Source organism: Drosophila gunungcola, chromosome 3R (genome assembly GCF_025200985.1).
Source record: "Drosophila gunungcola strain Sukarami chromosome 3R, Dgunungcola_SK_2, whole genome shotgun sequence".
NCBI lineage: Eukaryota > Metazoa > Arthropoda > Insecta > Diptera > Drosophilidae > Drosophila > Drosophila gunungcola.
The window spans coordinates 10,511,574-10,756,464 of NC_069139.1; the positions used below are offsets into that span (position 1 = coordinate 10,511,574).

General features: G+C 41.4%; 34 protein-coding genes and 18 non-coding genes across 62 annotated transcripts; 30 read left to right on the forward strand and 22 right to left on the reverse strand.

Annotated features, from left to right (window-relative positions):
* Nucleotides 1–9,866: 9,866 nt before the first annotated feature.
* Nucleotides 9,867–12,718, reverse strand: LOC128266159 (ubiquitin-conjugating enzyme E2 J2). 2 transcript variants are annotated; one of them, XM_053002483.1, is made up of 5 exons: nucleotides 12,569–12,718; nucleotides 12,260–12,439; nucleotides 11,764–12,195; nucleotides 10,804–10,874; nucleotides 9,867–10,744 (listed from the first exon to the last, which is right to left on the reverse strand). In XM_053002483.1, exons 3-5 carry the CDS (start codon nucleotides 12,062–12,064, stop codon nucleotides 10,256–10,258), a joined length of 861 nt encoding a protein of 286 aa, XP_052858443.1. In that variant the 5' UTR covers nucleotides 12,065–12,195; nucleotides 12,260–12,439; nucleotides 12,569–12,718; the 3' UTR covers nucleotides 9,867–10,255. The 2 variants fall into 2 exon arrangements, with proteins under 2 accessions (XP_052858443.1, XP_052858442.1); XM_053002482.1 differs by having other exon boundaries at nucleotides 12,497–12,718.
* An 858-nt stretch (nucleotides 12,719–13,576) lies between these two features.
* Nucleotides 13,577–14,948, forward strand: LOC128260662 (pyrroline-5-carboxylate reductase 3). The gene is made up of 3 exons (XM_052993825.1): nucleotides 13,577–13,861; nucleotides 14,028–14,693; nucleotides 14,766–14,948. Exons 1-3 carry the CDS (start codon nucleotides 13,783–13,785, stop codon nucleotides 14,840–14,842), a joined length of 822 nt encoding a protein of 273 aa, XP_052849785.1. The 5' UTR covers nucleotides 13,577–13,782; the 3' UTR covers nucleotides 14,843–14,948.
* Nucleotides 14,949–15,232: 284 nt separating this feature from the next.
* On the reverse strand, nucleotides 15,233–18,170 carry LOC128260656 (nucleolar protein 14 homolog). The gene is made up of 3 exons (XM_052993814.1): nucleotides 17,564–18,170; nucleotides 15,567–17,505; nucleotides 15,233–15,506 (listed from the first exon to the last, which is right to left on the reverse strand). The coding sequence occupies exons 1-3, from the start codon at nucleotides 18,072–18,074 to the stop codon at nucleotides 15,401–15,403; spliced, it is 2,556 nt and encodes an 851-aa protein (XP_052849774.1). The 5' UTR covers nucleotides 18,075–18,170; the 3' UTR covers nucleotides 15,233–15,400.
* A 373-nt stretch (nucleotides 18,171–18,543) lies between these two features.
* Nucleotides 18,544–23,428, forward strand: LOC128266810 (splicing factor 1). 3 transcript variants are annotated; one of them, XM_053003609.1, is made up of 6 exons: nucleotides 18,545–18,903; nucleotides 19,065–19,711; nucleotides 19,768–19,902; nucleotides 20,533–20,608; nucleotides 21,768–21,920; nucleotides 22,005–23,428. In XM_053003609.1, exons 1-6 carry the CDS (start codon nucleotides 18,716–18,718, stop codon nucleotides 23,212–23,214), a joined length of 2,409 nt encoding a protein of 802 aa, XP_052859569.1. In that variant the 5' UTR covers nucleotides 18,545–18,715; the 3' UTR covers nucleotides 23,215–23,428. The 3 variants fall into 3 exon arrangements, 2 of the variants coding, with proteins under 2 accessions (XP_052859569.1, XP_052859570.1); XR_008269115.1 differs by lacking the exon at nucleotides 20,533–20,608 and having other exon boundaries at nucleotides 18,544–18,903; nucleotides 22,005–22,132; XM_053003610.1 differs by lacking the exons at nucleotides 18,545–18,903; nucleotides 19,065–19,711; nucleotides 20,533–20,608.
* A 289-nt stretch (nucleotides 23,429–23,717) lies between these two features.
* Nucleotides 23,718–25,212, reverse strand: LOC128266817 (peroxiredoxin-2). The gene is made up of 4 exons (XM_053003618.1): nucleotides 25,061–25,212; nucleotides 24,884–24,950; nucleotides 24,331–24,472; nucleotides 23,718–24,269 (listed from the first exon to the last, which is right to left on the reverse strand). Exons 1-4 carry the CDS (start codon nucleotides 25,091–25,093, stop codon nucleotides 23,807–23,809), a joined length of 705 nt encoding a protein of 234 aa, XP_052859578.1. The 5' UTR covers nucleotides 25,094–25,212; the 3' UTR covers nucleotides 23,718–23,806.
* Nucleotides 25,213–38,880: 13,668 nt separating this feature from the next.
* On the forward strand, nucleotides 38,881–49,203 carry LOC128266811 (homeobox protein Hmx). Its single transcript, XM_053003611.1, has 3 exons — nucleotides 38,881–40,153; nucleotides 45,771–45,880; nucleotides 47,329–49,203. Exons 1-3 carry the CDS (start codon nucleotides 39,300–39,302, stop codon nucleotides 48,180–48,182), a joined length of 1,818 nt encoding a protein of 605 aa, XP_052859571.1. The 5' UTR covers nucleotides 38,881–39,299; the 3' UTR covers nucleotides 48,183–49,203.
* An 18,467-nt stretch (nucleotides 49,204–67,670) lies between these two features.
* LOC128266816 (salivary glue protein Sgs-5-like) lies at nucleotides 67,671–68,694 on the forward strand. The gene is made up of 3 exons (XM_053003617.1): nucleotides 67,671–68,221; nucleotides 68,281–68,469; nucleotides 68,534–68,694. Exons 1-3 carry the CDS (start codon nucleotides 67,708–67,710, stop codon nucleotides 68,566–68,568), a joined length of 738 nt encoding a protein of 245 aa, XP_052859577.1. The 5' UTR covers nucleotides 67,671–67,707; the 3' UTR covers nucleotides 68,569–68,694.
* Nucleotides 68,695–69,443: 749 nt separating this feature from the next.
* On the forward strand, nucleotides 69,444–69,867 carry LOC128266825 (chorion class high-cysteine HCB protein 13). Its single transcript, XM_053003627.1, has 2 exons — nucleotides 69,444–69,706; nucleotides 69,763–69,867. Exon 1 carries the CDS (start codon nucleotides 69,496–69,498, stop codon nucleotides 69,691–69,693), a length of 198 nt encoding a protein of 65 aa, XP_052859587.1. The 5' UTR covers nucleotides 69,444–69,495; the 3' UTR covers nucleotides 69,694–69,706; nucleotides 69,763–69,867.
* Nucleotides 69,868–79,701: 9,834 nt separating this feature from the next.
* Nucleotides 79,702–82,146, forward strand: LOC128266812 (adenosine 3'-phospho 5'-phosphosulfate transporter 1). The gene is made up of 4 exons (XM_053003612.1): nucleotides 79,702–80,175; nucleotides 80,239–81,292; nucleotides 81,540–81,665; nucleotides 81,729–82,146. Exons 1-4 carry the CDS (start codon nucleotides 80,132–80,134, stop codon nucleotides 81,897–81,899), a joined length of 1,395 nt encoding a protein of 464 aa, XP_052859572.1. The 5' UTR covers nucleotides 79,702–80,131; the 3' UTR covers nucleotides 81,900–82,146.
* Nucleotides 82,147–82,517: 371 nt separating this feature from the next.
* On the forward strand, nucleotides 82,518–84,403 carry LOC128266814 (uncharacterized). The gene is made up of 2 exons (XM_053003614.1): nucleotides 82,518–83,892; nucleotides 84,141–84,403. The coding sequence occupies exons 1-2, from the start codon at nucleotides 82,969–82,971 to the stop codon at nucleotides 84,294–84,296; spliced, it is 1,080 nt and encodes a 359-aa protein (XP_052859574.1). The 5' UTR covers nucleotides 82,518–82,968; the 3' UTR covers nucleotides 84,297–84,403.
* Nucleotides 84,404–84,856: 453 nt separating this feature from the next.
* Nucleotides 84,857–85,588, reverse strand: LOC128266820 (pupal cuticle protein Edg-91). Its single transcript, XM_053003621.1, has 2 exons — nucleotides 85,493–85,588; nucleotides 84,857–85,429 (listed from the first exon to the last, which is right to left on the reverse strand). Exons 1-2 carry the CDS (start codon nucleotides 85,514–85,516, stop codon nucleotides 84,968–84,970), a joined length of 486 nt encoding a protein of 161 aa, XP_052859581.1. The 5' UTR covers nucleotides 85,517–85,588; the 3' UTR covers nucleotides 84,857–84,967.
* Nucleotides 85,589–86,942: 1,354 nt separating this feature from the next.
* Nucleotides 86,943–87,567, forward strand: LOC128266824 (uncharacterized). The gene is made up of 2 exons (XM_053003626.1): nucleotides 86,943–87,059; nucleotides 87,127–87,567. The coding sequence occupies exons 1-2, from the start codon at nucleotides 87,012–87,014 to the stop codon at nucleotides 87,454–87,456; spliced, it is 378 nt and encodes a 125-aa protein (XP_052859586.1). The 5' UTR covers nucleotides 86,943–87,011; the 3' UTR covers nucleotides 87,457–87,567.
* Nucleotides 87,568–87,826: 259 nt separating this feature from the next.
* On the forward strand, nucleotides 87,827–89,514 carry LOC128266821 (uncharacterized). Its single transcript, XM_053003622.1, has 2 exons — nucleotides 87,827–88,171; nucleotides 88,565–89,514. Exons 1-2 carry the CDS (start codon nucleotides 88,160–88,162, stop codon nucleotides 89,030–89,032), a joined length of 480 nt encoding a protein of 159 aa, XP_052859582.1. The 5' UTR covers nucleotides 87,827–88,159; the 3' UTR covers nucleotides 89,033–89,514.
* Nucleotides 89,432–89,504, forward strand: Trnav-cac (transfer RNA valine (anticodon CAC)). The gene has a single exon. It is a non-coding gene; the product is annotated as a tRNA-Val (tRNA).
* A 315-nt stretch (nucleotides 89,515–89,829) lies between the features above and the next one.
* On the reverse strand, nucleotides 89,830–89,901 carry Trnap-ugg (transfer RNA proline (anticodon UGG)). Its single transcript has one exon. It is a non-coding gene; the product is annotated as a tRNA-Pro (tRNA).
* Nucleotides 89,902–90,028: 127 nt separating this feature from the next.
* LOC128266823 (prismalin-14) lies at nucleotides 90,029–90,539 on the reverse strand. The gene is made up of 2 exons (XM_053003625.1): nucleotides 90,525–90,539; nucleotides 90,029–90,466 (listed from the first exon to the last, which is right to left on the reverse strand). The coding sequence occupies exons 1-2, from the start codon at nucleotides 90,537–90,539 to the stop codon at nucleotides 90,077–90,079; spliced, it is 405 nt and encodes a 134-aa protein (XP_052859585.1). The 3' UTR covers nucleotides 90,029–90,076.
* Nucleotides 90,540–90,774: 235 nt separating this feature from the next.
* On the forward strand, nucleotides 90,775–91,477 carry LOC128266822 (acanthoscurrin-1). The gene is made up of 2 exons (XM_053003624.1): nucleotides 90,775–90,912; nucleotides 90,981–91,477. The coding sequence occupies exons 1-2, from the start codon at nucleotides 90,892–90,894 to the stop codon at nucleotides 91,371–91,373; spliced, it is 414 nt and encodes a 137-aa protein (XP_052859584.1). The 5' UTR covers nucleotides 90,775–90,891; the 3' UTR covers nucleotides 91,374–91,477.
* A 48-nt stretch (nucleotides 91,478–91,525) lies between these two features.
* On the forward strand, nucleotides 91,526–91,598 carry Trnaa-agc (transfer RNA alanine (anticodon AGC)). The gene has a single exon. It is a non-coding gene; the product is annotated as a tRNA-Ala (tRNA).
* Nucleotides 91,599–91,770: 172 nt separating this feature from the next.
* Nucleotides 91,771–91,842, forward strand: Trnap-ugg (transfer RNA proline (anticodon UGG)). The gene has a single exon. It is a non-coding gene; the product is annotated as a tRNA-Pro (tRNA).
* Nucleotides 91,843–91,949: 107 nt separating this feature from the next.
* On the reverse strand, nucleotides 91,950–92,022 carry Trnaa-agc (transfer RNA alanine (anticodon AGC)). The gene has a single exon. It is a non-coding gene; the product is annotated as a tRNA-Ala (tRNA).
* Nucleotides 92,023–93,047: 1,025 nt separating this feature from the next.
* Nucleotides 93,048–93,965, reverse strand: LOC128266818 (uncharacterized). The gene has a single exon (XM_053003619.1). It carries the CDS (start codon nucleotides 93,902–93,904, stop codon nucleotides 93,314–93,316), a length of 591 nt encoding a protein of 196 aa, XP_052859579.1. The 5' UTR covers nucleotides 93,905–93,965; the 3' UTR covers nucleotides 93,048–93,313.
* Nucleotides 93,966–94,438: 473 nt separating this feature from the next.
* Trnaa-agc (transfer RNA alanine (anticodon AGC)) lies at nucleotides 94,439–94,511 on the forward strand. Its single transcript has one exon. It is a non-coding gene; the product is annotated as a tRNA-Ala (tRNA).
* A 2,073-nt stretch (nucleotides 94,512–96,584) lies between these two features.
* Nucleotides 96,585–96,655, reverse strand: Trnat-agu (transfer RNA threonine (anticodon AGU)). The gene has a single exon. It is a non-coding gene; the product is annotated as a tRNA-Thr (tRNA).
* Nucleotides 96,656–96,792: 137 nt separating this feature from the next.
* Nucleotides 96,793–96,866, reverse strand: Trnat-agu (transfer RNA threonine (anticodon AGU)). Its single transcript has one exon. It is a non-coding gene; the product is annotated as a tRNA-Thr (tRNA).
* Nucleotides 96,867–97,439: 573 nt separating this feature from the next.
* On the forward strand, nucleotides 97,440–98,234 carry LOC128266819 (attacin-A). The gene is made up of 2 exons (XM_053003620.1): nucleotides 97,440–97,665; nucleotides 97,771–98,234. Exons 1-2 carry the CDS (start codon nucleotides 97,505–97,507, stop codon nucleotides 98,153–98,155), a joined length of 546 nt encoding a protein of 181 aa, XP_052859580.1. The 5' UTR covers nucleotides 97,440–97,504; the 3' UTR covers nucleotides 98,156–98,234.
* Nucleotides 98,235–99,759: 1,525 nt separating this feature from the next.
* On the forward strand, nucleotides 99,760–101,980 carry LOC128266813 (uncharacterized). The gene is made up of 6 exons (XM_053003613.1): nucleotides 99,760–100,014; nucleotides 100,321–100,674; nucleotides 100,933–101,110; nucleotides 101,175–101,371; nucleotides 101,442–101,692; nucleotides 101,739–101,980. The coding sequence occupies exons 1-6, from the start codon at nucleotides 99,807–99,809 to the stop codon at nucleotides 101,931–101,933; spliced, it is 1,383 nt and encodes a 460-aa protein (XP_052859573.1). The 5' UTR covers nucleotides 99,760–99,806; the 3' UTR covers nucleotides 101,934–101,980.
* A 124-nt stretch (nucleotides 101,981–102,104) lies between these two features.
* On the reverse strand, nucleotides 102,105–102,177 carry Trnav-aac (transfer RNA valine (anticodon AAC)). Its single transcript has one exon. It is a non-coding gene; the product is annotated as a tRNA-Val (tRNA).
* Nucleotides 102,178–104,240: 2,063 nt separating this feature from the next.
* Nucleotides 104,241–104,313, reverse strand: Trnaa-agc (transfer RNA alanine (anticodon AGC)). Its single transcript has one exon. It is a non-coding gene; the product is annotated as a tRNA-Ala (tRNA).
* A 676-nt stretch (nucleotides 104,314–104,989) lies between these two features.
* On the forward strand, nucleotides 104,990–105,061 carry Trnap-ugg (transfer RNA proline (anticodon UGG)). Its single transcript has one exon. It is a non-coding gene; the product is annotated as a tRNA-Pro (tRNA).
* A 16,444-nt stretch (nucleotides 105,062–121,505) lies between these two features.
* Trnaa-agc (transfer RNA alanine (anticodon AGC)) lies at nucleotides 121,506–121,578 on the reverse strand. The gene has a single exon. It is a non-coding gene; the product is annotated as a tRNA-Ala (tRNA).
* A 235-nt stretch (nucleotides 121,579–121,813) lies between these two features.
* On the forward strand, nucleotides 121,814–121,885 carry Trnap-ugg (transfer RNA proline (anticodon UGG)). The gene has a single exon. It is a non-coding gene; the product is annotated as a tRNA-Pro (tRNA).
* Nucleotides 121,886–122,389: 504 nt separating this feature from the next.
* On the forward strand, nucleotides 122,390–122,462 carry Trnaa-agc (transfer RNA alanine (anticodon AGC)). Its single transcript has one exon. It is a non-coding gene; the product is annotated as a tRNA-Ala (tRNA).
* Nucleotides 122,463–122,826: 364 nt separating this feature from the next.
* Trnaa-agc (transfer RNA alanine (anticodon AGC)) lies at nucleotides 122,827–122,899 on the reverse strand. The gene has a single exon. It is a non-coding gene; the product is annotated as a tRNA-Ala (tRNA).
* An 882-nt stretch (nucleotides 122,900–123,781) lies between these two features.
* On the forward strand, nucleotides 123,782–147,161 carry LOC128266809 (uncharacterized). Of its 2 annotated transcripts, XM_053003606.1 has the most exons (8): nucleotides 123,782–124,307; nucleotides 127,838–127,897; nucleotides 137,799–137,820; nucleotides 137,877–141,896; nucleotides 141,958–142,077; nucleotides 146,268–146,525; nucleotides 146,587–146,778; nucleotides 146,839–147,161. In XM_053003606.1, exons 1-8 carry the CDS (start codon nucleotides 124,168–124,170, stop codon nucleotides 146,908–146,910), a joined length of 4,884 nt encoding a protein of 1,627 aa, XP_052859566.1. In that variant the 5' UTR covers nucleotides 123,782–124,167; the 3' UTR covers nucleotides 146,911–147,161. The 2 variants fall into 2 exon arrangements, with proteins under 2 accessions (XP_052859566.1, XP_052859567.1); XM_053003607.1 differs by lacking the exon at nucleotides 127,838–127,897.
* On the forward strand, nucleotides 134,127–134,199 carry Trnaa-agc (transfer RNA alanine (anticodon AGC)). Its single transcript has one exon. It is a non-coding gene; the product is annotated as a tRNA-Ala (tRNA).
* Nucleotides 135,398–135,470, reverse strand: Trnaa-agc (transfer RNA alanine (anticodon AGC)). The gene has a single exon. It is a non-coding gene; the product is annotated as a tRNA-Ala (tRNA).
* Nucleotides 145,070–145,384, forward strand: LOC128266826 (uncharacterized). The gene has a single exon (XM_053003628.1). The coding sequence runs from the start codon at nucleotides 145,190–145,192 to the stop codon at nucleotides 145,316–145,318; it is 129 nt and encodes a 42-aa protein (XP_052859588.1). The 5' UTR covers nucleotides 145,070–145,189; the 3' UTR covers nucleotides 145,319–145,384.
* On the forward strand, nucleotides 145,914–145,986 carry Trnaa-agc (transfer RNA alanine (anticodon AGC)). Its single transcript has one exon. It is a non-coding gene; the product is annotated as a tRNA-Ala (tRNA).
* Nucleotides 146,922–148,840, reverse strand: LOC128266815 (transmembrane protein 192). The gene is made up of 4 exons (XM_053003615.1): nucleotides 148,596–148,840; nucleotides 148,317–148,449; nucleotides 147,985–148,261; nucleotides 146,922–147,417 (listed from the first exon to the last, which is right to left on the reverse strand). Exons 1-4 carry the CDS (start codon nucleotides 148,736–148,738, stop codon nucleotides 147,188–147,190), a joined length of 783 nt encoding a protein of 260 aa, XP_052859575.1. The 5' UTR covers nucleotides 148,739–148,840; the 3' UTR covers nucleotides 146,922–147,187.
* A 279-nt stretch (nucleotides 148,841–149,119) lies between these two features.
* On the forward strand, nucleotides 149,120–152,125 carry LOC128258662 (dual specificity protein kinase TTK). Its single transcript, XM_052990473.1, has 4 exons — nucleotides 149,120–149,415; nucleotides 150,013–150,984; nucleotides 151,121–151,676; nucleotides 151,876–152,125. Exons 1-4 carry the CDS (start codon nucleotides 149,204–149,206, stop codon nucleotides 152,005–152,007), a joined length of 1,872 nt encoding a protein of 623 aa, XP_052846433.1. The 5' UTR covers nucleotides 149,120–149,203; the 3' UTR covers nucleotides 152,008–152,125.
* LOC128258385 (putative uncharacterized protein DDB_G0271606) lies at nucleotides 152,067–161,909 on the reverse strand. 5 transcript variants are annotated; one of them, XM_052990259.1, is made up of 7 exons: nucleotides 161,815–161,867; nucleotides 155,691–157,023; nucleotides 154,787–155,449; nucleotides 154,129–154,236; nucleotides 153,574–154,032; nucleotides 153,354–153,476; nucleotides 152,067–153,160 (listed from the first exon to the last, which is right to left on the reverse strand). In XM_052990259.1, exons 2-7 carry the CDS (start codon nucleotides 156,963–156,965, stop codon nucleotides 153,152–153,154), a joined length of 2,637 nt encoding a protein of 878 aa, XP_052846219.1. In that variant the 5' UTR covers nucleotides 156,966–157,023; nucleotides 161,815–161,867; the 3' UTR covers nucleotides 152,067–153,151. The 5 variants fall into 5 exon arrangements, with proteins under 5 accessions (XP_052846219.1, XP_052846056.1, XP_052846133.1 ...); XM_052990096.1 differs by having other exon boundaries at nucleotides 161,782–161,867; XM_052990173.1 differs by lacking the exon at nucleotides 161,815–161,867 and adding an exon at nucleotides 161,764–161,782.
* A 565-nt stretch (nucleotides 161,910–162,474) lies between these two features.
* Nucleotides 162,475–163,486, forward strand: LOC128266750 (nurim homolog). The gene is made up of 2 exons (XM_053003476.1): nucleotides 162,475–162,902; nucleotides 162,962–163,486. Exons 1-2 carry the CDS (start codon nucleotides 162,576–162,578, stop codon nucleotides 163,394–163,396), a joined length of 762 nt encoding a protein of 253 aa, XP_052859436.1. The 5' UTR covers nucleotides 162,475–162,575; the 3' UTR covers nucleotides 163,397–163,486.
* A 61-nt stretch (nucleotides 163,487–163,547) lies between these two features.
* LOC128266749 (nudC domain-containing protein 3) lies at nucleotides 163,548–164,786 on the reverse strand. The gene is made up of 3 exons (XM_053003475.1): nucleotides 164,627–164,786; nucleotides 164,025–164,563; nucleotides 163,548–163,962 (listed from the first exon to the last, which is right to left on the reverse strand). The coding sequence occupies exons 1-3, from the start codon at nucleotides 164,725–164,727 to the stop codon at nucleotides 163,676–163,678; spliced, it is 927 nt and encodes a 308-aa protein (XP_052859435.1). The 5' UTR covers nucleotides 164,728–164,786; the 3' UTR covers nucleotides 163,548–163,675.
* A 235-nt stretch (nucleotides 164,787–165,021) lies between these two features.
* Nucleotides 165,022–165,554, forward strand: LOC128266754 (uncharacterized). Its single transcript, XM_053003480.1, has 2 exons — nucleotides 165,022–165,285; nucleotides 165,345–165,554. Exons 1-2 carry the CDS (start codon nucleotides 165,111–165,113, stop codon nucleotides 165,473–165,475), a joined length of 306 nt encoding a protein of 101 aa, XP_052859440.1. The 5' UTR covers nucleotides 165,022–165,110; the 3' UTR covers nucleotides 165,476–165,554.
* Nucleotides 165,555–165,560: 6 nt separating this feature from the next.
* LOC128266751 (RNA transcription, translation and transport factor protein) lies at nucleotides 165,561–167,132 on the reverse strand. The gene is made up of 3 exons (XM_053003477.1): nucleotides 166,962–167,132; nucleotides 166,572–166,898; nucleotides 165,561–166,224 (listed from the first exon to the last, which is right to left on the reverse strand). Exons 1-3 carry the CDS (start codon nucleotides 167,020–167,022, stop codon nucleotides 165,869–165,871), a joined length of 744 nt encoding a protein of 247 aa, XP_052859437.1. The 5' UTR covers nucleotides 167,023–167,132; the 3' UTR covers nucleotides 165,561–165,868.
* Nucleotides 167,133–167,978: 846 nt separating this feature from the next.
* Nucleotides 167,979–198,426, reverse strand: LOC128266744 (trithorax group protein osa). The gene is given in 17 exon segments (XM_053003469.1): nucleotides 167,979–173,670; nucleotides 173,742–173,823; nucleotides 174,044–174,242; nucleotides 174,442–174,601; nucleotides 175,188–175,655; nucleotides 176,399–176,587; nucleotides 176,859–177,075; nucleotides 178,187–178,438; nucleotides 178,503–178,687; nucleotides 178,753–179,493; nucleotides 179,741–180,133; nucleotides 180,205–180,361; nucleotides 188,439–188,657; nucleotides 188,724–188,918; nucleotides 188,921–189,037; nucleotides 196,054–197,112; nucleotides 198,062–198,426. Coding segments are annotated over 16 exon segments (8,184 nt in total). The 5' UTR covers nucleotides 196,972–197,112; nucleotides 198,062–198,426; the 3' UTR covers nucleotides 167,979–169,978.
* A 941-nt stretch (nucleotides 198,427–199,367) lies between these two features.
* LOC128266747 (chorion peroxidase) lies at nucleotides 199,368–202,982 on the forward strand. Its single transcript, XM_053003471.1, has 8 exons — nucleotides 199,368–199,630; nucleotides 199,963–200,750; nucleotides 201,020–201,446; nucleotides 201,506–201,833; nucleotides 201,893–202,067; nucleotides 202,129–202,287; nucleotides 202,387–202,706; nucleotides 202,767–202,982. Exons 1-8 carry the CDS (start codon nucleotides 199,465–199,467, stop codon nucleotides 202,831–202,833), a joined length of 2,430 nt encoding a protein of 809 aa, XP_052859431.1. The 5' UTR covers nucleotides 199,368–199,464; the 3' UTR covers nucleotides 202,834–202,982.
* Nucleotides 202,983–204,304: 1,322 nt separating this feature from the next.
* LOC128266753 (gamma-aminobutyric acid receptor-associated protein) lies at nucleotides 204,305–204,976 on the reverse strand. The gene has a single exon (XM_053003479.1). The coding sequence runs from the start codon at nucleotides 204,795–204,797 to the stop codon at nucleotides 204,435–204,437; it is 363 nt and encodes a 120-aa protein (XP_052859439.1). The 5' UTR covers nucleotides 204,798–204,976; the 3' UTR covers nucleotides 204,305–204,434.
* A 422-nt stretch (nucleotides 204,977–205,398) lies between these two features.
* On the forward strand, nucleotides 205,399–213,366 carry LOC128266745 (lutropin-choriogonadotropic hormone receptor). The gene is made up of 17 exons (XM_053003470.1): nucleotides 205,399–205,603; nucleotides 207,813–208,277; nucleotides 208,778–208,932; nucleotides 208,994–209,068; nucleotides 209,152–209,229; nucleotides 209,783–209,857; nucleotides 209,939–210,004; nucleotides 210,059–210,127; nucleotides 210,189–210,263; nucleotides 210,326–210,443; nucleotides 210,505–210,863; nucleotides 210,927–211,079; nucleotides 211,273–211,418; nucleotides 211,479–211,707; nucleotides 211,766–211,961; nucleotides 212,539–212,735; nucleotides 212,801–213,366. Exons 2-17 carry the CDS (start codon nucleotides 207,948–207,950, stop codon nucleotides 212,976–212,978), a joined length of 2,499 nt encoding a protein of 832 aa, XP_052859430.1. The 5' UTR covers nucleotides 205,399–205,603; nucleotides 207,813–207,947; the 3' UTR covers nucleotides 212,979–213,366.
* A 251-nt stretch (nucleotides 213,367–213,617) lies between these two features.
* LOC128266752 (uncharacterized) lies at nucleotides 213,618–214,303 on the forward strand. Its single transcript, XM_053003478.1, has 2 exons — nucleotides 213,618–213,799; nucleotides 213,859–214,303. The coding sequence occupies exons 1-2, from the start codon at nucleotides 213,644–213,646 to the stop codon at nucleotides 214,066–214,068; spliced, it is 366 nt and encodes a 121-aa protein (XP_052859438.1). The 5' UTR covers nucleotides 213,618–213,643; the 3' UTR covers nucleotides 214,069–214,303.
* A 1,790-nt stretch (nucleotides 214,304–216,093) lies between these two features.
* LOC128266748 (probable G-protein coupled receptor No18) lies at nucleotides 216,094–227,401 on the forward strand. Of its 2 annotated transcripts, XM_053003472.1 has the most exons (6): nucleotides 216,094–216,186; nucleotides 219,193–219,663; nucleotides 220,622–220,724; nucleotides 221,314–221,439; nucleotides 223,597–223,774; nucleotides 224,701–227,401. In XM_053003472.1, exons 2-6 carry the CDS (start codon nucleotides 219,270–219,272, stop codon nucleotides 225,610–225,612), a joined length of 1,713 nt encoding a protein of 570 aa, XP_052859432.1. In that variant the 5' UTR covers nucleotides 216,094–216,186; nucleotides 219,193–219,269; the 3' UTR covers nucleotides 225,613–227,401. The 2 variants fall into 2 exon arrangements, with proteins under 2 accessions (XP_052859432.1, XP_052859433.1); XM_053003473.1 differs by lacking the exon at nucleotides 216,094–216,186 and having other exon boundaries at nucleotides 217,530–219,663.
* A 2,525-nt stretch (nucleotides 227,402–229,926) lies between these two features.
* Nucleotides 229,927–243,115, reverse strand: LOC128265605 (D(2) dopamine receptor). Of its 2 annotated transcripts, XM_053001754.1 has the most exons (7): nucleotides 243,035–243,115; nucleotides 242,408–242,858; nucleotides 237,296–237,948; nucleotides 235,270–235,372; nucleotides 235,057–235,182; nucleotides 234,101–234,284; nucleotides 229,927–233,022 (listed from the first exon to the last, which is right to left on the reverse strand). In XM_053001754.1, exons 3-7 carry the CDS (start codon nucleotides 237,798–237,800, stop codon nucleotides 231,991–231,993), a joined length of 1,950 nt encoding a protein of 649 aa, XP_052857714.1. In that variant the 5' UTR covers nucleotides 237,801–237,948; nucleotides 242,408–242,858; nucleotides 243,035–243,115; the 3' UTR covers nucleotides 229,927–231,990. The 2 variants fall into 2 exon arrangements, with proteins under 2 accessions (XP_052857714.1, XP_052857725.1); XM_053001765.1 differs by lacking the exons at nucleotides 242,408–242,858; nucleotides 243,035–243,115 and adding an exon at nucleotides 238,854–239,208.
* Between the last annotated feature and the right edge of the window lie 1,776 nt (nucleotides 243,116–244,891).

Consider the following 244,891-nt stretch of genomic DNA (forward strand, 5'->3'; position numbering starts at 1 on the left):
ACTCAAGTAATTTGATTCAAGTAATTTTAAGGCACATAATAGCTACGCTTTTATATGAAATACATCAGAATTGGAATTTGGAACGGAACAGTTTGGTACCTTGTGCCCATAATGTGCTTGTGGCTATCTGACTGCTGTCGGCTGGCCGCCATTTGCTGTTTGCTTAATGGAAAATACGTGCTTGGGCATAATTGGATTTTTTGCTATTTTGTTTGCCATTCGAACGGCGATGATCGCAAAAAACACACACTCCACAAAGCACTTTCGTTTGCGTGGCATGATTTAAAATAATTTGTATGGGCCGCGCTAATGGCCTTCAATAGCAATTATAAGCGTTTTGACCACAAATGTGTATCAAATAAAGTGTGACCGGTCTGAAGCTAACTGGGCCCGACAGAAACTGAACCGATATCACGTATCACGTATCTCTTAATAATTAAATTGTATCGTTCTGATAGAAGATTAATTCAATTTTATTTCCGTAGTCACCCTCCGAAGCAGAAAGTACTTAACTCTATGTAAGCCAGAGACACCTCCGAAAATACAAATGAAAAAACGTGCAAATAGTCAAGGCAGCCAAAATGAATGTCGTGCCAAGCAAAATGATATACGAGAGCTGCGAGAAACCTTTTTTTTTGTCTGAAAAAAGGGATATTGCCAAGATAGAGATTATACTCCAGGAGATCCGAAGTGCTTTCGACAAAACTAGTGATGTAAAAATGTTATTAAAGTATTTAGACCTTCTTTAGGAATTCTAAAGTATACTTTTTTTTAAATTTTAGGCATAAGTTCTCAAATTATACACAAGCAGAACTGAACCTGTTTAAGAGGACTAAATTCTTTTTGGAAAATTATAATAAAGCTTTTTTTTATAATGTGCGTGAGCTATCAAAAATGTTGTCGTACATATAATTTCCTTCTAAATAATTTATTAATTATATTTAAATGTAAATATTCAAACAATCAACATTTATGTTGAGTATTTATTTCTATTTGTTGATGCCATCTCTAATCTCACTTTATGAAAAAGTCAGATGTAAGTGATGACTAAACATTGTTTTATTTTTTGCCAGCACCAAAATGCCAGAAATTGATGAGACAACTCTCGTGCTTCCACTTTTATTTGGTTTCTCGTGAAAAATAAACCACTTTCTTCTTTCGCACTTATTTTAACTTGGTGCCGCGCTTATTGCAATTTACTGACTGCGCACGTGACAAACGAGTCGCACGTTTCCCTCATTGTACGCGACATGCTGCGGATCGCACATACGCACCCTTGGTCGCCTGGCTATTTGCGGGTGGCTTATTTATAGCCCAGTCGGCGAAATGAACAGAAATTCTTGCTTTCAGTGTAAGCACAGACATTAATTTGAAGCTTGCGGCGGGCTGGCCGCTCGGTCATATTGCAAATTGATTTTATCCTACGCATTAATTAAAATCATGGCCTTGCGGTCAGAATTTGAATCAGGGGCAGGCATCCGTATTCCCAGAAACAAGCACTCTGATGGAGATAAATCACAACGGAAAATAACTTATAACGTCAGGCATATTTGATATTTTGACAACTAACTAATATATAATATATGCATGTCCAAGTTTACACAACAGAAAATGCCATTTACGCAAAAAGTTAAGTTTATAATTAAATAGTATTTAATTAATTTTTTTACAGTAATACGTAACTCTTTGGAACTAATTTTAGATATCTTTTTAACTATTAAAAAACTTCTACCTAATACCATATAAAGATTCTTGGATTTAGTTGCAAATTTTCGTTCGGTGCATCTTGTTTGGGTAGTCCACCCACTTCATTTTGGTCCGGAGAAGACACACAGAGATGCAAACAGGCATCAGCATTTTCAGCTAAGTTGCCGTATAATATGACACACATGGCAGCTTGTTTGTTGTCCAGCTCTCATTTCTGTTTGTTCTGGCATCGTCGATGGCTCGCTTGCCTTAGAATCATTAATTTCTGTTACGGATTGCAGATGCAGAATGCTAACTACGTGCCCCGGGCAAGAGCGAACAGCTCGTTGCTTCGTTGCTTTAGCACCGAAATCCAATGACAACAAAGCGTCCACATAAAAGTGTTGTCGTATCTGGTGTTAGCCCGGGGAAAAGCCAGAAATTGGCCCCACTAACCCGGCCAGAACGTGTGAATCGCCAGACGCGAAAAGTCACGGAGCATCAAGCCGAAACGAAAGGCGGGGAAAAACGGATTCGGAATTTGGGAGCAGGAGACGTGTCTCTGAAATATATAACTAAAGCTGAAATTGAGGCGAAACAACGAATAGTTACCAGAACCAAACGGAAGATATCCAGATGAGATTGACAATGAAATTGAAAAAAAAAAGCCACTGGGGTTTTAACTCCTTGAATTTCTATTTTAACATTTAGTACTTCAGTACTTTTCTCATTACTTCTGTCTTACAATTATTTGTAAATATTCAGGTAGAATAAAACATATTTGATCTTCAAATTGTTGTAAGATGTTGTTAAACAAATTTCGCATGAAGGAAATAATTTCCTAGTGTATTCAAAAATAAAAACTTTCGTTCATTTGAATAAAATACGTTATTGTCGTTTGCTTTAGCTTGAGCCACCATCATATGGGTTTAACGCGATATTGCTGAGCGCTACCACATAGTTGCTGTTTCACAGTTTTTGGGAACGCTGGATATGCAGGAGAAAAAAAACGTGCCCACATAAAAACCGCACCGGAAAAGGGGAAAAATACTGCTGGCCAAGTCTTCAATCAGCGAAGCAGCTGCTGGAGATGAGGGGAAGCGGGCAGGGAGGTGATGTTGTCATGGAGGAGGTGGCAAGGACGTTTTGCACTAAATTGAAATACTTTTTACGACTTCCGGTGTTTTGCTGAGCTGCAAACATTTCTTTGTATTGCACTCTGCTGTGTGAGTGAATAAAGTATTTTGAGAGTTTGCTACATGACAAATAACTGCTTATGTATGTCTTCTCCACCTCTCTCACACGCATACACACACTCACATGCGGCTAACCATTTGCACACTCACACACACAAACACACACTCGCAGATTCGTCGCTTTGGGGCCGCAGCAACAATGTGTCTTCGTTTCCGTCATGGCTGCCATTTCCGGCTAGCGAATTTCAGTAGAGCTTCTCCAACCAAGCATTTATTAAAAAAGTCGAATCCAGCCAGCACAGGGAACAATCCTTGGCGATATAGGTTACTTATCACCATCAGTACTTATCGTACAATTATTGGATACACCAAACAAATAATGTAAAATACAACATAAATTAATTCTAGCTGTAATGTTGCTTACAAATATATACTTACAGGGGAAATAAAAACCATCAATACTATTTGCACTTATCTTACAATTGGTGTCAAAAATTAGTCACAAAAAATTAAGAACTTTAAATTTAAAATAGACAAATAATTAAAAACCTAAGGATCAAATTGTATTGATACAACTTAGAAAAAAGAACTAACATCTTAATGACTTATATAAATTTGTAAATTTTTAAGGACCTAACAAACATAAATTTATGATCTTAAAAAAAAACGAAATGATAGCCGTTTGAGGGGGTAATTTCTGCCAGTGCACATACACCGCCATGCATGTATGGAACCATCCGTCTGTAGCTGCTCATGTGAGTGTGTTCGGGTAAATTGATTGAAATGACCAGCGGCGGATGTGCCCGGAGCTCTCTGGCGCCCAGCGGAAGGGCATCAACTGCTGCTCGTTCTTTTCGCCTTCAGTCCGCTTCAGCCGCCTTGGAGGATGTAGCTTGTATCTCGTTGGTTGTATTTCGTATTTTGTTTCTTGCCGCATTTGGCTCATTGCGGGCCGGGCTTTTATTTTCATTTGTCAGGCAGTTTATTGCCTGCTTGGCTCTGTTGATTTTCTGTTCGCTTTGTCGGCGTTTTTCTTAAGCCCTGAAAAAATATACATTTTCATGGTTTTTTCCTTTCTCTCTGCCCTTTTCCCTAATTCTCCTTTGTTCGGGGCCCTAAACTTAGCCGTCCAATTTCCATGATTGCCATTGATGTGTGGGGGCTGTTTTGCTGCTGTTTCTCTGTTTCCGGTTGCCTGGCAAATACCCATCATTACCACCGACTGGACACCAGCTGAGACTGGGATTAGGGACCAAGTTTCGACTGCTTAATTTGTTCGGAATTTATGAGCTTTGATTGTTTGCAAAACCTTGTAGTTTTTGCTTTGTTGCAAAGGATTTATCCGCAAATTAATTAACCTTCGCTGTTATTCTTGTTTTAGTTTCGGCTCGTTGTCAATTTATGCTAACTGCCGCAAATGCTAGGCTCAATTAGGGAGGCCACGCCTTGAATAGCCGTTTTAAGGATCAGTGGAGTATGCGGGGGCTTGAGCAATCCTTCACACTTATTATTATTAAAAAAAAAAACATTTGTTGAAATTTATTTAATTATTTAACAACATTTTTGTGTATTACACATTTTTTCCATTTGCAAGAAATTTTAATATTAATAAAATTAAAAAGCAGTTTTTTAATTCTATAAAATAAATTTCGTAGCCTTATAAATGTCTTTAAATTATTGTCTTGTTTTTTGCTACAAGTCAAATTGAGTCCGATAAAAGTGAAAAATGTTAGAGCCCCTGATAAAATCTTGGCGTACGTCTCTGGCTTTGGCTGTATTTTATGGATCAACAAGAAAATAAACAAAAATAATGCCGAAACTTTATCGTGGCCCAGTGCTGCAGAGGCGGAAAACTCAATTGAAAAGTTTGCTGTTCATTTCCGGTTGCGAGTGCGGAAGCTAGGGGCGGAAAGAGGGCGGAGAGCAGATGGGGGTGGACCCCTGACGCAACCGGAAACGGGAGGTGTCGACCAACAGGGAAATGCATTTGAATCTAATATGGCGTTCAGTTTTCCGTTTCCACAGTTCAGCTACAGTTTCAACTATTCGCTGTGTCTCCGCCGTACTGTCCCCCTCTTGCAACATCCCCTGTTTGTATCTAGTTGTGCATAAATTAACTTTGTCGCTTTTTATTCCCCTTTTAATTCACTTTTTGCGCGCGCGGACATCGTTGACGTCATTTAGCTCGTTGTCGGCGCTTTGTTAATTCAAAAAGTTTTAATAATTTTACTTTTCAACAACTCGTGCTGGTGCTGGTGCTGGTCCTGCAGAAACGGAGCAACAAGTTGGTATATACATGTCCTGCCCTTAACCTTACCTCGATGTTTTTATTTTTGCATATTCTAGTGGGGCTTTTCTAACGCGCGTGTCTCTTTTTGATAACTTCTGAGACTGGTTGAGTGCCAAAGAAAATAATAAAGCTTAAACTACCAAACTCGACTTACGCTTTGAGAATAAAGTTTTGCGCTAAAAACTATAAGCGTGGACTTATAGTACAAATTGTCTAGAAGGTATTTTATGTAAAATATTAAATCAAAAATAGCCCCACTTTTTAATGGAATCGTATAATTCTACAGACTTGAACATTTTTTCTTTAGCAAGCGTTTTTAACATATTTAATTTGCTGAACAAAGTTTTATGCGCATAGCATATAATTCGGTTTAATTAAGAAGAGGGTTTGATAACTAAACTATTAAATTAAAGTCTCGATGCAAATTACTTCCATTAGACATTTACTGTAAAGTAACCCATTCTTGGGATAATAAAATTAACTTAATAAACATTAAACGATTGATTTAAGGCTATTACATTAATGTATATCTTTTGGTTAGTATGTTTTGTATGACTACCAGTTGCCAGCCTTAAAGCGTTTTCTGAAAGTTCTTTGGCAATTGCTTATCCAACTTGATCCATCAGTAAATGAAAACAGTTGACAAATGTGCTAGCCCTGACAGGCTGATCCATAAATGCCAGCCACTGACCACACGAACGCCCTCATTCGCCGGCCACTCAAGTTAATTCAATGCGAAAGTCTCACACATTGCCATAAAAAGGACAAGTAAGCACTCGAGAGGCTTAAAGACCCCCCAGGAGCACAAGTAGGAGCTGTCCAGGGGCAGGAGCAAGAGCAGGACCAGGAACAGAAACTGGAGTGGGGCAGTAACAAGAACTGTGTGGATGTGGATGTGGAGCATCTGCTGGCCGGAAGTGGCTGCCACTTGTGTTACTGTCGCGTGCTGCATTTGCTGTTGCCGCTCATGTAGTCGCACTCGTTCTTGTTGCTCCTGCCACTTTTTATTGTGCTCATAATTTGTTGGAGTTAGGACAGCAACAACTCGACACTGACAGCGGTCCATAAAGACGACCACACACACAAAAAGAAACTAATGATCTAAAACTTTTAATTTTTAAGAAAAAAAAACAACAAGTAAAATTCTCTTAAAATTGTATTATGCTTTAATACAATAATATAATGCATACTAATACCCGGCTAATTCATATTTTATTAGAACGTCTCATAGAGTTTTATGAATGTATAGTTTTATTTATTTCTTTTTATTTAAGCTGAATAGATTTTACCCAAAAAAAAAACCTTGACCGCTTACGATTAATATCCTCTCTGTATATTCCTTTGGATCATCAGTTTGCTGTTCCCCAAATTTTCAACCAACTGTGTCTATGTGACCTAATTGCATGTCGACTGGGCTAACAATCAGAGATTGATTGGTTGATCTACAAAACCGGCAAAAGCCCAAACCAGCTCCAAACGCAACTCAATTAGCAATTAGTCAGTTGGCAAAATTCAGAGTTCATAATTCAAAATTGGCGCATGCAAATGCCCAAATGCATCCGCACTAATTGAAATTTATGACGCCGCGGCTGAGTGGTGATCAAACTTTTTCCACTGCCATCTACGCATCAGGTCGCATTAGAATCGTGGAGCGAAATTCGCAATTTACAATTTGCAGCCCAGCGGGCCCAGAAATGATGCTGCTGATGATGATGAAGTGGACAGGGCAGCCCATATACCGTATACCGTATACCAAACTGTGGGGCCGTAGATTAGCGTCCAAGTGCACGGCATCCGGGAGTAAACGACCTGCAGACCGTTGTCAGGATGAATTAGCGATTATCCAGCCCACCAATTGACCATCCCAGTTTCTGCTCACCGCACAAATGCTCCTCCTTTAAGCGCATATATCTGACTACATGGAAAGTCCTTGCCTGCGCTTAAGGCCCATTATCATTTATCGATTTATGCTAATTTTTGGTCATCATAAATATCTGTACATTGGCTTATTTAAGCATAAAACTCATTTTTGTATCGTTGATTGGACAGCAGGCCCGTGAATGATTTGAAGAACATGAAATTCTTAGTCTCGTTTTTCAAAGCTGGTTATTTTATTTTTTTATTAAGTGATGCATTGGCTGTTTTAAATTTTAACAAACTGCCAAAAAATAATATAACAACTCGACATACATTTTGGTTCTTATTTCCTTCGTTAACCTTTTTTTTTTTGAATTCGCCAACACTTGTTAGATCAATATTAACGGCTCAACCCACTTACCCTTTCGTTTAGCCATTTCTGCTATAACTCGCAGCTGATGTCCATTTGTTTATGCATTGATAAAGGGCATGTTCACATCCCGGCCCACATTCACATAAACGCAAATATAGCATACATTTCGGCTGTTGCTATTTTCGCGTGGCCTTTGCATATTAAGTTTATGTTTTATCGTTTATTGCGCACACTGACACAGGCATAAACATATATTGCCCACATAATTCAACAAACATTTTCATTTATATGCGCATCTGACTGTGTTTCTGTGGGTTTTTCTGTGTGCGGATGTGTAACATTTGTGACCCCTGGGTGGTCAAGAAACACCACACTACAAACAATCTCATGTTCTAAGTTAATACATCAGGAATTTTATGACAAATTTAATTTACAATCAGAAGTTTCCTTATACTTCTATTTTTTAAATTCGTTCACTTATTTTTTAATGAACTTTGATTTTTAAGAGGTAAGTAAAAAATAAATAAAACACAAATCATTATTCTTCATAAGCCATCTAGTAATTATGATAAAATAAAAATATGGATATGATCAAACCTGTATTAATATAAAAATGTTCATAAAAACTAAACATGTACAATGGCCTCAATGTAAGAGTCAATTTAAATTTAAAATGATTGAAAAAATCACAAAATATGTCATTTTCGTGCTTGAAATCAACTGTTAAGCAGATGATGTATTTAACAACTGTTTGAATTTTTGTTTGCCGTGCAGGACCCACGGCATAAGGGCAGTTACATATGGCCACCGAACTCGGGGGCACATGCCCCCCAATGAGGCGTACTTAATGATTATAGCATTTGTTATTTTTATTTATTTATATTTGCTTATCTACCCGGCCGCCTTGGCCGCGGGGCACTCGCTTTTGTTTTGGCCATTATTTTTATGGCTCAGGAGGCCGACTTTCCCTTGATTCCATCGAATGGCCGTTGACCACTCCATTTATGTTTTGTTTTTGTGGGTTTACTCGCGCACATTTGCCTGGATAAGCGGCTTAGCCTGGGAGCATCGACATTTATTGCCGCCAACTAATGTCTTGTAGCCATTTGTTGGGCATTTAAGCCTGGCCCGGCAGCGATGGCCACACTTGGGGATTTGTCTTCGGCGGCGAACAACGAACTCGCCGGATTCCAACGCCACTGACCTCTTTTCGGGCAACCGATGCATATAAATGCCAAGAACAAATGAGCAAAAATATCACATCCGCCCCTGGCATCAAAAGGATAAAGCGGAAATGCAGGAGACAGTTCGGACTTGGACTCCAGTCGCCATCTTGGTGGGCACTCAAAATAAATTTGGACCAACAGCAAAAGCAAAAGCAAAAGCACAAGCGACTTCCAAATCCCCGCCCATCCTCACTCCGCATTAAAATACTTGATGACAGTACCAGAGATGTTTCGGTTATGATGTGTGTGTGTGTGTGAGTGTGTCTACCACTGCACCATCCGGGATATCATTTAATGTTGTGTGTCTGCTGGTGGTTGTTCTCTCTTTGTGCAGCCAAAATTGGCTTAAACTGTTGCAAGTTCATAAAACAAACAACCAAATTTGAAAAGTTGCAAGTGCCAGCCGCAGTCGGAAACTTTGCCATGCAGCCTGAACTTGAAATTTACGTTACTTAAATTATCAGCTTCAGCGTCTGGGCCAAAAAAACTTTCATCACAAAATGAAGTTCTTTTTCGTTCTTTTATTTATAAGGAGTTTACCACGGCTGCTAAGTAAGCGAATTGCCTTTTATGAAGTTGTGGCTATTGCACATAAAAAAAAACAATCCAGAAAGTTCTCATACGTGTTTCGTAGCTGTTGAAAAATAAGAGTGAAGAATGAGATTCCAGAAATATTAGGTAACAGGTGTTAGGTATTAAAATTTAAATAAATCACCTTAAAACTATATAGAAAAATAATAAAATATAATAAATTACTTTCTTATTTCCATAGCAAATTTTAAATGTTGTGCAATTATAAGTTTCATTTCTCTCTGACTGTAGTTTTTAATGCAAGGACATAACTTGCTGTAACAACGGGTGCCACAAATCGTTTAAGCCAACAAACTTGGTCATTCCTGCCCAACCTCACCAGTAATAAGCGTCATGTGAGTAATTTCGGCTTACGATGGCCAACAAAGTTGCCGCAAAGAGACTTGTGGGCGTGTGTTAAGCGCTTTAAATGTGAAACATTGTCGGTCACCCAGGCTTCACTTTATTGGATTTAGCTCTACCCACCGAGAATGAGAAAAAATTATGGTCAGCAGTCGGCGACTTTGCTTCACATTTAAGCCGCTTAGCCAGCGTAAAGCCAACTACAAATTACAACTTATTATTCAAGTTGAATCAACATCAGGCAATTTATGGTGGCTGAAAATGAAGATCCATTTTATAAGCAGGAAACTCACACATAAGTTGGCTAATTTGTACACGAGCTCATATGTTGCCGTTTTTTTTTTATTCATTTACAAACATATTCCTGGCTGCATTCACTTTGTATTAAACTAGACTTTAATAGTAATGAATACATAACAAAACAATTTAAAGATTTCACAAATTGAGTTTAGAAATATGTGTTTCTGTGTTTCTAGTTGTTATTGCCAATAATTTCAGATCGTGGGAAATGTGGGAATGGATGGCGGCGCCTGTGGCGGTTATTTTGGGTTTGAAGCGGGGTCTGTAAATACTTCTAAAGCGGTACTGAATCCACGAAGACTACTATACTTTAGAGTTAACTAGATTAAATATGCACATGCATACGGATGTGTAACTATATTTGTATATAAATATAGAGGCTGTGTCGTTAATCCTATTCCTGATTCAGGTTCTTGATCACGTAATTAACAATGAGGGCAAATATCGCAAAGCAGATGATGATCACCAGGTTTGAATAGACGGACTGCCAGTTTAAATAGGAATTCCGTGCACTGTTCTGCAGTGCCGACGCTCCGCCGCCACTGGCCAAATCCGCCTGACCCCCCGCACCACCATCGATTGCGTCCGCTGCATTCTGTGGATTGGCCAAGCCACCCGCCGCCAGACTGCCATCCGCCGATGCCAAGGCCGCGCCATTGGCCAGCCCGTTGGACCGCTTTGCTCCGCTCGAGGTAGACGCAATACCTCCCGCCGCAGCCGCCGCCTGGGTACCCTGCAATCGCTGCTTGATCTCATCGACCACGTCGGGAAACAGCTCACAGAAGTTGGTGTTGCGCAGGTTAAATGCTAGCGATTTTTGAGCAAACATTTGCTTGTCATAGTTCGACGACTCAATGGACCCGAGTGTGGGTGTACTCTCGAGCTACGGAATAAAAACAACTCAATCAATTTATGAATGCCCGGAATGCCAAATGCACTTACCATGAAGCTCAGCAGACCAGTAAGAATAGTGCCCACGCACCAGGTGGGGTTCCAAGTGTCCGGATGAAAGTCTAAAAACAAAAAACAGTGCATAAGTAAATGGAAATTTAATAGTTTCGATTTTTTTATACATTTAAAGAAATGCACACAACTTTTTCTTTCCTTTCAAAATATTGTTTCCTGGCAGTTTAATATTTAATAATGTTATACTTGGTGTATTTTTAGAAACTACAATTTAAATTTTAAAATGTTAATCAACTCGATGATAATAAATAAAATTGTAACACAATACAGATTAGCGAAGAATGATTATCGAGAAATATGAAAGCGTTCTAGTATAATATAGATAAGATAAAACATTTTTTTTTGTAAATTATCATCATAGCATTGTGTGCTACCGAAAAAGGTCACAGACAAATGTTGGTAGCAACGCCTTTTGTAGTTTAATTCAGACAAGTGTATAAATACAATTTGTTTAACCAGCTTATATTCTTGTAAATAAGGTACTGAAATTAAAATCCCTCAGGTGCGGCAATACTCAACTTATAAACATGATTGGATAGCACTGGCACAAACAAAAATATTGTTGTATTAGAGGCGCTGAATAAATTTCATTTAATTTGATTTGATTTCCCCACACCATACTCCTCGAACGATTAATACTGATTAAATAAGTCCGCATTATTTATTTTTAAGACACTAGAAAATGTGTATTTAAAAATGACTTTAAACTACTTAAACTTAATGAGTCAACAGCTCCGAAGAAAAATCAACAATCGTAGTGATGATATAAACAACCTAATATGCAAGCCTGACCTAAAGCTCTAAATGTCTTTATGATGAAATATATCTAATGAGGCTCAAGGAGAGATGTACCCAATTCTTACAAAGAATGATGTGATTCTGCCAGTGTTTAGAGATAGATCATAGCTTTGAAGCCCCTAGAACCCCCATATCTACCTGATATGCTCAAGCACAGTCTCGTGTTGGTTTTGAAGCGTCCGTTCGGCGTCAGCATGTAGATGGAGGGCGGCTTGAAGGGGAATTCGCGCGGGAATAGCAGGGTGCCGTGGTAGTAGCCGCCGTAGTAGGGCGAGTCTTCCGGACCCTTGACGCAGTAGTGCCACTCGAGGATGTTGTTGGGCAGCGGCTCAGCGGTGATGTAGGGCAGGGGATCCCGCTTGAGCCGCATGTAGTCCTGCTTCATCCGGGACACGGCAGTGGGCTGCTTTCGACCGCCGGACGCCGACGACGAGGACATGTTTTTTGGGTTTGTTTATTTTTGGGAACTAATCACGGCCGCCAGAGAATTTGAAGGCAAATATCGAATACGAATGGCACACTTCGTTTGTTTTTCTCTCAGTGCAGTAGATAAGCGATAGCGACGTGGCCCTGTGGGTTATTTGCAAATCAATTAGGTTTTCATGGCCACACGATCTGGAGGTAACATACGTACCGTCCTACTCCAGAATTTCGAGGGTTTTTTTCGGGTTGTTTATCAATCAGCCACTGGGCATACGATATCCAGTTCTCCTCCAACTTGATTGTTTATTTTTCTAGTATATGCAATAAACCTCGAAATTGATGCGTTTCCTTGTTGTTGTTGCTGCTGTTACTGCGCTTTTGTTAATTTTTTCTAAATTGCAGCGAAATTGTGTGAGAAAACAAGGCACACATACAGGGGCACACGTACCCATACACCCACGCAGGCACTCACACACGCTTAGGGAGATAATTAGGTCTGGAATTGGATATATCCACGTACCTAATCCGTTGCCATTGGCAGGCCCTATTTTGTTATAATCGGTATCTAGTATTTTATGAGTTTCTGGCGATCGCAAGGCGTTAAATTGCAATTTCTACGGTAAAAATTACTCCCGTGTGAGCGCTCTAGAGGTGGAAGCCTCAATGCCAATATCGATGACACCGATGTTTTCAAAATATCGGACTTTTCGATGTTTGTCAGAAAATATCGATATTTGGCGGGAATGCGGAATGAAACGATTGCCAGCTGGATTCTGTTATCGGTTTTAAAATTACAGTTTTTAAATAAATATGAATATAGGTTCGAAATACATTTTTTTTCAATTCAAAGCTTTACCTAGCCGACAAACAACCCTTCTTCAAAAACTATTTTTGCAAATAGCAATCCATCTTGACTCATCCGAAACCCCTCTTGCTATACACAACGTCAATAAACACCAACATCACAAAACATAAACAAAACGCAGTAGTCTTTCAGCAACTCTTCCATTCCCATATTATATAAATAAATGTATAAGAAGATTGCAACGGCAATGATTCTTTATTTACTAAAGAAGTCTACAATTTTGGTCACTTCTACTAAACCTTTTTCTCCGTTATTATTATCACATTCAACTGATAACCGTTCTTATCTTTAAGAGTACAGAGTGTTTTCGAATCTTGGTAAATAAGTATTTCCAATGAGCCTCGCGCGAATAGAACTCGAAACACCAAAATGGATCAATGTACGATTGCAGGGATTACAGGGCATCGGCACCTCGCATAAATTTGGACTTCGTCATGCCTGCTAATGGGTGAATGAATTCCACTCCGCAGGCAGTTCTAGCAGATAAAGGCTATACAATTGCGGTCAAAATAATAATATATCCCAATCTACAAATGAAATTAAGTATAACTTTTTATATTTTTTATATATATCTCAATATATCATCATAAGAAAAAAATGTTTAAAATAAGTAATAATTATTTGTATAGTTGTTATTATTAATTGGCGGCAATTGTGTGTGAAACCAACACACAGGAACTCCCCCTGATAAGCCCGAATCACTGGGTTTGTTGTTCGCACATCGCAGGGGGTTGGGGGGTGGATCGAGCCAGATTTCTTATCAGTCCCCGCTGGCTGTTTTTGGTAAGCGCCGGCAGCGGACAAACAGTCGCCGATCCGCCAGCACAAAGTGCAGTACTCAAGCCGCGAAATTACACAGTTAAAACACAATGTCGACGATCGGAAAGATCGGATTCCTGGGCGGTGGCAATATGGCCAAAGCCTTGGCCAAGGGGTTCCTGGCAGCCGGTGAGATATTTTATAGAAACCTGCATATCATACTTATTCCTAAGCCCTAAGAAAATATATGATGTGATAAAAAGTATAAGGGATACATGTTTTAAAATATGTTGTACATCTAATCTTTTTATCACATGATTTCCCAATTTAATCGCACGCTCTTTAAAATCTCCAGGTTTGGCCAAACCCAGCACTCTGATAGCTAGTGTGCATCCGGCGGATAAGCTCTCCCTGCAGTCCTTTCAAGCCCTGGGAGTGGAAACAGTGGTTAAGAATGCACCTGTTGTGCAACAATCAGATGTGGTCTTTGTGTCCGTGAAACCCCAAGTGGTGCCCTCGGTTCTATCGGAGATTCAACCAATCAGCTCCGGCAAACTATTCCTCTCCGTGGCCATGGGCATCACCCTGTCCACCATCGAGTCCAGTCTTTCCCAGCAAGCTCGTGTGATCCGCGTGATGCCAAATCTGCCGGCAGTGGTATGTTCAGGCTGCTCGGTATTCGTTCGCGGATCCCAGGCCACCGATGCAGATGCAGAGGTCACTCAAAAGCTCCTGCAGTCCGTGGGCACTTGCGAGGCAGTAGATGAGTCCCAGTTGGATGTGGTCACTGCCCTAAGTGGCAGTGGACCTGCCTATGTGTTCGTGATGATTGAGGCTTTGGCTGACGGAGCCGTTCATATGGGAATGCCCAGGGATCTGGCCTACCGCCTGGCATCGCAAACCGTCCTGGGAGCTGGTCAGATGGTGCGAGACAGTGGACTGCATCCCGGACAGCTCAAAGACGGGGTCACTAGCCCGGCGGGCTCGACGGCGGCGGCACTCAGACAACTCGAGCTGTCAGGTAAGTGGCGGTGATGATGCGGATGACGCACTCGCTTATCGCCTCCAACTCAACCTTTGATGTCGGTTGCAGGTTTTCGGGCAGCAGTGTCTGGAGCGGTGGAACAGGCAACGCTGCGATGCCGGCAAATCTCGGGCAAGAAGGCGTAGACACTTTGGATTTTATATACATACAATAGGGTGGGTCGATTTGGTTAACAATCTAAACATAGCTTAAAAAATGTTCTTAAATAAAAGTGATACTGGTTAAAGAAAACTTGTAAATTTTACTTTTATTCTGTTCTCCTGATCCTTTCTAATTTTCAGGAAGTTAAGCGTGATATAAGGTACACTGGGGTGCTCAAGAGTATTGATTTGTGTAAATACTTTTGACCAACCCTGTATAATTGCGATCAAGGATATAAAGGGTTGAAAGTAAGTTTAATCAAAAACACAATCCAATATTCTTGTAACGGACAATATTAATTTACGTTAAGGATTTTGTATTATTTTTATGATTTTATAGATAGCTATTCAGTTTTGCCTTCATTTCAATCGACATCGACCCACTCTGTTGTTTGTGAATAATCTAGGTTAGCATTAATACGTTCAATTTTGAAGGTCGTTTTGTGTTATTAAAATAGAAGCTGCAATGCGCTGCTCTTTACTCTCAGTTAAGTGTATAGTCTAGTTAAAAACTAATTCAAAGTCAACCTAGTTGGAGCACATCTAAAACTTCTTCTTCTTTTTGGCACGGGCCAACTCGTTGAGCTCGCCCTGCTGCATGGATGCCTCCTGGTAGATGCGTTTGACCTTCTCGTGGCGCTCCTTGTCGCTGTAAAAAAATAAGAATCGGTTAGCGAAAAGGGTTACCACCTTTAAATAAACAACCCACCTTCGCAACGTTTGCTTGAGCTTGAGTTCCTGAACGAAGGCAGTATCTCTGCGGATCTCACGGATGGCGCCCTTCTTCTCGCGCTTAATCTTGTGCAGCAGTTTGGCCCGCTCTTCCTTGGCCTTGGACATCTTGGGCCGGCGCTTGTCGTCGTAGACCGCCTCAAATCGCGGTTCCAGCAGCCTGAGAGCCTTGGGCTTCCTTTCCGCCGGAGCCAGGGGTTTCATTTTCTGCTCAGCCAGCTTTTCGGCCAATTGGGTTGCTTCCTTGTGGTGCAGATGCACATGGTCGGGATACGAGTCAAGTGGCAGGCGGGCGAGTAACCTCAGAAAGGGTTTGGCCAAGTAGCAGGCACCCACATGCTCCTCCACCAGCTGGAGAGCTTCCTTGATCAGCAGGAGCGTTGTGTCCAGTGCCCGAACCTTGAAATCTGCAGTGACTGTTTGGGTGACCAAATCCGCAGCCTGTAGCTGTTGGGGCTCCAGTTTCTGACATTCCTTATTTGCGGGGATTGCCAGTAGTTTGCTCAATGGTCCATCCCGCTCAAAGGGTGGCGTGATATCGAGTTGCTCCACATCCCGCTTAGGTATGGACATGTGTAGAATGCCTTGCAGGAAGTTAAAAACAGCTGGGAGAACTCTTTTGGATTGCGACACAAACTCCAAGACCACGGTGACCAGAAAGAGGCCCATTGATATTTCCTGACGCGTTCGCACTCGCGATCTGGAAAGGATGTGCTGCATGAAAACAAAGCAAGGCGTGGCCACCGGATGACGGAAATCTGATGTGGAGTATAGGTTGGCCACCAGCTTGAAGTAAATCAGTGTGTCTAGCGAAGGATACATCTTGTGGTTTTTCCTGAACTCCCCATACTTCTCTTTGATCACTTCCAGTAATGTATTGGACATTCGTTCGGGATTCAATTGCGTCAGCTCGTACAAATGTGGCATAAACTTTGAGAGCAGTTGAAAATGTCCACGTATGTCCAGCTCGCTGGCATCCTCAAACAAATCCTTGATATACTGGAGCAGGAACGAGTACAACTTGACCACATTTTCACGATTCACGCCTTCCAGTTTGGGATGATTGCATTTAATGATCCTTTCGATAATGGTGGCCTGCTGGGGAGCAGCGTGTTTGGCAATGAGTTCAGTGAAGTCTTCGTAAGACTTGGGCATTTTGATGGTGAAAGGTATACTGGTATCTAACGAGGCAGGAGTTTTTTCCGATTTCTTTGCTTTCTTTTTGCTGATTTGAGGAGTTTCCTCAGCCTCGGATTCACTCTCAGATTCCTTGAGATCACTCAGATTATCGACATCTGAATCGCTCTCCTCATCGGAGTCCTCCTCCTCCTCTTCGTCGCCCTCTTCACCATCTTCCTCCTCATCCTCCTTCTTGGCTTCTTTTTTTCCATTGAGATGTGTGCCCAGATTGCCCTCCAAGTCGTAGGCCAGGGTATCATCCTCCGCATCTTCGTCGCCAGCCCAGAAGTACCCATCGTCTAGGTCATCCGCCGAACGATGTTTGGGCTGTGAAACGGAGGCCTGCTCATCCTCCTCACCATCGGCCCGCATGCGTCGCAGTCGCTCGTTCTCCAGCTTCTCCAGACGAGCCGCCTCCTGTTTGGCCAACTCATCGGGATTGATGAGCTTATCCGTGACACTGCCGCGCGGCTCGAAGATCATCTCCTTGAGAAGTTTGTCGTAGGCATCTGGTGGCGGCTTGGCGTCCTGCTCATCTTTGGTGGCCTTGGCCACCAGCGGCAGCAGGAGCTTGTAGTTGGCATCCAGTTTCTCGGTGAGATCGTACACCTCGTCCTTCTCCTTTGCGATTTCGTTCTTGCGGCGTTTCTGCTCGACGATCATCTCATCGATGGCTAACTGCCGATCTTGGGCGGTGTCGCCATCGCCTCCAAAGTGAGCAGCAGATGTGAAGTCGGCTATCAAAAACTATTAGTTAGTCATGAATGTTAAAAGCAAATCTTTGTGAGAACCCACCATCTAGGGCTTCGTCGTCTAGCTCCTCGTCATCGGACCGCTCGTCCCTGTACTGCTCGATCTCTTCCAGAGTTTGGCCCCTGTGGGTCAGCAGTTCGTCGTCGTTGAGGTTGAACTTCTCTGCCTTCTGATTGGAGCGCACCTGGGACATCTTTTCGGCCAGATAGCGGGCGTTCATCACGGATTCCGTGAGCTGATCGCCGCTTAAATGTTTGCCAATTCGGTTGTCCTTAAACCGGTTGGTCTTGTGCTTCACGGCGAACTGTTGACCCAGTGTTTGGGCTCGCTTCTGCAGAGCCTTGGCCCGCGACACGCCCGGCATTCCCCTGTCATGCTTGCAGATCCTGCCCAGAATCTTGAACTTCTCCTTGTTGACGTGCACATCGAAGGGATTCTGGTTCTGTCCACGCTTACTCGTCTGCGCCGCCGAGTTGTCGAAGGGATTGGCCGACTTCACCGTCTTTTTGGCGTAAACCGCATCGGCACTGGCCTTTTTGCCCTTGGCCACCATTGTTTTAGTTCGAGTTTTGGGATAAATTAAATCGAGCTCATGAAGCAAAACAAAAGTGCACAATACCGCACACGTGCAACCTAAAACGTACTATCGCGTTCGAAAAATCCCAAAAGTAGTGTTGGCTAAGCCTGGGAATAGTCACGGCTAATATTGGTAGGAACAGATAAATATTTTACACAACATATATTTTTTATACCATATTAAATCGATATTTTGAGTTAAAGTTTGAGTTAATAAAATTTCAGTAACAAACAAAACGCTGCGATTTTTTATTCTTGAACACTTATGTTTTCTAAAAATATTTTAATATATTAAGGAAAATCAACATATCGAAAACAATTATTTATATAGTTAACCCAAAAATGAAATCGATCCTAAGAAAATCCAGGTAACTAAATCAAATATTTAAATCGTTCCCGTGACAGGTAACAGCTACAGCCTCTCACCACCAATAGCATGCCCTTTCCAACACTGAAGCACGTCGCCATTTTCGTTTCGTTCCGTTGCCACAAAAATTTTCACACGCAACGCCGCATACTGAAAAAATCGGTTTTTACTATTTAAAGTGCCCTCGAAGTTATTCTGACTTTGCGTGGTTGTCCTAAGCGAGTTGTTGCTGTGAAAGTTGTCGGGAAAACATGAGCACAACGCCGCCGGACTTACTTTCCTCGGCAGTGGCCCGAGAAGTCTCACTCGCAGTCGCCGCCTCTGCCAACGGCGGCAGCGGCAGAAGCGGCGCTGATAAGGAGCGCTCCCGGTCCAAGGATCGTGGAAGGGACAAGGATAGGGACAAGGACAAGGAGCGGGACAAGGACAAGAAAATAAGGTGAGTTGGGGCCAGGTTATTATCAAGGGGGATCGATTTCCTTTTTCCTTATACCGATGTGAATTTGGGTAAATTGATAAGAAGAAGAAGAATTTAAAATACTGAAATATAGCATAATTATGTGTTTATGAATAATAACATATTTCCAATTGATTTTTCAGGGACAGGGACAGCAGGGACCGGGACAGCCGCCGCCGGGATGATCGTGATCGCGACCGTGATCGGGATCGGGATCGTGAGCGCGACCGGGATCGCGATCGTGGTGACCGAGATTCCCGCTCGAATCGGAGCAAGTCGCGCAACTACGACGACCAAGACAGACGCAGGAAGCGTTCGCGCAGCAAGGACCGGGATCGTGACCGCAAGCGGGATCGGGACCGTGATTCCCGCTCCAGGCGCAGTAGTTCTCGGGGCGGTCGCGGCGATGATTACGACCGGAGTCGACGGCGCCGCTCGCGCAGTCGAAGCTACGAGCGTCGTCGTAGCGATCGCGGCAGCCAGAGAGATCAGCGGGACCAGCCGCCGCAAAGAAGCAGCAGGGAACGTACACATGTAAACCCCTTCGACACTTCCAACAGTCGCAACTCCTTGAATCAGGATCATGACCAGCCCAGGATTCCCTCCCTCTTCGACCGGCAGCCGCAGGGTTTGGAAACGATCAGGGAAGAGCCAAGGGATTCAAGGTTTGATTTATCTCAGACCATTCAGGAGCTAATGGGAAGCGCGGGAGGCAGCAAGGGATTCGCCTCGTTCTTCAACAACCAGAACAGCAATGACTCCAACAGTAATGGAGCTTTTGACAATTCAAGTGGGTATAATGGAGCCCTTAAATAAGTATTTTACTAACTGATATTTAAATTACAGTGGACAGCGCTGCGGAACGGAAAAGAAAACGCAAGTCTCGCTGGGGCGGCAGTGAAAACGACAAGACATTTATACCGGGAATGCCCACGATTCTGCCCTCCACCCTGGACCCAGCACAACAGGAGGCCTATCTAGGTAAACGCCATCCCAAATTGCTGCTGATCGCAGCTAATCTCGCAACTAAGTTAACTTTTAAGAAATGCAACTAGTCCTAAGCCTAATGACAAACAATCAAGGATGAAAACAGAGAAAGGGACAGAGCCACACTTCAGAATCAGACGCCGGAGACGAGCAGCTGGTGCAGAGATCGTAAACCAATCTAAAATCTGAATCCAACAACAAACGGCATTGAGCAAAATATAATAATCTCTCGTTCTCTTTTTGAAGGGATTCCTGCGTGGCACACAAACGATACGATACGACATGCGTTGCATTCCAAATCGGCTAGAATACTCGAATACAGAACATTTGTGTGGCTGTTCAGCTTATATTTATTTTTGCAGAGATTAATGCGCAGTCGAACTAATCAAATTATACCTTATTTAATTATTTAATTAATTAACTCAATTGTAACGCTCACAGCATTTTCAGTTAGTTTAGGAGCGGACACACTAAGCGATACAAATCTCAATAGCCACAATATCATTTGACCCCCCCATTTAATTGATATCTCTCCCATTCTCCAGAAAACCAGCATGTGACGTTTACTAATGTCGAGGTTGCGCTCGATTTTCTTCCTTCTTTTCTAACGCCTTCTAATTTCAGTTCAATTCCAAATCGAGGAGATCAGCCGCAAGCTGCGAACTGGCGACATGGGCATCACCCAGAATCCGGAAGAAAGGTTTGAAACAGTTCTCTCTCCCCCCACTGAGTCTCTCAATCAAAGGTTGCCCGTGTGAAGCCAATGAATACCAGACACCCACCGAGCAGCAATGTCTTTCCCGAACAAAACGGCGTCCGGTCCGGAAGGATGCTTCTTCGACCAAGAGTCCAACAGGTTCCATTGTGGCATGCCAATGATTTGCGGGGTCCCACATAAATCTCTACTAGCAGTTAAGATCCACTGAGTGTTGAGTCACTCTGAAGTCGTTCAACAATGCAGTAGATATCGGCGGAGAAATTATTTTAACAAATTAAACTAAGAAAATACTTCTGTGATATTTTAAAGGTTTAGCAGACAAATGAAATGATGAGTATTTTTTATAGTTCTTATATGTGTAGAAACAGTTTTTCAAAAATGCTCTAAATCTATCCGTATTTCACAAACCGATATTTACTGTATTGAATATTAACAAGAAAAAAGAAACTATGTTAAATTTGCGTTTAAATCGAAGGAGCATCGCGTTAAAGTTTTGTCCTATCCCGTGTAAATCATAACTAAATGTTAAACTTAAGTTTAACTAGTGCCCAAAGGCGATAACGTCCAATATTTACAGAAGTACAAGATAAGGCTGTTGGAGCCTAACCGAATGACCTGAGTTTTGTAGCTAATTTGTTAACCAAAATATTAATTTTAACTAATGATACTCTTCAAGGGATTCTAGGGACAGCGATCAAATCAGTGATCGATTGAATGATCCCATCCAAAAGGGCACAAAATATGTAAGCGCCTGGAAATAATACCAGGAATAGATTCTACATTTTCATTAATGTCAACTCTTCTTTTCTTCCACTAAGCGTCCCGGTAGTTGGGGTTTCTCGCAAAGAAACCAACGGGTGCGACAAACACAGAAACGAAATAGAAACAGCTACCGAATCGAACGAATTAATCAAAATTCTTCTTTTCTCAATTCCCCAGCGAATAATTATTTCCTGCTAATGCTAATGAAAAACTTGATTAATTAATTTGATTTGCAACTTACAGCATATTGATAAAAGTTATTAGTCAGTACTTAGGTTAAGATCACTAAGTCTAGCGCCAATAGCATCCTCCCGCCCAGAAGCTCAAGACTAATCTCATCAAAGTTGTCTCTTCCCTCTGTTTTTTTTCTCGTCCGCAGGTCTCCATCGCCGGAGCCCATTTACAGTTCTGATGGCAAGCGGTTGAATACCCGCGAGTTCCGCTACAGGAAACGTCTGGAGGAACAGCGCCACCAACTGATCGTCAAGATGCAGACGGTGAACCCTGAGTTCAAGCCACCGGCGGACTACAAGTAAGTGGGGCTTACAGTCTGGAACATGTTAAATAGGGAAGGTTATTCTCCGCAATATGTCTAATCTTTCTGCTTTTTTTTTAGACCGCCAGTGACCCGAGTAAGCGACAAAGTGCTGATTCCGCAGGAGCAGCATCCGGACATCAACTTCGTGGGCCTGCTGATCGGACCGCGCGGCAACACGCTCAAGGCTATGGAGAAGGATACGGGCGCCAAGATCATAATTCGCGGCAAGGGATCGGTGAAGGAGGGCAAAGTGGGGCGCAAGGATGGCCAACCGTTGCCGGGCGAGGACGAGCCCCTGCATGCCTTTATCACCGCCCCAAATCCGGAGGCGGTGCGCAAGGCCGTGGACAAGATCAAGGACGTCATCCGACAGGGAATCGAGGTGCCCGAGGGCCACAACGATCTGCGCAGGATGCAGCTGCGCGAGCTGGCTCAACTGAATGGAACGCTGCGCGAGAACGACATCCAGCGCTGTACGTGTGGCTCGACGGACCACAAATCCTGGCAGTGTCCGGATAAGCCCATCATAACGAACACGATAGTGTGTACTTCGTGTGGCGGAACGGGTCATTTGACTAAGGATTGTCGCAACAAGCGCCCGGGATCCGGAGCACCGGGCATGGCCTGCGAGGACTCGCAGGCGAAGATCGACGAGGAGTACATGAGTCTGATGGCAGAGTTGGGCGAAGGACCGCCGCCGACAGCAGCGTCTGCCAAGCCGGATCCGCCAGCCAACAACGGACCTCAGTTGCACCGCGCCAGCTACAGCATCTTCGACAAGAAGCCCTCGCAGATGCAGGCCATCCAGTCGCCACCGAGCTCCTCGTCGCGAGATCACCAGCGCGACCTGGGCGGATGGGGAGCGGCGGCGCACGATCACGGCATGGGCATGGAGCACGGTATGGGCTTGGACCAGCACGGTCACGGCATGGGAGCGATGGATCACGCCATGAGCCTGGGCATGGAGCACGCTATGGCGGCCTATGTGCCGGCACCGCCGGGCGCCCAGGCACCGCCCCCGATGCCGCCGCCGCTGATGCCGTGGATGAGCGCACCGCAACCGCCGCCACCGGCGACGGAGCCGATGAATCCACCCATACCGGGCACCTTGCCGCCGCTCATCCCGCCGCCACCTGGCACCAGTGCCCCGCCCATGCCGCCGTGGGGCGGAGGCGCTTACAGTGGCTGGGGCGGCGGCTATGCGCCGCCTCCACCTCCGCCCTGCGCCCCGCCGCCACCATCCTTGAGCCTGTCGCAGCCGCCGCCACCTCCACCGCCCTCCACCTGAGCTTTCGCATTTTCATAGGATCGATACCGATCTCGCTCAGATGCTCCGACGATAGTGCTCGACCGCATGAGACTGTCCCTGCAATCAATTAACAACGTAATCTTAATCCCCGATCACATTATTCGCTTTCACTATAATCGATAATCCAGACAAGCCTACAAAACAGATTTGTATTTTACGATGATTCAAATAAAGGACGGAATTAAATATTCAATTATTTGATTTTACCACTAAACTCACTTTGTTGTTAACTTGGTAGAATATGATTTCATAAATTAATCATGTTTTGGCTTTTATCCATCCGTTAAAAGTAAACTTGAGGCGATTCCAAGAGTCAAAATCTGTCAGATGGTACTGTATCAAGAATTACTTTTAACAAATATATTTCAAAGGTGAAAAATGGGGCTTGACAAATTAAATATTTCTGAAAACCAACTCCATGCTGAACAATAATAACGTAATGTTAATGTGTAAAATATTCCTTGTAATTTCAATTCATTAACTTGAGTTTCCCATCTTTTACCTATTTATTCTTCGAGTCTTTTCAGTGTAGTGAATGTTTCAAATGTGTTACTAATTATTCAATGACTCCCTAGCCGTGCTTGCTGAAGTACTTCTTGGACTCCTCCACATCGGGCTTGATGGTGGCCGGGTTCGACTTGGGGTTCCAGTTGGCCGGGCACACCTCTCCGTGCTGCTCGACGAACTGGAAGGCCTTGATCAGGCGCAGCACCTCGTCGACGGATCGGCCCACCGGCAGGTCGTTGATGGAGTACTGGCGCAGGATGCCGTTGGGATCGATGATGAAGGTGCCGCGCAGCGAGATGCCCTCCTTGTCCAGCAGCACATCGTAGTCGGCGGAGATCTTCTTGGTCAAATCGGAGAGGAGCGGGTAGCTCAGCTGGCCCACACCGCCGTTCTTGCGGTCCACATTGCACCAGGTAAGGTGGCTGAAGTGGGAGTCCACGGACACGCCCAAAACCTCGGCATTGATGTCGTGGAACTCTTTGATGCGCTCGCTAAATGCAACAATTTCCGTGGGGCAAACGAATGTGCTGTGGGATTGGGGTCAAAGGTTAGAGTATACTAACAGTTGAAACTGCAATTTACACTTACAAATCCAGTGGGTAGAAGAACAGCACCAGGTACTTGCCCCTGTAGTCCTCCAGCTTCACCTCCTGGAAGCTGTTACCAACCACCGCCAGACCCTTGAAATCGGGAGCGGGCTGCTGAACACGAACTGCTGCAAGGGGAGCGGCTAAAAAATAATAATACATTAAAAAAAAGAACCAGATACGAAGAGGCTTAGAACTCGAGCTTGAAATGTATAGCATAGGCAGTGTTAATTCTAGTAGTTAATTATATTTACATAAACCCTTAACTTGTTGGGTAAGGAGACTTTGAGTTATAGCGATTCGGATTCTCTGGCTGGTTATAAACGACGAAGCGGCTTCACCGTTTACAACCAGAGGACAGAGAAGTTTTGAGTTATGAGAGTAACTCTGCCTCAACAATCACTTATCACATTTGAAACCCGGGTACTGCAAGTATTTCTGTATGTAGTAAGCGATATACACTTTGCATGGCCGGAGATAACGCTGCCTAAAGATCAATGAATTGGCAGCTTTTAGCCAACATAGCAGCCTCTTAGGGTGTTTAAATAACTCACTTTGATGGAGCAGACGGGCTGCAAACTGTTTCTGCTGACTCAAAACAGCCTTGCCAAACAGCGGCACCTGCAATACATAATAAATCAAATTGATTCGATATTGGAACGCGGGTTCAGCCAATTACGTAATCGCTGTGGCATGTTTTCAAAAAGATCTCGGTCCATACACCAACTTACGTTGCGAATCAGTGTGCGTCCCACGAAAGACATATTGTTGCTTGAATTCCTACTAATTACGTGTTGAATAAGCTTATTTTAAGTCAGAAATCGTCCAGATGCCGGCCGAACTTTTTTAAAGTAACAACAAAGCTGACAGCTGTATGTGACCAGTGTCGTATAATGCACAAAATACTTAATGACCTGGTCACTCAACTATCGACTTCGCTTATCGATAACAATGTGGCGCGAACTTCAATTAAATATTTTTAAATCTTATTTAGAACTTGTTTTTAAAACATATGACAAAAGATTTTACTTGAAAAACAAACAAATGAAAGGTTTAATATTTTTCAAGCACATTAAATGGTACAACTTTCAACAATTAACAAAAATTGTAGTTTGCTGGATCTTAATTAAAAAAACCCATTTCAATTAAATAATAATTTTTTATAATCTCTTTTAAAATTTTAAATATATGGTCTTAGTTGTAATAGGTTTTAAAGGCAAGTATAAAAAATTTAACCTAAAGGAGTGTGCTACTGCCACAGTATCCCTAACAATCCCTAATTATTAAATAGAGTTTTATATTTGAATAAAGCAAACGGATATTATTCCTTCTTGTTGTGACGAAAAAAGATCAGAACGATTACCCCCGCCTTCGTCACATGTGTTGCTCTGATTTTATTAAAAACCTCCGCCCCATAACCCTCAGAAGCCGTATTTTCTCCGGTCCATCTTGTTCTCCTGCAAGGCAGGCCCATTGTCCACGGTGGAATAAGACCGGGCAGGGATAATGGAAAGTGTAGCAAAATATTTACCACGCACTGCACACGCCGCACAATGGTAATGAGCTGCTTACCCGTCCAGCTATTTGCACTACATCTACCATACATGCGTTTTGTTTGCCGCTCGTTAATCCACTAAAATGCCCGAAAGCGGCTCAGATCCACAGGCTTCGGATTCTCATTCTCTTCCTCGAGGAGGGATTGGTTCTGGTTTTCTACAATGCCCGATCTAGATACTTTTGTATCCAGCTAGATGCCGACGCCGCGTTCGAATAGGGAACCGAACAATAAAGACAATAAAGGCACATGCGTGCCAAATATTTTTGCATATTTGGCCTGAAGTTGGCAAAACATCTGACGGATGACGAAACGCCCACACACCTAGTGCCCCTGGCCGCTTCTAGTTGTGTTTCCATTTGCAATTCCAAACACAATCCCGTATCCATACCCATTTTCCTCCTGATGCCCTCCTCTGCCGAAGGTCCGCCAATGGCGCTCGACTCCCTTGCTTTCCCGCAATTAGTCAATTCCCATGTTTGCAATTACGCTCGTGCCTCCCCCACTTTTGCATGCCCCTGGCACGGGGTGGTACATCCCCACTTCCCAACTCCCCACCTCGTTTGCCCGCTTTTTACAATTTTCGCTGCTTTTCATCTGTAATTTGGCGCAAATTACGCGCTCCAAGTGGCTACCCCCAGTCGCCACCCTCCACCATTCACATTCCCTTTTCTTTACTCAAAGCACACGGAAAATAATACTGTTTAATTTACCTTTAATATATTTATTGTAAAGAATGCAATAGGTAAAAGGACGGTAAACGGTATTCTTGATCAGTATCAGTAGCCGAGTGAAAGTCCAGATCTCGAAAACTATAGAAGCTAGAGATTTTTAATTTAAAATGTAAATTCTAGATAAGCCAACGCAGCGCATGTTTTTTTTTTTTTTTAATGGGGCCACGCCCACTCTAACGCCCACAAAACTCAAAAGTCTGTTACAGCACTCTAAGACATGGAAGAGGTCAGTAATAAAATTATTCGGTCAATTTCTATCGACCCATACAAAAAATTTGGTCTGATTTGAAATTTATTTTTTAGAATTAGAGCATTGCTATAGTTTTCCGGCAGATGACGCCAATTATTTTTAGGGGGCATATTTATTGTTTTGAAATTGTTTAGCTGTTATCCAATAGTAGGGGCACTTTCTTTTTGTTAATTGAAATAAGATAAAAAAGATGTGTGACATTTACGACCACTTATAAAAAATGTAATTTTGTTAGGTTACCAAAATTGATAAAAACCAAACAATCTGCTGCGCTGCTAATTAAAAAGTGCAAACCTGTTTCAAAAATTTGTTGTATTGCCTGATATTCTTTTTAAAAAACTCTTTTTCAATTTTTACAAAACAAACAATTCGAATAAGAAATACCTTAAACTGGCTATTATCAGTGGTTGTAATTCAGATTATCAAGAATTTTTTGAGTGCACCTGGTCGTTAACTTGTTTATGAGTTGGGGCCTCGGCACTGGGTTCGTGGGTGGCTTGCGTTAAAAGGCAGTGCTAAGTAATTACGGGCAGCCTTCTGATTCGGAGGGGCCCCGAAAATGGTGTGTATAGCAGGGGTTTCCAGGAACTCCCCGCTCGCGCTTAGTAAATCCCTGGCCCTGTCAGATAATTCCCAGACAGTTGGACTACTTTTACCAATTAAAAGTGCACGTCGCTTTGTCTGCAAGGGTCCAGACCATTTCGGATCGGGACTCGAATCGCTATTCGTGCCCATGACCCGCCCGCAGGATTTGCGCAGATTTGCATAATTTAAACAAACACTTGAGCACTTGAAGCAGTGCTCGTGTGCCGCACTGGCAGGATCTCCAGGACGACCAGATACGAAGGATTCTCGTGGATTCTCTGAAGGCGTTGTCGACACTCACACGCACCTCGCCTTGCCGATTTTTATGTATTATATTTCCTTAGGGCCTATCTCTACCTCGCGGTCTCATTGTCAAACAGATGCCGTCATATTAGCACAAATCTGCTTAGGTCTTTGTTGCCATCTCGAGTGCTGCTGGCCCAGATCCGGAGGATCTTGATTTGTGACAATTGTCACAATGCCGGGGCTTAGGATGCGATGCGCTGCCGAGGTGCCGAGTGCTCCTGTTCGGGGCAACGCGTAATCCCGATGCAAATCTAGCTAATGTGATTCGTATCAGACGTATCGTCTCCATATCCATCGCCATCTCCATCACCATCGCCATCCTCATCGCCTTGCAATTCGCCGCCCTGATGTTCTTTTTTAACACTTTTGTGTTTGGAAATTCGAGATGTTCGCCAGTTAATTAAGAAAGTGTGCAAGGAGAAAATCACACAAAAGGCCTTGCCTTACAGGCGTGAGAAAGAGGTTCTGTTCAGTGACAATTTTTAACACCTGCCCCTTTCCATAAAAAGTAAAATATTATCCAAATAATGTATTTTATTATTGTTAACGCTATACAATACGTTTTATCACTTAATCGGAACATTGTTAACCCATATTCCTCTATGCATTTTCAGAGTCGTGACTATTGTTTTCACCACAGAGAAATACATTAAAATGGCGTTAAAATTATTGCCATTACAGCTGCGTTGAATTACACTTTATACATTATAGCTACAGAATTTCACTCTCATAAGATACGTTGTTATTGCAACAATTTGAATACATTTATAAAAAGATCTGGCTGAACCATTAATAATAATTGCTGTGGTTTAAATTTTAATGGCAATTGTTGGTAAACAGAAAGTGGTCTGCACTCGGAGCCAATGGAGCTTTCGACCCCATTAATTTGTATTTATTGCAATGGAGAATAATGCGCAATCGATGCGGCAGTGGCAAACAGCTAAAATGCGTTTGCAACAAAAGAGTCAAGGGAAATTGGAAACTGTATAGTATAATCTAAAATATTTGGTTTTTCAAAATTACTTAAATAAAGTTTATTTCAGAAAAAACTCAAATTCGATCTAACAAGCTAAATCAACTCATTTTCCCCATTAGCGGTCACAAACGTTGGCAATTTTAATTTGATTTGCATGTACAAATGGTATTTGTGAACCCCCTCGACAAAAATAAACACTCCACCGACCCCCGAAGGTTTTTCTTGATTTTCAAAGCAATCGCAACAATTCAATCACTTTGATGTTTTTAGCCCACAAAACGAGCGTCTGCCCAGCCACGCCCCTCGCACTGAAGCGACCGTATGTTAACGCCCATTTCCAGACATTTAAGCGCCATAGTCGTCGCTTTTTAAACATCAATGCGATTGCATTTACCCCATCTGCCCATCTGCGTTCCCGGGCCACATCCTTCTGCTTCGATCGCAACACCCTCGGCACTCATCCATCCATCCATCCTGCGGACAGGAGCTGCCGGCATCAAACATGTAATTTCTTTAATGGTTTTTCCCTCAACCCCACTCCCTTCGCCGGGTCTCACTCTCTGGCGCCACAATTCAAACCGTGTGTGTCCGAAAATAAATAAAATCAAATTTCAAATGCATTAAGGTGTAAAAAAGTGAAAGAAAAGCAGCCAGCAAAACAACAGGAAAATTCTCCAGCCCAAGAGAAGAATTGTGGGAATCGAATAATAATTTTTGATAAGGATATAATTCAAATCATTTGCTTTTTTACATGCCACAACGTAACACTATATTTTGACAAAATCTAAAAGCGGATTAAAAGTATCGGCATTTTGTTAATAATTTATTTTAATAATAAAAGAGCAGGTAAATAATGAGCTGATTTCTGGCGAACAATGTTTTAAAGAGGATTTTACAAATTTGTTTCAATGTTGTTCAAATATATTCCCATTACAACGCTTACAGCAGAGTCGTGAAAGTTTTCACCACTCCCATAAAAATCGGTTATTATAATTGAAGTATATCAAACCGTAAAATGCTTACAAATTAATTACACTCCCAGCTACTTCAGCCATTCCCCGTGTTATTCGGTGTTCCTGTGTTTGTGTGCCTAAACGCATTAAAACACTTCATTATGCCTAATCCTGTGTGACGTAACAAAAGCCAGACACGCACGCACTCTCGAACTTCGCCCAAAAACCCTTGCCGACTCCCCGGCCGAGCATATGCCACTCGACTACACTTGAGCAACTTTATTAACGGGTCGAGGACGAGCAAGAGGACAAGGACGAGCACGAGGTCCTGGGAAGGGGTGAGCAACGCGAGCCCAATGAAACTAGCATCCGGATCGAGGCTCGTTTTAATGGAGGTGAGGTTACATGTGACTATTTGCATGTGAGGCAGCGAGGCAGCGAGCAGCAGGAATCACGGCCTGTCAGAAACCATAAAGTGAGTAAATACCTTGTATCAACTATTTACTTACCCCTGTTGCACTGAGAAAAATCAGAGCATTCACGCATTCAATTATCTCTTTGTTATATGCGTTAATTTAATTTAATAATTATGACCTTAATGATGATATAAAAATTGTAAAAACAATGGTAAAATTATCATTTAAAAAAGCTCTTCAATATATTAAGAAAATGCTGAGCGAGAGACTTATTTATTACCTACTTAATAATAAAAACTACAAATATTTGCTTTTTTTTTTTTGCTAAAAATTAGTTTGACTTATTTTGACTTTGATAGTAATATAGATTAAGCACTGAATAAAGTATGTTTATGGTTAATGTTATCTTTATTTTCATTAAGATAAAAAAAACCTTATAAAACCATTCTAGTCTTTTCTTAGTTATTACATTTATGAGAACAATTTATTAATAAAATGGAATTTTTATCGTTTACATTTTCGCTGCATTTTCTCTCAGTGGAAAATCAGCAGCAGTAGCAATAGCCAGTATCCCTGACATTTGGAGTACGCGCACGTGACGTGAGGCATTCAACCACTTTGATTTCCGCGTTGTTTGTCCTTAATTACACGCCTGACTACAAGTCGTGTAGTTTGAGGCCTGATTGATAAAAATCTCACGGGTCGCGGCCATTAGGGGACGGAACGAATAATAAGCCTGGCGCATCGCATAAGCATAAACATAAGCATATTCATTTGATTTCATTTTTTTTATCCTCGGCCAAGTGAACAGTTGCCATTTGTTTGGCCAACAGGCTGCACGCCCCTAATTGTGCACTTGGCCGGGGAGACCGACTATATCTGGCTCTATCTATATATCCATCTGCAGCTAACTAAAGTTGAGCACATAATTGCCGAAATCTGTGCGATCGGTATGAGTTCCTTCGGGCTCAGACTGGCGCCGAGCGACTCAGGATGGAAGTCGAGTCCCGTTCTCGACCATTTTAATTGCAGTAATAATTCTTTTGTGTAAGTGCCTGCGATGCAAATATGTGGTTGCTCAGGGGAAAAATCAGGGAAGTGAAGGCAAAATCGGGGAAGGAAAATGGGAAGGGTGCAGCAATCGCGCATATCTTAAGCCGATCTAACGCCGTTATCCCAGGTATCACCGCTACTGTTTTTCGCTACTACCTCCGTCCGTTTGGCTGCTCGTTGTGTTGGCAACAAATTGGATTACAATTAAATTGCATTTACATGCAGCGCTGCGCCTTTGTTTGCTCCGATCCCAATTAAAACCTAGCCATATTTTCCATATTTGATATGGAAACCCTTGAGGCCTCCAGCTTTGCTCGGCTCGATATTTGTCAGATAATTGCTGCAGGGCGGACATTGGGATTTTATCGAAATAAATATGGGAAACAGTATCATTAGTGCTCAACAATAGTTTTCAATAAAAATTCGATGTAAATATTGCGTTTACATTTATAGAGCATAAAAAGAGGGAGGCAGCCTATAAGCTATAATCACAGATAATATTTGTTTCGTAAATTGGTTTTATTTCAAGTAAATAACTAATTACTGATTTATTAAGGGGGTATAATATTAACATAGTATCCATTACTTTTTGTTTTCTAACCCGAAAAGTTATTGAATTAATTCTTTTGAAATTATATAGAAATCCATTGGCATCAACAAGAAAAAGATTTCGAATCTAAAACAAACTTAATTTCTAATTAGCCTTAACAGTTTATTTAAATAAATTGTTTGTTTGTATTAATTGTTTATATATATGAATCCGAAAGCCCTAAAATAAAATACAAATAGTTCATATCATTATTATTAAACTTTAATGTTCAGGTAAATATATTTAAAAATTAATTAAAAAGCTATTTTGTTTAGAATTAAATTATATGTTCGATTTTATGATTAAGTTTCAGTACAGCCATCAGGGGATTTGGATCTTGTCTGAAATTGAATTCCAATTAAGCTGTATGTCCGCTGCATTAGAATAGGCTTTTCAATGCCTGTCTAGTTAGGTGGGACCCAGCTTTGCCTTCGACTAGGGTTGTGGCAATAACCCAACACAAATCCAGCCATAATGCATCATCATTAGCCAAGTCGGAGCACTCTTTGGGCAACACCGCCCTTTGTGCCGTGAATGCGATGGCTTTTAACATTCGCCCGAAAATAATTGAATTGTTCTTCGTTATTTATTTTATTATTTTGCTTGTCTCTTATTATTGTTCAGCTTACTTTGGCAGGAGCATACGCGCACAAAGCCACCGCCATCACTATCATTTGGGGCAGCTCTATGAGCCATTGTTTCTGTGGGGCAAAGTCGGTGGTGCGGTGGTGCTCGGGGGATGCGCATGGGATAAGGACGAGGATGTGGATGTAGATATGGATGTGGATGTGGATGTGGCTCCGGCTGAGGACTGGCCAGAGAAGGTGGCTCCTGATGGGTAGCACTTTTGCGCCATCAAAACGGCGCGTCATAAAATACGCGAATTGCATTTGCCATTTACGACGTGATTCCCGTTTTATCTTTGTTTTTTTTTTTTGTTATTGTGTGCTGCTGCTGCTGTCTTGCTCTTGCTTTCTTTGTTGGTGTGTTCCTTGGTTAAGGCTTTGTGGGGGTGGTGCCGAAGTGGGTGGTGTTGTAACACTGAACAAAAATATCTCCAAATATGTTATACCTTTGCAAAATATTGTTCCATTTCGAAATAAATATATTGCTCTAATTGTAAGCTATACAGTTATTTTTTAATAGAAATAAAATTCAAATATTTGTTGGTTTAAAAAAAATCTAAGATTAAAATCTAACTATCAGCTACCAAAACAATATTATTGTATTGTCTTTGATGATACCGAATAATTTAGCTGAATGAATAAATTGATTTTCGTTATATAGATTTATTGAGATTAAACTGATTTTAAATAAATTTTAAATTTGATTTACAAATTTACTAAGCCCAATCATAGCTTAGTACAGATTTATGTGTTTGCCTGCGGTTTAAGAAAGAATTTGGCTAACAAACAAACATTTGATCTCTTGCCCAAATAAAGTGTTTTAAGAGCTTAAAGAGACACCAAAAATAGACTTGTGATTGGAATTAGGTTGGAGTAGAATTCCATTAAACCTCTGCCGAGTTTTTTCTCAGTGCAGCAGAAGTCCGTGCTGATTCCTTTGGGGATTTTGCGCACAAAGCAGTGCGAAATTGAATGTGGGATTTGGCAGAGAGATAGACGGGTGGCCGCCCCTGCGTTGGAGTGTATTGGCGTGGGGGGAGGTAATTTTATTGCACTGCTTTTTATGATGTGGCGACAAATTGATATTTCCCTTTGACCAGAGACCGGCGGAGTGGGGTGGTGTGGGGGTGTGAGGGGGGTGGAGTGGCCTTTGAGGGCCAATTGAGCAGTACGATGGCAAAACCGCAAAGGGGGCAAGGACTTCTGGTCTGGCTCAGCCAGGACATGTAGAACTCGCACTCTGGGCGGTCCACCGCCCGTCGCGTTCGGCCCCGTCTTATAAAATAATTAAGTCTTAGCCTCTATTTGTCCCTTTTGTCCGTCGGCGGTTTGTCTGTTGTTCGGGTGCGTCTGTTGTGCGTGCGCATCCTAGCGAAATTAAGGACTTTAGCGCGAATTTCGCTATGTTTGCCGACGCCTTTGTTTGTTCGCCGACACAGGCAGCTCCCGTTAAATTTGAAACTTTTACTTTCCATTCACCGCCATTCAGCCAGTTTGGCATTATTCTATTTCTCCTGCTCTGAAATCAACTGTAAGTTAATCGCATTAATCCGCGATCGTCTTTCAAGTGGATACTCGGCGATCCTTTTGCCGGCGAATCATTCAGTTGGGAAATTACAAAAGGGTGCTGAGGGTAGGGAGAATGGTTCACCATTCACTGCGATCATCAACTGTCAGAATATGAGAGGCAGAGCTGCCAAGATGGCTATTTTATGTTAATTTTAAAGAGTACGTGGCGTATGCGTAATTCTGTGAGAACAGAATATATTTTATATATTCAAAATATAATGTGTTATTTATTGTAAGTTAAACTATTAACTATAAATATTATTATAACTCTTAAATTGCAAGAACTTTTCCTACAAATAAGAAATCAAAGACTTGCTTTTAAACAAAGTGACCTCTTGTTTGTGAGTGAATTTCCAATATTTGCTTTAAATGACTTATCTTATTCCCAAATATTGTACCTGTAACTCTGGCAATTTGTTTTGTTCTTTTATTGCCGCCTTCGGTCCAAACAAATTAAACCAATAATTAAGCTGTCAATTTTGCAACGCTGCGCTGACCACACAATCGTATCAGATTCATTTGCTGTCCTTCAGGCTAACAACGCTTCTTGGCCATTGATTTTGCCGGCGAGAAGGATTCAATTCGCCCAGCAATCGTGGCTGGCTCGTTTCATCCTCCCTTCTCCCCCTCAAACAGTAACGTTCATCTATATTTGGCTGCCATTCCGCATCTGTGAGGATGCTTACTGCAAATTCCCCAACTCCCTTCCCTTCGCATCGATTCCTCCTGAAAATTGGTAATTTTATACGGTTGGCGGTGCCTGTGTTCGCTTGGTTGGTCCTGCTCGATAGCATTCTCTTGATTGTAAATAAACCAAAATAATTGTTTGAAATTAAAACGTAAATGCTATCAGCCATTGTGGTCTGCACTTGCCGGTTTTATTTCTAATTCGAGCAGGACCAACACTAAGAGTTGTTTCCATTTTATGCCATTAAAAACATGCCGCTCGAAATCATATTACTGTTTAATTAGTACTATTATTTCTAATTATTTCTAATCAAATGTTGTAGTAAAAGAAATTACCGAAAAATATAATTTTTTGTGTGAGAATACCCAAAGTTATAGTCTAAATAACGAAGAAAGTTTGGTTTGTTTCAAAAGCTTCAAAAAAGACATTTTTCATATCAATGTGCGTCGATTATCTTTTAATACCTAAATTTCAAAGACTTTTTTTATTTATTTGCTAAGCTCAAAAATGTAATTGCAATTTCAGAGCCCCCTCAATTCAATCCAGTTAAATTTATGCGCCCACGAATGACACTCAATCAACGAGGCCAAAAAGGATATGGCCGTTAGAGGCAGGGAGTGGGAAGTTAGGTAAAATACATAAGAAACGCACAAGGAAATCGGAATGTAAACGAAAACGGAAACTGTTGAACTGTTGAAATCATAAAATATTACCGTTCGCAATACAATTTATTTAAATCAAAGTCTAAAGCGTTATTTACGAGCACTGTGGGGTTGGATGGGTTCATTTTGGGTTGGAAATGGAGGGTGTGAGAGGGTGGATCGATGGGTTTTGGGGGTTTGCGTGTGCTCTTTCATACTTCCATTCCCGCCATTGTTTGCATTCAGAAAGAAGACAAAAGCCAAGCCCCCAAAAGCGAAGGAAAAGCGCGTCACACAAATTTGGCTGACTAATAGCCGCAAATAGCCGAAAGGATGATAATGATGTGATGGGTGGTCAGCATAGCTATGCTCTGCATGGGGGATATGGACAGAGAACCGGGGGACTACAACTCCATTTGCTTTTAACCATTCCATTCCAGTCTCCACGTTTATTGTTTTGCCATGCTTTCTGCCTATTATACAAAATGCTACAACAGACAGACAAAAGCGTTCCCCATTTGCCTAATGTGTTTGTGTGTGTGTGAGTTGGAAAACCGAAATTCGGTAAATTCCAAAATTGAAACGGAGTGTGTCTCGGGAGTTTAGCTGGAATAATTTTAGTTTTTGTTCGACCACCTTCAATTGCCAAATTAATTGCAGTTAAGTCGAGCAAGCTAAGCCCAGCTTGTATCTCCCTCTCTTTCCATGCCCCTATTCCCCTCTCTTTCCCATCCGAACTTTGCTTCTGTGTGTGTGCATCCTAAAGTGGAGTCAATGAAAATTGCAACTCCCACTTTGCTCGTACGTCAATTAGACCTCCTTCTCAGCCACTCTCTTCTGCTTTCTCCTTTCACTCACACACACACACACACACACACACTGCCACAGGCTCTTGGCTTTTCCTCTTCGCTCTCCTCCCCTCCCACTATTCCCATCTCTTTCCAGTGCAGCTTTAGCTCTTTTATTGCAGTGCAATTTGTTGTAGAAATCGTTTTGTCCGACAGTTGAACAGTTTGTTATTTCTTTTAAATGTTTCAAGCAAAAGAGCTTTTCCGAATTTTTTTGGCTTGCCTTGGCCAGCGGTCAGGCATTGGGATTAATGGGTTTTGCCATCTCATTTCCTCTATATTCTACATTACACCTAGAAAAAACACTCACTATTACGTTTTTATTAATATTTGTAAGTAAGCTTATCATTAACATCATTTAAAAAGTGGTAAATAGAAAAATTTACACATTTTGTTTTTGCATTTATAAATTAGATCTAAATCCACAAATCTCTGCGATGCCGACCTTTTTAGGTTCCTATAGGAACACATATGTACTCTTTAATAGCAACAAAATAATATTAATTCATATTTAAAATATAATAGTAAATTTTTTTGTATAACCTAGAAGTAAACCCATTTCTTGCCATTTTCCATTTGGCCAAATGAATTCAATCAAATCAGAGTTAAAATTTATTCTAAAACAGGGCGATGTGCAAATGAAATCATCTGGAGGTGCTGAATGTACGCAATTTCCATTTGTGAATTGAGATTGGAATGAAAGTGGGGCAGCGCCTAAGTGTCACTTTTTTTGAAACCGTCTACGTTGCCGCAATTTGCCCAATTCCCCACTCCATTGTGCCTTGAATATGCCCCAAACCCCAAGGATTTTGTATACCCCCAAACCCACTCTAAAGTCTTACACGAAAACGAATCAAAAACAAGCAATGCACTGAGGGAAATTACGGAAAAATGTGTTACGGACGCAGGTGATGGCTCCCCACACACACACAACACACACACTAACACACCTCTGGTGAAAAATAGGGGGTGGTGTGTGGAAAACAGGGGGTGGTGGGGCCGAAGGTGGTGCCTCGCCCTACCACTTGGAGACGCACTTTGGCAAAAGCAATCTTCTAAACAGGATAAATGTAATTGCGCATGAATTTCTACGCATATTTCGACGTCGCTGTCTGAGCTGCAAATGTTTGTTACCCATTTGTTTGTTTTTTTATTTGCCCCGTTTCTGCCGTCGCTGAAAAGCGTTCTCCGGCGTTTGAGGAGCGGCCACCCCATTGGCCCTCCGGTGGCCACGCCCCCAAAGAGAGTGCCTCTCTCGAACGGTCTCGCCATCTCTCTCTCGGCGAGTAATTGACTCGCATAATGTTTGTTTTGTTTCGGCCAAATCGTTTGCAACACTCTTTGAATGCCTCGTGGTTGTCTCATAAAAAGCGAAAGCATTTAAAATTTCAATTTGCCCTCTCTCTCTCTCTCTCTCTCTCTCTCTCTCTCTGTCTCTCTGCAAAGTTTGCAGAGTATCTTGGCAAAAATGGCCGCCTGTTCCCAGTGCTTAGGGGAGGTTTTCTCTTTGGGGAGCGGAACGTTGCGGAATGGAACGAGCTATAAGGTATAAAGCTCTGAAGATTTGCAACGAAAAAAGGGAATAAAATACATTTGAGTCCTGGAATTATGCTGGGTAGATGATGGTTATAAGAATTAATTTGATTTTATTTTATTTATTAAATACCTCATGAACTATTTAAAAATAATCGGAATGGTTTTATTTATTATCATTTATGATTTTTAACAATCGTGTTGGTGTGAAAAAGTATGTTTTTCAAATTTTATGCAATTTTAATAATTTATTTTAAAAATTTGCTTTGATCTTAAAATTTTTAAAGCTCTACAGAGATTTTTTATACATCTGAAATATTTTGTTTTTTCTACATATTATATTCTTTATAATATGTTAAAATACATTTAGTTTTAATATCTCAACCAAACCTTTTTAAATTGAATCCCTTCATGGGAGGTGAATTTTGTGTTCTTTCCTGGAAATTTTGATTATATTTACATACATTTAGTAAACATTTTTAAAATGTAATAACTCAATATTGTTTCCATTTAACCTTCTCACCAAAGGGCTTTACATCAAATTTCAACCGCACAGACTGCTAGCCGCAAAGTTGCAATCAAGTGCTACATTTTCACCAATAGTTTTCTGTACGAAAAAGTTTGCATCTGGCTGGCTGGTAAATTTCAATGGCGCCACAGAGCAACACTTGACCCCCTGTTAGGTGGCAATTGATTGATTTTATATTGGCATTTCAATAGACACCAGCCGAGCGAAGCGATTCGAAACGATTTTGCGAGTCGAGCCGAGTGGCGGTGAGTGCGCCCCCACTTTAGATGCGTTCCAAATGCCAAGTGTTTCCCGTCCGGGGGTGTAAAACTCACCTAGTCTACCGCCGCAAAAAAAAAAAAAAGGAAAACGAATGAGGAAAATCCGAAAAGTGTCTGTCGGTGCGGTTGCAGTGCAATTGTCGAAATAAACGGAATAAAATTCCAAACTGCAAATGGAACGGAAAAGAGCTGCCAGAAAGGGAGGGCACACTAGGCGGCGAAAGAGAGAGGGCTATCGCTGCAGAGAGAGAAAGAGAGAGCGAGAGAGAAAGGGAGAGAGTGGGACACACCCTCCCAAGTGGGGTAGAAATGAGGTAGGTGTGTGTGTGTGTGTGTGTATGTGTGTGAGCTCGAGAGTGTGGAAAACCATTTAGCGCAAAGACCAAAAGAATTTGCAGGGCTGCCAGCCAACCACCTCAGTCTCAGTTTCAGTTCCACGCTCTCCGGACACGAGACCGGGGGTTAAAAATCCAGAGACTGAAACAATAAAAACACTAAACGATCGCTTTCCCACACACACACACACATACACACACTAACACAGGGACACAAAGGACGAAGGATTCGGCACTCAGCAGTCAGCAATCCGGCGAGGACTTGTGCGTCTGTTAACAGCCGCATTTGAATTTAAATGCGAAACGTTGATCAAACGGTGCAGACGTGTTTCTCCCAACGGTAGCGCTCGGCGTTTTTCCCTAACGAGTTTTTCATGCCACGCATCGCATCAAGTGAAGAAAGTTGTACAAATTTTATACTGAATAATAACAAGATAAACGCAGAAGTGAAAACTAAAGAACAAAAGTGCTGAAATAAATATAAGAACTTGCCAAAGCAAAAACAGAAAAGAAAATCATAAGCCATGTCTTCCTCCGAGGCCGAAGTCGACATCAGTGTGGTCTCCAGTCCGGAGCCGAGTCCTTTGGGCGCCGCCGTCCGCGACAGTCCGCTGCTGGCCCGCTCGCCGGCCCGCTCCGCCGACGGCAGTTCGCCGCCCGCCACGCCCACCCATCGCTCCAACACGCCCAACACGGCCGCCGGCACGCCCACCACCTCCGCAACGGGCGGCAATCACTTCCACCACAGTCCCAGCGGAGGAGCCGTGCCGCCGGCGGTGCTGCACCACCATCTGCAGCACCACCTGAGCACCCTGGGCGGCCATCCGGTGGCCCTGCATCATGCGCTCCACACCTTTGGACACTTGCATCCCGCCCACGGGGCCACGCATCCCGCCCTGCTGCAACACGCCCTCACGCCCACCAGCCAGCAGCATCAGCAGCAGCAGCAGCAGCAACAGCAACAGCAACAGTTGCAGGCACAGCAGCAACATCAGTCGCATGTCGAGCGTTTGAGTCCGCCGCCCAAAAGTCCGGAGCGGAATGGCGGCGAAGAGGTGCAGGGCCACCTCAGCCTCAACAACAACAACAGCAAGGCCCTCAATCACAACAACACTTGCGCCTCCGCGGCTGCAGCGGCAGCAGCGGTAGCGGTGGCGGCGGCCAACCTGAGCAACAACAGCAACGACAGCAACGGAAGCAGCGGGGGCGGCGGCAAGGGCACCACCGGATCGAACGGCTTCACCAGCTTCTCCATCTCCAGCATCCTGAGTCGCAGCGAACCGGCCAAGAAGAACGGCGCCGCCGGCTTGATAACACCCATTCCGCAGTTGCCGCAACCAGGATCCGGCGGACCCCAGGATGCAGCCATGCTGTCCAGGTGAGCTAATGTGTTCCTTGGTTTCACAGGGGGGCAAAGGCAACTACTTAAATAAAGACTAGATTTTTTTTTTCATTTATTATGAATTTTAAGCTTGAGAAATATAAATCTTTTCAGAATTTAATGCTTAAATCAGTCTCTCATGACATATTATATTTATTTAAATCGTTATAGCTTCCAATTACTTATTTTAGCCATTTTAGTACTTTTCCCATCGCTTAGAGTGTTTACTTCTTTAAAACCGTACTGTGCTCTGAAAATTATTATTTTTTGGTATTCATTGGATAAAAGTTTAACTGCCTGCAATAAACAATGAATATAATTGTTTATTTTTAAAAAACTCTATGCTGCCAATGCAAATTATTGTTCGTTTCATTTTTATTGAACATTTTGAAAATTTTAATGAAGTTTACCTTAGTTTAATTTACATTTTAAGAATCTTAAATTAAAGATTTTTGTATAACCGAGTTACTTTTAACATCATCAACATAATGGGGTTTATTTTAAGGGCTTATCTTAACAGGCATTCTTTTGTGAACATACATTCTCACCCATTTTGTGCGCAGTGTATGCGACCTAGATTAAAACGTTCGCTGGCAAGCTGAAACCAAAAAGTCAAGCCTTCCCTCAATGAGCCCAAAGAGGCTGCCATTCCACTTGTTCGTCCTCGGGATGGGCCAATTTTATATAATCGTCCTAGGGGAAGACAAAGGAAGGTGACACAAATCTCTTCGCAGGAAATACACAAAAAGATGAGAGGGACGGACCAAGTAGCCGGGAGATGGTCGATAAGACCGAAAATTGTTGGGCAAACGTTACACGAGACGTTAAGTGGGTGAAGATGCAAATGGCTAAAGTACCGGTCCTTTGTCCCTAACGATTCCAGACAGATAAGGCCGATGGAACAGTGTTTAGTTGCATTGGGCACTAGCTGACCTCGAAATTATGCAGAAAAATGCCTAACTGCTTGAACTTATCATTTTTCGCCCGGCAATTTGGTCAGCCTATCGAGTTACATAACATTTGCCAGTTGTAATTCAATGCACCGTTTCGGAAACGAAAGTAACTGACTGACTGCCTGATTGACGGACCGACAATGCTCCAGTATCGTATGCAAAACGATGAATGAACCCTCAGACCCTCCAAACTGACCCGTAAAACAGGAACGTTCTTACAGCTGTTTGTCCTGCGAATGCAACCTATTGATACAAAATACATGCACTGAGAAAAAATTGAATCACAATTCGCTTGAAGCATTTTTCAAATATTAACATATTCTTTTTAGCAATGATGGTGAAAAATATTTTTTCTTAAGGAAACCCATATAAATAAAATCATTTGGACGTTTTAGATGCTAAAAATTATATCCAAATATGTTATCATGTGATTTTTAAATCAATCAATTATACTATTCTGCGACACTTTATAAAACAAGTTATAAAATGAGTTATCTACAAAGTTTTATTTTTAGTTAAAATGAATAGCATGGTTGCCCTACCAGTTTACCAACAATTAATTTTCTCACTGCATAGGTATATGTTTTTTGTACATTTCATATCATACACGTTGGCATATTAACCCCACTTAGCCGGCTTTTAAAATGCTGCATACGGAATGAGCGATCGAATTTCCAGCCAGCTCGATTAACGCATGTGTTGAATTAAAAAACAACGAAGAGAATTTATAAGTTGCACTTTTATTTTGTGAGAGGGGACGGGGACTCCCCCAGACGTTTTGGACCTCTGCATTTTTTTAATAATGATCATTTTCATTTCATTTACGCGTGCCCACACCGCTGATCGCCTCGATAAGGGAAGTTAGTCAGGTTGGCCGAGGGTCGCCACTGTCCCTATCCACTCGAAGTGCCAGTGGTCCCGTGCCCCTTGCGTGGTTACCCCAATTAAGGACCTCGTCCTCGGGGAAGTGTCGCCTCCTGCTGCTTGGCGCTTGCCCAGCTGACGTGTGGCTGCCTATGTGACTGCTTTATCAGTTGATCATCGGGTGGAATGATTAATGCCACGGGCTATACAAATATTGCTGAGTGATCGTTTAATAGTTTGAGCCAACTTTCTACCCGAGCTCGGCTTATTTTGACAGTTGCGCTTACGTTTTTAATTAGTCGCTGGGCTTTCTCCTCAGTCTGTACTTAATTACGATTCAGTCGGTCGAGGGGATTTCGAAAAAAAAAAAACGTTGGAGAGCAGGAAGATACCATTGAAAAGGTGTAACTCGATACGCTTGTGAGTGGACTGGAAACAATGGGACGGCGAACGGAAAGGGTGCTCCTGCATTGTCCTTTTCTCCCAGGATGACGCAAAAAGCAGACGATGACATTATAATTACACACACACACACACACACACACCACTCACCGAGAGAGCTATATAAACGCAGAAGTAATTACAATCCAATTGCAATCGCAATTGAGGACCTAACCAATCCCATCTGTATCTGATTCCGGCGCTGAGGGGATTAGCGTTTAGTGGTGAAATGCCTTTGATTCCTTATCGCGATGGTGTGCCGGGAATTTCTATGGTCGCAATTTAATCAAAACATATTCCGCAGACCATCAGTTGCATCCAATCTGAATCTGAGGCTTGACTTTTCCTCTGTTCTCTGTTCAGTGGTCACGTGTCATTTGGCGGGGCTTCCCATGGTGGTAAATTGTCAAAAAAAAAAAGAGAAAAACTAATATCATACTCTTCACAAATGTCACCATTTTTGGTTATTTTTGGCTTAGCTGCCTCAGAACTGTGGGACATATCCTAAGCCGCTCCCCAGGCACTGAAATATTGCTAATAATCCCGTTTAATGACAAAAGCATAGCAAAGCCTCTGCCCATTCAAGTGTTTAATATTTTGCCTACTCTTGCGGCCAGGTCGAGAACCCCTCGAAAACCCGCACCGCTAAATGTCAACAATGTAAAATATAATATATTCCCGGGTTCGAGGGGGAACCCGATAGTCCCGCACGGGATGGACCAATTAGCGTGAGCAAATCTTTTATGCATGAGCGATTCCTAAGCGGTTTTAGCGCTCGCAGATCACTAGGTCTTTCATTTAAATATATTTATTTAAATCAATTTCGGTAATGCGACAATTGTCGAATGAAAAGTGCGGGTAATGCCACTTGAATTGGTTAATTCCAGCCATTGCCGCAATTTGCTTAACTTAACCCCAGCCATTCAGTCACATTACTTTGAACTTTGCTTAGATCTCGGCACAAAGAAAACCCCACTCATAGCTCGGGGGCACATCAAAGCAGAGACAAAGTCCCCAAAACCCAGACCCAACCAGAAACCGATGTCGAACGCCATGTTAAACAACTCAATTGCATAGCCCACTTTTATCCCTCGGACAAAAGGGATCCCAAGACGAGAAATTATGATGGGCGAGCCGGGAAATGGAGCCCAAAGCGAGAACCGCAAACAATTCATTAAAAGCTGAATAACAAATGCATCAACCCCCCACCCATTTCCCAAACATTTGACAGCCGGCGGGGGGTGATTTGGGGCCCGGTTACACGGTTCCACAGCTCCACAGTTCCACGGTTCATGGCTCTGCGGTTCTACGAGGGTCTCAAAATGGGCCAGGCTCGCACCCACTTTTAAAACATGGCCGTCCGCTTCCGCCGCAGAATGACACCAACGAAAATGGGCGTGGAAATGAATACCCAGCTGTCCGCGGCTTGCCGTGGGCAAATTTATTTTGTACTTATTTCATTATCCGCGTCGAGCTCTTGATTTGCGTAATTAGTCGAGCAAATAGCTACAAGCTTTTGTTTTGATTTTTCATGTCGTCCATCGTCGTACAAAATTAGCCCCAGTAATTGAGGTAATTTCTTTTGTCCTTTTACGTCTTGCCCGAGGAGCTGTGATGATGCGTACACTTACCGGAAATATGGAGCTCTACATATAAAATAGGCTTTTTTCTTGGCTTATAAAACAAAAATATATCAAGTTTATATAATAAAGTAAATACATTGCTTCCATGATTTTTAAAATAAAATGTACAGATAATTAAATGACCAATACGCTTTCTACTACATTTTTTATACTATCCACTTTAACTTAAGCAAAACGAATTTTACAATTACCATTTTTTTTTTTAAATCAATACCAAAATCTTGAGTTTAGCCTTTATTTTTCCCGGCGTGTCCGTAATTTGAGAGGAGCTCTTCCTATTTTCGTCTTTCTGCGGCTTTTTGGGGTTTGGCTTCTGGCTGCCTCCGGACTAGTCGAAAGCCAAAGCGGCTTTCTCTCAATTGCCGCTGTAAACATGAAGCCCATTAGAAGTGATTTGAGCTGGCAACTTGGTGAAGCCCCTGAAGAGTCCTCCTCATAATTTTCCGGGCCGGGCTGAAAGTAAACTTAATTGAAAATCATTACTGCTGGGAAGTGAAAATGGATGTGGGAATCGGGGCAGAGAGCGATAGTGGCTTTCGCCCACCTGGCTATTGATTTCCACACCTGATGCACCCTTGGCCGCAGCGAAAGAGGTCAACTAAATGTTAATGTCACATACACACACAAACACACAGTGTCTGTCTGTGGGGTTTGGGTTGCAGTTGCACCCTCGAAAAGAAATCACAGTCCGAGCACGGGTCACCTGCCCAAAGGGTCAAAGTTTGTGGGGGAAGCTTAGCCCGCCCAACTGGCCGGTAAAAGCGAAATGCGAAAGCAAAACGAGCTCAAGGGGTAGGCACTTTAGTGTACAATTCCAAGCCGTATATTGCGATCTGGCATTTTAGAACGGTGAGAATGCATTTCGTGCGGCTTACATTTAACACCAAAGTTCAGTGGGTGCGTGGGAAGCTTAAGGACGTTAAGTAAAAAAAAACCAATGAATCAATCAGAATCGAGAGACAAAAGCAACTTTGGCCAATTACATTTGGACTGTTTTGACATGTCACAAAAAAAGAAACCTGGCTAAACCCACCCCAAATAACTGAACTTCCCCGTGCGAATATAGGACGCATTATAACGAAAAGTGTTTCGTCTTGCTAGCATAAATAAATAAAATGTATTTATAAAAGATGCTTTTAAGCCAGTAAGTTAACAAGGTTACACACTCGCACACAGAGAGAAAAATGCAAGCTTACAACTTTACTACATTCTTTATTTATAAATGATTTGTTCGATGTAAATTCAATTAGAAACTTAGGTTACCCAAATTTTTATAAAATTTAATTTTAATGTGAATATAATTACGATATTGGTTGCATTTCTTATGAATTCTCGCATTACTTTACAAGCGTAATTTTCTCAGAACCTGATCCTTTGGTCTTTCAGTGCACATTTGTATATACATGTACATATATTCAGCAGGGAGGGTTGAATGGGCCAAATTCTTAACAGCTGTTGTCAGTTATGGGGTTGTTAAGGGTCGCCAGCCTCCTTGATTTTGTGCCTCCTGCCCCTCCGGCGAACTTTGATGCTTCAACTTTCTTAGGCTGAACAACTTTTGGCCGTCGGCAAAATGGCAAATGCCTAATGGCCTCTTAAGTTCGGCCCGCATCTTGGATGGGGTATTATTCGCGTCTTGATTTTCGGGCAATAATCAGTATGCATAATTGATAGCGTTATTAACCAGTATTTTCCCCTTCTTTCCCCTTGCAGGCTTGGCTTCATCTCGCAGTGGGGAGCGTTGGCGGGTCGCTACGCCGCCCTGTGTCCGCCCGGATGGCCCTGGGCCCCCCAGCGACTGCCCTTCCACAGTCCCACCCATGGTAAGTTGATTAAAAACAGCCAACGGAGTTACCGACTTTCCCCCCATTCGAATTAAGACGACTCAACTGAACTATACTGAGCACATGCCACAGCGGCTTAGCACTCGTTGCATCCGCCTTTTAATTTAAGCCAGGAATGTGATGTGTCAGACATTCCTCACACTACACTAGACGAAAAAAAATAAACATTTTTAAATGTGTCAGCTCAGTTATCTTCTTTGTGTTTTTTTTTTGTTTAAGGATAAAGTCAATTTAGATTGATTTGAAAATATAAAGGTACTAATCATTACAAACAAAAGGCGTTACATGTTTAAAACACAACCTTTTTGGGTAGAAATACTTATGTTTTACTATCTAAAACAAACTTGCTGACTTTTATGTTTTTTGTTTTGTTTTGCCAAAAATAATTATTTAGTTTCAAAGATTTTTTGTGAGTGCTTTGGTATTCCGTTGCATTCGATTCAAAGTTAAGTTGTTTTGTCGACGGCGGCGACTAATGCCTCAAAGAATTTCGCCCCAGAAGCAGACTACGCAAATGTCTTAAGCTCTCACTCACACAGGCATGGAATGGAAGCCAAGTGAGACGACTGCTTTAATCGTCATTGGCAATTAATTGCAAATTGTAATCGAGTATCGAGTTACGGACAAAGCCTTTGACATGCTTCACAGTAGAGTACAATTGCAACTGCAACTGCAACTGCAACAGCAACATCGGGGAATGCAGTTTAAGCCCGTTTAATTGGCCCCATTGGCATTAAGAGTCGTTGCAATTGCATTTGTTCATGTAAATTGGCCTTAAGTTCTTCACCTTCTCTGCCACCCCAACTACCACCGCATCCAATGTATATCTATCCTTACGGATTGAAAGTTTTCCAGCCAGCTTGCTATTAAGAGATTTATTTTTTTTTTTGCTGCTCGAAATCCATTCAAGGCAAATTACGGCAATTTAAACTTTTCAAATGAGATCAAAACTAAAAGCTTCGATAAAAAGAAAATCGGCCAAGCTGACTGACAGCCATTTTAAATGGTAATTTAATGCGCAGACAGAGCAGGGATTGCTATGCCATATTATGCCATCAGAATGAGTATATATACGTATGTATATGCTCTCGGCGTCTGCGCTTTAGGAACCCACAGCAATCACGAATGACACAAAAAATAAAAACGCTGGGGCGACAAGTGTGAGGTTAAGTGTTGCAGCTTAAATCTCTGCACACAGATACGTGTACGGGTATAGAGATACAGTATCTTGGAGCAGCAACCCTTAGGAGCAACCACTCCGAAGGCCACCCACAACCACCCACAACCACTCACCAACCGCCACCCGCCACCCACCGAAACACCACCCACCGAGACTGACAAATCAACTAACACAATTTAAGCTCTCTGCCCGTTTCTCTCTCATTTTCTAAATGGTTTCTCTCCGCTATTTCTCTCTCTTCTTGCAGACAGTTCCTCCACGAACACTACCGAGAATCCCCCATCGCCCACTTCCATGAGCCCGAATAACAACAACAACAACAACAACAACAACAGCAACACCACTGCCAACTCGAACCAGGCCAGCAAGTCGCCCCTCCACCCCCTGTACCACCCCCTCAATCCGCAACAGCAACAGCAGCAGCAGCAACAACAGCAACACCAGCAGCAACAGCATCCACAACAGCAACAGCATCCACAGCAGCAGCAGCAGCAGCAGCATCCACATCAGCCCACCACGCCCACCAGCAGCAGCAGCAGCGGAGGCGGCAGCAGCCTGGCCCACCACTCGCATCAGCATTTGGGCGGCTCACACGGCGGCTACTTGCTGCCCAGCAGCTCCAACGAATCGGACGAGGAGGGCGAGGAGATCATCGAGGAGGACGACGGCACGGACGGACCCTCCGACAGCTCCTCGCCGCACGGCGACGGCAACTCGAAGCGCAAGAAGAAGACACGGACGGTGTTCTCGCGGGCCCAGGTCTTCCAGCTGGAGTCGACCTTTGACCTGAAGCGGTACCTAAGCTCCTCGGAGCGAGCGGGCCTCGCTGCCTCCCTGCGGCTGACCGAGACGCAGGTGAAGATCTGGTTCCAGAATCGTCGCAACAAGTGGAAGCGCCAGTTGGCCGCCGAACTGGAGGCAGCCAACATGGCCAACATGGCCCATGCGGCCCAGCGATTGGTGCGGGTGCCGGTGCTCTACCACGATGGCACCACGGCGGGATTTGTGCCGCCGCCGCCGCCGCACCACCATCCCATGCAGTATTATGCGGCGGCACGCAACACCAGCCCCCCGCGACCGCCCCTCTCGTCGCTGGTATAGGGCGTGGGGTGCCTGGCGGCGCCCATGTCGCTGCTGAAGCCGCCCACCGCCATGCCACACCCACATCCGCCCCAGCCGCCGCTCATGCAACGCCCCTTCCTGAGCTGCGACACCATGATGGAGGCGGACATGGACTCCGATTCGGAGCAGGAGCGAACCCATCTCGACGACGAGGATGCCGCCATCGATGTGGAGGCGGATGAGGAGCAGGAATCCGCATCGCCAGTCCGCTCGGCCACGCCCCCGAAGAGTAGCCTTTGCCTGGAAAGCAAGGAGCATGCTGGCCAGCACAAGGAGGTCACCGCTGCCGCCGTGGACAAGTCGGCGAACCAAAAGGCCTACTGAGCCAGATCCAACCAAGTGGCTGTACGGAGAAAAAATTGCCGTACCTTTGTGTAGTACATTTTGGAAATAAGAGAGGAAATCTGGAAAGATCATGATCCATTTGGCAATAATTTGATGGTTATAATATGGTAAACATTCCAAGAACATGGCATTCCGTGCAAGACCACATCAATGGGTTTCAAGTTTTTAAAATAGTTTGTTCCTAGAAAACCCCCTGTAAATACCCACAACTGAAGCTCCTTGTAAATTTAAATGTCTCTTGCTCAATAAGTTTAGGCTTTAGAAAACCCCACGCCATGTACATACACATAGATCACGAGTGGATAGTGTGGGTGGTTGCATCACTTTTAGTATCGTTTTTGTTTGGCTTTTGAATCTTTAAATTGCTGGTCAAGTGTAAGTTAAGTTCGATATGCTAAGCCGAGCTCCCCGAGGACCAAGGCAATCGATGTTAGTTTAGTGCTTATCGTAAGATGTGTGTCAAGCAATTACCAAATAATTAGTTAAATTATTTATACTTTTAATCAAATGTTGACATAATCCAAACTTCAACTGAAACCAAACCAAACTCATAAATGTACACATACACACACTTTCACAATCATGAAATGCTTACAAATATACAAATAACAAATTATACATATAAAGGTATTAATAAATTATATAAACATATAGAAAAACCATAACAAAATGGGTGTCATTATTTAAATACTTTAAGCGGTTAATTGGTGAGCTTTAAGCTATTTTTGTGGAACAATTTTTTATTGAAATCAATTAATATTACATTTTTAAGGGGTGTGATTTTCAACTAATACTGCTTGCTTATTACAAGGCTTTCCCATACAGATAGAAGTAAATATTTGTATCTACTCCTGGACTAAAGTTGAAAGCAATCTCAACCCTTTTTGTATGCTGATGCAGTCGACCTTTGCCAGCATCTGTCCACATATATTCTCTCTGTATCGAGTCTTCATCCTCGTATCTATGCGTTGTATAGCAATTTGCTGGCATTTGATACAAATGTTTGCCACGGATTTATCCCGACCATTTTGCGTTCGCCTGAAAGCGACGGACGACAAGCGCTTATTTACGTTTAATTGCCAACGCAAATAAACCCGTACATGCATCGTATAACATATATACACATATATGTTAGACCCGGCCATAACAATGACGGCAACAGCTTTTGCCACAATTGCTGCAATGCATGTTGCTGCTTTTTGTTTTTACTTGCATTGCAGGCGTTTTAAGTTGCCATTTATTGTGCAGTTTGTTGCAATTTAGTCGCGTCGAGCCCCCATTTCCTGGCCCTCTGGGTCCTTGGGGCTGTTTCGTGGATCGAGGTTCGAGTTTCGAGTTTCGCTTCGCCTCGCCTCGCATCGCGTGTTAAATTGCAAAAATAAATTGCGAATTGTGCGCCGCAAATAAATGGCAATAAAAATACATAAAATGCTTTTTTCGCTATGCCTAGCAATTGGCGAACGAGTTTGAATTACCAAACGCTGGCATAACTGCGATTCAGCAGATATAAATGGGCCCAAACGCATATATGTGTGTTAGTATGTGCATAATTATAGGCGATTGTGTGGAGTGTTGCATTTCACACGACTGCGCATAAATGGAGGGCGTTAAAATGTTTTTATTGTACGAATAAATGTATGCTCGTTTGATGCGCTTATTTTGCAACCAATCGCTTGTTTATTGGCTTGTATTTCATCCGACCCGTAAACCACTGGCCGAAGGCCGGATTTAGCCAGCACTTTAAGGATTGCCTACTGCTGAGAGTTGTGTAATCAATGGTTGGCAGGTTGAGATCGGATAAAGCTGATGCTTTCGGGGATTAGGCCTTCCGTTTTCGTCCTCAAAATGAATTTCACCACAATGGGAGCGGTGGCATTGTCCATTCGCCCTCTGCTAAGATCCCTTAAAAGGGGTTCAGCCATGCTATTTTTGTTTGCATCGTTTTTTGTGCAAGCCAACTGAACAAATTAGGCAACCTTTTATTCGCCATTCCTCCTGCCATCGGATACTCTCCGCAACATTTTTGTATGGATGCAGTCAAGTGCTTGAGCATTTTATTTAAGCGCATGAATGGATTTGATGGCTTTCCTTGGCTGAATGCGAATGTGCCCGAAAAAGGAGCAGAGCGAAAAAATATTTCAATTCATCTCATAAAATGCCTCAAAATTGTAGCGAAATTATAAAAATTGCCTGCCCCCAGACAACGAGCAATTTGGTTGGCTGCTTTTTGGCTGCTTTCCATGAATGCAGCTTCGTTTTTCGCTGGTCCTTTTGGGCCACATTTGCTCATATGTAAAGTAAATTGTTGGCCGTATTTGGGGAGTCGGAGTGGGTGGCTGACTGGCTGGCTGGCTGGATTATGAGATCGCTCTTTTTTTGTCGGGTAGTGAAACGATGCTATGCAAGTCATATCAGTTACCTGACCTCAAAAGTTCAAAATTTGAAATTACAATTTTTCAATTTTTATATACAATTTCTGGAAATTATCGTTCTTATATTCGATTTTAGTTATTTACCAGTACACAATCTTAAACAAACCCCTTTGTTGATTTAATCATATACCTCTTTTAAATTAAGTTTTTAAACTTTTTGATTAAGTAGTCTATATATATATTATATACATATATATTTTTTTTATTTTACATAAATATATTTAATTAAATCAGATTTATGTTTTTATTTTTACTTAAACTGAACAAGAACATTTTATACTAGCTTATTGTACATAGGTTAATACTTATTCGACTTAACTCAACTCATTTTCTAACTTTGGGTTTTTTGCTAATTTTATTTTCCGTTTTCATATGTGAAGTGGTTTTTTGCAAACAGCAGCCACCCAAAATAGGAATGGGCCTGGCCAATTTCGGGGGCTGGTTTTGGCGCTTTTGGTAGACGCTGTTTTGCCTGCAGTAATTTCTTAATTAGCTTGCCAGCACAATGTGCTTATATACTATATAGTATGGCCTTTGTGTTTATATACCAGAGTTTTGGCAACACTTTTTGTGGGCCCTGGGTTATGCGGCAATATGGTGTGGTGGTGCATCATTTGGCGAAGCCAAGCGGCCGGGTACTTATTTTAATTGCAGCCTTTTTGGGCATGAAGTGGCGCAGCTTAGCGCACAGTTTCCATATAAATCCTATTTAGGGATGGCAAATAGATTAATACAAAATATATTATTGCTAGTAAGCTGCCTGAGTGGAATTTATAAAAATCATTTGATTTAATAAATACAAAATTTGTTCAGAACCTTCAAATTTAAAACCCTAAACTATATTACCTTCTATTATTATTATTTTTTTGTTTTGTCTCATTTTTATTATTCTTTCCTCTTTTTACCATCACTAATCCTTATAGATTTTTATGGACAAGGTCCTTGAAGAGAAAACTTAATTTTGACAGCTCTAAGGACTCAATGTGCTTCCCCCGACATGTTTTCTGCCTCTGTTTATCTATTTTCGTTGACAGTTCAATTAAATACAATGGCCACAACAGTTAAATTTCGCTTAAAAAAAGGACTCGCACATACAAGGATTGCCATTTTTGTGGTTTGCTTTTTGCCGTTTGCTTTGGTTTGTCAGTTCGGACATTATGCCTGTCGCTCTTTGTACTTTATTATCCATTTAGCACATTTATTTTTATTTCCCATTCGGCGCCTGCTGTTGTGGTTGCTGCCAGAGTCCTCGCATTATCCTTGTTCCCGTTTCAGTCGTTACGGCCGCTGGTCAGCCCGCAAATGTGGGCAATTTTTGCTCAACGCGATGTTCCTTTTTTATGGACTTTATTTTTTACCAGTTGTGCGGTGTGATCCGGTGTGGTGTGAGTGTGTGTTTTAGTGCGTAGTTGTCGAGGGGGTGATGGCGACTCCCCTTCCCGCAATTCCTGTCACTATAATAGGCTCATCAGCGTTGCGTATTTTTTATTGTAATGCCGCTTTTATTTGCAATTGAGGTGCTTTAATCAACTGACAGTTGTGTAGCTGCATATATTTTATGGCTCTAAATGACAGGCAGGCACATTAAATAAACAATATCAGTTCCTAACAATCATTACGTTTCACTTACTAAATTTTGTGCATAAAAATGGATTACATTTTTAGTTTTTTTTCCAATTGTTAAATAAATGAATATGTAATTTGGAGGTATTTATTAAAAAGAGGATAATTATTAAAGCTTTTCTTCGTTAAATATTAAATGTTAGTTTGGTTGTTATTCATTTCATTATAATATTACAAAATAAGGGCGCTAACAAATATTTTAATAATAATAATATTAATCGCAAGTACGTATTCGTGAGTAATTTAATTTACTTTAAGGTTTAATTTAAGCTAATGTAGATTTAAAAGTTTAAAAATATTTGGCAAATGAGTTTTCCTAGTGTCATAGCCGAAAAAATTTCCCAGCTCCTCCGTAATTTCGCCGTTGCAAAATGATCCTAAGCCGTTTAACTGGTAATTACGGCACACAGGCACTTACGGGTGGAATGGCATTAGTTTCCAATTGCAGCGCCGCATCGCGCTCACAATGGCATAATCAAATTCCATCTCATTACGCGCCATATTGTTGTGAATTAATGCAATAACACAAACAATGTCTCGCTCGCATGGCGGCGACCTCGAATTTCAGCCGACTCACGGCCAAATCGAGTAGAAAAGTGCAAATGCGGCAAGTCGCTGGCTAATTACGTGCACTTTGCCGCTCGAATTACAGCTCCTATCCACGGAGGCCACCGGAAGCGTCCTGTTTGCGAGGCGTCAACTGTCACACACTCGCAAACACTCGTTCGCAGGACGAACCGCTCTCAGCCAAACTCAAATCCAATTGAATAACAATAAAATTTGTACTCCGCTGTTTGGTTATTCGATGCCAGGCCATTGTGTGTGTTAGCCCCTGAATGGAGTGTACCTACAAATTATGTAGGCCGTGACGATTGCGAGCGCGGCATTGCGTAACAGGAAGCCAACAATGACGTACCAGGAGCAGTGCATATCCACATCCACATCCACATCCACAGCAAACGGATGTGCGCAGGATACAGTGTGTAAATGGTTGTAAAACGCTTTTCAAATCGCACCTCCTGACCCGCTGGTTGGCTCCTGCTGTTGTTATTGTCGCCGGGCCGTCGTGCTATTTAATGTCATTTAGCCTGCGGCTAAAATCAGCGCTAAGCGAAGCCCGCTTCAACCCACTCGGCTGCACTGCTACAAAATATTAAATACAAACGTTCGAATTTATAATGAAGTAAAAAATGGTAGTCAAAGAGTTGGGAAAATTTTGTCCTATAATGGTTTGAATCCGATTGCTCAAAATATTTGTTAACAATTACTATTCATGAGTTATAAGAATTACTAGTAAGCACAAGAGATTTTACATATATATTTTCGAATGAAGAACCTAATCCAGGGGCATGATGTAAAATAAGAAGTCTAAGTAATTTATATTTGGTTTGGTTTAATATTACCAAGTACTATTAAATTAAAATTTAAAGCTTTTAATAAATAAAAATTGTTGTTTTAAAAATATAACTATTTACATAATATTAAATATATTATTATATCTTTAGAAAATACATATTCTATAACCAATACATTTTCAAATCATAACACCCCAACAAAAAAAAAGCAAAATAAATATTAAAATAAAGAAATACTAAATGGTTGCTTTTTTCAGCTTGGTGCATATGTACCCACATGCATGGACATTCTGGCTAAAATTTCTGTCCGAACCCTACCTTCCTCTAGTTTGGCACAACCCGTCCGTTGTTGCCTTGACAGCCACCGGAAGGGCTTCATTACGATTACACTTACACACCCCTCGCACACACCCATGTGAACAGAATCATTTTAATTGCAAAAAATTGAACAAAGTTTGTGCTGCTGGCTTGTTTGGTCCGCTTGTTGTTACTGTTTGTTGACGCTTCTGGTTAACGTGGGTATCATGGCAGTCCGTCTATAATGGCTACCCCACAGCGACCTCCTGCCCTCGAAATATCGGTGAAAGAATTACATATTTATACGAAAGTGCCGCAAGCACACGTTCTGTTACCGCCCATTTCAGATGGGCATTGAATAAACCGAATTGCAAATGAATAAATGACATCAGAAGCGTATGGAAAATGAAGGGGAGAGAGTGAAAATGGTGTGAAAATTACAGGTTACGCAACATGGTAAACAATTTCGATGAATTGACTTTGGAAAGGGTTGGGGAGCGGTCCTGCAAATGGGTCGCATGCAGAGTGTAATTACACAACAACAGGCTCAATCCATTCCACTTTTATTTTGAAGCTGCATGTTCCCTTAACAAATGTATAATTTAGCTTGAGCTTCATAATTTTGACCTTAGTTAAAAGCTAGTTTAAATTAATCTTTTAAAACAACATTGGCAAAAGATATTTCCCATTGCTAATATATCATTTACAAAACGTTCAGTTTATTCCAAAATTAAAATTAAAAATAACAAAATTATCCCTTTATTTTATAAAAGACATGTATTTGAATCGATAAAACCCAATTTCAAGCTGGAGTCGTCCAAGTATGAAATTGAAGATTGCCCATGCCAAATCGTTCCTTATATCCTTAGCTGTTTTCATTTTTTCTGCCTTGTTGACAGTCAAATTATGAAAAGTTCTCGGATAAGTCCCTGGGGATCCTGACAATTTAATGTAATTTATTAACGGAAATGCAAAACACTTGAACTGTGCCATGAGTAATTCCAACACTCTGCTGTTTATCTGACCGTTTGAATCTTTGCGGTCTTAAATTACCAATTTTTCAGCGCATAAATTGGCATTTAACCAATAGGACTCGAACCCAAAACCAAATCATAGCCCGAACATGAGCCTCAATCTGAATTCGAACCCAAAACCAAACCGATTCCCCAAGCGCTGTCGTAGGAACACTCCGGTTCAAGACAAGCAACCCACTTATCATATTAAGCTATGGACAGAAGCCGGCAACCATTTAGCAAATCTTTACGTCAAGGCCAACAAGCAACCCTCGGCACCTGCAAATGGTTGGGATGGATTGGGATCTACTCGCTTGGGATGGGTTTGGGTTTGGTTTTTGGATTGTCTGGGGGTGGCAAAGCACGGGTATACAACCCAATTAGAAGTACCCGAAAAAGCTGCAGCAGCGGCAGAAACAACAGCAACCGAGTCAGTCAAAACAAAATCAAGATAAAAGCGAAATTCAATCTGTCAAAAATAGATTACAGACCAATTATGTGCTCTTTAAGAGTGCCGTACCCCACAGTATCCATATGACAGCAGGGAGTGCTAGTGCCTTCCTCCACCCCGAAAAGTTCAGCCACCCATCCATCCATGTATGGCCATCAGGCAGGATTTTTCTATGCCAACTTGTTTTTAGGGTCTGCGGCGTGTAATTGTGACTGCCGCTCGGCAGGGGATGCGATGTATAGTATGTTGAGAGTTCATGATTTACAGAGGATGGCAGGCATTGTTCGGGGTTGCCTGATTGGGTTGAGTTCATTTAATCGACACCAGACAACGAGTGAGTAATTTGCCGTTTAATGGCTTGACAAAAGTTTCTCATGTCAGGACCAATACAAGATGACAGAGACAGGTTCCTTAAAAGACAGATTAAAACTAAAATATAAAACCATTGATCGAAATTGTGAAAAGGTTATCACATCTCATATGTTAAATAAAGTTAACAAAATATATAATATCTGTATATGTTCTCAAACCGGTTTAAATAAAAAATTTATTAATATCTTAAGATTTTTTTAAAGTATATCTTTTAAAGACTTATGTACATTTTATAAGTGGAGTTTAAATGGAAAAATACTATTTAAACATGTTGCTATTTCTTATTACTGTTAGGAGTTTCCAATTGACTTTTAAAGTTCGAAAAAGATTAAAAATAAATGTATTAAACGTGCTCAGTTCCCCAGGTGTATATTCATCTGCAATCTTAGAACAGCTCTACATTTTCATTACAGTAAGCCATTTCCCGCACCCGTTTCTCTAATTCCTCGCTTATTGCCTGACCAGCTCATCACCGCTTCACAGACCGGAATGGGAAATCACGGCGAAAAGTTAAACAAACATCGCATACTAATCCCGGGGATATACACACTCGACTTGAGGTCCCAAACCAATGTTTTCGTATGATATCAGCAGGACTATAAAAGCACACTCACATACACACACACACACACCCCGAAGTCGGTCCCCTCGACTACTATGTTTCCATTGCAGGACCACAGGACCAATCTCTCCGGTTCCGAGTCCTGCCAAGCAGTTCAACTGATTTTGGACTCCGGGGGAAGGGACGGCGGGCACCGGTTCAATTCTATTCAATGCCTGGCATTCTTTGTGTGTGTAAAGTACCATTTAAGGGTGATAATCGTTCGCCATTTGAGGGTGCAAAATGGAAAAATCATTGAAAGCGAACATCGCCCGGTAGAGGATCAAGGGACGGGGCAGCCAAGATTAAAAGTGCATTTAATAATGGAGCAGTGGGTGGTGCGGGGGCAGGTGGCCTTGGGGAAAACGCGACTTACGTGAAGCGGCCAGCCAAGAGGCTATTACACAGAAAACAAAACTAGCTCAAAGAAAAAAAAATGCCATATAAAAAAAAAGAAACGCAATCAAATAACTAAATGTATGTTATTTTACTAGGGATTGCTAAGAGTTGTTCTCGCAGTAAGAATGGTTTTAAAATATTCTTAAAAAAAGCAGCTTAAAAAGTAACTTGTTTATTAAACAAATAAAATTCAATTATTATCGGTATCAATAATATGAACATTATATAAATAAAATTTTGCCTATCAATAACTTAATTTTCCGAATCTAAAAATACAAATATCAGTAAATAAAATAAAAAGTCAAAATATGTATTTTTTCTAGTGTAGTTTCCTGAGTATGCTCAGAGTGGATTATAATGAACATCCAGTTGAGCTAAATGTCTCAATAGAACCCGGCAGCCACCCCTTCGTAAAAAAACGTAATGATTCAGAATTATTTGATTGCGTGGGCGGTCTGTTGGTGGTTGGAGATTGGGTGCGGCGGATTCCATGTGTTGGTCCACCCCAATCGGCAGTTAGCGACATATGTTGCCACATCCGCCGGCTGACTTATGTCGCTATAACGTGTAAATTTGGTATAATTCCTGCGGTTGCCAATGTCTCTAGACTCCTCAACCCCTGCAGTTGCACCGGCAATAAATTTAATTTTAAAGTGCACTGTTTCTATAGCTATAGCTTATCCAGTTTCGACTGGGTGGGTTGCTTTCAATTAAATTGCTCTATGATAAATCCGAGACACTTCCTGCTTTGCTCTAAATTAGAGAGTAATTAACTTGTATTTGTCAACGAGTGACTTTGAATGATTAATAGCCACAGCTTGGGCCATTCAATGCATTTAGATGAATATTTTTAATTAGATAGACATAGAGCGGTCGTAAAGATAACAGATTAAAGTTTCAGAAAAATTCAAATTATAAGATAAAGGCATTTGAAATATGATAAATTGTATTCTTATTTTATTAATTTGGTTTCCTCTTTAGTTTAGTCCATATAAATTGTCTAGCGTTTATATAATAATAATTTAAAACTAAGAGTATAATTAATTTTTTCAAATTAAAGTTTTATTTGAATTATAGCTTGCGACTTAGTAATAGTTATTTTCTGCAAAAACCAATCAAAAATGGGCAGAAAATTTTGCAAAAATTAACCGCGAAAATTAATAAAAAAGAGTTAAAAACATGTTGTATCTAGGTTTCTACATTCAGTTCCTAGCAGCTATCCCTCATCCATATCGCAATTCCAAGTCTGTCAAAGGATTTGATTTTGGATTTGCTGCCTGGCTGGGAATCCGCAACCCATACCTATACATTTTGATTTTGCGCACTTTTTGATTGATGACAGTCAGTGCCACGCCCAGTCCCCAGTCTCCGCCCCCGCATAATCATAAATGAAAGCTATCAAAAGTGTGCGTCTTTTTTTTTTTGTTGAATGGGCAAAGAAATCAAAAGATATTTGCGCGCCTTTTGGCGCACGGCTTAGACAAAGGGACAATGGCACGAGAGCAAAAAGGGAACAGCTGGGCCAGGACATACATTTTTCGGGCCGTAGCCGTTCAATTGTTCGCGCTTCAATGGCACTGGCAAATGCAAATTTCAGTGAAAAGGCAAATCCGTTAAACAAAAGCTCGGCACACTCACACTCTCGCACGCACCGGGCGTTTTAGTCTAATGAAACTACGAGTATCTTCAATGGCAGCAAGGCCAGCGATGCAGGATTAAGAATAACACGGTGAAAAATAATGCCGGAATTTTTTACAATATTCGAGATCATTCTTTGTAAAAGGTAAATATATAAAATTGCATACCAAATTATTTTTATCTATATCTTATTTTAACATTTCCAATATGTACACCCTTTTTCCCTGCTACCAAAAATGTATCAGCCATTTTAATTCTCAAAAGTTGAAACTCTTTCTTAATTGGGAAAGTTCTCTCAAAGAACAATATATTTCTTTTTTTTTTCAAATAGCAAAATTATTTAAATCTTAAGTTTTAATTTAAGAAACTCTTAAGAAATTAGTATTCAATAAACTAGCTTGATATAGGAAGATCCAATTGAATTTCCCTATATTATATAATTTCTTTGCATGTGTTTTGGGTGCTTTTTGTTTCCATTTCATAGTGTAGTGTGTACTGCAAAGTATAAAAAGAAGTTTTGTATTAAAAACTCCAAATCAATTAACATTTTAATATTACTAGCTTGAAAGAGGCGGATCCAAATCGAACCACCTTTTATATATAATTTCTTTGAGTGTGTTTTGGATAGTGCAGGAGTGCAGGTGGAAATAACAAATGCGAGGAGCACTTGCTGCTTGGCGCTGAGGCGTGTGGCAATCTCAAGGCGTCGTTGGCTGCCACTTTTCGCTGTCATTAAGTAAATAGAATGAGACGCCTAGATAGGGCCAATGTAGGCGTTCTGGCCTAAGTGATTAAAACGCCGCACAAGTGCAATTTGTCAAAGGATCTGCAGAGCCATCCGAGCCATCCAACGACATCCATTCTTCCCCGAAGACAGCCGCCCCGCAGTCCTCAATTGTTCGCCTTTTTTCACGCTAAAGCAACTGAAAAACCACTTTGGCCAAATTGACAACAGGCGCTGATGTGGGGGGCGGAAGTCCTGCCTGCTAACAACGTTTCGCCCAACAAATAACAGCCTTGACAGCCGCCAACGCCAAACCCACTTCGCCGGCGACTCCCGCATGCGTTTAAGACCGCGAGTGCGAATTCTTCACTTCAATGCGCCATGTTCTGGCTTTTTGTTTGCACTGAAATCCATTAAAAAAATGCACAAAGTCGGGCAGGTAGCCCGGAGGCTGTCTCTATAAACAATGCAGTTGCCGCATAATGCCGAACAACAAGCCCCGCAAAAAGCCGGTACAGAAAGTAAAAATGGAAAAAATGGGGAAAACACAGGAAAAGAACAGCCTCCATAGCCTTTGGCTCGACTTCTGTTGCCATTTTCTTGCCCTGCGCTTTGGTAATTCATTTTTCCAGGGACTCCATGTGACTGCGGCCTAGGCAATTGTTTTATGGTTGTTATACCTACACTATCCAAAGGTATAAACAAATGTGTGGTCATTCTGGGAAGACGATATGTTAAAAGACTTTATTAATAAATAAATTTTAATAAAATAATTGAAGAAAATAAATTACTACTTGCGTTTCTTAAACATTGTTTTGTTAACTGCTAGCCTCAAGCCATTTTATGTTCACAAAACTATAAAAACGTTAAAAATATTTCCCTTATAGATATCTCGTTAAGGCCTTTGCATTTACAATTTGTATTAATCCAATATTTTGATACAAAAAGTTACCCACTTAATCAACTTAGTTCTGTCATTTATACATAAAAAACAAACGGATCTTCTAGTCATTTCAGAGGGAAATGTTATTGCTGACTCTACCACAAATATTGCGAATACGCCCCGTGTATTAGTTTTAATTAGCATAAAGTTTGCACGTAGTTTTTCCGTTTTTTCCACATTTTTCGAATGGCTTCAATGGATTTTCGTGGGCAGCTGGCTTTTGACTGTCATCTGGCTGGGAGGCACATTCCTCAATTAATCAGCAGAAGGCACCCAGAAAAAGATGCGAGAGGCGGAAAAACACGCTAACACAGCTTTTCACTTTGGCATATTGTGGAATGACACGCCCCGACCAGTTGCTTAATATGCCTCCCTTTTTTTTAGCCGGAATAACTCGTGCCTGATTTGTGTTTTTTTTTTCCAGCGGCCTGTGCTTAGATTTTGGTGGCGCACTGCAATGCGTCATGGTTTCATGTTCGGTGCCTTTTTCTGCGAAACGAGCAAGCAGCTTTCTTCCATCAATGGTATTTTGCCATTTTTCAGCATTTTCGCTGACAGCTTGCCCCAAAAAAAAAAAAAAAAAAAAAAAAACAAACGGAAAAGGAAATCGGAGAGCAGGTTGAGAGGCGGGAAAACGGCCAACAAATGCCGTAATACGTGCCGGCGGCCAAGGCAAAAGAATTGGCCAAAACTGGTGCTCGGGAAATGGATTTGATTTATGTAGCTGCCGGATCAAGGGGCGATGGGTGTGGTTCTGGGGACAGACGCCAGGTGAATGCTTTTTTGATAGACTCGAAATGGATACACGTTACAAGAAGATAAAGAAGCTCCAGGTACGGTTGAAGCCCATCCCCATCCCCATCCCCATCCCCGTCCATCCTCCATGCCACCCGAATCTAGCCAACCGAGAGCGCCCACAAATTATTTAGGAAATCTGCCACTCACACAGAGCATTCCATATTCATTTGGCTGCCGGTTCGTTGACATGCCCAGCCAGATAAAAACATTTTTTCCACAGTATTTTGGTACTACGTTCGCCCCTTTTTTTTGCCCCTGTCCACGAAGAGATCTGGTTGGACGTTCTCAAAATTTGAAATATTTTTTGTAAGCTTGACGAACCAATAATAATTTGCATCGCACGGCTTTTTAGCCATTTCTATGCCAACAGTTGGAGCCCAGTACACACAGAAGAATAAAGTAAGTAGAATACAGACTGAAGTAGACATATAGTAAATGTTAAATTATTTGTTAAACATTATATTGATCCGTGTTGAAACTCATTTGTTTTCATAATAAATGAAAATGCGCATCAAAATGGTTCGTTCTAATTTTCTATTTCTACATTTCGTTGGGTCTGTTTTCTCTGTGCAGGACAAATGTTCAATGATACACGGGCCCATTGACATGCAATTTTAATGACATTTTTCGGATGCCATGCTTTTCACGCTTTGTTTTTTGCTGCAGTTTTTGGTTACCTATTTCGTTTGATGAGTTTTAGTTTCTTGTCTATTTTAATTAACGAGCACATTTAGAAACTGATCCGCCGAATTTTTTCAACACCAACGTGTTCTCCCTTTACATTTGCACTCATTACGAACAGTGTGCTAATCCAATCGGGCAGTCTGTCCTCGATAGGATGTGCCAAGGCAGAAAGCATTCCCATTACCCCCTGTAAGTGGGTTACCTTAACCATCAAGTGGCCATTAAGAGCTTAAAACCAGACAAGGGCAAAATATAGCCATTAGGAGCCAGCAAGTCTGCCATATAATCAACGGCTTTTTGACGCGTTCGACGCGTGGCGATGTTGTTGCCATTACCGATGTTGTTTGCTGTCATCGGGCTTTGCCGACACGCCCACTTATTATATTGAAACAATCCAGAATTTGTAGGGCTGCCGAGAGTTGCAGAGCGGAAAAACTCAAGTGGAAAATATCCAACCGGCCCCGCCCCTCCGTTTTCATACACGCGCCCACGAGCGTGCGATAATTATGTTGTCATGCATTTGCGGCACGTGCTGGGCTGGGAAAAAAAATATCGAGGGGTTCGGGGATATAGCCACAAGTATCCATATCCGTATCGACTTCCGCTTGCATAATTGCTACAAATATTTACCCAGATTTGGCTGCAACAAGAGGGTAAATATGCTTTTCGCCGGTTCAAGTGCCACTCGAGTGAAGCACACTCGAAATAAAAACTGCACTGGAATACACAAAATTTAATTGAAATACAACACACCCTTAAAAATAAATATTTTTAAATATTTGTGGAAATAAATGAATTGTAGCAATACTTACATTTGCTATAAATACATCTATTACATTTTCTATGTACATGCCAGGATTTAAATTTATTTTAAGGGTGTATTTATTTTTTCCAGTGCAGCCACCGTGAGAGAGTTTGAGAGCCCTGAAGTTCAAGAGTTCGCGGCCTCTTTCAGGTGAATAATCGAGACCTTTTCGGGCCGCTCTGTTTGCTGTTAATTGCACTAATGTGCGTAATTTATAAGGAAGTGAGTGGCGTGCGAAAAGTTTTCGCCCTACTCTCGGATCTGGGATATTTATGGATCGGGGCGAAAACATTTGGCTAGGCAATAATGCCGAAAGTGCCAAGCAGAGACTCGTAAATAGCGCCTCCCACGAGTTCCAACCCTTGGCCAAGATGGCCCCCCTCACAGTATCCAATCCCGTTCCCAGGATTCGGGATAAAGACCATGCTGGCATACCCGATCCCCGCCTAATAGCAGACAATGCCGCATTGGCCCCCGGGGAACACACAATTTCAATAAATATTTCACTGCATTAGCCTGATACGGAGGGTTTGGCCAAATCCTGGCGGAGCGTAGCTTCAAATTGCTATTTTCGTTTGGCAATAACGTGCATTAAATGTTTTGCCCATTATCATTTCTGGCCAACATCTCCATTAGCCGAGCCTACTGGTGCTAAGCCATATGCTGAATCAGTTGGATATTATGGGATTTCAACTTGGATTGTCCATAAAAAATATTTCCTTCCCTCAACATTTTAAAACCTTTTTTTGTGATTTATATATATATATATATATATAGATTTTCAGATATAGTAATTTTTATAGAATACAAATAATAAAAATAGATTATGAGCACACAATCAATAAAAACCATTTCAAAATATTTACCTATATCAATTAAATTTATAAACAATTTATTTGAACCGGAAAGCATTTGTTTTAAAGAAATTGTGATCCGAACCATATACATTTTTATAAGTTTTAATAGCAAACCATTTATAAACTAATCTTAGAAAAAAAAAAGGTTTTTGAATGAGACGGAAAGCCTGATTGAAATTTTTTGTGCGAGTGCAAGTGGTTCACAAACCCTTTGCGCCGCAATTGGAGAGCTGTTCGAGAAACAATGAAAGTGGGTGATAGACAACTGCAATTGTTGCACTCTTTGCTTCTGAGCCGGGCCAGAAGACGCACTGCGAATAGTGGGCCTTTGGCCAACAAAGAAGCACCTTGATTGCCAACGAACACTAACAACTGGGCTCAACTGAAACGAACCGAACTGGGGGAGAATGAGATCTTTCTTTCATTTACTGACAATAAATTTTCATTTTCTTGGTAAATCGTTCCGTTGTTGATGGAGGCGAGAGTCGAGAGTCGAGAGTCGAGAGTCTAGAGTCTGGTGCTGCAACGTAGTTGAGCGTCGATTGCCTCTGCCAGGCACATATGCCGCATTTCTGCACCACAACAATTTGGTTGGCACAGCTCATTGTCTTTGGATATGCCCGCAAACGCCAGTATACGGGAATCCATATAGCCAGGCACCGGCAGCAATTGCAATTGCTCACAAGTTATCCCAAGTGGAAATTGCTCGCTTTGCCTGCCGTTGTTGTTGGTGTCTGGGCTGGCAAATCGCAATAAAACAAAAGTGATTGTCAAGTGAATGCGTTTGTACTCCCACAACACTGCATGCTATAGGTACTCGTATACGAATGCCCCTCCGGATGTGGTTGGTAATATGCAATTCATCATGTGCGCTCTGCTGCGTAATTCGGAGTGATTAAAAATGTTATTCATATGCACTTGATTGATGGATGCGAGGGATTACAATCGACAGATTTGCACTGGGATCTGGGGGAATGGTAATTGAAATGTGCTGATATTTGTTGGCTCTTTTCCATCGCCCACGTTCCCACATTTTTGGGGGTCACGCTTCTTTTTCAATGCTTAATAAACATAATTCCGTTTAAGCAATTCCTTCCGCCGCAAAGCCACACGCAATATTCGACCAACACGCAGGTAGTTAATTAAGGGTGTGAACTGGTTGAGTTATGCGTGGACTTCTGAAACCCCCATTTTTGCCCTTACCTGTCAGGAGTTCGGCCAAATGGGCAGTAAATAATTCATTAGCGGCTTTTAACAATACATTTTTGTTGGCCACTCAAAATGACCTTTCCGACGAGCGCTTCTGCACTGCACGGAGAAAAATATAATCTAACTATAATACTTGAATTCCATAAGATCTGATAAAAGGATACATTTTAAAACAGACTTTAAAAATATAATAGTGTATCAAAAAGTTGTACTTTAAATTATTTAAAAAATAGGTAGTACTTAAATTTCATAATTTAAAACATGCTTTAAATTTGGTTGATTTTCGATCTAGGCTATCCCAAGTTTAGTGTTAATTAATAGATAGAAACTATTGTTAACAACAATATTTTTGTTCCCTTTTTCTCTGTGTACATTACGCTCTTGTATTTTTTAGTTGGGCACTTATTTTAATGAAGCGGCAGCTAATTAGCTGCATCGGCGTTGACCTCTGAACCGCCGGCTTCATTAGAGCTGGAATTCGTCGCTTTGTATTTTCTCGCAATGCCGCGATAAGAAACGCAGATAGGAGATTGCCGAACCACCTGCGCATTTACAACAACAAACAATGTTGTTTTTTGGCACATTTCGCAGCGGCTGGCAAATTAAAATGCAATAACTCTTCATCAGGGGGCCTCTTTCCCCTATGCCAAACCCAAACACACTTGAGCCGAGGGCAGGAAATGTGCTATAATTGAAAAATGTGGTAACAAGACGCTCCACCAGCACACCGCACCGCACCGCACCGCACCGCACCTCAGCACCACCGTGTCGGGCCTAATGAATGCCTTACTTTTTCCGTGTCTTTTTGGTTCACCCGGGCTTTGCATAATAACACGCGAGGAGTGTGTCAGGTTTTGGTAGGACCATGGCTGATGGCTGCTCGGCGGGGTGATAAATGCTCATCAGGCTTTAAGACTGCGCTGGCAATTAACTTTTACAATGTTGTTGAAACGTAATCAAGTTGTCAGCGGCAAAAAGCCGACTTGCCTCGCAAATTATACTCCTAATTACGCAAAACTTTTCTCAGCGCGGAAATTCCCTAGGCCACAAGCTGTCAGCAGTCTAAAGACAATACTGAAAAGCGTCGAAAAGCGGGTGGTTTCGGCGGGGAAAATCCACTCTCATTGGCTAATCCTGAGGGATCCATTCGACTAATGCCCTGCTAGAGTTCCCGTTCCCCCCCTCAAAGTGCTCGATTCAAATGTCTCTCAGTTGTCATAACAAACTTGGGGACTTTCGTCAGGACCGCTCTATAGAGATATACTATACAGGGAGAAATAAATGTATGGACTATAATCATTCATCTTAAATATGTTAATAACATTTCATTTTCAGTATTCGATTTAAGAAAACCCATTTTGATTCAATTCCTTAATATTCCTACATTTATTTAAATTCAAGTTGTAATATAAATAGAGCTTATAACTAAAACCTAAACGTATTTTAATGTTTTAAATTTATTGTTCGTGAACTTAAACAGATTGAATTTTATTCATGTTGTACATACACATCAATAAGAACGAATATGTTGGCGTTCTTAAACTGATTAAAAGCAAGAATCTTTTTGTATGCCTATTTTCTCACTGTGTTTTTTCTACTTTCCCTCGTTTTATTTCCTTTAAACAAAGCTGAAAAGCATTAGCTTCCCCCGAAAGTCTTGAGTTACAGTTGCCGGGAATTGACAATAAGCGGCATAAATTTTAAAATTTTATTTTTATCGCATTGCAATTTTCTTTCGCACCGCTTTTCATTTCCTCTTACGCTTTCCTTCTTCGGGTGTCTGTGTGTGTGTGTGTGTGTGTGTGTGTGCGCGCTTTAAGCCACATTTAAGATACTTGGCGGGTATTATTGACTTTTGAGTTGATAAAGTGCCATAAATGTCACCCCATTAAAAGCGGGGAGCAGCCGAGGTAAAGGTAAGTCAAAGGTAAAAATACGCGGCGCTCCTGGGGGTTGTTGTGCTGGTCGTCCTGGCAAAGGGAGGGAGATAAATGTGGTTGCTTGCCAGGATAATGCGCCTCAACTCAATTGGGAATTTCAAAAGTAAAGTTGAATTTCATGTTCGGCTGCGGCAATTGTCACAGATGGTTTAATTGAAGTAATTACATATGAAATCCGTCAGGATTTGCCCCTCTCTCGACACTTTTCGTTTATTATTTTATTATATTATCATATACTAAGCAGCACAAGCAGCATCATCATAATCCAGCCATTTGGGGTTTGGCGGAAAAGGGTTAATTGAGTTGTTTGCCTTTGTTTTATCTGCTTTTCCGCCACTTTGCCTTGCCTTTGACTCTCCTAATGAGCTAATGACAACTGCGTGTAATTATTTACCAACAGCAGAACCGGAAAGGTGAATACGTATTTATGCCTTTTGGTCGCCTTTTTTAGCTTCATTTTATGAGCCTTTTTGGGGTTTGAAAGCCAGTTAAACTGGTTACTGACCTATTCAGATTCATTAAAGAAAGCTGGGAGAGTAAGCTAAATTAAGTTGCCTTAAAAGGCACCACACAATTTTCCTACACATTAAGCAAACATTTTAACAGCAATTAATGGCTATTATTATACTGCTGACTTGCCTACTAAACTAATAAAATATGCAGCTCAATGTTCCATATTATTGACCTTAAAATGGTTTTTTTCAAAACGCCTATCCCTAGATATCGTAAGTCTTCATTTTTAACTTTTAAAAGCCTGTTTTTAGGTGCCTGCATTTATTAAGCTTTTTATACATATAGAGGACCTATATTATAAAATTCTTTTGTATATTTCGGTCAGTCAAGGTTATTCTCGTGCCGCTTAAAGCGCACGTTCTGCAAACATTTTGAGATCTTTACTGTGTGCACTAAGTCAACCAATTGGTTTGCTACAACTGCTAAAACAATGGGGTATATTTAATATAAATAGCGAAATGATTGGTATTTTGCTAACAGTTTCACTTTCACTTACCCTAAAGAAATGTTCAATTTTAAATTATTTCTCCTGTTGTTGGGTGTTTGGAGGTTTTCCTATGCCCATGTAATCCACGAACCTGAACCGGAACCAGAGCCTGAGCCAGAGCCAGAGCCTGACCCTGAGCCTGAATTAGACCCGGAACCAGAGCCAGAACCTGATCCTGAACCAGAGCCCGATCCAGAGTCCGATCCAGATCCCGATCCAGAGCCTGACCCAGAGCCTGATCCAGAGCCTGACCCAGAGCCTGAACCTGAACCAGAGCCCGAACCAGAGCCCGAACCAGAGCCCGAACCAGATCCGGAACCAGATCCGGAACCAGAGCCTGAGCCTGAACCTGAGCCCGAGCCCGAGCCTCCAATAGTAACGTCAACGACAACTTCAACAATCCCACCCGACAATTGCAATATCTACTACAGGAATTACCAATGGGCTCTCCAGGACGGTGTCTGCCGTTGTTTGCAAAACGAATATCTGATGAAAAACGAAAACGATCAACGCATTAAGGACGGTAAAACCCGTAAGTAAATAAAATTCACTAAAAAAAAAACCGCTTTCGATTGTTAAAACATATTTCAGCACTTGTACCCGTTTCCGAGGAACTTTGCCGTAGTTTCATTAAAAACAGGTGTTGTGTGGGATTCCCCGTAGTTGCTGAGTTCCCCATACCACCTCCTTGCGGTTGCAATCGAAAACAAGGCACAATCGCCACAGAGCGATTTTTCAGTCTGTGTCACCTGCTGAAATTCTCTTCTGAGAACCGAAAACGTAAGAGCGAGTCCAAATTAAATTCCACAATAATATTCTAATAATATATTATTTATCCTTGCAGCATTCTTAACATACTCGTATTGTTGGCCAATCTAAGTGGAATGAAACCAGTAAAAGTAATTTTTTAAGTGCTTGTTATCCTCATATTTAATTAAGTTAATTTTTAATTTGCGTACTGGGGAGATGGAAAACTTTAAATATTATATAAGAAAATAGCTGTTTTGGTATAAATAAATTAAACGAATGGCCTTAAATGAGCCTCTAAGAAATATATAAACAGGGCAATTGGTATATTTTTATATCTAAGAAATTATCTTAAAACTTAATAAAAATAACTGTTTAATATAAATAAAATGTTATTAATTTGAACGAATTGCTTAAAAATAGCATTATAATTTATAAGACGGTATAGTGGTTTATGTGGCTTCTCATTGTAGGCATAAAATCAGTAAAATCAGGGGTAATGAGATTAAATTTGACTGTACATTGTTTCCATAATTAATGCAAAAGTCCCTTTCACACTAAAAGTGCCCAAATGCCATAAAACATCCACATTGAGTTGAGTCATATAATTTGTTCTTTTATCGCTATAAACATTAATTTAATAATCTTACATGCTTAGATAATACTTGTAAAATGTCATGATTAAGCAAATATAGTATTTTATATTTTGTTTTCGAAACACCAAGCTTTTGTAAAGTATTCAATACTTTAATGATGGATGTTGATACATTTATAATCGCTTAAACTAAGAAACAGTTTTATTTATTTAAATTTTATTAAACATTTTGTTTTCCCAATGGAATGTTTCGTTTACCTTGAATCACCTCATAATATATAGCCATTATATTATATTGCACATATGGTGCATATGTTTACTCGATCAGCAGCGATAGCCCAGAATAGCACCAAAAATCAACTGGTCAAATAAATGTTTTCCCTATTTCGCACCTATAAAGACCCGTTGATCATTCCCCAGATCCACAGTTTCGAGTGCAGTCCAGTTCCTCCAGGCCGATCGCAATGTTCAATATCAAGCTAATCATCCTGGTTGCCCTGACCATCTCCATGGTTCAGAGTTGTTGCATCGACGAGCCCGAGCAGGGCAATTGCGGATGTGGAAAGTCCCAGTGCTCCTCATGTGGACGCGTCAAGTCCTGTGGATGTGGATGCAAACCTTGTCGTTGTCCCTCATCTGGTGGCGGTGGCTGCCAGGGTTAGACGAGGAATTCAGGTACGCTTATAAAACAAAATCAACGTGATCTTTTAATAAATTCACCCGAATTCCAGACCAGGACTTGCGCAAGCGGCACAAAGGACCCTGCCCACATTGAATTATTGTTTTTAAAATTATTTGTTTTTAACTTTCATTAAAGTGTGGTTACATTTTGCAAACTTTCATCTTTTTCGCACTTTGTGCGCTCAATTGTGAAGGGAGCGCCACAATGAGCAGACAATCATTTTCATTGCATTGATCACTTTTTTATTCATATCCGTTCACTCGTTGGCAAAGTAATTTCTTTGTTCTTTCCGCCACGCTTTCTTGATTTCCCCAGTTCCGCAATGGGGAACAAAAGGAAAAGTAATCATATCCGGACCCCAGCACTTTTCCTTTTTCCCCCGGTGTATCTCCTTTGCACTTTTCTACGTGAATTGGTTTTTTGTTCATTCTGCCCGCTCCTCCAGTATTCCATTTCATTTGCTGGCTTCTGATGTTCTTCTCCTTAAGGATGACAAATTACGTTTTCGTACTGACTCTTTATCAACTTGTTTTTTTTAATGATTTTATAAGCATAATTTTATATTTTCAAAACTTACGTTCTAAGAACGTTTTAAACGGTAAATATATAAAATTTTGTAAAATGAGAGTAACCTGGCCCAAACTTATTTCCTATTATTCTACCAGATCGAGATCCTGCTGGCTATTATATATATATATATATATATATATACGGACATAGGAGACCCACCTGGTCGCAAAGTGGAGACGGCAGGACATCTTCGTCTAATAACCCTAAAAGCCTTATCGAGTCATTTAGAATGAAAACAAGCAATTAAAATGATGAATATGCAATAAACGTGGATTGTGTATACAAACACACTCGCACCCAACCACTGCCTCTCAAATAAACGATAGCTCCTCGCGTTCCACACATTTTATATGCTAATGAGCGGCACACAAAAATAAAAGAATCGAATTTTTTGGGAATAAAATGAAAGGAAAAAGGCGGACGAACATACATTTGCCTAATGAAAATAGCGCCATTAAAATGGGAAAAACAACTTTAGATACCGAAATTCGAAACACGGCGAGTTTTGGCAATTAAAAGGATACGAATGGAACAAGCTCCTATCAACTACCCGCTGCGATGTTGAATATGTATGCGTTTATATATATATATTTATATGTGTATATATTTATACACATTTATATGTATCTCCATGATCGTCTAGCAAATTAGAGATTAACACGCATGTGTCGTCCTTTTCGGGTATTCCTCTGACTTCTGGTTCATTGACCGCCGCTGGGCAATAAAAGTAAATGACTCCGAAAACTTGGCGGCCAACTTTATAACTTAACGAATTAGAGCAATTTGAGAAGACTATAAAAACGTCCGGAAAACCGCAGAGGTATGTTGAAATTTTTTTTTGAAATTTTCAGTGGCGCGTGCCGTTTCAGGTAAAGTTGGCTAGAACAGGGGTGTGTTTAATAGGCCACAACGGACATTAGATCCTGGGGTCGGGTCGGAGGACGCATATCAGTCGAAAATTAAGTGCATTTCGAGGACTTAAAAATTGGACAGTTGAAACGGAGACACACCCGTGCCAGGCCATAATAATTGGCTGGCATCTATCTACAATAGCTCTTGCAATGCAAACATATTAATTAATTCGAGGCCTATGCGCCTGTCAGTTGTCCATGCATCGCAATCGCATCTCAGGTTTAACTGAGGTCAACTCGGGTCGGTTCAACAACTTAATTATAGTGCGAGTGTGGCAGTGTTTTGCATTTCCACGTCCAATTTATTGTTTGTTTCTCCAATTGACCGACTGCCCCCGCCCCGCCCCGCACTAATTTGATAATTGCAATTGCGTGTGTGTGTGCATTTGCGGTCGACGGCTCGTTAGCCAGTCTGATGGCTTAATTGGCCTTTAATTTGTTGCAAATTTGCCGCGGGCCCAATTATGCCGCCCAATAGTGTCGACATAATGTTTGAATTACATTTACAACTGTATCGAGCCGTACTAATATATTATGAGTAGTATTTATAGTGTGATTTGCACAGCCGATTGCAAAAAGAGTTGGCCGCTGTTCTTTGCCGGAAATTAGTCGCACTAAACTTGATAAGCCAAATAAAATGGTTGAGTGACAATTGGCTAAACGAAATTGATTGATGAGACAGCCCGAATGTAGCTAAAACTTTGACAGATTGCCCGGAGATAACTGCAGGATTCGAGCATCCTTATCAGACTCATCGTGGCACGAGTCGAACAAATATTGTGACAGCAAAGGAAAGGGGTCGCAAATGTAAATGCGTGCAGCTTATTGACATTAATGTAACAATTGTCAAAAGGATTTATTAACAGCCCTAAGGGGATGGCGATAATGCAAAGGGTGCGGCACTTTCGGTGGTGGCGGTGACTCTAAGTGCTATCAATCATTTGATTGATATTAATGAGCACAAATTTGCATTATTCCAATGAGGATCACATGTTTTAGTGAAGTTGTTGTTTAGAAACGAGTCAGTTTGCCAAATGTTTGCATACATTTCAGGCGTAATTAAGTTTTCGGAGCACCGGAGTTTTCCATTAGCAACGGGGAAAACACAATTCGAAGTGTATTTGCAATCAGACGCCATCCTTCGGCTGGCATGCAAATAAATTATAACGAATTTGCACAGACACTGAAAAAATCCTCAAATATCGAGCCAAGCCGAAGAGAAGAGAAAAACTCAAATGTAACAAGAAGATCAACAACAAAGCCGCAGGAATACAAATTACCAGGCCACAAAAAGCCAGACAGCACCGCTCACATCCTGGATATACAAAAATATACTCGTAGCTGCTGTACACAGCCCAACACAACACAACACAACACAACACAACACACCGCACCGTTCACTTACTTAGCCATATAAATGCACAGTTTGTGATGCATATAAAAAGCGGAAAGCAAATTTGAATTTTTAAATTAGTTTTGTTAACTTTGCCCGTTGTTGTGCAGTCGCTCTGGCAGGGCCTGGAAATGTTTAACGACTCGTAAGGAAATTGCGAAGTAAAATGTCTTCAGGAATTCCACATTTTCCGTATACGTAGCAAAAAGCCGAAGGAAACCGGCTACAAATGCGGCAAAGAAAAACCACAAGATGGCGTTGAGTGGGCGGATGGCGGGTTAGGTGGGTGGTTGGGTGGGTTTTGGGCGTTTTGGCAAGCTGGGGGTGGTTCCCATGGCTGACTACTGAAAATGGCGAATTAAATTTGAAATTGCGGTCGGTTGTTGGACGACAGAGAGGGATGTACCCAAAGGGGGAGAGAGAAAGAAGGAAAATGTCACAGCAAGTTGAGGTAAAAGTTGCGTCTGGCATTGCTTTTGTTGTGTAAAATATGGAAAAATGTCTTCTCCTCGCCTGATAATGTGCGGCTAGGTATGCGGCGACTACTGCTTATGCATACCAAATGTGTGTGACGACTCCGCTGTACCGCCCATGCCACGCCCACCGCCCCAGGAGCGCATCCGAAGCGGCAGCAAGTTTATTTGTTTTGTCAGTCGCTGCACGCAGCTTGGAGACCAGTTGATGGCTTGGAAAATAAGCTCAGGGCTTTCTCGAGAACCATACCATCACCTCATTTGAAATGCAAAGAAGCACTTTGCTAAAAAAAATTAAAATTATGTTATTCTTACCTCATCTTGGAGTGAAAGCAAATGATAATTTACATCTGATGTCAAAGATATCAAATCCTTATCCTAGTAGTAATTGGAAGAACGTGTTTCCTACTTTTTGGAAATAAGAAACATTATGCCCTCCTTTTAAGTATTACAAATATTTGTTAAGTTGTATTTAGAATGAAAAGCCTACAATCTTTTAAACGTTTAAAACAATATTAATTAATTATTATAATCACAGTAGGCAGAAAAAATGGCATAATAAAAGCATGTAAGCAAAGAAAACCTTTGGAAAAAAAACTGCACAAAACATTAGAGTAATTTATAAACTATATTTTTCTTGATTAGAAACAATTCATATAAATATATCTATCAATTATAAAAATCTTTCTACTACTGTTACAATTCAAAATTAATTTTGAACTTTTAAAAAGTAATAGTTTTAATGCACACTAAGCAACTTATTTTATGTGTATAAATATTTTTCAAACAAAATAGATCCTAAGAAATAAAAATTAAATGCTGACCAATCAGTACAAAGAGAATCCCCATAAAGACACCCACCCAAAAACACACACATGATTGCCACAAAGCTAGAGCAGACAGCAAAAGAGATAGCATGGCAAATCGCAAAAAAAGGACTTTGTGCAATTTATTTTGCCAAGTAAAATTACTTGTCGCCTGGAGGGAATGACGTAGAACATGGACGGGGATCCAGTGCACTTACGGGACAGGGGTATTTAGCTATCCATCTACATAGATATATAGATATGTGTGTGAATGGGTGGGCGTTCAAATTGGACAAACAACAACAAAGGCGGTGGCACACTCAAAGTGAACGCCATGTCACGGAAAATATTAAAATTAGCTTTAACATGTCTGGTTTGTGTGCAGTGGCTCATATTTTGCCTTTGGTGCGAAATGTTGCAATCAAAAATTGGTCGACGACCCTCATCTCTCCCCACGCTGAAAAGATGAAAGACGCCGGGCTAGATTGGAGCGGGCTATAAAGTAAGAGCCGGAAAACTTTTGATGCTGTTTGCTACTTTTCACATTTCCCTGTCAGCATCGTCCTGACCGCAGTGTGTTCCTTTTCATTTAAACTTTTTTGTCTTTTTTCTGCGCCGCTTTTGATTTCAGGACGGGTCGAGGACATGGACACTTTTCCATTTCTCTTGGTTTGTCAGTCAATTTCTGAAGATTCCAGTTGATAAAAACTCTGATTGGCTCCTTTCGTTGCCAAACAAATTATCATAATCCCACACAAAGAAGAAACATGGGGCGATACATTTTGAATTATTTTTTAAAAAAATTCTACATAAATATGTTTAATTTAAAAATAAATGGCACAAGGCTAAGCAAAAAATGATGGTTTTCTAAAAACAAACATATATTAAGCCTAATGAATTTAAAAGCAAATTAGATTATTTGCATTAATTATTTTCAAATTTCACTTACAGAAACAAATAATTTATATAGCTTTTTATATTAATTTAGCTGTTATCACATAATTTATTGTCTCTTTCTGACGTTTTTTTGTTCCAGACTTCAAAAATGTTTTATGGATATTTAAATAAATGATGGCAAAAATTAAATTCACTCCCGCTGATAGTTAGAATAGATTTTTAATTAAAGGCATTTTCTTAGATAAAATTCCCTTAAGCCAAGCATAATTTTTGTCTCAGTGCCTTATTTATGACTGGCAGTAGGACAGCATCTCAAGTAATCCAACAAAAAGTTTCTCATCTCGAGTTTTGCCCCTTGGTTTGCATACAAATGTGTAAGGTTAAAACTAATTAAATGTGCCAAGTAGGTTGCTTGTTCTTGTTGTTCGAACGCTTGGGCTTTATTTTTCATTCCATTTCTCTGCTGTGGCACAGATTCAGATTGGGGCGACGGCTTGACAAATGGATGTGGGTGTCAAAGAGCTTTGATAACTCGCCGGCAATGGCTGCTCTAAACAAATGGCGCCATCAATTTCGAGGTGTGGCCTGTCCGGAGTTGGCGTGGCCTTTCAGTCGGAAAAGCCGGGAAAAGCGGGGAAAGCCGGGGAAATGTACAAGCTAATTTTCATGCTCGGCACGCGCACAAATACCAGGAGGTGGTTGATTCACTTGGTTGGCTGACTGGCTGACTGGCATATTAAAGTAATTAAATGGCAAACGCAAACTTAATTGGAACGACTGTCTGAGTGCGAGGGAGTTGGCAGTAAAATAAAAAAAGTCCCCATAAAACTTAACTTGAACGGCGACCATTTTGCGGGCATTACTACTATTACATCGCATCGCATCGCATCGCAGTGCGTGCCTATTTATTTAACAAATTAGCATAATTGTTCACAAAATAAAATTCAACTTAAGTACAAATGATGGTCGGCGCTGTTAATTAACATGTGGGTGCAGGCAGGACATCCGAAATGGAGGCGGACTTATCCCGCAGCGCAAATTAGTTGTGTACGCCAATGCTAATTGCGAAATGGCATGTCCTTCGGCAATGAAAAAAAACCTCCCGTTACGGGGGGAAAATATATGAAAATTGTTTTGACTTTAGATAAGCGACAAAGTCGACCCGGCTGATGGGTTGGGCCTCGAGAATATGCCGTGATAGAGGGAGCCGGCCGGGAAACGACAATCAAGTTTATGACCTGCAGTTGAAGATGGGACTTGAGCGCCACTTGACTAGTTTAATTACCGGGCTGCAGCATTGCGAAAGCTGTACTTAACCATTGCTATTGACGGGGACAGCTGTTCGAGTGCCCTGCGAGATCTCATCTTCCCGACCCCTTTTTGTATCCCATTGTACGAGTACGAGTATCTAAGTATCTGACTCCGGCTGTGCGGCTTTGTGTGTGTGTCCATCTGAGATAAGCTTTGTCGCCAGTTTGCTGACAACACGCAATGACAACTTTGCCGAGCTACCTATGAAGTTGTTCTGCCCCTGCTTTGTCCGATTTTCAGCGGCAGATACATCCAGACGTGTGTGTGTATGTTCAAAGGCAATTTCGAGCGGCACACACAATGACAAGTGCTATCGTCCTCGTCATTATTGTCACAGTCATTGTCCAGGGATCGCCTTGGCCCCTCGATTTCGCCCTTCGTCTTTCGTCCGTTGCCTTTGTTTAAAGTGTCGGCCGGCGCACCATTGTCCTTGTTGTTGGCATTGAAAAGTCGCCGTTGCTACGCTTATCGCGCAAACAATTTAACAAATGGCCCAAATTATTGGCTAATATTATTGAGTTCGATAGGAAAAGCAAGCGAAATTGTCAAACGTTATTGGTTTTAATCGAACCAACTATGTAGTTTCACTAAATTGAATTGAGATATATAGAATTGATAATTGGTAGATTAAGTATACTGACTGAATTAACCAAACAAAAAATAATAAGAAGATGATATTTATAAAACATCTAGACTGAAACTATAAAAAATTCTTTACTTTATATTGATTGCTAAAGTAGCTTTGTAATATTTTTGTATTTTAAGTATTTTAAGTTACTTCCTAAAATTTGACATATGTTTCCCATCTAGACATGGCTATAACTAAATTTTATCTAAATCTTAATCTTTAGAGTACCAACTCAAATCTATATTCTAAAATAATGCAAAATTCACATAATTTTAAGATGTATTGTTTTTGTTCATTATATTTAATTTAATTTTTTTCGTATATCCTTTTCTTATAACCATTATCAGTGCCTTGAACCAATTTGTAAGCCTCGCTGAGCTTTTCGAGCTTTTCCAGTTATTGCGTATACGCGATGGGGGATGTTGGGAAGAAGAAACAAAAACTCAACCCCCTTGAATATGTTTATGAATGTTTGCCCGCATGTGTGTGCGTTCATCACACGCACACTGATTCCATTAGACGCACACATGGGCAGCTGTGCGTTCGGAATGTCGAGTTATGCTGACATGTTGCTCCGCCTTCTTCGGATTATGTTCGCCTGGTATGAAATCTACCACGAAAGAATGTGTACGAGTATGTGACGGACGAATACACGTGTCGCCGGAATACACATGCGGAAAGCGGGCGAGTGTGCGAGATGCTGCCACGCACACAAGGACGAAGCCAAAGACACAGGACACGTCTCTCTTCTTCTTTCTCTTTAGGCGGGTGTGTGCGAGTTGCGACCTTGAGCACGAGTAGCTCATTTAATGATGCCGCAAAGGCAACCCCTAAATCACCACCAAACCATATACAGTTGTGGCCAAAATGAGAAACACAAAGAGGTGTAAAAAGTGAGCATTGAATTTATATCTGCTTAGAGTAATTAAATTAGCAATTGTACACCGACTTTTTATTCGGTTTGTTTTATTAGTTTCATATGTAATTTTCCCCTTTTCTCTCTTTTTTTATGCTTAACACATTAGTTAATTAAGGGTAAAGCATATAACCTAACATAAAATGAGTATTTGTAATTTTACTGAAACAAACGATATATTAAATATTTTATTATTCTTGCGGTTTTCGAAGTAAACTTACTTACTTCATTTAAGCTAGTAAACTTAGGATATCAAAAACTATCACCAAGGTGTCCAAAAGTATGCTATGATTTTTTTTCTCCCTCAAATCTTGGAAAAATGAGAGGGATGCGATTATATTTGAATGAATTTATAAAGCCAGGACTATATTGAAAATATGCAAATTAATCTTCAACCTTTATTTATGACCGTTACTGTAGCTACAACCACCCGGGGTGGGTACGACAATGTAAAGACGTAGTAATGGACGCTCCGCTTGGCGATTCTGTTCGCCTGGTGCACTAAGGTTGCTCCTAGTTACGACGTAACTGTTAACCGGTTTGGCCGGTCGACGGCACTGCTCTCGCATGTTAGCGTTATGTAATGGCCTCGACAGTGGGTAACGGACGTGAATAACCCGGCCCAGTCGGTGGGCGGGCAGCTATACTCCGCCCCGTAGATCACGCCCTAGTGGGCGACATGCGCACTGCCTCGGATTCGATGGGCCACCCACCCGGATTTCTGGTCGCCTGGTATTCCTTGGGCGTTACCTTAAGAAGGGTTAAACCGCTGATGGACACGTGTCTGTCTATTTGAATGTGCTGCCGCTGCTGCTGCTGCAGAGGTTCTTGGCCGGGTTCTTGGCAAAAATCACAAAGAACCAGTCCGGCGGTGCGACGCTCGTTTTGGGCGCCACCCAATGCCCGCACTCGCTAATTGAAACGCTCCGCAGTACGCGGAGGTTGCCCGTGCCTGTGACCCACCCACTTGGGCGGGCAGGGGCGTAGTCCCTGCCACAGAGTCCCTGCTGCAGTGGTTGTCAGTGCTGGCAGTGTTTTGGATTTATTTAATCTTTAAAAATAATTCTTAAACAAATATTCTCAATTATGTCTGTAAAGTTGGCTTTGTCTTAAACTTAAACTTACTGGAACATTTTCTTGTAAGAGGCATTTCTAAGTATCTAGTATCATTAACATATTTATATATTTATTATTTATTATTATAAAATGTATTGTAAGAGCATTGCAAATGTTATAAAGGTTTGGTACTTGCCATAAAAAGGCCAAAACGTCAGAACTTGGGGTTGCTAGACCGAGGACACGCCACTGCCATCGAAACCCACCCCTAATAAAAAGTGTGGCAATGTCAAGCGACACTCCCCTCGCACATACACACACATATAGATTTCCGAGTCCTTTCGCTTTCAATTCCTTTTCTGGGGGTGTCCTCTGAATCACACATTCCAATCTCTTTTTCTTATTGCTGTGCGCCTGGTATTAGACTTCAAGCGGAATTTCCTTTCGTTTGACTGTAATTTTAGAAGTGTTGAAAATTTGAGTTAGCATTTGGCATTAGCATTTAAAAGCCACTGTTTCATAGTGAAAATGAGTTCAATTTTTATATAGGAATAAACAAAATAACCTTTATTTTTCGAAATAAATATTATTATAGTTTACAAGCCATGATTTGATGAGAGCTTACATTGATTGATTAAAAACACCAGGAAATTATTAAAAAAAAGAAAAAAAATCTTTGGAAGAGATCTTGTTATTTAAAGCTTAGAAATCCGATTGTTATTTTAAGCAGCTGTCTTTGGCTTTACACAGCAAAACTTTTTCTTTAATCTGATAAATATATTTATAATAAAAGTTTAAAAAGAGGGACACTTTTTTTGAACTAAGTTATTTTTTTAAAGAAAAATAAGAATAAGAATAAGAATAATGTTCACTAAAATAAGAACTTTCTTTTAATCTACTAAGGTTTCTCAGTTTCCTAAAATCAGAATAATATATGTTATTTTTAAAAGACATCTTAGTTTTGTTAACGGTTTCTTTTCAAAAACAAAATGCACTAACGCCAGAAAACATCGATAACCATGGCAATCGGTTGTGTCCCATCACCGTCGATAGGGTCCAGCTCTAGAAAATTTAATTTCGGCAATTATTTATTGTTTTTTTTTGGACGTGTGAACAATGGAGCGATCCGGCGTGTTTGAGCAGCTGGCCTGAGCGCCGGCTGCCCGAATCCCCCGGAATCCCACTCCGACAGAAGTCCAGAGTGTCTCCCGCCGCCAAAAGAACCGCACGCACATCTGGCAGCCGACTGTAAACAAACCTGAGAGATATGATAATTGTGCGCTTATTATGCAAAAACTAGTTTGGAAGCGGCGCGCCGGTTGTTGAACTCTTGACACTTGACTGGTTGGCTGGCCGGCGAAAATAGAGAATCGCCCGCGGGTTCAATAAGAATCGGCAAATCGGTCGAGTCAGCACCTCTGGGAATTCAATTCGGTAAAGTCAACGAAACAAGCCACATGTATGCCTACAAGATGGGTCGAGTTCCAGAGCTGGTTATATGGTAAGTATATATATAACACAACTGATTTAACTAAACTAAACCCGTCTCTAATCTCAAAAACAGCTCCTTTATCGTGGTCAGCTTGCTGGTCATACACTTCTTCTCGGATCTGCTGCGAGCCTCGCTTGGAGGCTACTACAACCAGGATGTGACCCTTTCCCAGCTGGTGGAGGCCCAGAGCTCGGACTACGCCTGGCTGCTGAAGCTCCTGGTCAATTGCTTTGGCTACAGCTGCGTCTTTGTGCCGGGCTTCTTGATTTACAAATATGTGGGACGCATAAATTACCTGGAGAGGGGCAATCAGACCATCCTGCATAGAGCCATCAATATGTGCATCACAGGAAACTCTGGGCACGATCAACTGGATGCGGGAGGCAGCTCCACGGATAAGGATCGTCCGGCGGCTTCAGTGGCCCCCAAACGCACGAGTTCCCAGGAGGCAGTGCAGCTTTTATGGTGCTTTGGCGGCCTAATGGTCTCCTATCTCACTTGGGGCGTGCTGCAGGAGAAGATAATGACTCAGCACTATCTCAACTTCGCGGGCGAGAGCGCCAAATTCAAGGACTCACAGTTCCTGGTGTTCTCCAACCGATTGCTGGCCTTTTTAGTGGCTCTGGCCTACCTGCAATGGCAGCCCTCACCAGTGCGACACCGGGCTCCGCTGTACAAGTACTCCTACGCCTCCTTCTCGAACATAATGAGCGCTTGGTTCCAGTACGAGGCCCTAAAGTTCGTCAATTTTCCCACTCAAGTGCTAGCCAAATCCTGCAAGATCATACCCGTAATGCTGATGGGCAAACTGATGTCCAAGGCCAAGTATGAGAGCTACGAGTACGTCACGGCCCTGCTCATCTCACTGGGCATGATCTTCTTCATGAGCGGCTCCTCGGACAGCAGCAAAGCCAGCGGTGTGACCACGCTCACGGGCATCTTCCTACTCTCAATGTACATGATCTTCGACAGCTTCACCGCCAACTGGCAGGGATCGCTCTTCAAGAGCTACGGCATGACTTCGCTGCAAATGATGTGCGGAGTGAATCTGTTCTCATCCATCTTCACTGGAGCCTCACTGTCGATGCAGGGCGGATTCATGGACTCGTTGGCATTTGCCACAGAGGTGGGTGTACAAAGAAGATATCGGTTAAAGACAACAACATGACTTCATAACAAGTTTGTTATCAAAGATAAATATTGAGTTTATATATTCAGTATTGTTTGGGTAACCCAAAATCCACATTATCCCAAACTAAAGTTTTATTAGTTTACCCAAGCTGAATACAACCTTTTTGTTTAACACATTAATTACTTACTATATAAAATGCACCAGAACGGTCCTACCTCACATTCTATTTATTCATTTCCAGCATCCAAAGTTCGTGTTTGATATGGTGGTGCTTTCCATTTGCTCAGCGGTCGGCCAATTGTTTATCTATCACACAATTGATGTCTTCGGCCCAGTTGTGTTTACCATAATAATGACGCTGCGTCAGGTGAGTCCATTCTGTTTGCAAGTGGAATGGGGTTTGTTTACTCAATTGTTCTATTCTCGACAGGCCGTGGCCATCATGCTCTCTTGCTTCATCTATCAGCACAGCATTTCGGTGCTGGGCATCTTCGGAGTTCTCATCGTCTTCGTGGCCATCTTCCTGAGGGTCTACTGCACCCAGCGATTGAGAGCAATGCGCAAACGGGCCGAGGCCAACAAACCCAAAATGGCCGTCTAGCCAGGGACACGAACTCGCCTCGAATACAACGCACAGACTTCCTAGCTCAGCCTAATTTTTGTACTGATAGCAGCTCATGGTAGATCCACTTCCAAAGCCCAAACAGAGGCTGCTTGGTCTCCCCAAAAATTGTACAGTTTTGTTTTTCTAGTTCTAAGTTGAATGTATACTTATAACCGTAAGCGTAGACGCCTAGCAAACGATTTGTGTGCTTAAATAGACATTTTATATGTACCTATACTACAAACTATTTTTGCAATTAACATTCGATTTTTTTAAACATGACCCGAATTCGATAACTAATTTATTTTTTTGATAGACTCATTCAACGATAATTCATAAATGTAATATACATATTTCTAGGAATTTCGAACACGAATCTTGTAAGGTTATTTAAACATTTTTAGGCTTAATAACTGTGTCTATAACGAAATGTCAATGCCTTTATAGCCACTCATCCAAATTAGTTTATTGGTTGGAAAATGATTATTTCAGTAATACTATGCTGAACTTTTAAAAACATTTTTGTATTTAAACTAGGTGCTATGTTAAAAATTAACGTATCATCGGCTTGTAATAGCCATAAATTGGTTGTCACTCAATTTTTCTATGAAACAAACTGCCTCGAGTTGTAGGAACGAATTGATTAATGTGAAAAGCATCCGTGCATCCCCTGGCAACTAATTAGCTCGGCTCCCATATTAGCGACAATCGGTGCAGTCGGTAGACTCGACATTGACCCACTTTCGGGTTACATTTTTGGCAGAAATGTGTTTTTGGCAAAAACAGCAATGGGTGAGAGCTTCCATCGTTGGTTCAGGTCAATGCACATGAGTCGCCGAGTGTAGCATGTTTTTTCTTCGCTATTGTTGTGCCATGTGGGCGATTATACTGATGATGATGAGGTTGACGATGCCGATGCCGGTGGTTTGGGTGGGCGGCCTGAATTACCATATCAAAACAATGCCCTGGAAAAATTCGAGCCAATAAAAAAGGGCATTATGCAATCGCCGGTCTGTCTGTCTGTCTGCCTGCCTGCCTTCTAAGGGAATAGCAACCAATTTGCCAAATGCGAGTTGGTTTTGTTTTTTTTTGGCACACGGGCAAGGTGATAAGTTGGGGTGTACTCCGCATTAGAGGATTAGTTTGTGCCCATCCCGCCGAGCGTGCAGAAGTCTTTCGGCAATCGAATCGCGTTTCAAACATGCAACTATTTCTTCTACTCCTTCTGGGAGCCTTGGGCTATTCGTTGGCCTATCCGCGCAGCTATAGTTACGAGTATCCCCGTCGAAGGTCCTACTCTGCCTCGAACGCCGGCAGTTCGTACAACTCGCTAGGCAGCCGGAAAGCCAGGGAGGAAAGTGCCACCACCAACAAGTCGGACAAGGAGAATGCCAAGTTTGCCGGGGCTTCCAATCAGGAGCTGGACGAATCCGGTGACGAACGCACATTGCTGCTCAAAAAGAAGCTGAAGAGATTGGCGAGACCATACTTGGGCGGATATGGCGGATATGGTGGATACGGAGGATACGGTGGATATGGCGGATATGGTGGATATGGAGGTGGTCCCTGTGGCCCTTTTGGACGTGATGCCAAGGCTGGTCAGAAGGATCCCGATGAGCAGGGACGCTTTCTGTTCGACGTGAATGTGGTGAAAGTCTATCCCGGCGGATGTCGTGGTTACGGAGGAGGTGGCCTCGGTGGCCTTGGTGGCCTTGGCGGAGGTCTCCTGTCCGATCCCCTTCCCCCAGTTCAACCCATTCCAGTGCCAGTGCGTCCATATGCTCCTTTTGCCACCTGGCTGTCGCTCTTTGCTCCGGGAATTCTGAACTCTGCCACGGTGCCTGGTGTTCCCCTTAGAGATCCACTAAGAGATCCCGTTCGTCCGGCTGGGGATCCGCAGAGCGATCCTGAGGTGGATCCCGCCTATGCGGCACCACCTCCAGTGCGACGACCGGTTCCCAATCGTGTCTACTACGATTCTGCCGGAGCGGTAAGTTGACTAAGGAAATTGGGTCTATAGAAAAAAATCACTAGAATTGATTATTAATTTGGATTAAAATAATTTTAGTTTGGTTTTCTTTGTTAAAAATATGTTTAAATTATAATAGTTTTGAGTTCTGTGAATAACTTTTATTGTTTTTAGGTAAAACCTGCTAATAATATCACGATTTTAAGATTTAAAAATATTATATTTGATGATTTTCTGTACTTCCTAACCACCTATCCTTTTTATTTAAGCCTCCTGTGACACCTGCTCAATTAGTTGGAGGCGTGGCCACCACCGTAAACGGAATTATTCAGCAATTGACGGGTCAGGTGCAGCCAGTGTACCAAACGGGAGCCTATCGGTCAAGGGATCAGCGATCGAGGGATCAGCGAAGCAGCTACGGGTAGTCAGCTCTAAACGAATTATCAAGTAGCGATATATTTAAAAAGTACATAGGTTTAAGAAATAAAATAAGAACGATTTTTTATACAATTTATTTAAAAAAGTTTTTGAAGATAAAATTGGGGAAATTAAAATTTAAAATTGGTTTTTAGTTTCGATGTGTATTAACTAGAAATTTAATTTGTTTCACACAAATAAATCATAGTTGAAAAGATGAATGTATTTTGCCCATAAGGAAGGTCAAAGTAAGTTTGTAGTTTTTTAATTTTATTATGCGAAAGAATCAATTTTTTTTTTTAAGATCTGTCCATTTGTAAATTGGCTACAGGTAAAGACGTATTAAAAAACTAAAAAAAATGACTTTGGTTTTCTCATGTTTGCTTCTTAAAGCAAGGAATTCCCCAAAACCATTACCAGGCGAGGGATTAGTCAGGCCAGCGCATAAATCTCGGATCTATGGCCATTAAATTTATGCACGTCGCGTCTGCTTCATAAAAATCAGTGAGAGAAGAGCCACAAAGGCAGCGCCAAGGACAATATTCCCAGCAGAAAAACCGGATTTCAATTGACTTAAATTGGGCATATTATTTCTGGTTTCTGTTGTTTTGTGTATTTTACAATCTACAAAGTGCGAATCACAAGTACTTTAATGGACAGCTAGCGAGATTTAGGATCATTATTTGCCGAAGAAACCGCCGCCGCCGCCGTAGCCACCGCCTCCATAGCCACCTCCGTTGTAATATCCATTCGAGTACTGCGACTGGCTGTAATGGCCGCCATAAGATCCGCCCTGGTTGTAGTAGGATCCACCGCCCGGATGGAATCCTCCATGATGGTGCGGCCGGTGTCCATAGCCGGAGTAGCCTCCGCCTGGATAGTAGCCACCTCCGTAGCCACCGCCTCCGTAGCCGGGGTATCCGGAATAGCCGCCATAACCGCCGGGATAGCCACCGGCATAGCCACCAGGATAGCCGCCGCCTCCTCCTCCAAATCCGCTATAGAGGCCGCCGCCCACTCCGATCCCGGCACTCAGGCCCACACTGCCGCCAAATCCGCCACCCAGGAGGCCCAAAGTACGACCTTCGGCCTTGACGGGCGCCGCCTGACCTTGACCAGCGATCAGCAAAAGCGCCAGCATCTGTAAGGTGACCAAAGCAATTAGGTTCATACGATTCGGTTCGCAAATGGCAGCCGCACTTACACAACTCACACGAACCACAGCCATTGCGATAACGAGCGCTTCTTGGCCGAAACTAAATTGCAATTGTGGAGGGCCCGCCGCTTTTATACCTCCGCTTCAATCTGGCCAAGAAGCCTCAAGTACGCGGCACGCATTGCCAAGTGATTCTACGCAAATTGCAGAACAAACACGGCGAAAGCGAAACCAGTTTGTGACGAAATCTCGGAATCCCCCTCGGAATCAAGTCGAGCAAGAGACAATTTAGCTGGCGATGCTTCACTGGGCCCCAGAACGCGTTAATTTTTGAAGCCACAGCCCCAAAACTAAATTATCATTTTTTCGAGGGTTACCTTTAGTTGCCGGCCGATCAAGATCGTGGAAAACCCAATAAAAATAATCACTGAAGCGATCGCACGCTACAACCAACCGGCGATTTTCAAGAGCAACCAGAAATGGCGGAACAAAGACGATTAAAGAGTACTCTAATTTCAAAATGACGTTGCAACTTTAAAAATGTTTAAATAATTGATGTTTTTGAAATAAACTAAAGCATATTAAAGATTTCATTTGGATTAAAAAAATGTATTTGGAACAGTTTTCAGCTCAGGGATTTGCTGTTATTTACTCGTTTTCATTTACAAATATAAAAGTTAAGTTAATAAATAAATCCAATTATTCTTAGCTAAGATTAATATATCATTATTTTTTTCTTATTTTACGAACCAATCTAAACGACGATCTTAGTGAGGGTATTCAACATCAACTCAATAAACAGACAACATGCAAAACAAATGACTTAGACAACAAACTACAGCGAAGAACGTGCAGCGAAGCAGGTCGGGATGAGCGATATGGCCAGCCCGCATTTGTTTGGCTCATTAGCACTTGTTACTGCTGCTATTCCGGCAGATCTTACTATATGACTAACTATGGGTCGACAATACGTTTGTGTCTAACTCCTCTTGTTTATTCTGGTCAATTGTTACGCCTTCACTTTCGTTTTCAGTTTATTCACCTCGAGTTGACGTCAGCGGAGTTACCAAAGTGAGACCAACCCACATCTGTGGCTAGTCAGGAAATTGTAGTTAGATTCGTTGACAGCGGGGATAAAAAGAAAAGAATTGCGTCTTTAATATATGAGTAAAAGGGAATTCAACTGATTTAAATGAGTTTATTTTTAAGCTTTGCATACAACTTAAATAAATATATAAGAAGAACTAATATAGACTTCAATTAAAACCAAAAAATTAATATGATTAATATTTTGTAGAAGGTATACATTTTATAAAAATCGATCTTTGTCTGTAAAGTGTTTTTGCCAATGTTTCGAATTGCTTTTAAGCTAAATGATGATTGCCAAACATGCAAATGATTAAGGTCATTGACCCACTATTGATATTCATAACACTCAATGTTCTGTAATCCAAACTCTAACTAACTCTGTACTAATGGTTATAGTCTCGCATTTGTTCTATAATTATGCTAAATCTCATTATTGTAATTACTGCGAACTTTACTTCCGTTTTCGGCGACTATAAGAATGGCAAACTTTAATCAGTTGCCATTGAGTTGTTTGCCAGCCATGAAGGTGGGAGTACTTTAAAGTCTTAGCTTCTCAGACTAAATCGCTAATTTGAAATTTGAAAATGTTGCAGTATTTTACACTGTCTTTTCTGTTGTGCTGCCTAATTGCCGGAGCCCTGAGTGCCCCTCAGTATCCTGGATCCGGATTTGGATATGGATTTTCACCCTATGGAGGATACGGAGGCTATGGAGGTGGCTATGCCTCAGCTAGTGCGGCAGCGAGCAGTAGTTCCGGCGGATACCAAGGATTCGGGTATCCAGGATACGGTGGCTATGGAGGATTCGGCGGGGGATATGGCGGAGGCTATAGACAGCAGTACAATCAGTTCAGCAACTACAACAACTACGGATCTTCTGGCTATGGAGGCTATGGAGGCTATGGCTACCCATTCGGCAGATGAGTTGGAAAAACCGACTCGTACCTGCTGGAAATTTCTGCCCCTGTTTTGTTTGATTTCTTTATTTGGCTTTTAATGTGATGGAGGTCAATAAAACGTAAATACCCAAAATGATTCACCTAAGTGTGCATAATTTTTTTTCTATTTGCATGTTGATTTAAAATGCTGAGCGTACATTCTGAAAATGTGATTTTTTTCAATTTTCTTCAGGTTTTTAGCCCAGCAAAATGTATGGCACGTTTTCCATTGACATTTGTAGTCTTCAACCCATTCATTTTTTTACATTTCTTTACTCAAGCCCAATTTTTCACTTTTTGCTCTCAAAAAACCTGAAATTTTCAGGGGCAAATCATGTGCATAAGGCAAATATAAACCACAGCCTGAAGTTCACATCGGCAGCGGCAGCAACAACAAATGCGGAGACAAACAAGACCTCTTCAACGGCTGATTGCATAAGGGCGATTCGAATCGCTCACAAAACGCGTCAGCGAGATAAAAACGCGTCCACTGCCGCGCAGCAGCTTCAATTGATCACGCGTCGTTGTCCAAGTCAAGCCAAAAGACCAGCTTCGTCATCGGCCCACACAGTTGAACTTGAAGTTTTTACAAGACATAGTAATTTTAAAAATATAAAAAAACCTGTTTTTTTATTTCCAAAACAGACTTAATCAATTAAACTCGCGTTTAATCCGTATAAAAAGTAAACATGCAAATCATTGTAAGTGATAGATTGTGATGGATTTTTATTAGACAAGAAACATTCATATGTTTTTAAAAGTGTGTTAAAGAAACGAGTTAAAACGGTTAAAAAGAAAACAATGAGCCCGAAATACAGTTTTGTGATTGGATTTAAATGGAAATTATTTTATATCTGCAACTAAAAGGAAAATATAATTGAATAAAAGTTGTTTTTAAATTTTGTCCAGAACAGTTTTTAATATTAAAATTAAATTCCGCTAAACATATATATACTTTGCTTAATTTTAATACAGTTTTTTGTCATAAAATATATTTAAATATAAAATAGTTAAATAAAATTGTACTGAATGACATTGGGTCAAATTAATCATTTGTAGCACTATAGTGTAATACTTTTTTATTAAAATTTCAGCGTTCACAATTGATCCTGTTTCTGGGAGTATGCTTTCTGTTTCTACTGCGTAATGCCTCAGCCGGAAAAATTAAACTGTTGGCTTTTAAGGGACCACACGCCGGATTTGTGGGTCTCAAGGTTCGCACTCCAAAGCTCCTGGGTCTAAAGAGCGGATTAGTGGGTGGCGCTGCCGGATTTGGACTCGGAGCTGCTGTGGGCGCTAAGTTGGGCGCTGGATTAGCAGCAAGCCATGGAAGCCATGGAAGCCATGGAGGTGGTTTCGGAGGTGGCTACGGGGGAGGACACGGCGGCGGTTACGGCGGAGGTTTCGGCGGAGGATACGGAGGAGGATTCGGAGGAGGATATGGAGGAGGATACGGCCGAAGCAGTGGCTATGAGCATCATGAATATCACGAAGAAAGACATTACAGCGGAGGATCCGGATACGGGGGCGGCGATATCGGAGGCGGCGCTTGGGGAAAATAAGTCTTTATTAGTGGGATTAAGTTAAAAACCATATGCTTGCCATCAGAATCTAAAATTTTTGTTATTTAGTTATAATTCATTTGATCATTAAAATAAGTAATACAAATGTAGTTATAATTCCATGATGTGCTGCCTGGGCCACTTGCTGGGCTCCTCGTCGCTCTCGGTTGTTTTTCTTATTTGGGAAAAGCAGCCACTTTAAAAATTTGTTATTCTGAAATTTTTTTACTTATTCGGTAAGTTTTCTCACTTTCGATACACTTTTTCACTTTCCATACATTTACATTTTGGGCGACATCTAGCGATCGCATGTGGAGACAGTCACATGTAAAATTCAAGTATAGATGGCGCTGCTTCTGGTTGGCTCATGATGCCCTCCTCAGTAACTAAACGCAAGAGGTTTCCGTAGTGTAGTGGTTATCACGTGTGCTTCACACGCACAAGGTCCCCGGTTCGAACCCGGGCGGAAACAAGCCTACTTATTTTTAAAAAATACAATTCTTTTGCTTATTTTTTGAGTTTTTAATTATAATTAATTTTAGAATTGTCATAGCGATGCAGGCGATAATGAGCTAATTAGTAAACTTAGCTATGAAAATCATTAACAGGTATTGAATAAATTTTTTAAGCATACACATAGGAAATGTTTTTTGAACACACATTTTTGGACACACATGCCAACACTTCGCTTTGTTTCTATTTTAAAATCACAAACTTAAATTAATTATTTAAAAAGCTTTTGATTTGTTATCAGTTATCAGCAACTCTACTTCTTACAACAGCAAAAAAAAAGAGCCGGGCTCAACCGGGATTTGAACCCGGGACCTCTCGCACCCAAAGCGAGAATCATACCCCTAGACCATTGAGCCTCATGCTCAGTTGTCTGCTGTTTGCCAATTTCCAGCCAGCCCAAGCAAATTTATTTTGCCACAAATCGAGTTAAAAATACACAGAAGTCTGCTTACAAAAATAAGTAACTAATCAATTTGTGACAACTTAAATAAATATATGTATATATTTAAACAATGTACCTTAACAAAACATTTAGCGTCTCTTAAAAATGCCACCGCCAAAGCCTCCTCCGTAGCCTCCGCCAAATGAACTGGCAGAACTGAAGGAGGAGGCAGAGGCGAAGTTCTGATAACCACCGAAACCGCCTCCATAACCACCCCCAAATCCTCCGCCCAAGCCACCAAATCCGCCCTTCCAGCCGTGCTTAATGGGAACCACCACGGGCTGGGGCACTGGCACTGGAATCGGTTGAGGAATTACCACGGGAACTGGGACAGGCTGTGCCACTGGAATCGGCTGGGCCACGGGATAGGGGACAAAGTTATTGTAGACAGGTGCATAACCTCCTCCGAGCTTTCCACCAAAGCCATGGGGGTGTACAAGTCCCAGGCAAAGCAGCAGGCACAGACCCAGAATCGTTATCTGCAAAAGGAAAAAAAACGTTCACCCAAGGTTTAGATATGAATGTAACACCACTTACCTCGTTTTGCCGCATGTTCTCCGTTGGATCTAAGCATCGCCAAGTTGAGCACGGCCGTATTTATATCAACCTCCAGCACTTCCTGTACTTCCTATTTTCGTCGAGTTCAAAGAACTGCCCAAAACTTGATCAACAACCAGTTCTCGAGCCAATCAATTTTTATTGTGCCAAAACTTAGTCGCAGCTACTAAGGCGAAATATAACAAATCGTGAGAAAAACATTGAAATCGGTTAAGTTTAAAGGGGTTGAAGGTCGTTTATCTGTCGTGTTCCGGGACAATGTGGGCGTTAGTTTTTAAGAACATGTATAAAAACTGAAACAATCGATGGCTAACCAAGTCAGTCAAGTTCAAGACGAACTAGAAACATGGTCAAGATTAGCTGTTCGGTGAGTGATGGCAGAATATTCCCATTTTTAAATATTTCCTAATGGATTTTATTTTCCTTTTTTATTAGCTGGTGGTGCTCCTGTCGCTCTGCGCCTGTTCTTATGCTCAGTATGCGTATCCACAGCAGCGTCCTTCGCCGGGAACTGGAGCTCAGCCCACTGGTGGACCGGTGGACAATCGAATCTTAGGAAATTTACTTGGAGGAGGTGGACTCCTTGGAGGAGGCGGCGGCGGAGGTGGCGGCCTTTTTGGCAACCTGCTGGGCGGACTTTTGGGCGGCAATCGCCCCCAGCCACAGCCCTATCCCGTACCAGTTCCCGCCTATGGTGGAGGATTCGGAGGTGGATATGGTGGTGGATTCCCAATCGGAGGTGGCGGCTACACGGGTGGACTTCCTGGTGGCTATCCTGGCGGCTTTGGTGGCGGCTACGGCAACCCCTACGGCGCATATTATGGATAAGCCCATAAGTTGTTAAACTCTCTCAAGTATTATTTGCAAATGTTTTCGAGATTAGATTATTTAAGTTGTTGACATTAACTATTAAATTAAATTAAATTCATGAACAAAAACCTGCCCGAACTGTTTTCATTTTTGATGACCCATTGGCACAAGGGGATGTAGCTCAGATGGTAGAGCGCTCGCTTAGCATGTGAGAGGTACGGGGATCGATGCCCCGCATCTCCAGTTGATAATTATTTTTTTTTCCACGAAAAAATACCACTCTTAACTTGTTCTTAATTAAAGTAGTTTTGCTTGTTTTGTTTATCTGCAAACATATTTTTGTTTTCGCAAATTATTTGAGCGTTTGCGTAGCGGGACAAATTTATATGTACAAATGGCTTCCCTGCGACCAAGCGGCTCAATGGTCTAGGGGTATGATTCTCGCTTTGGGTGCGAGAGGTCCCGGGTTCAAATCCCGGTTGAGCCCAGACTACCTTTTTTTATTTTTGTTATTTTAATGTACCTAATTTATTTTTTACTTTAAAAAAATTATAAATACAAAAATAAAAATTTAGTACAGTAAAAATTTTCAACTGGAGATGCGGGGCATCGATCCCCGTACCTCTCACATGCTAAGCGAGCGCTCTACCATCTGAGCTACATCCCCGATGCTTGGGCAAGTGTCAAATGCCCCACTTGTGAGTCATTGTGATATGAATGCTTCTCTTTTGGACATTTTAATTTACTGATTGCCAACATAACTTGTTTCTTGGCCAAGATATCTGGAATAGATAACAAGTGAGCAAAGCGGGTGTCTTTGGAACAAACTTGTGCACTTAATTTCCGTTTCCGGTCAGCGAAACTTGGCAACTAAGCAAAAACACCTGGAAAATGAGTCTGGTACAGCTCCATGTTGTTCGTTTTTGTTGTTCCAGCACAAAAACAAATAAACTTCAGGACAAATGCATATGAAGATGGAGAGAAATGGACTGAGATGGACAGGAGTCAACGCCTTAACATATGGAAAAGGAGACTCCGGTAGCCAGATCCCTTTACTATCTGCACTTTCACACTTCTGTTTATTCAACTGTCGCTTGTTTGTTTGCTTCTGCCACGCCCTTGGGCATGGGCGAAGCTCTATTATTATTTTCCCAAGTTATATAAAAATAATAACAGGAGCGGACACGGAGCTGACCAAGCCACTGGATGGCCATCCATTATGCTGCCGGGCATTTATTTGCCAAACAATTGAATCTCTCCCCCGGCTCCTTGGGCAGCTTGCAACCACTTCATCAGCCATCCTCGTCTGCAGCTATCTTATGGTTTATGATGGAATCAAAACAAATGCCGGAGCATCGTGGCTTCAGCTTCTGCTCGTCCGGAACCTCGAGCCCAAACTTTGGCTGGCGAGGATGATGATGAGTTTGTTTATGCAGATTGCTTGTGGAGTTTTTCCTTTGGCGTTAATGGATAAATGGACGTGTGAGTGTGTGCGTGGGTAACCCTTTTTGTGGATTTTTCAGGAAGCAGCGCCACTTTCGAAATCTAGTTGGTAATGTAAGCAAAATCATTTTAATTGCACAGCTGAATGGGTTCCTTTTAATTTTATTGATACGATGTAATGGGGAAATTGTAAATGGTATTTTCAATGAAATGTATAACATTGGTAACAACTACTATTTTATTGTTGTAATGAATTTATAATCTTTTTTTATATATATATTTAAATCATTCTTTACATATAGATTTTAGTTTACAATTTTAATATTGGTCAGAACATTGTACAATATTAACAATATAATACAAGGAAGGTTTGGTTGGAGAAGTCTCTGTTCTCGTATCTCTTTTTACTTCATTTTTTTTCGCACATATTTCAATTAAAATTGTATTGTTTTCTTTTACTTTGTCTGCACTGTTTACTTGGGCAAGCGTTTCCTCTGACTTCCCGTTTTTCCCGTTCATCCCAGTTGTGGTAACGGTATGGGAAATAGTCCTGGCCGTTGTCCAGGTCCTGATCCTGGTCCGGAGTAGCCGCCGGCACTGGCCGATGCCGTGCCCACTGTGGAAGGCGGCAAGGCTCCAGGAGGCGGCGGAGGCAAGGGCTTTGGTGGTCTAAGTGGCGATACACCATAACCATATCCATATCCCAGTGGACTTGCAGCTGAAGCGGAATTCTGATCGCTCTGGTAAATATAGACATTGCTGTTTCCCTGGGCCTGCTGCTGATTCAGTGGCATGGTGTAGAACCCTCCGGGAGTGTTATAGTAACCGGGTTGAGGTCCAATGGTCGCCGTATTGCAGCCGTATACGGGACAATTGTAATAACCAGTTATGGGATAGACGGGACCTGCAAACAGCGGATTCGGGCTATGATAGGCCATCCATCGATTGCGCCAGCGACGAAATAAATTGCCCAAAAAGAAGAACGATCGTCCGTCGATGGACTCTGGTCCTGAAAGATCCTCATCCAAATCGCCTTCGTCCTTCAAAGCTAAAGCTCGATCGCTGTTGGCCAGGATTAGCAGAAAAACAAACCGGAGCACTGACATTTTTCCAACTGCATCAATTGAAGACTCTGGTCGAACTACTTTGAATCCGATCTGCGATCCAGCTTTGGGAGCCGAATGAAGACAGGCTGCCTAATGGGCCTTGTAATAAGCATTCGAGTGCTGTAACTTCGCCAGAGCCAACAAACCATGAAAATTTATTAATATTATATGCTTTCAAGGCTGCCCTGGTTACCTACGTAAATCTGTTCAAGTTTAATGAGCAAAGTTGAATATTTCTAAGTGTATTACTAAAAGAAACATATAAACAGTTATCATATAACTTTTATTAAGTAAAATTAAGGTATCAAAATGCAACATCTCAGCCAATTGAAGGTAAATAAAAATAGTTTAATATTGAAATGTTTGTAGAAAGATTAAGACAATTTAAACATAAATCAAATACATGTATATTTAAATTATTTTGTTTAACTATATATTTAGGGCCAACAAAACCAAACCATATTAATCTGATTTAAATGCACTATTACTATCCGATGAGGCGTAGGCTGTGAAAAACGCAGCGCCGCTCTCATCGGGGATGTAGCTCAGATGGTAGAGCGCTCGCTTAGCATGTGAGAGGTACGGGGATCGATGCCCCGCATCTCCAACAAGATTAATTTTTTTTGTTAAAGATTCATATAACTAAATGTAAAGGGCTTCTTCAATTTTTTTGTATTACCATATTCTTTTTATTTTTTTATTGTTTAATAAAATTTAACTTTCAAATTAGTTTTACCTTCAGTTTAACAACTGCAATATGTACAAGAAGTTAAACCGCAATGCCTCATGATTCATTAAAAGGCTTATACCATTCGTAAAAACTCTAGAATTTTTGCCCAACCCGCACGTGCCAGCAATTTTTCATTATTAAACGTAAAGAAAAACTTGAAGTTTTCGACTTTCGCTGCTTGATTTTATTTTGCCACATTACCTGCTTTTGTGAGGGCAACAAAAACGTTTTTGAGTTATGCGTTCTGCGTGCCAGGTGTACTAACAGTCTAAGGAATCGCAGGTTATGTGACACTGTTACACCCTGTAATACATTGCTGTCAAAGAATTTTCCAAACCAGGAAAAAGCAAAAACTTTTGTGTCAACTCCGCATACCCAGCGATTACCTGCAGGCCTGTGAATAAAGTGCGCAAAAAACAGGTGACAACAATCAGTAAGAGATGAAAAGGGGAGGTGCCCGTCCGTGTCTGGAAAAACAAAAACAAGAACCCATCAGGGCTGTGAAAATTCACGCGCCCGTGAAAATTTCGCACGTTTTTATGGACCATGAACTTCATACACCCCAACCAGCAACCCCTTCCAAAATTTGAGTAATGGCCACATAGATTAGCTGGCGACCATTTGATTTCAACAACCCAAAATTCATTTAATTAAAAAATTGCGCAAAGTCAACAGAAAAACTACAAACGAAATTAGAGCCAGAGTAACTTTCCATAAACTTTGTTGCCATCGAAACAATAAAAACCGCAATCCTCGGCCGGACTTTGCCTTTGTTATCGAAGCTCGAAGCGGACAATGGAGTGTCCTTTTTTACGACAAAGCCAAATCCGGCGGAACCACATAAATTATGTTAATGCCTAAGCTATGTACACGCCCACAGTGTGCGACTCCGGCCGGACTGTCCGTCCGTGGTAATCAGAAAAATACACAGCACACATCGGGTGGACGAGGGACATTTGCTTAGTGGTTTTGTGCGATAGTTTCTGGGCTGTCCATTGAGAAAATTGCTGACAATTGCTAAAAACCGCCGGGTGGTGACGATGAGGTCTGGATCAGCTTTTTTTTGGGGGTGGGCGTTCGAGCATTGCAAATGATATATGTTTGAACACATGTTGGGGGCAGGAATTGAGCTTATTCAAGTCTGGGCAAATATTGGGGGGATATTTGTCGAGATTGCCAAACTTTGAGATCATCAAAGGGGGCCATCCAACCAACTTTTGTATTCGATAAGTGAAATTCAACGGCAGACCAACACATATTAATTCTCGGGAGGAAATTAGAAGAGGACATTGCTGTATCCGATTAACAAACAAAAAGGACGCTAGAAATTAAATTTATAAAAATAATATGGCATTGTTCAGCTTGTCAGAAGTTTGTTTTTGCTGCATTGTGACATAATTATATGCCCCGGAGTTATCGCTGGGCTTGAGTGCGTTTGGGTATAAAAAAGCAAGATAAGCCAGAGGCGAGTGCATGTAAATAAATTGAAACAAATAAGCTGCTGGCTGCCGGCTAATTGCAGGCGGTCGGTCCCCTTTATTTCCAAAAGCGAGTGAAATTGAAAAGCCGTTCGTTCCATTTGCAAGGCAAATATGGGCAGCCCCGGATCTCCGGACTTTTTTTTTTCACCTTGCGGTGGACAACATCGCAACATGCTGTCGAACATTTCCGCCGGTCTGTTTCCGTTATGCAAGGCTGCTGCAAGGACAACAACAGGTGGATGTCGGGGAGGATGTGCAGCGGGTGGCGAATCCGTGGCCACTGTTTACGCAAGCCAAACTTTTTGCCAGCTGTCATCGGGGCAGACGTACAAAAGAAAAACGAGAGTTTTTCCTTTATACCGATTCCAACAAGTCGCAGGCTCAAAAAGTGACAGCTGCAACGCAATGCACTGGATGTGTATGAAAAAAAAAAAAAAAAAAACTACCTCTCACACATTTTTGTGCTCAAAGGCCCCGGCGAGATTCGAACTCACGATCTCCTGTTTACTAGACAGGCGCTTTAACCAACTAAGCCACTTCAGTGGTAAGAATTTTTTAATTCCTAAGGGTCACCAAAATAATAAACTAGTGAAAGGCCAAATATTGATTTTATAATTTAGAACTTAATTAAAAAAGAACATTTATAAAAAAAAATATAACACACATTTTTCTTGTGTAGGCCCCGGCGAGATTCGAACTCACGATCTCCTGTTTACTAGACAGGCGCTTTAACCAACTAAGCCACGGCGCCATATGATTTTGGGCAGACAAATGTGTGATAATTGCTTGGCCCAATTTAAATTTAAAGTGTTATAATGTCATTATATCTACATGCCCAGTAGAACATAAAATTAACCTTTAAATAATATCTGCATGCTTTAATAGAACTTCCTAAAATAGTACAGGAGCCAATTTCGAAATGTATATTATACCTTTTTCTTTTAAATTATTTGCCTTTGAAAGCCTTACATTGGAAAGAACTAGAAAAATATATATAAATCTAAATTAGGTTTGTTCACCTCTTGATGCTCATTTTGTTTTCAAGGGTAATGTAAGATACAAAAATCAAAGAAATATACATAAGTGTTTGGTAACCTGTGGTCTAATAAAGCGCGATATCAAAAAAGATAAAAAAGATATCAAAAAGAAAATGTATTTGGGAGTCCCAACGGATTTCACAATGGGGAAATACAAATGCATATAGCTGTGTCTCATGGGCTGATTAATAGATGGAGAAGAGAAAATTTTAGGGAATGTACCAAAAACGCGTGCGGTTCTTTTGTGACAAAACGCTTCAGAGTATAAAAGCGACCAGCGGGCATTTGCAATCATTCAAAACACATTTCACTCTCCAAGTATAAAGTCAAAGAAATCAAATAATTAATTAAAATGGATTGTCAGGCAACAGGAAACCCAAAGACCGGAGAGGCAACCGCCCGTTGTGGAGTGATGGTGGGTGACGATCTGGTCAATGCTCGGGCCGGAGTATTCGCCTCCACTTCAGGCACTGGTGGACCCGTCACCAAGGGAGTTTATGGAGCGGTGAACGCGTAAGTCAACTCTTTCTTTAGATGGTGAAATGAACCAACTGGAGAACTATATTATTTTTCGCTATCGAATATCAATTAATAAACCGGTTTCTTTTCATCTTACAGCAATGGACATGGCCTCTCATTGCAGCATGGTCACATCGAGGGCATGGGCAGCACCACCACCGCCGCAGCTCAGGCCAGTCTTCTTCAGAGCCAAAACACCTCGCTCAACGCCACCGCCTTCCACAGCCACAACCGATCTTACGATCAGTTTGGGGGAGGACTCAATCTGCAGACGACAGCGGGTCACCAGGCGGCTGTGGGGGTCACCCGGGTGCCGCAGTTCGACATGACCACCGTCCAGGGTTCTGGGAGGGCCAACCTGTACTCCTCACCCAGTGGCAACCTCAACCTCAATGCCACCGGCAGTGCCAATCACCACTTAAGCGGACCGAGGCGTGGCAAGACCGATTTCGGCACTGGACTGAACCTGCGATATGATTTCTAATTCAGAATCATAAAAGACTATAAGTATCAATATATGCCTAATGGAAATTGTCAATAAAATAAAAGATATCTAAAAATAACATTTTTTGTTAAAGAAATTTTCTATACAAAAAGACAATGGGACGATTTCATCTAAGCCAAAAATACTAATTTTAAATGAACCAGGTGTATAGATACATAGAAAACTTTTTAAATTGTTTTTAAAGTATAACCATTAAAGGGTAATGCTAATTTCGAACTTTAATAATTTGTATACCATTGGTAAGCAAGATTAGCTAATGGGCGCCATTATATATTTGCATTTAAAATTGCAAGACATTATTTTATTCAAAATAAAAATTACATTTCACATTTATTTATTTAGGAAATAAAACATTTTATTTCTGCTCTCAAATAAAATCGATTTCCAGTTCCAGCTTCCATTGGTAGCAAGCAATATAATTCAACCGCTCAATATGCGCATCGATTTCGCATAATTCATCAAGCGAAATTCGCACAATAACCAAACCATTCAGGAGAAATCCTTTTGAGTTGAAAAACCCATCCACAGACGAACGTATCCATGAGAAACCAATTTTTGACTAGTCAGCTTTCCAGTTTTTTTTCCCCTCAAATGTGTGCAGGCAGCGCAACCGTTAAGTGCCATAAAAATAATTCAAAATAAATTGCTTTACATAAAAATTTGGTTTCGGCAAAGACGCGCAACTGTTTTATAAGGTGTATAATTTGGTCATAATAATGCGCATCATGGCATCACCCATCGCGGGGTTGGTTATTAATTCTCGGTCGACGCGTCGCCGAGGCCGAGACATAAATAACGCTTTTTATGCGTGAATATACTCGTACTTTGCATTTTTCGCAGACACGGCGGAGTCCTAGTTAAGCCGTAAAAATTACACCAGCCACTCAAGGAGCTCTGACTTTGACTTTCTGGCAGTGGCAACCGCAAGTCATGTCAGCTGGCCTAATCCCCAGGTAGATATCCGCCTTGATTGGCCGCAATGAAAGATGCCAAGTCAATATCTTTGATACACCCTTGGGCGTCTTGGGACGGTTTGGTGAGTTGGTGAGTGGGATAAACGCTGACTTGTAATGTCGTGTAATTAGGGTCATAATCGGCTTGCCATTTGAGGCCTTATCTCGCGGCCCAAAACGACTTTGTTATGCAAATGCCCAAGAAACCCGAGAATATCCTGCGCTTTACACATTACTCAAAGTTAAAGAAATTATACTGTCCAAACTTGGAGTCAGCTTTAAATCAGATGTATTTTTGTATTCCCAGTTGCTTTTTGTAATGCTTTAATATCATTTTTCCATATAAGCTGCACATTTTAAAATAATGTTGATGTCAACTAAAAATTATTTAAATTAGGTTAAAGCTTATGAAAATGTATTAAAGGGTAAATATTTCTTGGAATGGCTTTGTATTTTAGAAAAACTAATGCTAGTATAATAGTCTTTATTATTCCAACACTGCTTTAGAAAAAGTACCCTTTTTTCCACTCACCTTTTGCAGCACTGGAAAATCAATAAAGGGTCGTCGTTGACAACCGTTTCCTGGCAGCCAAAAATCCGGACTAATAAACATTATTTATCTACCAACTGTATTACTATCTGCAGTTTGCATATTTCGACAAACTACATTTATTCAAATGGATTTTACGTACTGTGAGTTCCCCAGCACCGTTTCCATTGACACCTTCAAGGCCTATTTCAATCCTACCGATGTCAAGTTGCCCAAAGTCGGCGGTAAATCATTGGACACCATCCAGATCCCCAGCGATGTCCTGGAGGGCCAGGCAAATCAAGCGAAAAGTCTGCGACATCTTGTGCTTGATGCCATCGTTGAGAATTGGAGTGGTGAGCATACGGCTATAAATTGGCTAAACAGAGTAACAAAATAATTGAATCTAGTTTGTAACCAACGAAAATTTACTGATAAAAAAAGGGAATATTTTCAAATTTACAAGATATTTAAAGTAAAGAAACCTCTTAATATTGCAATAAATAATTCATGACTTTTAATTTGTGTGAAATATTTAATATTTAACAGTATAATTTATATATTTTTGTTCAACCCTTTCTTTGCTATTTATTTCCACCCAACAAAACTATAGTCTATAGCTATTACGAACTTGAAAATAAGCAGACATTGCTCATCCGCAGAGTTGCCGCTGTACCGTCAGCTGGGGCGGCGCGAGGACCGCAACTACCTCCTTAGCCACCTGGACACGCAGCTGCCGCTGCAGCTGCTCAGCACCCACATCCGCGAGGACTTCTTCTGGCAGCGCTGCTACAGCCAGCGCTGGAGGAGCGCCCCACTTCAGGCGCGGGGCAGGGAGCGGCCCTGGATCAACATCTACATGGAGCGACATGTGCAGGAGTTTATTGAAAGCATGCCGACGGCCGACTACGAGCAGGAGGGCAACGTGCAGGTCGTCCTGGACATCTGTGCGGCGTACATAAATCAGTTGGATATAAGTTTTCTTCAGCCCGCCCCGCCCACAACCGATGCGAATGGTGAGTAAGGGGGAAATGAAATTGGGAATACCCAGGGATTTCTTTAAAACTGATTTTACAAAGCACCTTGGCATTGCTCTTTCTTATTTATTAAAAATGTAGTTGAAAGGGTATATATATCACGGAATTTATAAAGAAAATTATGTTTAACATTTTCAAACTGAAATGTGTTATTGAATGAAAAGTGTTTTAATATAACATATTTTCAAGGGTACATTTCCGTCGTACTTACTAAAAGTTTTTACCACCCATCTGCAGATCACATTCCGCTTGATTACCTGCTGAGCAATCTGCCGGATTTACGCCAACTGCGACTGAGTTACAGCACCAAGACGGCCGGCTGCAATTACCAAATGGGCTGCAACCAACTAACTGTCAGGGACATTTTGCATTTGAGCAAGGGACTCAGCCAGTGCCACGAGTTGCGGAAGTTCTGGTGAGGACTGACTTCTCCAGATGGCCTCCTGCAATCCGTCTCCTGCAACTCATTTGCTTTTCAGTCTGCACAACACGAAGCTGATGCCGTATCAGCTGCGATTCCTGGCCCACAGTCTGGACAAAGGATGTCACCACCTGACCGAGATGTCCTTGCTGCACTGTGCGGTGGGTGATGCGGGAATCCGCTGTTTCTTGGAGACCTGCAGCAGGGAGTCCTTCGGCACACTCACCGTCCTCGATTTGACAAATAACAAGATCAGTTAGTGAAATTAGTTTTTCTATATTCTTTCTTGAGATGAAATTTATCTCATGTAATATTTTTTTTGAAGCTGAAGAAGGTGCCTATATCCTTAGCCGTACCTTAAGACATGTCCCACTCAATCAGTTGGTGCTGCGCTTAAATCCCATCCAAAGTGACGGAGCGGCCGCGATTTTCAACACCCTTCAGGTTATGCCCATCAAGGAACTGGACCTGGGAACTTGTGGTATTTCGGAGACCATTACAAAGCTGTTTATGATGCTAATTTGCCAGCATACCACCCTGTTGGACATCGATTTATCAAACAACTCCCTTGGAGAGGTGAGCTCTCTCAAATTTCTCTCGCTTTTAATCAAATTTATTGCAGGACTTTGGCAAACACCTAATGAAGATCATTAGCTGCAATAAAGTTCTCGAAAAGTTGGACCTTCGAAATACAGGTCTGTCGTTGGACATGCGTAGGAAATTCCAAGAATTCTTAATCAAAAATGTGGAACGAAAAAAACATGAGGCCTTGAAGCAAAAGCAACGCGATAAGTTTAAGGCCATGATGCAGCTATAAATATATTTAAAATATATTTATAGATAACTTATTCATACTGAAGAGCAAGAGGAAAATATATGAAAGAAGGCTACACATTTTCAAAACAAGAACCAAACTACTGACTATTTTACAAATTGTTGTATGTTTATTCTGCAAAAAGGTTCATAAATATAAAAAAAAAATATGAACTGTTTCCGCCCGGGATTGAACCGGGGGCCTTCCGCGTGTTAGGCGGATGTGATAACCACTACACCACGGAAACTCCGATGGACCTCGTGTCCTAATAAGAGAATTTAAGCTATAGTATTTAAAAAATATCAATGTTCGTAGATAAACCAAAACGATAAAAAGCATATAAATATATTAGGAAATCTTTAAGTCCAAAAATAAAATAGAAAAGTATTCATATATATACGTGCCTATGTGTTCCTTTCTCCTCCTTTCCTTTCCAAGGTATTGCAACAACTTAAGCAGCAAGCCGTGAAGCAACCTCGAAGCTTTCAAGCCAACTTTCATTAACCCTCGACCTTGTTGACTTAAGTCAACAAAAACAATGCTAACCCCATCAAGATTGCCGAGAACCCAACTCCCTAACCTGATCGTCCCATCCTAATGGCCTGGCCCAACAACAACAACAGCCAACTAAGTGGAAACACTTGAAAATGAGTTGGGAAAAAAAGGTAAAAAGTTGTTGAAAAAATAAATAAAAAGAAATTTCAGTTTGTTGCTATTTTAGTGGGTGTTTTTGTTGTTTAGCTTGCTCTTATTTTTGTAGGGCTAGTTCGTTGTTGTTTGTCTTTGCTGCTCTTCTTGGCACGCAAAGTGTAAAAATTGTTTGTGCTTTTGTTAATGGCATTTTAAGTGCGGTTGGGTTAAGGACACGGTGGTACGGAAAGGGTTTAAGGGTGGTCCAAAAGTATTTGCCATTAATTGGATTAATTTCCATAAGCTTTCAGGTCAAAGGTGACAGCCTTCTTTTTAATGACCCTTTACAAAAATGAAGCAAATTCTTGCCATTCCTTAAAAACCCTATTTTATTAACCACATATCCGAAAGGATTTTCTTTAACACATCTAGACATTTCCCATCCATCTGCAGCTTCTTTTTTTATGTTCGGGGTTGCTTATATTGTTTTTGCTATTTTTCAATTAAAATCAAATTGTATTTTTGTCTGGTGCAACTTTTCACTCATTTTGTGCTTATTCTTTTTCTCATTTTGTTTATTTAGGACCTTGTTTTGTTTATCTGCGCAAGTAAAAAACAACACTGAAGAAGAATACAGACTCTGCGGCAGGGTACACATCACTCCATCTATCATACACACATATATGATAATTGCGTTTTAAAGTTAGATATGTGGACAAAGTTTTTTGGCTAAAATGTCCAGGCTACGACCCTCGCCTGTTGTTTCGCCAGCATATTTAGCAGCTCATAAATCTTCAATGGATTCAGACTTGTGATTTATAACGAGCCAAAAACTTGAACCAGCAAAACAATAAAAAAATATCCAAAGAAAGGAAAGTGCCAAAAATGTGGGTAATGGGAAAAACTGTATAAGCTTTAAAGTAGAAAAATATTACGAAAAACATCTGGTCAAAAAAGATATATGAATGAGGGAGGAGGATTGGTTTGTCACCTCTTAAACATGAATTAGGGAGGATGATTGGTTTGTCACCTCTGAAACAATTGTACCATAATTTAATTTTTATTAAATTTTGTATAAAGAATTAGTTTGTCTTCATTTGTTTTGATGCTTTAAAAAACCCTGAAGCTCTTATAAAAAAATGAAAATATTTTCCCTAAATCCTCAAAATATACAAATACATTTTTTCTCTTCCCTTTCTAATCCTTTTAATTTCACCCTGCCACCATCAATTAGTTTTGCGCCTAATTGTCATATTTTTCTTCTCGGTTTTGGCCCTTTGTCCAGTTAATTGCATTTGGTGTGGGCGTCGGGAGTGGCTATTTGTACCATAGCATGCCCTGAAAACTTTAGACAGTTATCATCATTATTTATGATATTCCTTTCCATTTTTTCGTCTATTTTTCTTCTTTCGGCCCCAAGCAAGGCAAGGGGTTAAATGTGCCAAATGGGCATGCAAAACTTTTCAAATTAAATTAAAAGCATACCGAAAGCGCCGGAGACAAAACAAAATTTGATGAGTCAGCTGCCGTGCTACGAAAAATAATTGGAGCCAACTGCAGTGTTTAAAAGTCAATAAATCAGAGATCTGCTGATGAGGGTAAGTTTAAGTACAGCCTTTCTTTCAGTTCTAATTAAATAACAATAAAATGGGAAGCTAAGGAAATAAAAAAAAATCCTGTTGGAGATGCGGGGCATCGATCCCCGTACCTCTCACATGCTAAGCGAGCGCTCTACCATCTGAGCTACATCCCCTTATTGAATTTGGGCGTTTTCGAGGCGCTTAAAAGAAATAAGAGAGGGTTGGATATATTTGCAGTGCTTAACCTTTGATGTGCAACCGAAATCATTTAAAGAAGGTCAATTTATATACTTATATCGTTAGTCTGATAATGGATTAAATATTTGTTATTGGCTAAAATTTAAAAAAAATCGTGGATGTACTGCATGGTAATCACAGGTCGATTACAAAAGGAATTTTTACTTAGTTATATACAAAAGTATATATAAGCTATATTGTAATTATGTGAATACTTAAGAAAATAAATTAATGAAACAGAATACAGTACGGCATTAATGTTGTTCAAAATCATATTATTATCAATTCCATTTTATTTCTTAAATCAAATAAATTCAAAGTAATAAATTAAGTATACTGCAAAAAACTAAAATGCTTTGATAGGTTTTTTGATATTAAGTTTTAGCTTTCACAAAATACTCGAATGGGTTAATTTTTGTTGACTTAAATTATGCATGCCTGCAGCACGCGTGAAAGAAACGTTTGAAACCGGTTGACCTCAATTTAAAGGCCATGAATACACGTATTATGGATGCATGCCGAAAATGTGTCTTTTGATAGTCTGAAGGTGTTGTGAATTTAATAATGTTTTTTAAGTTAAAAAATCCAAAAACTTAGGCTCTTATCGTAGGCGGCTCAATGGTCTAGGGGTATGATTCTCGCTTTGGGTGCGAGAGGTCCCGGGTTCAAATCCCGGTTGAGCCCGTATCTCAACTTTTTGCTCCTTTCCCTTCCCAAGGAAAGGCTAAGGAGGGAGGGCAAATATGGGCAGAGATATAGGGAGGGTAAGAGTAAACAATAATCATTTTATACATGCTGTGACAATGTGACTTTATTGCCAATACAATAGATAAAAATTCAATTCAGGATTGTTTGGACCCCATCCGCCGTCTGAGCCTGACGTTTTTATGATTATTTCACTCCTTTATATGTGTTTTCTGTTTGGTTTACTGGATGACAAATTTGCATATCCCTCGAGTCGGGTGTGTTTGTTGTCCCCGCATATGACAGCCCTGGGAATTGCCCGATACCAAGTCACAATCTCAATGCCAATCGCATGATGTGCGAATTGCCACAAGGACTCTCGTTCTGCTCGTTGTTCCTGCCATTCTCCAAACAATAAAGAATAATCTCCTCCGGCCCCGGAGTTTTGTAGCAGAAGTTTGCCTAAGCATTGGAATGTGCCACGTTTTATTGCTTGTAATTTGCATGCAAGTTGGCATTGAGCAAGTTTCTTCTTTTATCGCCGACTTTAAGACGCTCAAATGGAGCATGTGGCTATGGATGAATTGCTACAAGGAGTTAAGGAACACTAAGTGCAAAGTTCGATCGGTTCGCATGACTCAATGTTTACTGGCAACTAGAACTCTTATCTAATATATGATATGCGCAACAAGATTAAGGTTCTTTATTAAAACATGAAATACAGTTCCTTACTTTAATCGGTTCTTTGAGTATCCCCTCTCAAGAGGTACCCTTACATCCCAAGCCCCCAAAGAGTCCATTTCCTTTAACCCTGACTTGCTGTCACTGCGTATTAATCAGCAAACCTTTTCGCCTTAACAATATTTGCCAATCAATTGCCACAAACACAAATTGTCCATTTTCCTGTGGCCCGTCGCCTGTCGCCGGAGCGGAAGGAATTTTAAAATTCAAATATAAAATAAAATGCCCAATTGAAAGCGGTTACAATGAGTTCGGCTCCCGTTGACAGTGGCAGTCAGTCATCGTCCGCAATTTCCACGATTTCACACCCACAACGGACCCAAGATGATGGTAGCAGATGGCCAGGGACTGGGTGCGGATTTTTGTATATCGGAAGACCGCAGCAAATAATATTGAAAATCCGTAGACAATTGTGTACACACCGAGGGAGACAAAATGCCGGAATGCCGGTCGAAACCCGCACTTGAGGTCGCTGGCTAAATGGGCAAATGAAAATGAAAATGAAAATGAAAATCAACTGAATTGGAATGAAGAGAGGTTCGGTTTTATTTCGCCTGGGTCTTTATTAAAAAACTTTCATCCCAACCCCGCGTCTAAAAATGCCAATTAAATGCAAGAATCTGTCCAGCTTTGCTTTCGGATTTTCCCATGAAATCCTAGACGTAAAATACCACCCAACCACCCAACCGTAGGTCACTCATTAGCACAAATCATTGCTGAAGCATGCTGGCGCATATATCATGGCCTAAAAAAAAAGTGGCCGAAAATATATGCAGGCCTCACAAATTATGAGCATTACCATCAGGAATCGGGATTCGGTAGTCAGGGCGCCAGCAACCGTAATCCACTGTGGAAATGTACAAATGATTTGCCAGCAAATTGCAACAGCTTTGGTCCTCGGCCTGGTCATTCCTGCTAAGTGGACAAATCTACCACAAATACGAAAATCACCCTCATTATGGCCAAGAGCGTAAAATTCCTTTTTTTTCATATCTTTTTTTTGTGTGTGTGTTTTGTTATCGCAATGTCGACAAGACCACTGGCCATGTAAAGAGACAACAGTGGACTCCAGTGGACTCGGCCACTCCTCCCAGCGACCAAACAAAAAGGCGACAATGTTCACGAGTCGACTCTGGACCGCTGTCAGCGGGACGACTGACACTAAAGTGGTTTAGGGCGATAAGATGCCCGTGGCTAGCTGACTCTTCCCATCTCATATCCCCTTTGCCACTCAATCCCCATTTCTCTGGCTGTCTGCAGGACTTTGCGTTTGGGGGTTAGCCGTGGATCTGGACAAGGATTCCACTACGCTTTTCCATATGACACGTTGGGAGAGAACAAACGGGGAGGTTGCGGCCAAAATGGAAGCAATGTGCTAATAGAAAGGTGTTGGAATAGACGAATTTGAATTTTCCGATTTGCATCTCAAAGATACATTTTTTTACAAGTGTCGTGCTTAAAAGTATACCTTTTAATTAATCTTAAATACTATCTTAAATAGTCTGTTAGTGACTTTACATTCTTGTTAAGAGGGCTTTTATATTTCTTGAGTTTTTAAATTATCCATTTAAATTAAATTTATGTTATTTTTGTAAATTTCTTAATAGCCAAAAACATAATCTTTTGTTTTGAGAGAAGTTTATTTTTTGTAAGACAATGGGTCTTAAATTCTCTTTTTGATTTGCAATAAACCACACGTGTTTTTCAAGAACAAATACTTGAAAACACCAAAAGCTCATCTCGATAAACTTCTCACACGCATTTCCAATCCACAACTCCGAAATGTTTTCCCACTTAATGACAACTGTAAATTACTTATCGGGAAAACTGCTTGAGCAAGCAGAAATCAATCGATTGCCCTTAGTAGCTATCCTAAAATCCAATTGCTAGACCGGCTCAAGCCACTTCCTCTGCATCCCACCCCCCCGAAATTCGAATAGAAATTATATGCAACGCATTGTGGCCAGGACTCTTCGTTCTTTGCGTTTTTCCATTTCTTACAACTAAGTAGACACAACAACACGAGGTGGACAAGTGGGTGGGGTTCTTAAGGACTCGGTTTTGGATTCGAATTCGTATTCGGATTTGCTCTTTACTGCTCCTCCTGGACTTTTCTGTTTTTTTTTTTGCTTTACTCGGGTAGTTTCTGCGGCTAAATGGTTTGAGCGATAAATAATGTCCGTTTGTACTTTTAAACGACTTCCTTTCATTTGTTTTTTTTTTTTTGCTCTCTCCTTCGGAGACGCCGACTACTGTTGTTCAAATTGTTTCAACGCCAATACATAATAGCTGCCACGCCCCCCGCCCATCGACCAGGCAGAATGGGCAGGAAAACAAGCCGTCAAAGATAGCAATCTTCGATTTTACTTCGGTTTTTCCTTTTCGGTTTCTTTTTTTTTACAGGGGTTTCATTTACTACTTGTTGTTGCTATTGTGGTTGTTCGATTGATGTTGGTCTGGATAAGGCCGAATAAAACGAAAATAAGACAGGATTCGCCGTATACTGATGCCTACACTGGGAAATCATTTATATTTTCAATTTAAAAAAATTATATTTTGTTCTTGGAATATACATACATCCACAAAAATTACATTAGATATTAGGTGTAGAATGTATGCTATATTCTTACTTTTTAGGTAATGGTAGACTTAATAATTTACATTGTGAATTTAATTTTGTAGGTATATAAACTAAATAACTATAAAGATATTATTTTCATCTAAGCACTTATATATCTTATGTTTTATTAAATTAAATTAGTTTTTCTTTGATTGCATTTTCGATCTCTGTACTGTGTGCACCTCTATTGGATTTTTGTTGTTGCGCCATATAAATCGTTTTATTTCCAAAGCGGTATTATTGAGGATTGGATGACGCCTGTAGGAAGTGATTGTTGTAGACCCTGTTGTTGCTATTGCTGTTATGTCGCGCTTGAGGTTCCAGCGAAGATAAATGGCTCACTTAGCCATCCGCACTGTGGAACAACAAAAACAGCACCAACAAAAAAAAATAAAACGCAGGAAAAAGGAACGTCATCATCATCGTGATAGGTGTGTGCGGTTTAACGCTTCAGGATTGTGTGAAAGGCAAAGGAACGTGCCTGGGTATAGAAGGACTTGACAGTTGACTCGGGGGAGCCTAAGACTGACAAATAAAGGTGACTTTATCGGGGGTTTTTCATTGCTGCTGTTGATGGTTAGAAGGAAAAAGTGATGGCGAAGGATTAGCTAGCAAAAGTTGGAGAGAATGAAGGTTTCAAAATTAAGCAGTGTTAGCTGAAGCTGAAGTGGTTTGGATATAAGTTAAGGAAAGCTACTATAATTCAGTTTGAGAATGATGAACAAAATTCATTTCTTTATAATATTTGTTAATTAATCCAATCCAATTAATTCAAATTTGTTATTCATTAATTTCTATGCCATTGAAATATAAGTTCTCCCACTAGAAGAAAGTTCTACTCCCCAAATTTCATATCTCATATATTTTCCATCTATAACTCAATTAAAACGAGCAAAAGCCAGCCTGGGAAATGGATCTCCTTGCCATCTCAGAACTAAAAACATAGCTCATCCTTCGCCTAGTCAACATTGTGCATACACAGACGCATAAATCAAACAATAAGTACTCTTTATTATTATTATTTGCACTTTTTGCATATACGAGCACACGGTATTTGCTTAAGCAGCTCCGGCCACAGCCACCAACAAAAATATAATGGAGTATACTTCAACTTGGCTTATTGAATAAGTCAGCAGTGAGCAGTCGACAGACGCCACCTCGGGAAAACTTCAATAACAACACTCCCCAACACTCCAAAACTTTCGAGCGACGCCCCGTCGTTTCAAAAATGCCACGCCCCCTCGTACAGAGCTAGACATCCATCCTCCCCAGTGGAAATCTCCAACCGAAACAACATAATTTGCATAAAATTGACGTTAAAGGTTACCAACAGCCGCAACAGCAACAGCAGCAACAAACATTTACTTAGGCATCTCCCTGAATTCTTTGCTTTTTTCCATGCTATTTTTTTTTTTTTTGGTGCCCAGAGTGCTCATATTAATAACCTTAAATCAATTCCATTATGCAGGGACCCAGGAAAAACACGCGTTAAATTAATTTTGCCTTTATTTGCCACGAAAGTATGCGAAAAGTGCAGAAAAAGGGTTGAACAAATTTCCCACAAATTACATGCGTGTAAAAACGCGCGCGTGTTTTTCCTCGCCCTCTTTTAAATCGTTTTTTTTTACCAAGTCTGCGTTAGTCACTCATAAACGCATTAATTTGGGGATGTTACTAGACTTATTCTTGGTAGGGGAACTGAATTTGATCTATATGCAGTACACAACTCGATTTCAATTATAATTATATCTTCAGTCAGCTCTCCTTGAGCATTTAAACTAATTAATTAGCAAATTTGCAGGCGTTAAAATGTTCGCCGACAGAAAAAGAAAACACACATAAATCTTGTCGCACACCAGGACATCAACCCACACACATGCCACAGAGAAATGCCCACGGGGCGTATGTTTCTGTGCATGTCGAAGGGAAGCAGATTGCTCATACGCCGAGTGGGCTGGCCCGACATTTCCGTTGTTGCGAGCCAATTTTAGAGAGGAAGACGCCAGCTAATGAGAACGAGATGCGGGGCAGACAGAAAATTTACGAACTCTAAATTTGGACTAAAAAGAGTTTCATGGGTGGAAAAATTTGGGATAAATATAATATCATTAGGCTGAGAAGTTTTAAAAAATATATTTAGTTGCAAGTAAAATTCTTGTTAAATTTTGTTTAAACAAGCCCATTAAATGATTTCATTCCACACACTATAAGTCCACCAAAAACATTTACAGCCCAAAAGCAATTACTTTTAGCCGCCTAAGCATTTCTGCAACACAAATAAATAATTATATTCTGATATATCTAATTTATTTGGCTAACATCTGACCTAAAGCAAAACCGAAACAAATCCCAAACCCGCAGCTAATTTCATCTGAAGTCAAGCGTGTAAAAGCGATTACCAAAACGGACTTTTTTGCTGGTCAAAACAGCTTTCTGTCCAACAACAAAGCGATAAGCGGGTATAAAAATAAAGGACAAAATAATAAACTCGCTGACCACGGACCAAAAGTGTTTCTGCTTGCTCAAGAGTGAAAGGCAATGCGATGATAACGCGCTGATAGGGCACAAAAAGGGTCCATCCGCTGGATACAGACACAGATACAGCAACAGAGCATAAACAGTTGCTGGGATCCCCGGGGTCCCATTGCAGCCAATTAGGGGCGTCCAGGATCCTTCAGCCCCATGCAAATGTCTGGTCCTTGTGCGTGAACAGATTATTAAATTAGCGTAAATGTTATTGGCCTCCTTGGGAATCGGATCGCTGACACTTCGAACCCGGCAAACGCACTCATGACGCTTTGTGGAAATTTTCAATTTCCTGTCAACTGCTGGTGAAGTGACACCGAAAGGCGATAGAAACCCAAAAGCCTGCCCCGAGACATGATAAAACGCAAATCCTTTACATGATTTAGGCATTCTGGCCTCAACCTTGCCAGTTGTCAGCCATAAAAATAAAAAGCTCGTACATTTTATTTGTATACCAACCATATGAAAAACACTTTTATAGAATTTAGGTACAGTAAAAGGGATAGGCAACTCCCTTAAAGCCAGAGGCTATCAAATGGCTCACAACTTTGCGCAAAGCCGCTTAAATGTTATAGTTACTTGGACCGCAGTTTCTCCATTTTTCTCATCTTTTCTCTAATATTTTGGCCGGACAAAGGTGCTCAAGGGGATTGTGAGTGAGTTGCAAGTGCTGGGAACAGCGTGTGACGGTGTTGATAGCAACTGTTATTTAAATACATATTCATTTTTATTGTTTTGCCAAAAGGGTAATTCGAAAGGGTTTTAAATTGTCAAAAAAGTATGGGAAAGAAGGTAAAACTAACATAATGAGAAAATTAAATGGTTAGAAGATGTAGTTATAGTTATTGCCGTTAAAAGGTATATAGGATTACTAACAATTACATGAAAATATCCAATAAAACTGTACAGCTAAGTGTCATTAATTTTTTTAATTTTGTACACGATTTTACTCCATATGTTTACATTAAATTATTTATTTAAAGCTAGGAGGGCTCTCATTGTTGGCTAGATATTTAATAATATAAATAAACTTTTAGGTACGTACAAGGCTTTTTCCTAATTAAATTTTTGTAAAAATTTAAAAAAAAAACATTAAGACTTTCAACTAAAATGTGTAAAGTGTGTAAAAGTTTTAACTTAATGAAAGAAAACATAACCAGTTTTTTTTACTTTTGAGCTTCTTATGTACTAAACAAAGTCCCTAACCATTTATCATTTAAAAATTCCCTTCCAGACACAACAATTAAAATTAATGTCTCACTATTTACACAACAGCTGCGATGCATTTGATATTTTTCTCGGACAGCCCATTACCCTCACACTTCACCGCTCTATTCGTCATCCTACTGGTCAACTCTCGTTTTTGGCTACTCCAAAAAAAAAGGTAAGCCCCCGTTTTCCTAGCCAAAATGCAAATTTTGGTAAACAGAAACCTTTTGTTAGTCACTCGCGACAGCTTCCACCGTTTCGGTATGACATATGAGTCGAATATGTTGCAAATTCAATATTTGCCAACAATTTTGCAATGTTTCTTCTTGTTTTTCGTATATTTTTTTCGACTTTACCTTTTGTTTTTTTGATCTTGTCCCAAAACGACAGTTGTAGCTAGCAAACAAAAGCAGCAGCAACTCTGCCGCAGCCCTGAACAAAATGTATTAAACAAATAAAAGTTAAAAGCATTTGATAGACCAACGAGTTAAAGAAGTTTGTATACTCTTCATAATTTATTTAAAAACAATTTTTGACTCTCTTTTAAAAATACTATTACATTTATTTTAAAAGCAACATCAATAACTAGACAGTAAATAATATTTGTTTATTAAAATTAGTAATATATATATTTCAAGCTAGTACCCTCTTAACACGCAATTATAATTATTTAATACAATTCATCTTGTTAATCAATGTTTTACAAACATTGGGGCAAAAAAAAATAAAAAAGAAAAAAATTATATTTATATTTTCGTAATGCTTTCTTTACTGCCCAATATTTTGTAAGCAAATGTGTTGCCAAATATTTTGGGCCCTCCTCATATTAACCCACTGATGGCCGGCGGGCAACTGCTGAAACTGACCGTCCGGGATGTCTGTTTGCCTTTACCCCGCCCACCGCCTACCGCCCACCGCCCACCCAACGTCCTTCGGTTTGCTCCTGTTAACGTGTGCTTTGTTTAACGAATCGTGCAAATGCGGGTGGAATCGGAATCGCATCTCGGAATGGTTTCGTTTTGGGGATTGTTAAGGGACCTGTAACTGCAGGCCTGGAAAATGATGAGCAGTTTATTTTGCACACTTTTTTTTGTGAAAAGCTGCTGTTGTTTGGGCATTTATTTGATTATGCCGAGTATTTTATTTTTCAATCAAAGCGCGGCGCCGCACATTAAATTTTGATTGTTTTTCGGCTATGAAAATCACAGCAAAAAGTTTCCCCCGCAACAACAAGTTATTTTGATGGCTTCATAATGGCCGAAACACCCCTAAGAAATTCCCTTGATGCCGTTGAAACTGCGGAGCATAAAAACCTCGACCGAGGCAAATCGCTTCAGGCATTTGCCCAAAATGATGATAATTAGCCGGCAAAACCGAAAAACCAGCCAGCAAAAAGTAAAAGTCAAATCAAAAACTAAACAAAAGTGCCGAGGAAATTACCGCAGCTCAAGGAGGGGAGGTGGAAAATCGGGGTGGGGTGTCAGTGGGTGTCAGTCATGTCCCAATGTGAAAATTAACTTGTAAGGGTGGCAGCGAAGCAAACACCTCCGAATTCGAGTCCCGCGAGGATAACGATTTACAATCAGGAGCCAGCAGCGAAGGCGCCAAGCGTCAAAATAAAAACTTTTGCATTTCATGCTCGACTTTCTGGCTCGCGAAGATTTCCTCGAGTGCGATTAAATTGTTTTAATGGTTTTTGTTTCTTGGCAATACTAAAAGGGGAAGGGAAGTTAAGGTGGTGAGCCGCTTAAAGTTTTTGCTTTTTAATGGTACACATTTTGTGGCTGTTTGCGGGGAAGGGAAACTAATTGTGGCAGGAACAACAAAATCGCTTAGAAAAGTCGTCCTGTTAAAATGTATTTTATTGGAAGAGGGAAAATAAGTAAAGTAACAATGTTAGAAGAAATAAGTTTATACAGATTTGACCACAAAATAATTTAAAGAAATCTATTAATAAGTAAAACAACTTATTTATATATTAAATTGAGCCTTTTTTTGGTTATAAGTTTACATTGAAATTGTTTTAAAAATTACAAATTATGCAAAATGTTTCTATAAATTTAAAATCTAAATTCTGTCAAGTTATTCGGCTTTGTGAAATTATATCTTCAGTGCAACCTAATTCCCTCACAAAAATTTGTATTTTAATTCGTGTTATTTAAACTGGCAGGCAATCTCTGCCAGTGCCAAGTTCATTAAAAGCAGCCAGAATTCTTTCACCCTTTATGAAGTCGTCTTCAGTGACCAGACTGACCATTCACATGCACGACTCTCCTCAATCTTTCCACCCTTGTGAGCAGGACAGCCAGCGCAGCAGGACATTCGGAGGAAACAGCCCTGGCACTTGCCTCTTAATTAAAGTTAAGCCCCAAAGAAAATGCCAGTCAGTGTTGGCAACGCACAACAGAAATTAACAATTATGAATTTAACAAGAAATTATAATGCAAACGGGGCCAAATTAGATTTTTATTGTTTAGAGCGGCATTATGCAAATGTGGCTGAGACAAAGGCAATTAACATTAACCGCAAAAAATGCCAAAGACTGACTAAATAATTAATGTTCGAGGGCAATCGTGCGTATGAGTAATCTACTCAGTCACTTCTTGTCCTCGAAAATCCCCATCATCATCATCGTTATTAGCATCGTCTTGGTCTTGTGGTTAGCCTGACTTGGGGTTTTGTCAACCTTTTCGAGCAGCTGGTCAAAGTTTTTGCCACCGCCTGGAATTATTCATAGCCGCCCAGGACCAACAGGACCTGGGCATTGAAGGCACGCCTCGAGCGTGTAGCAAACTAATTACCCCCAACCCCGAGATATGTGATTCCCCCTCTATAAGGACACTATCCTGTTTGTTTGTTTGTTTGTTTGTGAGACATGTGTGCCTTGTCTGCTCGCCTTTTAATAGTTTCATAAGCTCCATTTAAGATTCGCCGACACATGTCCCAAGGAATGGTGGCGAGGTTTGCATACATTATACCCAATCTCGGGTGAGCAACAAAGAAACATTTACATTGACATAAATTGATATCAGAGCGTTTATGTCTTCATTGAGATAAGACAGCAGACGGACGGTGGGCGGGGCCGTGCCATTAATTGACATATTTATGAGGGTATCCTTATGGCCGTGATTTGGTTAAGGCGTTGAGAGTTTGGTTTGCTAACGTATAGGTAAAATTGATCCGAAATTACAAACCAAGATTTAAACGCAGATTAGTAGAGACTTAAGCCACAAGGCTTTAAAGATACACCATAACAAAATCGGACGCCTGTAAGAAAAGTTATGGGCTAAGAACTGCAGGATTTTGGTCAATTTACAGTAAAGCCATTTTTATCAAATTATGAAAGGGGTAACATCATCAAAATATCAAAAATCGATCCGAAATTACAAACCAAGATTTAAACGCAGATTTTTAGAGACTTAAACCACGAGACTTTTAAGATATACCACATCAAAATCGGACGCCTGTAAGAAAAGTTATGGGCTAAGAACTGCAGGATTTTGGTCACTTTTCTGCAAAGCCATTTTTATCAAATTATGAAAGGGGTAACATCATCAAAATATCAAAAAATCGATCCGAAATTACAAACCAAGATTTAAACGCAGATTTTTAGAGACTTAAACCACGAGACTTTTAAGATATACCACATCAAAATCGGACGCCTGTAAGAAAAGTTATGGGCTAAGAACTGCAGGATTTTGGTCACTTTTTACCAAAGCCATTTTTCGGAAATTATGAAAGGGGTAACATCATCAAAATAACGAAAAATCGATTGAAAACTACAAACCAAGTTTAAAATTCAGATTTTTAGAGACTTAAGCCACGAGATTTTTAAGATATACCAATTTAAAATCGGACGCCTGTAAGTAAAGTTATGGGTTAAGAACTGCAGGATTTTGGTCAATTTTCTGCAAGGCCATTATTCGGAAATTATGAAAGGGGTAACATCATCAAAATTACGAAAAATCGATCGGAAACTATAAACCAAGTTTTAAATGCAGATTTTTAGAGACTTAATCCACAAGACTTTAAAGATATACCACATCAAAATCGGACGCCTGTAAGAAAAGTTATGGGCTAAGAACTGCAGGATTTTGGGCACTTTTCTGCAAAGCCATTTTTATCAAATTATGAAAGGGGTAACATCATCAAAATATCAAAAAATCGATCCGAAATTACAAATCAAGATTTAAACGCAGATTTTTAGAGACTTAAACCACGAGACTTTTAAGATATACCACATCAAAATCGGACGCCTGTAAGAAAAGTTATGGGCTAAGAACTGCAGGATTTTGGTCACTTTTCTGCAAAGCCATTTTTATCAAATTATGAAAGGGGTAACATCATCAAAATATCAAAAAATCGATCCGAAATTACAAATCAAGATTTAAACGCAGATTTTTAGAGACTTAAACCACGAGACTTTTAAGATATACCACATCAAAATCGGACGCCTGTAAGAAAAGTTATGGGCTAAGAACTGCAGGATTTTGGTCAATTTTCAGCAAAGCCATTTTTGTCAAAATATGAAAGGGGTAACATCATCAAAATATCAAAAAATCGATCCGAAATTAAATTTAAATCGAGATTTAAACGCAGATTTTTAGAAACTTAAACCACGAGACTTTTAAGATATACCACATCAAAATCGGACGCCTGTAAGAAAAGTTATGGGCTAAGAACTGCAGGACTTTGGGCAATTTACAGTAAAGCCATTTTTATTAAATTATGAAAGGGGTAACATCATCAAAATATCAAAAAATCGATCGGAAACTAAAAACCAAAATTTAAATGCAGATTTTTAGAGACTTAAACCACGAGACTTTTAAGATATACCACTTTACAATAGGACGTCAGGAAGAAAAGTTATGGATTTAGAACTGCAGGATTTTGGTCACTTTTCTGCAAAGCAATTTTTCGGAAATTAAGAAAGGGGTAACATCATCAAAATTACGAAAAATCGATCGAAAACTACGAACTAAGTTTTAAATGCAGATTTTTAGAAACATAAGCCACAAGACTTTAAAGATATACCACATCAAAATCGTACCCCTGTAAGAAAAGTTATGGGTTAAGAACTGCAGGATTTTGGTCACTTTTCAGCAAAACAAGAAATTAAGAAAGGGGTTGTGACAAATTATTCTAAATACAATTCGTTAAAATTTTTAGATAAATATTTTGTGAAATCTGTACAAACGTATGAATATTAATTTGGTTTTTAAGTTTATATATTGAATACTTTAATTTCCGACTACCTTAATTCATTCTGTTAATATTTGTCAAGCCCCATAAAGCAAGATCCCAAAAGAGCTATAATAATTTCCCAACGCTGAGACGTTATTAAACTAATAATTTACATGGACACACATTGTCGTTAAAAACAATTTCGTGCACGTAAACATAAAACCTTTGAGATTTATAGGGGGGTTGGTTGAGTACTCCCAACCTGGTCATACACATATTTAAAGCGATAGAAAGGTCACGATGTGCTCTCTTTTTGTGGCTGTTGTTCAGCTTGGCGTAAGTAAACTTATTGAATGTCTTAAGTTTAGCCTTTCCCGTTTGTTGACCGCCTTCTGCTTGTTTTCATTTCATTTTTATGACAACGTTTAGAAATTTGTTGTACATTTTCCTGTCGATGCTGTTTGTCTTTCCACTGCCGCCTTTTGGCCACATTTAGCCGAATCTGCGTCCCCCGATTCCCTGTATTGACATTTGATCTTTATGTTGGTCTTGTTCTATGCTCGTGTGTCGCTTTGTTTGTCTGCAGGCATCTTTTTATGACTCGAGTGTGTTTGCCTTTTGGCTTTTGTGCATGCCATAAAAAGCGGCGACAAGAAAAAGCGTCTTGGAAATCAAACTTCTTGCCAGCGGGTGTGGGTGCCACAAATATGAGGTCATCTGTTATGAACGCCTTCGAATGGCTGGAGAAGAAGCCCTTGGGCAAATACAACTTGGGGTCGATGCGAACTGACTAAAGATGGCAAGGTTCAATGAGTTTGACTGCGGAAATAGAAGCTTATTGGGGGTTTCCAAGCATTGATGAAATTTAACTATGAGAACTTATATGAAGTGAAATGAAGAATTTAGCCTTTAAGTAATCAATTTGTCTTGGTTTAATTATACTTATAAGTTTAAGGTTATCAATGCTGCTACCTTCCTAACTATCGCCTTTTCCACGTATAAATAAAACATAAATTTTCCACCCCCTATCGCAACGCCCAAAATACATTTTCAAAACGCCACTTTCAATTAATATGAAATCAAGCATTAAAATTGAATTAGCAAACCGAAACTGAGAACAAATGTTTTCTCGGTATGTCTGGTCTGGCCTGGGCGAAAACTTGGCAGCAACTTTGGCCAATTAGAAAATTATGTTGTTCGGCGTACAACGACAATATGTTGCCCACTTTGGCAGCGACTTGAGACGTTGGCTGAGATGGGCCCAAAACCACCGCCCGCATCCAGCAATAGTAAATATTGTTTAGTCATTTTGGTGAGCGGAGCGCTAATTTTGTATGTTAGCCGGCGGCCAAAACCTGGCAAAAGTTCAGCTAACAAACAAAAGCGATAATTACAAGAAAACAAGCCGAGGACCAGGAGGATTGGCAGGAGGTACTAGGGTACTAGATGCCAGGTCCACTTGTTGTCGGAACTTTCTTTGCGTTAGTTTTGTGTGCGAGCGAATGCAAATAATTTCACAAAAATTAATAGCAGAAGTCAAAAACTTTTTGGACTCGCGCAAAGCTGGGACTCATTTATATTTAAAGTCATCTCTACAGAGAAAATAATTGAAATAAACTAAATTAAAATCATATTGTATTTCTGGCGAAATTCTAAGTCTAAGTCTAAGTCATCATTTTTTATATAAAATTCAGTCAATCGGCAACTGACTTGCCTTATCTTGCTCTTAATAATCTTTAATTTTTTAGTCTTAATACAAATTATATATATTACGTTTCTTAATAACCGGAAAGACCCGACTTATTATTACTTTTGATTTATTTTATACTTATATGTGATAACGAGATCAACATTGTCGAGATTCAAATATAGACGTGTATGTTTATTTTTTTAATTTTTTAAATTTTAAATGTCTAGTCAATATACTAGACAATGTTGGTGACTGCTTAACGGCATTTATGTACTCATGTTAAATTATATTTTTATAAAAGATTCTAGAACTGATTTGAGAAACGTTCACATTGGGAAAAATTAACCAAATAATAAATCTCTTATTTTCACTTATTTTTAAAAAAATGTATTAAAATACTTTATACTAAAACCAAGTTTTTGGAACACTTTTAAATATAAAATTTGCTACTAATAAATCTTAATTTTTTTTCGGGCTGTACTAACGCGAACTGATAAGGCACGAATTCTGTTTTCAGAACGCTATAAAACCATCACTCAGGGAGGAGAATTATCAGTCTCGATCAGAGTTTCAAAAACAATGACAATCCGGATCTTTGCTGCTTTTTTCGCTGCCTCAGTTCTTCTAGGACTTAGTCAGGCTTATATTCCATGCGGTTCGGACGGAAAAGCCCATTGTGTCAAAGCAGAAAATTGTGTAACTAAGTTTGCTTATCGTAGCAATTCTTTTCAAACAACTTCCACATGCCCGTTCAGTACAGTTTGCTGCAATGACGAAAGCGTAAGTGCAAATTTAATTATCCCAAACTTTTTAGAACTGACAATAAATTGTTTGTGCTGTCCAGATTAACCTGACTTGCGGGCCGAATGGAATCTACAAATGTTTGACCAATGATTTGTGCCAGACGCCTTATAAAGACTTCTCTACGAAGCAATTTTGTCCGACAAATTTTGTTTGCTGCCGTCCTACAAAAGTAAGATCACAGATCCATAATCTTTATTCCTTATTAATATTTCTTATTGCTATTTGTAGAAAATTGATCTGAGCATTAACGATCCGTTATAGAAAATGAATTTAAGAAATTCAATAAAAGCAAACAAATAATAAAAACCATATGACTGTTTTTATTTTGAAATACTTGTTGCTCACTCTAGTAAATTTCTTTTGGAAAAAAGCAGATCTGATTGTCCTATTCGAAAAATTACTCAAAAAAGCGTTTGTTTAACACAGACAGGACTTATTTAAATTCGAAGATAATATTATAAAGAAGGATCTAAAATGAAGAAGCCCACAACCGTGTCATTATAATATTTGTAAAATATTATGTCACAATAATAACATATGTTAATAGCAAAGAAAATGTAAGTAAAACATGTAATAATTTAACTTAAATTTTTCGAAATAACCGAATGTATGTATGTATTTTTCTACCAAAATCCTCAAACATATTTGTTCAGTCGACAACAGACTTTTCTTATCTTGTCTAAAATAACCTTTAATCTCTTTAATCATTATAAAAGGAATGTATATATATTACATTTTTAATAGCCGAAAAACCCACTACGAAACCAACTTTTTTTTCGCATTTTCACAGAAATCTACCGAAATAATTTATAAATTAAGTTATTAGCGAGATCCGAATATAAATATATAAAATTGGTATTCAATTGATTGTCAATGTTGGTTGCATTTTTTTTTTTGAGTGCGCCAGAAAGGGTTTGCAGTTTATGTGGCTGTCTAACGGCATTTAACCTACGCCACTATAATTCACGCCGTTTCTCGACGTTGGCGGCATTTAAATGCAGAGTGCGCGGGACTTTCCCCCAGAAATCCTGGATCATCGTCCCGGGAGTCCCACGATAAGCCAAACATGATTTTACGACAATGTTATTACCATCAGCGGTAGCAGCCAGAACAGCAGCTAAACGTTTGCAGAAGTCGGGGAACCCCCGCTGTATCCTGTCCCCTGTTTTTGCGTGTGTTTGTATTGTGTTTGTTGAGTCGTAAAGGGGATCTAAGTGGAAGGATGGGAAGGGGCTAGACCCTGGGGTTACACGGATGATGCTGACGTCGCTGTGATTGTTTAAAGTTATGAATAATTAAATATTTGTGCAGGCTACTGGAGTCGACAACTCTCGAACTTTGTCCAAAGGGCTTTATTCCATTACTCTGATGGCCTTTGGCATAGGGAAGAAAATTTACCAAGGTAAAATGATCATAATAAGTTTAAAATAACATTAAGAATAATACATTTATTAGCATTAATAATGGCTTTTAAAACATTTTTTTGTGGAGCAGATTCATTTAAATCTAAATCTGACTAGCGGACAGTTTACGTTAAGAGAATTGACGGGGTGTTTTTTTTATTGGTTTTAAACGGATCGATTATGATCAGCTAAAAATTTTAGTTCTAATCAGTGTTAAACAAAAATTAAACAATAAACATATATTCTATATAAAAAATTAACTATATTTGGAGATGCGGGGCATCGATCCCCGTACCTCTCACATGCTAAGCGAGCGCTCTACCATCTGAGCTACATCCCCTGTTGCACTTCCGCCCGCCAAGAGGTGTTTTAAAAATTTCGACACGCCGCAGAGGTATCTATAGATATACTGCCTGATACATGCAGTTCACCTTGTAAAAAACGCGGCCTCGCAGATAACAAAAGATTTGAAAACTAGTTGTCTTAATAACAAATTAAAATTTGTTTATTTATTTTTCTATTTTAAGCAGAAAATTTTTGTTTATTTGGGCTATTTGGCCGCATTGAAATTAAGAGGCTCAATGGTCTAGGGGTATGATTCTCGCTTTGGGTGCGAGAGGTCCCGGGTTCAAATCCCGGTTGAGCCCGGATTATATTTTTTTAGCTGTTTTGTGTACTTTTATGCACTCAAAACGGGGCACTATTATATATATACATATGAATGTTTATATATTTTTATAAAAAAAAATGTTTATTTTCCGACTCCGCTATCTAGTTTTTTTCATCTTCTTTTGCCGAAGCTCATTTATTGAAAGTGTTGGTTGTGATTGTGAATGTCAAAAAACTCGATACCGTATAGTGTCGAAGTAGTTCGCCCTATAAATCTGGTTTGAAACATTATCTTTAACCAGTTTTGTGTTTCGTCTACTAAACTCGTCTGACTTTAGTTTCATAATAATCTCGAAGCCACTTTCACGAAAGGTTGACAAATTTAAATTCCGGTCGAATCAATCTGTGTCATTGCACCGCACACTTTGAATGCTTTTAACGTGATCTGTTGACCAAGCAAAATGCCATTATCGCAGTCACGAATAGTATCGTTGTTTTGACCAGTAAGTCCTTAAGCCACCAATAATAGAGTACCGTTATATGGGGATGTAGCTCAGATGGTAGAGCGCTCGCTTAGCATGTGAGAGGTACGGGGATCGATGCCCCGCATCTCCAAGGATGTCATTTTTTTTTGTTTTTGAACTGTACATTTTATTTTTTATCACACTTGATTGTTTCATGTATAATGCTTAAAGGGATAATAAACATCCTTAAATATTCGCCGCACCTTTCTGTAGACTTATAAATAACCAGCAAAATTATTATTTTAAATTAATTTTTTGTTTAATAATTATTAAAATTAATTTAAAATATTTTAAGTGTCGTGATTATCGTTATCTCTTACGTTTTATTTGAAATTTATTATTTACTGAAATTAATAAAATTAAATATATTGTTTGCATGTATATTTTAAATACACGATTTTCATTTTCAATATACTTTTTGTATATTCAAAAAATAAAAAAGATCTACAATTCCTTGGAGATGCGGGGCATCGATCCCCGTACCTCTCACATGCTAAGCGAGCGCTCTACCATCTGAGCTACATCCCCTGGTGATCAAGGCCGGGCAGGATCGCTTGTGTATTTACGGAATTGGAATCGAAATCACTGCCTGAAACGATCTGTAATGAAACGACCAGAGATGCCCGCAATAACAGCCACCCAATTAATATTCGCAGTTGCTTTGTTTATTTCTTGTTTCGCTTCGCTTTATTATTTATTCACTTTGATTATAATTTAAAAACTGTCAATATTTACACTTTGGCGGAGGTTTATTCTGCCATAAAAATAACGAAAGCACAGACTCACACACAAATTGTTCTCGCTGGTCCTTCTTTTCATTGTTTCCCAGGATTTATTCTTTGGCGCGTCTCGTCCTGTCGCTTCTCTATCCAGTCACCTGCCAGCTGATGCATATAATTATGGAAATTTTAAAGTGGGCCCCGTACAGAACACCCCGGACAAGCACAAACAAACCGAAATGAAAAATCGACGCGCAAAGTAAATACAAAATGCAAAGCAAATGAAAATTTTTATAAAAATAAGCGTCAAAACATTAGCATAAAGTCAAGAACGTACAAACGAACATGCAAACCCAACATACTTATTGGTTATTTGATGGATTCCTTAAATCCTCAACAATCAATGAGAATTGGTTTTCTATAACGAGAAATTGACCTAAAATAATACATCTAGTTTCAAAGTAATTTTTCTAATTAATATTAATAAAATATCCTGAACTTCTTTCTACAAGATTAATAAATATATAAGTAATGTAATAAATACAATGGTAAGAAAATAATTAAAAAAAAATAATTTATGATTAAAAATATTTATAAATACATATCTTATTAAATTTAATTCGTGTTGAGCGTATCATAATTAATACGTAAACATTTAAGTAGAAATGTGTACAGAGTAATTGTCTGCTGCACTCTGCTTAATATTGACTTTCTGCCAATTTGAATTGCCGCCCGAGTGTAAAGCGAGGTGGCAACACCACCACCCGATTCCCCCTTTGCTTGGCAATCGATAACAAATCAGCTGTCTGCGCTGCTCTCTCGGAAATTTTGTAAACGTTCTGGCGTATTTTATTTTATTTATTTTGGTTTCTGCGCAATCTTTCGGTCCAAAATCAAAGTCAGAACTCAGTTATGTTCTCAGGACGTCCATCGATTGAAACTCGGGCGATTTAAAGCACCAAACAGTACAAACACAGCGGCGGTCCACTAGCCAAATGTGATTCGCATATGCCTTAACCAAAATAAACCTTTTCTACTGGAGTCATAATGCCATTAGATCGCTAAGTATTCCCAGTTATGAGTGGACCACAGCAGCCAGGCGATTCGGGATCAGCACCCCCAATCGCTGGCGGGGATTCTGTCAACTTGCCGAGAAGGAATGCCACCGGTGGAGAACCGGGACACTCGGGTTCCCGTGGTCCAAGTCCCAACAACTGGTATGTCAGTCTATCATAATCCCAACATATTAAACCCAGTTTTCTTTACAAGTCTGACAGGATATGTCAGGACAGGTAAATAGGGTTGCCCTTTCAGGCTAACTTCTGTAAACCAAGCATTTTCATCCAGAAACCACTTCAAATAGAGTTGCTTACAGGCGATGATTGTCTCCAAACGAGCTGTCTCACAAAAATCTCTAAAATTACGAAATCGGGTTGTTGAAAAACACTTTGTAAACTCGTCGGCGTTACAAGAGTCTTAAAACGTTATTCCCTAAACTAGGGACCATTTTCTTATAGCATATAGCAAAAGAAAATATTTCTGTCACTTAAATCAAAATTAGCTTTTTTATTAAATTACACCTAATTAAAGTTCATTATTTTTTTGACTTCTCCAAGTTTGATTTAAAGTTGTTGTGATGTTAGATGTACATATAAACTTATCTGAATAAGACTCCTGTAAATCTTTTGTACCACAATTTTTTGGTATTTTGAGTTTAAAAGGTTCTTGTGAGGCTAAAATCCCCCAAGTAAACCGCCTACGTTCGCAGATTCCCGGTTTTTTGCATCATTTTCTGTTATGGTAATGAGGCCAGGCCACTCACGTGCTTACTAATTTTATGAGGCCCCCAGCTTCTTTCAGTATCGCATAAATATAATGTGTTGCGTACGAGATTTTTTTTACCCGCCTGCCCTAACGCCCCGTTAAATAGCTTACCTAAACGAATTTTTTCGCTATGTTTTGCATATTTAAGTGGCTATGTCCTGTAGCTTTGAAGTTGTCATTGTATAAGGAATTTGACAAAGGCTATTTAATAACAATAGTTGAAGTCAGAATAATATGATGTATGCATTCCACCAGGAACTGGGCATCTATATAATATATAAACTTTTATAATTAAAACCATATTATTATACAATAATATTAGGTTTAAATCAGAAAGGAAATGGTAACCCAATGGATATTGACTATGTTATATTTGCGTATGATTATTTCCCCCCCTTAAAGGAACAACGGGTCCAGCCCGCTTACACCCATGAAATATCATCAAAATATTAGGTTTATTGCCATTTAACACCCATCTCGCACCCTGACACTTTTGGCAACATCTGCTGGCAAACGGAAAAAAGAGAGAAAAAAAGGCTCATAATAAATATAAAATTGCAAAAACGTGTCGATTTCCGTTAACAACTTGAAAATGATTTGTTTCACAGTCTGCGGAGCATATTAACTTCGATTTTCAATTCACAGCAGACTTTGCCACACATCAAAACATGGCATATGGAGAACACCGAGGCATCTCTCCCACCATCCAACTACTTGGCCAATTTTTTGCCAGTTAGGCAAACGCAAAATTCCATTTGGGCCGCAAAAGTTGCCAAACAACGAAATTTGGGAGAAAGAGCTTCGGTCTGTTTGTTTGTTTGCTGGGCCAACCAGCTTGTCTCAATGACGTTGGTCCTTAGCCATAACCTGCGGCGCTGTCAGCTCCATCTTGTTAACCAAACAGGCAAAACAGCCGCCGACTCCATCGCCCAAGACAAAGGACCCACAGAGGAGCAGCAGATGCCGAAAAAAAGTCTAATTGATGGCCCTGTTCGTACCTGCATCTTGACCATTTCCGTTCGTCTGCGGATATGCATGTCTACTCAATTTTCCGGCAAATGAGTCGCCCTCATCGTCCTCAAGAACAACAAAAATTGATTGGAATTTGCAACAAGCGGATAAAAATTCTTTCCCCACCCTGTTTTCCAAATTTTTCTGCCACTGTTTTTCTCTGTCCTGCTTTTTTAGACATTGGTTTTTTCCCATCGACACGTCAACACTTGTCTTTTGTGGCTTTTGTTATTTATCCCTTGCTGTTCTCTATTCTTTCCTCAGAGGCAGTCAACACATTGAGCCAGTCATAAATGTCGAAAGTAAGGTGTATTTTTTGCCTTTTTGACAAGTCATATGCGGAGTTGAATATCAACAAAAATTGCACAGCATATACCGCATATTAATCGAGATAAAATACCACTTTAATTTTAAATTCACAACTTAATTGTGTTTGGAAGCGATAGGCTAAAAGATTCAGAAATACAATAGGAATTTATACATATGTATATACAAATTTTAAGGTATTAGAAATTCGAGTTTCTGTTGTGTACTACTTTTTTCTCAAATTCCTTGCTAAAATCCCTAGTAAATTGCTGTTTCCCATTTTTTAACAAAAAAAAAAAAGGCTGACCAAAAGAATTAATGCAATTAATAAGCTTCATCGCCACATGTACCGCTGTACTTTTTTCGTACCTTGAAATAAACAAAAAAAAAACTGTTGGAAAGGAAAAAATTAATTATAAACAAATTTTTTCGTGTCACCAACGGAATTCTCGACACTTTGGCGCATTTTTCAGCTGCCCAGCCGAAATTTCACAGCAATTTCTACGGTCTCTTCCTTTTTCCCTAACTTTCGCTTTCACAACCACTTCCCTTCAGAGCAATTGTTTAGGGTCACTCAAAAGCACATTTCACTTATTATTAGCTCATTTATTACCCACCAAAGGCGCCTGACCCTGGCAGCACCTGGAAAAACTTTCTGAAAAATGCTGGCCAATACAAAAAAAAAAGGAAAAAAGAAATACAAAAAAAAATCCTCCTTAAATTCCCCAACTGCTCCTCTGTTTGGGCACCTTCAAATTAACACATAAATTTTCAAGTGGGTGGCCAATGGCCTGCGGCAAGCTATCCACGAGATACTTTCAGTCCTGTCTGATTTTTGAGCATAAGCGTAGTCAAAAGGAGATAAATAGTTTTAAAGGAAGGAAAAATAAGATTAGGAACCGTAATTTAATTAGAAATTTAAAATTAAAATACTTTTTAGCTTTGGTAACAAATGTATTAAAAAATCCCATTTTCCATTTTAAAATTCCCCCTTTTTCGCCTACGACTCTGATTGTGGGATGCCTGTCATTGAAGTTTCCGTGTGAGTGCATTCAGTGTTCAGGACCCACAGTCCATTCCACCAAAAACCCTCTGAGCTGGGCAATTGACGTTGAAACTACGTGACGCGGGAAAGTAAATTGTATCTTCGGGATTGCCAATGACAGTGACTTTCCTTTTCTCGTTTTTTATTGTGTGCAAATTGGCCACCTGAATTACCCCAACTCATCACTTTTAATTATAGACCACTAAATTAAAATCCGTACAGAATATTGGCAGGGGTATATTTATAATGTCTGCCTTCATTATCATCTCAAATGCAGGCCTTAAGCATAAAAATCAACTTCACCATTCCCGCGAATCAGATAACAAAAGAAATCCCAAGACAGTGAAGGGCAAAAAGTAAAGAAAGGCCTCAGCAATGCGGAAATAAATAAACGTCGCAACTTTCTTGAAATCCCGGGAAGGGCACATTTTTTGAATAACAAAATTAACAGCAGCCCCAACTTGCAGTCTGTATTCCCTCTTTAGTTATGCATTTCTTTTGCTTTTTTTCTGCCTTATTTTTATTTTAATTTTTTATTTATGTTTTCTCCCACCTCCGCAGGCGACAGAACAACTCAATGAAATATAATTCGCGACCCTGGCATCGAGGCCGTGCGGACAGGCAAGTTTTCCTTTTTATTTTTCTTCACTTTTCCTTTGTTTTGTATTTTTTATCCCTTTGTGCCATTTGTTTGTGTCTCTCCGTATTTGTTTGCATTGCGTGAGCTCCTTGGCTTAACGCACGCTTGCACCTTTCCCGCCTAACCAAACCCAAAAGTCGGGCTATAACGACTCATCCTACCAACGGGACGATCCCCGGTGGCAGCCGCGTTATTAACACTTGACTAAATATGCATTTCTTGGGTGGACGCCGTTGACAGCGCCAGAAGCGTTAACAAGGTCTGCCCGCAGGGTAGAAAGGGGAAAATTGGGCAATGCCAACAGTCACCCAAGCAAGTCTTTGAATATTTAAAAAAAATGCCTTAGCCTTTTCCTAAACTTTGTTGAAGACATATAAACAAAAGGATTAAACGACTTGTTGAAAATCCAAATGTTTTTTTAATAAAATATTTTTAAGAATATTTAGTCGTATATGTATTTGCTCCACGAAGGCAAATGCACAAACTTTAAGTGCCTTCTTCTCAAATAATTTTATAGTCAACGGCAGTTCAATAAAAAAAACCTTTGCAGTATGAAATTTTTTGTGAAAAGTTAACCATAAAAATCTAAGATGTACTTAAATTAAGACAATATAGTTGTACAATTTAAAAATTAAACAAAACAAGGGCCTAGCAAATGAATTTAAGATTTTAACAAGCTTAATGGCTAGATTTAATGATTAACTAAAAAATTATCAGGGATAGATGTATCGGATGAGGTGAGGATTTATATAACTTGTTAAAGACAACAACAACATGCAGCATTCTTAAGGAAGTTATATTAAACATTAAACCATACTCTTTGTAAGTCTCAGCAAATACGCGGGTTTTTTTTTTTGCGAACGCATTCCCAACGTGTAACGCTAAATGGTTACCCACCACCCGCCCAACCGACGCGAGGGGCGACAGCCGCTTGACGCACGGCTCGTAGAACCCGATTACGGCAAGGGTCCGGACCCTGGCCTCCATTTTAGTGAATTTATCCGCGTACGCGATCAGCAAGGTCGGACACCCATCTCAAGGATTTCCCGGATAATTTTGTTGAGATCGAAATGTTTGAGCGGATCACAAGCCCCGGATCAAGCGGATTGTGCCAATGTTTAGCTCTTGGAGCGGGACTTATTAAACGTTAAATACGAACGGTTTCAATTGGTTGTCTTTCTTTGAGCCCTACCTGTTCGGATTCGGAGTCTTACAGTGAATGTTATTTAATTGTAATTGATCTTAGAACTAAATTGCCTATTTAGATGCATTGTCCCTAATTCGTGATGGTTTAAGTAAGGTTTTTCTAGGTTCTGACAGATAAGGCTAATACATTGGCTATTGGCATACATAGTGGCCCTAGTTTAATAACATATAGTTTCGTTGTTATAAATACTTGATTATAACATTATTTATCTATGGTTTCGTTTATAGCCCTTTTAGGGCTGGGTTTTGACGATTTGTACCGCTTTAAGAGATCATTTTTGTATCCTTGCGTTTGTGGTCGTGCGACCTGGACTCTCATCTGCGAACCCATGGTGTTTTACTTACAGTAGGTTCGACCCAAGCGAACTGACTGATGGTATGATGAAATGTTTTGAGCGGCTTTGATGCCGATGCCGTGCGGCTTTCGATTCAGAATACTGGTAGAACGAGATTTATAGAAAAATATAAAATTAAACTTAATTAAAATAAACTATTAAATCATTTCATTTTATAGCTACTTCTATTAATATCTAATATTAAAAAAATGTTTTAAAAATAATGTTAATTTGGATAATTATTAAATTGATCATTTTCCAAATTTGCATTCTCAATCCAATCATACCTTTTTTTCCAAGGCCTTGTTAACCTTATTTTATTATATACTACGTGCTTGGAACTTGATCCTTTGAAAGATTCCATGTCACATATCATAACTAATTAACTAATTTTTTCAGTCACATTAATTCGTACATGATCTTATACACGATCACACATATGTGAATTCCAACATTTTAAAAACATAGTTCTTTAAAATAATTATCCAATTGCTTTCTAAACCTTGTTGAATTTCACCACCTTATGTCTATTTTCACCACACTTTCCCACCTATCAGCCTCATTACTCACCTTGATAAGCGCGGGGCTCACACTCGCGTCCGTTATGTTGGGCTCACCCAATTGCCGTCGCTTTAGTGGAGCTGCGGAACTAAAGAAATTTCGAATTGCAGCGATACAAATAATCCTTGGCTGGACTTTTCCGTATTTTTTTATTGTTTGGTTCTTTTTTGGCGACTGGCTTCTTGGGAGATGGAGTAAAACTCGAAGTCGGGACTCTGGTAGTTGAGACCCAACTGAGCCCGTTCACATGGCCTAACTGACTTTTATAGCGAGGCCATCAAATGGCATGCGCCGAATTTTCATTCATGCTATATAGAGCCGTATGTAAAGGACCCCAGATCCCCATTCCTCTGTCGGTGTCTTGCTTATTGTATTGTTGTATATGCAGTTTACCAAACAAAAATCCCAACACACACACTCTCACTCTGTCCTGACGCCGAGAAGTATGCAACAGCCAACCAGAGAGTCATTTCGGATTGCAACGGTTCTTCGGGGAAGTGAGAAAGAGAGAGCGAGGTAGACAGAGAGAGAGAGAGAGAGAGAGAGAGAGCATCTATTAATTGCACGTGCTGCAGTTGTTGTTATTATTGCTATTGTTGTTGGGTTTTATGTTGTTTTGCTTGTATTTTATTTTATTTCCCCCAGCGCTGCTCTCTCTCTCTATCTCTCTATCCCACTTCCTCCCTCTCTCGATTGTCCTTCGTGAGAGTCGACCTAACGAAGCTCTTGTCACGAGGATTGCTTTGCTCCTTCTTGGCCTGTTTACCGTTAGTCGCACTCGGTCTTTCCAGCTCGCTCGTTCGTCCTTCGCTCTGCCGGCGTTGCAAGCGAAAGCGGAGGAGTGGGTGTGGGTGGGCTGGTGGGTCATAACCCCTCCCCCTCCACCACTGCTGCATCCTATTTAGTTACATTTTTGTTGTTGTTGCTGTATTTTGCATTGTTTTGTGCTGTGTTTTGTTTTGCTGCAGCTCTCGGGCCGTGACTTCGTGTTATGTATACCGTTATGATCGTCGGCTCGTCGCTCGTTCGCTGCATGCGATGCTATAAGTGTGTGCGAGTCCTTTTGTTGTGTTGTATAGTTGGCTATGTACTTGCTGTTGTTGTTGCCGTAACCGCTGCAGCTATATTGCCATTGCTGTGTGTTGTGCTCTCTAAACTTCGCCCGCCCCCGATTGAAAAAGGAAAACAACGAAATAGGATAACCGAAGCCAAAACCATCGCTTAACGGCACTTCCCCCAAAGTGGAACTGCCCAGTATTGTGTTGTGTAGTGTTGTGTGTTGTTGTCCTTACGGTAAATGCTCGATCCGCCGAATCATCTATTTATTTCTGGGGAACGCGACTATTAAATGCCGATACAAGTAAATAGCTAATTTAAATATTTAGTGAGTTCCCTAGCTACTTCTTTTAACATAGAGATACAAAAAAATAAAATCAAATGTTGATTCAATGTGGTTCCTGTTGAATTCTTTAATTAAAACCTTTTTATATATAATGATTTCCTATTTAAAAATAAATGTAGTAATATTTGGTAGCATTAATAATTTAATTTAAAATTCAAATAGACTGGCTGCTCCGTAAAACTTAATATATATATTCAAATGAATTGGTTACTTTTTTAGCACTTTTTCTAAATAAAATTATTATGAAATTCCAGTTTTGAATTTTATTTATCGTAAATACTTCAGCCTAAAGTGTTTTAAAAATTGTGAAACATAAAAATCGATATAAAGCTCCGAAAATATACTTTCAATGCTAATTCCTCCAACAAACGTCAATTTGAAAAAAATTTTTGCCTTCTAGGCTTAAATTTCTGAATATTTATTAAAATATCTTAACACTTAAAATTTTTTGTTTTTAAAGTCTCAAAATGTTTTTTTGGGTGAAATATTTTTTGAAAGCTGTAAATGTTCGGCTGCCGTAAAAATATTGAGTATACGAATCATAGATTATGACGTTAACATGCATTTTTAAATTCTATACTTAAGATTGAAAAAAGTATCCAATTTAACTGCACCAAACATACAGCAATTTTAACCTGAACTAACTACCACAATAACTCTCGACTCGAATAATAACTCCAAAACAAACAAGCAATAACCGCAGAAAAAGTCAATCACAGCAGAACGTCAACAAAGAGACCAACATGCCAACTTCCGTTTCCGGTCTGTCAACCGCACGATGTTGACAACAAAAAATTCATAGCCTAACACGCAGGCTGATTTATATTTCACTCGCACAAGCGCACACACACACACTCGCCCTCGCACGCACATGCCGACAAACAGGGAGAGCAATTCATAAACAATTAAGTGACACTTTCAGTTTGAGTGGTGTGTGAATATCGCAACAGGAGGCCATTTAACGCCAATGCAATTATTGTGATTGAGTTAACTTTGCTGGACTTCTGTGTGTGCTTGTGCGGTCAGCAATCAAGTTGTTTAAGGACGAGTTAATTACGCAAATATTGGACTCCGAACTGATTTGGAAAGTGATTTGGAAGATTAACTTGAGATATTGGTTTTATTTCGATGACTGTGGGGTCAAGATATTTACCTAAAGGTACGCTTGGCTTAAAGTTATAATGAGACCAATTTTATCTTAGTGATCAAAGATTATTTTTAAGATTTCTCAGACGGACACGTAATTTGCTATAATTCAACTGATTTTTAAATTTAAACAGGCATCTATTAGACTACCATAAATGGGGATTCGAGGTTGGCCTTGAAAAGGTTTTATCTTACCTCATTTCATATACTTTCCAATCAAGTAGCGAACAATTTGCCCATCGAATTTCGTTACTTTAGCTGTCATTCTTCACAGCGCCATTCTAATTAACGCAAACAATTTTCAAAGCACAGAAATAATCATAAAAATATTCTCTGTAAATCCGATTAGGCGAGACGGTCGCTGGCGCATCTGGCAAATGAAAAGTTTAAAAGTTGTTCGTTTTTCTTATTCTTAATTAAATCCAGAGTACTTGCATAAACTTTTATTTTTGTTGCCCATCATCAGCTTCCATTTTCCCCCATTTTAAGAAGTTGTCAATGTGGCAAAAGTAAACAATTTTTCATTATCGAACGCGAGACCAAATCGACAGTAAGACCAAGTGTCTCATCTTCATTTTCTTTTTTCTGCCCGACAAACTGCTGGAGTGTCAAATCATAAATATGCATCTAACGTTTATCTAACGTCTTTATAGCCCAATCCCCCAGGCATTGTCTATGTTTTTTGCCAGGGAGCAGAGGAAAAGTTCCTGGCCCTCCGCTAGAAGTAGACTTAAAAGTAATTTTACGTCTGACTAAACATTAATGTGCTCAATATTTTATTGTTTGTTTGTTATTTCGTACTTTTGCTGTATCATGGAGTATTTCCCAAGACACTGAGTTGATTATGCGGGAAGCTTTAAAAACTTTTCGGCAAGCTGCAATTTTTAAATGGTTTTGTTTTTTCGGGTTTCGGGTAACTGAACAATAAATAGCTGAGATCAAGACATTACTATCACTTCCGCTACCAATAGTAGGGAAACAGATTGGTGTATTTATCATTTAAGCCTACTGGATAAATTTTTATTTATTATATTGAATTGCTGTAGATGATATGATCTGTTTTATTTTGTTTTCTTAGAACAATTCATTGATTATTTACTAAATCTTTACTGTTTTCAATAATTTAATTTTATTGAAGGCTGTATTATTTACAACAAAATATTTTACAGCATTTTAACAACTAAAAATAACATATTTTAACAACTTATAAATGTTAATATAACTCCAGTAGTCCGCCAAAGGTCTACCATTTTAAACAATTGAATGTCAAAAGCATGAACATATTTTTAGAAAAGGAACATTAAAATGTTTTTCTTATACGTTTAGATTTTTTTACTTGCTTGATTTAAAATGTTGGTACTTGTTATGAAACTAGTGAATTTGAAACAATCCCCTTGCCCCCGAATAACTTCCATTTAACTCCCACCAAAACCGAAAACAGCTATCAAAGCGAACAGAAGTTGACCACAAGTTGCCTTTCCCTTGGCCAAATGTTAATTTGGCTTGTCTTGCACTTTAGTCGAACACCTTTTTTGGACACTCTTGGCCACAATTGCATGTGGGGATGTAGCTCAGATGGTAGAGCGCTCGCTTAGCATGTGAGAGGTACGGGGATCGATACCCCGCATCTCCAATTGGATTATTTCCCTTTTTTTTGCCAAGTAAAATACGCAGACGTCGGCAGTTTTGTCTTTTGCATTATGGGGCTTACATGTCGGGGGAAGAAGTTGCCACTAATGAATATTCAAAGGTTGCTTTGTAGCTGCCAAGCGAGCATTATCCGTGGACTCTCATATCCGCATCCCTTATATGCCGCCCCCATGTCGACAATCAAGACGCGTAATTTGATTTGCGCCCTCATCACATCATTACACTAAGAGCCAAAGCGAGTTCAGATTGATTATATATTGTTGATTTAAATATTTTATATATGCTTCCTAGTTCATATTGAAGTATTGTGTTTTGACATTCCATTTCTTAAGCGAAAGAGTTTTAATTCATTTGATTTGATTTTTTGTAATTTCCGTTTTGCTGACCTACCCACTTTTACTAAGACAACATTTGCTCTTATTAGAAGTATTCAATTACATAAAATCAAACACATGTTATTGAAAGGGTCATGATTCCGAAACATCGATTAAACCTTAAATTAAAACACCACAAATTTATTTTATACATGTTTTTCAAGTTTAAATAAATTTGAAAGTAGGAAAATAATTTCATTATTTTTTTTAGTTTTTCGTCATGTTACTCGTTGGATAAATATAAATTCAAATGCATTTTTAATTGCATTTTACTATAACTCATGTTAGGAAGTATTTTGTTATTTTGTAAGTGTAGTTCGAGGCCTGAGGAGTTGGCTGAGCGAACACATTGTCGCACATAAATCAGCACAATATGCCAATGTTTGTTTACTTTCCTGCATCGCAGAGAACTTTGCCGGCAATTAACCATACAGCCGCAGCAGTCGAAACAGTCAGCATAGTCGGAATCGGGATGTGAAACTGAAGCTGTCGAGGAGTTGGGATTGTCAAAGGGAGAAAAGTATGGTCCCAGGACGCCATGAGACTCCTGGGTAGCTGGTATTGGTGTTGTAAATGATACATGATGTGCTATTTATGAGCAAACGCTTTTGTTTCAATTTTTCCCTAGCCTGGCTTTGCATTTCACTGTTTCAGGCAAAAGGACAAAGTTTTTCTCGTAAGCTGGTTAAGCCATTTCTGTTTTCGTGTCGTTGGTAAAATTTATGTATTTATTTCTAGGTTTTTAATTGTTTTAAGTGTTTGGTACATCGGAGTTTGTAGCTACATTTCACCAATAAAAAAGTATTTTGGAGATGCGGGGTATCGATCCCCGTACCTCTCACATGCTAAGCGAGCGCTCTACCATCTGAGCTACATCCCCTTGTTGTGATTTCCTCCAAAATTGTTCAATATCCACGATTTGGCTCACCCAAAGGTGGACAATTACCTGTAGTTTACTTCAATTGGTATGCAAGTCGACAAATGACCTGGTTACAGTTTCCTATGCCAAGTATGAACTGGTTTGCGGCTTAAAAGCTTTGTGTTGGGGTGTGGCATTTGAAAGTCATGTTCACGCTTTAACTAAAAGACAGTGGCGGAAATCTATCTATTGAATACAAACTTGTCGATTCATACAATCGGGTAACTACATCAGTTTGCAACACTCAAGATTAAGATATAGTTAATCTTTCGTTTTGTTTAGGCAGTTAATCTCTTCAATATACTTTGTTAGATACTTCTACTAGATATTGTTTAATCTAAAATTTTGTACCACCAAAAGGTAGTAGCCAAAACAAAAGACCAAAAATATTCTTTTACATTTGGGAACAGAATAAATAAAAATCAAAATTTTTCCTCTTTTTTTTACTGGCATTTGACAAAAAATTAATATGCATAACGCATAGCGGAAAGAAAAAATAAACTTGAGAAAATGTATGCAGTGATGAGTGAAAAAGGATGCTTCTTGGTTCTATTTGGACCCAACTCAACCCAAGCAGAATCAACAATAACACGTTCCCTTATCGGAACCGGAAACGGTTCTCAAGAAAGCGAGGCGGAAAGAGTCCACAAAGTCACGGTGGCGTATGTGACAAGTCCTTTCTAATGAGCAGGAAGAATACAAGTAGACAAGCGAGAACCTACTGCTCAAATCAAGCCCAAAAGTCGCCTTCAACTAATAAACTTCTCCCTGGTCCAAAGTCAATTAAAAAAGGAACAAATATCGTACGTGACACCCAGAGATAGACAGCCCAGAAAAGGCATGGCAAGAAATAAAGATGGAATGAGTGGCTTCTTAAGCTGAAATACTTGAACTAAAAAGTCGCAGACTGTCTTGAAATTAAAATTACACGACGCTTGAATAACTTTGGCTGTATTTCCACCCCACTTTCGTTCCGCTGGCAGGTAAATGCTGACAAAAGTTTTTGAGGTAGCATTTCTTTTACGATTCGCCAGAGTGTGGAACCAGCTAAGAAGAAGTGCCACTTGCTACGTTTGTGTCATTAATTTTGTATATCATTGAGTTTTACGAGGCTCATAAATATGAAAACGTTTAACTCTTGCTGGCTGAAAACAAAATTCGGCTCGAGGGGAATCCCAACAAACTTCCTTGCCGCGTTTTATATGAGACAAACTAATTGTCTTGTACTTGTAATGTGTTTTTAAGCGCAGCCACGCTTCCCACATGTTTTCACAATGTTTCCCTGATAAACAAGGGGGATTCGGGATTTCAGTGAAGGAGTTTTAACAATTAGTGGGGTGACTTGAAGGGTTCGCCTCCTTTTCTCGTGTGCAACAGCTTGAGGTAATTTTCAACTTTTACTCTTTGTTTTGGCGTTGACAAGAAGCGTGTTGTTTGTTTGGTTTTAATTAAAGCCCAAAACATATCAAGTTAAATGTATGGGGTCTTTGAAAGAACACCCGCTCCTATACAGCTTCAGCTTACGATAGAGAAATATATATTTGTGGAAATGAGGTTTGTCATGTGAATTTTTGTAAACTTATTCGATTTGTCTTTAAGGCTTTGCATTTTTCGTAACTTATTTTAGATGGTAAAAATTGTTTCCTTTTGTTGAATCGAATTAGTCATTTCAACAAGATGATGAAAATTAAACGATATAACACAACCTGATACTATAATTTAGATACCTTTCCATAGGGAATCATTGCCTTTAGCTTCAGCTTTTAAATGTAAATTCTTACTTAGATTCGCTTTGACTAACAAGAATAAAACATTTTTACTTTTAAATTTTTAATTAGTTCATGTTACAAATGACGTTAACGAAAAAGGCAACGGCAAAGATTTGTGGTCGTATATTTTAGCATTTCTTAACGAGATTTTTCGAGGAAAAAAAAAACAAAAGACCAACGGAATTCGCACCTTTGCATACACAAATAGCGAGAGGGATGTTTTTTTGGGATGGGAAGTGTAGAGAAATGCGGATGGGGTCAGGAGGCTGTGGTTATAAATTTTAAATCAGTTAAATTAATGCAGCAGCTTTCTTTCGTTTCTCCGTCCGTTTTCTTACGTGCCAGAAAGTTGCGAATAAACTTCGAGCACGTTTCTTGATTACATTAATTATTCCTTTATTGTTTGCTAAAGTTTTCACCTTTCTCCGCGTTTGCGTAGTTATGCTTTTGCAATACATCTAATTGTAATTAATTATAAAAGAGTTTAATTACAATGTATATTTTTTTTTTGTTTTTACAGCGGTCCCTTTAACAATAGAGTGGTAAGTAAAGAAAGACATTAAAAAATGTTCAATTCTAACCAACCAAAACGTTGTAGTATACCAGTTATAATCAGCGGCATTCACCCTACCCGCGATCAAACTACGCAAATCGGGAATACTCTGATAACCATAACTCAAATCAAAAACGCCAGGAGAGAGATTATACCAAGAGAACTGATTTTCAGGAGAGAAACCCCAGATATCCCAATGGAAGCTACTCCGGCAGATACAAAGATCATCACAACAGGGACCATTACCACAGATATCAGCCCCGGAGAAGTAAAGATAATTCCTCTAAATCGCCTCATAATAATGAAGATAGTGAAGATAGCTCACATCTAAGCGGAGTCACAAGTGACATTAATAAAAATAAGGAAACAAACTGTGAACCCAAAAGTGACGCTTTTAAAGCTGATCAAAAAGAAGATAATTCAACTGACAAACATCATAGGCAAACTGAAGAATTCGATTTTGAACTAGTTTATGGCAAAGGCAAAGCCATAGAGCAAAGAACGGTTGCCTCAATTAAAAAAAATACAGTTACGTCAAAGCGTGATCAGGCCACAGAAGTCAATGGGTTAAATGAAAGCAGCTTGCATACCAAGCCAAACAGTGAAACTTTAAAAGATTCTGAAGTTAATCAGACTACATTAAAAACACCTAGTGAAGATAAAGAACCGAATCAAACCCAAGAAGAACAGCCAACCGTCAGTCGATGCCTAAAGGAGGAATTGAATCTGTTTAAGTCCAGTGAAAAGCCATCTGAAGCAGAGCCTAGTCAATCATTTCCACGTATCCAAGTGCGACCGCTCACCCAACTACTGAAGCAAGAGATTTTGGCAGTCACCCAAGAGAATCGTCTGTCCAATATACCTTTCCTGAGTCCACAGCCATCCGCTTCATCGGCCAGTCCCAGCCGCCAGGCCTTTAAACCCGCCCTCAAAAGCCGCCGGCGGACAGTGAGCAATTGTAATTATATTGCGGGGAGTTCCAGTACTAGTCAGGCCGCAGGAAATGAAGCAATTATCAATAATCGCATCGCTAGTATGGACAAGGAGAGTCTTAAATACATAATCAATAATAGCGACACTATATACGACGAACACTTAAAGTTCCAGGCCCGGAGGCGTTTACGCGACGAGATTCGGCGGCAGCTAAAGAACATCGAGTTGGATCAGCCCAAGGACAATCCGGTAAAAGAACTGATCGAAGACGAAATTGTGGATGCTATCAAATTGCCTGCGCTTCTGCTGCAGGAGATCGAAAAGTGTTTCGGCATAGACGTATCAGAGGGTCAGAAAGCCAATCCTTCTGAACTAGATAAACCAGATACCACAAAGAGTAAAAACAATGGGAAAAATCAAAGCCCTGTAAAAGACAGCAAAGGCTCCGAAAAGGAAATTTGTACAAGTTCAGACGTTACAAGACCAGAGGTCCTAAGCGAAAGTGGAACGGGCAGTACAGAAATAACAACGAAAGGTAAAAAGACTAAAAAGACTATCAAAGATAGCAAACAGTGCATTAAAGGTAAGAACGGTAAAAACAAAGAGCCAGAAAGTAAAATTGAGAGGAAAGAAAGCAGTGATCAAAATATAGAAGCCGAAGAGCTTAGTACAAATAGCAAATCGTTTAGTAAAGATGGTAACGATAATCGAAATCACACTATAAAATCAATGAAAAGTATGAAAGAGATCCTACAAGAAAATAATAAAAAGAAAAGTCCTAAAAAAAAATTCAAAGGATCCATTACGGAATCGGGTCAAAATAAGACAAATATCAGGACAAAGGTCAGCCAGTACAGTCTTGAACAAGAAGCCCAAACAGAAGAGCCCTCCGATTCGATGAAGAGATCAAAAGATCTAATGGCAAGGCTAAAGGCAGCCGATGAAGTCAAGCCAAAGGAAGAGTTGCGACTTACTAAGAATCGCGCGCCATTGTTGCCAACTCCAACATGTGGAAGGATTACCAATAGCTTAAAGAACCCGAATTTCCAATGTGAGGAATCTAAACCAAGCAAATCACCAACAAAAAGTTCAAAAAACATGTCCGCTAAAAGTTCTAAAAAGGCAAATCAATCTGTAGTTGATACTTCTGAGACTGTAATACCCTTTATCAAAACGGAAATCAAAAGAGAATTATGCGGCTCACCAATAACAGTGAATCCTTTACCTTCAAAGGAGGTTATTGAGCTTCTGAGCTCATCTGATGAAGAAGAGGACATGGATTTCGATGAAACTGAGGAAGAAATTGTGGCGCAGAATAAAGAGCAGGTTTCGGAAGCAATCCTAAAACCTGATCCGACCATGGACGATGTTGCTAGTGATCATTCTAACAGCTCTCAGTGCAGCAGCGAATCTACGAAAAGGCGCAGAAAGCTAAAGCTCCAAAACGATGCTGAAAACGTGGTGGACAGCTTTGAGAAGCTGATCCTTCCCCACCTTCGGGAAGCTCTGACAGATCGCTATCGCCGCCAGCACTCTGGTAGCCTCCAGAGTCGACTACACTTCATCTCCTGTGTGGTGACAAGCGCCGAGCACAATTCACAGAGCTTCAGCAAGATCGAGGTGGCCAAGATGCAGATGAATCTCAAAGCCGCCGACAATCGACAATCCATCGAGTTTCTGTTAAGGGAGATTGTCAACGTGGTTAATCTGCAGAAACAGCGACGTCGGGAACAGGAAGAGGAGCAGAAGTTGGCAAATGAATTGAGTCCAAAAAAAATTGAGTCCCCAGTTAAGAAAAACTCACCGCCAGTGCGCCGGGATTCGCTAGTTTTGGATAGCCTCCAGAGTTCAACAGCCTCTCCCGCTCGCCAGAGGTCCCCAGGCTTACCTTCCCGCCAGATTACTCATTCTTCTCCTGCCCGGCAAAGTGTTCAACCCGTGGCTGCCCGTGAAACTCCAACACCTCCCCTGGAAATTTCTCCAGCTGTGGTCAAGCCCCAGAATCCCGAGCCCTTTCCCGTTGGGCTGCCATTTTTAGCCCACCTTTCTCCCGGTGCCTATGCACGTTTAGGCGGTGTGACAGACAAGGCCGAGCCATTAGGTCAGTTGGGCGACATGGTGGCCCAAAATCTGGTTGATATCGATCGCCGCCTGCTGGAGAACCAAAATCGGCGTAGCATTCTCGAGGAAATGATCATGAAGTTTCAGAAAGAGAAGTCCGACCTGGAGATGCTCAGTCTGGAGCTGCAGAGTCGCAAGTTTCTGTTGATAAATTCAATGATTTCTCGTAGTCAGACTTCATCGGTGCCTGTTGTTAACCCTAGGAACTCACCGCCACCCAGTGTTACTGCTCAGGAATCGACGCAGGAGGAGAATGCTGGCAAAGGAGGTATCGCCAGGCGAACTAGGAGCAGATTAAGAAGAGCTGTCGTGGTAAAACTAATACCCAAACGTCAGGTGAGGGTTCAGAAACGAGTCCTTAGAAAGCACAAATCAGATGAGTTAATATCACAATTGCGTCAAGAAATTGCTGATCAGGAGGAGTCTAATAAAGCTAGCAAAGACCCATTTAAAGAAAAAGAATGTGGGCTGAGCATTCAATCAAACATCAAGGAAGAGCCATTGGATGAGTCAATCTATGACCAAATGTCCGAATCCACTCCCACCGCCAAAGTCACGCAATCGCGTCCTAACAAACCGAAAGTCTGTGTCTCAGCCAACCCGACCCATCAACCACTGGCAATAATACCACCGCTGCCACCTCCACCACCGCCACCCGAACCGATCTGTCACATGGCCGAAAAAATGTCCGGAAGTTTCCCCACGGAACTCTTGTCTGAGTCTCAAAACTGGACAGAACTCAACTGCCAAGAAAAGAGCAGCGTTGGCTTCATACCCATGGGGAAATTGTACAAAGTTTTAAGTCCCATTACCCAAATAAAGATTTACAGGGAGTATGTGATAGCGGCAGCCGAAGATGGGGATATCTATATGTTCCACCTAGTCAGTCACAAACTTGAGCGAAAGATTACAAAACACAGCGAAGCCATTACAAATATGTCGCTCTGCGAGAAGGAGTCCATTTTGTACACCACATCGCTGGATGGCTTTTTTAAGAAGTCATCGCTGGAGGTGGGTCACAGTTTTCTTTCAGATAGCCATATAATAACGTACTACCTTCAAACGTTTATAGAATCTTGAGCGGGTCATAGAAACGGTGTACTTCAAGGAGCCCCTGCAATCGATTGACATTTGTTGGGGATTGGCCTTCATTGGCAGCCGATGGGGACTTATCTCTACATTCAATGTGGTGGTGAGTTTAAACAGAACTTTAATGTCAATTCTCATTTTAAAAGATTACAAAATATTTTCTTTGCAATTAATATTATCTATTATTTAAATTCGTATGTTGACAATTAATACTTAAAAGATCTAAATTTTAAAATCAACTATTAAGCAACCTTGGTAACCTTCTTCTTCAGAAATTCTTATTCATCCTATAGATTTTGCTCTTCAATCATACCTTATGCCATTTCAATAAAAGTTCCAAGAGAAACCCATAACTCATTGGACCTTCCATCGTGTGCAGGTCAATCAATCGTCTTTCAATATATTTTCCCCACTTAATTTGACTCATTAAATATTTATCTGTCAAACAAACACTTCAACAATTTCAATTAAAATATTGAGCTCCGACTTGCGAGTCCTGCCAAAAGGACAGCCACACACAGGACGATTCCACACCTTGCCTTCGTGCCAGCAACAACACCAGAAGTTAACGAATTGGCAATGAGCAGGGCCAAAAACGAAAGTCTAGACAATGGAAATCAAATCGAATTTATTTTTCCTTTTTTTTACTCTCGCGAATTTAACAAATTGGATAGTATGGAGAAGAGATGTGTAGAAAGGGATTTTGGTTCTGAGCTGATACTTCATTAGAATATTTCAAATTGGGGGTAGAGTAGAGCTATAAGTCTTAATTCTGGCAGAAATTCGATTTATGGCTGCGACGTGCTGATAACTCATGGCTCGAATTTATGTTGCGTTTATTTCTTTTGTGCATAACTTAAGGGTTTGAGGTACTTAATTTTTTTGTGAAGGGAACAATTTTTATTTAAACTGAACTAGTAGAGAATGAAATGAGAAGGTAATATTAAAAATAACTAAATGTATGAATGAACTGTGGAAGAATGTGATTACATCAGTTTAGAATGCATAATGTACACTTCCCAAAACTAGTTTTAGAAATAAAAAAAATAAACTAAGACGGAAATAAATGCAATTATCAGTTATGGTATTGGGGAATCACTAACAATTATGTGAGGGGGGGACTACCATACTCTATTCAAAACATAAAAGGACGGAGACAAGTGTCCTATTATTAATTGAACTGGGGGCAGGACATCTACGTTTTTAACTAATCCAGAAACTGAGCGGCTGTACCTGCATCAGTATTGCAGATGGAAGAAACTGTACTTCCGTCTGTAGGGTAGATGGTGGTCACTGTACTTGAGCCCTTGGTAGGTGCAGTCAGATGCTTTGGTTATTTGGTAAATATGGCAAGACGCCACGCCCCACACGGCAGGAAGCACATAGAAGGCGGTACTGGTATTGCAGTTTTGGCCAGCCTTGCTGCTATTGCTTGATATTTAACTTTGGCTGGTGTTTTGTGTTTTATTGTGTCGTGTTTGCTGCACGTTGTTTGGCCGAGGATTTCGAGCTCTGAGAGTATATAGCGTCCATGCTGAGACAAAGTTTATATATATAAATTGTATATAGTTCCAGGGCAACCCCCAGCCCCGAGTTGCAACAAACAACAGCAAGCTGCACCACTACCATGCTGTCTCGCTCCCACACTCATTGGGTAGAAAAATGTTGCTTCCTGGCTAGCTATCTCTCTCAGTCCCTAGTGCTCTCTATTGTTGTTTATTTAAGTTTTTATGTGTGCCTGTTTAGTTAACGGTATACTTTGCCGACACCAACTCTCCCTCTCTCACTCTATTTCTTTTTTTCTGCGCATGTCCTTGCGCTGCACTTTACCGTTAGTTGCATATAGTTACTGCCATTCGTTAGTTTTTTGGCAGCAACAAATAAAATGTTTATATGCTATTTACTCACAACAATTTTAAATAAAATACAAGCTGGCGATTACACTACGAAGCTCTCTCTTTCCAGTACTCGGAGGAATAACGGGGCTGCGCTCTCATTTGCTTTCTCTTTGCTGCAAGTAGGAGAGAGCGCCTTCCAAGGAGCTGCAATTGGAATTGTCTTCGTGCCTGTTGCTTCCGCTCTCTCTTTCTCTTACTTTCTCTCGTTCGTCCTCGTAGCTCCTGTTTTTGTTGTTGTTGTGCCGTGGGCTTTTCTTGCTGGTTGGCTCCTGTTTTGTTGTGTTGTGTTTCTGGGAACTGACGCCCTGTCTATGGCTTGTTGTTGCTGGTACGCTCGTACCGCTCTCCCATTGGCTGAATCGGCCAACTCGGGTTGGTTGTTTGTACCGTTATGTGTGGCCTGCCCCCCTCCCCAAGAGACTGTAACTCTTTTTTCGTGTTTATGTGAGCTTTTCTATTGTTGTTCGTCGTGGCAAATTGCACAGGATAGTTGGATGGGTGTGGCAATGTGGAATATCTCCTGCAGGCTGCAACCACTAAATAAACTCCGTCACTCAGCCCCCAAAAAAGAAATTTATTTGTATTTTCATTCCTTGCACATTGCGCCTGGCCGCCATCTTGCCGAATGGTTAAAGACATAACGGTAGATAAAAGTGCACTACATCGCTCCATCCTTCTCCATTTTCTGTACTTCTTGATACTGACTTGGAGAATTGATATATGTATGTATGTATGTATGTATGAATGATTCTATCTTTTCTATTTTATGGAGTTTTAAATGAGTTTGGGTACGTATATTTTTCTTTGTTTAAAATTTATATTTGCTTAGAATATGCATTTTTTCAAAGGAACATCTGGAACCTTTTTCATAGTCCTCTTTAAATAAGGTAAACAAAACATTAAAATTTTTCATATTTAAGTAATTAATGAAACAATAGGTTTTGAATTCGATTTGGAAGTAGGGGTTTAATCGGTAAGAAAAAAAAAGCCGAAAAATGCTATTTTTTAATCTGGATTTTGGGAATATTTTTAGTACCGTTTTCGGGTTTATCAATTTGATAATGGCAAAGTTGTCTTCTAAACTTGTGTTATTTGTGTTTTCGTATAAATTAATATATTTATACTGCTGCTCTAAGCTATTTTTGAATTGTTTGTTTCGCTTATCAGCTAACTGGGTCCATAGTGAATCCCGAGCAGTCATTACCTTAGGCAAGTTATTCCCCTATGGGGATTCCTATTTGTAATTGTTATCGCTGCAAGAAAGGCATATAAATAGGCGCGTCCGATGATTCGCAAGCAGAATAACAGAGAGCCAACATGAAATTCCTGTCAATTTTTGTGATGATGGCGCTCATCATCTGCGCTGCTAGCAAGAATCACGAGGAGTGGAAAGGACAGCGACCAGGGGATTACGATCGCAGACCATATTCTAACCCTTATGCTTAAGAAACTTGTGCAAAACTTACGACTAAAGGAAACATAATAAACAATTTGAATGAGTTTAAAAATGTATATATATTTATAAGCACTGGCGATTTCCATTTTTCGAGGAATAATTTCCCAACATTTTTTCATTTGAAAATTCCAAATTCAGAGTGGCAAATGAATTGTAGCAAAATAAAGCAGGAAAGTAAAAAAATTCTGTGAGCGTTCCATATAAAATTACAATAAAAAAATAAAAAGGTGGTATTACGTTATGTAGCTAGATTTCACCCATCAAAAAGTATAATGTAAATTTCACGTCTTAATAGAACTTATAGATAAATGGCTTATCTAATCATGCTAGCATATAAATGACTACACATGCATATACAAATACATTAAAAATAGTTTCCACAAGCAGCATGTCTATTTATATTTTTAAGGTACAACAAAGTTTCTTTCTTTCGACCGTTTCATGTTGTTCGATTTGTACGTACAAATGTCATGACAATGCACTTCGTGAATTTTAATGAGCTCGTACTATGGTAGGTGTTTAACCAAAGTCAGTAAATTTGTGACCAAACCTTGTGAGTGCTCCTAAAAGAAGTGAATTCACAACGGGGATGTAGCTCAGATGGTAGAGCGCTCGCTTAGCATGTGAGAGGTACGGGGATCGATGCCCCGCATCTCCAAAGGATATTTATTTTAATTTGTATTTCATTAAATTTTTTTTACGTTAACGGAGTCAAACAAATTGTCTTTAAATTGGAATTACATGTCCCATTCAGTTCCAGCTTTTAAAACAATATGTTGTCTTTTTAAAAAATAGATTTTAGAAACATCTCCAATAAATTTATTTCAATAAATAATATTATAAATTACTAAATCTTTTATAGATATACGTAGTGTAGTTAGTACGTATCTACTTTTTCTAAATAAATAAATTTAACAAAGTAACTCTCCGTATTTTCAGACCAACAAGGTGATTGATAAGCCTTTAGTTTCGACCGGCCAATCCATTATTGCCATTAAAGCCACCAAGGAAGGAGTACGAAAAATCCTTGTTCTTGGGTGCAAGGGAAACTTTGTGCAAATGCATGATGCTGGAAACGGATTACTGCTGCGTCGCGTATGCATTCCAGAAGGCTTAAATGTCTACAGTTTGCTTTTAAATGATGGACACATTTACTGTGGCACACAAAAGAACGAGATCTATCAGTTGGAGTTTGTCGTAAGTTGTTTTCGATGATTAACAGTCGTTCAAAATATGATTCTTTCACTTTCCCTTTCAGACTGGTAACTTGATTAACAAGTTAAGCTGTGGCAATGGTGCTGTATCTATAGTGGCCTACAAAAAGCGTTATTTGCTGACGGGCTGCTACGATGGTTTCATTTATGTTCTGGACAAGGTAACAGGAACTCAAGTGGGTCGTTTTGAGGGAGCTGGACGGTTGGTTTTGGCCTTGGCAGTAGCAGGCGATAAAGTAATTTAATCTATATAAAATTTGAAGTTTTAATTAACATAGCTCATTCGTTTTTTACAGATCGTCACATCTTCGAAAGATAACTCGCTGGAAATACTGGAAGTGCCCGCAGCCATGGTAAATGGCCATTAAGACGCTTATCATTACTTGTATAAATCAGTTTTAATTTAATAATTTTGCACACACACTTGTTTGTATAATACAATTCAATTAACTTAATCCTGGATCGCGTAATAAGGATTCCGTTCTCTGTATTTACAGTTGAATATGTAACTTTTTTGTTAGCTCCCAATTGCATTTTCGCAATTGATCTCCTTGAAGAATATTTCTTCGTCTTGAACAAATTATTTCAAAATAAAAAGAGAACCACCATTAAACATAAAGTAATAAAAATAATGTGAAGTTGTCTTTAAGGAATTTGCGGAGACCTTACTGGTCGCACGTTTGTCTGCATTTGGTGCAGCTTCTGGTTGAGTTTGTGGGTGTGGTCCCGTAGATATGCAATAAGGTCGGCCTGTTTCTCTAACAGCTCGTCGGTATCGCCTCCGGGTTGCATGAGGCCCAAAGAACCACCGGCTCGATCCGCACCACGCAGAACGTCGGGGGACAGCTTGGCGTTGTTAAATTTACGCACCTTGTCTGCAATAAGCATTGAGTACGGATACGGGTAAGAATTAATAGGCTGGAGGAAATAAATCCTTGCAAAGTACTTGCTTATACTAATTAAGTTCCTGTTAGGCTGGATTTTTAATCTAACATTGACTTATACCTGAAGAAAAAATGATTTTTTTGAACTAAAGTATAAATGGGTGATCTCAGTCCAACATGTAATAACTGTCAGTTAACTTAATTGCTTATTATAGAAATGGTTGTGACTCATTTGTTGAGTATTTAGATATTTTTAGACCGAATATTGAGTACCTGTTCTTAAAAACACTTAAAACTAGTCACTGTTTAATTGCCACATGATGTCGTTTTTTAAATTTATTGATTTCTGACCACATTTCCTTAATTTGTTCACCTTTCATATAAGGTAAAAGCAGAACTAAGCTGTTTTAATGCAGTAAATATTTAAACGTCAGAAAAAGGAATTGTTAGGCATCAAGTTGATTTTGATGTTCAACATTTTTGTAAAATAGAATATAAAAACCCAGGTATATAAGGTATATAGGGACCAAATGTTACTGTTACTGTTATAATCCTTACCAATATATACGCTGTGGGAGACGGCCAGCACCAGGTTCTCGGCCACGGTGAAGGCTGTCACATAGCTGACCGGCGACAGCCATCCGGCGGCGCAGTGCTCCCAGAAGTTCTCCGCGTAGAAATGGTGGATCAGGGCCTGGACGGCCAGCAGCATGGAGTTCCACAGGGAGACCAGCTGCAGGGGAATCCCCTTTTGCATGTTCGTCTCGCGGTGGAAATCGTGATAGCCCTGCATGCGCAGATTGTCGTGTTGTTTCTTCACAAAATGATCGAAGAGCTGAAAACGATTGACATTGAGGCAGGTCGGGAATGAAAGAGCTACAAGTATTTACATATGTAATGACCCAGAAGGTTGCCCGTAGATAGAGCATTATGAAGTATGCATCGCAACGCCGATCCGCTGGAAACGAAGCCGCTAGTACGATGCCCACAATCGAGATTACGGTGGAGATAACGAGGTGAAGGCTGCAGAAAGACGAGGAATGGGTTTCATTATGTGCATTATCGCCAGTTTGGAAATGCGACGGATGATTCACTGCCGCCGGCAGAAGTCTCCATTTCCCACCCCCCATCCCCCCAAAAAAAAACCCTTTCCCCCCCGATTCGCTCACCTAAATGCGGGCACTGTGTTCAGCTTGAAGCTACCATTGTCGTTGGAGAAAAGTACGGGGTCCAGTAGCTGATCCGTATCCTGGATGTGGGCGGGGGACACGCCTGGTTGGACAGCGGCGCTTTCTGTTGACGGTTGCTCCATTTGCGCTTTCCTGCACGGCGTAGTTTTCAAATTGTTGCTGCTTTGTTTATTATGGCCGCAGGAAAACAACTTATATTTTCTCTAGGTGGCAGCACCAAAACATTAACAAATTTTCACCCGGTGGCAACCGCGTGACGTAGTTGAGTATCTTGACAACCCTGTAATGTTAACATTAAACTGACTGTTATAATTTGAAAAAAAAATTATATTTTTATTTATATTCTTCTTACATATTTTTAAGCTGTTATCTCGCCTTCTGTTTTTTACAACATTTGAAGGAAACGGTTATTTTTTGTAATAATTTTTAAAATTGCATGTCTTTTTTCAGTATATTTTTTAGCGCCCACTGTTTTTTTTCAAAGTTTGAGCTCCGGTCACACTTAAATTAAAAAACAAAAGTATTTAAACCTAGCATTCGGCTATTGGATTTTTATGTTTGTAGTGTAGAAAAAAAGAAATTGTAATATGACCACGCCTGTGCCGCGTCGCACCAAGGACTTGGTGGCACTGGGATGGGCTTCCGACTCTGAGGACGACTTCAATACGCCATACCGACCGCTGCGATCGCGGTCAGCGGCTGAAGGAGAACAAAAACAGCAGCCGGTGGCGTCCATCCAAATCCAGGCGAGGGGCAAGGAGAATGAGCCACATCCACAACCTACCTCCTTGGATATGCTGTAAGGACCGGGTTATCATTTGGGAAATTTGGTATACACTATCCACTACTACGTAAATTACAATCAATGATCTTAATCCACTTTAAGGGTTTCTATTTTATTGCTTTACCCGCAATCGATCATTCTTCTTTAATGGTGACCATTTCCCTAATTTGTTCTTATCTATTAGATTTTTCTACATCCAAGCCTGTTATTAACTCCCTCTTGTATATCAGGGAAATTCCCTACATTGATATTTTAAATGGGATCTCTTACCTTTCCGGCCTGAGTTATCTTTTAATGATTTCCATTACCAAAATCCGAAGGTCGAACTATTCATATATTATAAGATCATAAACATTAAAGATTAACAAATATTTACCCAGTATTTCTCAAGAATTTTACCTAAGTAACTTCCATGGTCACTGAAAAAAAATAGTTTTTAAAAAAAAATTAAATTATAAGTATCTTAGAATATAATAAGTACCTTAAAATATATAGGTATTTTTTATATTTGGTTTCTTGACTTCTTAATGTACCAAGGGCAACTTTATTTTCAAGAACTTGTAATTTTATTTATCAGATTTGCTCAACATATTTGCATCCTATATTTTTTAGTCCCCGCCGCGTCTCGGAGTTGACCATGATGGATTCTGACAGCGAGGAGGAGGACGTGAAGAGCAATCACAACCTGAACTGCGCCATCTTAAACGATTCCTTCGTGCTAAGTCCCTCCCAAGAGTTAACCAACAGCAACCCCGCCGTTCCTCTCAAGCAATCCGATTCGAATCTGTCGTTCCTGGGAAGGTTTAACAACATGGGCATCAATTGCAACAGTCAGGGATCTCCGTCTTCGAAGTCCGAGAAGCAGGTGGCTAAGAAACCAGCGCCCACCATTCAAGCTCTGTCCGAAAGGCGTCCACTCCAGGCCACTGAAACGCCACTGCGCAATGAGATCTCCTCTTCATCAAAACCGAAACAGGATGCGGATTTTGTCACCCCTCAGGTGCGAACCGTGGGTTCTTCGCTGGCTGGAAAAAGTCGAGGTGTTGTGTCCAACGACTTCCGTGCGCAGAAGGTGCTCTTCCAAACGCCCATGACCGTGAGTCGTGCTGCTCCCGTTGCCTCCGATAGCACTATCTTCTCGCTCTGCGACACTATCAGCGAGAGTCCCGACATTCCAGAGCCACCAAAGGCAGATCCTCCGCAAAGTCATCATCAGTCCAAAAGGTCTCTGGACAATGTATTCCGGGAGTCAGATAAAGATAAAGACAATGTGCAGGTCGTGGTGCCCAAAGAATTGGTGCCTGTTCCACCCGTTGCCGTACCTCCTGATCCGCCTAACACTTCCTCTTCAACCACCTCTAGTATACTGAAAATCAAGAATCACGAGTACACGATTTCAAAAAAGCTTGGCAGCGGCGGATCCAGCTTGGTTTATTTAGCACGTCGTTCCGACTCAGGAGAGGAGTATGCCCTAAAGGTGGTGGATCTGCAGGCCGATCCCCAAGTGGTGCAGGGATATCTGAACGAAACCAAGCTCCTGGCAAAGCTACAAGGAAACGTCTGCGTGGTTGCGCTTTACGATTAGTGAGTTTGAAGGTTTTTATTATATATACTAATAACTTAGCTACTTGAATTAGTATGTATAGTTGTCTGCTTCGTTCTCCTGTCCTCTAGCTTAAACTATCTTAATTATATCTTCTAATAAAGCTCTTTTTTACAGTCAACTAGTGCGGGAAGAGTCCAAGCTGTACATGGTAATGGAGAAGGGCGATTGCGACCTGAACAAGATCCTGCAGAGCTACACCACCAACCTGCCGCTTTACAGCCTGATGAACATCCTGTACCAGATGCTGCAGGCGGTCAATTACATCCACCAGCACGGTGTCATCCACTCGGACCTCAAGCCGGCCAACTTTCTAATGGTCAGCGGGAGACTGAAGCTGATCGATTTTGGCATCGCCAGCAATATATCTGTGGACTCGACGAGCATCATCAAGTTTTCGCAGGCGGGCACTTTCAACTACATCAGTCCGGAGGCGTTGACGGACACCTCCACGGGCAACAGTCCGATGCGCGGAGCCAACCAGCCCAAGATCAAGATTTCGACCAAGTCGGATGTGTGGTCGCTGGGCTGCATCCTGTACCTGCTGCTCTACCAAAAGACGCCCTTTGGCCACATACGGAACATCTATGCCAAGATGAGTGCAATCGCCACTCCGGGCACCAGCATCGAATATCCTCCCATTCCTCCCTACTATCCCGTCATGCTGGTTCATGTGAGTTTGGCGGGCTTTCTATAATTCTAAAAAATAGTACATTAAAATCCATTTTAAAACAGCATTTAAAATAATTGAAGATTTGATTAAAACAATGTTTGATTGAACATCAAGTCTTAATAACTTTCTCTAGAAAACGGGGGATTTTATAAAAATGCAACCAAAATAGATGTGTTTAATTATCTCGCTCTGTTTTCAGATGGCCAAGAACTGTCTTCAGTTGAATCCCAAAAAGCGACCGTCGTGCACTGAACTACTACAGTATCCATTTCACATGGTCATTCCACTGCAGAATCTGCAAATTCCCAGCAGAGCCGCCACCAGTAATTAAGCATCAAAGCTCAACTATTTATTAGTCAAATGTCAAAGGTCAAATGTCTTTCTCATATCTGTGTGTGTATATATTTAATTCTCATTTATCGTAAATTAAACATCATAAATCCTTACAATGCAGCTCATTCTTTTGTGTTTGTTGTGGTTGCTGATGGGCTTGAATTTGTTGGTTTCTAATTAATTTTTTAATTTCTCAGTATGTCGCATGCAACAGGTTCCCGACAATTAATTGCTAGTTAGCATTCGTGAGTTTAATATGCGTTTACTTATAAGATAGTTTCTCATTCAGTTTTATATAAAAATAGTTATTTTCTTGTTTACATACGCTTAATTAATTGTTGCTGCTGCCGTTTACTTTTCTTGGGTTTAAATACTTTGCGCTGCTCCGCGGCGGAAAATTAAAAGTATATAGAAACGGAAAACAATTATGGAAAACATACAAAATTCACAGTAACCCAAATACGTGTTTATACACTCATACTATTTAGTTTGTTTTATTTTTGTGGTTTCGCCCTTTAAGTAGATGGGTTTTAAATTCATTTGCTTAACATAAGATACATATACAATTGTTTATAGCGCTTTTTTAAATGCAAGTGTAACACAAATAATAACTGCATGCGAAGTATTGGATAAATAATAATTATAAAGTAGCAGCAGCAATGGATTTTGTAACTGTTTTTCCGGGTTGCTTTTTGTTTTTTTTTTTTTTTTTTTGCGGTAGGGTTTGGGTGGAAATTGCCTGCTTCTGTGTACAGAGTCTGGCTTTTCCTTCGCTAGCGCTTCTTCTTTTCTTCTCGTTTAACATTGCACAAGTTTCGATTGTTATCATTATCTTGCTTTAGTTATGTGTGTATAATTTCTTAAAGCGTTCCGTAGTTCTTCATTCTTATAATTGTTGCTTTTCGCTACTATAAAATGTTTAATGTTGCTGTTGTTGTGGGGCATGCTTTAAGTTTACATAATTTTCCTCGCCCTTATCCTGTTACTTTAACTTTAAACTTAATAAATTGTTAGAACTGTTTGTTTTTTACTGTTGCTGTTGTAATGGAAGTTGGACAAACTCTGCGGATGCTTGTCAGTTTATCGTCGTTGTTGGCCTCCCTTCCTTTCCTCCTTCCCTTTCATCTTCTGTCTCTAAGACATTAAATGTCCTGAAAGCATAATGAAATGTTTATTAAAGTATGTAGAAGTATATATAGATTTTAATGATTTTGTTGGCGTTCTAGTGATTGTGGCTGTTTAAGAACAACCGCCTCTACAGTCATCACAGTAGTTAACTTAATATAACAACAATCTTCTGCCAATCTCCCAGTTATTTTTTAAAATAAAATAAAAGAATCTTACCTGTTCTCCGTTGGAGGCATGCTGCTGCAGCATAAGGATCTGCTGTTCTTTCTGGTCGACGATGCCACGCCAGTGCTCGTCCTGCTCGCGAGCACGCTCCTCCAGGTCCATCAGCGTGTTGGTCTGTGCAAATAATAGACAATAAATATAGAACCACATATAAATAGGATTTAGGAATGCCGTTAAGGTCGCTAATCCATTTTATAGGGCAGGAACTTACCGTCTTGGTGACCAGCTGGGTGAGCTTGTCGTTGCACTCGCGCAGCTGCAGGATCTGTTTGTGCAGCTCCTGCTGCTCGGCGGCGGAGGAGGATTGGCTATTCGAACTACTATTATTGCTACTAATATTGTTGTGGGTGCTATTGTGGTTGCTACTGCTACTGTTGTTTGATTGTGTGGACTTATGACTACTGCTGCTCTGTTTCTCTGGCTTCTCCGCCTCGAGCTTCTGCCGCAGCACATCCTGCTGCTGCTTGACATGGGTGGAGAGGACCTGTTCCAGCCACTGGTCAAAGGATGCCTGCAGTGCATTGCCCGACTGCGCTTTCACTGCATCGGGATACAGGCGCTGGTAGAGGTCGCGGATCCTCTGCTGCTCGCTCTTGGCTGAGCTGGCACTTCCGCCTCCATTGGCGGCCACTGCCTTTTGTTGCTGCTGCTGCAGCTCTTTGTGTTGTTGCTGCAATGATTGAAAAATGCAATTATCGTCAAATGGTTTTTTTCAGATAAAATCATAAAGGAAAGCAGAAGGTGCGGGCCGAGATCATGCACTTACGCCTACGGATTGCACTGTATTTGTTTTCGTCTTAGCCGTTGCCTTAGCTGTTGATGCTTCGGCATTTTGCAAAGCCTCGATCAACTTCCAATTTTTCATACGCACGTCCTGACGAAACACAAATACGGGGCAATTAGTAAAGGATGCAGTAAAAAAGGCGAACAAGTGCGGATGCAAAAGCCAACAGACACTTTTACACTAACAATGCGAATGTAAAGCCATGAGTCAGTTAGATTCGAATCCTTTCTCAACTTTTTATTCATAATTGGTATATCTTTTTATTTTAAGATACTTAAATGTACTTGTTTTAATTGTCACTTGACAAACACTTGACTTGGATTTAAGATTTGAATGATAAATATTTAATTTTAATGTACAAATAATTATGGGTGCTAAAAAAAAATTAACTTCCAACCAAACCGAAAATGGAAAACCATACAAAAAATATAGTTGAGGGTAAAGATCTTGCAGCTATGACTGACATCTTAAGTTATACACTTTAGCTGTCAGTGTAAATATAAAAAAAGAAATTTATAATAATTTATAAACAAATTTGAAAGCTAAGTTTATAATTGAGAATTAATAACGAATAGAATGAGAATGATTTTAAGATCAATATTAGCATACAAAAAACACAGAGCTGTTGAATACTACTTACATTATTCTTCTCCCGCTGCTCCTGGAGCTCCTGCTGCAGCTGCTGCTCCTTGGCGTGCAGCTGCTCGGCCCGCTGTTGCGCCTCCTGGAGTTGCGACTGCAAAGCGGCGGCCTGCTTCTGCTGCTGGGCCTGGGCATCCGTCAGCGAGCCCACCTGCGAGCGCAGGGCACTCAGCTCCTGCTGCTTCTGGGCCAGAGCTTCGGTCTGGGCCTGGGCCTGCTCCGACTGGGCGGCCGTGGCCTGAACGGCACTGCTGGCGGCCTGGGTGAGCTGCAGGCTTAGGGCCTGGTTGCTGGTCTCCAGGGCGGACGCCTGCTGGCGCAACTCTTGCAACTCGGCGGCGTGGACGCGCTGTAGCTCCGACTGCGCCTGCGCGACGGCGCACAACTCCTGCTTGAGGTCGGCGTTCTCTGCCTCCAACTGTTTGCGCTGTTCCAGCTCAAAGATGCTGTTATTCTGACGCGCTTCAAGCTCGTCGCGTTGCAGCTCTAGGGCCTGCAGTTGCTGCGCCTGCTGCTGGATCACCTCGTTCTTCTGCTGGGTCTCTGCGTTGACGAACGCGGTCATCTCCGCCAGGCACTTCTCCTTGTGGGCAAGGTCCTGTTGGAGGCGCTGCAACTGCACAAGATCCTGCGAGTTGGCTTGCTTCTCCCTCAAGAGTGTCTAAAATAAAATAGTAACATTAAGTTCATATCTAAACAACCGAACATCACCTATTATAATGCCAAATTTGAAGGGTATAAGTCTAGTTAGTCTCAGTAAGCTAATATTGTTATGGTCCTACAGCGTTTAAATTAATTGTAAGTCTTAGTAACTAAACCGCTTGCTTTCCTGTTGACTTCAACAAATTTCAAAGAATTTGTTAAAGAAAGATTAAACCGCAAATCGATTTGTTTTCACCTACCTGGAACTGCTGTCGCTCGAGCGCCAACTTGTCATTCAGACTGGACAACTCCTGGTTAAGGGCGGACAGCTCCTGCTCTTTGCCCTGCAACTTATCGTTGTAGGCCTGGATGCGGGCGTGCATCTGGGCGCGCTCCGTGTTGACCTCCTGACGCAGCTCGCGCAGCTTGGCCTGGATGCCAATGGAGGCCTCCTGCTCCTCAGCGAGCAACTTTTCCTTTTCCTCCAGCTGCCGCTTGAGCTTCTGGCAGATGTCATCCGACCATTCCGAATGCGAAGAGGGCATATCTTGTTGCTTGTTCAGCAGATAGTCGATGAGTATCTGAATCTCAGACCGATTTAGCTCGGCACGGGAAAACACATTCATCAGAGCATTGACGCCAATGGTCTGGTTCTGGTGATCGGCCAGTTTATCCAAAGCCTGAGCCAAATCCTTGGCTGTGAGGGTTTCCTTCTGATTTTGTTTTTTATTTTGCTGCTGTTGCTTGGTCTTGTTGTTGGCCTGGTTGTGCTGGGTTTTGGGTGAACCATTCTGCTGTTGCTTGAGAATCTGTTTGGCCACAACAGGTGCCTCAGTTTCGCCAGCTGCTGGCTTCTCCTTTTTGGCCACGTTACCACCACCGTTCTTCTTCTGGGTTTGCTGCTTATTATTGTTATCCTCTTTGCGCTCCTTTTGCTCCTGCTTCTTAAGTTCCACCACATCCTTGGGTACCTTGGTCTCAAAGTTATTCAAAGAGGGTGTCTCCTCGGAATTGACTGGAGCTTTGACGACCACAGTTTCGTTTTTGTTAACAAGGATACCGGCGGTCTTATTGCCAGCTCCGTTGCGCTTATCCTTTTTGCCTTTTTTGCCAGCAACGGACGGTTGATTCTCTTTTTCGGCTACGCTACTGGGTCGACGTTGCTCATTCAGGATCTCTGCATCGGGCTCGAACTCAACATGCTGCTTGGACAGACCAGGTTCCTCATCAGCAACCGATCCCTGTCCCTCGGACTGACCGTCGGAGAAGTCCTCGGGCTCTTCAGGTTCCGGTTCGTTGTTCACATCCCGCTGCTGTTCCCGCTGACGTTGCTTCTTCTCGCGTTTGAGTTCCTTCTTCTTGGGCTTCTTGGTAGCCGCTCCACCGGCTGCCTTGTAAAGATTGGCATTCAAAGCACGCTTCTCGGCCACCACCTCCTCGAAAGTCTTCCGCCGGAAGATCTTATTGATAAACAGGAACGAGAGCAGCGAGGCGCTGAACACACAACCGATGACGATCAGTATGTGGAAGTCCATATTTGCATATCTTTCCGGTTCAGGCGTGGGTTTTTCTCAAGGATCTCCTTTGCGAAAGCTGTCAATAAAATAAAAAGACACTTATTAATTTTTTGAGCACGGCTATCAAAATATATTAATTAAATTTTTTGAACTCGACTATCAATATATATGTATGTGTTTAAATTTTTTAAAATTTATAATTAAAAAACAATGACAAACTCATTAAAAAATTAAAAATATCAATAAATTGGGATGAATGTCAAAGATAAGAACGCTTTTCAACGAAATTTTCGACTACTGGTCAAAAAAAAACAGCACATGCTGAATAATTTTGTCATTCGCGATTTTGTAAGATCATCTGACCAGAACTTTGATAGTTGTTCAGATTACTCTTCATTTTTTTTTTTTTTTGTTGTGAAAAGTTTTATTTTTTAATATTCTACTTCATTGGCTTTCAATAAAAGGGGGAAACCCACAATTACGGCCACGTTTTCTATGAAATAAATGCTAAATAAACCAACCGACGAAGCAAAAAATAATCTCAAGTGTGGAAATGTTAGAAATGCTTTTTGGGGTCACTCGTCTACACTTTTGCTATCAAACAAAATTGTTCAACATGGCTTTCAGTTCCTTAAGCATTATCAGCTTCAGAACTTTTACCAGTGCCAACTGATGACGTGGGGCTCAAAAACCAAAAAAGTTGCAAAGAAATGTTCATTGAGTGGCAGATCAACGACACTGTTCAATAGCAATTATGCTATATATAGTCGGATTGTTTGAGTACGTTGTACGTGCTTATCAGTTTACCGGCCGGGGAATGGCACCAAAACCCATACAAAAACTCTCTTTTTGTATGACAACGTTGTTATTGCAGTTGCCTGTGCTTGCCTGACATGATATTAATAAAACGGTACGCGGTTGATAATTTTATTTATATTCGCTGAGATAAACAAATGCACTGTTGGGTGGCTCAATTTTCCTGGAATCCGGATTATACAGTGGACATCCGCTTGCTCAACTCGGATTCAAATTAGGATGAATTTCAAATTTAGTCAAATAGGTCGCTTGCATGAATTTAATTTGACGTCGGATGGGCGATTGATTCCTCACAGAGCACAGACTAAAAATTTAGCCCGTAGGAAGCAGAAAAAGCAGACAAAGAATAAAATTAGCTTACGGAGCTGCTGCTGTGCAGCCTTGAACGAAAGTTAGTAGTCATTTTCTGCACCCAAAGGTGTTGACGCAGATTAAATAGTACAAAAGACAAATCGAAAAAGAATAACAACTTAAAATAAAGCAAAAAGACCCAATTCTGACGCACACGTATGCAAATTTGACGATTGGCTCACTGGAAGAAATATAGCACTGGTAATCTTCACCGTAAAACTCCGCGGACACGATGCGAATGGCAAAAGGCGAGTGAAAAGATTCACAGCAGAGCGGGGCTGCGATTCGCAATCTTCCGGCTCTCCCACTCTATACACTTTAACCAATTTTATAATCGATTGGATGAGAGATTCGTTTTATATGTTCCCTTTATGTCGTTACGCAACTTTAAAAACGTTGATTGACCAATATATATATATATAGATTTCTTTATACAAAAACTATTTTGAGTAAATTTATTATACAATTAAAATCTTGTAAAATAAGCAACTTTAAAAACTACTATTACAAAAAACACTTAAAATGCACTCTTTTGAAATTTTTAATAAAAAGAATACTTATTTGTATGTAGAATTAAACATTTAACTTTGGAGTATTCTGGTAAAATTTATTGTTTGAAAAATTGAAAGTTTTATTGGTACTAGTTTATTTTCCGTGTGTTGTCGCTCTTTCTCAGCTTGTAGACTCTCTGCCACTTTTTCTCTTTTCTCCCACCACAAACAGTTAGAACAGAACTTGAAATTTCGCTGGAGCCAGCGGAGCTCAGTGGAAGAATTCACAAATTGCAAAAATTTCAATTCAAGGTTGTTGCTCTCAACGGCTGCGATAACTGGCAACTGGCAGGTCGAGTATTTCTTTTTTACTTCTTATTCCTTCTGCTTTGCTTGCTCGCGTCATGTTTCTGGCTAAAAGATTCTGACTGTGTTTCGGCTTTTTATCCACATTTAAACATGACTATTGGGCGCCTTTGAATATACTGGACTACGTGATATTTTGCAGAGAATCGCAAAAACAGCAGAACTATATGTAGGTTCATTTATTTAAATTTAGGTCTATTCACAGAGGTTTTAAATTGCTTAAATCTACTCACAGGAATTTTAAGTTTTTTAAACCACTCGCTGAAGTTTACAAATTTTTAGTCAACTTCTTTTTATGATTATGTTATTGAAATCTTGAACAGTTTTAAATGAAAACAGGGAAGGTATTTTGACTTTATTTGAACTAAGAAAATGTGGCTACAGAAAGTTCCCAGGGTCTTCTTTGTAAGCCAGTGCAACTTCGACAAATTTATTGTAATTATTCGAGGAAATTTCAAATCCACTTGGGTATTATTTACACACAGTATTTTTTTGTTTGCCTATTTGCTTATGACGCGGGCTCTTTCGTTTCTTTTCTCCGGATGGGTGGGCTGTCCAAATACCAACGTATGTACATATTTGCGCTCTACAAAGTTCAATTTATATTTAATGACAATAAAAACGGGTTTCCGTCAAACAAATCGATGCCATTTAACGGAAAGTAAGTAAGCCCGTACAGCGGATTCCGGGCGTAACGCAGCTAAAGAAGCAGCAGAAGAGAGCCAAAGAGAAGCACAATAAAAACGCCGGTAAAGGTCATCAACCGGAAGAAAAGCGTCCGCGTGTGAGTGACTTGTCAGCGGCTGGGGGCGAGTAAGTGTGTCTGTGTGTGTGAAAGTCGAAATCTTGCTGCCAATTATCATTATGGCCATCTATAAATAATTATGTATTATGGTCGGGCAGCATGCAAAACACGCTGGCTGCTCGGCCTCGTTACAACAGACCGACAAACTGGCATCGAACTGCACAGTTGGCCTAATTTTCCCGTTTTTCCTTCTATCTTTCTGTGCCGTTGTTTCGTTTTTCCCCTCCCCTCCTCGCCATCAATTAGCTGCCTGCCACCGCACACTTACACACTCGCAGTCGCGCGCTGGCACATGGAATTTCTCTCCTATCGGTGAACACCGGTCAGAAATGAGAAATTGGCTTTTTTTAAGTTTATATAAAGGCGGATGTTTGTGGGTCAAGTATACGCCCCATGTACCATCTTTTAATGACGACTTCATAAATCGAAATTAGTTGGCTTGTGAAATAATTCGAATTTCTTGCGTCCAAGCTCACAAAAAGTGTTAATTTAACACAATATATATTTGAAAATTCACAACAAAATGAAATAATGCTGTATTCAGTCTTGGTCGGTTTCTGATTGGAATATCAGGATTATGTCATTGTCAAATATGTCAAATATTAAACAAGCACAAAACTTAAAAAAGAACTTTTGGTATTTAAAATAAAAATTTCATTAGGCCAGAAATCTTTAGATACTTATTATTTAGAATCTCAACTTTCAAAATCGATATCTCAGTCTAATAGTTTTGTTCACTGTCGGTTAACAAATAACTTTACTTCAATACAATATAGAAATCTTATCAATAACAATTTTAACGAATTTAGAAGCTGGACGTTTTATAGCTTCCTTTTAAAGCAGCAGCACTGATAACGGTGCAAGTGATTTTCTTGCTCTCTTTTCCACTTTTAGCGAGAGCGTACTCGCATTCATTCATTATTTTTCTTATATTTATTCATAAATGCATATTTTTTGCCTCTGCTATTTTCAGCGGCTCAAGAGTTTTAATTTTAGAAAGCTCTGTTCCCTGTTTTTCTTGTTTCCTTTAAAATGTATGCAAAATGCAATGCTGTTTTATTTTTCTCTGTGCGAAAGAGAGCGTGGCATGTCGTTATTTTTCTGCGTGTGTTCTTATTATTCCTGCGTGGGAGCGTCAAGTTCGCTTCCCTAATTTTTGGTCCACAGATGGAAGGTTGCTCTAAAAACGGGTGACTCACAAAGCCTATTATTAGGCGAACTGATATTGCCTAAAGTTGACGGTTAATGGTTATTGATTGCTGACGTAGACGACGGCATTTGTTGATTATCAATTGGTTTTCCCGATGACGAACGTTTTAAAGTCTATGATTTATTGGATTGCAAGCCGCTCTCTTTCGTTCTCTTATAAGCTCTCCCTGTCTCTTCCCTTTGATAAGCCCGCATGTGTGAGTGGTGAGGTCAGCGCATCAATTATGCTCATTTCTAGCCTTTTCTTTGATAAAATCGCTAAATAATGAGGAAAGTTTGCGGTGTAGCGGGGGTTAAGAGAAGGCCAGACGGTGGCGCCCGAGATTTTTGGCAAACTAAACAAGTCACCTGTCCCTTTAGCTCATAATTCAGCAATGAGAAACAGTGAAAGTATGTCGGCCGCTAATTGGCAGCTTGAATAATTGGACACCGATAAATAATTGTAACTTCCTTTTGCCTCTGAAGACAAAAGGGCGTCGCACCGCACTTAAACCTTCATGCACCGCTCTCCATTTCTTTCTGCCTCTCTCTTTCTCTCTAAAGGCTGTTATCCCGATTAATAAGACACTTGCAACGTCAACAATTCTCACAACATTTCACATTTACTGCAGTCTTTCTTTTTCCTCCTTTTTTTTGTTGAAAACGCATCCGCCATTTGCAAGCCACTTGTGTATGTGTGTGCCAGAGAGTGTCGTGTCCCTGTGATGCATCGTTGTCGCGTCGGCAGTTTTTTCACTGTTTTCGGGCCTTTTTGCGGCTTTAACAAACCACTTCTTACTTGCAAAATAGGGCTTACACTTTTCCTTGGCCTTTCGGCTACGACTTACACTTTTTCGTTTGCGTTTAGTGGGAAAATTGAAACATTTACAAACTGAGTGGCCGTTCCGACATATTAAAATAATCCAACCACTCCCAAATGGTACTAAAGATAGACGTTTAGCGGGGGAACAAACCATCTCAATAAGTGGTACGTTAGAGAAGGGTTGATACCTTTGATAAATATATATTTTTTGAATAGTCCGTTGGCGAACTGAAAATAAATAAAAGCAAAAGATTAATAATATATAATCTTAACATTTTAAAGAAAGAGGAGCTACAATGTTCCCCTGATTAATAAGGTATTTATTTTACTAGCAACTTGTCTTTATTCCGATAACTTCAGTTTTAACATCGCATATGATGGTTTTAAATTTAAATGCATGTCTGTATTAACATCAAAATTAAATAATACATTGTTTTACTAGTTAACTATTGGAACTTCTCCTAAGCTCGCTCACGAAATTCGGACAGATATTTAAAAATGTTATTTATTTAGAATTGGAAAAAATTTACTCACACATTAAAGAATTTCTTTATGAAATAAATAATTATATCTTATTATTTAACATTTTTGTTAATTATTTTTAAGTTCTTATAATTGTTTGTTTTTTATTTGTAAATGTTTTAAATATTGTTATAGGAAAGTATTAAGAATTTCTGCATTTTTGTCGATGGTATTATGGTCACACTAATAATCTTACTTCCAATCGTTGACTGAAATTTTTGTTTTCCCTCGTAACTAATAGTTTTTCCGCGATTTTGGTGGCAAACATGGCTTCGATTTCCAAGTCCATAGTGCTTCTAGTGTCCTTGGCCACCTTTGGGTATTCCCTTTACGTGGTGGGCCGCCTGATGATGTTCCTCTCGACACCCCGCTCCATTTCAAAGGCGCACACCTGGATTTTCAATTTACTGGACAACAAGTCGCGCCTGGAGACTGCCTATGGGCCCGTGGTGTTCGACACCCTCTACGTGATGGGATTCATCTTCCAGCACAGCTTCCTTAAGTCAGCGCTGGTCAAGAAATTGCTGGCCAACTTGGGTTTGTCGGGGGCAGAGCGTACTATTTATAGCCTGACGTCATCGCTTTGTTTACATGTTTGTACACCTATGAATTGGGCAAAAATAGCTCCTAACTATGTCTTTGGATATTGCAGTATTTGATCCTTAACTGGCTGCCGGCACAGTCGATTGTTCTGTGGCAAATCGACGTGGACGAAAGTACACCTCTTTGGTGGACCTTTGTTATAACCCACGGATTGTGTTGGGTGGTGATCTTTGGCGGGAGTTTGGTGATGGATCTTCCAGAGCTACTGGGCGTCAAGCAGGCCTACTACGACCTGAAGGCCTATGGTCCGCCCATAAACTACAAGTCTGGGGAATTGCGCAATCTGTATGCACATGTGAGGCATCCCTCGTTTGTGGGTTTGTCGGTCATTCTGTTCGCCTCCAATGTAATGAGCGTGGATCGCCTGGTTCTGGCCCTGCTCCTGACCACCTTCATGTATCTGGCCTGGTCCACCGATCACAAGGATGTCGCCTACCAGAAGGTGCAACTGCAACGCAAGAAACTCGAACTGAAGGCCCATTGAACTTAAACTCCATAATGTTCTCACTAATAATTAATTGTAAGTTGACAAAAGTTGTATTAAATAAGGGTTTTTCTAACAATTTGAATTCAAGAGTTTATTTTATTTGATTTATTATTATTTATTTAATCTAAATTTTTTTCGTTAACAAATGTTTAAGCAATTGGAATCCGAACATTATAAAAATCTGTAATTTGAGGTCAGAATTTTTTTACTGTCGGCCACTAAAAATTACTACCACTTACCACAAATCTTAGCTTATTATGTCATTTTTACTAAAACCTAACTCATTCTTACAATAGAAGGATCAAAAGGCTGTCCTTTAAAGGGGGAACCTTCAGCATCCCAAGCCGTTCTTAAACGATCCAGAGTTTTAATTTGTTCGGGGTTTGAGGTCTGGATTTCATTTTGCTTCTTATCCGCTTCCAATTGCTGGATACGAAGCTTTTCAATGGTGGCTTGGGTGTCCTCTGGTAAATCATCTATATAGCGTTCGCACTCAATTTTCTTAGCATCGATATCTGGATCCCCTTCGAAGAGACGTTCCCACCAGAGTTCCTTGGCCTTATCTGGGGCATAATGAGAAGAGGTTTGTTACATTATTTAAAGGTAATTTGAAGCAGTTACTAACCAAAACTCATAAGCAAGCGGTTCTGATCAATGGTCCATACAGCCTCGTTATGTTTGATCCGCTGGCTGAGGTCTCCCTCGAGGATTACTAACTCAGGAACTAGTTTGTTGGTTACTTTTATGTGCTGGGCTTTGATTAAAACGTTGAGCTTCTTTGCTGCTTGAAGGTCTTTGGGAAGGTGAACCTGAATTTCCACATCTTTCAGGGTCTGCGACCAGCAATGGGCTTTGAATACAGCTCCATTTCTGTAGTCACTGGGCGAGAATGTGGCCTGCTCTTTGGTTTTTGGTTGTAGGCCGTTTCTTATGGGACGTTTATCTTCCTTCTGGACTACATCTTCACTTTTCAAGACCACTTCATCAATGGCAGGGGGAGCAGTTTCGCCATCGTCACATGCGGCTTCATCTTCGGCGGTCATGGTTTGGAGCCAGCAATCCGGATCGTAGCGCTGCATGGCGCCATATAGAATCTGATCCCTCATGCTTTTGGGGAAGCCTATTTTGTCTGCTTCATTACGCTTTGTGTGGTAAAAATCGGTGCTAAATCCAAACAAAAAACATTCAATGAAATTGAGTTTCAGGTTCTGATACAAAAATGTGTACTTGCGCCGCAGAAAACCGAAAATGGAGTCCAAAAATCCGGTAATAGTTTTCCTATCCTGCAGAATTTCCATTAGCATAGCATCGTTTCGCTGAAAGTCCATTTTATCTCAAAACAAATTTGGACCGGCTTACAGTTCACAGCTGTTTTGTCCATCGATTGAGAAAAGGAAGGAAATGTGGACATGGCTATAAAATAGCTACATTATTTTTTTACTTCTAAAATGAGTAAAGATTCCAATCCATAAAAATTTGATTTAAGTTCTTTAAAAAACCATAAATGGTATGTACAATTATATTATATAAACATAATTACACTAAAAAGTATATAATAAAAAAAGTTATTTTAAAGCTAGCTAAGTTTTCTATTGTGAAACAAAATCAAGTTGTCAGCGCTGTGTTAATAGAAATTTATCGATAGCAATCGTGCTGTGAAGTTGCTTTGGAAATCCGTTCCCAAATTAAATATCTCTAAAATACTCACAAAATGATCGGAAGACTGTCTTTTTGGTACAAAGAAAACGTTTCCAACGAGGTGGATTGTGTGGCCTGTCGTTTGATCAGTGGAATCGGTCTTCTTGGGATCGGTGCATATCTTTTGGCGCAATCAAAGAAGCGCCCAAAGCCCCTTGAGCATTACACTATGAAAAGTCTGGCTGCAGGTAAGCCACATAAATTGTCATATAAAATTCGGTTTTCTGATCCGTCTCTTCCGCCCCAGCCGTTGGATTACTGGGCGTGGCCCGTCTGGCAGATGCGAATTTCCTGAAAGCAACAGTCGAGGAACCGAAAGAAAAGGAGCCTAAGACTTCGCAGAGCACCAGTGATCATCAGTTCTTTGCAAGACGATAATTTAATAAGCTGTTTACATTTAAGCTGAATGTTATAATATCGAAATTTACCTTTCTTATACAAAAACATTTAAACTCAACATAGGTTTTGGGTTTTTTGGGAAATTTTAATAAGTCTGTATATTGTTACCTATTAACTTTTAGTTCATGCTCACAAATAACCTAAGAAGACTGGGGATGTAGACCTTTTGACTAAGGACCTGGGAAGAATAATCAATAATTCAGGCTCTATAACCATATTTTACATTTATAAATTTGTATAATTTTTATCTCGTAAAAATTTATAGTTGGTTTACTTAGAAAATAATTTTACAGAATTTGATAAAAACCATCAGCAGAAGGGTTTTACATGTAAATTGATACATAGCCCTTTTAATTGTTGCTTTAAATATTCCTAAAATCCCACTTTGCCCAACTTGGTGTCAGTCTTTGGATTGGCCGTGATATTCTGCACCGCCACAATCGTTTCGTTAATGTGCGTCTGCAGCTGGCGCAAGCTCTGGATCTGTAGAAGGCGCAGGATGCGCATGGGTAGGTCCAGGGCAGGATCGCTAGACGAGACCACATCGTTGCCCTTTTCGAATGGGAAGGGTGTGCCCAGAACCGGCTTCCGTCCCTTGGCGGCGGGCGAAAGGCGTTCATGCACCACCCGAGCAACGGCCTCCAGTTGCAGTAGGTGGTTTGGGTGGTGCGGAACATTCAGTTTGCTGGCCAGCAGGCGCACACCATCCACAAACGCTTTATCATGAACTGGGTGGAAGAAAAGAAGACCATTAGTTAGTACTATTCACAAGTATGGTTATAATTTCTTGCATGACATTTTTAAGTTTCTAATTGATTAACTCCATAAACATTTAATTAAAAAAATGCTTCAAGATTTTTTATAGCAAATTCAAATACTAATAATATATGCATTCGTTAAAATAAAATAAAATCGATTGATTCCCAATTGAATTTCGTTATTGGTCGAAATCTGCAATTATAGAAAACCTTGTACTTGTATAATTATGTTTTTCACTTAAATTAATTTTATGCAAGTAGCAAGCATTTTAAAGAACTAATAATAATTAATCAACTAAAAACGGGGACACTCTTACCATTGATCTTTCCCTCGAAAATAGACTGGACCTTCTGGTGGGCCTGCTTGCCATTGCTTTGGGGTGGACCCTGCTTGCTGTTGATCGCAGAAAACTGGGCCGGATCGTCCAGGAACTCGAGGCGCACGGCGTGACTGAGAATCCAGGCCAGCTGCTCCTGTTGGCTTTCCAAAGGCGGCATGTTGAGATCCGCACAGTACTTCATGTAGCCCTCCTCCCACATGGTTGGATTGTCTATGTTACGCAGCTTTTCGCGATCCTCAATGGTATAAAGTCGGATTTTCTGGTCCTCCACCCAAAGGACTGTGCTGGCGAATTCCTTGCGGTCTGCGGGCATGGAGTAATGGAGCTCATTAATTCGCTATTTGCACGCCAAAATGTAGTACTTACTGCTCAGCGCCACATCACTGGGCGTGGGATGACCCAGGGCCTCAAGTTTCAACTTAAGCATGGTTTCCTATTTTTGCTTTTAATACTGAAATCGATTCGCTATGTTTTAATCTATAAAATCGCACAGCCGGTGATGCTTCTTCTTGCCTGTTGGGATTGGTAGTGATGGGACATCAAGAACGTCAACGTTATCGATTTTTAGCTTTAGAACTGCCAACTTGATCTAGCTATTTTTCAAAATGCGGCTATTCATTTATATATGTACATCTAACCCTTTACTTTGAATTTAGTAGGAAGTCAGTATATGTTGTTTGGAAAATGTTACTGGCTTTCCAGAGGACACAGAAACGAACTTTCCAGTTTGCTGATAGCCAGGCGGCGGCATTTTTTTCTCCTCCAGTGTTTCTTTTTCGATCGCAACCAGCTTCTCCGGTGTTCCGTCAAAAGTGGTTACTTTTCCTTTTTGAGTGCTGCCCAGTATCGCCAGGATTTCCTTATGTCGCCAGGATACTATGTCGTAAAGTGGGTGCAATGCGGCATGAACGAAAGCACCGCATTGCAGAGGAGCGTCTGTTAATTCCATACAGGTTGCACGCAACAAAAGCGTACCAAAAATAATGAACAAACTCAAACATTTTAAAGGTGGGGAACTGCAGCATGCGAATGTTTGCAAAGGACTGACACTAGATTTATAAGTTAACGTTGATAAAAAAAATTTGTTTTTTCAAAATATTAAAATAGATTTGATAACTTTCAGAGAAGGAAACGCGTTTCCGGTCTGCCTTAATAAGTCTCAAATAACGAAAACAAAAATATAATTGCGCATAGGAATAGAGATTTAAGTACAATTAAATACTTGCGCAAAGTAAGGAAAACAAATTAAAAAAAAAGAAATAGCAACTTGCTGTAAACGCCGTTAACCGGTAATCAAATGTTTTAAATTAAAACTGATTTAAGGAACTGAGACCAATTTTTCCATTCTCCATTCGCGACAAGAAACAACAAAGACAAAGGCTGTATTGTATATCATATATGTATGTATATTAATTAAATAATTAAATTAAGTTTGAGGGACATACATTTACATCCTAGCAAATTATAGACTAATAACTACACGTTATATATCGAGATGCTGAGTTATAATATTTGTTTGCAAACAACTACACGAATACACGTATCAACAGCAGCACTTTCCTATTATCTCTCAATCTCTTGTAGTCCCTCTAGATCTAGGCAACCGCCCTGGAGTATAGGAGGATTACTAGAACTAGAGGCTAGAATCGGGAGATCGACAGTTCATGTTCGTTCTCTTATGTAGCACTTTAATTATATGTGAGAAAGTTTAGTATACAAATTGGTGCACCCACCCATATATATATATATATGGTTTTGCTTTAATGGTTTATTGGTTTCCTAACGCCAAGCTTTTTGGGTATGGGTGTGTTGTTAGTCGTTTTTGCGTGCTTCTCTACAGCTTTAGTTCGATTTGCTTCGCTTTGCTTTGTGTGTTTATAGCATTTTATGGTTGTGTTTTGTTTTGTTTTCTTGGTTTTATTTATTTAATATTTTAAATTAAGATTAAGATAAAAACCTAATTATTTATCTTGTCATTTACGCCTTAAGTAAGTTCAATATAAAATAAAATGAAGCAGCAGCACTTCCAGCAAATAATACAGTTAACATAAAAATTACAGCATTATGGTGTTCCATTTTTCATCTTTTTCAATTATTTTTATATGCAGTATATGTATGTATATGTTATGTATATTTATATCACCTAATTTGATTTTAATTTAAATTGTTTGTTTGCCTTCATTTGTCGGTTTGTTTGTTTTGCCTTATTTTGTTTCGATTCGCTTTCGAGTTACGCGATTAAAACTAAGAAATTGGAATTTTCGCAGACCATCCACACAACATACACATAAACATAATACGAAATGCAGTGCTGCCACTTACATGTGCCTTGTAACATTGCGTAAAAAAACAAAAATACAGTGAAATTTACATAATAGTTAAGTATGTACAATTGTTTTAATCATCTCACATTCTTCATTTCTCTGCGTTGCCCTAGTCCACAATAAAATCCATTAAACTGCAATACAATTGGGCATATTTTGGGGTCGCACAGTGGATTGGTTGGGTTTAATATTTCCTTATGCTTTTTTGCTGTTCAGTTTGTTCAGTTTATGAGCTCCTATGCTGCATATTGTGGTAATATGTAGGTATTAGTAAGTGGTAGAATTTAAAAACTATTCTCTATATATTTATATATCAATGTCTATATGTACGTATGTATGCATTCATCCCTTTTACATACACAATTCATTCTCATGTTATTAAATGTTAATTTATGCATTTATTTATATATATATATATTTAATATACGATAAACCATAGCGTGCGTATGCATATGTATGTGTTAGTTACTCCTCTTTTCTCGTCCCTTCATTTTTATTAAATTTAATACAATAAGTATGCTGTGTGCTTGAATTTCGCTCTCCCCATCGCTTCCTTCCGCATTATGTTCGTCTCAATAATAATCCCCGATCGGATCGGCTCGGATCAATCGATCGGTCTGTATCAGTTAAACTATTCTAGTTTTCGCCGTGAACAGTTTACGTTTACGTTTTCGTTTCCGTTTCATATTATCATTAATTTGCTGCTGCAATTTCTTAATGCTTAGGGTTTAGTTATAATATTTACTATTTTTAGATTTGAGTGAAAAAATATACAGTTGTTATTGTATTGACTGTTACAGTGATGGATAGTTGGAGCCATTCCACCTGCTGCTGAGTTCCCCTATACGTATCCTCGGAGCTCGGACACGGCCTTCTTCCCTGTCGGCGCCATTTAAGTAAATTTACATGCCTCCTCTACATCGGTTCAGGGATCATCTGCTGCCCTTGCGCCTCGGAGCCGCTCCTGGGCCCGTTGTTACTCCATCCAACTCCAGCTCAGTCGACTGCCCCTCGGGGGGTTCGTGGCCAGTAGTAGGACGCTGGCATCATTGTCGTATACTACGCAACGGCTGTCGTTGTTCCTGCATTGGTTGGCGGCGGTGCCGCCGCTGGTTGTGCCACCGCCGCTCCGGCGGACACACTCGTCGAGGACGTGGTGGGCGGTACAACGGAAGCCGCTGCCGCCGCCGCAGCTGCTGCCGCCGCTGCACTGGCATTACTCAGGGCCGCAGCGGCCGCCACCGCTGCAGCCGCCTTGCTCACCTGCTGCTGATCACTGGCCATTGCTGCTGCTGCTACTACAGCGGCTGCTGATGTTGCGGATGCTGCACCTGCTGATGCCACTGCCGTTGCTGCTGATGTGGCTACTGCCAACGCAGATTGGCTGCTGATCGCACTGCTGCTGTGACTGCTGTTGGTGGTGCTGTTGTTCGTCTGGTTGCTGCTGACTGTGCCGCAGCTGTTGCTGTTGGTGCTGCTGTTGCTCACGTCGTTGAAAGTCGCTGCCGGCGGCAACTGCTGGCTGCTGTTGCTGCTCTCATCGTTTACCACTGCGTTCGTGGCTGCTGATGCTGGCTTCGCTTCGACGGAACTCGTTTCCGTTGATGCCGACGATTCCGCTTTCACTGAAGCGCTTGCTCCCGAACTGGCAGCTTGTTTCTCCGCCGCGCCAGGACGCAGTTGTTGCTGCTGGCGCTGCTGCAGCAGGCGGAACTCCACCGAGTGTATGGGCCCCGTTCCGCGCGACACTTGGTAAAGCACCCGCGAAATTATAAGAGCCACCTGCTGGTCCAGAATGTGCGACATGACCAGGCCGAGCAGCCGCTGCTCCTGTTGCATGAACAGCGACCGGTTGTCTGGGTGCTTGGCGAGATGGAGCAGCGTTCCGGCTGCTCGCCGCAGCATGTCCAGGCTGGTGCCCATCGAGTCGGGATTCTCGCGCAGGTAGTTGATCCCATGCTGGTTCGCCACACCCAGCGCCGTCTGTTCGGCCTGTTCGATGAAGGCCACCAGGTAGGAGATGCACGGGGACTGCAGCGCCACAGTGCGAGCCATGGCGCTATCGGCGGCGGCCAAGTAGTGCAGTAGGTTCACGGAGAACTCGCGAAGCACCTGGTCCTCGTTGCGGCACAAATGCCGGGTGAGCACGGCGCAGAGCTTTTCCAGTCGCGAGAACGGTGGAGTGGCAATGACCAGGTCGACGTTAGCATCCGTCACGCACAGCTTACAGAGCGCCTCAAGTGCCAGGCGCTGCGGCGAGAGCGCCGTATTGGGTCCACACGACGGGAACGGATCCTGGCCATGGGCACTGGGACACACGGCCCAGTGCAGCAGTCCGTCGATCAGGGGGCGGGCAATGAGCTCATCGTAGCGCGAGAGCTCCAAGTGCCCGGCTATGTTGGCCATGGCGACCAGCATGTTCTCCCGAATGGTGATTAGGTAGTCCCACCACCACTCGCGCTCTCCTTGCAGCGAACTGCACGAGTCACTGAAGTCCGTGTCCTCCTCACGGTCGTAGTTACGTGTCTTCGGGGTGCGCCTCAGGTGCTCGTGGTTCAGCAGAAGCAGTCGCCCCAGCACCGCCAAGAACCTGGTGGATTTGGCCAGCACCGTCTCGTTGCCGGGCACGAAGGTCAGGTTGCGGAAGATGTTGGAAAGGGCGATGCAGCGCCGCGCCAACGAGTCTTGGCTCTCGTTGACCAGGTGCAGAGACGCCTCGTCCCTGGTGTAGCACTCGTCCTCAAAGCTTGAGTCACGCCTCCGCTGCAGCACCTGCGCCACATCTTTGGCCGTTGTCCGGGGATCGAAGACGGCGGGAGTTGAGGCTGGGCAGGCTGCAACGCCATTGGTCAACCTTTGCTGGGGTGCTTCGATATCCATGTCGACGGGGCGACAATCGCTGTCCGCCGAGCCTGGCTCCTTCTTCACATCAACGTTTGGCTGGGCAAATTCCTCACTCGTCAGCTTCGACTTCTTGCTTTCGGCTGGGGCTCCACTGCTGCTGCTGCCGCCGCTGACCAGTCGCCTCTTCTTGTTGAAAGCCGTTTCCTCCGAGCTGTTCTCCTCCAGCTTTATCTCCGCCTTCCTGGCCGTACTCGCCACTTCTGTTCGCGTTTTTCCCTTCTTTTCGGAGCGGACGAAACGTGCAAATGGAATGTTAACAATCTCCGATTTGAAGACGTCTATGATGCCGTCGAGGGGATCTGGCTCGGTGAATCCGTACGTCCAGGCATCGCTGCCCACGGGCTCCAGCTGTTCGTACAGGCGGTTCGTGTCTATGTCCCACGCCTTCTGGCGCTCGTCCACAAAGATGTCGTGATCGGCGGCCTGGATGCGCACTGGCACTCCCTTTCTCGTGACCATCGTGTAATTGGGCGTGAAGGAGAGCAGTAGCGAGCGCTCCTCGGGATTGGGTTGCACACGCACCTGGCCCAGATCAATTCCCTCGTCGGCATCTTCCGAATCGCTGCCGTTGCTGGCGACGCCCTTTCCGCTGCGGTCCATGTTCTCATAGTGCCGCCTGCGGTTGTAGCTGCTGATGCTGCGCACACATCGCGACTGTCGTCCGCTGGTCCGCAACTTCTCGCACATCACAGTGCCGCTGTCGGCGTCGTCATCTGCCCCTTCCTCCGCCAGCATCGAGGTTTGCTCCTCGTTCTCCCGTTCGTCAAACATCTCGGCGAGATTCTTCTGGAAGTGCTCTAGCAGAAGAGTCAGCAGGCCAGGCAGATTCGAAATGCCAAAGAACTGCACCGTAGAATCGTCGAACAATAGCACGTTTAGCACATCCAGCGCCCAGGTGCATTCGGTCAGCAGACCGGATCGCATGGCCATAAATATCCGCCACGGATCCACGGGGCACACATCGGCCTTGGTGAGCCGCTTCCTTCGGTACAGCACCGGTGTGGTGGACTCCACGCTGTCGTGCGGAAAAATCAGCTCCTTCTTCACCAGCTGGCCACCGCCACCAGGCATTCCTGGCGGGCCGTAGCCACCGCCCGGTGCCGTCTGACTGGGCGGCATCTGATGCGGATGCGGGTGCGGCGGGTGCTGCGGATGCTGGTGAGGATGCGGATGTTGATGCGGCGGAGGCTGCTGCTGCAGGGGCTGTTGCTGCATTACCTGGCCCGGCATCGGCGGCTGTTTCTGAACCATCATGCCGCTGGGTGGCACTTGGCCCACTTGCTGACCCACACCCTGAGATGGTGGCGGGGGCATGGCGTACGGTGGCTTTACCATTCCACCCGGTCCCACTTGTGGCAGTCCCGGCGAGGGAACGCCACCATGAGTAGCCTGTTGCGGCGGTGGTTGCTGGACTCCGCCCTGTTGCTGTGACTGTTGCTGCTGCGGCGGCATTCCGGGCATCCTCTGCTGTTGTCCTGGTCCGGACGGCGGACGCAGTGGCGAGCCTGGTGGCGCTATTCCTGGCTGCGCCGCCTGGCCGGCGTTCATCTGTGCCCACTGTGGCGGCGCCTGAGGCGGCTGTTGTCCAGGGGGCCCGGCCACCTGCTGGTACGGCGGTTGCTGCTGCTGCTGCTGTGGCTGCTGCTGAGGAGGCGGCGGCGGACCCTGCTGTGGCGGATAGCGGTGCTGATCCCACTGGCCCACTCCGGGCGGCTGCTGCAGTGGCGGGCCGTGTGGTGCGCCTGGCGGAGGTGCTGCACCGCGAGGCGGAGCACTTCCCCAGCTTTGCGGGGCAGGCGAGGTTGGATATTGTGGCCGATACTGCTGGGTACCGCCTTGCCAAGCACCTGGTTGACAAAAGAAAAGAAGAAAATGATTGGTCAACTGTTTAGGCACGGAGTTCTAAGGCAAAACTTACCATAAATTTGAGGCCTAGCATTGTATCCTGGATAGGGCTGTGAGTCTTTGATGAAATCGGGATGCCGACGTGGCTGTGGACTCTGCAAAAGGTAAGCATTTAAATTAAAATTGAGTTATATAGGTTATTTTTGTTGTACTGTGTTAAGCCAAAAATAAACAATGATTAATTATTAAGACTTAAAATATATATGTAGATAATGAAATTTTTGCACCGTAATCTTTGAAAAAAACATAATTTCTTAAATGATTGTTGTAAGAGGAATATTAATGGCTTTTTATTAATCTTTCATAACAACTTACTTGATCTGGTGGTGGTTGGTAATAGTCCTGCTGGGTGGGCCTGCCCGACGGATAGGCGCTGCTGGGCGGTGCTCCTGGAGCTCCGCTGGCCGGCGGTCCACCCGCAACCGTCTGCGCCGGCGGCTGAGGTCCGCCCGTCGGTGGCTGACTGTATGGTCGGTTGCCATAGGGACCGTACTGATTGGCACCAGTTGGAGGACTGTGGAGGAGAAAACAAAACAATCGGAGGTTAGTAAAGCTTTTCTCAGTAATAAATCTCAGCTTGCGAGCTCAGTCCAGTGAGTTCAAATCGGGTGGCTACAGTACAGTACAGAGGGTGGTGAGTGTGCATGGGGGTCTGGATGGATGTGATGTCGTTGTGTGTGGGGACTGATGTGGGTTAATTGGGGTGCACTCACGCTTCCCCCTCCGGCCCGTAGGGAGGGTACATGTTGCGGTTCTGGGGCGGATATTGTCCTGGACCCTGTCCGAATGGCTGGCCGGGCGGCCCTGTGGCGTTGTACTGATCGCTCGAGCCGTACTGTCCGTAAGCACCGGGCTGTGATGGATAGGGTGAGCCTGTAAAATGAGTTAATAAAGAAAACATAATGATAAGAACGCTTCCACGAAAACTGAATATTGCTTGCGTAACAAAAATATTTAAACGTTTACGAAGAGACGACCATTGAATGGAGTCCCATACGTCTGAAACTAAAAAGTTACTAAAAATAAAACGCATACCAATTTCTAAAGATATTTTAGGAAAAGTTGTATAAAAGTTAATGTTATATATCAAAGCTGATTTACGATTTAAGAAATATTATCTGTTTGACGACGTTTAATTTTGTAAATTACATTAAATCAAGTTAATAATAAAAACTGAAACGAGAAAACCAGTTTAGAATAGTAGGCCTCTAAGAGCCCATTAAGTTGTCATAAAAACCAAATAGTAAGTATTAGTAGCTTAGATTAGAAGTGTTAATAGCATTATAGCAGCCATGCAAGCATTACAAACTAGTTAGTATCACAGTCAATAGACAAAAACTAAATCGAAAAAATAGTAGGCAACAGAAAGACGAACAAAAGAACGATGGCACATGAAGGGAAAAACGTGAAAAATAAGGTAAAGAAAGAGATGAGGGAGCAAAATAAAAGATGAGTATACCTGGCGTTCTAGACACAGGCGTTGGGTAGCCGGAGCCACCCGGCGGATAAGGTGCTCCGGCGGCTGGGCGCACATGCTGCTGAGGCGACGGCGGCACCTGCACCTGACCAGGCCCATGTTGCTGTGGTGCTGGTGGTGGCCCACCGCCCACGGCTGGTAGTGGTAGTGGTGGCTGCTGCCCCGGCTGCTGCTGTTGCTGCTGTGGCGGTGGTGGCCCGGACAGACCCGGGTGCTGTGGATGCTGCTGCTGCTGTTGACTGGCCGCCGGTGAATGTGGGGGCGGTGGATGTGGTTGTGGGCCACCGCCGCCCACAGCAGCAACAGCTCCAGCACCACCGGGACCAGCACCACCTGGTCCTGGTCCTGGCCCAGCTCCCGAGCTCGAGCCCGGGCCACCGGCAGCAATGGGATCCTCGAAGGGATTGCTCACGCTTATATTATCGCCGGCGGCAACAGCGGCGGCGGCGCCTGAGGGGTGGGCAAGCGGCGATTTGGATGATTGTTTGGTGGTTTGGATGAATCGAAATGAATGAGTCAATGAATCACACAAATGAATGGTTTTGTTGTTGTTGTTTTGGTAGTTGGTAGTTGGTGGAGATACATGGAAGCATCGTTGTTGTAATGGTGGTGGTGGTGGTGGTGGTTGTGGAGTTATATATTTTAGTAGTGCGCCCACACAAACGTTACAAAACATAAAAATGAATAAACAAAATACACACATCAAATTAATAATGATTGATCAACATAAACATGTAAATTCGTATACCTAAATACACGCATATATATATATATATACAGAAAGTTGGGTATTAGGCGAAATAGGTTCGAGAAGAAGCATATCATCTATCAGATAACAATTTAGCAATAATTCAAAACAAATATACCAGAACACAAAGTGGTTACCACAAAATAAAATAAAAGTATTATGTATCAGAGTGGCAAGCCCCGTAAAACTTGGCAACAGTAGTATAAATCAAAGAGCTACCCTTTTATAGTATTTAACTGATATGGTATTTAGTAGTTGGATGTATTTCAAAATAATCAATTTTAAGACTATGGCAATACCATTTTACATAAACTGGAGTAAGTTTAAACAACGCAGGGCAGCTTGGCTATTTGTACTGTGTTGTTAACAAATACGTGGACGACGTTTTGCCACTCTATGAATCTTTTTTTTTTTTTAGCAAAGAAAGGGTTGAAGTGATTCTTACCGGGATGAGGAGTCTGCGGGTTGTTCTGAGAGGGCGGCCGCTGCATCTGGCCCGCAGCCGCATAGTCAGGCTGCGGTCCGCTGGCTCCCGGATACGGACTGCCGCCCGGATAGCCGGGGTAGCCGTCGATCGCCGCGTTCGGGGCGGAGCCTGGCGGGGCCGGGAACGAATCCTGCGAGTTCGACGAGCCTGTGGAGTTCGTGGTTCCAGCATCCAAATGTCCACCACCGATTGGTTGCAAATTGTTTGTGCATTCGTTTTGTTCGTTGTCGTTTTTTGGCGATTTTAGAAGATTGGACGAGGAGAGAGTATTGAAAAACATTTTCAACGGAAATTTTTGAGAAGTGTGCAAGCAAAAACGGAACGAGGGAAAAACGAAAAGAAAATTTAAATTAAGCATGGACTGTTTGAATAAAACGGGCTGGACAGCAAACAATCACTGCACTTGGTAGACACTTACCTGGCGAAGGAACCGAAGCAGCCTTGGCTGTCTTTTTCTTGCTGCCCGCCTCCACCTGCTGGATAATGGGCAGGGGATCGATGTCACCCCGGTCAAAGTGGCACTCGAAGGTCAGCAGGTTCTTGGTGTAGTGCTTCCGCAGTGTGTACGCCGCACTGCTACTCGCCCCAATGCCTAGCAGTCCGGCAATGTCCTTCCAGGTCTTGCTTTTGGTCACCTGACGGAACGAAAGAATCGCATCGATTTTAATTGAGAGCCAATACAGGGACTCCAAAGTTCATGACGCAAGTGTCGATCGAAAAAAGAGTATCAAAAGGTTGCGAGCACAAACAGATCTTGTGTGGATGCATTTAGCAAGTGAAAAAGGAGCCAAGATTCTAAGTTAAACGATAATCTACGTACAAAACTTGGACAAATGAGGATGGGATAAAGGGACTACAGTTTGTTAAAGTTGAGAGTAGCACACTCTCGAAAAAGAGTTCCAAACATAACCAACCAAAAAAAAAAAAAATAAAGTTGTTATTTTAGCGTCTGAAAAAATATTCAGCGTTTAAAACAAAAGCATAACTTGAAAGTATAAATGTTTTAAACTATTTAATAAATTTTATTGAAATTATTTTCAAAGTGGATGCAAATAAGAAAGGAAGAAAGCGAGCACAGAAAAATGGGAGCAATCGGTAGCTCTAAATCTCTTTAATTAAGGTGACTTTAATAATAATTGATTCCATAGCTTGGATTCATTCTCTATCAAAGTACAAAAAAACTGAAAACGTATAATGTTTAATTGAATTTTAAATTGTATCTTTGTATCTGGATATTGTATTACAAATATTACTTTTGAAAAAACAAATCTGAGGGCATGCCTGGCGATATACAGTAGGTTGAGATCAAAATAATTGAAGGTAAAGTTGTGCTTGGATTCGGCATAGAACATGCAATCTAAGGGAAAACCAAGGCTTTACAACGATTGCTTTAGATTTTTCCCAAGGAAAGCTTGCCCCACGGTAAGCTAAACTAAACGCAGGATGCAGCTACAATTGGGACACATGACACATGGATCGGAGGCTGGAGCTGGGTCAAAAGGTTGGTACAAAAGTAGCTGGAAGGCTTGACTTTAGTTTGCTGTTTACTGTAGCCGAATCACAATATTGATTTTTATCTATATATGTATGCGGATTGTTCTTTGATTTGGATTTGGTTTTGGTACGTGTTAACTACGTTGGTGGTGTTTTTTTGGTTTGGTTTGGTTGATTTGGTTTGGTTTGGTTTTGCTAGTAGTAAATCTAAAAAGAAGTTAGTAAAAGGAGTTACTACGGCACCTTGCATACCTCGACGAATCCGCCACGTTCTTTTACATAAATATATAACCTATATAAATCGAGTGGCTGTTTTGAGATGGTGGGGCAGGCTGTGATCGGAGTACGCCGTTCCTCCATGAACGACCGCAGCTTGTCCAGCCAGCCGCGCCGCTCCGGATTATCGTCCATCTCGTACAGCTTGCACAGTGAGTCCGACTTCTTGGTCGTGGTGATGGTGCTGCGGAAGGGCTCCTGCGGCACCGGAACATGGTTAAACACCTGCTGTTCGAAGAGAAATATAGATATTCATAATCTTGCTTCAGTTTGAAGAACATGCTTTGTTTACCGGGCTTCCAGTCGGACGTGGCCAATTGGGTGGCGAGCTCATGTCGTACTCCTCGCCTGGGCCACCGCCGCCTGGATGCATTACGACCGGATGGGGCGACGTACTCGGCGGTGCTAGGTGACTTTGGCTATAGGGATCATTCTTGCGCGACTTTGGTGTGGTGCATTGTGGATCTTCGCCGGATGCTGTGTATAAAATAAATTAGGTCAGTCGAAAATGTCTTAAGGGCAGCTTCCTGGCTACTTCTTACCCGCTGATGCATTCGAGAGCGTGCTCTGCTGGCTGACGTCGTCCATGGGCGCGCCATCCGGTCCGGTGGTTACCACCGCGGTGACTGCATGCATGCCCGCGGCTCCCGTCGGCCCCGAAGAGCTGATCCCATTGTCCTGCGATATATGCTCCGGGCCTCCACTTTCCGGTCCTCCAACGGGCCCTTGTCCCTGCCCCTGCGGCTGTCCGCCCTGCAGCATCTGCGACTGCGGCGGTGTGCTGGTGGGCGGACCCATGTTGGTGGGTCCGTGCGGAGGTCCCATGTGGTGGGGTGGCCCCATCGGCATGCCCGGATGCATTCCGGTCGGTCCGTTGCCGTATCCCTGTGGCCCCTGCGGCGGCGTTGGACTTCCTCCGTAGCCGCCCTTGTGCTGTAAATGCTGCTTCAGATAGTTAAGAGGTCGCGGTGACCCACTGCCCTGCGGTGGCGGTGGTCCGCCCACAATCGGCGGTGGCGGTGTGCCCTTGCCCTGCACATGATTGCCGACCATCGCGCCACCGGGAGCTCCACCGGGTCCGGCTTGCTGTAGCGACGGCGGCACCCACTGATACGGCGGATATTGGCCAGTGTGGTTGGGCATGGCCCGACCCGGATAGCCGCCGGCCTGGGCTCCCGAGGGCATGCTGTTGGCTCCGCCTGCTCCCGCTTGGCTTGTGGGTGGCGGTGGTGGTCCGGTGGCGTATGCGCCAGGCGGATACTGTGGACGTGGCGGGTAATTGCCTGCAAGTAAACCAACGGTCAGTAGTGCTACTACAGATTGAGAAGAAATCTGGACATGCAAGCGAGTTTTGCCACGAAAATAACAGAACTAAATGTACAAATTTAAAACTTATTGAGTTTAAACATTATAAAAATACATTGCTTAAGGTTACTTAAAGTCGTATATCTTGGTTTTTAATAAACCATACAAGTCAATAAAAGACGGGAAATAGATAAACAGACTACAAGAAAGGATCTTAATCCGTACCTGGTGGATATTGCTGTGGCTGCTGCGGCGGATATCCCTGGGCACCGGGTGCCTGGCCTGGACCGCCCATCTTGTAGCCGCCGTGCATGTGCGGCGGCATCGGGTACCCTCCGCCCGCCCCCTGTGGAGGCGGTGGGGGCGTGGCCATGTTGTTGATACCCTGGTTGGGCGGCGGTGCCGGTGGCGGCGTCTGCTGCGGCGAGTTGCTCGCCGACGAGGCCGAATTCGATGCCTGTTGCTGCTGAGATTGCTGCTGCGGCTGGGGCGGGCCTCCTGGCATTCCCGGATGCGGTGGCATCGGCGGTGGACCTCCCGCCCCAACCGGCGGCTGTTGCATTGGTCCGCCGCTGCTTGACTGATTGCTCGCCGGACGCGAGATTGGATGGTTTTGGGCTGCAGCAATACACGCGGTTAATTAGCCGTCTCCTCAAAAAAGTATATGAATCAAAGCTAAGTGTACTCACCGACTGCCGGGGACATGGAACGCGAACCGGAGGAGCCGGTGGGCGAGGGTGTGGGTCGCATCACCTGCTGCGGATTGGGAGTGCCTGGTGGACCAGAGCCCATGCCACTGTGCGCCCCACCGCTGGAGCTGTCGTTGCTGTTCTGTCCAATTAGCTCCTGGAATGGCAAAAGAAAACCGGAACCAGTTCCGCTCTGAATGTGCATTCAATCAAGTGCAAAGGCAGCAAATGCCGGCCGGCAGGTGGCATTTTTGTAGTATTTATTTATTTAAATGAAAGTGATAGCAACTATGAATTAGCCAAGCGGCAACCGCAATTAAGCAACTGCCAACGCACACAGATATGAACGCGAGCATATGACTGAGATTGAGTTGGTATGGTCGTCGTCGTCGCCATCGCCATCGCCTTCGTCCACGGTAAACATATTCATGGCAATCAGATGTTTTGGGTGGGTGTTTTGGGCCCATTCTGATGCCAAATGTTGTTGCCAAACCATCCCGGTGGGTAGGAGAAGCACGGGACAGCAACGGCTCTTCCCCGCTCGTCCCGCGACCTTTCCTGACATTGCCAGCGGAATTTGCGACTCCTTCACCCCTGCTCCCACTCACCCGTAGCTCACAATTATTGTAACCCGGTCAGGGGGGAGGAATCCGAGTCCAAATTCATAAACGCCAAGCTGCTCGAACAATAACAACTCTTGAAACAGTCTGCAGGCACCAGAAACTCGGTGCGATGCGACACGACTTTAACTTTTTGCCGCCTATAACTTATAAGAAAATCAAGAAAAAGCTCCACACAAACAGCCCCACTCTTACACACACACATGACAGCAGCTACGGCTACAACAGCAGCAGCAGCAGCGGCAGACGTGCACATAAAGCTTAAGTCGACAGCAATTCGAAACACTCACACACAGGGCCATGCTAAAAACCCCAGCGGAGAGAGAGCTCAGCAATAGCAGGAGCTCGCTTACAAGGGGGTTTCCTCTACCGCACTTCTTAAAACATCAGTTCATATAGTTTTTCTTGACAATGACAATTAAACCGATATAAATAATCGAGTCTAATCAATCTTAATTTTGAAGTCTCTTATAATATTAAATTTAACCAAAGCAGGTCAGCAAATTATTAAATAGTTATCACATTAAATTATGAAATTGGTGTTACTTCGATAATGTGCAACTTATTTTAGTGGAGTTTTTCAATTATTTGTGAGTAACCAAGTATCCAAACCATTTAAACAAAGCATGAATCTCTGAGAGTTTTGAACTTTTCCCGCTAGTCTTGACCCCCTAAAATTATATTCAGACTAAGCCCCTGAACAGTCACAGCGGCAGCAGCAAGAAAAATACAACGAACGAGCGAACGAACGAGCGCTGTTCGTTTTGGTATCTGAGAAATTAAGTGAAGTGAAATGAAATGTACGACGACGACGAACTGACGGCACAAGGCGGCGGCATGGTATGGTATGGTATGGTATAGTATGGTGTATGGTGTATGCTGTTGTATGGGATGGGGTGTGGAGACGAAGACGGAGACGGAGACGAAGCGGAGCGGAGCGGGGCATAAAAGCTATGTGGAACGAACCGAGCAAGCAACCAACGGGCGAGCGACAACGGCGACGGACGGCTGCAACTTGAAGCGTTCAAAGGGGGAGGGGAGAGGGGGTTTCGAAGGGAAGTGGGTTGGGGACGGGAACGGAGACGGAGGCAGAGGCAGAGGCTACGACTACCCGGGGATCGGGCAAGTGGCTGTGGTAGTTATGGCGCGCTCGAAGCGAACGAAAGGCAACGGCAACGATGACAAAGACGTAGATAAGGAACAGAAACATGCACACACAGATACACACCCATACCGAGGCACGTACACTCAAAATGTTGGAATATAATAAAATGAAATAAGCAACGGCGCGGCGGCACTGCCAAGAGACCAGGCCATTCGTATTCGTATTCGTATTCGCATTTTTGCGAGGGGCTTTTTCAAAGGGGGTACACCGGTACCACTTGAGTTGCGGGACGATGACGAGAATAGCAAGCAAGCAAGCTGGCAAAATCAAAAGCAAAAGCAGGCGGGCAAAAGCAAAGCTAAAGGCCAGGCCGGATAGAATGCTTTGCGCAAAGGGGCTTTGAGGGGTTAGTTGTTATGGGGGGGGGACCACGTTTGTTGTCCGTATTTTTGTGTGCGCTTGTGGTCGCGTAGAAAAATTACTTGGAAGAAAAACAAGCGCTGCGGAAACAACAACAATGAAATCATTTATAACGAAAATAATGCGAAGCAAACACAAATACAAAAAAAAAAAAAAAAAAAAAAAAAAAAAAACAGATACCAAATAAAAAAAGAAACACCTCCCACACTACTGCTCTTCGTCCGCAATCCCACCAATTCATCAGCCAAATAAAGTTCAGCCAAGATTTGCGCGCCAAAAGTGTTGTGTTCGATTTTTGGGCACGATTTCGGAGAAGGGGAATCGCCCTTGGACCCCACTTTAAAAACAAATAAAAAAAATAAAAAAAAAAAACCCATCATCTCTCATCTTTCGTTCTCAAGATGCGATGATGATGTAGCAGCATTGGGCCACAAGTTCGACTTTTGGCCCTCGAAAGCGCACTTCAACGCTCTTTATGCCGTGTCATCTGCGGACGTTCATTTAAATAAAGAATATGCATGCCTACATGTTGGTAGGTAGGTATAGGTAGGATAGGTATGTTTATGTCTGGCTGTCAGCTGCTGCCGATGGTACCGCCGGTTCGGTTGGCTCTGGTGGGACCTTTGTGGCTTATCACCTTAAAACCTTTGGCGATGAATGTGGCAAGCGAGTGCTGCAAAAAAGCAAAAGAATAAAAAAAGACGGCGAAAACCGAAAACAAGGACTGGCATACATGTGCTTGTTATGCGGCGAGCGAAGAGATAAAAAATAAGAGAATTAAATGCACAAAGGAGCGGCACACACGGCACACACACGCGGCCCACAACGGAAGGGGCAGCCGGGAATTTATAAACACAGCCAGCCAGTCGGAGCGAAAAAGTAATAAACTCGGGGATATCATAAAAATGAAGACGCGAGGGAAGGGCCAGGCCAACACATTCTGATCGTTGATTGAAATACCCTTGCTATAAGGTTTTGCCATACTAACTATTAAGTTTTAAATAAGCATGAATATGGAGAGGTATAAAGTTTATACTTTAAACCACTGCCCTTTATTCATTATGGCAAGCGAAACGTTTTATCATTTGTAGGCAGTTATTGTTTGGTCATTCTAATTGGTATGTTTTAAATTAAATTTTTTAATTATCCAATTACATAATCAAATTGATTTACCCCAACTAAACCTTTTGATAAGAAAATTTGTGTACAATCAAAACTATAATGCCCAATGCAAGGGTACAAACCTCAAAAACTTTAGCAGTGAGAATGTGAAACAAACAAAAAAAATAGTTCACCACATCCCGCATGGTCTCTCGCAATCTCCACCCCCTCAAGTGCAATGGTTTTGGTTTTCATTTTGCACAGCATGTACGGCAGATCAGAGGGGTTTAACCCCAGAGCCAGGGAACGGGAACGAGATATATAAAGAACACACAGCCCAGCTGAGCGACAGCCAGTCGGACTGTCGCTCATTAGACATCCTCCAAGTGTGGGAGAGGGCGGCCTTCGTCTCCGTCTGCTTTTGCTTCTGCTTTTTGGTCTGAGTCGGAATCCGAATCTGAATCCAAGCGCTCGAGTCCATCCTCATGCAATTTCTGTTTGTGCTTGCTGGAAATTTTATGAGCGAATCGAAAGTTTGTGCGATTCTGTTGAGTGTGCATGGCGCACATTGCACAAGGGAACTCAGGCAGCTCCACAGAACGCAAATGAGTATACAGTCTTACTTCTCTAAGTTGCTCTTCAAGTTTAGTCAATTTAAAAACCTTGGTTTTTCTAAAGCTTTATAAATTTAAATTATAAAATTTTCAGCATTGTGAAAAAGTTTAAAAAAAGGCAAACTTAAATACCTCCAAAAACAAATTTAGTTACTTGAATTTACATTGCTCAATCAACTATTTAGATGTAGCTTTCTGGAGCTTTGAAACAGGAAAGGCTGTTAATATTTTCCACACAACAAAATCAAAATTAATTATTTTTTCAAGAATGAAGAAATACAAGATCGGTTTCGGAATTTTGATATTTTAATTTACAAACTATTATTATTTTAACAAGGTCGGTCCAATCAGTACAATATAAAAAATTGTTAAAATAAAAAAAAACTAAATGGGTTTGAGTTATTGAAGTTCGACTGTATATTGAGACAGACATTCTACTCGCATATTCGTTTACCAGCAGCAGAAGTCGCTTTGGATCTGCTCGGTTCGGTTGGGTTTCGTTCGCTTCGTTTTGTTTCGTTTCGTTCATTTGCTGGTTTTGCCAGCAGAGCAGTCAGTCGCCTCCAATCCCAGCCCTTCATGTCCCCCTGACCACTTACGACATGGCAAACAGACAGAACGACCGACAGTCCGCCACTGCCAGCAGTAAAAGCGAAAAACCCAACAGCCAACGCTGGCAGTCAACCACTTTGAGAGCTCAGACAAATGTCCCATGAATCGCACACTGGGCTCCAACCGAAAACACACGGCCCAGAGTCGGAGTCGAAATCGGCCGCCAGTCAGAGTCGACAGAACCGGCAAGAGCCAGACCCAGAGCCAGAGCCAGAGCCAGGGCAAAAGCAAAGGCAATGGCAGTGGCAAAAGCCAAAGCCAAAGCTCCGGACCGATCCAATCCGAACCGACTCGTTCGCAACGTTTCGTTTCGTTCGTGGTGTGTATCCAAACGAGTGAACTGAAAAATAAGCGCACAATCACACAACTCTCTATATAGAAATTCACAACGAAGCATCACACAGAAAAGTTTTTGCATGAGCTAATATAACCAAATATTTATAGAATTCATACAAATATTTTAATTTATTTAGGTGTTTTATAACTTCGAATCAAGGAAGGTTTAAGTTTAAGATGGCAAATAAGATTTGAGCAAAGCCCAAAAAAACTTTTGAGTAATAAAACATTATTAATTTAATTGTACTTGATTTCTTTCTGTGCAGCAACGGCAACTGAAATGAACGTTCTTTTTATTTTGTTTTTTATTTTTGCCTTTTTTCCTGGCTGCGCCGCCTGTTAAAATGAAAAACGATGATGATGCCGCCGCCGCTGCTGCCAACAATAACAGCAAAAGCAAAAGCAAAAGCAACAACGACAACGACAAAGCTGCAGAGTCGCAGCAATGAGTGGGGCACTAAAATCCCAGTAACAACGGACGGCGAAAAACCGGCAAAATTGTTCATTGGCAGTTGGCAGGCAAACTGGCAAACTGGCAGAGGGGCATAGCATACAGAAAGGCCGGGCCATGTGGCTCTTCTGGGGGCTTTGGGTTCGCACTAGCACTCGCATTCGCATGCCGGTTGGTTTGAGTTGAGGCCCAAAGCCCCAACCGTGTGCACAGCACCGCACACAATTTCGGGCGGCATTAAATGAATGCAGCAGTTGTGCTGGGCCGCAAAAATTCAGATGCTGATAGGCATGAAGATAGTCATGCCAATTGCCCACAGAGAGAATATGACGCAGAACAGTCTTGAAATAAGTTTATAAACTAGGACACGTCTATGGCCATCTATATGCTCTTGAAAATCAATGGAAATGGCCATTGTAGCTTCAATAATACGCTCAATGGTGTGCTTACTGCAGTAAGCAAACGGTTAAATATATATTTCTGCCAGTTGGCTTTTCTTCTGCAACTCAGCTTTTGCTACTTCGCAGCGCCGGGCGAATTTAAAGCAGCTTACAAAATGCAATACGAAATCGACCAGCTTAAACAACAATGGTCCGGGAGGGACTCCCCCCACTTTGGCGTGGCTTAAATGTTGGTTGCGGCTGATTACTGTTTTAGTTTCGTTTGGTTCGTTTTCAGCCGGTTCAGTTTGAACTGGCCAGAATTGAGGATTTAACCTTGCACACCCAATTATAATGTTAGGGAAAACGATTGGTTGGAGTACAGTAATTTGAGTACCATGGATTGAAATATACGTTTTTAATTGATTTTTGTTTGCAATTTTTAATTTTTATTATTTGTATGGTGTAATCCTTATGGTTATCTTTAAAATACAAACATGAGGACTGAGCAAAGAAAAGGAGCCACCGGATCGGATCCGTTCTCAAATGAAGAGTTTCAATTAAAAAGTTTTCATATACATTTAACAACTATTTGGTTTGTTAGATTGGCAAACTTGTGTTTACTCTGCAATATGTTGCAACCTCAGGTAAATAATCGCAAAAGAGGTGGATTGATAGCGACTAAAGAGGACCTGAAGAGTTGATGAATCGCAAGTTCAAATTGAGAGTACACATAAAATGTAAACAACCCGCTAAACATGGGCAACACCAACAACAACAACAACAACAACGATGCAAAGGAGATGGAGGAAAAGCAAGAACAAGAACAACAATGACCTTGGCATTGACCCAAATATATGGTAACAGACGCTTTGTGTGTGATCTTGAGTGTAGTCGTGCGAGTGTGTTGGTTGCATATACATGCCACATACCAAATAAAAAGGGAATGAGGGGGAAAAAACCGAAACACAAAATAAAGAAATGGTATGAGGCACAGGAGGATTGTCGACCGAGAACAGGGGTTGGGGGTGGAGGAGCAGCAGGAGGAGGTGGCGGAGGAGGGGGTAGCCACGACGGCCGCGGACATGCTGAATGAATAAATGGGGTACAAAACAAACGCACACATCTGCAGGCACATCACAGGCACAGCTGCGGCCAAAATATAAGTTCAATGCTTTTAAAAGAAAAAGTACTATAACAAATATTTGTACAGAGATTTGGCAGAGGTGAGCGAAACAGGAAAGTGAATGTGTTTTTTATTCAAATATATTTTTTTTTGTTTATAAAAGCAAAGACCTTATTCCAAAGAAGTCGTTTTTAGCAATTACCAAAAGTCTAAAATTTATGCTCATGCTTGTATCCATAAATCAGAAAAACAAAAAAATGTCTTATTAAAATCCATAAGCGCAGGCGCAACATTTACTTTATAAAACAATTATTTTTATAATGTTGACTGCTAATTTATGAAGTGTAGGACAATATACCTTGCGATACTTTTTAATTCATGATAGACACAAAATCGCAAAGAAATCAATCCACAAATGCTGATGACACGTGCATAAACGATTTTAAAAACATAAGGGTGGGGGACCAGACTGTCGGACGATGCGAAAAATAAACCAAAAGACAAAAGGGGAAAATGCCGCCGACGAAAGAAATAGTAATCAAAACAAAATAAAAATCATTAAAATTCATAAAAACAAATCAAGACCGTCGACGACAACAACAAAAGCAACGATAAGGCTAAAAGGAATTTTATAGTTAAGGTAAAGGGGGTGACATGCGGATGGGATGCGAATGCGATAGCGGTTTAAAGGGTTTCAAGGGAGAAACGGGATGTGTTTAGGTACAAGTGAAAAGAAGAAAAATCAAATCGTAAACCCACACAAATATAATCCCTAAAGGGTATCGGGTGAAAGGCAGCAAAAGCATGAGGAGAGTAATCTCAACCCAAAAATGAGTGCGAGTACCGGGGATAAGGGAATGGGTACCAGTTGAGTATGAGTATGAGTACGACTACGAGTGCCATGGCCAGGCATAAACATTTGACCTGAACAACTTTTGTAGACTGCCTGCCTCTTGTTGGGTAAGGAGAGGAAACCACTGGGGTACGCTTGTTGTGTGGGGGGAGGGGGGGAATCGCAGGTAAAGAGTGGCGACGCCAACGTAGACGTATGTGTGACGTCACGAGTCAAGTTCACGTGCTGTTCACGCAGCACAGTTTATTGACCCACTTTCGATGTGTATTATCTAGAAAAGCTGCCAACACGGGCCGTGAATGAGGGACTGGGTGGTCCCACGGCTAAACATCCATTGAATGTGCAAATAGCAAATGTGCTTGCCCATATAACGCTGTTATTATCACAACATACCATAAGTAATTATATACAACCACGTCCGATTAGAGCTTATTCATTGAAGCTTCTTCTTTCAAATATACGTCATTACTTAAAAGAGGACTTTTGAAAGTACGAAAATATCAATGTCATTGAGGGTCTTGTCTGGTTTGTTTGTGTTTTATCAGTTTTGCAGTTCTGGACTAGGTACTCCAGATGAAAGCTTTTCATTATGATCAGACTTAAATCAATCGCTTACCTGGTGCGGCGAGGGTGACGCCTGCGATGGCTGTGGCGATGGACTGGGCGCATGGCCGGGACTGCTGCTCGGCGGCGGTCCGCCGGCGGTGACGTGCGGCGGGGGTGGCGGCTGCTGCTGCAGTGGCGGTACGTGGTGCGGTGAGGCGGGCGGCAAGGGATGTCCAGGGCCGGGACTGGGCGAAGAACCGCCTGGCCAAGGTCGATTTGGTTCGGGATACTGCAGGTATACAAACGATCGATTAATCCTGCCTTCAGCAGAATCCATTTTCTAAACAAGCCTCACCTGGTGCGTCGAGTAGGCAGTTCGATGGTTGGGTCCGCTCGCCGGCAAACCCGGCGGTGTCGGATAGCGTTGCGGGTACGGCGAATATTGAGATGTTGGCGGTGTGTTTTGCTGCGGCGGCTGTTGCCCAGCGCCTGGCGGTGGTCCGCCCGGCACAGGACCGCCGGGCTGCTGTCCCGCCTGTTGTTGCTGCTGTGCTGTTGTTGTTGCTGCTGCTGCTGTTGCTGTTGTTGCTGCTGCGGCGAACTAGGATAGGAACCTGAATTTTGACCGTGAGCTGGCGGATAGGGTGACTGACCCCTGGAAGTGTTTGTCTGTGGATGGAAAATCAAAATAGGATCAATAAAAGACGGAGGGGTGTCATAAATACCTAATGAGTGCAAATGTTTAACCCTTTGCATGCTTTTTTAGAAGCCCTCTAGCGATAGTGCTTATATCATCTTTATAAACATACATTTTTTAGAAGACTATGAACATTTAGAAATGATATGAACAGTAAAAAAAACTAATTTTAAGAAATCTTTTAAGCTTACAAAACTTTTTCATACAATTTTCCCCAACAGTTTCCTATCAAGTTGCGAAAATGTCACGTGGGTCTTCAAGGGTTAAATTGAGGGTGCGATAGAGACGGCACATGGGTTTTTAATTACAGACATCTCGCTCTGTCTCTCTTCGGCTCTCTATTTATATCCACCCACACTATCCCCCTTTGCAATTTCATCAATTATTTGCGTTTGGCTTCGCCGATGTTGTTCGTCTGTGTGCGAGGACTGCACATTTCATTTTATTGTATATATCATTTTAATCGATATTCCACAACCTATTCCCGTAAATGCGCGCACAAATACACACCCTCGTGCACATGTGTGTACGGTAGTACTACAGTGGATGTCCTCGGATTAGGACTCTTCACATTGGAAATTTCCAGCAATTAATATTCGATTTTGAAGCTGAGAAGAAAAACTAGACGATAATTGGAATTGACCCGGACTGAACAAGTGCTCCTAATTATTTGGCGCCCACTGTGGCGTGTGTGTACACCACTCACATTCTAAGAGGGGTGAAGTGAAAAAGAAGAGACATCGACGCACCCTCGGGTGTGTTGTCACTTGACAGTCACAAATGCGCAGATTAAAAAGAGACAGTTCAAAAAATATGCTGCGAAAGGAACCTAAAAAAGTTGAAATATTTACGGCTAGATAATACAATTGAGGGCAGAACGGTTGTTTTACCGACTTTACTTCTAAAGTATAGAAAGTCATTACTTACATAATATATTGATTGTATATGAAAAACCATTTTTAAAAAGATGATTTTAATATAAATATTTTATTTATTATAATATTAGATAAAATATCTAAATAAATAATTCAAGTTTCTGAAACTAGAAGCGACGGTTTTTATGTTAACCAAACATTTATTAAGAAAGTTTTTTAAAAAACCACTTTTTTTAGATGTCCAATGATTTTTCAAGAATCAAGAATTTTAACAAAGTTTAGAAATATCTAAACTCTATAATGGCGACCAGAGTTGTGCTTGTCCTTCCCAATCAGTTCAAATTACGAAGCTCTGTCCTGAAGGAGGACGCATAACTTGGGGCAGGGACAGAGTAAAACGGAGCAGAGACCAGGCCAGTCGATTGCCTGACGCTCTTGGCTCCTGCTCCTGTTCCTGGATCCCTCTGCTACTCCGTGACCCGTCAGAGTGCCAGAAGAAGAAATCTACTTGAGTGGAATATAAAGTGAAACTTACAGACGCACACACACACATGAACATGTGCAACGACAAAGTTGCAACAAAACCAGGGAAAAGGAGCGTGGCCTGTGCAGCAGACAACTGGAGCAGGACGAGCAAAAAACAGGCATGCCATGTGCCATGTGGCGGTGTCTGTGTGTGGGAAAGAGCTTTGGATGCCATTAATGAAAGGATTTTCAACTTGACGTGGTGCGACAAGGCAGACCAAGTCGCAGCACATAGCACACAGCACAGCGACCGTCTGACATGGCAAGTGGAGAGGCGCTTGTGAAGCTAGCACAGACTTACAGTCACACAGACTTACATCTCGCCCTCGCAAACACAAAACCCCACAGCGGCGTACACACAAATGTAGCTGGGCAACAACATCGCTGCGAATGCCACAGCCCGGAGTAAAATGTGGCAATAAATCTAATGGAAACTCACAGCAATGAGGGAACGAACGAGAGTTCCAACCAGCAAGGGTGTGATGGCAGCTCAGCTACTTTTCACTCAAATCTGGCTATAATTTGCACCAAATATCGAGGGATACAATGGGTTAAATAATTTCTCACTCAAAGAAGTCAAAAATACTAAACTATTTCTTATTGTTTTTACTTAAATAGCTTTTTTAAAATTAAGATAAAGAATTATTCACTTAAAACTGCTATGGTTTTCATGGCTACTAATGGCAGGTAGGTTATACACAATTATGTTTTTGAGATGGTTACTTTTAAAAAATTGTTCAAATCAGGCAAACAATCTGCCGTATGCAACATCAACGGCCAATTGATCTAAGGATATTTTATGCTTATATGTTGGTAATATCAATATCTACCTATATGCAATACCTACTTTTAGCAATGAATTAAAAAAAAAGGTTTTGACTGAATTAGCTGAGATTAAAAAAAGGCTATTTTTCAATCGGAAAAAGACAACACTGCTACCAACGGAGCATACATAGTTAGCTGTCCTAAAGGAATGGAATGGTAAGGCAAGGCAAAGGAGCCAGAGCCATAGTCGTAGCCAGAAACAGAGCCAAAGCCAGATACCGTCGTTCGGGCAACGAGGACAACAACTACAACCATCGGCAACGACGACGGTCGGTCGGTCCACTGCAGGGTGACAGGAAACATGAATGGATGGTTTTCGTGCTCTGCTGTGTGTGCGTGTGTATCTGTGTGCGGAGCGAACGAACGAGGCAACGAGAAATAACGTTAAAAAAAAAAAAGGGAAAACTCATCATGGATGAAAATCAAAAGCAGAAACGGCAACGGCGGGTAGAAGCTGAAGTGGAATTTGAATTAATGCAGCAAGGGTCGTACGGTGGCACAAACACACACACTCACACAATGAGAGTAACGAACGAATGACGGTTGGAACGTCGGTCGGAATTACGTTCTAGCAAGGGACTTCGGGGGAATCGGGCAGGAACAACTGCCTGATGGTGGTTCGGGTCTGGGTCCGATGGTGGTGGGTTTTCCAGCTAAAAGCCGGCTACATGTATTAAAATATCGCGGGAACAAAAACAAAGCGCAGCAGCCAAGGGAGTGGTCCTGTTCGTTCCGTCCCTTCCCCTTCAGCTCCCCTCTCTCTCTCTCTCTCTCTCTCTCTTGATCCTGGGTTTATAATTTCATAACCAACAGACACAGATACATACAGATACCCACACCCACAGACGGGGGGCGATTGCATATAAATTGAACGAGGGGAAAAAACGTGGTAAAAGCGATTTCGCAGCAGTAAAGGTAAAGCCGGCAGCGGCAGTTGTAAGGGTTGTGTGTGTGCGTGGAGGTGAATGAGGGTGGTAATAAGGAAATGGGACAGGGGAAGGACGTATGTAACTGCAGGCTGCTGCTGCCGGCAAATGGGCGGAATTACGTGCACAACTCTCGAGCGGGCGCAATTTTTAATACAATGTCGCACTTTTCACGCAAGCCCATTCACAGCAGTTGCGGAAAGACAAACAGGGCAACTGAAAGAAACCAATGCATTTCCCGCTGCCAACTGTCGAAAAATATTGCTATTGTGGAGCGATTGCTAAGCCCTTGTTGTGTATTTTAAAAATTTGATAAATTATCATGTTAAGTTCTTATAAACCTTTATATTTGGGTTACCAAAGAATAAAAATATACTTTCTTTATACAACATAAACAAATCACTATAAATTTTATAAATTTAAATTGAATAAATAACTTTGACTGGTTGAATTAAAGTCTCATAAAAAGGTTTGATGTCTTAAATCAGGGAACAGATTTTTCATTAGGCGCACTTGATAAAGAAAAAAGGAAGCGTAAAAAAGCATATAAAAGGAGGTAAAGGCAGAAGAAGAGGAAGACCCAGGGACAATAACAGTTAAAGCAAAGGCAACGGTTTTGTGTGCTCCACTTTTTGTAGGTCAAACTTTAAAGGCACTCCAATACAAGCACGGCAACATATACATACTTGCTAAGAAACAGCATAAACAAGCCGACACACAGCCACCAGCTCTCTCCAAAAAAAAAAAAAAAACAAAAAACAGAAAGGAGGTGGAGGTGGAGTAGAAAGAAGGCGAAAAAGGAACAAAAAGACACAAGCTGAAAGAGCGGTAAATGCAATGCCTTTTGCCTTTCCCCCAATAACAACAAACCCGAAACCCCAAAATGAAAATAGGCCTTTAAGGCTGAAATATATGCGCAAAATTGTTGCTGCTTGCCTTGCACCTGTTGACCTCAAAGGAGAATCAAACGTCAGGGATATATGAGAGGTATAACGGGATGCAGCATACTTGCACTCAAAGAAAAGGAGGGATATGGATATGGTAGCGAGGGAGTGCGAGAGAGCCGCCAAGGCATGTCATCATCATAGTCGAGCCCTCCTCCTCCTCTCTTTTGACTGTGCGCGGTTTCACTTGATTTTCATTTTTATTTTGTTTTGGTTTCTGCTTCCTCCACAGCTTGCCGGCTAACCCCTCCTCCTACTTCTCCTTCTACCCCAAAACAGAGAGAGGGAGGGCGAGTCAGCTGTGACAACAACAAGTTTCGCTGTTATTGCCTTTGATTACGGTGCCTACTTGGCCGTTGTTGTTGTTTCGGTTGTACCTATGTATGTATTTGGATGTATGAACTACTCTGTGGGTATATGTATTTATTGCATGCACGCGTAAGTCACACTCAGCCGGCAATTTGATTTCTTTGTTTATGCACACAAGCTCACAGAGCGAGACAAACAATCAAACACATGACATTGGATATCAGCGGTTTGTACACTCTTCTTTTTTTATCTCGCACTACCCACACATATTCACATTCACCATAAACAAAAGCTCTCGAAGGTCGCATCGCACCGCATCGCACATGTCTAACCCTAGCGGATCGCTTTGATTTGTGTGCTCACATAGATTTGTTTATATTTCTCTGGCTAATCGTCGGCATCAAAGTTCGTTGACTCGTATCCGAGCCATCTCATCTACATACATCCGTCCCCCTCGCCACACAACTCATGAAAATAAAAACAATCGATCCTATTGCAGCGACATCAAATATGGCAAAAGCAGACCGATGACTAGATACGGATTCGTACTGATATGAGTTGGTAAGCCCCCAACCACCGTACTACCCCAATAATAAAACAACTAACCGGTTTTCGTTTAAATCAAAACGTGAAATCACATCACGTGCTTTCATGGGGCCAATAAACGAAACATTAAACACAACAAAACCCCAACCGCATTATCGTTTGACAAAACTGATAACAAACTCTTAGATAGTTATAAAAACCCATTTTAAGAAACTAAAAAGTCCATAGATTTACCTACGAAACTATTGGATTTAAAAACATTTTTTCATTGAAATATCGCAGTGCAATTCTTGTCGTGTTTTTTAAAAGATACGAACGGGAAGTAACATAACCTAAATAACCTAATCTTTCAAAGAAATTAGAATGAAATTTTTATGTGGCTTTCATAAATAAGTTGCCAAGATTATTTTTCAAATTATTTTATAGACTCCACAAAAACTACCAACATAATGTTCCAAATAAAAACATTTACATTCAACACTAAGTATAGCTAGATACCACACGGCTTTATATTATATCCGTTAATTTTTAGTTCCCATGAATGCTTTATTTCTTTGGGAATACTCTTAAATTAAGCGTGTAAAAGTTTTAAAGCTAGAGGGAAAGAAAGAAATGTGTCGAAACCGAAACCCTTTACCCTTTCTGTCAACCCATTTCTATTATTTCCTTTACTTTTAAACAATGCACTTCAGTGATTAACATTTTAAATTCTTCCAATCAGATTCGACCAACAGCCATCGACAATGTTGACAAGAAGAGAAAAGGAGTCCCCAAAAACCTTTAAAAATGTGAATGAATGCCTCAATATTTTTTGTATGAAACTCTTTCTTGGTCTACCTCTTCCTCTTCTTGATTTCACCGTTGCGCTGAGGCCTTTTGTTGTTATTGTTTTGCGGCGGCAAGTGCCGGTTCTTTATGTCCGTCTCCCTCACTCACCAGTCTTCACCCAACATCACCCGGCACTTAAACAGCGAAATGTCAAGGGGTGGGGGATATGCAGGAGGGGAGAAGGGGAGCAAGAGGGTGGGGACAGGCGAAAAAGGCGCGGAATCTCTGTACAATGTTTTACGCTTTGTGTGTCAGTGTGTCTGCTGCTTCTGCCTTTTTTCCTTTTCCTTCGAGTGGGACTCTTGGCAAATCTTCAGTGAACTGAATGAAGTGCGACCAAGATGAAACCCTAAAAAGTAACAGTAAATATTGCAGCCTCCCACACACTCGCACATACGAATACATGTGCACAAAACGTGACGAGCCCCTTTCCGTGGAATGAGTGGGCAGTGGGTGGGAGGGGTAGGGAGATAGCTAGCACAAAGCCACCAGCGACAACCACAACAACAAGAAACACATGCCGAGGAGGCCTGCACATGGAAATGTTTCAGTGTGTGTTGTGTGGGGTCGATGGAATCAAAATCAGTGTCAATGTCAAGACAGCTCTAAAAAGAATATGTAAGGAAACCTCGGGCGATAAGGTTCCCGGCATTCAGTTTTAAATTTATGTTAAAAAAGAAGGTTGCCTCTAGGCATGTGGTCTAAATTATGCCACCAACTCCAGCGATTGCCAACATTCGTATGTTGGTGGAATGCGCCTTAAATTTAGTAAAACGCTACTTGTGCTATGATAAATACTGTTGTTGAACTAAAGTTCCTAGAAAGGTCTTAGGGGTCACGAAAGTAAGCTTGCTATTTTAAAGCAAATGCAATTTCACTTAGGAACAGCAGCCATCATGTCCTTCAAGTCACTTAGGATGATTAGCATCGGATCGAGTGTTATCAAAAAATACATGCACGTGACATTGGAGAAAATTTAAGACACCGATGGTGTCTAAACTACAAATAAAGTTTTAGACTTTCAAATTTTATATTTTCATAACCAGAGAAATAAGTATAACAACTAACTACCTATTCCCTAATAGCTAGAACCCCAGGTAAACCATCTAATATTAGCATAAACCCCCTAGCTATACCAAGAAACCAATATAGATGTATATTTAAAAGAATATAGCTCCTTAACCTTATAAACACCCAGTTGACCACTTACCGGTGGAGGTGTCCTGTACTGCTGCGACGGTCCCAGCTGCGGACTGTAGGGCCTCGGAGGCGGTGCCCAGCCACCTTGTTGCGCCCCGTACGGCGTTGGCTGGTGCTGTGGAGGCGGCGGTCCGTGTCCTGGAGGCGGTGGTCCGCCAGCCTGTTGCTGCTGAGCCGCCGCCGCCGCTGCTGCGGCTGCCTGTTGGGGATCGTAGGTGTTGGCGTAGCGGTGCTGCGGCGGTGGCGGAGGATTAGAGGACTGCAGCAGGGAATTTAGCGTGGGCGTGGGTCCCTGCGGCGGTTGTCCGGGTATGTAGCGCTGCTGCGGCGGGCGATTGGGTGAACCGCCTGGGCCAGGTTGCTGCTGCTGCGGCGGTTGCTGTTGCGGATGAGGCTGTTGCTGCTGCGGAGGCTTGCCACCTGGCAGCGGTTGGCCATAGCGATATGGATCCATGTTGGGATCGGCGTGGTAGCGACCATACGCCGGATGAGGATGCGGCGGCGGCAGGTGGGCGTACTCATCCTTGACGCCGGGCGCATGCTCAGGTGCTCCTCCGGGCGGTGGCGGTGCCGGTCCGCCGTGGTGCTGCTGTTGTTGCTGCTGCTGCATGTGGGGCGGTGGCGGATGCTGCTGCTGTTGGTGCAGATGGTGATAGTGCATGACTGCAGCGGGATCCGGTCCTGGTGGTCCTCCAGGGGCGGATCCTGGGGGCGGTGGTCCGCCATATGGATGTGGGGCAACATTTTGCTGTTGCTGGATGCCGGGATCACTGCCGTTGTTGCTGTTGTTGTTGGGCGTGGGTGGGCCCGATGTGGGCGGCGTGGCACCACCAGGTGTCGCTCCTGCCGATGGGGGCGTGGCGGCGGGCGCAGGAGCTCCCCCACCCTGCTGCTGCTGCGTTTGCGGCGACTTTATTTTCTCATTCATGGCTGCTCATCGGCTGCTGGCTGTGCTCCCGATCTTCCAGGTTTGTGGCGGCTACTGATGGAGCACCGGTAACCACCAACAACAACAACGCTGACGCTGATGATGACGACGACTGCAGCGGCGAGTTTGAGGTTATGTTAGCTGCAAGTTATCAAAAACGGGGGATTAGCAATTGGCAAGGGGGCCTAACTAAATAGTGGGGCTTTCTATATCACTGGGCCCAGATCGGGCGGGTTAAACATAAATTATTTGTATTCGTTAATGGGCTGTTGTGTATTGAAAAGTCGGCTACTAACACACACACATGCTCACTCATACCACAACAACCATTTATTTTCCGCCGCGTACGGTGGGCAAATCGCAGTGCGTTGACAACCCTGCCGCTGGCGCTCTCGTAGCTTGAGCGCAGCCACTCGCTCTCGCTGGCGCGCTCTCTCTCTCTCTCTCTTTTCACATTTGGCGGCTATACACGCACACGCCGTATCCCTCTCCGTCCCACTTGCACTTGCTCGCTAGTCAGGCAACATGCATATGTCGCTCTCGCTCGCTCTCTCGCTTTATTAGTTTCTCTGTGAAACGAATGAAACGGGCAGCACAGTAATGATTTTTTCGTAATTATTTTCTATGCCGATTTTTCGCGTTTACACAGCACTGGAATGGCCAAGGGGCATCTCACAATTCATATATATTTATCAGATGCAGCAATTGTTTAACTTTTGGAGGGGCCGAACGCTGGGGTTTATAAATAATTGCCGCCTGCCTGGCCGTGTTTGTTGCGCGTTCACACTTTGCCGCTGCCGTCTTGGGAGGTTTTTTTTTTTAGCGTTTTCTGCGGTTTTTCGCAGTGTTGATGATGATGATGATGCAAGGATCCGACATCCAATCATTTGCATATGTATACACACGCACGCACACACACAAACAGCCTCCAAGTGCATCGAGAGGAGAGAAACTGAATTTTTCACTCGCCCTCGGGCGAAAGTCCGGCGGCAGATTGTTGTTGGCTAAAACTCTATATATTTTTGAGGGGCTTTGGATTTGGGGCTTTGCTTTTCTTAACCAGAAATCTACATACACGCACACCACTTACACATAGAAGAATATTCACGCATTGACGACCGTCCACAGACTGGCTATATATACTAAAAACGAACTCGCGTGAGAAGACAGGGACAGGGCAGCAAACTCGGTATACGAACGGAACGAATGAAACGATTCAAGTAGTAGTGTATGCAAGTCTTGTCTGTCTGCGCCTGGCGTTCTTTTTTTTTGGTTTTTCGCCAGGCTGGGGCGCTGCCAAAACGCTGCTGCGGCGGCCACAATCACACGCGGCTGGTCGCCAGTTGGGCCCTGCACAGGCTGCACATACTTTTCACTTTTAATGCGCTGTATTTCACTTAATTTTCGAACAAATTGGCAGCATGACGAAGAAGCGAAGCCTGTACAAAATAGAGGTGGAAAAACATCGATGCCACATTGTGCTGATATCGATGTATCGGTGCTCCAAACCATCGATGAGACAATCGATTACCAAACAGAAATGTTAAAACACGATTTCCTAACAGAAATATGGAAAACTAAAGGTTCCTAACAGAAGTTAAAAAAGCTACTTTTTTCCAACAGAAATGTTAGTTTTCTCGCTATTGGTTGAATAACATCGATGCAAAAATCATTAATGTAGATGCTTTTTACGCCAGTTTAATATCGATGTTTGTCTGGTGATAATCAATGTTTTTCCATCGCAATCACATCGTTTACTGTGGAGCATGTCTTCGCTAGACGGTGAGTAAATCTCCACTAACTTTACTCTGTTAGTTGCATTTCCTGCGAGCCCCCTGTTATTATACACTCCACTTTTAACGCTACTGTTACCAGCACTTTAAGTGATATCATTTAAGTTAGATAATTGAGCTTATCGTGAAGTTATTAATTAGTGACACAAAAAGTGGACGTTTGCCTATATAAAACTAAATACAAATTTTAGTTAAGTTTTTAAAATAAAATGTTTTTGTTTTTTTTTATTCTACTGGGCGAATCCTCAATAAACTTCTTGACGTCTTCGGGAAGAGCTTTTGGCTCATGGCTAATGTGCAATCCGCCGACTCAGCGAAAAGTGCTGACCTAGCATGACCATCGCCAAACTGACCAAAACTTCGTCCATGGTTTGCTTGGCATTCGGGAAGTACTTTCTTCGATTTCAAAATAAGCGCCAAGAAGAAGAAAATTAGAGATGAATTTAACATGAAATTTAATGTTTGGCTTGCGCACTGCTTGCTCTTAAAAGCACAATGCTTTTACGAGTAGATGCGCTTAACAGCACCCTGTTACAGCAACAACAGCACACGGCAAATCATTATTTGTTTGTTATCGAATATATATGTAATCGAATGGAAAATGGCGGCATTTAAAGTTTTTTTTTAATACGAAGAGGTTTCGCTTACGCTTCAAGTTTTTTAAAAAGTGTTTTCCAGGCTATGTTTAATTAAGAGCAATATGAAACGCATTTTATTTATTTCACTGCTATTACTTGTCACGCAATTTGGCGAATCACAGGCGGCGGCATTTTCTGTTCGCCAAAACCGCTTCGATGAAGTTCCAGACTTACAAACTCCAGCACCAGAGGCCAAATCCACGGAAACTTCTGAGAAATCTGAAAAAGGTGAACAATTAACCAACTAAAAAAAAAATATTATTTAACCTCATTTTTATAATGATTTATTGGATAAACGGTACCTTCTAAGCAGCCATCTTTCTCTTTTACTTTGGTGTTCTTTTTAAACGGTTATTGTTTGTTCGCTTCGCTCTACACTGAAAAAATCAAGATTTCATCTAAGTTTTCATTTTTACATAATCATATATTTTGTCTTTTTATTTTAATAAATGAAAGTAACAAACTGAAATCTTAAGAAGTCATTTATTAAATTTTTAAAAAATGATATTAAACATTGATAATATAATGTTTATGTTATATGCATTCTTTTTTCTCTGCAGCCACAAGCGGTCTACTGAAAAAATGTGAAAAATGTAAGGAAGGTATAAAATGCGTGCCCCAAATCCAGTGTCCTGCCCACGTTCGCATGGAAAGCCATGAAAAACCGCAAATTTGCGATCTGCCGGCTGGGAAATTTGGCTACTGCTGCCAGACGGGACAGAACCACACCGGTCCACGTTTGGAGTCTTCGTCGAAGGAGCGACGATCCGGATTTCCCACCATCTTGTCCCCTTCTGTTTTGGATGAGGCGCGTCGCAATTTCGAGCACCTGATGCATGGAGTGGCACAGATTCCTGTTCGGCGAGGATTTCCCGATTTTGCCCACGGCCTGGTGTTCCATTCGACGGCCAAGGATGATTTGCACAATTTTGCCATTTCAAACAGTGCCATCGAACAGGTGATGACCACTCAGTTGTTTGGCAAAAAGGAGCAGGTTCCCGTAGACGATTTTATTACCAACAATGTGCCGATCAAGTTTACGGAAACACCGTTGGCTCAGCACTGTCAGTCGAATCCGATTTGCCGGGACGTCCGATCAGTATATCGCAGTTTGGATGGCACCTGCAATAATCCCCTGCCCGAAAGGTCGCTGTGGGGTGCTGCTGGTCAGCCCATGGAGCGCCTACTGCCCCCCGCTTATGAAGATGGCGTCTGGACACCGAGGGCCCACTCCTCTGATGGAACACCTCTGTTAGGCGCCCGCAAGATCTCACGCACTTTGCTCACGGACGTTGATCGTCCACATCCCATGTACAATCTCCTGGTGATGCAGTTTGGACAGGTCCTGGTAAGTAACCATGTGTAACCTAGGCGTAACATTGATATATTAACATTTTAATTTGACTAAAACTGTGATTTTTTACAATAATGCTCTATTTTATTCACTTATGATACCAACAAAATTTTTCATGAAATTTTGAACAGATTTGATTTGATTTATCAAATTTACAAGGAATTATTTTTCAAAATAAAAGCAAACCGAATTTATTATTTAATATTTTCCAAAAGATTTCTTTGTTAAGAATAAGAATAAGCTAAGCCATTACGATTTCTCAGGCACATGACATTTCTCAAACTTCTTCGGTGCGCCTCGAGGATGGAAACCTGGTGCAATGCTGTTCCCCCGAGGGAAAGACCGCTCTGAGTCCACAGCAAAGCCACTTCGCCTGCATGCCGATACATGTTGAGCCGGATGATGAGTTCTTCGCAGCCTTTGGAGTGCGTTGTTTGAACTTTGTAAGGTTGTCGCTGGTGCCCAGTCCCGATTGCCAACTGGGATATGGCAAACAGATGAGCAAAGTGACGCACTTTGTGGACGCTTCGCCGGTTTACGGATCAAGCGATGAAGCATCTCGTAGCCTGAGAGCCTTCCGGGGCGGCCGTCTGCGAATGATGAATGATTTTGGACGAGATCTCCTGCCCCTGACGAACGACAAGAAGGCCTGTCCCAGCGAGGAAGCTGGAAAGTCTTGTTTCCACTCGGGTAGGTCAAACACTGTTTGGTTACTTGCGATTTTTTATAAATTTATACTCGGTTTTCAGGTGACGGACGGACTAATCAGATCATATCTTTAATAACCCTTCAAATTCTACTGGCTCGCGAGCACAACCGTGTGGCAGACGCGTTGAGCCAACTTAATCCTTCTGCCAGCGACGAATGGCTTTTCCAGGAGGCTCGACGCATCGTTGTTGCCGAGATGCAGCACATCACCTACAACGAGTTTTTGCCCATAATCATTGGGCCGCAGCAGATGAAGCGCTTCCGTTTGGTACCACTGCATCAGGGCTACGCTCACGATTACAATGTCAATGTGAATCCGGCTATTACCAACGAATTCTCTGGCGCTGCCTATCGCATGGGCCATTCCAGGTAGGAATATAATACAATTTTAAAACATTATCTGGTTTTAATTTCGAATCCCTTCGAAGTGTCGACGGCAAGTTCCAAATACGTCAGGAGCATGGACATATCGATGAGGTGGTTAATATCCCGGATGTGATGTTTAATCCATCGCGGATGCGCAAACGCGAGTTCTACGACGATATGCTGCGCACTCTTTACAGCCAGCCCATGCAGCAGGTGGACAGTTCAATCAGCCAGGGGGTAAGGATTGTACTTTTTTTATATTGTTAAATTGTTTTCAAGTTGGCTTTACCTCGAACAGCTTAGTCGTTTCCTGTTCCGCGGAGATAATCCCTTTGGCCTGGATCTAGCTGCTATAAATATTCAGCGAGGACGCGACCAAGGACTACGCAGCTACAACGACTACTTGGAATTGATGGGGGCGTCCAAACTGCAGAGCTTCCAGCAGTTTCCCAGTGAAGTGAGTTAGAGCATCTCTTGCTCGTATGAAGACAACTGTATAAATTGTATACCAAAGCTCATTTATAATTTTGTATCTAATTGATTTTTATATCTATAGATTGGCCAGAAGCTTTCGCGCGTTTACCGCACCCCGGATGACATTGACCTGTGGGTGGGCGGTCTGCTGGAGAGGGCCGTCGACGGTGGTGTTGTGGGAGTGACCTTTGCCGAAATCATTGCCGATCAGTTCGCACGCTTCAAGCAGGGCGATCGGTACTACTATGAGTACGATAATGGGGTCAATCCTGGCGCCTTTACCCCACCGCAATTGCAGGAGCTGCGCAAGGTGACGTTGGCCCGCCTGCTCTGCGACAATTCCGATCGCCTCACACTTCAAGCGGTGCCATTGGCCGCATTCATACGGGCTGATCATCCCGGGTAAGTCAAGAATAAAATGACCTAAGAAATGTGTTTAGTGCCTTGCTTATTTCTTTATAGCAACCAAATGATTGGCTGTGATGATCCCAGCCTACCTGCTGTTAATTTGGAGGCATGGCGCACTTGAAATCATTTATTAAATCCTTTTTAATTTATTTATCGAGCTTTTAAACTGTATTTATATATGCGAATGTTTCGCCGAATTGTATATCCCTGTTTTATGTAACTGCGGCTTAACAAAGAAACCAAAATAAAGCCACACCGAATTGGATCACACTCCGCCCGATCGATTAAGCTGATTTCCATTGCTAATTAAACGCAAATTTCTTTGTCCCCGAAGAATATTTTTTATTTACCCAATCATGAGCTCTCTCTCTCTGCCTCCTTTTGGGCCCGCTGTGAGCCTTTTTGTATTGTTTTGGGGTATTACATTGTTGATTGGGTGACAAATATTTTACCAGATAACCCAGAAGCTGCCATTTATTTTCGGCATCTCACTAATTTCTTAATTCAATTGACAAATTTTGTTTTGCACTTCTGTTTCTGTTACTGTTATGATATATGTGTGTGAATATTTATATGTTTGTTACTGGCGTAGATTCGCTTTGGATTATCTAGTCAATTAGTGGCTGTTCGCATTTGTAAATAACATGATATGCAAATATCAAGCAAATTAAAATGTATAACAGAATATTATTAAATGTCTGTATCAATTCCGCTCCATTTCACAGTGAGTTGTGTGTCGACATGTATCTGTGAAGTCTTGTTTAACCTTAGATATTCTTTATTTGAGCTTCTATTTTTGCAATCTTTACGTAAGTCATGTGAACGAATCGGTTACGGAAAACATACGCATTTGTAATCTTTGTTGACACTTAAATAACTTGACTGTTTAACAAATTCTTGGGATATAATCATTTTGATTATTGAACTTTTCATTTTGTTAGAGAGAGCCTAATTTAATTGTTTATTGCCATATATTTTCCAAATTTTATACTTCAATGTCTGGGGAATTTTTGCGATTACGGTACGATATGTAGATTAATATTATAAAAAAAATCTAAATTTAAATAAGATGCGAGGTTGTGGGTGTCTAAGCGGAATAATACCGCTACTATCAACTCTTATCTATATTTATTTAAAAGTTTCCTTTGCTAATCCACGGACACGGTGTCAATAAGTTTGTCAAACAACTTTGTTTTGATGCACCAACCAAGTTGCCGACTGGCTTGGCCGAGTGCCTTTGAATTTTTTACTGCATGCTTTCAGAGCACACTTTAGCCCGATTTAAACTGGTTTTATCTCTCATATTTTCACCAATTAGTGAACTTAAACACATCATAACAACAAAAGCAATGCCTGCATTTAATTTGTCGCTGCTCTGAATGGGACGGGCCATCGATTTGTGAATTATAATGAAGCCGTAGCCGTGAGTTCACTAGATGTGTTTTGAGCAGTTCAATTAATTTCTTTTTTTTTTCCAGCGACCGGCGAGACCAGCGGCAAGGGATTAGCGAATGCAATACCCCTTCCAACAAGGGGAAGCACATGCTGTGATAATTATTTTACCCAGCGTGGGCCATGATGACGACGTTGGCTGCTGGTTAGCTGGCTAGCACCAGTCATTTTATTGATGAACTTGCGAATGACGAAAAGTGACAATTGAAACTCAACCGACCACCAAAACGATTAGGCGGGACAAACCCGAGATCGAGGCGAAGTCGGAGTCTATTGACGTCCGTGGACGTTCTCATCGGAATAGGAAATGTAGAGGAAGTAGTCCTTGTCGAAATGCTCCTGGTACAGTGCTCCCATGGTGGCCGATGTCGGGGGAATCACATTGTTCACGAAGAAGAAGAGGGCGTCGTCGGGACGGAGATTGATGCGCTTGCGGATGAGGAAGTAGAACTGGCCCACCGTCAAGTCGGCCGGCACCAGGTACTTCTTCTTGTCCAGCACGGCGTAGCGGGTCTTCGGGGCCTTCTCCACGATCACGGGCACACGGTCCGGATATTTGCGCCGGATCTTGTCGCCCTCGTTGCGGCGCTTGTCGAACGCGTGATCCTTCTTGTACTGGAAGTGCATGTCCATTTGGGCAGACTGGTGTACGAGTCGAAACGAAGCGAAACAACTGGTTTTTGTTTTGGATTTGGTAAGTGTATTGTTGCTGCCAGTTTTTGTTGATCGAAAGTATGTTTACTCTTATTCACTACTCAGTCAAGTTTGGCGGATAGGCAAGTGCCTTCTAAACACTGAGTTATTTCGTAAATTAAAATGTCACTGGAGACTTGATTCTGTGCTAAGGAGATTTGAGATATCAATTAAAAGGGTTTTTTTGTTTTTTTTTTACGTTAAAACATTTCAAATATGCTGTGTAAACATAACATATTACATTGAGTTCAAATGTTAATCCTAAAATACTCTTCATACTTTGAGAGACCTTCCCAATAACTATTTTAAAGCCCGAATTGTTGACTTGAGCAGGGCTCTATCATAATACAAAATAACATTTGTGGCTATAATGACATTTTCATCAAGGGCTTTGATGCAAATGACCGCAAGTCAGCCAACAACAGGTGCCTATGTAGGTCCTCAATTGCGAAAGCTTTCACCGCAGTAAACGCAGCGCCGAAGCTAAAGCAAATTTGCTTGGTGCCGTCGTTCCAGCCTGCTCGCCGCTCGGCCTGCCTCCTGAGCTCTCATTTCGCCATAGCTGCTGGAGCTGCTCGGTTGTTCGCGCTCGGTGAATCGGCTGCTTGTCGTCACACTTCCGTCTCTTGGCTCATTTCACTTCCGGTTGTGGGTCGGGATTAGTCCCTTTCCCACATTCAACTGCAACAGGTGTATTCACGCGAGCTGAAGACAACCATAAAAAATTAAAGATATCAACACATTCGGTGAGCAAAGTGGCCAAAAGATTGAAAAGATATGCCTTTGTAGATTGAATTGTTTATAAAAAAGAAAATCGGAAAATAATCGCGGGTGTGCGTGTGCAAGAAATTAACGAACAAATTGTGCCTTACCAAAATTTACTGACAACGCCGAGAAAAACCATTATAATTTTGTATTTATGCGACCATGTGATGGCTGAACACATTATTTTCACGATCCCTTCTTCGCCGGGGAAAATGAGTGTTTGTGTTTTATCAAATTTCGTTCCGCCCAAAATCATCTCTCGATTTAAGTGGCGATAAGCTATAAATATGGACAGCTAATCTATGTGTCTGTGCTTGGCAATCACTAATTAAACTCACGAGTGCGAAAAATTCACCAATTGAATTCGTAATCTGAAAAGTAATCGGCTTAATGGTGTTGCTTGAGTGCATCGAAATATGCAGTCTTGCTACTTATTTTGCTCAAGCTTGTGGGCTGTGAGCTGAGATTTTATTAAAATGAAATGATTTTGTGATGATTTGTCAGTCGTCTGAATGTTGACATTACCATGTGCCCGCTAATATGTTGATATTAATAGACTTCAAGATTCAATAAGATTTCTTTATAGCTTTGGATGAGTAGCTTACAATTTAATTACAAAATTAAAGAGTTTTCTTTATACATTATGATGATTGCATACAATTTAATTAAATAGAAAAATTTGTGGCCACCCAACTAGAACATTCTAACTTGCCGCTTTCCTCTGGGCTCGAAAAACTCATACTAACTTGTTTTATACTGTTGTTAATGCGGTAATTAACATTAATTCGTTAGAAACGACACCAAAACTTTTGCTGGGACCCAGAGATTATAATTCTGTTCATTGGGCCAGAATCAATTTGATTGCCTCCCACCTAATCGTGTGTGCGCCATTCGAAAATGCAGAAAAGCCAATTAGAGATATGTCTGTATATAATGAAATGCAAAACTTCGTTGGTTCGGCTTGTGCGTCAAACTAGATTTAGTTCAATTGAATATTGCTAACTATACGGTCTTGATTTGAACGCAAACAATCAGTCAGAGCTGGCAATCAAACAAAATATTGTGTAAATAATTTGTATAACTCATTTTCTTGGCTTTGTCGAAGGCACAATGAGCGATTTTTGTATACACGAATGATTTTATTATCGTTTTGTAAACCAATTGCGTCATTTTCACGCGATTTTCACGAAGATTTTTGTCAGCCAGTCTGCTATCTATGGAAAATCTGCTCTTCGGTCTGAGGCTAAGGTTCACGGCGATTTGCGCATTCCTCCGGAGTTCGCCTAGCCGCTGGTGCTAATTAATTTTTGTAATTTTTTTATTTTTCCTTCCCTAAGGTCGGAGCGGCCGGAGATGGCCGCCATCCGATAGTCAGATTGTGCACCCTGGCCGAAAGATCGCGGCAATGAAGCTATAGCTGGAGCACATGCGAGAACAAATATTGGTTAATTAAAAGGCAGAGACACGGCGCACACCTGTCGGCAGTCTTTTGAGGTCTCAGATATGCGGGGCAGAATTGAAGTAGTTTGTGGTGCCCAAAGCCTGGCCATATAGCCCCCAAAAAATGCGCTCCCAGGCGATCTGGGTTTACGGTACCACTAATTACGCGAAACTGAATGTTTCAATTAGCTGGTGAGAACTAAAATTAAGCACAAACAGAGTCGTAAATCGTCATGGCTCGTGGGGGCATTCACAATAAATTTATATAGACAGCGAGCACACTGTGTCTAAAAATAATGCAATAGGTTAAATATGAATTGTATGCCTGTGATAACATATGTTAATTAACAATCCTCGGTCGATTCCATTCCTGAGGCATGTTTGCTTTTATTCTATTTGCCTGTGTCTTTTTCCCGAGTCACTGTCCTCCTGAGTGTCGAGTGTGATTTGTTTTTCTGCCACAGGCTTCACTGTAACTGTGGTCTTTTTGTGTATATGGTCTGATTGCTCAAGAAATTTGCCGCAGATACTCTTGGTCGAGAGGGCTGACTTCGATTTTGATTTGACGTTCGCTTTTGTACGAATTTGAAAATCAATCAAACACGCGGCCGCGCCACAGAACGTGACAGTCCAATTCACGGCATGCCAAATATCCGCGCATCACCCAGCGATGCTATTTAACTTTATCATTCGCTTGATGGCTTCATTACGCAGTCACTGAATCGCCCATTCCCATTCCATCCCCAACAGGCTCCCCCACATGATGCATAAACGCATCCAGGCTAACTAGAATTCCAACAGTCCCGGAAAATACGGATATTTGGTCGGGCGAAATGAACCGCCCATTATGTACTTAGGATCGGTCGGAGGAAAAGATAGAGAGCAATGGAAAACCCCACAATCCTGGCGCGGAAGGAGGTTCTACGGCGCTCAAGGAAGTGCTCGAAGGGTCTAAAGTGCCTGTCATTCGAGTTCCAATTCCGGCTGCTCCTCCACTATCTGCTGCTAAGCTCGTTGTCTGGCCCGCATTGCGTATACGCCACGATGGCCGTCGGCGAGGCGCTGAGCGCAAGCAACTGTCACGACATCCACCATGGATTCGATGTCTACCCCAATCCCACTGCGGTATCGCTGGGTCAATCCACGGACACGCCCCTGACCCTGACATTGCCGCCCTCCGGATGGAAGTGTTGCTGCTGGAATGCCAGTAATCAAGTAAGTGACTGATAGATATACTCTTTGCACTTAATTCTATATGTTTGTCCGCGAGGGCAGCAATTTATTGGCCATAGTCAGTTTGGCCCAGACTTGAAGGCCAGTAGCCAATAGCTTGTAAAAAAAAACTTTCTTATCAAAACAAGTAAATGATAATAATATTTACCAAACTTATATGTCTTTCTATTGCAAGGTATTTTATATATTAATTTTCAATAAATATTAGTTTGCAAAGGCTTTAATATAAGTTAATTAATTAATTAGTATTTTAAATTATTTTACATAGCTGTAGCCATTTGATTAAATAAAATTATGTTTATGGTACAAATGGTTACGTGTTTGAAAAACAGTATTTATAATATAGTAATATACGCTGTACAAGCCACATTCTAGTTCAACTTTAGCCTTTTAACGAAGCTCTAAGCCCTCAGCTTGCACTACATTATTTATAAAATTCTTTGAACTGAAACAGACTCTATTAAATACCACTTTTTTTGCAGAACGAAGAGGTGGAGTGCCGTTGTGAGGGGGACGGACTAAACCGCGTACCGCAAACGCTTAAGCTGCCCATCCAGCGACTTACCATTGCGTCGGCGGGGCTGCCTCGACTACGTAACACAGGACTGAAGGTCTACGGTTCCACACTGCTGGATGTGTGAGTTTAGGTGCCTTTGGGCCGTGCCCACATATGTACTAATAGTCCTTTGGCTCGACAGGGCCTTCACTGACTGCCTGCAGCTGGAACTGATACAGGACGGCGCTTTCGCCAATTTAACGCTGCTGCGCACAATGTAAGTACTGATTGTAATTGCCTCAAAGTGGCAGTTTCAATTGCGGGAGCCCTTCGTAATATGTTCGTCTTACAAACCTACAGCTACATCTCCAATGCACCTAAGCTGACCTTTCTCTCAAAGGACGTTTTCTTTGGAATTTCGGACAGCGTTGAAATTATGTAAGTCGTTTCTCATCAGGAATCCATATGGGACAAGTCAATGAGCACACACAGCTGTGTGATTTCATGTAGGCCGGAGGAAGATGGGGTTCATGTGGTATAATCGGTAAAATTAGTACCCACACCCACCTACTCGGGTTCAGATGACAAATTTTTGTGGGAGCAACACATTTTTGCTTTGCTGTTTGAACTCGTTTTCAAACTGTTCTCCAACAGAAATTTTCGCAGCAGCAGCAGGATTACAATTAAAGTTACAACTCTCGTTTTTCCTGGTAAATATAGAAAAGCATTTTAACCCATATTTGCTAAAAAAAAAAGTTAAAAATGTATGGTCGAAATATTTATTTGCTTTAGATTGTATGAATTTTGTTATATGTTTCGCTGTAGAAGAAAAAAAAGTGAAATGAATTTAAATGCAATGCAAACAAATAACGATGTTTTTGCTCGTGTAGCGCGGAGTTCAGGAGAAATGTGCGTGTAGTTAATATATTCAGTAGTTTGTGGTGGTGGATGTGTAAATGTCTAAAAATAACATTGCATTTTATTCCGACAGACGCATTATAAATAGCGGACTTACCAGAGTACCGGACCTGGGCCACCTTCCACCGCATAATATTTTGCAAATGATGTGAGTTCTAAATATGACAACCATTAAAAACCGCAAGAAAGCGTGTTCAGTGTTTACGTTAAATTTTTCTCTTTATTTCAGAGATCTCGATAATAATCAAATCACTCGAATAGATACTAAATCCATAAAAGTGAAGACTGCTCAATTGTATGTATAAAATGTTTGCACCGTGTAATCTCTAAAGAATGCTAATCTTTATAGAATTTTGGCCAATAATGACATAAGCTACGTCGATGACTCGGCATTTTTCGGCTCCAAGATAGCCAAACTGTGAGTATTTAAAGTAGAAGAGCTGTATAAAACAGATTAATGAGTAATTGTTCCTTTTTAGCTCGCTAAAGGACAATCCAAAGCTCAAAGAGCTGCATCCAAACGCATTTGATGGCATCATTGACATAACTGAACTGTGAGTTTTGGATAGTACTCCTCATAGATTTATTGTGATCGATCCTTTTTGTATTTCTCCAGTGATCTCTCCAGCACTTCGCTAGTTGGAATGCCTTCAGTCGGCCTACAGACCATCGAAGCATTGTACATACAAAACACACACACTCTGAAAACTATTCCATCAATCTACAATTTTCGGGTGAGTAAAAGGGAAGTCTCTATAAAGTTATATACTAAATATCTGGGTTTTCATTCTGTAGAATCTGCAGAGGGCCTACCTTACGCACTCCTTTCACTGTTGCGCCTTTCAGTTCCCATCGCGACACGATCCCCAACGCCATGCTCAGCGAATGCTGGAGATTGAAAAGTGGCGGGAGCAATGCAAAAGTGACCACGGGTCCCGAAAAGAGAGGTCCACTGTGGATAATCTTGATAGTATGCCGGAGGAGTTTGGAAGTTTCGGTAGCACCGATCAATCAGCAACGGATATGATCGCCATGACATACGCTTCCTTCGATTACATGTCCGATGACACAATGAACAAGGGAACTTTTCACGAAAAGATCACCCTAAATCCAGAGGATGAAATAGACGAACTCTGCGGTAATTTTACATTCAGGTGAGTTGTTACTTAAAAAAACTCAATGCTGGATGTTATAAAAAACGGACCAAATCGTTATAGAAAACCAAATATAGAATGTTATCCCATGCCCAATGATCTAAATCCTTGCGAGGATGTCATGGGCTACCAATGGCTCCGTATATCCGTTTGGATTGTGGTAGCTCTGGCCGTGGTTGGCAATGTGGCAGTGCTGACTGTAATTCTATCGATTAGGTAAGTCCTTCAATTGCAGGTTGCTCAGTCGAATAACAATGGACACTAAAATAAACCTTGAAAGTTACCCCTATGTTAGAAATGTTTAATATAAATTTTATCATTTAATATTAAATTTTAATATACATAAATTTTATATTTAATATTAATGACAAACATTTTTTTGACTGCTAATAATCAATGTCTATTACAGACCTGAATCAACACCAGTGCCACGATTCCTGATGTGCCATCTGGCCTTCGCCGACCTCTGTTTGGGAGTCTATCTGCTCTTTGTGGCCTCCATCGATGCCCATTCCATGGGGGAGTATTTCAACTTTGCCTACGACTGGCAATATGGTGGGTTGACCTATTTGTTATGCCGATGCATGAATTTAACTGTGACTGTATTTTCACTAGGGCTCGGCTGCAAAGTTGCTGGTTTCCTCACCGTGTTTGCAAGCCATTTGTCGGTGTTCACGTTGACCGTGATTACCATCGAGCGATGGCTTGCGATTACGCAGGCCATGTATTTGAACCATCGCATCAAATTGCGCCAGGCTTCAGTCATTATGCTGGGCGGCTGGATTTACTCTGTGCTCATGTCCTCGCTGCCTTTGTTTGGTATCAGCAATTATTCGTCGACGAGGTGAGAAAACTAGGATGCTTTTTCAAACCGCTGCAAACTGACGCCTTGGTTATTGCAGCATCTGTCTTCCGATGGAAAATCGTGATGGATTCGACACGGCATATCTGATTGCCATCCTGGCGTGCAACGGCGTGGCCTTCTTCATCATAGCTGTGTGCTATGCCCAGATATATCTGTCTTTGGGTCGCGAAACGCGACAAGCGCGACAAAATAGTCCGGGCGAGTTAAGTGTAGCCAAGAAGATGGCGCTTCTGGTAAGTACAATCCTGTTTAGATTTATTTGTTAATGGTCTTACTGGTCCCAAGATATAAACACGTTTCAATTCAAGTAAGTCCAGCAACTTACAATTTGTATACTCTTGTATACAGTAGTTTAATTTAAGTCAAAAGATTGTATAGCAGTGAGGAAAACATTTCCGACTTCTTATAGATATATATTCATGATCTATTCTTGATCTCTTGTCAATTCCGACCGCCCTTCTGTCCGTTTCTACGCAAACTAGTTCCTCAGCTTTAAAGCCATCTGTATGAAAAACTTCTCAAAGTCTTTTTTCTATTGCAGGTAGTCCGATAGGACGACTGTATCACACAGCTTCCATAGGAGCAAATCGAAATCGTTTTATTAAATATTTTATTTTTGGTAAAAACTTCATAATCAAAGGCTAGCAGAAGTTTTTTTTTCTTTCTGGTTAAAAGTAACTTACAATTTTAAAGAAATCTTATTGAAAATGGCAATAATTAAATATTTCCCTCTATGACCTACATTTGACTATGTTCCTTTGATTTTTATGTGGGCTACAACCTTGTAATTTAATGCTAAACTCCTTTCAGGTCTTTACAAACTTTGCCTGTTGGTCTCCTATTGCATTCTTTGGACTCACGGCGTTGGCTGGATTCCCTCTGATCAATGTGACAAAGTCGAAAATATTGCTAGTATTCTTCTACCCATTGAACTCGTGTGCTGATCCCTACTTATATGCCATACTAACGTCTCAGTATCGGCAGGATCTGTTTACCTTGCTGTCGAAGTAAGTGGCTCAGGTTGTCAACAAACAGGTAATCTTACTGATAAAAACTATCTATCTATATTTAGGTTGGGCTTGTGCCGACAGAGCGCTTTAAAGGACAAGGACGGCTCCTCCACCCATGGCACCACCCGATTCACCATTAATGGATCCATTCAGAGGCATGCCTCGCTAACCTGCAAAATGCAGACGGTAGTGGGCGCAGAGACACAAAAAATGCTGAAGAACGGCGAGGATTATGTTTAAACTGAAGCTTGGGTATTCCGAATACACTTCTTCCCCCTGTTGTGATATATACATATACTATTAATTTACGCTCTCTTCTATGTTACACCGTCAGTTCCAGTATTGTTAGTATCCCCTGATTAATGATATTTTAAATATTTAGGTTTGTTTTTCGTTGTTTTCTTGTCATACTTAAGCTTTTTAGTCTAATCTACACAGTTGTACCTAAAAATAGTATTGCTAATTGAAAAGAAAAGAGCTTGTCCCAGTCAAAGTATATATAAATGTAAAATAGTTGGTTTCCACTTGACACACATATATGTATACGATTTTAGATATGAATGTTTAAAATGTTTAGATAGATGTATTGTCTTTTTTCAACTAAAGTTTAAATGTTTGAATAAAATGCTTTATATCAATGTTAATAAACAATGAAAATGTAAAAGTGTAAATATTTTATTTTTTGGTCCATTCATTTAACTTTGATTAAGAATGTTTTGTGTTGGGACCTGAACACAATTCTACATTGTTTTTACAAGCGATTTTACACTGATTTTGTGGCGCCATCTAGATCTGGTTCACTCCCATTGAAAATGCCCATTGGTTCAAGTGAAAAGTGCCAGGACCTGTTTTTCATCCCTGGCGAACAGCTGACTTCAGAAAGGACCAAACAAGTAACGGGGAAAATGCCGCGTCCTGTAATTTTCTTGGCTGTCTGCTCAATAATTCTTTTTAAATTCGCCTATGGCTATAAGGAGATGCACGGACTAAATGGAAAGCTATTTCCAAAGGCAGCGACTTTTAATTTTCCCGAGTACGCCTATAAGGAGACCAGCAAGAATGTAAGTTTACGAATATATTGATTTTTCTTTCTTTTAATTGCTTCCTTAAAATAAAACAGGAAATTACCTACCACGAACTGGAGGTGACTTGTGACCAGCACGCGCAGTGCATGAACATCGGTCCCGTTGGCGTGGCCAAGATCAACTGCATACGGCAGTGCATTTCGCCATCCTGTTACAAGGACATCTACGCCTTCAACGAGCTGGAGGAGGGCGAAATTGATGCCAGGCTCAACTCCTTCAAAGGATGCGTAATCCAGCGCATGTAGCAGCGACCCCAGTTGTTCAAGGAGTGCTTCATCATCAAATGGTTGGAACTCACTGGGATCACTTATTAAACTCAGATAAAGGACTTGCATTTAAAGGACTTTTGATGGCAGCTTTTAGCGGGCTTATGCCATATTTGCAAAGAATTAAAAGAAATATTAAACAAAGTATACATTGGAGCTGCATCTGCGATCTAAAAACGGTCTTTCATTTTAAAGCCAAATTAAAAAATAAACTTTTTCACTAATATCAAATGGAACACTCGAATTTTTTGAAGCTAGGATTAGAGATAAGACCTATATATTCACAAAAAAAACTCACTCATTAATGACAATAATCAAAATGTTTGGCAAAAAACTTATTCGGATTTTGTTTACTTTTTGTATTATGAGAAGAATTCAAAAATTAATTTATATTACATTCATAACTTGATTTTATGGATTAAAATTTATTTTTTCAATATTAATATGCAGATTTACTGAACTTGATTTTTGGTCATTAAAATTTAAAACTACTTTGATGTGATCAAAAACAACAGAAAAATTTTAAACAAAACAAAACAAGTAAAGACAAAGTATTTCGAACCATCGTTCGGCCATAAATAAGTGCTCCCGCCACTCAGTCGAATCGACTTCACCCAAAATGTTTGATTGGAAAGTAATATATTCAATTGCATGTACTCGGAACAAGTGAAGCAGGGAAATTGTAGTGTTCAAACAGTTACTGCGGCAATTTCCGAAGGAAAGGAAAATATAATTTGACTTTACGACATTGCGCCTATGACAACAACAACCATTCCATTCGACTCCCTCCGATATATTAAGCTCCTAGTATTCGTTGATCAATCAAGCCAAATCAAGCGCGTTGTATAACTAAACTACTCAACCACCCATCCACCCATCCACCCACACACACACACGCAAAATGATACGCACACAAGCACGCATATTTGTGCTAGTGCGGCGTTTAAGTTTAGTTCGGTAATTAAAAGCCAAATGCTCATAAAACGAAAATTTATTAGCATGGTTTAAGCGAGTGTGTGTTTGTTTGACGAGCACACAAACTACAGTATGTCGCTTGGCGGTGCGTGTGTTATACAATTGCACATGGAGGGGGCGTGGCGAGGGGGTGGTAGGGTGTGAAGGGCGGCTACTACATGTGGGTGTTGAAATCCCTATGGATTTTTAATGTGCTTAATTTGAGTGACAGCTCCAAAATGGGCACGATCGATTTCTGTGTGCTAACACGTCCCCTGCCCCGCCCCCTTTTCAAGCGAACGACAATGTCCACACACACACACCCACACAAAGAGAAAAGGACATCAAAATTGGATAAATTTTTTTTTAAAACTGATGGTTTTAAAAAAAACGATCCAAACCAAAGTTTAACATTGGATGTCCGGTAGATATTTATTTATTCTAATGATTTCAAAATTGGGATTACAGTTTCTCCTGCAAAGTAACCTTGAAACTACCTCAAAGACAACTATATCACTTCCTTATTTTTAAACTAGGATCATCTGTAAGCTAATAAACGTTAAATCTTCTCTGTGTACCAAGAAATTGAGTTAACAATATGGAACTGATAATGTTAATTTCTAACACAGTGCACACACACGCAAGCCCTGTTCCTATCAATTACATTTGTTTCCATCTGCATATATGCAAAACAATGCTGTATGGTCCTCCAAAAAAGCAAAATCAGCACTGAGTTCAGTTCATCTCATCTAATTTCTGGCTGCTAATTCAGTCGAGTGTCGCGCAGCCTTTAGAATCCTCCTGGCAAGCACTAAGCAAATTCATAATTAATACATTTGCAAAGAGTGATAAAAAAACGAGAAGCGAAATTAACGCGAACGACTTGTACAGTGGAACCTCTTCGCACACAAACAAATGCGATGCCGTCGCACGCACACGAAAGCGAAAGCCAGAAAGCCAGAAAGCCAGACGGTGGGCGAGTGGCAAGCGTTTGGCAAATTAGCCAAATGCGTTATTTGGCCCACAAGCATTTCAGTCGCTCACGGAACGTCCTGGCGTTTGGCCGCAAACTCTGAAAAACCAAAGGCCAAGAGCCCAGTGGATTGACCGAAAGTGAAATTCATAACGTTAAATGTGTGAAAAGTGTGTATTTTTATTTTAAAACATGTATAATTCATTGCTGATCTGTTGGTAGCCAACATCTGGCCGTAATCTACTGATAAATTTGTCAATTAACTTGCTGCTATCAGCCAAAAGCCAAGCTAATGAGATTGCCGCATTTGTGTCGCTGTGTGTCGCTGTGTGTGTGTGTGTGTGTGTGTGTGCAACAAGTCTGCGATCTGACGTTGGCCTGTTCTGTTCACCCGTCGCGAACTAATCAAATAAATACGCCGGTTAATTGGGAAATGCATATTAATGAGTGGCAGGCAGTAACTCCGCCCACTCGCCACCCACCTCCCGCAGGCCACCGCCCAACATCCATTGCAGAGTTCACTGGCAGCTGTTACCTCGACGCAGTTCACCTTTCTGTTTTTTTTTATGACCCATTACTTTGGGCCCCGTTGTCTGGATGGCACCGCCAACATTTTGATGAATCATAGACGGTCGTGCAAAAATCTAATATCACCGGTTGCGTTTATGTTTGCACTTAATCCGCGGGCTCAGCACTTCGATTAGTCAGTGCAGCCCCCCGCCTTTAGCCAAATGCCTTTTTAATTTTATATCAGAATTTTCTAAATATTTTCCAAGCAAATCCGGCAAATATGTGTGCGGCGTGATAAAACAATAGCAACAAAATAAATATTTAAAAAAAGCATAAGCAAAAGACTAGATCCGAGTGCCGAAACGGGAATACCCTAGCAAAACTATATTTTATAGATTGAGAATGACATCGTTTAGTGGAGTAACCTTTTTGTATATATAAAAAATCTAAAACAAATCTCGTATTCTTTATTCAAATATAAACTATAGTAGACCCAATAGAAATGAAAAACAAAATAAAACGCATTCATGAAGGGTAAAACTGTTCCTTGTTTTACTTAAAAACAAAGTCTTTTCCATTTGGACAAATCGTTGGTTAAAATGTTTGAACTCCGACAAATTATCTATAAGATAACGTGTGTTTGGGAAAGTCTTACTGGAAGATCTGTGTGTGTGTATTGTCTGCATTTATCACACCCTCCAGCAGGGTATAACAAATAATAAATCCGAAAAGTATGAGCCGAAAGAAATAAAAAATGTAAAGCATTGAAAGAATTCTCGCCCTGCCGACATTTGTGTACTTTAATCGACAACACAAAAGAAGAGGAACAACAAAAAAAGTTGAGAAAAAGTATCGCGCATACGCTACGTTGACTATTCTGCTACGCGTAGAGCGTTGGGTGTTGGGGGAGTAGATGGGGGAGTAGATGGGGTAGTAGATGGGGTAGTAGATGGGGGAGTGGGAGGCAGGTGGAGAGTGGAGAGTGGGTGGCGTTATGGATGGGAGATGGGGGATGGGTGAAGGTGGGCGCTACAGCATCAGCATCTCAGGTTGGACGGGCCGACAAACGACAGCCAACTGTCAGTTTGTAATCAACGCGTGCCAACAGCAGCGGCGGCAGCTGTGCGTGTGCATAAGAAACTTTTCGGGCCATCCACCTCTCAACCCATCAACCTCTCCACCTTTCGAACTCTCCTCACCCCGGAATCCAGTTATATGCCGTGACCTATAGCCCATCGATGGATAACAAATGGCAGCATTACATTGCTGACGAAAACCCATTGTGCCAAAGCCGGAGACTAATCACTTAACTATTTATAAACCAACGCACATGCACAGTGTACACAGAAAACAAAGTGAATTAAATGTTCTTTAATTTGCGGAATGGAATCAGTGGTGGCTTTTAGAGTGAAATCAAAATTTGTGCTCAACAGAAGGGTCAAGCTTACAAGGAAATGCCCAAATTATTTAGAGAATATTTTATAATAAATTCAACAACCTCTGAACTGTTTAAAAGGATTTTAATAAACAAAGTTACATTTATAATACTTTGAAAGTAAAAAGGCAAGAATAAATTATAAAAGTTATAAATTGCAAAAACAAAACACGAGTCAATAGAATAAGCCCAAGCTGCTTATAATTATTATGTGAAACTATGTTTATCAAGCTTGTAATGCTATTATGTATTTGAGGTATTCCTTAATCTGCGTTTAATCATTTACCATTTATGTCAAGGCTAAAGAACCATTAAAGTGTTATTTCAGACCGCAAAATGAGTTATTTTATGAGTTATCTAGAAATATCTATTTAAATTTGACATAAAATGTTAATCTCATTGGGCTATGGCTTTATATCTATTTTTAAAATCAGTGCCATATAATCATTGAATTGGTTTAGGAAATAGTGGAGATAGTTTCTTATAAATCTTATATATACATTTTTTGCCGTGCACCGTGAGAGATACTCGTATCCGAGAGATGCAGTTTTGAGTACTCGTATTGTCGATGTTAGATTGTGTGCTCAAGCTGTTTGTCTTACGGGTGTGGACGAGTAGACGACTTCAGCTGGGGAGATGGCCGGAGACTGGCTGTAGTCTCATCCGATCGAAGGTCGCCCAGCATTGAGATTCCCATTCCGATTCCGATTGCTCAGCCGTAGGAATTCTTTTGGGGGAACATGTGCCTGATTTATTTATTGCCAAACTTTCGAACGATCCAAACAGAGCAATATGAAAACAACTGAAAATACGCTGCTCGCCGGAGACTATTTGCCGGCTGCTCCGAAATTGAATTGTAAATGGCAATATTAATTGGAAATCATTGAAATTTTTTTTCGCTCGGTCTATGCATGTTCGGCGGCATAATTTATGGGCGCTAATTACTTTCGCCCAGTTGTATTTCGTGTGCTTTCCAAGGCCAATTACGCTTACTTATTGCAATTTATGTGGCCGCAGTCCGGCCGTAATTGGAAATTGTGTAAGGTCGCAGGCAATTCCATTATTTGTATGCAGTTCTGGTCTCCGGTCTTCGTTGTCGGGTCTCCGTTCTCTGGTCTCTGGCGTTTTTTCTAATGACGCCAACGCGCCGGCAACCCAGCCCAGTTTGTGTAGCCATTTGATTAAGTGACCTTATACCTTATACCTTATACCTTATACCCTATACACGCAGGATCAATTTGCAGATGTCGAGTGCGGTTCGAAGGTAAGCTCCACTTTTAGAGCCACTTTTAGAGCCTGTCCGCCGGAATGGAGTTGGAAGGCGGCCTGCAACATGCGGATGCCAGTGCCATGCTGCTGTACTCCAAGTTCCTGTCCACGGCGCTGACTGTGGCGACTGCGAACAGCTCCATCCAAACCACAGCGGCCCCATCTGGTGAGACAACCACTAATGGACTCAAGGTGGGCGTGCCCTCGATGAACTCCTATTTGGCGAGCATGGCGTGGCCCAAATCGCTGGCGGTGGCCGTCTTCCTGGTCATCATCCTTGTCACCGTGGTCGGCAATACACTGGTCATCCTTGCCGTTTTGACCACACGCCGATTGCGAACTGTCACCAACTGTTTCGTGATGAACCTGGCCATCACCGACTGGCTGGTGGGAACGTGCGTGATGCCCCCATCGGTGGTTCTCTACATAACAGGTGAGCAGGCAGGCCCATCGACGGCTGAAGATTTATGGCTCTTGTGGCTGAAGGCAGAAGGCATCGAGGCAAGTGTTTACTACACGCACCTCTCCGGTGGAAGCTCGTATAGCAAACATTTACCAAAATCAACGGGCAGCCCATTCGTGCAATTCCGATTCCAAATAATCCCATTAAAAATTATACAATTTTTCTTTTGCAAAAAATTATAACATTTTTCGCTTGCAAACATCTTGCGACTGGTAAAGGTTTTTTATTCTATTTATTTCCACAGAAAGTCTGTGAAAAATTTGTTTGTAAATATTTCATTCGAATTTCAAAAGGATATCCTTCAATTGTTTTTTATTACAAGCTTTTTTCTTAAAAATACCACTTGTAACAGGCTAATCCATTTTAAAAACAGCATAGTTGGCTAGAATGTTATTTGGTTGGTAAAAATACTGAATATTATTATATACTGAAATAAAGCGAAGATCTTTTTAAATATTAAACTTTTCACAGAAACCTTTTTTTTAAATTTTTATGTGATATGGTAAACTCACACGAAAATAATTTAAAATTGTTTGATTTTATGATCCTGATCTTGATCTTAAGAGCTTGCGCTCAGGATACGTATCCTAAACTCTAAACTCTTTTAAACTTAATATTTATAATTGGTTTACAATTGACAATGAACTGCTAGCTTACTAACTTTATTTATAAAGGAATTATTGATTCCGATTAATTTTTTTTTTATAAAAATGGATAAGTCTTATCGACAAAAAAAATAAAAAACAAGTAATAAAACAAGTCAAGTCTTTAAGTCAGCAGCCAAAAATGAGTGGCATTAACTGAAAACAATCTAGGAAATAAGTTGGAGTAATAGTACTTGAAGAAACTGCCAGGATAATGCCGCCATAATCCAGGTGCCAGACCGAGGTGCACAAACCGAGTCAGGTGAAATATTTTTTCTCCGCAGGCACTTGGCGCTTCGGCTGGATACTGTGCGACATTTGGATCTCGCTGGACATCCTGCTCTGCACCGGCTCCATCCTCAGCCTGTGCGCCATCAGTCTGGACAGGTGAGTTGGCCGACGCCAACTAATTTCTTAATTTGTCGTTGATGTCATAGCTATGTCCTCATAGTCCGTGCTCCTAAATCCTGGGTCCTCAGAACTTAGCCAAAGCCAAAGCCAAGGCAAGGTGCAAAAACAGTGCAAAATAATTTATTTGTTGACGTTTTTATTGCTCCATGAGCGTTGTCGTGGCCATTGCCAGTACATACCCTTTGAGTGTCCGACGGCACAATGGCTGGGATTGGGTTGGGCTGGGTTCCCATTCCCATTCCCAATCCCGTTCCCCATGCTTTTGTTGCAAGTTTCAATTACATTTTAATGGCATTTCCAAGTTTTGTGTTGTGGCCCTGGCTCTGTCTCTGGCTCCGGCTCCAACACACCGAGTTGAGCTGATCCAGCTGAGCCCCAGACCGTGAACCGGGGACCATGGACCTGAACCTACAACGACACCAAACGCGTTGTGTTTGCCTTTCTGGTCCTGGGCAGAAAACCGCCGGCGGCTTTGCGAACAATACGTCCGCTTGGCTTTTGTTTTTTCAGCATTTACGTGGCCGTTTCGGTTGCGTTTATAGGCCCGGCTTTTTTTATTTTGCAGGTATCTGGCCGTCACACAACCATTGACGTACTCCAAGAAGCGGCGCTCCAAACGGCTGGCCCTGCTCATGATACTCGTCGTGTGGATAACGGCCCTGTCAATCACATGTCCGCCCTACTTGGGCTGGTAAGTAAGGCTCCAGCTGCACAGCAAACAACTATTATTCAAAATCATACATTTTGTAAGAGCCCCCATACTAGAAGAAAATTAATAAATTCAGTACGAAATTTTATATTCAGTTGTGTCTGAGAAATCTTTCAGAAATATTTTAAACGGTTTTCGAAAATAAAGAGAAATTAAGAGTCAAGAAACTCGAATAGGAAAATAACAAGTAACATTAAACAAATATAAGGTTGCATGAAATTAAGTGATATCGACGAACTGTATAAAAAGTAAATGGACAATGCAATATTTAGAAATAAATACTAATAAACATTTATTCATTGAAAAAAAAGTTTTGTTTATAATAGGAAAACTTTTCCGTGGAACAGCTTTGCTTTGAATACGATTTTATAAGTTCATGTTCATTCAAATGCATGCTTTATTTCAGTGTACCGCTATCCTTTTTACTATTTTTCTCTTCCGGAGGCGTGACAAATATTTCGTGGCTTTTTGTAGCTTTTGTTTTATTTCTTTTTGTTTTTTTTTCTTTTTGGTGCTAATGGCTGTGTGGCCCAGAACAGATAATGTGTTACGAAAGGTCCCGAAACACATACGTTTATTTGTATTTGTGCCTTCTGCTGCGCCTAAAAAAAACATTACGTAATTGCGCGAGCTGTTTTTATAGTTGTTGTTGTTGTTGTTGTCCCTGCACCCATTACATTGAAGTTTTAATGAGTTGTTAATGACTTTGTTTGCCGCGGCGCATTTGCTTTGTTCTCACTTACGCACACAGTCGCACAGTCACACTCGCAACCGAAAGCCGCACACTTGACTGTTGCATACTTCCAGGCGCCCAAATTAACCAGCACTCACTCACACGCTGACTCTCTCACACACACACACACACACACACACACCACAAAGTCAGCATGTCCTGAATGCCTTTGGCCATGGCTTAGTTGTGACCCCCTAAACATGGCTTAGAGGGCACATAAGAACTGGCTGAGGCCGAATTATAGCCACAGCTGCAGGTCATTGCAAAATTTTCGAAAATTTGCGCTGGGGGAAAATCGCAATTATAACGAGCAGCAGATGCTGCCGCTTGCCACATTTCAATTCTTAAAGCGAAATAGTTAAGTAAAATAAAATTCCACAAATGCAGCTTTTTGGGTGCATGAAATCCGGATACAAATAATAACTCATCAGTACCACCTTTTCAATTTTTTCTCATTTCATAAAAGTTTGGCACTTAATTGTTTTATATCTTGTAACAAAAAAAATCCCAACTTAAAACAAAATTGGTTTTGTTTGCTTGCCAAACAAATTTGTTTGCATGTAAAAACTTTTTCAATTTATGCAAAGTGATTAAACGTTGCTGTTTTGCTTTAAAGTTGTTAAATAGTTTTAAGAGTTATTAAAGCTATTTAAACCACCTGCTAACAGTGCACAATATTAACCCGACTCACTACAACCACATTTAAATGGGAATTTTAACCATTTAATAAATTTATGTTCTATTTGTAATTTGCATTTGTTAAAATAATTACTGCATTCCAATCGTGTTTATTAAATACGTGCCTGCATAACAATCGAAAAAAAAAACTGTTTCTATTTTTGTCAGGACAATTTCGTATCGGTACATATAATTAGCGTGGCACAATATTTTATTGGTAACACACATTTACGGTCACAACGGATAATTCATTGCTGCGGTAATAGTACTATAGCATAGGAAATTTCCATTGTGAGCAAATTTTTTCTATTGGTCGTGCACATACCCAAAATGCCCGTCAAGCCACTATAGTTGGTAAACCAAGATTTCGTTATTTTGAACACTGTTTCTCCGGTGTATTGATTTAAAGTCAGCTTCGATTTGCGTTGGTTGAATGACCATTACGAGAAAACGTGCATAAATAAAAAGGCTTGCAGAAGGGACTCCGACTGGCTTTGGCTTTGGCTTTGGCTTTAGCTTAGGATTTGAATTCGAATTTCGTCCTGCTTAACTCAGCCAGTTGTCATTGCCAAAGTCCCAGGACCCTAAACGCAGTCCCACCCGCAATCAAAACCGCAAAAGCCACCGAACCACCAAACCACCAAACCACCACCTAACATCCCACATCCCACATCCTCGGAGCAAGAACCACAGGCAATTCGAACTGGAATTCAATTTGCCATTCACAGGTACGAGGCGGGCAGACATCAGGCGGAGTTCGTGGACTGCCGCTACAACCAAAACAAGGGCTACGTGGTCTTTTCGGCAATGGGATCATTCTTCATTCCTCTCACGGTGATGCTGTACGTCTACCTTAAGATTGGTTATGTGCTCACATCACGGCGACAGCGCATTGTGCGCGATGCGGTAAGCTCCATCACTATTCTCTATTACCCAACCCCGTTCGACGAATGAAATGTCCCCTGAAATTTATCATGTCAAACCACATCCAACCAACTAACCACCCGACTAACTTGTCAAGCACTGGGCAAAATATCTTTATCTGTCACCAGAAACCAAGTACTTTATCCAAGATTGTTTACGTCTTCAAATGTATGTCTTCATGTAGAATTAAACACTTATTTAAATGTAATACTCACCTTTAAATGGGCATTAATTTTTGGAACCATTTTTTTTTATCAAGGGTATCCCCTTCAATTTAAAGTTCTTATCGCTGCGAATTGAAGTCGATATCTTAAGCGTTCAGCTCTGATAAAAAAGCCTATTTGTTTTAAACTAAGTGATGGTAAACAAATTTTATATTTTTCCATTGTTTCGATTTTTGAAAGAATTTCTATCTTGGTTTATTATATTCAGAGCTTAGTTTTATGAATGGCCATCACAAAAAACAAATTGAGTAAAATTTCAATGCCGAAAAAAAATACTTTAAAAAACACATTTAATTATTATTTAAGAAATTAATAAAACCAAATTGAGTAAAATTTCCATGCCTTAAAAAATACTTAAAAGAAACACGTTTTATTATTATTTAAGAAACTATAAAAATTGCACTTTAAGTCATATTTATTTTACAATTTTGCTAGTCATGATAATATTAAAAATGTAAATGAAATTGTATATCAGAAATTCAACTTGGCTTATATCTAAATTGTGCTTAGTTTAAAACTCTTTTGCTCATTACATTCGCTGAAGACTGATGTGAAATGAGAAAAGTGGAAATAAGTAATGATAGCCAACAAACTCTATGCCCAGACATGCAATCTAAATTATTGCTTACATTTTTGCCAGTGCTCTCATATTCCTTTACCCTACTTTTTATGCCATTCAACCAGAACTCCGAGCGCACGGCAGACTACGATGTGGACGGGGACAACTTCATTTCGGAGTCGGAGCACTATCACTGCACGCCAACCAAGTGGCTGCCGAACAGGAAGTCCCGCTGGAGGTTCAGCTCGCTCCACGATCCACCCGCGAACATGACCAAGGGGCAGCAGTCGTCCGTCAAGTGCCCCAAGTGCTCGTCGACGGCAACCGGAGTAGTAGTCCCAGCGGCGGCGGTGGCCGACAAAACGCTGACGTTCAAGCACCAGCCCACCTTCTACGAGCTGGTCGAGGTGTCGCGTCTCTCCTCGCTCATTCACTGCTCGGCAATTAGCTGCAAGTACGGCGGACCCTGCATGCACTCCACGCCCTCTGGCCTCCACTACGTGGGCACGGATGGTGGTTCCTTCTCGGACACCTGCCTGGGTGCCAGTGCCTCTGCATTGGAGGTCAGCGAGAAACTGGAGGCGGAATCTCACGCCCACGCACACGCCCACACCCAGCAGAAGCAGAAACAGAAGCAGCAGGAGCAACAGCAGCACCACCCACATGGCCATCATCATCATAATAATCATGGCTCCCAGAGCCATCACAACCATCATCATCGCATGCCGATGCGAGTGTCGACCACGAAACGTGATAGCAAGACCGCCAAGACCCTGACTATTGTGATGGGCGGCCTAATTGCTTGCTGGCTGCCCTTCTTCGTCTACTATCTGCTGATACCGTTCCTGCCCCGGCCCGCCGTCCTCGAGGACCTCATGTTCGGCTTCACCTGGATTGGCTGGGTCAACTGCGCCATCAACCCCTTCATCTACGCCTTCTACAATCCGGACTTTCGCACTGCCTTCTGGCGCCTCACCTGCCGGCCCATCTGCAAGCAGAAGCGTCCGCCCAACCATCTGGCCATGTTCCGTGGCTAGTTTCCAGCAGCCGGGGATCAGGGTAGACTTGGGCGGCATTTGGGCCACAGACACAGTCACAGTCACTAGTCGCACAATATGAGCTTAGTTTGGGTGGGTTTGGTTTGGTTTGGTGGCTATTTACAGGAGTTATCTCAGGCTTATCTTTCACCCCTTTCTTTTTGCTGCTCCAACCACTTTCAACTTCTCTGCTCACAAAACAAAAAGGAAAGTTAGGAATTGGCCAGAAATTCTCATGATAATCACATCACAATCAATTAAAGAGAACTTGTCAATTTACTTGATTAATAAATAGCGTTGCTCATGAGTACAACTAAAGTAATGCCAATTAAATACAATTTTAAAGAACATTTTATTAAAATAATAACATTACATTTCCATTTCCTTTTTATTGAAATGTCAGATTGGTAACAATGCCAATAAAATACAATTTTAAAATCAATTTTTAAAAAATCACATTTAATTTCCATTTCTTTACTATCTGAAATTTCAGATTCTGTTGAAAAAGTAATGGTAATTAAATTCCATATTTGAGAATGAAAGATTGTTTTTTTGTTAATGAAATTCCATTATTGGTATTGAAGTAGTGCTGTTAACCGCCTGACTGCTTTTATTTTCACAGTAAGAATTAACTATCATTGTTAACAAAAAAATCATAAGTTTGTTAGAATGAAAGTAGTATTTGAGCAAACTAAGGCAATTCAGTGAGCTTTGAACGAAATCTTGGCTATTATCTTATGAACTGAGTATATTTTTTAAAGACTTAAGCTTTCTGTTACACCATTCCCACGACAAAGGCAGCTCCTAAAACTAAGATACCTACGGTCAATATTGATTTGGAGAAGACAGCCTTGTTAGGACGAGAAGATACCCTTCGAAAGCCTTTTGCTGAGCAGTATCTTTAAGGCCACTTCATGGCAGTAGCAGTAGCAGTAGCAGTAGCAGTAGCAGTAGCAGTAGCAGTATCTTTTTAGACCCAGTGGACTTGGCCGGAAGTCGAGATTCTTTCCTAGACCAGACCATCCCCATTCCCAATCCTATATAGTATGTTCCTGTGTGTGTGTGTGCCTGAGCTTTGATTGTGCCAAGAACGAAACGATACAAAAGACAAATTATAGTATTTGTGAATCTTTGTTGCCTGACGGCAACTGTTGACCATCAGGATGAGCAGGATGTGGAGGTTGTTGATGATGGTGACGAGGCTAGGCTCCTGTCGCCTCATCCGCCTTTGTTGTGTGCGTCTAGTCTGTGTGTAGTGTGCAGTTTGCAGTGTGTAGTTGGAAGTGTGCAGAAGCTGCCAACGACATTTCTGGCGTATCCTTTGTTGGCCAAGTCCGGTCAAGAGCGGCCTAACCCCGCAGGCACGGTACACGTATACAGTGTCCGGCCAACCCATTTAATGTTTAAGCAATCGCACGGCGCTCGGCGCACAAGCGAAAGCGAAAGTGAAACTGTAACTAAAACCGGGCGGGCTGGCTTTAGAGCTGCACTTGAGCCTGCTGGGATTTTGAATGGCCTCCACATCCAGACCCCATCCTCCCCACCCCCTTTTCCGACCTCCATTGTCCACACACTCACTAGGCTCGTTAAGCATTTTAGTCCAACTAATTTGTATAGTTGTATTATACATATATCATACTTGTACCCCACTGTGTATGTACTTTATAAATGTTCACCTGGAATGGATCTCTGTAAAGGACCTATCGGCCTACCGAAACAGTTCTATCAAAATAAACTTTAAGTTCAATTCGAAGCTAGTTTTACTATGCATGAAATGGGGGAAAGCTAGGAGGTGACTATGTCAAAAACATAAAATATGCTCACCACTCACAGCGGTTCCCCTTTGGGCATTCAGCTATGTAGTAATTGTCACACAAAAGTTTTATGGACAATTTCGTGAACACATATTTTTCGATAAAAATAAAGGTAGTCAGTGAATGAAAATTTTCATATATGTAGATCCGGTATGCACATTTTATTTGACTTTACTTTTACTAGTTCTTAAAGTTATTGCAAAAATAAGACAGTCAACGAATTTTGTTCACTTACAGTTTAAGGATTTGCCAAATAATCTCTTGCAAGAAAATTTAAAAAAAAAAGCTGACTGCCCCCCTTTGATAAGTATCTTTAAGTATTTCAATTTCTGAACTGCAGTCCGTAGTTCGGGTGATAAAAGCTTAGCCGTAGCCCCGGAGAAGTCTTTATTTATTGGACAAAAATGGGGTGGGGTTTGGGGGAGTAGCGCACTTTCCAGCGCAGCCTTGACTTCATTTTTTTTGTGATTTATTATTGGAAGTGGTAACCCGGTGGCCGCCACTAAGTTGTTTACGGCAAAGAGGACGGAAGCAAAAGAAACGCTGAATCAGCGAGCTCTGAGTACGGATACGGCTACGGACTACGGAGTACGGCTGTGACTCCGGGTTCCAGCTGGGGACTGCGGCGGCATTACATTAATTTAACTGGAAATAAGGCGTGAAAAAAATATGTGGTCATCATAATTACATATACCCAGGCCCCACCTCCCACCTCCCCCCTCCCCACTTCCCACTCCCCACTCACAATGACCACGACCGCCCACATATGTGACTAATATAAAAGGCTGACAGGCGGGGGGCGGGGCAGGGCTCTCTAATGAATTGCAACACATTGCGCTGTCACATTTCACTTTCGGGTCGAGCTCAGCGGAAACGGTCTCCCTTAATGCCCCCTGTCAACGGGCTGGAAACTCCGCCTGAAAACTCAGTACGCCGTTTCGTAAATTTGGCTTTTTATAGCCGGTACGCGTCGAAAACAGGGGTATGTTGTGCGAAAGGGAAGTATTTGGGGTCCCATTTGATAGATACCTAGCAATTAATTATGTTAAATGATCGATGAGCCTGCAATCCACTTAAGTAAATGTTAGATATTATGCTGTTACTCTGGATATATTATATTTTAATAGACTATCATTATGTTGGAAAAAAATGTATAAACAAAATAAGTAACTTACCCACTTTTGATAAATTATATTTTTACGCTAAATAAGTTCTGGCTTAGTAGAATTTAAATAAGGCTATAAAATTGAATGTGGGCTCCAATAAATTATTATAAAATTTAACAAATTTAATTTAACAGAAAGTTAAAGTGAATGTTTTTTAATTAACTAAACCTCTCAGGACTTGCACCATTTTTTTAAATTTTGTTCTGTGTATAGGGTACATCTCATTCGAAACCTGCGCACATCTCGTTTTAGCTTGTTTCGCTTGGTCCTCTACCTTTCTGCCGCTTTGTTGGCTGATATCGTATAATGTGTTAAATTAAATGGCCGCGGTTTCAGGTGAGAAAAGCCGAAGGACCAAAGGACCAAGGTTCCAAGGACGGGAGAAGAGTTGACTGCCATGTTGTCATCCTGTTTTCCGCTGCCTGTTGACAGGGTGCTTAGGCTAATTTTTTTTGTTGGCCAAAGATTTTCGGTTATGTCATTGCAGCAGTTGTGGCTTATGAGCACCAGCACCAAAAACAACAACAGAATACATCGATATTTTTTGGGGAGCATTTAACAAGTGCTCGGGACAGGAAAAGTTTTCGCAAGCCAAACTCTCATGACAAATGCCCCGCAAATGTTTTTCGAATGAACTTTGGTTTTACTTCGCCAAGTTTTGTTCTGTTGGGCAAATAATGAGTCTGCTCAAGTGCCGCCCACTTTGCATGGAAATTGAAATTCAGGGACTTGGCTTCCTGCTCAGCCGATCAATTAATGTTATCCAACTTGGGCTCGGGCTCAATTAGAGTCTTAAAGCTCCATTTAGAAGATGTTCGGCTGAAGCTCCCTCGCGGGATGGATTTCGGTACAGGGGTATATTATGGTGATTTTGATACAGGGGTAAAGAAATAGAGGGGCTTTGGGATGTGGCAGCGGCTAACATGAAATATTCATGGCTGGATTGAGGGGGGGGTGGGGTTAGCTCCCCGTATTTATGGTTATTTTGCGCACCAAACACAACTTTGCTCTCCAACCGAACTCCTCTGCAGCTTGGGGCTTCTGTTTTTCCGGGGTTTGCCCATCCAATTCGTCGACTGACTGGCTTCTGGTTAAATATAAATACACACAAGAACAAAAGAACACATGAACAGAGGAACACACATGCGGACGACGCGGGGGAGTTGGGAACAGTACACTGCTCAGTACACTGTATCTGCAGTTGCGAATTCAATTTTGAGTCTGATCAATAATTCACGTTCCCCGCACTAACCATTGTTCCTGGATAACGCTCTCCTAGTCCTATTCATCCGGCACCTTAAAGTGCTGGAAGGCTTGAATAAAAAACAATCTCCGACTATTCAAATTGTCTATTTATTTGTTCGGTTCCAAAAAATATTCCGTTCGTACACACAACTATTAATATATATGCAGATTATGCGGATTATGTATGTGATATCAGTTGGGTTGAGAGTAGAGAGTTAAGTGATGAGAGTTGAGAGTTGATAGACGGGCTTGCGATGATGAACTCCATCCGCCGTGTTTGCTTTTCCGACGGGTCGGAAGACCTCTCACCCGGAGCATCTGTATCTGTATCTGTATCTGTATCTGTATCTGTATCTGTTTGACTTGCTAGGCCTGACATGTGCGCAGAAATTCAGAAGGATTGAAGCCACCGATTGAAAGCCTCTCGCAAAAAGGATGAACTGGGATGAGCTACAGTGCGTATACGTGTTCGCATGCTGATGAGCGTTCGTCTGACTTAATCTCTATGTCGTAGCATTGCTTGATTGCGTTTATGACTTCACACACCGCCGGCAATGGATGGAGTTAAAAGTAGATTGCTTGGTACAACACGACATTTATTCCTACTTGGGTTAGCTAAGCTGTTGATGGCCTGAATAAATTATGTCTTAAATTATATACGGTATTAAACCTCAATCACACATACGCTTTCACTTCGTCACACACACACACACTCACACACACACGGTATTAAGGCTAAAGGAAAACTCTTGAAGTTCCAGGCGACTTCAACTATAAACTAAATCACAGTAACTGTTTTTGACTGGCATTCCGATAAAGCTGATTAAAGCTATTTCTCGACTTGATCCACCCAAAGGTTTCCACTGATTTCAGTACCTATGTCAGGTATGTAAATCAATCAACTACTATCTCCGGCGTTTATGATGCCCTGATATCAACTATATGATATAGATAGCATATAGCGCTAAATTCAAGTGCGATAGGGAGCAGCTGCATCGCAAATTGGCAAAGGGAATGCAGTACTCGAGCGGACCGAAAGGTAACCGCCCACCACAAGCACGCGGCTGAATTTCAGCGTATGAGCAATGAGCGCTATTTCGGCCAACCATATAAACAAGTTTTCTCATCCATCTAAACTGTCTGTGCCACTGGCCAAGTCGGGTTGTCCTGGCGCCCCAGCAAAAAGCCAACATCCAAGGCAATGTTGCCATTTTAAAGGCGCCGCCCGCTGAGCGGAAAAGTCGGGCGGAAATTACTAAATCGATACGTGCTGCCGCATATCAGATTTTCCACGGGCTTCGCATGCAAAATTCCGCCTGCAAAAATACCTTCAAGTCGTCGTGGCCTGCAGTCGCATATATGTTATTTTTATACAGTTGAACTTCCGTGAGTCTAACTTCTCTAAGTCAATTTTGTCTAACGGAAGTGAACTCTTCATAACTCAATAGCTGAGGTTTTTCTTCTTACATATATCTATGATAACCTTTCGATTAAGACCTTAATTCATATTGTTTTCCCAAACTATAAAGGTCTACATTTTGCACTTTTTGGCTTAATTATGTCCATGTCTTAAGGCCTTTATAGAACAATCTTTAACTAAATAAATAAATAATGAAATACATCCTTTAAAAGGCTTAGGGTAATTCTAAAGTGTAATAAAAACCTGAGATGTTTTAAGCAACTAATTAGTTTTTCAAATTAATAAGATTATCTTCTAAATAATTGCCTAAATTATTAAGTAAAATTTAGAACCTGAGATACTTAAGCCAATGAATTATTTTCTCCTTTAAAAAAGATACAATTTCTAAATGATTGCAAGTGTTGGGCTTAAAGAAGTTCAACTGTGGTCTCTTTTTATGGATGCCAGGCAGTTTCTGAAGGTCAACTGAAACCAGTGGAATTCGTGGTGGGCGAAAGTCGTCCCTTAAGTGGCAAATTGATACAGAATCGGAAGCAAACCCTGAAGTTGAAATTAAATATATGCGAGAAACTAGAGAACCAGAGAATTGGGTGGACGTGTGGTATGGCGGTGTAATTGCGTACGGACCACACCTCGCCTTAAGTTAATGAATACGTTAATAATACGTTATGCGCGGGCAGTTTGTACAGGTCTGTAATAGGGGGGTGAGGATGGATGGTAAGGGGGTTCCCCCCTATCGCCTGATGGACATCGTGTTCGTGGGGAACTGCGGCTTCTGGCCGGCGCTAAAGAATCGCTTGCAGGTGAGGCGCCAGAAGGCCGCCCGGAAGTCGACGCTGTAGAAGGCGTAGATGAACGGGTTGATGGCACTGTTGAACCAGCCCAGCCATGTCAAAGCCTTGGCCAGCATTTGGCTGGCCTGGTGCTCGGCCAGAAACGGGGTGATCAGGTAGTTGATGAAGAACGGCAGCCAGCAGGCGATGAAGCCGCCCACCACAATGCTCAGTGTCTGCGTCGTCTTGTTCTCCTTCTTCAGCGACGTAATCCGATTGGACAGGGACTTGCTGTTGGTGTTGGCACTGGCACTGGCACTGCCACTGCCACTGGTCTGGTTGCCACTGGTGGCCGTCACACTCGCCTGGTGATGATAATGAGGATGGTGGTGATGGCTGCTCCTCAAACGCTCCCGATCCCGATCCCTTTCCCTGTCCCCATGTGAATGCCGAAAGCTGTGTGGACGCGGCGGCTGTAATAGGGATTGACTGTGACCCGGCGGCTGGGATTGCCACTGGGCGTCTAGGAGACTGCTGCCCGGCCCCATGCCACTGGTCATGGTGGTGATGGTCGACGAGGCCGTGGAAGTGCGCTTCAGCGAGGAGGGTCGAGTGAGTTCGTAGCACCCACTCTTGGCACAGCCCGTTGGATCAGCTCCGCCAGTTCCTCCTCCGCCGGAGGGCAATGCAAGCAGAGATTGACAGTGGGTGTGGGTGTGTGTTGGGTTCCCTCCAGTGGTGGCACTAGCTCCTCCCGGAGCACAATTGTCGCTGTCGCTCAGCATCATGTCGTGCAGCTCCTTGGCTATCGTCTGGTTGGAGAAGGTGCGCGAGGTGGCCTGCCTCTGGCGCTGTCCCTGTCCCTGTCCCTGTCCCTGTCCCTGTCCCTGTCCCTGTCCCTGTCCCTGTACCGGTCCCTGGCCCATCGTGCTGCCCTGCTCCACCTCCGACAGCTCGTTCTCCACGTCCGCCGCCGTGTAGCGCTTGAATTTCTAGACACGCAAAGTGCACAAGGCGGTTAAGTCAATGCGGATGATAAATAACTAAAATGAAGTCAATGGGCGGTAAAAGCAGTAAGCGGTAAAAGATGAGCGGGAGGGGAGGGGGAGGGGGGGAAAACCGGATGTCACGCGAGGAAAAGCCGAAGCTTTAAGCACTCTTATCTCTTCAAGGAGACATGTGGCTTAGCACTGAGTTCTAAGCTCCTTTAAGGCTGCACACACATAAATATGCCACCAGCATTGTTATATAAGCTGTCTGTATGATGCGATAATCTCTGTAATTTAAGGATATGTAACACAGGGCTAGATTTAATGGGAAATGTAGCACACCTTTAATTCGCTGGAAGTGAATTTTAAGCCCATTTGAAATTGCACACAACAGACACATGTACATGCAATTTTCGAAGCAGATTTAGCTATTTGGTGAGAAATGTAAAAGACTTTGAAGTCGAAGTTGCGATTACCTTTGTTTTTTTTTTAATATTTATAATTTAACTAACTACTATAAACATTAAACTAATTTATGTATAATTGTTATAATTATCGAGAATACTAAAAGGTTTAAGGTTTTTGAATTTACAACAATTTCGAAATAGGCCAGGATGGAAAGTTTACAAAGGATTTTGCAAGTATTTCCCATTTTAATGAAAGGGTAGCTTAAAACTCATTAAGTTCGCTACATGGGTGGCCAAAGTTCAAGTGAAAAACTTGCTTTATAGCGGCCACTAAACCGCACAAACGGAAGCTGGGCGCATACCCGGTAATACCAGGGTATGGTATTTAAATCTGTGTAAGCTCCTGGCGCTTGGGAATTATGAAGCAAACGTGCCGCAGTTTGTGCCGTACGTGAAGTGGCCTTTCGAGCCGGAATGGGTTGCAATATAGATGACTTGGGGGGCTGGGCAGCTGTTGTTGTTCTTCCACAGCCACTGTGGTTTCCCAACTCCGTGTACCGAGTTCCGTATTCCGTATTCCGTATTTGTGCACTTTGTTGGCTTTGGCGTGGAAAAGGGGAATCTTGTGGGGGGATGGGGATGATGCGGGTGTCTTGGATGGCTGCGAAACTTACCTTGTTGTGAACACTTATGTCGGTCATATTGTCGTGCCGGGATGCAATGACACAGGAAATTCTTGCATACACATAAATCATGACTGCCATGGGTATGAAGAAGGAGCCCATGGCCGAGAAGATGACGTAGCCCTCGTTTTGGTTGTACCGGCACTCCCGCAGGTCCCTTCGTCCAGGCTCGTACCTGCAGGAAATGAGCATGATACAATTAATGGGCGACAGAGTCCACTAATGCAGGAATACAGGAAGTTCTCAATTATTTGCATCCGCATCGCAGTCACAAGGCCAGACAATTTTCACCTAATTATATGCGTTTGCTCAGGGAGGAGTGAGTCTTTCTTTTAATAAATTTACATGCACTCAACCAAATTTACAGTCTTAAAGCCAAAATTTTATAGACTGAATTTTATGACATTTTCAGATGAATGCTCTTAATTTTAGAATGCCTTAATAGACATAAATAAATACAAAGCGTCTTCTAATTATTTTTGTTTGTTTATTTGGGACCTAAGAGTTGTGTTGCTGCCAACAATTGTAAATGTAATTTTATGACCTTTTGTAATAAAACTTTGTAATAGGTTAAAGGACTTAAATATATACAAAAGACTTTTAATTATATTTGTTTATTTAGTTAGACAAGTTAGAATCCGACGACAAGGGTGGCTAGCACTGAACAAAATTACTTTGGCCAAATAAAAATATATATAATTATATGAAACTGTATCAAATATTCCGTAGAAAAAATGTTAAGCTAAAAACTTGAATTTCTTTTAAAAACAAATTTTTAATTGTTTGATAAACTGAAACCTTAAGTAAATTAACCATTATTTTTAGAATATTTGAAACTAATATCAAATTGAAAATATTTCCGTGTCTGACCAAAAGCCCATAATGATCTTTGGCATTTTGTAACTAAGCGGGTGCGACAATCAACAACATTTTCTCAGTGTACTTACCAACCCAGGATGGGGGGACAGGTGATGGCCAGGGCCAGTAGCCAGACGATTAGGATCATGATTAGGGCCAATCGCTTCGAGCGCCGTTTACGCGAGTACGTGAGCGGCCTGGTCACGGCCAAATATCTGTAGGATGGATGGAAAGATGCAAGGATTTACGATTTACGAATCGGAGGAATATGTATATGGGGGCGCGTCCCGGCGGCTGCTCACCTGTCCACGCTGATGGCGCACAGGCTGAGAATGGAGGCCGTGCAGAGGAGGACGTCGAGGGAGATCCAAATGTCGCACAGCACCCAACCCAGTTGCCACGAGCCTGCAATCAAGATTCCAAATTAAAAACTTTCGCCAGCCGGAGCGGGCAGCGACAACTTAAAATTCCGGTCCAAAGTCAATTTGATTAGCAACATTTTGCCGGGCTTTCAGCAAATGCCTCACCTAGGGCCAATTAAAACGGCCAGCTCGGCAAATTTTGGCAACGTTTCGGCTCCAGGTCCCCTTGAACCCGTGCACATAGGCCCCGTTAGTGGTTTACCTCTACTCCAAGAACTCGACCTCTCGACCACTCGACCACTCGACTACTCGACTGCTCTGCTACTCCACTCTGGCATTGAATTTGTGGCCACTTCGAGCAGTTGCTGGTCGACCTATAAATTTTTTAATCAAGTGCCCCTTCAATGGTCTCCGAGCAGCAAATGAAAAGTTGTTTTTGCCAAAAACCCGGGAGTAAGGACCAGAAAGGAGCTATCTCATTAGACGGAGATTGCCTGTGGGCAGCACACTTGGTTTGGCTCAACGTAAGGATGCAGTTTTCCCAAAGTTCAAGTCACAAGGCGTTAGAATTAACCAGAAAAAGGCACACAATTTGAAGTAAACTAAGAGTCTATGTTAATTACTCAAGTAACTAAAGTTAAATAAACTCTTCCTTTAAAAAAAAAAAAACCAACTGCAATATAGCCTCAGGTTGTAAATATGATTGTCACCAGCTTGTATTTATTTAAGCTTGAAAAATAAACTTTTAACTTCGTCTTTAATTTATTATGAAAACATTGCAAAAAAAAGAATGATGATATGTGCTCAGTAAGTGGTTAATCTCAAAAGTACCTCCGGGCATGAATAATTATGACTGAGATTTAAAAGGAATTTCCACAGGAAAAACTTTTAAGGTAAATAAGCAAAATAAACTTAATTTCAAAGTTTCCAAAAAAAACGCTGACCAAATTAGTTGAGCATAGATAAATAATGATTTATTCATAGATTATCCAATTGCCATAAATTCCATTTATCTCTATGAATTATCCAACAAAGGTTAACTATTTTCTGAAAAGGACTTTTTATTCCATTTTCGGATTATCAGTGGTCCGGATGATTATGACAAACTTTCGGCATGCCGTGTTGCCTTTAAGGAATTCCACAAAGTTGGGCTCGGGAATTTTCCCCTTTTTCGACTGCTCGCTTTTTTTTCAGCTGCGGAAATTGCACGAGGGCGAAGGCAAAAAATGAAAGAAATTCTTTCGGTTCAAAGAATACAAATCCATAAGGCGAGAGAGATACATACTCGCATATTCCACCTAGAAGAATTTACATAAATATGCGAGACGTTTGCCCCGCCCCTCCCTGACACTCCCACTTCTCCGCCCTTTTCCTTACCGTGTCCGTGCTCCTATTTCTGTTCGTGCCACCTTGTTAGGTTACACTCAAAACCTTATATATATTGTAATTAAAAGCTTTTACTTTTATTTTTAAAAACTACTGTACAATTTAATTATGAATTTTGCAAACAAAACTTTTTCAACTTTGTCTACAAAAGTGTACAAAGATCAGACTAACTGAAAAAATATATAAAACTTTGTTCTGGGAAGCCCTCTTTAAAACATTCTCAAATTTTGTATGCACGAGAAAGTGCTTGTCTCATTAAGAAAATGAACTTTCGAGTAATCTGGGAACGCCCCTTTGCTTTTACAAATCGCCGGCTTTACCTCACTGAAGTACAATGTTCCTAATTGTGGTACGTTTTTCTCAAAGTGTAGCCTGCGGCGCTTCCGGGCGAAAAGCTTTTGTAAGCAATTTTTTGAGGGATTTGCCGGAATGGCATCTTCATCTGGTAATCACGCGAAAAGCCCGGCAAGCGTCGCCTCAATTCGCGGAAGGACCCTAATGCCTTAATGGCATCGCCACACACTCACCCACCCACTCACTCACCCACACCCACTCACTCACCACACACCCACACACTCACCTGTGAGATGAACGGCAACGGCGGGGGGCATCACGAAGATGCCCACGAGCAGATCGGCCACGGCCAGACTCATCACAAAGCAGTTGGTGATGGTGCGGAGTCGGCGCGTGGTCAATATGGCCAGTATGACCAGCGTATTCCCGATGACGGTCACCACGATGAAGGTGGCGAATACGGCAATCAGGATGATGCCCTGCCAGGACAGCACCAGGTCGTAGAAGTGCTCCCACTCGGCCGCCGCCGCCGACTCATTGTAGTAATTGAATGTGGTCACTGGTGCTGTGGGTCCGGGTTCCGTCGCATCCGCGCCGCCAGCTGTCCCATTGGTCGAATTCACATTGGCATTCGCACTGGCATCCTCGTAAACGATGGATATGTTCTCCGGCTGCCCCGATCCCAATCCCGATCCCGATCCCAGTGCCAATCCCCGCAGGGAGGAGGCGGCCACATACATGAGCGATGGATATATGGCGCTTAAGTTATTCAGCTGCAGGTTGACAGCCATGAGTCCGCTATCGACTAGTACTATCCCTGGCAACAGCCTGCCTAATCCCTTCCATATCCTTCCATATCCCAGGAACAAGCGCAGGAGCAGCAGCAGAAACTGGAGCTTGTGGGCCACTGGTAAACGCCAACTGTTGTCATTGTATCAACTGCAATCAAGTGAAAGTGCTGCAGTTAGTATGCTGTTAAAATGGTAATCAAAGGGAGTCAAAGGAGTGAAAAAACAGACATTTTTAATGCACAGTATATTTATTTTTATTTTAATTTTGCATGCATTGTCTGTTTCATTTCTCATCTGACAATTTCCGTAATCAAATTGATTTTACTGAATTCAATATAATTTCGTATTCAATTGCAATCAGCAAAATCATCAATTTAATTTATTTGCAGTTAAGCGTCGACGTTTTACTAGTTTTTTGCAATACAGCTGAAAACTAGTCAAAGGAGTCGATTTAATCTAAGGAAAATCGTTACGTTGAGTTGCCATTATCAACAAAGTCCCTTTTTGTTTATCAAATAAATACATTAAAACTTATAGTCAGCAATTAATCAAAGTATATATATTATTATGTTATACAACTATTTTAGCAAATTTTGCATTGGAAATAAAAACGCACTTTGGTAATAATAAAAAAATTCATGGAGCGAGGTACCAATTAACGAAATGTTTGAATTTAATTGTTATAATAATTTTTGCAGCAAAACAATGGCAGTTCATGTATTTGTAAATCCAATAATAAAAAAATCCAAGCCGCAAATGTAATAAATTTCTTGCAAAATAAAAGAACCGTGAACTACATCGCAATTTATAAAGAATAAATTTCCCACAATAATTGTTATAAAATGGAATATTTTGTGAAATTTAAAAATTTATAAGGCACTCAACTCAGTCATATATTTTTATTATACGTAAACCTCAGCCAGTTAGAAATGTTTCTTTTCCAGAAAAATATACGGATTTAGAGCAGTGAAATAACTCAGTGAACGTATTTCTTGCGTTATGTTCCAAAAGAAAACTAAAAATAGTTTTACAAACTTAATTTGGAGGTGTTACCTCAGTGTTAAGAATTTTTTTTCCAAAATGTTTACAGTTTATTTACACTCGGGAGTAAACGATCCCATCTAGATTGTCACTCGTCCGCCGGATTGAGCAATTCATCAACGAAACTTTTCCACCATTCACTATTTCCACTTTCCGCTTTCCACCGCACCTGCACCATCCACGTGCACTTGGGCGATAAGATTGATACTCGACGAGAGCTTTATTAGATTTCCGCTCAAATTATGTACGACTATAGCTTTTGCTATATTCCGTCGGAATTCTATTGGAATACAGCCGGAATAAACGTCGCCCGTCGCGAGCGCGGATGACTGTTGACTGTTGACTGAGTGCAGACCCAGACCCCAGACCTCAAAACCCAGACCTCAAACCCCAGACCCCAGACCCACTGGCAAGGGCTGGCAGTTCGACACTTCTTGCCACTTCTGTTGACAATAATTTGGCATTAAGCGTTATTTATTCAGCGGCCGATAGTGTGCGTTGATTGCGACTCCTTGTGAGCGGCTGCGGGCTTGGATTGTGTGGGTGCGATAACCAAATTAAAACTGATATCGCCATAGACTAGGTGGCGGTGGTTCCGAAGGCGGAGGCGGGAAATGAACAAAATCGGAGTCATGCTGATGGCCAACGCATTTCCCGCAAAAAGGGAATAATTCAGCAGAACACATTTTGTATTCCAAAAGTGTGTGGGATGATGGCAGAAATATTGGCTTAAGACTCTCCAGCTCAGTAAAAACACATCTTCAACATTGCATATTCAAATGTGTGTGGGAGTTGGTAGAATATTCAAGATTTCTTCTTAACCAGAAAACAAGAAAGGTTGCTCGTAACTCAAGGAAGTGGAGAGGTATAAAATAAATATCATGCAACCACGGATTTTCAAATAGATTTTAAATACTGTAATTTGCTTCTTAATTTTCCGTTTAATTGTTAAGCGTTTAGTGAACATGAATTTGTTGGCATGTGTGGTTCTCCGTATAATAACATAATCACTGAAAATGGCGTAAAATGTTCAAATTTGTATTTGATTACGTGTTTCTATAGTTTATTTTAGTTTTTATTTTGTCTCTAAATTGGTTTTTAAAGTTAAAAAAAAACAAAACAACCAATGACGCCTTAATAGCTTAAAGTTTTAAAACGTTTGAATGGCTTTGTAGGCTTGATTTTGGAAAGAGCATAGTTAAATTCGTTCACCCTTTTTCACCCCCTTTTTTCAGAGGCTTTGAACGTTGACGCGGTATAGCCATAAAAGAGCTTATCGCTCCCATGATAGCAATCTGGCCGGGGCCGAGGTGCCAGGAGAGGAACTTTTACTATTTTATGCTGCGGCTTATGGGTAAATATTTGACCAGCCTAGTGACGTACTCAAAGGTGAAACTGATTAATTAGATACGATGCGATGCGATGCGATGCGATGCGATGCAGAGGGCCAAGGTATCGATCGAACCGAATGGAACGCAAAGGTATGTGTCATCCCCGAAAGATAACGTTCGTTCTTTCCTTCGTATTTTCGGCCGTAATTGAGTTCAACCGATATCTACATATGGCTTATGAAATTCCAATCACTCACACAGGGAATCTCGAGTGTGCCATTGCCACCGAACCACCGCTGGAATTCAAGTGTATTTTGAGGGGGCTTTAGTCCCAAAATAGATGCATGAGCTCAGGGGGCAGAAGGTGTTCGGGATTCCGGCCAGAAGACCTACGATCAGGGTTCTGGAACGGCCTTTGGCGGCAGCCCATCAGCAGTTGACCGCGATAAGCAATGGCGTTTTTATGAACACTTTGATTGATAATCTAATTCGCAACTCAATTGCCAAGTTTGCACGAGCAGAGCCCCCTAATCGGGGCTCTTGGTCCGTTCCGAATCCCGTTTTCACTGTCATTTCCATGACAATGGCAGCAATCAGCCCTGACTTCACCCTTTTGTGCAGTGGGGCGGGAAGCAAACTATTGCCTCAAAGGCTGCAAACTGAGTTACCAAAATCCAATTACTTTGCTGTGAAGAACAAACTTATGAATTTCTAATTGATGCCGAGCTCATCCTTTGGCCAGCTGAACTTGAAAGATCAAGGCGTAAGTTTCCGTTGCCATTGGCCGGTCATCAATCAGAACGACACTCATCTCCGGCATTAGATTAATCTGTATCATTGATGTTGGTGTCCATGGAAGATTTATTTCACACTAAAAGTTCAACCCAGTAAACAATGGGCCAAAGTGCTCTTTGTATACATCAGTGCTGTGTCGACAATATGTTTCAAGACAGATCCGCAGAGAGAAATAGACAACGAAGTCCCATTATTCAAGCCAGAAAAAATAATTTGTAATATTAAGCAGTTTTTTATGATAAGAAGAAAATAATTATTAATATTAAGCAGTTTCTTATGATAAGTTTCTATCTATCTTCAAATTATTCTTTTCTTTCTCTATTTATCGGTTTATAAATTAGCTGTTTTTGCATTGTTTTGCTTATTGCAATGGCATCATAATTGGAGTGAAATTAATTTCAAGAAATTGAAAAAAAAAAGAATTGTCTTTCAATTACAAATCTTTTTTTTTAGTCATTGCACACCTATTTATCTCCTGTTGATTTATATTTTGACTGAGATACTTTCTGAAACAAGTTTTATCAATCTCAAATTAGTTCGAAAAATATGTTGCCGTTCAAAGGAATTTTAAAAATTATTTTGTCTGCAGCCAATTAAAAAAAAAGGACAGATCTGACCGGAAAGCGAATATTTTGGCTGCGCTGCCATACATATTTACTTATTTATGCTGGCTCATTGTTGCCTATTTTGTGGAGATTTTCCAGCATTTGCCAGCTGGCGTCCTTCACCTTATTTCGCTTTAATTGACCAAGCACCATTTCATTCGCGTTATTAAGAGATATATTTTTTAGAAATGCCAGAAGGGCACTTGTGACACTTGCAAGGCCAGTTGATTTGACTTTGGCAAGAAATAATTTCCGATTTTTTCGGAATGTGTGGAATGTAATTTTGTGTGGCATAAGAAAAAACTGCTGAGTTCCGTCAAAATTCATTTGACCCACCCACACATCCAGCATCGCACTTCCGTTGAACATTTGTTACAATTTACGGCTAACATGGCGTATGTGTAATGTGCATGTGAAATAATATTTCATTTGCATTCGACAAATAAAGGGCGGAGAGCAAACGGAAAGCGAAGTAGGGGCGCCATTCAGCCACAGGCAAAAGGACCCCCGCTGACGTCAAACACCCAAACACCCAGTCAGCCAATTGAAGGCACTATTTATTGAGACTGTCAGACACTTATTTGTTCTCTTTATTTGGCAGTGCCATCGGAGTGTTTAGCGTGAAAGCATTTATCCATTACCCGGTCCTTGGTCTCCTCCGATCTATGGCAATGCAAATGTCACCCAGCCCAGCCCTCCGCTCACTTTGCACACCTCAACTGGGTGAAGGTGAAGGGGCTGCAGCGCAGAAGAGAACCAAAGTTCTACAGTCCTAGAGTCCTACAGTCCTACAGAAGGGTCCTGCAGAAGGACCCTCATCGCGCTGTTTACTTACTTAATGCAATCGCTTTCCTGCGCAGTCCTCCGTTTTCATATCAAAACATTCCGCATTGTTTAATTGACATAAAGCCGTTATTATTTTTATTGCCAGGTAAGTATTTTTTATTATTGTTGTATTATGTGAGGAGTCCTATTTAATTGGATACTTTATAAGTGCTGCGGCCACTCGTTCACATTTTCATTGTATTTTCGTATTTTAAATTTGATACATTTGTATTTGTTTATTTGTATTTTTGGCCGCGTGACGAACGCTTCACATTTGCATTCAAATTCACGTTATCGGTTGAGGTAAGCCGCCGGCTGATCAATCGGATTCTCGGATTCGGAATTTGGATTCGGATGATTGAAGACCCCCACGCGGTTCTGGACTCCGGCGGACCGATGGCTCTTGCGATCCCAAATGCGATTGCGATGGACGACCGCCTCGGTTGAGCGCTTGAGGAAAACTGAAAACAGAAAACAGAAAACCGAAAAGCTGAAAAGCTGAAAACTGACGACGAACGGAGAGTCGGCCGAAGTCGTTACTGCGATTCCAGTGAACTGAACTGTGGATCGTAAGTTGGCGGGCATGCATGCAAACACGCGACTTTCAAAATAATCCTGTGCTGCTGCCTCTGTGTACCTGCCTCCTCGTGTTTAAACAATTGTCCAAATAATCGAAATTTGAATATTCAAATGCTTCTCGCACCAGAGCGAAGCCCAGTTAATTCCAAGAACAATGTTTAATTAAGCCGAGTCTAACGCCTCACCGCTGATAAGAGCACTGCGTATTGTGGGGGTCCAGCAGACGAGTTTTACGAGAATTTCCAAATGAAAACATAAACGATTTCGCGGGTACTCAGGAAATCTAAATTAAGACTTTTATGGTAGCCTTATAGACATAGGCATAGATATAGCGAAGCGTGCACAATCTGGTCGGGTGTGTGGTCCGGCTCTATCTATCCATATATATTGTATATTCCTATATATTTCTGTGGGGCCTTTGTTTGTACATTTTATAACTTGCAGATGCGTCTCCACGCGGATTCGCAAATGCTCTTACTACACACTCATAATGAGTAGTGTCAACAGCTGCCGCCCAGAGGTTAAATTCGGTTGTATTCGATTGCGTTCCACAGGTTCATTGTTCAAGGTGAATGCGTTCCACCCACGGTTGGCGGTAAGTCGCCCGATATGGAAGGTAAACAAAGGCATGCGCTCTTCATCGTCTGCAATTCAACCGAAACAATGGCAATGGCACGCCGCAAAAAGGAAAAGTGTTTCCCAGGAAAGAGGGCCGGTGGAACTAGCTGAATTGAAACAATGTGGTCCCAGAGATCCATTGGAGTCTAGCGCCAATAACACATTTCAAATCTACCTAAGATTCATTTTTCAAATTTTGTCTTGTGGAATTTCTATAATTTTAATAACAAGAAACATATATAGTAGAGCCCTGCATGATTAGCGTCATAGTTCCCTTTGTTTTCATGATCCACCCATGTTTTTCAACTCAATTAGTTCAAGTTAGTTCTTAGCCAAAAAAAACATTTTTTAACTTGTCATGCTAAAAAAATTAAAACTTTAAATACTTTAAATAAATTACTCATACGCAACGTATGCCAGCCAGCAGTTGTTCTCTTGCCGGAAATATGTAAAATTTTTAAGTAAAGTAATATTATCTAACGAGAACGGAAAAATAAATTCATAAAGTATATAAATATTAGCAATTTAATTTGTATATGTTAAATACCCATTATTGTTTTTAAAAATTTTTTAATGAAATGAAATTATAGAAAAGATGTAAGATAAACTTTTAAATGTGAAGTTTCCTAAAAATACATTTTTATTTTATTAAGTTCAAGTTTCAAAAACATTCAATGTATTTAATTATTTGCAAAGGCTTGTTGCCCAGCTTGCGGCGCAGTTGGTAATCCCTAAATCAGATCCAAAAGCACTGCATACATTCGGGCTGTTTTTCAAAGCATAGTTGAGCATTGGCCAAAAACTAACAGTAGCCACATGGAAAATCCTCAACGGATTGTGCTCTGACCAACGGCCAGTGGTTAGCACTGGACATCACTTGGATTGATTAAAAGAGGGCAATCTGTGCGGTTCGGGTACGTGACTCTGCGGAATGGCTGTACCTAATTGGCGTCTATGCGAAAGCAATGATCCCGAAAGGTTAAAGGGTCAGGGACCGAGCAGGCACCGAAAAATGACTTCTGGTCGTGGACAAAGTTTCGCAACATCATTTAATTATCAAATGCACGTACATAAGTGAGTTTGTAGTGACAGGAAGGTCGTCACCCGCTTCCGCCCCCAAAAAGAGTGCCCCCCGTTTCCCCGTTACCCATTTCCCGGCCAACTTCAAGGCTAGCTGAAAGTTTTTCCCCAACCCAAGTTCTGGGGAAAAAACTTTCCATTTCTATGCACCAGACTTGGCAATGGCAATGCTAAATTGAGTTTAACAATTTGTCTTAGTGGCACTTGCAATGGATTC

Excerpts from the sequence above, each read along its gene's own strand:
- LOC128266159 (XM_053002483.1), bottom strand. The coding sequence starts at position 12,064 with ATGTCCTCGTCGTCGGCGTCCGGCGGTCGAAAGCAGCCCACTGCCGTG. Across the intron at positions 10,875-11,763 it reads ACTGTGCTTGAGCATATCAG|ACTTTCATCCGGACACTTGG; the intron begins GTAGATATGGGG and ends TTTTGTTTTTAG. Across the intron at positions 10,745-10,803 it reads CTGGTCTGCTGAGCTTCATG|CTCGAGAGTACACCCACACT; the intron begins GTAAGTGCATTT and ends TTTATTCCGTAG.
- LOC128260662 (XM_052993825.1), top strand. The coding sequence starts at position 13,783 with ATGTCGACGATCGGAAAGATCGGATTCCTGGGCGGTGGCAATATGGCC. Across the intron at positions 13,862-14,027 it reads CAAGGGGTTCCTGGCAGCCG|GTTTGGCCAAACCCAGCACT; the intron begins GTGAGATATTTT and ends TAAAATCTCCAG. Across the intron at positions 14,694-14,765 it reads CAGACAACTCGAGCTGTCAG|GTTTTCGGGCAGCAGTGTCT; the intron begins GTAAGTGGCGGT and ends TGTCGGTTGCAG.
- LOC128260656 (XM_052993814.1), bottom strand. The coding sequence starts at position 18,074 with ATGGTGGCCAAGGGCAAAAAGGCCAGTGCCGATGCGGTTTACGCCAAA. Across the intron at positions 17,506-17,563 it reads AGACGACGAAGCCCTAGATG|CCGACTTCACATCTGCTGCT; the intron begins GTGGGTTCTCAC and ends AGTTTTTGATAG. Across the intron at positions 15,507-15,566 it reads CTCAAGCAAACGTTGCGAAG|CGACAAGGAGCGCCACGAGA; the intron begins GTGGGTTGTTTA and ends ATTTTTTTACAG.
- LOC128266810 (XM_053003609.1), top strand. The coding sequence starts at position 18,716 with ATGAGCACAACGCCGCCGGACTTACTTTCCTCGGCAGTGGCCCGAGAA. Across the intron at positions 19,903-20,532 it reads ACAACAGGAGGCCTATCTAG|TTCAATTCCAAATCGAGGAG; the intron begins GTAAACGCCATC and ends TTCTAATTTCAG. Across the intron at positions 20,609-21,767 it reads ACCCAGAATCCGGAAGAAAG|GTCTCCATCGCCGGAGCCCA; the intron begins GTTTGAAACAGT and ends TCTCGTCCGCAG.
- LOC128266817 (XM_053003618.1), bottom strand. The coding sequence starts at position 25,093 with ATGTCTTTCGTGGGACGCACACTGATTCGCAAC. Across the intron at positions 24,473-24,883 it reads AGCCCGTCTGCTCCATCAAA|CCGCTCCCCTTGCAGCAGTT; the intron begins GTGAGTTATTTA and ends ATTATTTTTTAG. Across the intron at positions 24,270-24,330 it reads TTCTTCTACCCACTGGATTT|CACATTCGTTTGCCCCACGG; the intron begins GTAAGTGTAAAT and ends CCAATCCCACAG.
- LOC128266811 (XM_053003611.1), top strand. The coding sequence starts at position 39,300 with ATGTCTTCCTCCGAGGCCGAAGTCGACATCAGTGTGGTCTCCAGTCCG. Across the intron at positions 40,154-45,770 it reads GATGCAGCCATGCTGTCCAG|GCTTGGCTTCATCTCGCAGT; the intron begins GTGAGCTAATGT and ends TTCCCCTTGCAG. Across the intron at positions 45,881-47,328 it reads CTTCCACAGTCCCACCCATG|ACAGTTCCTCCACGAACACT; the intron begins GTAAGTTGATTA and ends CTCTTCTTGCAG.
- LOC128266816 (XM_053003617.1), top strand. The coding sequence starts at position 67,708 with ATGTTCAATTTTAAATTATTTCTCCTGTTGTTGGGTGTTTGGAGGTTT. Across the intron at positions 68,222-68,280 it reads CATTAAGGACGGTAAAACCC|CACTTGTACCCGTTTCCGAG; the intron begins GTAAGTAAATAA and ends AACATATTTCAG. Across the intron at positions 68,470-68,533 it reads CTCTTCTGAGAACCGAAAAC|CATTCTTAACATACTCGTAT; the intron begins GTAAGAGCGAGT and ends TTATCCTTGCAG.
- LOC128266825 (XM_053003627.1), top strand. The coding sequence starts at position 69,496 with ATGTTCAATATCAAGCTAATCATCCTGGTTGCCCTGACCATCTCCATG.
- LOC128266812 (XM_053003612.1), top strand. The coding sequence starts at position 80,132 with ATGTATGCCTACAAGATGGGTCGAGTTCCAGAGCTGGTTATATG. Across the intron at positions 81,293-81,539 it reads CGTTGGCATTTGCCACAGAG|CATCCAAAGTTCGTGTTTGA; the intron begins GTGGGTGTACAA and ends ATTCATTTCCAG. Across the intron at positions 81,666-81,728 it reads TAATAATGACGCTGCGTCAG|GCCGTGGCCATCATGCTCTC; the intron begins GTGAGTCCATTC and ends TATTCTCGACAG.
- LOC128266814 (XM_053003614.1), top strand. The coding sequence starts at position 82,969 with ATGCGAGTTGGTTTTGTTTTTTTTTGGCACACGGGCAAGGTGATAAGT. Across the intron at positions 83,893-84,140 it reads ACTACGATTCTGCCGGAGCG|CCTCCTGTGACACCTGCTCA; the intron begins GTAAGTTGACTA and ends TTTTTATTTAAG.
- LOC128266820 (XM_053003621.1), bottom strand. The coding sequence starts at position 85,516 with ATGGCTGTGGTTCGTGTGAGTTGT. Across the intron at positions 85,430-85,492 it reads CTGTGGTTCGTGTGAGTTGT|ATGCTGGCGCTTTTGCTGAT; the intron begins GTAAGTGCGGCT and ends GTCACCTTACAG.
- LOC128266824 (XM_053003626.1), top strand. The coding sequence starts at position 87,012 with ATGGCAAACTTTAATCAGTTGCCATTGAGTTGTTTGCCAGCCATGAAG. Across the intron at positions 87,060-87,126 it reads GTTGTTTGCCAGCCATGAAG|TATTTTACACTGTCTTTTCT; the intron begins GTGGGAGTACTT and ends AAAATGTTGCAG.
- LOC128266822 (XM_053003624.1), top strand. The coding sequence starts at position 90,892 with ATGGTCAAGATTAGCTGTTCG. Across the intron at positions 90,913-90,980 it reads TGGTCAAGATTAGCTGTTCG|CTGGTGGTGCTCCTGTCGCT; the intron begins GTGAGTGATGGC and ends CTTTTTTATTAG.
- LOC128266818 (XM_053003619.1), bottom strand. The coding sequence starts at position 93,904 with ATGTCAGTGCTCCGGTTTGTTTTTCTGCTAATCCTGGCCAACAGCGAT.
- LOC128266819 (XM_053003620.1), top strand. The coding sequence starts at position 97,505 with ATGGATTGTCAGGCAACAGGAAACCCAAAGACCGGAGAGGCAACCGCC. Across the intron at positions 97,666-97,770 it reads GTTTATGGAGCGGTGAACGC|CAATGGACATGGCCTCTCAT; the intron begins GTAAGTCAACTC and ends TTCATCTTACAG.
- LOC128266813 (XM_053003613.1), top strand. The coding sequence starts at position 99,807 with ATGGATTTTACGTACTGTGAGTTCCCCAGCACCGTTTCCATTGACACC. Across the intron at positions 101,372-101,441 it reads TTTGACAAATAACAAGATCA|CTGAAGAAGGTGCCTATATC; the intron begins GTTAGTGAAATT and ends TTTTTTTTGAAG. Across the intron at positions 101,693-101,738 it reads CAAACAACTCCCTTGGAGAG|GACTTTGGCAAACACCTAAT; the intron begins GTGAGCTCTCTC and ends AATTTATTGCAG.
- LOC128266809 (XM_053003606.1), top strand. The coding sequence starts at position 124,168 with ATGAGTGGACCACAGCAGCCAGGCGATTCGGGATCAGCACCCCCAATC. Across the intron at positions 124,308-127,837 it reads GGTCCAAGTCCCAACAACTG|GCGACAGAACAACTCAATGA; the intron begins GTATGTCAGTCT and ends CCACCTCCGCAG. Across the intron at positions 146,526-146,586 it reads TCTATCAGTTGGAGTTTGTC|ACTGGTAACTTGATTAACAA; the intron begins GTAAGTTGTTTT and ends TTTCCCTTTCAG.
- LOC128266826 (XM_053003628.1), top strand. The coding sequence starts at position 145,190 with ATGAAATTCCTGTCAATTTTTGTGATGATGGCGCTCATCATCTGCGCT.
- LOC128266815 (XM_053003615.1), bottom strand. The coding sequence starts at position 148,738 with ATGGAGCAACCGTCAACAGAAAGCGCCGCTGTCCAACCAGGCGTGTCC. Across the intron at positions 148,262-148,316 it reads CCTTCTGGGTCATTACATAT|CTCTTCGATCATTTTGTGAA; the intron begins GTAAATACTTGT and ends AATCGTTTTCAG. Across the intron at positions 147,418-147,984 it reads CTCCCACAGCGTATATATTG|ACAAGGTGCGTAAATTTAAC; the intron begins GTAAGGATTATA and ends TGCTTATTGCAG.
- LOC128258662 (XM_052990473.1), top strand. The coding sequence starts at position 149,204 with ATGACCACGCCTGTGCCGCGTCGCACCAAGGACTTGGTGGCACTGGGA. Across the intron at positions 149,416-150,012 it reads CCTACCTCCTTGGATATGCT|TCCCCGCCGCGTCTCGGAGT; the intron begins GTAAGGACCGGG and ends TATATTTTTTAG. Across the intron at positions 151,677-151,875 it reads ATCCCGTCATGCTGGTTCAT|ATGGCCAAGAACTGTCTTCA; the intron begins GTGAGTTTGGCG and ends CTCTGTTTTCAG.
- LOC128258385 (XM_052990259.1), bottom strand. The coding sequence starts at position 156,965 with ATGGACTTCCACATACTGATCGTCATCGGTTGTGTGTTCAGCGCCTCG. Across the intron at positions 154,237-154,786 it reads AGCAGCGGGAGAAGAATAAT|GACGTGCGTATGAAAAATTG; the intron begins GTAAGTAGTATT and ends GTGTTTCGTCAG. Across the intron at positions 154,033-154,128 it reads ATACAGTGCAATCCGTAGGC|CAACAACACAAAGAGCTGCA; the intron begins GTAAGTGCATGA and ends CAATCATTGCAG.
- LOC128266750 (XM_053003476.1), top strand. The coding sequence starts at position 162,576 with ATGGCTTCGATTTCCAAGTCCATAGTGCTTCTAGTGTCCTTGGCCACC. Across the intron at positions 162,903-162,961 it reads CGTCATCGCTTTGTTTACAT|TATTTGATCCTTAACTGGCT; the intron begins GTTTGTACACCT and ends TGGATATTGCAG.
- LOC128266749 (XM_053003475.1), bottom strand. The coding sequence starts at position 164,727 with ATGGACTTTCAGCGAAACGATGCTATGCTAATGGAAATTCTGCAGGAT. Across the intron at positions 164,564-164,626 it reads TTCGGTTTTCTGCGGCGCAA|CACCGATTTTTACCACACAA; the intron begins GTACACATTTTT and ends GTTTGGATTTAG. Across the intron at positions 163,963-164,024 it reads CCGCTTGCTTATGAGTTTTG|ATAAGGCCAAGGAACTCTGG; the intron begins GTTAGTAACTGC and ends ATTATGCCCCAG.
- LOC128266754 (XM_053003480.1), top strand. The coding sequence starts at position 165,111 with ATGATCGGAAGACTGTCTTTTTGGTACAAAGAAAACGTTTCCAACGAG. Across the intron at positions 165,286-165,344 it reads TATGAAAAGTCTGGCTGCAG|CCGTTGGATTACTGGGCGTG; the intron begins GTAAGCCACATA and ends CTTCCGCCCCAG.
- LOC128266751 (XM_053003477.1), bottom strand. The coding sequence starts at position 167,022 with ATGCTTAAGTTGAAACTTGAGGCCCTGGGTCATCCCACGCCCAGTGAT. Across the intron at positions 166,899-166,961 it reads CAGTGATGTGGCGCTGAGCA|ACCGCAAGGAATTCGCCAGC; the intron begins GTAAGTACTACA and ends CCATGCCCGCAG. Across the intron at positions 166,225-166,571 it reads TTTCGAGGGAAAGATCAATG|TTCATGATAAAGCGTTTGTG; the intron begins GTAAGAGTGTCC and ends TCTTCCACCCAG.
- LOC128266747 (XM_053003471.1), top strand. The coding sequence starts at position 199,465 with ATGAAACGCATTTTATTTATTTCACTGCTATTACTTGTCACGCAATTT. Across the intron at positions 199,631-199,962 it reads TTCTGAGAAATCTGAAAAAG|CCACAAGCGGTCTACTGAAA; the intron begins GTGAACAATTAA and ends TTTTCTCTGCAG. Across the intron at positions 202,288-202,386 it reads TCCAGCAGTTTCCCAGTGAA|ATTGGCCAGAAGCTTTCGCG; the intron begins GTGAGTTAGAGC and ends TTATATCTATAG.
- LOC128266753 (XM_053003479.1), bottom strand. The coding sequence starts at position 204,797 with ATGGACATGCACTTCCAGTACAAGAAGGATCACGCGTTCGACAAGCGC.
- LOC128266745 (XM_053003470.1), top strand. The coding sequence starts at position 207,948 with ATGGAAAACCCCACAATCCTGGCGCGGAAGGAGGTTCTACGGCGCTCA. Across the intron at positions 210,444-210,504 it reads CATCAATCTACAATTTTCGG|AATCTGCAGAGGGCCTACCT; the intron begins GTGAGTAAAAGG and ends TTCATTCTGTAG. Across the intron at positions 211,080-211,272 it reads ACTGTAATTCTATCGATTAG|ACCTGAATCAACACCAGTGC; the intron begins GTAAGTCCTTCA and ends TGTCTATTACAG.
- LOC128266752 (XM_053003478.1), top strand. The coding sequence starts at position 213,644 with ATGCCGCGTCCTGTAATTTTCTTGGCTGTCTGCTCAATAATTCTTTTT. Across the intron at positions 213,800-213,858 it reads ATAAGGAGACCAGCAAGAAT|GAAATTACCTACCACGAACT; the intron begins GTAAGTTTACGA and ends AAAATAAAACAG.
- LOC128266748 (XM_053003472.1), top strand. The coding sequence starts at position 219,270 with ATGGAGTTGGAAGGCGGCCTGCAACATGCGGATGCCAGTGCCATGCTG. Across the intron at positions 219,664-220,621 it reads GGTGGTTCTCTACATAACAG|GCACTTGGCGCTTCGGCTGG; the intron begins GTGAGCAGGCAG and ends TTTTCTCCGCAG. Across the intron at positions 221,440-223,596 it reads TGTCCGCCCTACTTGGGCTG|GTACGAGGCGGGCAGACATC; the intron begins GTAAGTAAGGCT and ends TGCCATTCACAG.
- LOC128265605 (XM_053001754.1), bottom strand. The coding sequence starts at position 237,800 with ATGGCTGTCAACCTGCAGCTGAATAACTTAAGCGCCATATATCCATCG. Across the intron at positions 235,373-237,295 it reads CGTTGCCGTTCATCTCACAG|GCTCGTGGCAACTGGGTTGG; the intron begins GTGAGTGTGTGG and ends TCTTGATTGCAG. Across the intron at positions 233,023-234,100 it reads ACATAAGTGTTCACAACAAG|AAATTCAAGCGCTACACGGC; the intron begins GTAAGTTTCGCA and ends TTGCGTGTCTAG.